At 42.8% G+C, this 288,358-nt stretch overlaps 15 protein-coding genes and 1 long non-coding RNA gene across 19 annotated transcripts; 8 read left to right on the forward strand and 8 right to left on the reverse strand.

Annotated features, from left to right (window-relative positions):
- Nucleotides 1-38,260: 38,260 nt before the first annotated feature.
- LOC308693095 lies at nucleotides 38,261-41,467 on the reverse strand. The gene is made up of 6 exons (XR_014030409.1): nucleotides 41,375-41,467; nucleotides 41,017-41,089; nucleotides 40,806-40,885; nucleotides 40,046-40,111; nucleotides 39,156-39,365; nucleotides 38,261-39,034 (listed from the first exon to the last, which is right to left on the reverse strand). It is a non-coding gene; the product is annotated as an uncharacterized lncRNA (long non-coding RNA).
- An 11,531-nt stretch (nucleotides 41,468-52,998) lies between these two features.
- Nucleotides 52,999-53,704, forward strand: LOC308693877 (histone H1-like; the record flags this gene model as incomplete). Its single annotated transcript, XM_081370987.1, has 1 exon — nucleotides 52,999-53,704. The coding sequence occupies one exon, from the start codon at nucleotides 52,999-53,001 to the stop codon at nucleotides 53,596-53,598; it is 600 nt and encodes a 199-aa protein (XP_081227113.1). The 3' UTR covers nucleotides 53,599-53,704.
- A 1,794-nt stretch (nucleotides 53,705-55,498) lies between these two features.
- Nucleotides 55,499-55,891, forward strand: LOC308693885 (histone H2A; the record flags this gene model as incomplete). The annotated part of the gene is made up of 1 exon (XM_081370995.1): nucleotides 55,499-55,891. The coding sequence occupies exon 1, from the start codon at nucleotides 55,505-55,507 to the stop codon at nucleotides 55,889-55,891; it is 387 nt and encodes a 128-aa protein (XP_081227121.1). The 5' UTR covers nucleotides 55,499-55,504.
- Nucleotides 55,892-58,746: 2,855 nt separating this feature from the next.
- Nucleotides 58,747-59,345, forward strand: LOC308693884 (histone H3.2). Its single transcript, XM_081370994.1, has one exon. The coding sequence runs from the start codon at nucleotides 58,901-58,903 to the stop codon at nucleotides 59,309-59,311; it is 411 nt and encodes a 136-aa protein (XP_081227120.1). The 5' UTR covers nucleotides 58,747-58,900; the 3' UTR covers nucleotides 59,312-59,345.
- A 2,094-nt stretch (nucleotides 59,346-61,439) lies between these two features.
- Nucleotides 61,440-61,944, forward strand: LOC308693883 (histone H4; the record flags this gene model as incomplete). Its single annotated transcript, XM_081370993.1, has 1 exon — nucleotides 61,440-61,944. The coding sequence occupies one exon, from the start codon at nucleotides 61,440-61,442 to the stop codon at nucleotides 61,749-61,751; it is 312 nt and encodes a 103-aa protein (XP_081227119.1). The 3' UTR covers nucleotides 61,752-61,944.
- On the forward strand, nucleotides 61,944-63,670 carry LOC308693880 (histone H2B-like). Its single transcript, XM_081370990.1, has one exon. The coding sequence runs from the start codon at nucleotides 62,614-62,616 to the stop codon at nucleotides 62,986-62,988; it is 375 nt and encodes a 124-aa protein (XP_081227116.1). The 5' UTR covers nucleotides 61,944-62,613; the 3' UTR covers nucleotides 62,989-63,670.
- A 19,563-nt stretch (nucleotides 63,671-83,233) lies between these two features.
- Nucleotides 83,234-84,909, reverse strand: LOC308693881 (histone H2B-like). The gene has a single exon (XM_081370991.1). The coding sequence runs from the start codon at nucleotides 84,231-84,233 to the stop codon at nucleotides 83,859-83,861; it is 375 nt and encodes a 124-aa protein (XP_081227117.1). The 5' UTR covers nucleotides 84,234-84,909; the 3' UTR covers nucleotides 83,234-83,858.
- Nucleotides 84,909-85,413, reverse strand: LOC308693882 (histone H4; the record flags this gene model as incomplete). Its single annotated transcript, XM_081370992.1, has 1 exon — nucleotides 84,909-85,413. One exon carries the CDS (start codon nucleotides 85,411-85,413, stop codon nucleotides 85,102-85,104), a length of 312 nt encoding a protein of 103 aa, XP_081227118.1. The 3' UTR covers nucleotides 84,909-85,101.
- Nucleotides 85,414-87,511: 2,098 nt separating this feature from the next.
- LOC308693879 (histone H3.2) lies at nucleotides 87,512-89,036 on the reverse strand. Its single transcript, XM_081370989.1, has one exon. It carries the CDS (start codon nucleotides 87,954-87,956, stop codon nucleotides 87,546-87,548), a length of 411 nt encoding a protein of 136 aa, XP_081227115.1. The 5' UTR covers nucleotides 87,957-89,036; the 3' UTR covers nucleotides 87,512-87,545.
- A 1,926-nt stretch (nucleotides 89,037-90,962) lies between these two features.
- On the reverse strand, nucleotides 90,963-91,355 carry LOC308693886 (histone H2A; the record flags this gene model as incomplete). Its single annotated transcript, XM_081370996.1, has 1 exon — nucleotides 90,963-91,355. Exon 1 carries the CDS (start codon nucleotides 91,347-91,349, stop codon nucleotides 90,963-90,965), a length of 387 nt encoding a protein of 128 aa, XP_081227122.1. The 5' UTR covers nucleotides 91,350-91,355.
- Nucleotides 91,356-93,149: 1,794 nt separating this feature from the next.
- On the reverse strand, nucleotides 93,150-93,855 carry LOC308693878 (histone H1-like; the record flags this gene model as incomplete). The annotated part of the gene is made up of 1 exon (XM_081370988.1): nucleotides 93,150-93,855. One exon carries the CDS (start codon nucleotides 93,853-93,855, stop codon nucleotides 93,256-93,258), a length of 600 nt encoding a protein of 199 aa, XP_081227114.1. The 3' UTR covers nucleotides 93,150-93,255.
- A 1,270-nt stretch (nucleotides 93,856-95,125) lies between these two features.
- On the reverse strand, nucleotides 95,126-124,285 carry pcsk7 (proprotein convertase subtilisin/kexin type 7). Of its 3 annotated transcripts, XR_014030562.1 has the most exons (17): nucleotides 124,112-124,282; nucleotides 118,035-118,449; nucleotides 109,498-109,632; nucleotides 108,279-108,444; nucleotides 107,903-107,993; nucleotides 103,037-103,091; nucleotides 102,065-102,203; nucleotides 101,887-101,987; nucleotides 101,258-101,425; nucleotides 98,508-98,612; nucleotides 98,297-98,399; nucleotides 97,182-97,338; nucleotides 96,997-97,091; nucleotides 96,743-96,836; nucleotides 96,446-96,563; nucleotides 95,938-96,360; nucleotides 95,132-95,843 (listed from the first exon to the last, which is right to left on the reverse strand). XR_014030562.1 is itself a non-coding variant. In XM_081371492.1 (16 exons), exons 2-16 carry the CDS (start codon nucleotides 118,428-118,430, stop codon nucleotides 96,145-96,147), a joined length of 2,139 nt encoding a protein of 712 aa, XP_081227618.1. In that variant the 5' UTR covers nucleotides 118,431-118,449; nucleotides 124,112-124,285; the 3' UTR covers nucleotides 95,126-96,144. The 3 variants fall into 3 exon arrangements, 2 of the variants coding, with proteins under 2 accessions (XP_081227618.1, XP_081227619.1); XM_081371492.1 differs by having other exon boundaries at nucleotides 95,126-96,360; nucleotides 124,112-124,285; XM_081371493.1 differs by having other exon boundaries at nucleotides 95,126-96,360; nucleotides 118,035-118,481; nucleotides 124,112-124,262.
- A 4,094-nt stretch (nucleotides 124,286-128,379) lies between these two features.
- On the reverse strand, nucleotides 128,380-175,710 carry LOC308693362 (tripartite motif-containing protein 16-like). Of its 2 annotated transcripts, none has more exons than XM_081370217.1 (10): nucleotides 152,938-153,077; nucleotides 142,893-143,408; nucleotides 142,319-142,414; nucleotides 138,789-139,022; nucleotides 135,383-135,545; nucleotides 132,964-133,056; nucleotides 132,771-132,887; nucleotides 131,800-131,865; nucleotides 131,515-131,717; nucleotides 128,380-129,030 (listed from the first exon to the last, which is right to left on the reverse strand). In XM_081370217.1, the coding sequence occupies exons 2-10, from the start codon at nucleotides 143,352-143,354 to the stop codon at nucleotides 128,695-128,697; spliced, it is 1,770 nt and encodes a 589-aa protein (XP_081226343.1). In that variant the 5' UTR covers nucleotides 143,355-143,408; nucleotides 152,938-153,077; the 3' UTR covers nucleotides 128,380-128,694. The 2 variants fall into 2 exon arrangements, with proteins under 2 accessions (XP_081226343.1, XP_081226344.1); XM_081370218.1 differs by lacking the exon at nucleotides 152,938-153,077 and adding an exon at nucleotides 175,625-175,710 and having other exon boundaries at nucleotides 128,501-129,030.
- Nucleotides 175,711-209,463: 33,753 nt separating this feature from the next.
- On the forward strand, nucleotides 209,464-211,338 carry LOC308693856 (general transcription factor II-I repeat domain-containing protein 2-like; the record flags this gene model as incomplete). The annotated part of the gene is made up of 1 exon (XM_081370948.1): nucleotides 209,464-211,338. The coding sequence occupies one exon, from the start codon at nucleotides 209,464-209,466 to the stop codon at nucleotides 211,336-211,338; it is 1,875 nt and encodes a 624-aa protein (XP_081227074.1).
- A 3,999-nt stretch (nucleotides 211,339-215,337) lies between these two features.
- On the forward strand, nucleotides 215,338-244,214 carry nudt8 (nudix hydrolase 8). The gene is made up of 5 exons (XM_081369981.1): nucleotides 215,338-215,434; nucleotides 221,766-222,596; nucleotides 222,698-222,830; nucleotides 243,348-243,425; nucleotides 243,552-244,214. The coding sequence occupies exons 2-5, from the start codon at nucleotides 221,767-221,769 to the stop codon at nucleotides 243,780-243,782; spliced, it is 1,272 nt and encodes a 423-aa protein (XP_081226107.1). The 5' UTR covers nucleotides 215,338-215,434; nucleotide 221,766; the 3' UTR covers nucleotides 243,783-244,214.
- A 34,323-nt stretch (nucleotides 244,215-278,537) lies between these two features.
- LOC308693857 (zinc finger BED domain-containing protein 5-like) lies at nucleotides 278,538-279,932 on the forward strand (the record flags this gene model as incomplete). Its single annotated transcript, XM_081370949.1, has 1 exon — nucleotides 278,538-279,932. The coding sequence occupies one exon, from the start codon at nucleotides 278,538-278,540 to the stop codon at nucleotides 279,930-279,932; it is 1,395 nt and encodes a 464-aa protein (XP_081227075.1).
- Nucleotides 279,933-288,358: the final 8,426 nt, after the last annotated feature.

A 288,358-nucleotide genomic window follows, 5' to 3' on the forward strand; every position in this document is an offset into this window, starting at 1 on the left:
ACTTCGAAGTCTTGTCTTAAATTCGGCAAAAGTCATTTTAACATCACTCTGAGTAACATGGATAGTAAATGGCTTAAATGTCTCTGGAAGTCCTTTCAGAACCATTGCTGTCAAAAGTTCGTCACTCAGATTCTCACCTGCATTTCTCAAAGCAGTGATTGTAGTCTCAGCTCTGATGACATATTCCGTAACACTCTCGCTCGACAATTTTTGCAGTGAAGTTAGCTCTGTGTACAAGCTTATTACCCGGGGCTTCCCTTTGCCAGCATAATATCCACGTAAAATCTCCAGCGCAGCGGAAGCGTGCTGGGCCCATAACCTGTTAGCAGAGTAACTTACACGGACAACAGGGAATACTGTTTCACATCAACCAGTTTCGTTCAGACTGGCGCACTTTTATTTAAACAGAAACATGTGCATTCACTCAGTCACTGATTGGGTCACATGACATACACACTGCAATATGATTGCCTGATTCAAAGAAAAATAAATAAAAGGTAAACAAATCAAATATAAATGAGAGCACATTTCTAATTTTTAACTTAAACAAATACAAAATATATCATTCAAAACTCATCGGCTTAGACTGCATTTGAAGAAAAACAAACACAACAGTTTTCTGTAGCCTTGTGCAAACTTATGCAATAGAATTAGAAATAGACTGAAACGACCAATTAAAAGGGCATTCTCTGATGATGTTCCAAGATGTTAAAAACGCTACGCTGATCATAGACCAACAGGGGGACAAATTAAAGGGTTAGTTCACCCAAAAATGAAAGTTATGTCATTAATGACTCACCCTCATGTCGTTCGCAACCCACTGATGTCACATGGACTACTTTGATGATGTCTGTATTGCCTTTCTGGACGTGAACAGTATGCCGTCCATTGACTTTCAATGGAGGAACAGAAAGCTCTCGGACTAAATCTAAAATATCTTTAACTGTGTTCCGAAGATGAACGGAGATCTTACATGTGGGTGAGTCATTAATGACATAATTTTCATTTTTGGGTGAACTAACCCTTTAATATCTACCGCACCGTCGTTTTTTTTTCTTTCTTACCATAGCCTACTATTGTCTTCGTTCATAGTCTGATGTGTCTGTCATGGATTTGCACTGAATTGATTCTCAAAAATACGGAACAAAGTGCGTTCCGTATCAGTTCAATACGGAACAAGACTTTTATGTGTCAAATACGGGATGATTCCGTATTATACGGAACGGTTGGCAACCCTAGAGGTCACTCTTCCGCCGGAACAAGACTCGCGTACGCCAGTTACCGGAAGCCAGTGATTATAGTTTATAAAGTAAAAAAAAAAAAAAAATTTATTTCTTTACAAAAACACATCACCTTGCTTCAGAAGGCCGTTCTCAACCCCCTGGAGCCGTATGGATTACTTTTATGATGGATGGATGTGCTTTTTTGGGCTTCAAAAAACAAGGTAACATTCAGTTAAATTAAGTCATTTAAGTCGCTTTTTTAGTGCCTCAGAAAAAATAAAAACATTACTGGTGTGCATCTTGAGACAAAACAATGGCACTGTCATTTTGTGAGATCTGTCAGTGCAAGTTGCTTTCAGTTAAGAGAGCGCCAACATGCATTAGTCTGGACTAGGCTTAACCCTTGTTTTTAAAACCGGGCATTACAGCTTCAAAATTCAAGATATTTATAGAGTATTTTACGTTGTAGAGCAAAACATCCAAGTATCACTGTTTTGTTTACCACAGACCTTATTTTACTTAAAAATTGTCACGGTTCATGAATCGGCTGTCTCATTACTGATGTGTGTGTGTGTGTGTGTTGTGTGTGTGGGTGTGGTTACTCATTGTGGTGATTATTGTTGCCAGCTGTATTCAATCCCCGTTCCCTTTATATGTGCAGTAATTCCCATCTCATGTTGTCAGATCATTGTGGCTTCCCCGGTGTCGTGTCCTGTTCCCGTGTGTGGCTCTCATCTCCTCGTGTGGAATTCTGTCTTCGTGGATTTGCTTTGTTGTGTGTTCACGTGTCTGGATTGTTTATTGTTCCTGGTTCCTGAGCACGCCGTTCACCGCACACCATCACCGGGTTGCCCATTGAAGTCCCTGCGTCATTCCTACATCTGAGTGTTGTTCCCGACCTGTGTATTCTGACCTTTAAATAAACATTCTTTTACTTGCGATTGTATCCGTCTCTGTACTGTTACAGAACGATCTGACCAACTATGGATACAGCAAGTACTGCCAGATTGAATGAGTTCATCACGCATAGCGTCACAAGAATGGATCAACAAGGAGAAGAGATCGCGAACACAGGTCGCGCGGTTCAGACACTCGTGACGCAGGTGTCCGAGCTCACCCAAAAACTACAACTTCTCCGTGTTCCCACTGCGCCGCCCACACCGCCCGTTCAACCCCCCCCCCGCCTCTGCAAGAGAATCAGCCGGAGCCTCGTCTGCCTACTCAGGTGAGCCCGAGTATTGTAGGGCTTTTCTCACTGCTTGTTCTTTGCACTTTGCATTGCAGCCACGGACCTTTTGCACCGAACAGTCTAAAGTGGCGTTCATGTTGACACTACTGTCGGGGAAGGCGGCTCTCTGGGGAACGGCGGTGTGGGAAAACCAAAACATCTGCTGCGCCTCGTTCCAGGCACTCTCCTCGGAGATGAGAAGAGTATTCGATCGAGCGGTGGCGGGTAAGGAGGCAGCCAGATTACTCGCTGATCTACGCCAAGGAAATGGCTCGGTGTCGGACTATTCCATCCAGTTCCGCACCCTGGCTGCAGAGTGCCAATGGAACTAGGAGGCGCAGTGGGACATGTTCCTGCATGGGTTGGCTGACCGCGTTCAGAGAGAGATTTACATCCTGGACCTTCCCAAGACCCTGGATGGCCTGGTGGATCTTGCGCTGAGGGTCGATGCTCGTCTTGATCGTGTGACTTCTCGTGCACAGCAGAGTCGACTCCAGCACCATCCTGAGGATCCACGGGCCAGCGGCGGGAACGCGGTCAGCCCAGTTCCAGATCATGAACCCATGCAGGTAGGGAGAGCTCGGCTTTCCCGGGAGGAGAGGGAGAGGCGGAGATCCCAGGGACTCTGCCTTTACTGTGGCAAGGCTGGCCACTTCCTTTTTTGCTGCCCGGTAAAAGAGCAAGCCCGATAGTAAGTATGAGGCTACTATCGGGTGGGATCTCCGCCGAGAAGACCTCATCACCATCATCGACCCTCCTCCCGGTAAGACTGAAATGGGCAACCTCCACGCATCGCACTCAAGCACTGCTGGATTCGGGAGCAGAGGGTAATTTTATGGACTTCGGACTTGCACTCAAACTCCAGATCCCTATCACTCCCCTTTCCCACAAGATCTCCGTCAACGCACTCAATGGACAAGAACTTCCTGAAATCTCCCACACTACTGAACTACTTAAACTTATTACTTCTGGCAATCACACCGAGAACATTTCCTTTTTACTCATGGATTCACCACTAGCACCAGTGGTTTTAGGGCCCCCGTGGCTCACTCAACACAACCCCCATATCGACTGGCACAATAATTCTGTTTCCTCTTGGAGTAACCATTGTCATGAGTCATGTTTTGTGTCTGCCTGTCCGTCTGTGTCTGGTTCTGTGTTTCAGAGTGAGGCAGCGGATTTGTCTAACGTGCCCGCGGAGTACCTCGACCTGAAGGAGGTGTTCAGTAAGTCTCGTGCTGCTTCTCTTCCTCCGCATCGTTCCTATGACTGTGCGATAGATCTACTGCCAGGTAAATCTCCGCCTAAAGGCAAACTCTACTCTCTTTCTGTTCCCGAGAGGGAGGCCATGGAGAAATATATTTATGATTCTTTAGCCTCTGGGTTCATCCAGCCTTCCTCTTCTCCTGCGGGGGCGGGGTTCTTTTTCGTTGGGAAGAAGGATGGCTCTCTGCGACCTTGTATTGATTACCGAGAGCTGAACAACATCACGGTAAAGAATTCTTATCCTTTGCCGTTGATGTCTTCGGCTTTCGAGAGGTTGCAGGGAGCATCCATTTTCACGAAACTGGACTTGCGTAATGCATATCATTTGGTTCGCATCAGGAAGGGGGATGAATGGAAAACCGCTTTTAATACCCCTAGGGGGCACTTTGAATACTTGGTTATGCCCTTCGGGCTTTCCAACTCCCCAGCGGTTTTCCAAGCACTCGTCAATGATGTGTTGAGAGACATGGTCGATCAGTTCATATATGTTTACCTGGATGACATATTGATTTTTTCTTCGTCTCTCCAGGAACATGTTCAACACGTCAGACGAGTGCTTCAGAGACTGTTAGAGAATGGGCTTTTTGTCAAGGTGGAGAAATGCGCGTTTCATGCACAGTCTGTTCCTTTTCTAGGGTACATCATCTCTTCTGAGGGAGTGCGCATGGATCCTGACAAGATTAAGGCTGTGGTAGATTGGCCAAATCCAGATTCCCGTAAGGCCCTACAGCGGTTTCTGGGGTTCGCCAATTTTTATCGGCGTTTCATTCGCAATTACAGCCAACTAGTCGCACCTCTGACTGCCTTGACCTCCCCCCGAACGACGTTCAGGTGGTCGAACACTGCAAAGGTCGTTTTGTTTCGGCCCCCATTCTCATCACCCCTGATCCCACACGTCAGTTCGTGGTGGAGGTCGACGCGTCAGAGGTGGGAGTAGGAGCAGTGCTTTCTCAACGCGCTTCCTCAGACGACAAGATGCATCCCTGCGCGTTTTATTCTCATCGACTATCGCCTGCCGAACGCAATTATGACATTGGTAACAGAGAGTTGTTGGCAGTCAAGTTAGCGTTGGAGGAGTGGCGTCATTGGTTAGAGGGGTCAGGGGTCCCCTTTATCGTTTGGACCGATCACAAGAACCTTGAATATATTAGATCTGCTAAAAGACTCAACTCCAGGCAGGCTCGGTGGGCACTTTTTTTCGGACGTTTTGACTTTGTTCTCTCGTACCGCCCGGGTTCCAAGAACATCAAACCCGACTCTTTATCTCGTATTTTTGATCCTTCCGAACGCCCGGTGACTCCCGAGTGCATTTTACCTGAGAAAGTAGTTATCTCCACACTCGTATGGGAGGTCGAGTCGAAGGTCAAGACGGCCTTAGAAGGGGTAACGCCTCCGCCCGGCTGCCCACCGAATCGTTTGTTTGTTCCGGAGGGGTTATGGTCCGACGTTATTCGGTGGGGTCATTGCTCCAACGTGGCTTGTCATCCAGGAGTGACTCGCACCAGTTTTTTAGTTAAGCAACGATTCTGGTGGCCATTAATGGCTCACGACGTTCACGATTTTGTTTTGGCTTGTTCTATCTGTGCCACTGGTAAGACATCCAACCGACCTCCGGATGGGTTACTTCGACCGCTGTCTGTCCCTTCAAGACCCTGGTCCCACATCGCACTAGATTTTGTTACCGCCCTCCCGCCCTCCAAGGGCATGACGGTTGTTTTAACCGTAGTGGACCGGTTCTCGAAGGCGGCACATTTCATCCCCTTGCCCAAATTACCTTCAGCCAAGGAGACAGCGGTCACGGTCATTGATCATGTCTTTCGGTTACATGGCCTCCCGACGGACGTGGTCTCTGACAGGGGTTCCCAATTTGTGTCCAAATTCTGGAAGGAGTTCTGTAAATTATTGGGGGCTACGGTCAGTTTGTCTTCAGGTTATCATCCCCAGACCAATGGCCAGTCTGAGCGGGCCAACCAGGATCTGGAGAGAACGTTGCGATGTTTGGTAGCCAAGAATCCTTCGTCCTGGAGCCAACAACTTTCTATGGTGGAGTACGCCCATAACTCGTTACCAGTGTCATCTACGGGCCTCTCTCCGTTTAAGTGTAGTTTAGGTTACCAGCCACCAATTTTTCCGAGTCTGGAATCCGAAGTCGCGGTCCCCTCTGCTCACGCCTTGTCCAGAGGTGTCGCCGCACTTGGACTAGAGCCCGTGAGACTCTTCTCCAAGATGGGGGGCCGCATGAAGGCCAAGGCCGATCGTCACCGGTCAAAGCCTCCCGTATACGTCGTGGGTCAAAAAGTGTGGCTTTCTACCAGAAATATTCCTCTCCGCTCCGTTTCTAACAAGTTAGCTCCCAAATTTATCGGCCCGTTTCCTGTCACCAAGATTATTAGTCCGGTGACAGTCCGACTCAAACTTCCTCCAGCGTACAGGAGAATTCACCCCGCCTTTCATGTGTCTAGAATTAAGCCCGTGTTTTATTCTCACATTAATCCGCCAGTCCCAGTTCCCCCCCCCCGCCGCGACTCGTAGATGGGGAGCTTACTTATTCGGTACGTCGTATTCTGGACTCGAGACGGAGGGGACGCGAATTTCAGTACTTGGTGGACTGGGAGGGTTACGGTCCGGAGGAGAGAAGTTGGGTACCTGCTAGAGACATCCTGGATCACTCCCTTATCGATGATTACAATCGACAGGTAGGGTTATCGGGGAACGCCAGGAGGCGTTCCTAAGGGAGGGGGTACTGTCACGGTTCATGAATCGGCTGTCTCATTACTGATGTGTGTGTGTGTGTGTGTTGTGTGTGTGGGTGTGGTTACTCATTGTGGTGATTATTGTTGCCAGCTGTATTCAATCCCCGTTCCCTTTATATGTGCAGTAATTCCCATCTCATGTTGTCAGATCATTGTGGCTTCCCCGGTGTCGTGTCCTGTTCCCGTGTGTGGCTCTCATCTCCTCGTGTGGAATTCTGTCTTCGTGGATTTGCTTCGTTGTGTGTTCACGCGTCTGGATTGTTTATTGTTCCTGGTTCCTGAGCACGCCGTTCACCGCACACCATCACCGGGTTGCCTATTGAAGTCCCTGCGTCATTCCTACATCTGAGTGTTGTTCCCAATCTGTGTATTCTGACCTTTAAATAAACATTCTTTTACTTGCGATTGTATCCGTCTCTGTACTGTTACAAAAATACCTTTATAAACACCCAGGAAAGCTAGTAAAATCTCGAAGAATCGTTAGGGGACCACTAGTGAATTAGTGTAGCAGGTTCTGATGTCATGCCTACAGCACAGCCTATATTGAACATGTTTGTGTTGATATAGAAGTTTAGGTTACAGTGCATTTAATTTCATTTTATTTCAATGTCAATGTTATTTCAATGTTTATTTTCAATCAATGTCCTTTTACTGCTAACCATTTGATACTTTACAGCTTATTAAAAGTTTTGTAACCTAGAAATCACTTTCTGTATTTCTATATAGATCTGCAGCAACAATGTGAATGTGCGGGCTTGATGTGTTTCTGCTGATGCAGTTACTGCTTAAAGATAACAACATTATTAATACCTTAATAACTCAAGGACTGCTGAAAGGCAACAGTGCTGTTTACAGGTCCTTTTGCATTCTTACATTAGGCTACACTAATTCCATGGCATTCCTAGGACAGTATTCGCTAACACAAGCTCAACACTCTCTAACCAAATAGGGACATGTTTTTTCTCAGAGAGAGAGAGAGAGAGAGAGAGAGAGAGAGAGAGAGAGAGAGAGAGAGAGAGAGATCATCATTGTAAACAATTAGAGAAAGGCATAAACAAAAAATACAATTCTGTAGGTTCATTATGAGAACACTGTGCACAAACCTTTACAGTTACCATGAAATTAGTCAATGGCAGTGGTGTAAAGTAAATGTAATTAGTTACTGTACTTAAGTAGCTTTTTGGCTACTTTGTACTATGAATGAGATATTAAATATATTAGCAACTTTTACTCCCTACTTGACTGCATTTTTAAATAAGAATATATACTCTTATCATAGGCTATGTGATGAGTAATTAAACCCTGCAAGGCATCTAACTTTTTTCTGCAGTAGTTCATTTCAAAGCGATATCGCCATCTACAGGACACTGAAGGAACTACATGTTGAGCGTTTTGCCCTTACTCAACCAAACTTGTCAACAAGGCTACTTCACACGAATGGGAGTGCTTTAGTGAATCGCAGGTGTTTCATATATGAGATGAGGTCATGACTGCAGCCGGTGATGAGGCCGAAACCAGCACGTACAGTGCAAGTTCATTTTATCCATTATATTGAACATTGGTTTACTTATGCCCTTTAGAAAACTTGATCTTAACTGAGACTTAAGTGTTTGTAGATGTTTAAGGCTGTTGTCTCGACCTTGATTTATTTCAATATTGAGGTGTTCAGTTTTATTTTGATTTTAGAAAACAAACTTGTGATTTCTCTCCTCACAAATCAACCGTTTCTTGTATTTCAGCGTGTGTACCAATGTCGGATGTAACTTTAGAGACAGTCCCTAAATTTGCGAATATCGAACATCCGATTTCAAGCCAACTTTATGCCAGTATTTCAGTGGGAAACAGTTTTTATAGCGTCAAATATTACGCATAAAAAAAGATATACATTAGACTTGCACGATTTCGTTAAAAGATGGCGCTCTCGATTCAAACACACAACTAATCTTATTCCTATATTACAGTGAAAAACAAATATTGCATCACAATAAGTGTAATTGTGATTGTCAAAACATTTGGTAACTAAATAGAATTTTATGAAGTTTAGTGGCATGTTACAATGTTTAACAATAACTGGTAGGATACAGTTTTTATTATTGCTTGACAAAAATTTAAAGATTTCAATTCCATTCTTGTAATTTGATTCCGATTTTGATTCAATATTGACTAATTTGGATACATGTTTATTTAAAATTTTATTTAAATAAATAATCTCACCTAATGCTGTAAACATAGAGGGCCCAATCTGGTATTATTAAAGGTTAAAAATAACAAATTAAATTAAATATAATGCAGTTTTTGTTATAATAACAATTATTTAATGACATAAGTAAATATATAATAAATATGTAATATAGTGCTCAGCAAAATATCTCTAGCTATTTTTTCTATTCAATTAACATGCTATGGTCATTAAATGGCTTTCCTGAGGTAAATGTAACATTATGTGACATAATTGTTCTCCTGCTGTTATATATTGACCTCTTTCCGTGGTTGAAAAGCACTAATTGGTCGATATTATGTATACACTCTAAAAACTGCTGGGTTGAAAACAACCCAAGTTGGGTTATTTTATAACCCAGCTGCTGGGTCAAAAAAGGGTCTCACCCAGCGCTGGGTTATTTTAACCCAACCCAGTTGGGTTATTGATTTAACCCAACATGTTGGGTTATGTTTTCTACCCAGAGTTGGGTAGAAATTACTAAATTGTTGGGTTGAACTGACTAAACAATGGGTTGAAGAATACAACCCAAATTATGGGTCATGGGTATCATTTGGATTAAAAATGACTTTTTTCAATTAACCTTTGCATTATGAAAGCAACTTGTACAGTTATTTTATAAAATTAAAGATAATATTCAAAACATTATTCTATCAATGTATGTTTGTATTTCTTATTTACCAATTAAAAGATCTTCAATTGACATGAGTTGGTCTTTAAAAATATATTTATTCATTTCATAAAGAATTTACAATTTAAAATGAATTCATTAGCAATTCATTAAACATTTAGTTCAAGTTCATTCATATAGATCATTTACAAATTCACCCAAACTGCTGCACAATATCAGAACCAGAGAACACCATTTAAAAACAATAAAAAGTATATAGTTAATAAAACAAACAATATTTAATGCAAGAATGCAACAAATTTACAACAATCATGAAATGGAATTAAATTGAGCCCGGAGAATTTTGACCTCATTTGCCTCTTGTCCAGGGATTTCAAAGAGCGCTGTTTGGATAAACTCCCACACTTTGCTGCAAACTTTTGGGTATGCAATGTCAAAAACAAAAAAAGCCTTAAAGCAGACATCTACAGCTCCCAGAAGGGAAGGGTGCTCCAGAGCCGTCCCATTGATGACAACAAAGGCCTGGGAGCACTGATGCCCGTCCCCCAACATGAGTACAAAGGGGTACTCTGGGTGCCTTTGTCAGGTATTCCGCCAGGTTAGTTCCACCCTGTAAGAAAAAAAAAACAAAAGGAAGTGTTTGAACAGGTCAGGTACTTGTAACAGCAACAGCAATATCCCCAGAGTTGTCATGATTTACGTGCTATGCCTTAGCTTCATAATAAGGAAGAAAAATAAATTCAGGTAAAAATCATTGTAACTTACAGGCTGAACATCAATAAAAGGCCTTCTGAGCTCAAGGCGGCTGGGGCGGCACAGTTTTCTGCCAACCTTGTATACCCCGGTTGGCAGCAACACCGGGAGCAGCTGCAACGCAACCTCCCCTTGTTTGTCTGTAAAATATATATGATAGATTCATCAGTCAAATACAACAGTAAATGTATCTTATGGTTGGAGGAAGGAAGATTTTCCATAATATAGGAAAAGTGGGTAACACTTATTGTTTTCCCTGGTAACTAACCAGTAATCCCCTAATAAGGCTGAGTTGGGTGTTCACCAGTAAGTACTGGTTAACTGATTAGTTCCCTAGTAAGTAACCAGTAGTTCCTGATTAGTTCATCTGGTAACACTTTACAATAAGTGACACAAAGAATGCTTAGTTACTAGGGAACTCCTTAGGGAACTAATCAGGAACTAATGGGTAGTTCCCTAGTAAGCATTTTTTGTGTACCTTATTGTAAAGTGTTACCGAAAAGTGTTCATTCATTAATTGTTTGCAATACAGTAACAATAAACAATGTATAAGCAGAAGAGAAGTCCCAGTGTCCCACAAGCGTAAATCTCAAATCAACAATCTACAAATAGCATTACCTGCTGAAAGAAGATCCATGTTTTTTGTGATCTCCGTTTTTTGCTTTTGTGCCAGACTGATGATCCTTGGGGCGAATAGTGTGTTCCAATTTGCTGTCAATTTGTCTGGGGCCTCGGGCTGCAGCATCACAAAATCTTGGGATATCTAAGCCTTTGTTCCATTTGCCCGGATCCACTTGGCCCTGTGGATGGCCGTCTCCTCCATGTAAGCAGCCACCTGGCTTTGTGGCCACACATTACTTTTCAACCACTCGGTCAACTGGACCGCTTATAATTTGTTCTGTCATCAGCAGAAAAATCAATCAATTCCAACAAGCAGTGATCGATTGACATATTCCAAATGAACTTGTACACTGGTATGTGGAGATCTAGGCACCCTTCTGAGGATTCATATCTCTACCTACTGCAACACTGAATGTCTGTTTGAAAGGCACTCAGTACTCAGATACAACCAGAAAATAAATGCTATGAAATTTTTTCAGGAGTGTAAATGATCATGAATCCTCAGGGCCCAGTATTTTAAAATCTGAAATCCACATCAAAATGACCCGGATTTCTAAATCCCACTATCCTGATCCATGGATCAGAGTTCTCTATCCCAGTATTTCAAAACTTTGCAAGATTAATTAAAATGATCCTGATCCTCTCAGATAGAGATTTCCAAATCCATACCGCCCCCAGGATCACAGACAGGAAACAGGAAGTGAGGTGTAATTTAGAATCGAAAGGCAGTGAGTTCAATATACTTCCTTCAAAAGTACAAAATAAAAGTCCTAAACTAGTTTTCTGTTGCATAAAGTCAGTGTTTGCTCAGAGTCTCTCAGCTTAAGGCTGGTATCAAACAGCACACTGACTTGTTTTATATGTACGACCCAAGATGGTTGTGGAATTACACGGCTACATGTTAGTAAAGCTTTTAATAGAATATCTTCTTTGACTAAAGCTCTTTTTAATCCCATTTTATTCTATTTTATTTAATTTTACCTGGTTCCTTAAACTTATTTTATTGCATGGTGTGCTGCTTTTATTGTTTTTACTTAATCTTAACATTTTTATTTAAACTTGCAGTGTCTTCGACTCCCCAATGCAGCTATGGGACGGAGCTTTTAGAGTAATAATCATTTTATGGAATATATGTTGGTGTGTGATTACATGTGTGCATGAGCATATGTTATATTTGTGTGTGACTCTTGGATCTGGGAGACTTGATGGGTAAAGGTGGGCTTCTTTCTTGTTTCTTCATCTGTTTATTTTGTCTTTAATATAAAGGACTTTGTGTTGCATTTCTATGTATGAAAAAGTGTTTTATAAATAAAGGTAGGTTGATTGATGTTACACCTGTCTGTCAAGGGAAATATGAAGTTATTCATGCAACATATTGACCTTTTTCAGTAGTTGTTGCTAAATTACATTAAGACTGTTTTAAAAGAATTCTTCACTATTTTGTGTAATAATGAAAATGTGTACAAACACTAATTTTGGAAATAGTGAAACTGTTTTTCTTCCATTAGTGAGGAAATGCTCCAGTAAAACTTCCAGACTTTTAAAAAAATAATAAATATATGTGAAACAAATACATGGGATCACCTTCAAATCCACCTCTCAGGTTGGATCATTATAATGCTGCATTTTGGGATCAAAGTGATCCAGGTTAGTCACAAAAGTTTTGAAATACCCAACAGAGGCTGAAATCTGGATTTAAGGCAGGATTGGATTTACAAATCTGGATTTGAATCTTCAAGGATAAATCTGGTTTGAAATACCCAAATTTGGATCAGATCTCAGTGAAATCCAATCCACCTGGATTAATCCTGGTGGATTATGTTTGAAATACTGGACCCAGGAGTGCCAAAACGTTGGCATGCCACTGTAGGTCAAGTCCAAAAAGTTATTTAAAACAGCATTGAAAATTACTTCTATCTACTCTCAGTTGCATTGATATTACCTGGATTGAAAGTCAAGGGCAAGACATCTTACTGTACCTGGTATAATCCTTAGTGGCTTTTGTGGCACTTGTGCTGCTGCCCCCCGCTTGCCACTTCGGATTCTTTTTCGGACATTCCGGAGGCGCTCCTCCAGGAATCCCGTGGCAGGTTTATGGTGCCTCCCAGGGGTAAACCATGCATCCTCAAGTTTAGAAGGTAGAAAAGGAATATATTTAGCTTGACAGTTATTTATAAATATTGGTAAGTATTTTTTTATTTCAGACGCAAAGGTGGTCCGTAACAAACAGACAGACAAAACAGAGTAATCAATACTACAAATGTAGTTCATGTAAACAGTCTCCCCAGTGCTTTCAGACACTACTCTGATAAGTTGTAATAAAAACGCCCAGTTCATTTTTTGAGTCCATGACTGTCATTATATGCCAGCTATAATTTCTTGTATTTGGCTGTTGTCTATTTCCACCACAAGTGATCAGTTTAGAGTTTATACAATAGGCTTTAAACAAAACTGTTATAACAATATCACTACACATTCCAAATTCCCGTGCAACTTTTTGTGAGTGTAAATTGTAATGAGGATAATAACTTTACTTACATAGCCTGTGCCTTGGCAGTCGCGCAAGCTTGTGAACTGAAGAGCTTGATGTTTGAGTTCACCATCACAATGCTCTTAATGGTGCCAAATTGAGGCTCACCATCAGCAGAGTGAGACACCAGAAGAGTCATCCCTGGCCTGTAGCGTGTACCCTTGTACTTGATCCAAGATGGCAAGTATACCTCTGTAAAAACGGCAACATCACCAAAGCCACTTTTGACCTTGTCAAAATCGTCCATGGTTCCGAGGAGAGTTGTGGATCCTTGTCCAACTTCTAAATTGTGAGTGAACAGCTGGCCAGACAACAGGGTGTAGCACATCATTATCTGATGTCTAAAGGCTTGTGTCTTGCAAATGTTGCGAAAATTACAAGTCACATGGCTTACCTGTTTGAAAAAGCCATGTTTCCCTTCAAAACGCATGCACCAAAAGTGAATCACTGGCCCCAGTTTTCTGATGGCTCCAGGGTAGTGCAACATGAAGTGATGTTTGGGCTTCAAGTGTCTTTCTGGGTATAGCTCTAAGAAAATACAATGGTGTTCCTGAATCAAATATGCCAAAAAGATAACTGACCCTTGTGTCAATTGAGGGGAAAACATCAGCTCCATACAGCTAAGTAATGAAAGGAGCAACTCCCAGTGTTTGTTTCCCTCTGGCACCAAATCCCCTATCATAAGGGGAAGCGGTCTCAGTAGACACCATGTCTGCGCTGCAGTTTGCCTAAGTGCCCCATCAGGATTTTTCTATTCTTGAGGCTTGATGCTTTGTTGCGGCAATCACTAAACCCATAATCAAAGCTGGTCAGTCTAAAGTTTAACTGCTCAAGGGTTATCAGTTTTTGCTCAATTAAAGAATTGATAACAAGCTTCATCTCATAACCACCAACTCCTTCAAGTACATCATGCATTACATCAGGAGTTACATCGTCAGTTACATGGTAGAACAGCAACTTGTTGAGGCAGCATTCTCTTTTGATGCCAGTTTCAGTTTGGTTGTTTAGTAGGGAGTCTGAGAGGTAGTTCACTTTATCACGCAATGGTGAAGGATCCTCAAAAGTCTGGACCCTCAAAACCTGTTTGTGCACCCTACACCATCGACATACACTACTGGCGCCAAAGCTTTCTGTGTAACCAAGGATACTGTTGAGCCCAAGGTTGTCCCCACAGACCTGAGCCACTCCAACCTTAACAGTGCCATTGAAATGTGGGGTCTCGATGAGAATACCATTAACCTCCATGTCTCTAATGTCACCCACAATTCGCTGTAGAACAGCATTCATCCCATATGGTTTCGCATCATCAGACTTGTACACTGCCAACAAGAAATGAGACTTTAAGCTCGAGAGATACTCTGGTGGCAAGCATTTAATTGTGGAATAGATAAAACCAAGTTTGTGGACAGATGTTTTTGAGCCTAGTGGATTTACCATTTCACAATCGTCACAATAAATTAAGAGTGGAACAGAGAACTCCTCAGAAAAAAGGTGATTGGTTCTAAAGACTTCACCATCTCTAAAATCCTCAAGGGCTGTAGTTTCAAGCTTTCGCCAGTCACTGATTTTCTCCATTGTTCCAGGAGTTTCCAAGATCAGTTTTAGCATAGGCTTTAGTGGAACATACTGAAAAGTGTCCCGAACAGCCACTTGTTTCACAGTTCCTGTCACTCCATCAGTTTCTTGTGTATAGGAAAAGCCAGGGAGAGGTACTGCCTCTAGCTGTAAAAAGTATCCAGACTGAGAAAAATACTTCATTTGCTTGTACTCTGATTCAAACCCATGAAAAGGTTCAGCAGCTGCTTCAAACTGCTCCAACAGTTCTGTCGCGTTTTGATTCTCAAATTGTCCTATCGCTCTTAAAAAAGAGACAGTTTTTCTTTTCAGGTTACCAACTATGTCTTTGATGAGGTGTGAGGTGTTTTCTACCACATCCTTAATTCCACTGAATGTTTGTGATGATTTCGACCTCAGCCTAGCCAGGAAGAGAGCAACTCTGTCTGTTATACTTTCATCTTCAAGCTCATCCCACTGCTCCACTGTACTCTCACTATCTTCCACCTCACACAATCCACTGCATCCCACCTCACATAATTCATTAGAGTGTGGATCTAAGAAAGTTGACTGAGCAGGCTCAACAAAGCTTTCATGCTCTAGTTCAAATTCAACAACATGCCCCAAAAGGTGTCTCCTAAAAGAACGTATGCGGTCAAAAGACCGATGGCACCCAGTCTGACCACACTGGAAATAATTTGGGGTGGAATAAATGTTATGCCTCATTTTCAGATGTGTAAAGAATGTTCTTAAGTTGTTGCCTAAACATATTTTACATTTGAAACACGTGAAGCCCATTTTGTCTAGGTCTTATCCTTAGCGTACCTCAATGATTTTTTTTAAATGCTGCTGAAACCTCAGCCGGGGCCCAAGCTGTGGTATCAGGGTGACCAAGTCGTCTCCACCCAGGAGGAAGAAGCTTTGCTCTGCAATTTGATTGGCTGCAAAATACACAACATTCATTTATTCAACCAGTACTTACAATACTATGCAGTATTACACATGAGAGAAAGAGAAAGAAAATTGGCATGGTGTTTAATTCTAAAAATGAAATGGATTGTTACATACCTTCAAACGCAGGGATTAAATTAATAAGGTTCCACTCAGACAGTTTGTCCTTCACAAAATTATCCATCTATCAGAAAGACAAAGACAAAGAAAAAGGACACTCAATAAATATTTGATTACTTATAGTTGATTGCTTATAGTTGAGTTCTGTTTTTTTGCAACCTGGACCTTATTTCTAGCATGAAATATGTTAATTTACTCACCCAAACAATTGTGAGTAGATCTCCTGAATGAATGCAAGTTACACCAAATTGTTTAGGTGAGTAAATTAACTTATTTCATGCTAGAAATAAGGTCCAATTTGCAAAAAAATTAACACCTGAACACCTCCTTTAACTCTCTATGGTAGGATGAGAGGGGGGCGTGGGAGAGAGGTAGAGGAGCAGGGGAGGGGTGTGTGAAGGGGAATAGAGCGGGGGGAGAGATGGAGGGGAGCAGGGGATGAAGGGAGGATGATGGAAGGAGGGGGAGCAGAGAGAGGAAGAGGAGGGGAGAGGGGAGGAGAACGTTTAGGTTCAACTTGTTCATGTTATTTCAACCAAATTATTGTTTAAAACAGCCATTCTCAACCTTGGGGTCCCGACCCCAATTGGGGTCGCGAGATGATTTCTGGGGTCGACAAATCATTTTGGAAAAATATAAATGAATGTAGCTTCCGCCTGGACGTTAGAAGGACGACAAGCGGTTGGTCTCAAACAGGCATTTTATTACTCAAAACCAGTTACTGTCGGCCGTAACAAGGCAACATCAAAAATAACAACAACTAAACTGTCTACTAGTCTCATAATATCTGCCCTCGTCATTCACACATCATCAGAGAGGGTTTTTCTCGGTCTGCTGTGAGCAGCGGGGGCTGCAGAAAGCAGACGCATTCACAGACAGTCTGAAATCGCAGAACGTAAACTTAAACATTAGGCTACTTAAACATTATAAAAGTAAGCGTTGTTACATTCATATTAAATTAAATAATTTCAAACAGAGAGTTGTTTTCTGCTTCATCGTTTGTCCAAAATTCATTGTATCAACGCGGCGTTTGTATGCGATTCTGATCCGTGCGGGTCAGATTCTGGTCAGTGAAGACTGTGACTTCCCGAATGTTGACGCCGGAAAAGTACGACTGGATACGTCAGCCTTTCACCACCTCCACCGTGCATCACCTGTCATCAGAGCTGCAGGACGCCCAGAGCCATAGAGAGAGAGAGTTGCGACAACGGAAGTTCGAAATGCTTAGTTGTCACGTGATTCGCGCAGACCTCAGATAGTTCCAGGAAGTGCTTCAGCGGCAATTCAAATCGATGGAGTTAGAGAGCAGAACTTTGATTTTTGGTAGTTTGTAGTCAATAAATTAATTGATTTACAATATTTATATAATACACTGATATGTGAATGTAGTATGTGTTTGTAGTTACAGTAATGTTATTTTTAAAAGATAAAAATCTGCTAGTATTTAATGTTTATAGTGGTCAACCAGCGTTGCCTGCCGTTTGTTAACATATTTCTGGCTAACGTTACCTTGGTTAAAAACCATGTTGCAGTTGTTTTGAAGTATTTCATTTAGGTTCGCGTTTAAAGTCTGTGTAGAGAGAATGGTGTCGTCTTAGCAGCCCCTAATTTAATAACAAATGATCAGTGCGACGGAAGCGAATCAATGAACATTAACTTTAGCTGGAAAATAACTATATTAAAGAACCGCTATAAAGCCAAAACAATCTCTGTTACCATTAATTATACGGCGTATCTCTGTAAAGCTGCTTTGAAACAATCTACATTGTTAAAAGCGTTATATAAATGAAGATGACTTGACTTTTTTTTGTTCTTAAACTAGAATGTTATATATCACGTAATGTTCACTATGGTTTCACAAGGACAGAGACTTGCAGGTAACAGGTGATTGTCTTAAATCCATTGCAAACAAGTAAAATGTAGAATTTATTAAATTAAATTTCATTAATCTTAATGTTTACAATGCTTATGCACCCCATGCACTTATTACTGTATAAATTAATACATAATATATTAATGTATAATATTACATTTTCAAACAAAGCATGATTATACACACACATTATTTCATTAGTGTCCATGTATGTGCATTATTTACTTTAAACATAATTTGATAAATTCATGACCTACATTTCTTTAATCTATAAAATCTATTTATTTGGTTATTTTATTATAGTAATTACAGTATACATGATAAATAATGCATCGTCCAGAGGAGCCTTAATGATGAGTGAAAAGGGTTGTAAGATCTCTCTCAAATACTGGTAAAAACTGCTTTCAAGTATCATGGGTAGGTTGGTACACTTTCCATGTCAGGTGAATTTAAACACTAGAAATGTTTAATATCACATCAGTTTTAATATATATATATATATATATATATATATATATATATACTTTTGCATTGATTTAGCACAATGGGATTTATAAATGTCTAATAAACTGCACGTCAAGCGTGTTGTCTGTCATTTCCTCTATGTTGTTCTTATGGTGTCTGACACACAGAGAGGAGAAAATATGCTGAAACTGATGGTGAGGGTACAGCGTCAGTGCAGGGAGTCTTCATGATCCACTGAATCCCTTTGAGCTTCTTGTGTTGAAAGAGATAAAGGAGACAAAAACTGGACAAATTATATACAGTAGTAGTATATATTACATGTTGTGGTATTTAGTATTATTCCCCATTTAGTCTAGTGTGATTTGTTTTTTAAAATGGCTTGCTGCTTTTAAGCATTGTTTTTAATCTCACAAATAAACTTCTATTTCCCTTTCCCATCAATCCAAAAATCAGCTGAGCTGAAACATAATATAGACAGCCTACAGAATAGTCAACAGAAACACAATGTCTAAAAAACTCCACCCATACGTTTTTGTTACTCAAATATGCAATCTAAAATAAGGATTTTTGTTGTTGTTATTGCGCATTTAATGGGGAATGAAACGGATATTCTCATTTTATCACTTCCACATATCACACTCCCCAATGTTATATTTAACCCCTGTTTAGAAGCCTTTCCCTCTTATTACACAACAAAGGATAAAACTGCATTAAAAGTACGGGTTTAACCATTAATAGGCTGTTCGTGGTTTGTTATGCGCTACTAACTTTATGGATGATATCTTTTATCTGATAACGTCCCCTAAAACTACTAATTTAGAGAGCAATAATCAACTAGCATGCTTTAATACAAGTTAATTTGATTCAGATGTACTGATAATATACAATCGTATTCTTTAAACGTCTTACCTTTTTATAAAAGTCCATCACAAACGGTCTGTTCTACCGCGCTGCTGCTACTTCCGGGAACTATTGAGAGGCTCCACAAGCCGCCATTGCTGTAAAAAAAACGTTCTATTGTAGTCAATGGAGTTGTCGCAACTCTCTCTCTCTACGGCTCTGAGGAAGCCCTGCTAGATCTTCCTTTGATCTCACATAACAGACTGCTTTCTCGGCATGCGCACTGGAAGAGTTCTGGTTGTCAGTAGCAACAGAGTACTCGGCACTGTCAAAAGCGGCAACCGATGTCCTGTTTCCATTTGCATCCACATATCTGTGCGAAAAAGAAATGTTCTGCGCTGACCCGCATGAAAAACAAATACAGATCACGACTCCTCAGATCAAATACAGATCACGCGGACAGCAGCGCATGTTAAATTGGGGGTGGCGACTCAAAAAGGTTGAGAAGCACTGGTTTAAAACACCTGCCTGCACGACAGGCCATGCAGAAAGTCTGTTTAACTCAAATGCATTCACATGAAATTGTCAAACAAAAGAAGAAAAATAAAATCTGCTACACTGGTCAACTTAACGAGGCTGCAGCTTTCATGTTGAACTTCACGAGTGCAAAAACAGGCGATTATCGCCAAATACAGGCTTATGTCAGTAAAATAAAATGCATGGGGTTTAACACAGATATATTCGGTCAAAGTAGTTATTTACTCGTGTAATCAAGTTTTTTCCTGTTTTACAGACGGCGTTTGAGACTTAATTAGCTTGTAAACTCGTCACATACATTTCCGAAAATAAGATATAACTAAAAGAAAACTCACCATAACAATCCTAGGTTAGCTGTATAAATGACAAATGAGCGTCCGTCTCAAAGCTGCGCCGGATGGCGGACAGACCCTTAAAAAAACCGGACTGTCCGTCTTATAGCCGAACTATGGCCATATTAGCCTATTAGCAGCTAATAGTTAGCTATAGCTTGTTTCAAAACTACTTTTCTCGCATGGAAATTTGAAATAGTTAGGGAACATTTCATACATATCGAAGTGCCATTTACTTAAACAATGCAAATTCAATCGTAAATATGCCTTTTGACGACCTCAATATCAGCAGTTCAAAAGTGATTATGTAACGTTAGTTTAAACGACCCAGGCTCAAAATAGCGTTCCCATCAGTAATCAAGCTAACTACCTATAACTAAGACAATTAAACAGAACTTTATGTGGTTTATATCTCACCGTTTGATGTTATAAATCAACTTACTTGGAGCAGTGCAAAGTTGCGTGTCCTGTCCGTCGTCCTCAGCTCTTGAAAGGGCGGGCAGAAGCATCTCCAACCGTTACTTCTACAACCCAATGCGTTGGGTTGACATTTATAAACCAACGTTGGGTCAAACTGACCCAACCCTAGATCCAACATTTGGGTTAGGGAAACAACCCAGCGCTTTTTAGAGTGTATTTTCGGTAAGTTGTACTGCATCTTTAAATAAAAAAGTAACAGATGATCGGTTCACGTGCACTTGAACTGAGGCGCTCAGCGATCTGTCACGTCACATTTACAAGCGCCAAAATGTGTTTTTGTCTGAATTTCGTAATATAATTGACGGAATCTAAGAGCTGAGAATTAGTTTAATATTAAAAGTACCTCTTTGCTCCGCAAATTTTCTGTGCGTGAGAAAATGGATGTGTGGCGTAAGAGCGTGTGAAAAGTGTCAATTGCGTGAGCATTGAGCGTGAGAGTTGGCAGCCCTGCCGTAAGGGCTAGAAACAAAATATTTTTTTCCTCTGAATCCTTTCCTCAAGATGATTTGACTACATCATATGACGTAATTTTTCGTCATGAAAATTTGTCCGCCATTTTGAATTCTATGAAATTTGGATTTTTAGAATTTTCACGAAAATGGAACCAGATCATCTTCAGACCATGCCGACATGCACTTAATCGACATTCCGTTCAAAAATTTAATTACATTTTCAAATGCTTATAACTGGGTGTGGTTGACTTATTTTCATGGGAGTCATCTCCTTACATTCCTGAATCCTTGCCGAGTCTAACGATACCAAAAATTCTAGGTTTTGCCTTATGGTAAACCAGATTCCAATCGGATACACAAATAATCGGATTTGGACTGACTGTGTAAAAGTAGACCAATGTCATATACAACTACACTATTAAAACTTGTATTTATCTATATATGTCAGGGCTGTTGATCAATTAAAAGTTATTAATTGCTAATTTTTCTGCACTTAATCACAGTTAATGACACCAAATGGTAAAATGTGAAATCATATCTATATTTTGACATTATTCAGATGAATGTAGAAATAACAGTATTTTAAATAGTTGTAGTCTGAATGAAGGCCAGTATCACCAATGATACCAATACGGTCATTGATTCCTCTATTAAAAGGTACACTGTCACTTTTTTTAAAGATATTGATAAGATATTGAGTATATATTGTCGGGGAGAGACACGGATTTAGTTGCAGTTAACAGAAATGTTTATTTTGCTCTCATTCCTTGGTCACTTAGAATCCATTATGGAGTTGATTTATTTATTTTTATTTTTTTCACTGTTGACGCTAGAATCAGTCTTTGCTGAGAAGTGCTCTCCTGGCCCAGTGGACATTGATTTGGACTTTGTTGTAGGAATTATTTATTTCAATTCAGATTCAGATTCAGATTCACTTTATTAGCCATTTGCAGTATGAAACCACATTGGAAAAAAATGTACAAGAAGCTCAAAGTGCAAAGTCGACACTTACGATGACACAACACAAAAGACAAACGAGCAAATGCCACATAAAGTCTTAAGAGTAAAATGCTATACATTAAAAATCTATACAGAAAATTGAAAAGCCTATTTTAAAAATGCTTTGTTTAAAGTAGTGGTTCTCAACGGGGGCGGTACCGCCCCCCAGGGGGCGTTCAGAGAACAACGGGGGGCGTTGGAAGCAAGATTTTTGAAAGGGGGGCGTTCACGTGTTAATGGGGGGCGTTCACAAATTTTTTAAATTTTTCATTTTAAGCATTTAGTAGTTGTAATAAACACTGTAAGTGGGCTATTTAAAAAGCGTTAGGACTATGTTTTTGTTAAATTTGTTAATTACTGTCATGGGATTAATTTTATAACTATTATTATGTAGTAGTGGAATGTAGACAGACACAACTAAAAGAGGTTTAAATTTTTCTTTGTACACTGAATATGGGTTGGCACTTTTAATTTTGAACTCTCAAAGTGCACCAGATTGATGAATTTAACATTAAAATGCACAAAATTTTCTTACGGGGGGGCATGACCCCGGACCCCCCTAGAAGGCCTGAGGTCCACTCACCAGAGATTTACCAAAATCCTGTGAGAAATACTGGTATTGCTATGTCAATGCAATTTATAACTTTTTTTGGGGGGGGGATGAATCACTGTTGAGTATAGTTCAGTTGTATTAACAAAAGACAATTTTGCACTTATTTCATCTATTAACTCTCACTCATTCCTGCTCGCTCAGTAGTTTGGGGGTGGGGGGCGTTCAGGGACCTGGATATTGGATAGGGGGCGCTGGCCCAAAAAAGGTTGAGAACCACTGGTTTAAAGTGATCACCGCTTGGGGAAAAAAACTATTTAAATGGCGATCAGTGGAACATTTGACCGAGCGATACCTTCTCCCTGAGGGAAGCATTTCAAAAAAGGCCCTTGCAGGATGGCCTGAGGCATCATTAGCAAGTTGTAAAGCTCTTTTCAATAGTCTAGCTTTATATGTGGCCTCCAGAAATGGCAGAGTGCAGCCAATGGTCCTGCTGGCTGAGCGAACCACTTTGTTCAAAGCCCTCTTCTCTCTTAAAGTGAGATTGCCAAACCACACATTTATACTACTGGTTAAGACACTCTCAATTACACAAAAATAAAAGTTCAAAAGAATCTTAGTATTTTGAGTAAAGCCTACGAATCTTAGTATTTTGAGAAAAGCCTCTCGAAGCCTACGTAAAAAGAAGAGGCGCTGTCTCGCATTCTTAGCAATGTTAGTCGTATTTGAGCTCCAATTCAAATCGTGAGAAAGAGTCACACCCAAAAATTTACATTTCTCAACAATCTGCACATCAGAATCATGGATAGTATTAAATGTACCTCCAAATAAACTCAGACATACGACATACGCACACAGACACACAAGAAGAAAAATGGAAGGAAACAACGAAACAAGATAAGAATGACACAAGAGAACTTATCTACATCCTTGCAGGATGGCATGTTACAAACTAAGCATAAAAGTCACAAGACTATGTTTTCCCTGGTCCCTCTGGGAGAACCCAAGGTGGCCGAAACAGGAAAAATACATGTGGTTAACTTTAGGGTATATATACCTCAGAAAAAGAATGTTCAAGCGTGTTCATTTTTTGATGTTCATCAGTGGAGAGAAAGGATTCTCTCTAGATTCTCATTTTTGCCTGCTGCTATTTTATAACCTGAGAAGCTCAAGACGAGAACAGGTTATGAAAACATGAACAAGAACAAAACAGCACTTGGAGTTAGGGATGGGCAAATGAAGCCTCATGAAGCACTGAGGCTTTCACTTGAATGTGAATCAAGAGTGTTGAAAACAGCGCCATCTTGTGGCAGGTCAGATTTACAGCAGCCATGTTTATGAGCAGCTGAGTGCAATAGTATCTGTCTGCACCCCGCAAGACTTCAAGTTATGCCCACTTCAAGTTACGCCCCTTCAAGTTACGTCACGCCGTAAGCCACGCCCCTTCAAGTTACGTCACGTCCCTTCAAGTTACGCCCACTTCCGCCACGTCCCTTCAAGTTACGCCCACTTCCGCGATATGACGAGATGACATCAAATGACCGTGAGAGCGATTAGAGAAAAGTATGCGATTAGTTTCGTATGCTTCTTAATCGATCTCGCATAAGTTTAACTGAACATATTCAAATGCAGTGCACTAAACTGACTCTTAGCTGTTCAAGAACATAAACCTTTGAGATGACATCTTCAAAATGCTTGTTTTTGTCTGTATACAGTAAAGCAAGTTTCAATATGCATTTATGCCACTGCCAAGGTATTGATAATGTATTGCTAGAAACCATATTGCAATGTATTGTTTTTTTCTAATTGTCCCACCTCAACTAGACTGTGGAGCAAGTACTAATATAGATATTCTTTTGAAATTTGGCTTTGTCTAAAACATTATTTTTTAAATAAATATTGTTAAACATCTTTTCATGTTTTAAATAAATAATTTTAAATATCTGTTCATGTCATATTGCCTGATGTGCTGACAAACGATTTTTTGACAACACTAATAAACAGTTAAATGCACTACTGTCAAATATCTTATGATACTTTGAGACAAATTAACTACAAGCAAACTTATCACAAAAAAACTTTTATTGAAAGGCAACACAAGGAGGGTTTATGCAAACCCAATCCACAATTTATGTCACTAATATTGTCATAGAAAATCAGATTGTGCCTCCAGCCACATAAAAACAGTCCATGCAGCAGTATCCAGCAAAATCCTTTTCAGAGTAGAACCCTTTAGGTTTTCCTCTTTGTCCACTTTCCCAGTATCCTTTAAGGAGAACTCCGGTCAATTTTAACATTGAGCTCATTTTTTTGTACATTTGGAGTGCTGTCATTACAGAGAACAACGACAAAAATCGGTGTTGTACACACCATGTTATCCTCCTTTTAAAATTTGCACCCTGTTGACTTCAATTGGCCAAGTTTTAAACCTGCTTTTAGCCTCTTAACATCCTTTTTTATATATTAAATTTTCAAAAAGTGTTATACAAATATTGTCAAAACCTCACACGATACAAAACCCAAACAAAGTGTAAAGAACATAAAACGTACAGTAAACAATGATTATTTGAGATTATAAAAAGTATATATAGAGAGCATGTATCACACATTCAACATGAAACAAATAAAAACAGTAATTGACAAGACAAAAAAAAGAGTTTTTTGGGATAGATTACCATGAGGGTGGAGAAGGAAGGCTATGTGTGTGTGTGTTAGAATATACATTACTGTGCGTGTAAGTTTGTGTATGATTGAGTGTTTTGTGTTTGAGTGTTGAAATCAGCAGGATTGGTATAGTATGAATTGTTGTAATTAAAGTATTGTGCCCTAGTTATATAAGGGGATGAGTTGGGTTGAGATGTGAAAGATATGAATAAAAATTATAATATTTCAGCCAGCGCTCATACCTGTATTTACATCCTGTTTTCGGTCGAAGTCCATAGTAATCAATTGTCGAGTTCACGCTCGTGATCATAGGTAACTAAACCTATGTGCGTGAACTCGACAATCGATTACTGTGGACTTCGACCGAAAACAGGATGTAAATACAGGTATGAGCGCTGGCCGAATTAACAATTTTTATCCATATCTTTCACATCTACTGCAGTCAGATTCACCCGTGTTCACTCTGAAGGAATCCCTCACATGGCTGGACACTTGTAATGACACATCAAGGATGTTAAGAGGCTAAAAGCAGGTTTAGTACTTGCCCCATTGAAGTCAACAGGGTGCAAATTTTAAAAAGAGGATAACACGGTGTAGACAACACCGATTTTTGTCGTTGTTCTCTGTACTGACAGCACTCCAAATTGACAAAAAATGAGCTCAATGTTAAAATTGACCGGAGTTCTCCTTTAACAGTCTTTGTACAAATCATCACATTGAATGCAACGGGAGATCAGATAGGGAATGCGGTAGGTCCTTTTATACTCCCCTGAAAAGGAGTTCCAGTTTACCACACCTGTTGACAAAAGAAAAGAAAAGTTTAAGTGTAAAACATGTTTGCATTTCTTCTTTTTTTTTAAATATGAACTTTTCTGGTAGCACTGTTTCCTCAATATTAAAGTAGTTCACTTTTAAAATGAAAATTCTGTCATCATATACTCACCCTCATGTTGTTTCAAACCTGTATGAATTTTTTTCTTCTGCTGAACACAAAGGAAGATATTTAGAAGAATGTCAGTAACCAGACGGTTTTTGGGTCCCATTGACTTCCATAGTATATATTTTTTCCCTACTATGGAAGTCAATGGGACCCAAAAACTGTCTGGTTACTGACATTCTTCTAAATATCATCCTTTGTGTTCAGCAGAAGACAGAAATTCATACAGGTTTGAAACAACATGAGGGTGAGTATATGATGACAGAATTTTCATTTTAAAAGTGAACTACTCCTTTAATTTGCCACCATAACAAGACAATTCAGAAATGAAAAGAAACACTTATTGCCTAAAACAAAAAGCATTAGTCTAATGTAGAAGTGAATGTTATATTATGATAATTAAAATAATTTTAGCACTAGAACCTTGACTTGAATCATAACTGTGGCCCACACAAATGTAGAAATCTCCCATTTTGCTGCACAACTGGCATTTGTTTGGATTTTTTAAGATACTTTAAACTGTTGAATGAAGCTAGAGGAAAATAAAATAAGAATTAAAATGATCACAAACATTAACATTTATTGTTCTGGTGAACAAGATCTTCAGAAATACTGCGGTACATTCATGTAAAAAGGCACCCGTCAAGTAATCACAACTAAACTTGCATTATTCTGAATGCAGCAATGTGTGAGGGGAAATAAATAACATTACACGTTACACGTTGCATGTTACAGAGTGAGCTCCCGAATTAGCCTAATGTTTACCCTGGCTAACGTTAGCTAGCTTATATTGTTTTTATTGCCTGCCATTAGTTAACTTATGTTGCTTTCACGTGCTATCAGAAATGTGATCTTTACAACTTTTGAAATCGTGATTTCGAGCTCATTGCATTCAAGTTCGAAATTGGAGGGTGTTCATGTACATTTTATACCAAGGAAAGCCGTTTTACGCCAATTCCAAGAGCAAGGCAGCATTATTATTACCACGCCAGCCAGTAAAATACTTAACAACACCAAGCGAGGACGGTTTAGTTTTAAATAAATAAAAACTTTTAATAGATTATCAACTCCAGAAACAGTACCAAAAAAAACACACAATAAGTCAAGTCAAGTCAAGTTTATTTATATAGCGCTTTCACAACACAGGTTGTATCAAAGCAGCTTCACAGTAATAAATTAGAACAATACATCGATGTTTGTTTCTAGTGGAACGTCTACGTTCGGTAATGCTGATCAATAGTATCGTTGATTGATTAATTCAATTAAATATCCCCAAATATCCCCAACTGAGCAAGCCAAAGGCAACAGTGGCAAGGAACCGAAAAACTCCATCAGGTGACCTAATGGAGAAAAAAAAACCTTGGGAGAACCCGGGCTCAGTCGGGGGCCAGTTCTCCTCTGGCGTTTATGAACTAGAGGTCGGATTTAACTGTAGGATTAAAAGTATTATATGAATGCCTGGCTGAAGAGATGCGTCTTTAATCTAGTTTTAAACTGGGAGAGTGAGTCTGAGCAACGAACAGTATCCGGAAGACTATTCCAGAGTTTTGGTGCTAAATGTGAAAATGCTCTCCCTCCTTTGGTGGATCTGGATATCCTAGGTATGACCAAAAGCCTCGAATTTAGTGATCTTAAAGAGCGCGATGGATTATAGGGCGATAGAAGATCGGTTAAATAGACTGGAGCTAAGCCGTTTAGGGCTTTATAAGTCAGTAGCAATACCTTGTAATTAATACGGGACTTTATAGGTAACCAATGTAGGGATGATAAAATCGGTGTTATATGATCATATTTTCTTGATCTAGTTAGAACTCTAGCGGCGGCATTTTGGACTAACTGTAGCTTGTTTATTAAGGATGCAGGACAACCGGCTAATAACGCAATACTGTATGAACATTTCTTACACGGTTATCTGTGGAAAATATTCTTACCGTGGTCTCTGAACCCTCTAAACGAGCTGCCGTCTTGCCAACAAAATCTCGTTCTTCTGACATCTCGTGTGATTCGGTTGTGATTTGGACAACTTCAAGTTACGCCCCCTTCAAGTTACGCCCCCTTCAAGTTACGCCCTCAGTCTTGCAGTCCGCAGACAGACCCATCTCGCTGAGTGCGCAGCGCCATTGTTTTATCTATCAAGCACAAATAAAAGCCTGACAACGCTAAATGTTCAGTTTTCTGATAATTTAATTAACATATTAAAGTGTGGCAATAAAATAAATGTAACAATTATATCAATACTATACAGAAATAAAAATACCAACAGAGTTGCTTGTTGGTCTAATTATTTTATGGTTTCTATGCTGTTTATGTGTCAGAATATATGATCATGTGACATAGGCTGTAGGCATAATATATATATATATATATATATATATATATATATATATATATATATATATATATATATATATATATATATATATATATATAAATGTTAGTAAATGGACTTAAACTTCCAAAAACCTGTAGAGTAGTGGTCTGGGTTCAAACATTCACGTGACTGGAAAGAAAGTGAGGCTTCGTTTCTCTTACGAGAGATTCTCTCGTACTGCGTAGAATACGCTAGGGGAAAATCCTTTTCCACGAGAATACTGAAGCCAAAAAATTATCCTTAATTTTGTATTAATGTAAAACGCGTTGCGGCAGCATACAGATATAGGCGAGGCAGCTTGCGCGCCTATTGGCTGGTCTGCTGGCAACTGCTTAAGCCTATCGAGCGAGACCTAGAGTGACGTCAGACCCAATGAGGGCGCTTCGCGCCCTCTGCGTCACGTCCCGCCGAAACGGGCGTGGCTTAGGTCTATAAATACCGCTCGCAGGCTTTATATCTCTGATTTTTCATCCTTCAGCGAAGCAACTCACATCGCTGGATCCGAGAAGAAGCCGCGCTGTTGAAGAAGCACTTCAGCGGGACGAGTCGAGAAGCTGCTGGCCGCGCCGCCTTCATCGCCTTCCTGCTGCGCTATCCGGCGCTGTATCCTTTTCTCTTCTACTGTGCCTTGTGTGTGTGCTCGCCGCCGCGACACACACTCTCATTGCACTAAAAGAGCCGGGGGTCTTTTTCAAGACGCCCCTTTCCTCAGGATCACGCAGTTCTCGCGCTCGCTGACGGCGACTGCCCTCACTGCGAGCTAGGTACTGCCTATGGTGACTCTGAGGACTCACCTGGCATCCTTCTCCGAGACTGCTCCTCCGCCCTTCCAAGCCGCAAAGCTCGCCGGTTCGCCCGCTTGCCTTGCCTGCTTGGGGGATGATACCTGCTCGCCCTCTGTTCGAGCCGCGCAACCGCGCCGTTCACATGGGATGTCTGGAGCGGACCGTCACGCGTCACTCACCGGCGAAAGGAGAAAAGTGTTTACAGTCCCGTGGAGACCGGACTGACCTCATTTCTCACACATGTCTCAGTTCCCTGATCAGGCGACTGGAAATGTCTATACTGCAGCAAACGTGCCTGTTTAATACACGCACGCCTGCAAGCAAACGCCGAAGAAAACATGTTGACGCTCTTTCATATGCTCGTGCATCTGAAAGCCTTTGTGTTTCCCCCCTGTGGCTCAGTGGCGGAATCCTAGGTTTTTTCACACGGGAGACCGGTGTTCGAATCCCGGTCTAACGGCAGATAAATTATGCCGCCAATGCTTCGTTCTGTCAGTTCCCTGGAAGGCGACTGCAGACGTGCATTTTGCAGCCGACGAGCGCGTTGTACAACCCGCTCGCCTGCATCCAGACACCGTTTCTATGGTTCCCGTGCGTCACTGGCGAAAGGAGAAAAGTGTTTACAGTCCCGTCGAGACCGGACTGACCACATTTCTCACACATGTCTCAGTTCCCTAATCAGGCGACTGGAAATGTCTATACTGCAGCAAACGTACCTGTTTTTTATACACGCACGCCTGCAAGCAAACGCCGAAGAAAACATGTTGACGCTCTTTTATATGCTCGTGCATCTGAAAGCCTTTGTGTTTCCCCCCTGTGGCTCAGTGGCGGAATCCTAGGTTTTTTCACACGGGAGACCGGTGTTCGAATCTCGGTCTAACGGCAGATAAATTATGCCGCCAATGCTTCGTTCTGTCAGTTCCCTGGAAGGCGACTGCAGACGTGCATTTTGCAGCCGACGAGCGCGTTGTACAACCCGCTCGCCTGCATCCAGACACCGTTTCTATGGTTCCCGTGCGTCACTGGCGAAAGGAGAAAAGTGTTTACAGTCCCGTCGAGACCGGACTGACCACATTTCTCACACATGTCTCAGTTCCCTAATCAGGCGACTGGAAATGTCTATACTGCAGCAAACGTACCTGTTTTTTATACACGCACGCCTGCAAGCAAACGCCGAAGAAAACATGTTGACGCTCTTTTATATGCTCGTGCATCTGAAAGCCTTTGTGTTTCCCCCCTGTGGCTCAGTGGCGGAATCCTAGGTTTTGTCACACGGGAGACCGGTGTTCGAATCTCGGTCTAACGGCAGATAAATTATGCCGCCAATGCTTCGTTCTGTCAGTTCCCTGGAAGGCGACTGCAGACGTGCATTTTGCAGCAGAGGAGCGCGTTGTGCAACCCGCTCGCCTGCACCCAGACACCGTTTCTATGGTTCCCGTGCGTCACTGGCGAAAGGAGAAAAGAGTGTTTTAGTCCCGCTGCGGCCGGGCCGATCTCAATTTCTCACACATTTCTCATTCCCCTCTGAAATTCAGGCGACTGGAAATGTCTTTATTGCAGTGAGCGAGCCTGTTGTTACACGCACGCCTGCAAACAAACGCCTGCAAACAAACGCCAGCATGTTGACGCTCTCTGATAATACTCACGCTGACTGAAATCTTATGTGTCTTCCCCTGTGGGCCAGTGGCAGATTCACAGATTTCCGCACGAGAGACCCGTGTTCGATCCCGGGTCTACCGGCAAATAAAATTATGCCGTCAATGCTCGCTCTGTCAGTTCCCTGAAGAGGCGACTGCAGATGTGTATTTTGCAGCCAACGAGTGCGTTGTACAACCCCCTCGCCTGCACCCAAACCTTGCCGCTCGTCCAGTTCCAAGAAATGTGACTGATCCAGCGTATTTAGCAGCCAACAAGTCGGTTCCATTGCCCGCTTGCCTGCACAAAAAAGCCATTTTACGGCTACCCAGATAAATCCCTTAAAGAGTGTATTTTCTGGTGTCCCGGCCACGGCCGACGGTGTTTTCATGTGTAGAAAAAATGCCCACTACTCAGTGCCCATTCCTACACACAAACACAGCCCTTCACACAGGGCTCGCGCACATAAAATCGACTCAGATCGATTGCGCTTTAAACGTAGCAAACGTACCCACTACCCAGTGCCCACAAACGCTACTTCCCACATGTCTCACGGTCTCTGTAAATACAGGACCAGTATGCATACGCTCTGCTCACGCGAGCAATGCTGTAAAAGTGGTGTATGTGCCTGCTGCTCCGCGCCCACGCCCACACACAGACATGAAACTAGCCCAGCCCTCCCCCTCTCAGTTAGACACTGCAGAGGAGTCGAGCGCGGGCATTCTGCCCGCTGTTATCAGCACGCCCCCTGCCTCAGATGTCATGAGCGCGACGCTTATGTCACAGCACACAAAAGCCGCTGTATCGCAAGCCGATCAGAGCGTGCTTCGCATCCAGCCCCTAGCTACTCACGCACTTGCGTGGGAAAAAAGCTTCCCGGGGTTTCGAGATGGGTGCTGAACATCATAAAAGAAGGCTATTCGCTGCAGTTTCGCCGGCGCCCTCGCCGCTTCATGGCGCGCGTCGAGACCACGGTAGAATCGAAAGTAGCTCATCTACTTCGAGCCGAGATTCTGAAACTGTTGAGCAAAGGGGCTATAGAACCCCTATCTCAATCTCAAAGCGAAGGGGGGCTTTACAGCAGATACTTCCTGGTGCCCAAGAAAGACGGGGGTCTCAGACCCATACTAGATCTGCGGCAGCTGAACAGAGCGCTTCTGAAGCGCCAGTTCAGGATGCTCACAACCAGAAAAATCCTCGCGCATGTCCGCCGAGGGGATTGGTTTGTGTCAATAGATCTAAAGGACGCGTATTTTCAAATACAGATAGCGTCACGTCACAGGCAATTTTTGAGATTCGCCTTTGAGGGCCAGGCATATCAGTACACAGTCCTGCCTTTCGGCTTGTCCCTGGCACCCCGTACATTTACGAAGTGCATGGACACAGCACTCGCACCCCTCAGATTACAGGGTATACGAGTGCTGAACTATCTGGACGACTGGCTGATTCTAGCCCAATCTCACTTGGAGCTCGTAGAGCACAGGACCATTTTACTCGATCACCTCGAGAATCTCGGTCTCGCAGTGAACTGGGAAAAGAGCTCGCTATTCCCCAGTCAGATTATATCTTTTTGGGAATAGAGCTGAACTCGCTGCTAATGACAGCACGCCTGTCATCTCAGCGCACACTGGACATTCGGCGCGCAGCCGGCTCGTTCTGCTGCGGCGCGATAGTCCCTCTCAAATCATTTTCAAAGGATGCTAGGTCTGATGGCCTCAGCATCTTCAGTTCTCCAGTTGGGCCTTCTGCGCATGCGCCCACTGCAGTTCTGGCTCAGAAAGAGAGTACCACGCACAGCGTGGGCCTCCGATCGGCTTCGCTTCAAGGTCAATCAAGCGTGCATTGCAGCTTTGAAACCTTGGGAGGCAAAAGACTGGTACCAATCACGCCAGGGCGGCCTCAGGTCCCTGACTCTGTACAGGCTAACCAAGCGCCTCCTGACATGGGCCCGCAGCAACCTGCTCTCGCTGAGAGCAGCGCACGTGCCAGGGCTCCTAAATATAGGACCAGACAGACTGTCCAGGAACCAGGTTCCGACAGGGGAATGGTCTTTGCACCCACAGACAGTCCAGCTGCTGTGGAAGAAATTCGGCAGAGCGGAAGTAGACCTGTTCGCGTCTCTAGAAAACGCTCACTGTCCAGAATTTTTCTCGAAGAGCAAGGACGCGCTGACCCACGAATGGCCTCGCCGTCCTCTCTACGTTTTTCCCCCCGTCTCCCTCCTGACTCAGGTGGTAGAACGGGTCAGGGAAGAAGGATGCTCAGTGCTGCTTGTAGCCCCACTTTGGATGAGCCAACCTTGGTTCCCAATTGTGATGCAGTTAGCGAGCACCGCCCCGTGGCCAGTGCCTCTGAGGAGGAATCTCCTCTCTCAAGCCAATGGCTCGATCTGGCATCCTCACCCAAGAGCTGTGGTCCCTCCATGTGTGGGCCATCAACGGGTACCCGCTGACCTCCCACAGGGAGTGTTAAACACTATCACACAGGCCAGAGCTCCGTCTACGCGACGTCTCTATGCCTCAAAATGGTCAGTGTTCTCTAGCTGGTGCACAGCTCGTGGTGTGTCACCCCTGCATTGCGGTGTGACGGAGGTTCTCTCCTTCCTACAGGAGCTGTTGGATAAGGGCAGGTCCCCTTCCACGCTCAAAGTCTATGTAGCGGCCATAGCAGTGTTCTCTTCGACCACGCTTGGCCAGTCTATTGGAAGGAACGATTTAGTCATTCGCTTCCTTAGAGGAGCTAAGAGACTGAATCCTCCCAGACCTCCCACAGTCCCTATATGGGACTTTTCTACGGTACTGGAAGCCATGAAAGGTCATCCATTTGAGCCCTTGCAGAAGATTGATCTTAAACACCTGTCTTTCAAGACGGCGTTTCTTCTGGCTCTCGCTTCAGTGAAGCGCATAGGGGACTTACACGCGCTCTCAGTAAGCGCGACGTGCATGGAATTTGGGCCGAATGACTCTAGAGTTATACTCAAGCCTAAGCACGGTTATGTTCCTAAATCCCTCAATACACCGTTCAGAGCACAGGTCATTTCCCTGTCTGCTCTGCCGGTCACTGAAGGAAATACGGACGAAAGCTCCCTTTGCCCAGTCAGGGCGTTAAGAGCTTATGTGTCTCGCTCGTCTGTTTTCTGACAGACGGAGCAGCTCTTTGTTTCATTCAGCGGGCGTTCTAAGGGACTAGCCGCTTCGAAACAGACCCTATCCAGATGGGTAGTGGACGCAATAGCGCTAGCTTACACAACCAAGGGCATGCAGTGCCCGCTGGGTGTCAAAGCGCACTCCACGAGAAGCATGGCTTCATCGTGGGCCTGGTCAAGTGGGATTGCCTTGCGAGATATTTGTATGGCGGCAGGCTGGGCCTCTCCGTCTACATTTATAAGGTTTTACAACCTAGAGGTTCCCGCACTACAGGCCAGACTACTGTCGGTCTAGTATGGCCAAATCTCATAAACTGACGATGTCAGTTATGCAGCTATTTGAGTATTGCAGTCCTTGCTCTATGCTGCCATAAAGGAAGATAGTGGCTAAACCCCTCCTCTTCCAGGATTCCCTGTGAGTCCCCTGGGTGATTGTGTACTGTATGAACTCCGGGCTGTCGCCCTTGAGTCTATAGCAGGGGTCGGCAATAGGCGGCCCGCGGGCCAAAACTGGCCCGCCAGCAATATTTTTTGGCCCGCCGGATTATTTTGGAAGTCCGTTTTTTTTTTTTTTTTTTTTTTTATCAGCCTATTTTTATTTTACAATAACGGTTTACAAATAGGCCCCGCATATCATTCGTTCAATCGTTTTTTTTTTTATTAAAACCACAAATAAAAAAATGAAAAACAACTTGTTTTTCCATTATTTATTTCCTGAACTAAAATGAAAAAACGAATAACGACTCGTTTTCCGATTTTCTGATTGTGCGTTCAGATCAAAAATAGAAAAAATAAATAACAGGTTTAGATGAATTTTAATGTTGAATTTTAATTTAACACCTAACAGATATACCAATCATTTTAAACAGATCAATTATTCGGGTATAACACACTGATAAATAATGTGTATTACCTGATAAAAAATATTTGCACTATGCTTCTGCACAAAACTCTTCCAACACTTGAGAAAAGCCGTGGCCGCGCGCCTAAATCTGACAATATTGTTTTCTTGGTTGTGATTTAAAAATAAACATTCTGACATAAAACACTCAGTCAGCTACACTGTTTACTTCTGAATATTATATTTTGGGTTCAAACACGCGCCGCTGCACACCACACATAGCCTACTTAACAGTGTTAAATTTGAAAAATACTGTTCGATAGAACTGCTTTGTTACCACAGTTATCTGCGTGCTTCCTCGGCGATGAAGTTCCACATTTGCGGCTATCCAACACGAAAATGCAGCAAAGCCTTTCACAATATTGTTTTCTTCAGATATAACTCCAAATTTCTCCCACACACTGGACTTGATTTTTGATGACTATTGTCGACAACTTTACAATCTCCACTAGCTATTATTTTCTTCAAATCCTCAGCATCCATCTCGATGACTGCAGTGCAAGCAGATCGCGCGCGCGGTTATGAGGAATTTTTAAAACTGAAAGTAGGTAGATTCCTGGGAAGGCGTGGCGCGTGGGCACAAATAAACTGATGTGGATTTTAAATTATTTTATAAACTTGAAATACAGGCATATTTTTATAGATGTGTTTCTAAAAATATGCATATATTTTTTACGTTTGAATGTGATTGTTTTAAACCCGTGTTTCCCCCGTGTCCGACCTGACCCGCACCCGTATCCGACACAGTTGGATATTTTTCACCCGTTTGAGCAAAATTTGCGGGTTACCCGTCGGCTACCCGAACCCGTGCAGGACTTTATTTTAAAGTATAGCCTAAGTAGCGGTCAGAACTCTGGTGTAGTTTGGACGGAGTGGGCGGTCGTCTGACTGACAATAGCCCACTCCCGATATGTTTTGACAGCGCATTCGCACTTCATTCTGACCACCTGTAGCCTACACCTAGATCTGAGGAGCTGTTTGGTACTGAAACCATTGTCAGTCAGCAACATTCTTTTTTTTTTTTTGCAAGGATGTTTGAAATAGTTTGGCAGAAAATAGCCTTCTTCATTTGTCAGTAGGGCAATATGGTTTTTATTTATGTTGCTTGAGTGATTTGTTATTTATTTGTTATTTAAGTTTTATTATTTTTTTCTGTGACATTTTTTCTCTGCTGACAGTAGGCTACAATGTTAAAATAGCCTAATATTTATATTGACACGAACACAATATTTGTATAGCATTTATAATTGTTATAGGCTACTTAATCTCTCTCTTTCCGTTAGAGACATTTTAATGTGAGATTCTGGAAGTGAGATCTAAATTTTGCGGACCGTCAGGTCGGAATATAAAGCGGGTGAATACAGAGTGTATTTTAAGCAGTTTAATTTGTGTAGCTACGTGTAGCTGGCCCGCCACCTACTGCCTAAAAAAAATATTGGCCCGCGGCCATAGTTATTTGCCGACCCCTGGTCTATGGTATCAGATCCCAGCACGCACGGCGTTTTACAGTAGGTTCCCCTAGCGTATTCTACGCAGTACGAGAGAATCTCTCGTAAGAGGACGTACTCGGTTACTAACGTAACCTCGGTTCTCTCTAGAGAGAGGAACGAGTACTGCGTATCCTGCCGTGCATGCACGCGCTCTGGTTGCTTCGACTATGAAAAACCAGAGATATAATGCCTGCGAGCGGTATTTATAGACCTAAGCCACGCCCGTTTCGGCGGGACGTGACGCAGAGGGCGCGAAGCGCCCTCATTGGGTCTGACGTCACTCTAGGTCTCGCTCGATAGGCTTAAGCAGTTGCCAGCAGACCAGCCAATAGGCGCTGCGTTTTACATTAATACAAAATTAAGGATAATTTTTTGGCTTCAGTATTCTCGTGGAAAAGGATTTTCCCCTAGCGTATTCTACGCAGTACTCGTTCCTCTCTCTAGAGAGAACCGAGGTTACGTTGTAACCGAGTACGTTTTCGTTGATCACGTGTTTCTCTGAAAACAAAACGCGCTCCGGCACGGAGCTTCATGAGAGATTGCTCAAAAGACAACAAAGGCACGCAGACAACGGAGACAAAAGACAAAAAAACCTCAGCAGATCAGACCGAATCATGACACATACATGTCCGTGTCTCGTCATATCCAATGATTGAAGTTGTATGGTTTGGAGCAGCAGGAGTAAACCATTTTTCTGATCTCTCTCTCTCTCTCTCTCTCTCTCTCTCTCTCTCTCTCTCTCTCTCTCTCTCTCTCTCTCTCTCTCTGTGTGTATAGCAGGCAATCAAAATCATAATATACTGTAAGTAATTTTATTTCATGACAGTATATCACTGTATAAATATTTCTTGCTGGAAATAAGGTTGTTACAATATAAAAATTTTAGAGAACATTGACATTTAACAATTCTCAATAACAAAATCAATATCACTGCAAAAAATAATACTAGCCTAACTAATGTAACTTAAAAGTTCTCGCACATTTATTGAGGATGAATTACCAATCAGTAATAAAATGAGAAAAACGGTGCAGCTGTTGTATTATTATTTCTACTGGTAGTGTTAATGTTAGTGTTAGTGTGTTCAGCATGACGCGCAGGCGGACTGGAGAAGGAACGGAGCAGGTTTCCATCACAGCCACATGTACGGCTTCGGGTTGCTCAACGCCTGGAGGCTGGTCAACGCTGCCAAGGTCGTGTGTGTGTGTGTGTGTGTGTGTGTGTGTGTGTGTGTGTGTGTGTGTGGAGATCAGACATCAGAAGAGACGTGACTGTGTGTGTGTGTGTGTGTGTGTGTGTGTGTACCTGTTTTTCTATCCCGGTGGGGACTTCAACCTGAATGCACACAGACTCATGGGGACTCGTGTTACAGTGGGGACCTAAATTGAGGTCCCCATGGGTAAACAAGCTTATAAATCATGCAGAATTAGTTTTTTTGGAAATGTAAAAATGCAGAAAGTTTTCTGTGATGGGTAGGGTTAGGGGTAGGGTTAGTGTAAGGGGACAGAATATACAGTGTGTACAGTATAAAAACCATTACGTCTATGGAGAGTCCCCACAAAGATAGTAAACCAGACATGTGTGTGTGTGTGTGTGTGTCTGTGTGTGTGTGTGTGTGTAAAATTAGGTAGATAGTAAGGTAGAACAGTTAGCCTATGTGTATTAGTATGTAGATACAATGGGTTATCCCACCGGTCACTATTGTTGCCGTTGACATGTTTGTGAGTTCTATGAACACATTAAACAAAGTTGAGTAATTGCAAATGCATATATCAATACTAGACACCTTAAACATGATATGTACCAAAAATCTATGTCCTATCTTTATGTTAACATACTTTAGCACCCTTTTCTTTGGGAGCTTTCTTGCTGGCATCCTCTTCTCTTGGCGCAAACAGTAAATAAACAGCTCTGGTCATGTGACAATTTACAGTAAACATGCGAAACTGCACATATTTCATTGAGACCCTTTATTATTTCAATATCTGCTGGAAATGCATTGATAGATCATTTAGTAACATTTTTATAGCCTTAGAAATGAAACACTTTTTTACGGTCACTATTGTGACCGGTGGGATTAAATGGTTAAGGCACAAACCTCACCCCTGTCAGCTCCACTTTTTCCATATCGCTGGTACAAAGTCTCTAAAGTTTGTCTGTTTTCCTCAAGTACATCATCAGAGTTTGCAAGCGGAGGCTCAGGCTGCCATTGTGCACATCCGTATGTGGCTGTTGGTTCTCTGCATTGCATTCTCTCAGGTGTGTCAGATACTCCCCTGATCCGTCGCCTGCGTGTTAAAGTATTATTTCTATCGACGCGTTCTACACGGGTATTTATTTGTTTCAAGAGGGAGTAGAACCCAATTTCATTTTTTTTCTTGAGCATCATCAAAATCAGAAAAGCTCTTTGGATACTTTTTGACAATTTTGAGAGCAACAGCAAGGCATTCTGCATTCTGCATTTGCTTGGATTCATTTAATGTTTCCTAATTTCATTAACAATGATGCGAATCATTTTGCGGCGATCAGGGGGAGTGGTCTCTTTCCATTCGCTACTGCACTGCGTAATTCGCTGGCATTTGGTTCCAACTTCCAAGGAACCTGAAATGACTCTGGCCAAGTAACTGCTGTGGTTGAAGGAAGGCTTGGTGGGCTAATTGTGTCTAAGCTGACAGTGGAGGAAGGCGGAGTTGTTGTTGGAGGGACATCACTAGATATATTGTGTTCTCCAGCTAATAGAAAAAGAAAATACATCATCAACATAACTGTGCTAATATATCTGTTATCAGAAAAATAACTATTTACAATGTAACAAAAAATATACTTTATACATATACAGAATGTCAAAATAACCTCTGTTAAAGCTGTCTAGCAGTTTGCGAATCTGGATGGGCGGGAGTAAATCAGACAGGTCCGATCCAGGCATACTTTAGATCATCTGTGCTCTCCACACCCCAGCTAATAAGTCTCTGCATCCACTGTTCCTTCTTTTCTTCAAGAAGACCAGGAAGCGCTTTGGAAATGACCTTTTTTACTTCTTCCCCCACAGTTGCAGACATCATTCTAGAGAAGGAAAAGAGTGGTGAAGAGCAAGCACTGACAGGCCACACAATGTGTACTTGGGCAAGGGATAATAGTCTAACAGGTTTTCCTGGCTGACACAACACAGCCTTTTTGCAGGTTTCTCGGAAATGCAATGAAGGCCCTGATCAATGAGAGTTGAAGAGTTATATCTTTCTGTGATGAAGTTGACGTGATCTCCTTGAATGAGAATGACTTTTATTTTGACAAATACAATTCCATCATCAATTTGATCAAGCACAAGAAACTTTTTTTTTTTTTTTTTGTATTTAGTCCCTTTCACTTTTGCCTCATGTGAAATTAGTGTGTTTGCCTGACAGTTAAGGTGTGAAACAGCTTCTCTAATATCGTCATTATAATCGGATGGGCAAAAATCTGTTCCTTTTTCAGCAACAACATGGGGTGGGAACAGACTACCGGCACTTAAGTAAGCTTGAAATAGCTTATGACTTTCAGCAAGAGTAGAGCAAATGTTCTTGAAATTGTGCAACTTTCTTGAACACTGCTTAAAATAAGCGGTGTGTTTGCTTTCAAATCTGAGGGTCCAGAGACCCAAACTGGACTGTTAGTTCTGGATAATGAGTAACATAATGGTGTTTTGGCCTCAGAGGATGGTCAGGAAATAGTTTATTTCGAAAATACATGTAATCCTCAATCATTACCTTTAAGTAGGCGATATGTCCAGAAGAAATGGCAGGTGCACAGATGAACTCTACCATCTGCCGGAGCTGCAAAACAAGTTTCCACACATCATTATCAGCTGGGTCTCTTATTTTATCTCCTATTAACACCGGTAGCAATCTCAGGAAACACCAGTTCTGAACAGCGACCTTTTTTTAAGGTGCTGTTGGAAACTTCTTTTCCTTCATCCAAACAAGACCAGGAGATGTTGGGATCACGTTCAAACAGAAGTTATTCTTTATTGGGGACTTAGCTGAGCGTGGCTGCAGTCATCCAACAAATTCTGACTCAGGGTACGTTATCTTACAATTTATATATATTTAGGGGCAGGAACCAAAACTTTGTGATGAGACAGGTTTATGAACCTGTTCTAGACTGAGAGTGTTGCCAATCCTAATCCACTCAGCATATCTATTCAAATGCTGAGACTCGAGTACAGGACTGGCAGGACTCTCTTGCTAAAACACAAGCTCCAAGAGCCTTTTAAGAGTTTCAGTAAAACAGGACTGGCCAGAGTCTTTTGCTAGAAACTCTGATAGTCATCACCTTAACATGCTAAATTCAATGTACTGTATTATGAGTTAGACTTGATGATGATGAACTACAGACTTGATGAACATCAGACTTGACTCGGAAGAATAAATCTCTTCTGCTTATAAGATCCATCTCATGTCTCCTGGTTTTTGCTTCGATGAAGGAATAAAAGTTTCCAACAGTGCAAATTTTCTGCTTGGATATTACCTTTATATGAATGCACAGTCCTGCTTGGTCCCTTGGCCAGTGGGTCTGCCACAAATGTTGGTCGATCAATTTCACAAAATCTGGAAAAGAAGGAACTGGTGCTGAAATTTTCAACAAAACCTCCAATAGCATGTGGGCCAATATTATCTCCGGCAATGGCACACACAATTGCTTTCCTAATCTCACCACTGGACATTTGGATGCCACTCACCTCAAGGTCTCTAAGATCCTTCACCAAATGCCCCATCACCAAATCATGTCCGAAGAACTTGAAATCTTGCTCTCTGCAAAGAAGAACAAGTTGCATATGGTCAGTGTTTGACCGATTATGAATTAAAAATATCTCCTAAAGTAAGATAGACTGCCAGCACTTTGTGTTTTTTTCTTTCCTGAACCTAATGGATTAACTACTTCAAATGAATCCTGACAGAGAATCAAGCCCAAGGACATGGGATCTGACTTAAACAAAGCATTTTCTGCAACTACTTTTCCATCCCAAATGTCCTTAAAAACATTGCTGTTGTGAACTTGCAAATGGGTGTTGCTGTGCTGCTCCCGCATGGACTCACTCTGGAAAAGACTAGCAATAGGCTAAATGCCGCGCACTTCCGTTCTGATGCTTCCGGACTCTTCAGCCAGCTTTAGTACTTCCGGTTCGCGTTAACGTTTGCCGCAGCCATGTCGTTTTTTACGCGATCGCTTCAGGACCTGCCGAGTATGACGGCAAACGATGTACATCGGATCATCCAGGCCACATCGAAGACACCAACATCAAAAAAGGACAAAGGTTTTAAATTGTATGTGTCCAGCTATATAAACAACTACGAAGGTAAGTTAACAAGCCTGTTTTGTTTACAAAAAAATTATACATGCTAACGTTAGCTCCTTGGCTCTTTACTAGCCAAAGTTATTACAGTGAGGAAGCAACATTAATAATGTTAGCAGAGTGATAGGTTAACGTCATGAATATTTTGTGTTTCTGAAATGCAATACCCTAATCTCTATGTTAATCACAGTTTCAAACAAGGAGTCAGGAGAGGTCACGGTTAGGTCTGAGTGCTTCAGATCTATGAGGAAAAGCCAGAAGCCTCACTGTCTGAGTGTAAGGGAAAGTCATTCTGCAGGTTCAGTGCAGGTTCAGTTCAGGTTCAGAAGAAACAGGTTCCTTTTTTTGTCAAAATAAAGTTTCTGTGAGTCATATCATTGCTGTGAATTAGATCCAGATAAACACCACCATATTGCACTGAATCATATGGTACCTGATATCATGTGAAATATGAATACAGGGTGTGCAAGAAAGAATGTAAAATTAATGACTCCCACAGAAGCTATATTTTGTTAAGAGTTCTCATAGTTTCTTCATTACTTATTCTGCACTGCTATTTTAAAATGAGTAAAGTGAGATTAATCATGATCTATTATATTTGACATGGTCAACTATAAGCTAAATAAATTGTAACAATCCCTGTATCACTTTACACATTTTAAAGTTCACTAACAGAAGTTCACAAATTTATTGTGTAAAAGGCTGTCTCTCTTTAATTGCAGTTGTAGCTGGTACATTTTTCTAACAAATATTTGTTGTTGTAACAGATTGTGCTGAGGGATTCAAAGCCAGTGGAGTTACTGAGATGCCAGTGTACCTGTGTGGCAGGTACAGCCTTGTGCAGTCATGTGGCAGCTCTACTGTACCAGACAGCGCACTACTCCCAGCTGAGGCTTACATCAGTTCCCCCAGTGTTCAGCTGCACAGAAACTGAACAAAAGTGGCACAAACCAAGGACCATGGTAGCAAGCCTTTTAATGACTCTTTCATTTGATGTATTTATAACTCGTGCATGTTTCTCAAACATGTTTTTATTTTGATGCAGGGTTTTAAACCTGGTCCTGTTAATGACATGGTCGTTATATCAGCCAGGCCAAAAGAAAGGAGACTTGCAGAAGGAATCAGGTATGTGTTGTTATCTATACTAAACACACACAACAAATCCATTTGCACACATTAATTTACGCACCCTCCGAAGTACTTACTTGCGCAACCCTTGTGAAACCAAAAAAAGTTATAGAGGTTTAAGTTTAGGAAATTGATTTATGAACAGTATTTATATAAACTATATATTTTATACATCGATATTCGATGTGATACAATAATGCTTGAAGTGTGTAAAATAAACTTAAATTATCTTAAAAATATATTTAAAATTATATAACCTACATGTTTCATGTTATTTTTGTGACAAGAAAACATCCCTACAATTTTGACTGATTCTTATTAAAGCTACTAAAGTTATTCAGCCAAGAGTGAGTGATTTTCTTTGTCTTTTGTTCATGACCGCAGTTAGTGCAAGCCATTGCGATATGCATATTGCGATATACATTTGCGATCTGTCACACGCACAAAACTCATTGCCTTTGCACATGTACTTCTTAATTCTAACACATTTGTTTGTCTTTTTTTCACAGAAGCAATTTGTATAAAGGAGTTAACTGCCCTCTGCCAGACATCTCCACTCTGAAAGTTCAGGAGGCGTACCATGGACTTAGTGCAGACGAAGCTCCCATGATCACAGCAATGGCTATCTCCAGTGATGTTCAGAGTTTTCAGAGTATTTTCAGAGTTTTCTTTTCAGAGTTGTCAGAGTATTTTCAGAGTGTTAAGAGTATATGAAACTGAGTATTGTTGATTTGAATTGAAAGATGTTTGTATCTGAATATCTTTGTTGGTATAATTGACCCTTTGCCTGTTTCTGACACTGATTTGAACTGCCCTTTTCAGTTTGTTTGCCCGATTGTAAATATTTTGTAAATACTGATTTTTTTGGGAAAGTAAGGAGTCTGATGCCGTTTATTGTAAACTGTTTGATCTCTATTATTTTCTTTTGGGTAAGGGTTTAGGAAAGAGGTTTAAAGACAAGGTTGTTTTGTTTGTTATTTTGGCCTAGTCAGCTCCTGAATCAAAAGTCCCAAATTAAGTAAATAAATGTACCTTTGATCAAATATCCTGCATATTTCTGAGTCTTTCATGTTGCACCCTTTTCCCCTAGATGGGGCGTAACACAGTGAAATGGTTTTGATTGTGGTGTAATGTTTAATGTAATTAATAACTTAGATCTAAGCATTTTGGTGTTTTGTACGGCTTAAGTTTAGTTTTAATAGGTAAGAGACAGGAATTAAAAAATAAGAGACCAAACAAAAGCAGATTACTAACAATTATTTTTAATATCACTAAGTTTTCATAAATCTTTCATAAAGGCACTGCATTTCAAGCTTTTACTCAAACGTCCCTCATCAGTGCACTCCACATATAATACAGTTTTTATGTATGTTATGTGCAATGCCTTGTTGAAGGTCGTCTGGCTGAAAGCCTGATATGCAGTGCCTTTATGAAAGTGTAATAAATATACAGTGTGGTTGCATGCTGGAAATCCTCAGATCTCAGGCTTCTTTGCCCAGGCCTTTACCAGTGGCCCATTTTCTGACCGTGGACTGATGGATACCATACCGGTCAGCAAGGTCCCGTTGCTTAGATCCAAGGGCAAGGTAATTCAAAAATAGGAAAAACTCGTCAATGGGCTGCAGGAAATGGGTTGTAGCATTTGACTCTGTGAGAGCTCCTCTTTGTGCTTGTCGAACACTGACCATGGATGGTAGAGAGTTTGCAATCAAGCCCCAGAAACGCATCAGTAGATCATATGATGCAAACCTAAAGAAATGGAATACAGATACACTATTAATAACTGTTCATAATTAACTACACAAAATGTACACACATAACTTTAATTAAATATATCTGTGCAAAATTTAATATCTTTCATAACATAGTTGAGAATTATATTTAAACAAATTTTGGTAAAAAAAAAAATCATGAAACCTAGAAATTGATTGGTGAATAAAAATAAATAAAAATACCATTGTTTTGGTCTATACATGTCATTTTATTTTTTAAACAACCTGGTGTTCTCTACAGAGGACATACTAAATTCAAAACCCTTTTTTTCTGGGATGTGTGCTGTCCTGACTCACTGCTTAAAATCGTTACAACACCCATGCTTGCCCTGATATATTGCACTTTACAACCTCCTGCATCCCTCAGTCACATCACAACTCACTCTCTCTCTCTCTCTCAATTCAATTCAGAAAGCTTTATTGGCATGACAAAAAGTACATTTTGTATTGCCAAAGCATCACAACAACATAGAAAATGATTTAGAACATTTAGTACACAAAATTATAATAATAGTTAAATTAAATAAAAAAGTATTATATATATTATCTTGGCTAGTTATTGCAAAAATAATAATGCAGATAACATAAAGCAATTATAATAGTGTAAACAAAGATTAATAAATAAAAAAAGGATTATATTGCAGAAATCATGTATATAAAAAACAAAAGTAAACAAACACTGAACTTGAACATTATATGTGTGTAGGTGTGATGGGATGGGTTAGGGTGTGTGTGTGTGTGTGTGTGTGTGTGTGTGTGTGTGTGTGTGTGTGTGTGTGTGTGTGTGTGTGTGTGTGTGTGTGTGTGTGTGTGTGTGTTAGGCTGAGAGTGAGTGTGTGTGTATTGGGCGTTCGCTGCTCTGCTCGTCCCTCAGGATGTGGAGAGATGTTACTAGTCTTGCTGCTAAATTGGAGCATTTGGCTTCTTCGCCGAGGATGAATCTGAGTTTTTGGGTTGGGTTACAGGTGTTAAATTGGGGAAATATCTTATTAATTTTGGGGTAATATTGATCTCTGATGTTTTCATATTTTGGGCATTCTATGAGGAAGTGCAGCTCGGTCTCCGGCACTCCCAGAATGCAGTGCGTGCAGAGTCTGTCCTCCCGGGAGAGCCAGGTCTGTCTGCGCCGGCCCGTCTCGATGGCCAGGCTGTGCTCGCTGAGTCTCTCTCTCTCTCTCTCTCTCTCTCTCTCTCTGTCTCTCACACACACACACACACACACACACACACACACACACTCTCGATGGCCAGGCTGTGCTCGCTGAGTCTGTACATCGTCAGGGTTTTCCTGAGCTTCACATCACTCACTGTGCTCAGGTAGCTCGCAACAGTGTACTCTCGATTTAGTGCCGAATAACATTCCAGTTTGTGTTGCTTTTGAATGGTGTTCGTCCAATGGGTGATGTACTTGTCTTGTTCTGTGTTGATAATTTGTGCAGGCCGAATGTGTGTGAGTGTGTGTGTGTGCTGAGGCGAGCTGATCTCTGCAGGAGAGAGCTCAGTCAGTCTCAGCACCAGCTGGCACAGGGGACTCCTCGCTACGCTCAGCTCTTGGTGTTTGAGGGCTCTGTAATGGTATGAGTTGGGGTCGCTTGTTTTCAGGTGTCTCCAGAATTTGATGGCTCTTTTTTGGATGTTTAGGAGGAGAGGGTATTGGCCTAATTCTGCCCTGCATCCGTTGTTTGGTGTTTTTCTTTGGACTTTGAGTATTCTTTTACAGAAATCTAATTGTAGAGTTTCAATCGGATGTTTTTCCCAATTTAAAAAATCTAATTTTATAGAAGGACCCCACACTTCACTGCCATATAGAACAATCGGTTCAATTATTGATTTGAAAAGTTTGAGCCAAATTTGGATTGGGATGTCAATTTTGATTGATCGTTTTATGGCATAGAAAGCCCTTTGAGCTTTCTCTTTGAGTTCATTCATAGCCAAAGTAAAGTTACCAGTTGGAGTTATTTTCAGGCCGAGGTAGGTGTATGCTTTTGTGCTCTCAATGGTTCTGTGTGAGAGTGTGAATGTGTGTGTTGGTCCCTGAGATCTGGAGCGTTTCTGGAACATCATGACTCTAGTCTTCTGGAGGTTGACGGTCAGGGCCCAGGACTGACAGTAATCCTCCAGCAGATCCAGGCTGTCCTGAAGCCCCTCTTTAGTGGGCGACAGGAGAACCAGGTCGTCTGCGTAGAGTAGACACTTGATCTCTGTGTCGTGGAGAGCGAGACCTTGAAAGGGAGCATGTTCTAACATATTGGCCAATTGGTTGATGTAGATGTTGAAGAGGGTGGGGCTTAAACTGCATCCCTGTCTCACTCCGCGCCCCTGGGGGAAGAATTCGGTTCTTTGGTTTCCAATTTTAACAGCGCATTGGCTGGCTGTGTACATTGATTTGATCAAATCATAGAATTTCCCCCCTACTCCACTGTCGATGAGTTTTAGGTATAATCCTTCGTGCCAGATTGAATCAAATGCTTTCTTGAAATCAACGAAACAAGCAAAAATTTGTTCTTTGTTTTGATGTACATATTTGTCAATTAGTGTTTGTAATGTAAAAATGTGATCGGATGTGCGACATTTTGGAAGAAAGCCAATTTGGGATTTACTCAAGGCATTGTGCTTCATAAGGAAGTGTAGAAGTCTGGCGTTTAAGATGCTGCAGAGAACCTTCCCCAGGTTACTGTTCACACAGATGCCTCGGTAGTTGTTGGGGTCTAGTTTGTCTCCGCTCTTGTGGATGGGGCTGATGAGGCCTTTGTTCCAGATCTCAGGGAAGAACCCGACACACAGAACATCATTGAACAGTTTTAGCATGGCCAGTCTGAAGCTTTGGTCTGTGTGTTTCAGCATCTCGTTCAGGATGCTGTCTACACCACAGGCTTTCTTGGACTCAAGGACTCCTAATTTTTCTTCCAATTCTTTCATTGTTATGGGGAAATCTAAAGGGTTTTGATTTGCTTTAATTGATCTTTCCAAATTGTCTAGTTTATTAATTATTTCATTTTGATTAGAATTTTGAATTTCAGTTGGGCTGTATAATTCCTGGAAGTGGTTCTTCCACTTCTCCCTGTCTTGAATTGCCAGAACTTCTTGATTCGGTTTGTATAACAATTTCCATTTATCCCAAAATTTCTGTGAGTTTATAGATTTTTCAATTTCTTCAAACTGGTTTTGCAAAAACTGTGCTTTTTTCCGCCGGAGTGTGGCTTTATATTGTTTTAGTGCCTCACAGTAAAGAAGGCGGAGGTCCGGATTATCTGGTTGTCTGTGTTTTTGATTTGATAAATTTCTGAGGTTTTTTCTCAGAGCCTTACAGTCCAAATCAAACCATTTATCAGTCTCTAAATATTTTTTCTTTGGTTTAACAATTGCCAAATTACTTTTTTGTGCTGTTTTGTAGAATATATTGTTTAGGTCTTGTACTTCCTGATTGATGCCGAATTGGTTTTTAGGGTATTCCTGTATTTGGAATGAATATATGAGGGATTGTATCTCTGAGGATTCGACAGCAGTGCTGTAGTTACTGGCACTGGTTTCAGTCCATTTGAAAGACATTATTTTGCTCATTTGATATGGGGTCCTAATTTGTTTGGGTGATGTTTCAGATTGCTTTATATAGAGGATGATTTGGCTGTGGTCTGAGAAAGGTTTCAGGGGTTTGACTGTGAATGCTCTCAGAGAGGAAAGGTCGAGATCTGTGATGGTATAGTCTACAGTGCTGTTCCCCAGAGCTGAGCTGTAGGTGTATCGGCCGAGCGAGTCCCCTCGCAGTCTCCCGTTGACGATGTACAGAGCCAGTCCTCGGCAGAGCTGCAGCAGCTGCCGTCCGTGAGCGTTCACGGTTTCATCACAGTTTTGTCTGCTGGGGTAAGAAGGGTACAAGTCGTTATTGCCTGTGATGAATCTGCTACCGTGCGATTCGATGTAATCTAGTTCTGCTCCTGTTCTGGCGTTTAAGTCACCCATAAGCAGCACACTTCCCTGGGCCTGGAAATGGCTGATTTCTCTCTCTATGTTCTGGAAAGTTTCCTCTTGGAAATACGGAGACTCGAGGGGTGGAATGTAAACTGCACAGAGGAAAACAGGCTTAGATGCTGATATCATTCCTTTTTGTATTTTTAGCCACAAGTGATGTTGTTCTTTTTTAATTAATTCTATGGGCAGTTCAGATTTAATCCATATTATCATCCCTCCCGAGTCTCTCCCTTGTGTGACTGATGTGAGTTTGACTGATGGTAATATAATCTCTCTGTATCCTGAGGGACAGCTAGTGAACGCATCTCCTCTACACCAGGTTTCCTGTAAGACGATGACATCTAGTTCTTGAAGTTCTTTCATAAAATCAGAATTTCTACTTTTTAGGCCAAAGACTGAGGAGTTTAGACCTTGGATATTCCACGTAGAAAAACGAAGTGATTTCATCGTAAACTTTTAAAATAATGTGTATGGTTTGTTTGCTATTTTGAGAAAAGAGAAATTATGTAAAATTATTATAGAATAAATTAAAACAATGAATGATGGAATTAAAGTTATGGTAGGAACTCAAAACATCAACAATTCCATATTAAATGTACATCAATACCACAGAATAAAGTAGGTGTGTTTTTTTTTTTTTACCACTGTCCACCGTGTGTTAGTAGGTGAGAGCAGATGATACTCAGCATGTGTTGGATGTCGTGGAGTTCAGCGTTAGGGTGGTCTGCTCCTCCGCTGACAGCTTGGGCGTAGCTCGGTCTGCCTGGCTGGGCCGGGCTCTGCTGTGGACGGGCTTCAGCTGCTGGAGCTGTGGGGCTGTTGTAGGACAGTCTCTCTCTGTAGGGGTCCTGTCTGGGTGCTGGAGCTCTGGTTGGACCTCTGGGTGCTGGAGCTCCGGGCGGTGCTCTGGGCTGTGCTCTGGGTGCTGGTGCTCCAGGTGGAGCTCGGTGTGGTGCTCTGGGCGGTGCTCCGGTCGGGGCTCTAGATGAGCTGTGGACTGGGATGTAGTATGCTGGAGGGTGTTTCGATGGATTGGCTGGGTTAGGGCTGGTTCTGCTCCACCTGGGGCTGGTCTGGTTGGTCCTGTTTAGAGTGACATCTTTGAGTTTCTTTGCGAGGATATGTACCAGGTTCTTATAAAGGTGGACGTGGTCGTATAGACATTCAGTGTCCAGGTCTGGATGGTGGGCCAAGTGGACGTTGGGCAAGAGGGCACAGTGTCTAGAGATGCTGGAGTTTATTTTATTAATTGTTTTGGGGTGGAAATCTGTTCTCTGAAGTAAAGTGGACAGGATGATTTTGGAGTTGGGGAAGGTTTCTCTAGCTTTCTCCACAACGGCTCTGAGGGAGTCCGACACTCGGTCCTGCTGGCTCCGCAGGTCATTGGTGCCCGTGTGGATGATGATGTGGCTGGGCCGGCCTAGCTGGGACTCTGTCAGGAGCTCCAGGGCTTTGTCAGTGGTGGGACACCAGAGTTTAACAGCTCTGTGCTGGGGGAAAAGTTTCTTAATATCGATGAATTTGCCGTTTGAATCGATGAGTAGAGCTATTTCGGGTTCCTCTGTGCTGGCTGGTGCTGGGCTGCTGTGAGACGAGGGCTGCTGTGCTGAGGAGTCTGGCAGGGGGCTCTGTGACGGCTGTGAGCGGGCTGGGTCGGGTCTCTCTGCGCTGAGGGCTGGGTGTTGACTCCCTGTGTTCGGCGACTCTGGGCTGGAGGCCAGTGTTTGAGCTCTGTGGGTCTGCTCTGGCTCTTCTCTGGCCAGGAGGATCTCTCTCAGCTGCTCTCTCAGGACCTGGATCTCACTGCGCTGCTGCTCTCTCTCCTCCTGGATCTCTCTCAGCTGCTGCCTCATCTCTGCTGTGGACTGCTCTCTGTCCTCTAGCTGGAGTCTCAGGGCGGTCAGCTCACACTGATAGCTGTCCTTCTCGGTCTGAAGCTTCCTCATGTGCTGTGTGAGGGCTGACAGTCTCTGTGTTAAGAGCTCGGTGTTCTGCTGGAGTTCAGTGTGAGCTGCACATGTGTCTGACTGCTGCTGTTTCAGCACAGTTTCTCTGAGCTGCACCATCTCCATCTCCAGCTTGGTGAAGTGCTCCTGTAGGAGAGGGATAGCTCTGAGCAGGGAGGGCGAGATGTGCTCAACAGTTTCTGCAGGAGTGGGTCTGAGGTCTGAGGTGCTGATCGGTGGATTCTGCTCAGATGACGAGCTTTCAGATAGGACAGCTTTCTCATGTCTCACAGTTTCACCTATTGTTCTGTAGTCCGCCTGGAATAGTTTCAGGTCCCCCTGTACCATGACTGTGCCATTTTTGTAAATGTTCACAGTCATCACTGTGATGTCAGGGTCATGCGGTTCTCTGATTTTGACTTTCCAGCCATTACAGATGCCTTCTTTCTTTACAGAGGGGTAATGGCTGATGATGGCTTTATGCCAGGCGCTGGGGTGACTAGAGAAGAAAATGAGGTTGCAGACTTCTCCAGTTTTGAACAGGTCTGCAAACAGAGTCTCTTGATTGTTTGTCAGAAGTTTCTGCTTATAGGTCTTTCTTGCGGTGTCAGATTTCACCTCAGAGGGGTACTGTATGGTGGTGAGGGGGGAGCTCATTTGCATATGGCGGTGGGCTGATTGCAGCTGCTGCTCTGATTGGCTGATTCTCTCTGCCTCAGTTAAATTGATACATTGAGGAATGTCAGAGTGTGGGCTAGGCATAGCTTTAGCCTTTTAGCATTTTTAGCTCATAAAAATATAAAAAGATCAATTTTATGCCCTTATATTTGGAAAAAATAAGCAAACAAGCCCAAAAAAAAAGGTTTCCAGTGCAATTTTAGTTGTACTCACTGCTTCTCCCTCTGTGGATAGATGGTTCTTTTCCTGTTTTAAACTTTCCCTCCAATTTTCCAGCAGGCCTGTTGCTAGAAGTCTGATCTTCTGAACCTCTGCGTTGATTATTTGTGTTTAAAAATAAAAATACTATATTTTTTTTAGTTCTTTTCATCAAATTTCACGTCTGTATGTGGTATTCTTCTAGATTTTGTAGATTTTCGGTCTATTTCTTTTCTCAAAATAGCAAACAAAGAAGAAAATCTAAGAGCTCATGCAGATCATGGCTTCTCAGATCCTTTTCTCTCTCTCTCTTACACACACACACACACACACACACTCTCTCTCTCTCTCGCACACACACACACACACACACACACACACACACACACACACACACACACACACACACACACTCTCTCGCTCTCTCTCTCTCACACACACACACACACACACACACACACACACTCTCTCTCTCTCTCTTTCTCTTTCTCTCTCTCGCACACGCACACACACACACACTCTCTCTCGCTCGCTCTCTCTCTCTCTCTCTCACACACACACACACACACACACACACACACACACACACACACACACTCTCTCTCTCTCTCTCTCTCTCTCTCTCTCTCTCTCTCACACACACGTTAGCCTAAGCCTACCTGTCTAAACGTACCTTGTAAAGAACCTGATATCCTTGTCCGAGGCAGCAAAACGATGAATGCCGAACCGCTGCTTGTAGGTGGAAGGGTGAAGTTGTTCCACTCAAATAAAACTGGAACAACACCCTTTTTTAACAGCCGACGACCTGTTTCTGATGCTGGTTCACGGATGTCTTCCGTTCTGAAGTGCCGGCTACACACCCGGGTGTGAGGCGTCACGGTGAATTTGTCCCTCCGTATATTGACGATCCACTTACGTCTCAGCTCCTCATCAGCAGGAAAAGTAAAAAAACTAAGTACAGAATTGTACTTTCCGGATGCCTGGCACTGTGGCACACAGCAGTGTTTGGCAGTAGTACCAGACACTCTCTGGTATTTAAACTTTGATGACTTCATGTCAACTAAAAGCAGCTAACGTTACCAAAACAAGTGAACGCTTAGGCTAGCCGGAAGTATTCGCGGTGGCTGAGATTTCAGCGGAAGTGCGTCACAACGGCCGTTGGCATTTAGCCTATTGCTGTGAGGTTCGGGATGTGACGTCTGTTTTGAGAGTTTAAAAATATGCAAATTGTGCTGGAGTTTATGCTGGATTTAGTGCGTAAATCATTTTGTTTACCAATTAGACGCTTTGCAGTTGTTTTATATATGTTAAAGATTTTATTTTGGATGTGTTCATTGTGATTATATTGGCTGGGTTTATAAAAGTTTATAAAATTGAAAGGATCTTTGCTTGATGCATTTGGAAACAAAGCTTGTCTATTTGTAAATGTAATCGCGTGCATTTCTGGTGATTATACTGTCCGTGTGTTGAAAAAGACTTCGATTAAACACACTCGCAATGACACACCCCAAAGCGGAGGCGTTATAGCGTTGCCAGCGGCACTGAGCGGACTTTTGCCGCTGTAGTGGAAACGCACCGTTAGAGCGCGCCGCCGCGAGCGTTGATGATCATTGATCGCTGAAAGCAGACCGTGTGTGAAAGCCTGCGGATCATCATCCGATCAGAGAGACACAGAGATGGCAGAAACCTCCCCCGCCCCGGCCAAAGCGCCCAAGAAGAAGTCCGCTACTGCGAAAGCCAAGAAAGCAGGACCCGGCGTCGGCGAGCTGATCGTCAAAGCGGTGTCCGCGTCCAAGGAGAGGAGCGGCGTGTCCCTCGCCGCGCTGAAGAAGGCGCTCGCGGCCAACGGATACGACGTGGAGAAGAACAACTCCCGCGTCAAGATCGCCATCAAGAGCCTGGTGACTAAAGGGACTCTGGTGCAGGTCAAGGGAACCGGCGCCTCGGGCTCCTTCAAGCTGAACAAGCAGCAAGCCGAGAGCAAGAAGAAACCCGCGGCTCCTAAAGCGAAGAAGCCCGCGGCCAAGAAACCTGCCGCCAAGAAGCCCAAGAGCGCCGCGGCAAAGAAGCCCGCAGCCGCGAAGAAATCACCCAAGAAGGCCAAGAAACCCGCCGCCAAGCCCGCTAAGAAGGCGACGAAGAGCCCCAAGAAGGCGAAGAAGCCCGCGGCCGCGAAGAAAGCCGCCAAGAGCCCGAAGAAGGCCAAGGCGGCGAAACCGAAGGCGGCAAAGCCTCCAGCCGCCAAGCCCAAAAGAGGACCTCCCAAGAAGAGATGATGAACCCTCGCTGCTCCTCAACGGCTCTTTTCAGAGCCACCACTGACCCGAGTAAAGAGCAGCACTGTACACTACTGTAACTGCAGCACTCCCGCGCTTTAAGAGCAAACACACGAGGTCTAGTGCGAGCTGAACAAACTATATACAATGGTACACTTTACTATACGGTTCATTAGCTAACATGAACTAACAATGAGCAATACCGCATTTATTAATCTTACTTAATATTAATTTCAACATTTACTAATACATGATTAAAATCAAAGGTTGTATTTGTTAACATTAGTTCATGCACTGTGAAAAACATGAACAATGAACAGCTGGATTTTTATTAACTAACATTAACAAAGATTAATAAATATGTATTGCTCATTATTAGATTGTGTTAGTTAATACATTTACTAATGCTAACTAATGAACCTTAATGTACAGTGTAACTATAAATATCTAAAATGAGTCAAAAGAAATTGATTACAGGTAAAAATGGCCAAAAAGGTTATGAGGGTTCAGACAGTAATCAGTTCAGATTTATAACAGTACAGAATACATCTATATAACAGAATTGTGACAATAGAAACTACAATAAGCAGTGATTTAACTCCAATATTACGATAGGAACATAATTCTGTAGAGTATCAGACGGTTAATGTGTGCAGAATATACAGTGTGTGTGAAAGGTGAAGCACTTTTGTTGGGAACAGCGAATAATATACATTTGTACCCAGGGGGCAAAACACCTGTTTTTTATAAACATTATTACAGAAATTAGTTATCACCCTAAATTGTAATCTGTTTGTCTGTTTCGTTTTTTTTTTCTTTTCTTTTTTTGGTACAAATTGCTACTTAATGTAACAGTTTTAATCAGTAAATACTTTTAAACCTACTCCACACATGACTCCTGTGTGTTTTAGTCTTTCAGCATTTAGTTGTCAGTACCTTTGTCTCACACTCCAAACACCAGGACTGAACACTAACCAGCCCAACCCAAAATCCCTTTTTTTATTTCAATAGAATAAATAAAGCTATCCCACTTGTGAAAGAATATTAGAAATAGACATTGCAATACAAATAATAGATATTGCATAAATATGCAAACGATATACTGTACATACAGAAACAGAGCAGTATAAACACCAGTTAATGGTAAACTTCTTTCTTGGATCTTGTTTGAATTGACAGGCTATTATAGGCTTGACATTGAATTCCCTCTAAATGTGTTATGGGCCATGAGGAAAAAAAAAATCTAAATATGATTTCATCCAGTAAAAGTTAACTTTACATGGTAATTTGTTTATTGTAACAACAACAAAGGGAAAAGAATGCCACCGATTACAAATGGAATGTTCAATATTTTTTTTCTTTTTTTTTTGCCTACCTATGAATTAAGAGGCATTGTTAACTCTTACATTCTAATTACATGTACAATCAAGGCATCAGATGAAAGCTTATCTTCCACTCTTTCTAAAGGTGTGCTCAGTTTGTTTCTAGCATAAAGTATCAGGGAGATATGGCTCACGATTCATGAATATAATTAAACCGTTTTAGCATGTTTTGTTTTGACCCTGATTACAAGTTTCCAGCAGCTTGTTGACCGGCTTGGCCACCCAGGTTGTGATCCTCAGACATCATAGATTTCATTTTTATATGACAACCTTTTACAGCAGCCCATGTCTGCTAAACCCCCTTTGCCCCCTGGGTATTGTGTACTTTTACAATGTTGTCCAAATATTTAATTGGTAGTGTAATCAAGGGGGTTGGGCTTCGGAGGGAAGTTCAGTGATTGGTTGAAATCTTCTCAGACTCTCAGCCAATGAGCGACTGGCTCTCTCGCTTAAAGGCGGGCTGTGGAGGCGCTGCTCTTCATTCTGTTCTCTTCGACGGAAGGTTCTGGAAAGTCACTGTTAAAATGAGCGGCAGAGGCAAAACCGGCGGCAAAGCGCGAGCGAAGGCCAAGACCCGCTCGTCCAGGGCAGGGCTGCAGTTCCCCGTCGGCCGTGTCCACAGGCTCCTCCGCAAAGGCAACTACGCCGAGCGCGTCGGCGCCGGAGCTCCTGTGTATCTGGCGGCTGTGCTCGAGTATCTGACCGCGGAGATCCTGGAGTTGGCTGGAAACGCCGCTCGGGACAACAAGAAGACCCGCATCATCCCCCGGCACCTGCAGCTGGCGGTGCGCAACGACGAGGAGCTGAACAAGCTTCTGGGCGGAGTGACCATCGCTCAGGGCGGCGTGTTGCCCAACATCCAGGCCGTGCTGCTGCCCAAGAAGACCGAGAAGCCTGCCAAGGCCAAGTGAGGCTCCAGCCTGGCCCTCTGACCCCCAAAGGCTCTTTTAAGAGCCACTCACTCCATCTCAGAGAGCTTTTCTGGGCTCATGCTTATAAACGCCTATGTTTTAGTTTAAGATCTAAATTGAAAACATAAAGTAAATAAAGACCAAAGACAAACAATTAGGTTATTTTTAACTTCCGCCCCATAAAAATGTTAGAATTATCATAAAGATTACATGGGTAGTTATTAAATTGTTATGGGGGACACACTGGGAATTAAGGCGAGTATTTCAGAACTAGTAAATCCAGTGTGAGAATAAAGCCTTAAACTGATTGATTGATTTTTTTTTTTTTTTTCATTTTTTATTAAACATTAAATCAATACAGATTTGGGTGATTCTCCAACTAGAAGCACTTTTGGCACTGTGAGTTTATGTAAAATTCACTCTCTTAAAACACTCTTAAAACAATCTTCCTAGCTTCATTCATTTGTCTTCTAACACAATATAACAGTGGGCAGTTTTAGAATTCCATGGATTATTATTATTTTTAACAGTTTTTCTGAAGAGCCATGTCATTTCCACCACTTTTCAATTTATCTATTTTATTACAATATAATATAGTAAAACTGTTATATATGATTATGTATCTGTCAACAACATCAGTGGCTATCTTATCATGTAACAAAATAAATCTTAATACTTCATGAACTTAATGCATTTTCATTTAAAGTTGCTAAATGCCACGAGTTGCCACGAGTTTGGGATTTTTGCCTACAGCATCTCATTTTTGCTCAGGTCTATGTTATTATAAGTCACTCACACATATATTGTAAGTAATGAACTATTACTACTTATTTTAAAATACATTTAGATCCACATCATTGGTTATTCTTTTTTTTTTTCTTAAAAACTGTAGTGGTGGAAAGTGGTGGAAATGACGGTTTATGGTGGAAAGATTGTTTCTGTTTATTTTTACTTAAATTGCCAGTCTAAAATATTTTAACCATGTATTTTATTATTTAACATATATGAGTTGAACAGTATACCTAATAATTTTAAAAATAATGATAATAAATGATATGCAAATTATATAAACCTGCTCAAAACATTCATATAAATATAGATAAATAAAAATACATTTAGAGTGTACTGGAATGGTGATATATAAAGTTTTCAGTCCAAAAGCACAAATATGTCATGAGAACATGCCAATAGCGCACAAAAACAGCATATATCATGTCCAAATCTACGCCTCAAATTTCTCAGAGGTGGAAATGACGGAGGTGGAAATGACATTTTAGCAGTTTTTCTGCAATATTAGCACACCCTCATGTCAGGCTTAGCTACTTTTGGACTTATTATGTTGTTTACTCGTTATGAACATAAATACATTATTTTCATTTTTGTTGTACATAATTCAACCGAACTACAGCCAAGGTGGAAATGACGCTGAATAAAAATATTCTGTATAAAAGCTTGACTTACCTTGATTTATTTTCTTGTGCTGAAGAGCACATGTGCCTGAAGTTTCATCTTCAACTAATACGTCCTTTTCACAGTTATTTCCATGATTACCAAGTAAATAAAATATTTAAGGTGGGTCTATTAAAGTGGATTTTGTTGAGGGAGGTGGAAATGACGGAAAACCTGGGGACAGACGTATTTCATTCCAAAAATAGTTTAAAATTATGATATACATATGGAATTTCGATGGTATGACATTATTTTATTTGTCCTTAAGACAAACATGTTAAAAAATATTTTTAAATCGATCCTTTAATATAATTTTCTAACATTCAAAGAGGGCAAGTCTGGGTTGGGGACAAGCATAAAACTGCAAAATCTGCTAATAAACAGCCATGCAAAAGCATTTTTAAAAGAAAAAAAGGGGCAAGATTTGGTGGTTACTAGGATGTTGGAGCATGAACTTCATAATGACAGTTTATTTGTGCACTTGTTTATTTATTCACAAAAAAAGGCCAGGGACAACAAAAGTGCTTGTAGTTGGAGAATCACCCATAAACGTGAAAGTAAAAATTAGCTATTTCCTGGATTATTGAGAACTTTATCATTTGTGGACAGGAGCAATAGAAATATTCACAGCATTGGATCTTGTCCAACCATCTTTAGCTGTGGATCTATACAGAAAATGAATCTAAATCTAAAATCTCTTAAAACAATGGTCTGACTGTTGCTCTCCTCCTTCCAGCACTTGTTCTGTCCAGCACAGGCTTCCTCCGCTGTGGGCCTGCAGCTCTTCTCCTGTGTTCTGGAGTTTGGGATATTCAGTGCTTTGAAACGGATACAGCAGATTCATCCTCTATTAATCTGTTTTGCTTTATATTAATACTTCCAAATTCTCTTAACTTCCCTAATTCTTTTTTTAAAAGCTCCCAGTTACGTCCACAAGCTTTCCCTGATTCAGCCCTTTCCCAGTAAATCTGGATAGTTCAATAATCTGTTGCTGGCCTTTTCATATTTAAGGAGGGAGCTGTTTCATTTCCACAGCGGTTTAGAGGCAGTAATTGCCATATTTTGAGACAAAATAACTGAAATATAAATGTCATTGTGGTCAGTCCCTTATATTAGGCTGTTGTTAATATTAATAGAGATATTATTAATGTTTTACAAATCAACCAATAATCAGTTCTGCACTGCCTTGAACGGTCTTTGTTTCTCCAGGTGTGCTGTATTACAGCCGGATACTTTTCTCTGCAGATGTCAACTATGCGTGTCAAATTTATCCATAAATGCTACAATATTTGAATTTGAGGAAGGAAATGTCGGAATGTATGAGGCGTGTATGAGTAACTGAACAAAGGCGTGTTGAGCGGGAAACCCTCCGCTTGTTTGAAAAGAGGAAACGCGCAGTCATTGGCTAGCAGTCATAGCACACGTCACACACTAGCCAATCACAAGCCTCTGCGACACTACGAGCTCGTGACGGTCCAACGCTATAAAAGCAGGCGTGTAACAGAAGAAGACAGCATTTATTCCCGCCAGCAGGAGCGAGAGAGAGAAGAAACTCCAGCGATGGCCAGAACCAAGCAGACCGCTCGTAAATCCACCGGCGGCAAAGCCCCGAGGAAGCAGCTCGCGACTAAAGCAGCGCGGAAGAGCGCGCCCGCCACCGGCGGCGTCAAGAAGCCCCATCGGTACCGGCCCGGGACCGTGGCTCTGCGGGAGATCCGCCGCTATCAGAAGTCCACCGAGCTGCTGATCCGCAAACTGCCTTTCCAGCGGCTGGTGAGAGAAATCGCCCAGGACTTCAAGACGGACCTGCGCTTCCAGAGCTCCGCTGTCATGGCCCTGCAGGAGGCCAGCGAGGCTTATCTGGTGGGTCTGTTCGAGGACACCAACCTGTGCGCCATCCACGCCAAGAGAGTCACCATCATGCCCAAGGACATCCAGCTGGCGCGCCGCATCCGCGGAGAGCGCGCTTAAACCCGCCGCCGCTGCTGTGCACGCGCGCGTCAAACCCAACGGCTCTTTTCAGAGCCACATCACTTCCTGTAAACGAGACTTATTTCCAGTGTAGCGCTGAGTAAAGCAGCAGTGCAGGGCTTGATCTCGGTAATGCCCGATCTGAGCAACTATGAGGAGGAAAGCATACTGAGATTTCCAGACTAGTTTCTTAAATATACAAGAGCCATTCTGCCGAATCAAGATTAAGTCTAAAATACAGTTTATTATTAAGCAAAGTGTCACGCACATTAAGCAAACTATACATTAAAACTATAATTAAAAATAACTAAATAGAGAAAAAAAAAAACATTATTTCGTGTCCCCACTCTCTCGCTCTAAACTTTACCATGAAATGTATTTATTAAAATCCAACAGTATTTTTTTTGGCAGTGTTGTATGACTTCATATCCAATCGATGCTTTAAAATGTCATGAGAAAAAAATATTTGATCTAATATTTTAGATCATATTTTACCTTTCTCAAACACAACACCATTAGTCCAGGCGTTTTAAGCAAAAATGGGGGTCAACCGTGAACAAATTGCAACAGAAGCAAACTCAACTGATTTTGTATCCTCAATATGTCCTGAGTAAGGAAAAAAAGGCCTGAAGAATCCCATTTGGGGAAAGCTTAGAAAAAGACCCAAATATAGTCTATTCATACGCCTATTCATTCTTTCTCTCACGTGAAGATATCTCTCCTTTAGAAATCACCATGAAAATTACTGAGTTGATTACTTATATCAAGACAAACAAAAATTGTATTACAAGTTTTTTTTTTTTAAGTTTGTTAACATGGACAAACGGTGCATAATCTAATTACAGATGTGCTAATTTGCATAAATACCACAACAGATCTAAACATTGGGTATAGCCGGGTGAAAATGTCTTGTTGAATCTTGTTGACACATAACAGTAAAATACTTAATATTAAGGTCTGAGTGGAACCCATTAGGCTACCCATGAGCATTAATACACAGAGTCAGGAAGAAGTACTTTAGAAACCAGCCTTTATTAATGTTTAAGAGATGGGCTTTGGGGCTGGGTCTGTGGGACTGTTTCTGGGGATTCACTTTTTATTTTGCTTACCTTTTGTCTTCTGCATTCTCCTTACCCTCCTCTGTTCTTCCCTCAGACTCGTCCCCCAGAAACAGTCCCACAGACCAATCTCTTAAACATTAATAAAGGCTGGTTTCTAAAGTACTTCTTCCTGACTCTGTGTATTAATGCTGATGGGTAGCCTAAATGGGTTCATTCAGACCTTAATATTAAGTATTTTACTGTTATGTGTCAACAAGATTCAACAAGACATTTTCTCCTGGCTAGACCCAATGTTTAGATCTGTTGTGGTATTTATGCAAATTAGCACATCTGTAATTAGATTATGTACCGTTTGTCCATGTTAACAAACAATTAAAAAAAAAACTTGCAATACATTTTTTGTTTGTCTTGATATAAGTAATCAACTCAGTAATTTTCATGGTGATATCTAAAGGTTAAATATTTTACCCTATTCATGTGAGAGAAAGAAAGAATAGGCGTATGAATAGGCTATATTTGGGTCTTTTCCTAAGCTTTCCCCTAATGGGATTCTCCGTGGCTTTTTTCCTTACTCAGGACATATTGAGGATACAAAATCATTTGAGTTTGCTTCTGTTGCAATTTGTTCAACCTTTTTTCCTAAAACGCCTGGATTATGTAGGGTTTACCAGGACACACACACACACACACACACACACACACACACGCGCGCGCGCGCCTATAAACAGAATAATAGAACAGATGCCACTATTCATAATGTTACAATAATCAATATTGTGATATGTCTTGTGTCCCTATTTGTTTACTTTGCTGTGCTTGTAGAAGATCACTGTTCATTATCACAGCACTGCTGTAAAATACATGATCTGAAGCATTATTAATATCTCATATAAAACAAAGGAGAGGCTCCATCAGATCGGGGTGGCGGTTACAGTCCACGTGACCATGTGACGCTGCGCTGGTTTCTCTCAGGTCCTGTTAGCGAGTATAAAAGCCTCCCTTCAACACTCCCAGTCACATCTGTTCTTCTTCATCGTGTGGGCGTCGCATCAGTCCTGTGAAGCATCATGTCCGGAAGAGGCAAAGGCGGGAAAGGGCTCGGGAAAGGAGGCGCGAAGCGTCACCGTAAAGTTCTGCGCGATAACATCCAGGGAATCACCAAACCCGCCATTCGGCGTCTGGCGCGCCGCGGCGGCGTCAAGCGCATCTCCGGGCTGATCTACGAGGAGACCCGCGGTGTGCTGAAGGTGTTCCTGGAGAACGTGATCCGCGATGCCGTCACCTACACCGAGCACGCCAAGAGGAAGACCGTCACCGCCATGGATGTTGTGTACGCGCTGAAGCGGCAGGGGCGCACCTTGTACGGCTTCGGGGGATAAACGCCTGAGACACGAGAACCGACGGACCAACGGCTCTTTTAAGAGCCACACACTCCCGCACTCAAAGAGCTCATGAGATAGCGATGGCAGGCCATACGAGTCATTATAAAAGACTAAGATTTCATAAAATATTTCATTTTATTCTATCAGTACACATAATAAATGTGATACACTAATGTGTTAATACTCAGTATATTTGCATTTTTTTTATTTAAAAGTTAATATCAGAAATATTTTATCTGAATTAAGCAATATTTATCCATTTACAGATGCTAAGATGTTTTACAAAAGGGACCAAATCGGAAATGGTACCAAAATAAGCAGAAGTGAAAATGCAGGAAAAAAAAAACGGATTATTATTTTTTAACTCAAATGGGTTTTTATTTTCTACTATTTATAAACTATTTGCTGCTAGTTTAAACAGTGGAATGAAGTTATGAGGAAAAGCTGTTTTTAAAGGTCTGTTATTGCTCTCTTTCCTCCAAAACTCCTTCATTGTGTTTATAAGTGGTTTTAATTACACGCTTGTGCAGAATGTGTGTCTAGAACCGCTTATTTTTTCAAAATGTCACGAAAATCTATAAATAAATGAAAAGTGCGGGAAATGAAACAAAGGAAACTATGTCGTTCAAATATGGGGTGGTGGGCGTGGCTATTATTTAAGCGCCTGTGATTGGCCCTCGTTCCGCTCGTGATGCTTTGAGTTGTCCAATGAAACACGAGTTTATGGGTTTGGCCAATGACAACAGGCAATCAGAAGGTTTGAGTGTCTCCTTGTAAATTAGCATAGGGCAGTGAATAAAAGCCTCTGTGTCGCTGCTGACTTCACACTGACTCTTCAGTTTAGCGATCATTCCTCATCATGCCTGAGCCAGCCAAGTCCGCGCCTAAGAAGGGCTCCAAGAAGGCTGTCACCAAGACCGCCGGGAAGGGCGGAAAGAAGCGCAGAAAGTCCAGGAAGGAGAGCTACGCCATCTACGTCTACAAAGTGCTGAAGCAGGTTCACCCTGACACCGGCATCTCCTCCAAGGCGATGGGCATCATGAACTCTTTCGTCAACGACATCTTCGAGCGCATCGCCGGTGAGGCGTCTCGTCTCGCTCACTACAACAAGCGCTCCACCATCACGTCGAGAGAGATCCAGACCGCCGTGCGTCTGCTGCTGCCCGGAGAGCTGGCCAAGCACGCCGTGTCTGAGGGCACCAAGGCCGTCACCAAGTACACCAGCTCCAAGTAGAGCCCAGGAGGCGCTCACACACACAAAGGCTCTTTTAAGAGCCACTCACACACTCCTGGAAAAGAGCTGATTATGCTAGATGAGTCAATTATGGTGTCTGTAAATATTAACTAAAAACGCTCAAGTGTAGTGACTGTCACATACATATGGCACACACACACACTGTTTATTGTGAATGTTAATAGTTGTTGATGCAGAGCAATAGTACATGTGACGGTCACTTTCTCCTCAACCATCTGCGTTTATAGTGTTCGTCAGAAAAGCGTCCTCTATCAGATAAAATGGCGGATCTACAAAGAGCCTTTGGGTTAAGACAAAACACGCGTTAATCTGTTTATTCGGGTTTGTCGGCACTGATGAGAAACGCTGTACTACATTTCCAGAGAAAAAGGGAAAAAGTAAACCAGTTATTAAACAGACGACAATAATTTGTGCAGAAATATAAACATAGACTAATGTATATCATTAAAGTTTAATTTCAACATGTCTAGATTACTGAACTGAAAACAAATAGAAATATGAATATGCTCTGTATTTGTTCAATATGTATTGAATCTTTAACTGAGGACACTGATGTCTGTTTTCTAATCATCAGAACTGCTTTAGATTAGCAGAATATTGTACAGTAATCTCTCATAGGTGCCATTGTGTCATAACTTTCATTTCAATTAAATTAATTACTCTCATGAATATTGTTTCAGTGAAAAACCTCTCGACCTTTTCCCAGTAAATACATTTCTATGCTTTTCATGATGTTTGGTACATTTAAACAGACACTTTCTGAAGTGTGTAAATACATGTGACTCATTCCTTCAGTTTAAAAAAAACAATACTGCATATTTTAGCTACATAAAATGTTAATTAATTTTCATGCCAGATTGGTTTCCATCAATAGACAATGTTAAGTACACTCTCAGAAAATAAAGTTCATAATTGTACCTTTAGGGGTACAATGGCTTGTCACTGGGGCTGTACCCTCAAGGGTACCCTTGGCATAGGGTACATATTTGTACCCTTGTGATTTGTACCTTAAAGGTACCGTATGTAGGATTGTGGCCAAAACTGGTACTGCAATCACTTTAAAAATACTGTAGAGCCGTGTATCCCCTCCCCCTCCCCCCTGACTCGAGGTTGCCAGATAAGCTGCAGGATTCAGCAGAAACGTAGGCTGCTTCAATGAGCTTCCAATGGCAAGTGACTACGAGACGTACACAGTAAGTTTTTTTCTGTTAATTGTGTTTATGCTCCATGAGAGATATTTTGATGAGTAATTATTTATTTAAAAAATGTACTAATTGTCATTAGTTAAATATAATCGTAAAGATTTATGCTCGTATGTGACAGTACAATCATAAAGATGTATGCTCGTATGTGACAGACAGAACGGTAGCTGTTAGTCTAATCTTTTGTTACGTTATGTATCTGTCATTAATGTAAGTACAAGCCTATGTCACTATGTGTAACCAATATCAAAGATACAACTGTCTATACATTTAGCTGATGCTATACGTGAAAGTGGCCAGCTGTATTTTTTTACTTACCCTGCAGCACACGTCCATAACGCTAAAATATGTGATGTGAAAGATTACTTGACATTCTATTATTTTTGGCTGTAGAACATGCTTGAAAAACAAGTAGGCTACAAAAACGTTACAAGTGGCACAAATTTTTCACATCATAGGCTACACTGTGCTTTTCATTAGTGTTATGAACATTAGAAAAAGTTATTTTCCCTTGGAATTGCACCTAGTGCTTAGAAACCAACACTAACATAGTACATAGCCTAAAAGGTAGAGAATGTTTATTTTGAGTTAGCACTTGTACTGCTCTCACTTGTTGCAGCCTGATTCAGACCTCAGTTATGAGGTTCCCGCTGTCCTAAGTGAGGCTGATGAGAGCTGGGAAGGCGAGAGGTGGCGCAGACAAAGGAAAAGAAGAGCAAAAGGGAGAGGGACAAGAGTAGACCGTGCAGGTCTTGGTCCAGGAGACACAGAGCAGAGAGAAGGAGAGAATTTAGAGGGAGGAGATGGACCAGGTGGAAGAGGCCAGAGAGCTGGAAGAGAGAGTGCAGATGTTTCAGGTGGAAAAGGAGAGAGTGTGGGCCCTGCACCAGGTGACAGAGGCCAGAGAGCTGGAAGAGAGAGTGCAGATGTTTCAGGTGGAAAAGGAGAGAGTGTGGGCCCTGCACCAGGTGACAGAGGCCAGAGAGCTGGAAGAGAGAGTGCAGATGTTTCAGGTGGAAAAGGAGAGAGTGTGGGCCCTGCACCAGGTGACAGAGGCCAGAGAGCTGGAAGAGAGAGTGCAGATGTTTCAGGTGGAAAAGGAGAGAGTGTGGGCCCTGCACCAGGTGACAGAGGCCAGAGAGCTGGAAGAGGCCAGAGAGGTAGAAGAGGCCAGAGAGGTGGAAGAGGAGATAATGCAGGTCCAAGTGCTGAAGTTGGCAGCAGAGGAAGGAGAGGGAGAGGAGGCAGAGATGCAGAGGAAGAGAACAGAGTTCAGATGATCCAAAATGACCGAAGGGTCCGGACAGAGGTTTGTTTCCAGAATATGCTACACATTTGATAGACTCTAGTAAAATTATGGCTTGTAATAAGTAGTCACCATTTGAATCAATGTTAGCATCTTTGTTATTTTTAATCAAATGTAAATAACACATTTTCTTTTGTGGTTTGTTTACTTAGGCACTCATTCAGGGCATGAGTGAAGTGAGGCTACGAGCACTAGCAACCCAGGTCTTCTCCCGGAATCCTGGATTAGTTTTTGACGCACTTCCTACATTGGACAGCACAACCCCACCTAATGCTGCTCTTTCATGGTGCACCTGTGGGAACTGCAGGGAAATGGCCACAGACGCTGAAAGGAAATGCTGTGGCCAGGGGCCTGACTACTGCATCAGCAAATTGGCACATTTTGATCTGTATTGTCTGGAAGATGGTTATTTGCGTATTCACAGAGATTACAGAAATGATGTGTTGGTGGTAGCTGAAGTTAGAGAGCCAGGAGATGATAACAGACAATTTAGGCATGCTGCTTATCGTCAATACATCTTTTGGCAGCATGGGTCACTGGGTCTGGGTAACCGTCGTGTTATACCCAGCTGCTGTATATGGAGAATAAGGGACAAATACTCGGGGTATTTGTCCCCAGGGCCAGTACACTGGCTTTGTACCCACCATTTGATACCACTCTAACGTGAACAGTTTAATTCAAGTTATTTATTGTTGTATATATGGTTTTACAAATTTTTTTGATTTGTTCTGTTTTTTGGTTTGTTTGTTTGTAAAGAGCGTTCCTCATTTTTTCAATTAAATTTTTTTTATTTAGAATAACAATACTATGCTTTTTACGATGTAGAGAAACAGTATATAAAATGGTTTAATGATAAAGGTTACACCGTATAAATAGAAAACTATACCCAACTGCTCTGTACTGTTGAAACTTTTAGTCTAAAATTGTTGATAAGCAGCTTGTGACACAAAAGGTTACATGGACATGAACATGGTCAGGGTTGTGAGGCTCTGGAAACTGGGCTTCACGGGTCTTCATGTCTGGAATGCTGATACTGAGGAGAGCAAAATAAAACCTGAAGTTAGTGTATTTCAAACTTGGATGTGTTATGCATGACATCTGACTTAGTGTGTGGCATGTAGCCCAAGGTGCAAAATAAATAAATTGGCATTTAACCTACCAAGACCTCTCCTGACTTGGGTGTGCAGGAGTTCCTCAATGGTTGGTGCCGGCACAGGGGGAAGTGGGCCGTACCTTCTGGGGTCATCAGGTCGTAGTGTCTTCCGCCTGGGCATCCCCTTACCAGCCAATCTCTTTTGAAGGATCATAGCTTGCAGTTCTGGGATGTAGTCATACGTCTTGGATGCCTTCTGAGTGTAAAGCATATACCTGCGAGCATTCTTCTTGTACAGCCTCTTGTACCTAATTAAAAGCAGAAAGGGGAGGGAAGAAGACATTTACATTCAAAGGGACATTTTTCAGCAGAAGAAAGAAATTCATACAGGTTTGAAACAACATTAGGGTGAGTGAGTATATGATGACAGAATTTTCATTTTTCGGTGGAGTATCCCTTAAATGGTGTTGTAATCTGGTATAAAATTAAGAGCAGGCGCGCTCAACTCTCAAAACAATTTAAGTGTGCGAGTAATAAAAAACGTTTATCAAAATAAAGATGAAAAACCGCACTCTCAGATAATACATTTATAAAAATATAACCTGAGAGTGCGGTTTTTCATCTTTATTTTGTAATCTGGTATAAAACAATAGCATGTAGATATGAGCAAGTCACTTACTGTTTGCTTCCATCAGATTTGCACAACTCTGGGCGGTCCTTGTGGAAGTTATAGTCCATCGCTGCAAGGAGCATCCTGGCCTCAAAGACAGGAGGGCTAAAAGCTGTGCGCTTGCTAGCGTACATTAAAATATGGTTCTGGAAGGACTCCAGATCAGCAGTGGACCTGTGGGGTGTGTGTGAGAAGAGACATTTTGTGGGATTTTGAAAATAACTTTCTATCTACAGTATGTGTATATACTCAAAAAATTACCTAAAATTGAGATATTTGTGGACCTCATTAAGCCACCGCTTGTTTCTAACGATGCTCTTCAGGGCCTCATGTGCCATAGAGCCTCGCTCAAGCCACTGTTGAGTTCCACCAGATTCTAAGTCTGCATGCTGGCAGCTTCCCAGCACCCACCTGTGTTCATTTGTCACATGATGTAGGAGCCCAAGCCACAGCTCCTAGAAATAATATAGAAATATAATGTACAGAAGAAAAAAAAGCATACATATTGTACATAATTCATTATTAATGATGATGCTGTTTGTAAGTACTATAATCTACGTGGGTCACATGATTTACTACAATGACACATCTGGTTAGCTACAGAATCAGCCAATATTCAACATCAAGTAACCATCCTAACTTATTCTATTTGCCAACAAGGTATGTTTAAGAAGACTGCATGTTATATTGATAGAATATTCTTTTTACATGACAACTATTTTTCAAACCATATCAACTTACAAGGAACTCTTGGTAAGAATCTGCTGTTTTGCAGCACCACCAAAAGTGGTTGACAACGTCTTTCAGCCAACTGCTCAAACTGGACTGACCCTTGACCTGTGAAGCCTGGAATAGACATAACAGTTATCATTTTTACATCGCTCAAATTAGGGTAGATTGCCTTGCAGAAAATGAAGCCATAGTAATGACAGCTGAACTTACAGCATGGATCCTTTTTGCCAAATTCTTGGCCCCATGCCACATATCCAAGCTGTGCTGCAGTCCAAGGTCTTTGTACTTTCCTTTGTCTTATTTGGAAAAATAATATGTATAATTAGTACAGTAATGCCCCCCCCCCCACCCCTCCAAAAAGTTGTTGTAATTCTACAAGTAACGCAAAATTTCAGTGGCAACTTACTCATTAGTGCGGAGATCTGGACATGGGCATCAGTGCAGACCTCTACTAGTTTCACTTCATTCAAAAGAGTGTCTACTGTCCGCACAAATGCCTCTCTCTCCATGATCACAGAATTTCGCCCAGTCTCCCTTTTGTCCACAGTGATGACAGAGAAGATTTCCCTGGATTCGTTCTCCATGGCAGTGTATGTACAGTACTGGGCGCAATGTCCAGGGCTGTCCATTCTTCCATCCGCTATTCAATTTGTAAACAAGAATCAATGATTTTCACAAAACATCAAATTGACATATTAACATACTATAGCCTAAATGAATAAAAAATGTACATTACCTACTATTACCACATCTCTGTCTTTTAGGCGATTTATTGCCTCAGCCCTCCTCTCCTCCCAAAAGTCCTTCACAGTGTCTACACCATATGTGTCCTGAATTGTGAAAAATGAACTACGGTCCACCATCCCCATGTTCATAAACTTGAACAGAAGTGAGACTTTGGCGTAGTTGCTTCCGGAGAGTAGTATGTTGCTTGCCAACATGAAGTCCCCTGCTAGCATCCCGTACCTCACAGTGGGCTGTGAGCTCCATCTCCATACAGTGTGGCCAACAGGGCAGGTCTGACAATAAATGGGACACAACTTAGGCTATTTAGCATTATCAAATACAAACATAGAATTGCTTCCACTAAGTGGAATTACAACTCAGGAAGCTTGATTGAGTTTCACAAAACCACTGTCAAGGTATTAACTTTGCATCCAACACCAATCTACACTTATTTTCTATGTAGTATGATTATAACACCTACCCATTCCATGATGCTTGCAGTACCCCTGCGCGTAATGGAAACTTCAAATGGAGGGCGACACTGACACTCCACTTGACTGACGTCACATTTGTATGGGCACTTTTGGACCGGAAGCACAAGGAATGTTGCAAGCTGCTTCAAACAGTCCTCATAAGTGACGGAGGCCCGTTTCCCGATTAGGTCATCTTCAGTCATGACCTCCAGTGTATCAGGAAAGCCAGGTTGATGAAGTGTAGGTAAGGTGACTGATGGAGGCTCTACATCCGGGATGTCATGTACTGTCTCACTGGCATCTATCACAGGCAGATTGTCAATGCATGGTGGTGCCTGCAATGCTCCACCCAACCTAAAGACATGAAAGATATATATATATATATATATATCAATTACAGATAGATATCCAATCAGATGAATAAAATAAAAATGGCAAATACAGAGAGGGGGTTATCTTTGAGATACTACAGAGACCAGACATCTTTTATTTTTATGTTTACATATTTCATTGAATCAATGTTCGAGGATGTATTGTGAATAATCTTAGAGGATCCAATGTTAACATACCGAATACAAATACGAGGGACATAGTCTTCAACATCACTGTCATCTGCTTCAATCTCCTCATTACTAACACCTTCACTGTCCCCCCAATCAATTCTGGAAAATGTGATAGAAAATTATATTTGTTAATACAAAGCAGAACATCTTGTTACACAATGTACAGTCAAACCCAGTGGAACTTACACACTGTTCATTAGGTCATTTATCTCCAGCTCATTCATGACCTGGGTTTCAGCATCCTGGATGCTCATGTTCTGTAGACTAAAAACAAAAACAATACAGCGGTCACAATGGATTTTTTTTTTTTTTTTTTTTTTTACATTTTCAACAACATTTCTTTTCATTTGGCATATTAGGAAGCTTGAGAGGCTTTATCTACCTTTCCTCCAGAACCTCAGAGGCATCCATGGTGCGCTCATCATCTTCCAGTCTTTCCTCAATAGGCGACAGGTCCTCTCTGTAAATGGTGTAGTTGTTTTAGACCCAAAATGTTTCAGAATATGCAATGAAAATAAATAAATAAATAAAAGTAGTACTGACTACTGACCGATTTGAAAGTGTTTCAGATGATGCACATACAATACTGGAAAGTGATGGTGCAGTCAGGTGGTGCTTCTTCAAGTCTCTCTTACTGGGTGTTGAGGTGCTGGGGCCATAATAGCTGAAGAGATAAGCGTTTTTGATTCGATATTTAATTTGATTTGATTTCTTTATGTTGAACATATAAATACAATTACAATTTTACAAAAAATTGGAGGAAAAAAAAGGATAATAGTAAAACAAAACAAAAAAAAATATAAACAACAAAATAAAACTTCCTTATTTTTCAATACGAAAAGAAAAAGAAAAAAGAAAAAAGTTTTTGTCATAAGTAGGCTAAAAAATAACCAAAACATTTGCCACAGCAATTATAACGCGGGACAAAGTCAATATCACCAATGGAAATATTTTCATCAGAAAATATTGTTAGAGTAACTAAATTACATTAGCAATGGTCATACAGGTCAACTTGCAGCATGTGTAACTTAGAAGAACGAATGACGAATATTTTTATTTCTGAGGTAAAGTTAGGCTGCTGTCTCAATTAAGTTACGTTTCAAATTGCCATAATGGGTGTGCTAATGTTGTTTTCCTCAGCGTCTCAGCATAAGTACAGAGAAACGGGCTCCTATAATGCATTGCTAATGTTAGCATACGTCCATGTGAGCTGTTACGTTACTTTGCACGAACATGCATAACTTTGTTCGACTGTCATGAATAACGTTATATGAAATGTCCATTGACATCAAGTACAAGTTATCCAAGCATAGATGAATCTTACCTGTCCAGGAGAAAATTAGCAACGTTGGCGTCTGTGTTAAAATTCTTCTCCGTTTTCAGCCGTCTCCATCTGTCAAAAGCATCTCCAATACAAATTCTGGTTTTATTTCGGACTTTGTCACGAAGAATTTCGGAAATGTAACGAGGTCTTTTGGATTTAGTAGCGTTAGACATTTTTATCCGACTAGTGGGTAGGTTAGAGCAAAGCTGGCAACCCGGATCCCGAAACACTACTGACTTCGTGATTGGTAGATAGGTGGAGGGAGGCGCGTCAGGCCAAAACACAAAATGACAACATCAACATCAGTTGAGGGCTGCAAGTCCACTTTTTAAATGGCAATATCCTAGCCATACTACTGTTGTCAGTGATATAAGTATTTGAAATGAACATGATTTCTTAATGTCTAGTGACATATTAGGGCAATTTTATGATTAATTGAAATAGATTTCTTACATACGGTACCTTTAAGAGACCAGTCTTGTACCTGTGGTGACAATTTTGTACCTTTATTTAACAGTACAAAAATGGACCCTTCAAAAAGGGTACAAAATTGGCTTTGACAGGGTACAATCGTTGACTATGATATATATATATATATATTACAAACACACACACACACACACACACACACGCTGTATTAATATCAGAATTTATTAAGTCCTTTTTATTTTATTGTTTTACATTTCATTTTAAACACAATGTCTAACTGTGACATATAACTTGTCGTCAACTGAGTAAGTGTCATATGCCTGAAAGTCCATTTCATCTCCTGGTTTCAGTAAAGTCCATTCTTTATCAACCTTGACACTGCATGCATGAAAGTGATGGTCATAGAACAGAGGAATCAACATTTTTCCACAAAGGATCCACATGGTGTCTGTGTTAAAGATGTACTTGATTTGCCAAACAATGGAATTCGCTCAGAATGCAGTACATCTGTGACAAATACACTCTGACCGCATGCTTCACACTGTTGACTGATACTTCAGACACACGCTGGATAGCTTTCTCTGTTAAATCTCCATCACAGAGGTTGTGATTGTCCATCAGGGCTCTCTGCAGCTCCACAGGTGAAGATAAAAATGGAGTGGTCACACTTTTTACCGGGACTTTCTCAAATTCACCCAGCATACTCCCACACAACTCCCAGCACTGTCTGAACTGGTGTCTGTTGCTCAGGGTTGCAGCTATGTGAACAACATTTCTGCAGTTATGGGCAACCATTTTACAATATTGGTGCTTGGCCTCATATCTCATGCACCATAGCAAACACAGGGGCCCATACATGTGTATCAGTCTTGAATAATGAACTAAGTAATGACACTTTGGAGTAATAACACCCCCAACAAATCTTTCATTTCTGTCAGGAACTCTTGAACAAGTACATTTAACAAAAAAAGGTTCTCTCTTCTCACCTTTGGAGCCATAACGATCTCCGTAATCTCTCGACACAACAGAAAAACATGCTAGTATTCCCCATCGGGTGGCACACGGTGGGCCATTACAAAAGGCAAAAGCCTGAAAAGGCACCACTTTTGAGAAGCAGATCCAGTAATGCCAACATGCTGCAGTCTTTCTGATAACTGGTTTGTTTACCTTGTCATTTTGCCCAATGCACAGTTTTTGTAGTTCTTCATTTATTTCTCTTATAGTTATATGTTTCTCTGTATGAGCTTTGCCAATAACTAGCTTCATAACAAGTGGATTTACACCCTCTAACAAATCGTGCATTATGTCCGGTGGTAAAGCTTTTGTCACATCAGAATATTGCAACTCTTCAAACGGTGAAGGACCATTCACACCATAAGTCACTTTGTCGTCAGGATTTTGTTGAATGCGGGCAAGATGACACTGATGAACCTCAGATGTTCTTAAAACAAAGCTGTCCTCCTCAAACGTGTGCTTTATATCTCCACAAGATGCCATGCAATAACGACAAATTCTACCCGAGATAAATGACATGGTAAATCCACCGATCATGTGAGCTGACAAGTTATCACCAGATAAAGTTGCAAGAGCGGCACGAGATGTGTGTTCAGTTTCATCAACAGTTACTGTAAAACCATCAGTTGCCAGTTTTTTAAGATCATTTAGCAAAGGTAAAAGTAAAGTAAAACACGGTCTGTGTGTTTTCGATATACATGTCGCCTAAAAGACTCATATTTTGTAAATGTTGACTGGCAGTCATTAAGTCCACATGTAATAGTGAAATGGCTTCATGGGCATGAATGAGTCCTATGTGCTGAATTAGTTTCCTCAAGGTGAATGTCCTCCTGGAGCATTTGGGCACTGGTATGGACGAGGCCTGGTGGAGTCAGTAGAGGAGATGTATTTGCCTAGTGGCAGTTATTGGCAGAGGCTGGTCACCATCCACAACTATTTTGGCAATGTACCTTTGGAGAAACATCAGAGTGTTCTTCAGATGTCCTGGATATGCAAGATTGAACACGAAGTATGTGCAGAAGGCTGAGATGATTCCTTCGTCGATTCCTGAGTTGCGAAACACCTCGATGTGGTCCACTTTCAGAATGTTTGGAGCTCTCCTGGCAAAGGCCATTTTCCAGTCTCGGCCGGTCAACTGAATAGTTGGGTACGGGCTGTCAAGATCAGTCTATTCAAAGCCAAAAGGAAAAAAGCAAAATTAACCTGACATTCTTACCATTTGGTGAAAAATATGAATACCTCACAAATTCTGGTAACGAACGAAAAGTTAATCCATTCTGACATATTGCACTCGCTCTTTAAGGAGGAATGTGAGGCTGTTGTTCATTGATAGGGTTGTTAAAATAGCAATGATTAGCATTGTGTTATTGGGCAGATACACTAGATTACTAAGCACATGCATCATCTACATTCTTTGCATACACATTATATGCTCAAATAGTGGTTTATAATTAGAATGTGACTATATTCTGATGTGGTGTGCAGATTCGGTAGCTAGTAAATGGGTGTCCATGCTACACAATTAGAGTAAAATTTTATTTTGTAGTCATTGTGCACAAATATTGTGCTTATGTACTCAAACTTCCGCCTTTTCCTTTCAAACAAGAACAGATATGAATTGCTGTTAAAACTTGTTTGACTGGATTTAAGCAAGAACTGATGAATCTAAAGTAATTTAACAATGGTGGAAGACAAAAAGCAATAGGACCATCCAAGCAAGTCTTCAGCGTAGCAACAATGATGAGGTGATCAGACTCATTACCACTTTACATTCCACTTAAAAGTAATGAAATATTTAAAAGTGGATAAAGTATTCCTTTAAGTGGAGACATGTGTGGTGTTAATATGATTTTCTTTCTATCAGTATATTTGTCTAGCCTGACTACGTCAGACTTCCTACTTCCGATCAATTTCATTTCGCTTCTGTACTCAGTCTGAGATAGCGGCCTATCTTTCAGTTTTCCAGCGGCCTTTGGACGGCCGGGCCAATCAACGAACAGAGGGCGGGCTGAGAGCCGTGACGTAGACACTGATTGTACTGTGGATGCGTAGATTTTTAATACACATAATCTGCAAAAGTCGCGCACAGCCATGTTCACTCCGGTATTTCGCTCGATGGTTTTGTTTTCGCATCATACATGTGTTTACAGTGGAAGTTAGATGCGGCTGAGCATGCGCATAACACACGCCATAACCAAACGTTATGTGATTGGCTTACGGGTAACCAATGATTTTAAGCTTCAGACAAGCGCATAAAGATGATTTTCCCACAGAACCTATGTTAATTAACACCTCAATAGAAGTACACTGTTTTATGATATAAGAATAATAACAAATCTAAAATAGAATTAAAGACATATTAAGGCCCACGACTTGGAAACACTGTGGTATAGGCATTAACATTTAATCAGTACCTGGAAGATCCTCAGTAAGAGCTTCTTCTTTTGTCTCCAGGTAAAACTGGAATAGTGGGCATTTCCTTTGAGCTAGTTGAAGCACCTTCGGTACAATACATTTAAAGCCTTCATTGAATCGCTGACACAAGTTCCCTGTTGCTGGATGGATACGTTCCAACTCATCACACAACTACAGAAGAAAAAACATTAAGCTTTATTCCATACCAGAAATCATCATGCAGCTTGATACTAATCTAAAGGCCCGTACACACCGGGACGAATATCGGCGCGCGTTATTCGCCAGCGTTTTTCAACGCGTTTTTTGTGTTCACACCCAAGCGATTTTCGCTCACGATGAGCCGAGTGAACATGCAAATTCATTCCCTGACATTAGATGGCGCTTAATACCACTCCATAACAGTTCTCTTTTATCAAGATGTTTGTAGTCGCTGTCGCGTTTGTCATAGTTCTTTATGTTCCGACACCAACGAGACCAGCAGCTCTACATTCATCTTGCCCTGCATCTTCCTCGTCTTATTTCTTCCCGGCAGTGTTTAGACGCTACTCGACATATATCTTCTTCGCCGTTGTATGTGTGCTCGGCAAGACCGTTTTGTGTTTGAGCGCCCCCAAGTTGTGTTTTACTGTAACTTCAGAAGCTCCAGACACGTGAGCAAAAGCGGCAATCTCATTGGTCGGATAGTTTTTGAAACCAAAAAAACGAACCCGAGGCGTTTTTTAAAAAATGACGCTTTTACGCGCGGTGTTTTTCGCGTCGGTGTGCACACTCACATTGGCGCCCTTTGTTTAGTTACGAGGCGTTAAACATCGGCGAATATCGCGCACGAAATTCGTCCCGGTGTGAACAGGCCTTAAGAAGCAGTACTTAATGGCATATGGAAGATATGTGACATTTGTGTGTAGACTACATGTTAGTTTTCATACTATAAAACGTTTCGGTTACTCACGTAACCTCTGTTCTCTCTAGAAGAGGGAACGAGTATTGCGTAGTTGCTTACGCTACGGGAAAGCCTTTCTTTCTCGAGATACTGAAGCCAAAAATTATCCTTAATTTTTATAATCTTGTCAACGAAGTGCGGCAGCCTGCAGACCTAGGGCAAGCTAACTAGCGTGCCCATTGGCTGCCCTGCGGCAACTGCAGCAGCCTACCGCTGAGCCCTTGGCGTGACGTCACGACCAATGAGCGCGCTTAATGCGTCACAGCCCGCGAAAAAGGGGTGTGGCTTAGCGTATATAAACAGGGCTCGGAGGCTGCTTCTCTGGTTTCTGTCGCATGAAGCGAAATGAGCTCGTGGCGCGAGCACGGCGGGCTACGCAATACTCGTTCCCTCTTCTAGAGAGAACAGAGGTTATGTGAGTAACCGAAACGTTCTCTTACGAGAGGTTCTCTCGTATTGCGTAGTTGCTTACGCTACGGGAACGCCCTTGTCAACGCCGTGCGCGCCCAGCATCCACTGAATGAGTCCCAGGGAGAGCCCGGGGAACGTGATAGCGGAGAGCCGGGCAGCCCGAAGAGGGCTAGCGCCGTACATAAGCACACAGTAGGGGGTTAGGAGCGGCACGGCCGGTCCTAACTGACAATTCCCTGCATAGTGCAGCTCAACCAGTAGAGCTAAATCACACAACGTAGCCCGCGCACAGATAGTGGGCTGGCATACGCGAGACTTAGACTGATAAGACTTTCGCCTGCAAGGCGGGAACATCCAGGTTGTAAAACCTAACAAACGTGGAGGGGGAGGCCCAGCCTGCCGCTGCACAAATGTCATGAATGGGAATCCCGCTGGACCATGCCCACGACGAGGCCATGCCTCTAGTGGAATGAGCTCGAACGCCCAATGGGCACTGCAGGTCTTTAGACGCATAAGCAGCAGCAATAGCGTCCACTATCCATCTGGACAGGCTGTGTTTCGAGGCGGCGAGACCCTTGGTGCGCCCACCAAACGAAACAAAGAGCTGATCCGAGCGCCTGAAAGCGGCGGACCGTGAAATGTAGTTTCTCAACGCCCTGACCGGGCAGAGGAGATTACTATCGGCCTCGCTGCCGTGCGTCGGCAGGGCTGAGAGGGAAATGACCTGTGCTCTGAAGGGAGTGCCCAAAATTTTTGGAACGTACCCATGCCTCGGTCTGAGAATGACTTTGGAGTCATTAGGTCCGAACTCGAGGCACGCGGCGTTAACAGATAACGCGTGAAGGTCTCCCACTCGTTTGACTGACGACAGTGCTATCAGAAAAACGGTTTTGAGCGTGAGGTATTTCATATCCACAGTTTCCAAGGGTTCGAAGGGATGCGCTCTCAGGGCCTCCAAGACCAGAGAGAGATCCCACATAGGAACCGAGGGGGGTCGCGGGGGGTTCATCCTCCTGGCTCCCCTAAGGAAGCGGATGACGAGCTCGTTCCTTCCTAATGCGCGGCCCTGCTCAGAAACCGAGAGCGCTGAAATGGCCGCAACATAGACTTTGAGCGTGGAGGGGGACCTGCCCGCGTCCAGTAGCTCTTGAAGGAAACACAGTACTCGCGATACCCCACATGTCTGTGGATCGAGCCCCTTAGCAGTGCACCATGTGTTAAACACTGACCATTTCGACATGTAGAGCCGCCTCGTAGAGGGGCTCTAGATTGTATGATCGTGTTCATGACCCCGTCTGGCAGATTAGCGTGTAATCGTTGAGGCTCCACGCATGCAGAGACCAGCGCTCTGGATGGGGATGCCATATCGATCCGCGTGCTTGAGAGAGAAGGTCTCTCCTCACCGGTATCGGCCAGGGGGCTGAGTCTGCCAGCTGTATTAGATCCGGGAACCAAGCTTGGTTCTCCCAGCATGGGGCTATGAGGAGCACTGAGTGGCGCGCTTCCCTGATTCTCTCGATGACCTGAGGCAGCAGAGAGACCGGGGGAAAAGCGTACAACGGGCCGCTGGGCCAGATCTGGGCCAGCGCGTCCTCGTTCTTCGAGAAGAACTCTGGGCAGTGAGCGTTGTCTTTTGACGCAAAAAGGTCGACTTTCGCTTTGCCGAACCGTCGCCACAGTGACTGGACTGTTTGGGGGTGTAGAGACCACTCCCCAGGGGGAACGTTGTCCCTGGACAGTCTGTCGGGGCCCTCGTTCAGGTGGCCAGGCACATGCGCGGCTCTCAGCGAGCGCAGAGAGTGCTGAGCCCACACGAGGAGGCGTTCCGCCAGGGTGCAGAGCATCTTTGATCTGACACCGCCCTGGTGATTCACGTAGGCCACTACCGATGTATTGTCCGTGCGGACTAGAACATGGTGACCGTGGAGGAATGGGAGGAAGTGTTTGAGCGCTTTCTCGACCGCGAGCATCTCTAGACAGTTTATGTGTAGGAGATTCTCCTGGTCTGACCAGCGGCCATAGACCGGTCTGCCTTCGAAGAGCGCTCCCCAACCTAGGTTGGAAGCGTCTGTCGAGACAACTTTCCGGTGTGAAATCACTCCTATAGTCACTCCTGTGTGATACCATTCGGCTGCCAGCCAGGGCTGCAGGGCTGAAATGCATCCCTGATTCACTCTGACTCGCAAGCCGCCGGCCGCCCAGGCTCGGTGGGGCACGCGCATTTTCAGCCAGCGTTGGAGCGGGCGCATGCGCAGTAAACCCAGCTGGAGCACTGCTGCAGCTGAGGCCATATGCCCCAGGATACGCTGGAATGTCCTCAGCGGAACCCGGCTGCCTATTTGGAGGGATGCGGCGAGGAGGCGGATGCGGCGCGCGCGCTGCTCCGACAGTCTGGCCGTCATAGCCACCGAGTCCAGTTCTATTCCAAGAAAGGAAATTGACTGACGGGGTGATAGCGAGCTCTTGGTCCAGTTGACCGAGAGACCCAGCTCCTCCAGATGGCTGAGAAGCGCTGTTCTGTGAGACACAAGTTCCGTCTCTGACTGCGCTAGAATAAGCCAATCGTCCAGATAATTCAGTATTCGCATTCCCTGTTTCCTCAGGGGAGCGAGGGCCGTGTCCATGCATTTCGTAAATGTATGGGGTGCCAAAGACAGGCCGAACGGCAGGACTGTGTACTGATATACTCGACCCTCGAAGGCGAATCTCAAGAATGGCCTGTGACGGGGAGTTATCTGGATCTGAAAGTATGCGTCTTTTAGATCGAGAGAGATAAACCAGTCTCCCGGGCGAATCTGCGCGAGGATTTTTCTGGTTGTGATCATTTTGAACGGCCGTCTCATGAGGGCTTTGTTCAGATGTCTCAGATCTAAAATAGGTCTGAACGCTCCGTCCTTCTTGGGCACGAGGAAGTAGCGGCTGTAAAAGCCCGACTCGCTCAAAGAAGGATGAACCTGTTCTATAGCCCCTTTGCGCAGCAGCTTCGCTATTTCTGCTTGAAGCAAGTGCGCAGCTTCTGAACTCACTCTCGTCTCCGTCTGTGCTGTATAGCGCGGAGGGCGACGAGCGAATTGAAGCGAATAGCCGTGTTTTATAGTTTTCAGCACCCATTCTGACGCGCCCTGAATCGCTTCCCATACTTCCGCATGCATAGCTAGGGGTCGAATGGTCTCTGGGCTCAGATCGCCGCGCTGCGCGGGATGGGGAGCCTGTATCAGAGAGAAAGGCGCGGCGCGCGCGCCGCTGGTGCCCGAACACAGGGGCTGGTAAACAGTATTGGCCGACTGTACAGCGTTCAGTAGCTCGGTCCCATCGGATGGAGCGTGATTTGCTGTCAAACATCCCAGGCGCGAGAGAGGCGTGGGGATTATAATGTCTACAAGTGAGTGCGCGTGCTCGTGAGCGGCCGCAGGGTTTACACTTATGACACGGCCAGTGTTTGGGAGCTTTAGAGGGTCCGTGACCCAAGGTAACTGGCTGGCAGAGCGAGCAGCGGGTAGGTGTGAGCACAAGGTTGTGGGCACATTTCCTACATTTAATACTCGAGCGGCTTGCGACCGCTTCATGAGAGAGCGCTCTGTACGCGTTACCATGGGGACCCTGTTTGTGTGAAGCAGTGAGCACATGGGAGTGGGCACATTTTCTACACTTATAACACCCTCGGCTTGAGCCGCTGTTGCCCGGGGTAACCGAGTGGCAGAGCGAGTTACAGGTAGATGTGAGCACAGAGTTGTGGGCACATTTACTACACTTATTACTCGAGCGGCGTGTGACCGCTTTATGAGAGAGCGCTCTGAACGCGTTACCATGGGGACCGTGTTTGTGTGAAGCAGTGAGCACGTGGGAGTGGGCACATTTTCTACACTTACAACACCTTCGGCCGGAGCCGGAAAGCCCGAATTTACACTCTTTCTGAGATTTATTTGGGCCGCCATAAAAACGGCGTTTGTGTGCAGGCGAGCGAGTGGTATTACTGGCTCGTTGGCTGCGGTGTAAGCTGCTGCAGTAGCCTGCACTGAGGGGACTGACAGAGCTGGGCGTTTTGATGGCGGTCCGGCCGCAGCGGGACTCAGCCATCTCTTCCTCCCTGCGGGTGCTAGGAGGACTTCGTGGGCTCAGACTTCAGCGTTATCTTGGGACGCGGACCCCGGGGGGGCGGCGGTCTGTGACGGCTGGTCGAGCGCGACCCAGGGCGGCCGCCCTGGCGTCGCTGCGAAGTGGTTGGTGGCCGAGACGAGCGCTTTGTGGAGCTGCGCGCAGGAGGCTGAGCTTGTGAGCGGCCTGCGGCTGGGCTCGAGCGGCGGGGCAGGAAGAGATTCATAGCCTGCGACGCCTTCTGTACTTCAGAGAAGCGGTCCACAATCCCGCTGACCGCAGGGCCGAAGAGGCCGGTGGGCGAGAGCGGGGCGTTGAGGAAAACAGCGCGTTCTGACTCACTCATATCCGCCAGCGTCAACCATAAGTGTCTGTCAATGACGGTGAGCGCGGCCATAGATCTGCCGATGGCTTGTGCAGCGGTCTTGGTAGCACGGAGCGAAAGGTCCGTCGCGCTGCGCAGATCTGTTAAGGCTGTATGATCCGAGCCCTTCTCGTCCAATTCGCGGAGGAGGTCGGCTTGCAGGATCTGAAGAACAGCCATCGAGTGCAGGGCAGAAGCAGCTTGGCCGGAGGCGGCGAATGCGCGGCCGGCGAGAGCTGATGTGGTCCTGCAGGCTTTAGACGGCAGGGCAGACTTTGAGCGCCATCTAGCAGACGGCGGGCAAAGGTGCGTTGCCACCGCTTCCTCAACGGAAGGGATGCCGGTATAGCCTTTCTCGGCGGCCCCGTCCACCTGGGAGAGAGCCGAGGAGACAGACGAGCGGAGTCTAGCGGAGAAGGGCGCGTTCCACGACTTCGATAGCTCCTGGTGGAGCTCAGGCAGGAAGGGTGCTGACCTAGAGGCTGGCGCTTGGCGGCGGCTAGGCAGAAAACACCCGTCGAGTCGGTTAGGCGCGGGCTCCTTGGGTGGGGACCAGTCCAATCCCAGTCGGTCGACCGCTTTGGTGAGGAGGCGGATAAGCTCCGCGTCGACACTGGAGCGGGACCTGCCAGACTCAGGAGTCGAGGAGGCGGAGCGGTGAGAGCCCGACCACTCCTCGCTGTCCGAAGCAAGCAGAGAGCAGCTGTCAGCGGCGTCATCTGCTTCATCCCCTGAGGCGACGGCAGTGCGGGCAGTAGCCGGCCGCTGCGCGTCGGTGAAGGGCGGGGGAGAAGGAGAAAGCGAGGCTCGCGGGAGGGGCTCCGGCGAGCGCTCAGCTATAACCACCGGCTCGGGAGGCCTTTGAGAGCGGCGTTTCTTCTTACGCGGCCCTGAAGAGGCAGCCGGGGAAGGTGGAGGATCGTCAAACATGGCGAGTCGAGCCCGCAGGGTCGACATCGGCAAGTCCTCACACTGTTCGCAGCCGCCCGAGGAGAGGGCGCGGGCTGCGTGGTCGAAGCCCAGGCAGAGAGCGCAAACCACGTGGCGGTCTCCATCGCTGAGCGGGGCTCTGCACGAGCCACAGGATGAGCGAGGCATTTGCAACAACGCCTCGCGCTCTTTTAGATGCAAAAGTGTGTCGCGGGGCGAACACACAAACACATATAACACAGAGCAGTAAAGGATATGATCGCCGGATAGCGAAGCAGGCAGGGAAAGCTGAAGGCGGCGAAGGCGGCCGGCGTCCTCAGGCTGAGATCCTCGGCGTGCTGGTCGCTTGTTTCGACGGCGGCTTCCTCAGAGAGCAGCGATGCGAAGAGCTTCGCTGAAAAGACAGAAATCAGAGAAGCAGCCTCCGAGCCCTGTTTATATACGCTAAGCCACACCCCTTTTTCGCGGGCTGTGACGCATTAAGCGCGCCAAGCGCGCTCATTGGTCGTGACGTCACGCCAAGGGCTCAGCGGTAGGCTGCTGCAGTTGCCGCAGGGCAGCCAATGGGCACGCTAGTTAGCTTGCCCTAGGTCTGCAGGCTGCCGCACTGCGTTGACAAGATTATAAAAATTAAGGATAATTTTTGGCTTCAGTATCTCGAGAAAGAAAGGCTTTCCCGTAGCGTAAGCAACTACGCAATACGAGAGAACCTCTCGTAAGAGAACCATTAAAATTCACATCATTTATTTCCACTGTCACATTTTTAATGATGATTAATAACATTTCAGTTACATAGTGGTTTTTGCTTGTTTATTAGAGTACAATACATTCACCAAGTTTGACCCAATAACTCCTTCCCTGTCATGAAAGCTACACAATACCCAGGGGGCAAAACACCTGTTTTTTAGGAAATCAGACATGGGCTGCTGTAAGGTTGTCATATAAAAATGAAATCTATGATGTCTGAGGATCACAACCTGGGTGGACAACCCGGTCAACAAGCTGCTGGAAACTTGTAATCAGGGTCAAAACAATGCTACCTCAAATTCTGCTTTAAAGGAATACTCCACCGTCTTTTCATATTAAACTATGTTATTCCCTTAACTAAGACGAGTTGATACATACCTCTCTCGTCTCAGTGCGTGCACTCAATCGCTCTGGCGCGCGGCGAAACTTTGTTCACTCAGTTCATTCAATACGGGCCAAGCAGAGAAGCTACCAAACACCTCCACGGTTTCCCTATTTAAACACAGTTACTCGCGTAGTGTAACTCGACCTAGGACGGCGACACAAAACAAAACGTTGCGCTTTTCTAAGCGTGTAAAATGGATAACTATATTGTATAGCGGAATACCATAGCAAGTGCTTATGAGCACTTCGACTTGGCGGAGTAATATCTTCACTCGTGAAAAATCCTTTCACCGGCCCCCGCTCCCTCTGGTGAAGATATTACTCCGCCAAGTCGAAGTGCTCATAAGCTAGTAATTAATTTAATTGAAATGAAAGTTATGACACAATGGCACCTATGAGAGATTACTGTACAATATTCTGCTAATCTAAAGCAGTTCTGATGATTAGAAAACAGACATCAGTGTCCTCAGTTAAAGATTCAATACATATTGAACAAATACAGAGCATATTCATATTTCTATTTGTTTTCAGTTCAGTAATCTAGACATGTTGAAATTAAACTTTAATGATATACATTAGTCTATGTTTATATTTCTGCACAAATTATTGTTGTCTGTTTAATAACTGGTTTACTTTTTCCCTTTTTCTCTGGAAATGTAGTACAGCGTTTCTCATCAGTGCCGACAAACCCGAATAAACAGATTAACGCGTGTTTTGTCTTAACCCAAAGGCTCTTTGTAGATCCGCCATTTTATCTGATAGAGGACGCTTTTCTGACGAACACTATAAACGCAGATGGTTGAGGAGAAAGTGACCGTCACATGTACTATTGCTCTGCATCAACAACTATTAACATTCACAATAAACAGTGTGTGTGTGTGCCATATGTATGTGACAGTCACTACACTTGAGCGTTTTTAGTTAATATTTACAGACACCATAATTGACTCATCTAGCATAATCAGCTCTTTTCCAGGAGTGTGTGAGTGGCTCTTAAAAGAGCCTTTGTGTGTGTGAGCGCCTCCTGGGCTCTACTTGGAGCTGGTGTACTTGGTGACGGCCTTGGTGCCCTCAGACACGGCGTGCTTGGCCAGCTCTCCGGGCAGCAGCAGACGCACGGCGGTCTGGATCTCTCTCGACGTGATGGTGGAGCGCTTGTTGTAGTGAGCGAGACGAGACGCCTCACCGGCGATGCGCTCGAAGATGTCGTTGACGAAAGAGTTCATGATGCCCATCGCCTTGGAGGAGATGCCGGTGTCAGGGTGAACCTGCTTCAGCACTTTGTAGACGTAGATGGCGTAGCTCTCCTTCCTGGACTTTCTGCGCTTCTTTCCGCCCTTCCCGGCGGTCTTGGTGACAGCCTTCTTGGAGCCCTTCTTAGGCGCGGACTTGGCTGGCTCAGGCATGATGAGGAATGATCGCTAAACTGAAGAGTCAGTGTGAAGTCAGCAGCGACACAGAGGCTTTTATTCACTGCCCTATGCTAATTTACAAGGAGACACTCAAACCTTCTGATTGCCTGTTGTCATTGGCCAAACCCATAAACTCGTGTTTCATTGGACAACTCAAAGCATCACGAGCGGAACGAGGGCCAATCACAGGCGCTTAAATAATAGCCACGCCCACCGCCCCATATTTGAACCACATAGTTTCCTTTGTTTCATTTCCCGCACTTTTCATTTATTTATAGATTTTCGTGACATTTTGAAAAAAATAAGCGGTTCTAGACACACATTCTGCACAAGCGTGTAATTAAAACCACTTATAAACACAATAAAGGAGTTTTGGAGGAAAGAGAGCAATAACAGACCTTTAAAAACAGCTTTTCCTCATAACTTCATTCCACTGTTTAAACTAGCAGCAAATAGTTTATAAATAGTAGCAAATAAAAGCCAATTTGAGTAAAAAAAAAAATAATAATAATCTGGTTTAATTTTCTGGATTTTCACTTCTGCTTATTTTGGCACCATTTGTGATTTGGTCCCTTTTGTAAAACATCTTAGCATCTGTAAATGTATAAATATTGCTTAATTCAGATAAAATATTTCTGATATTAACTTTTAAATAAAAAAATGCAAATATACTGAGTATTAACACATTAGTGTATCACATTTATTATGTGTACTGATAGAATAAAATGAAATATTTTATGAAATCTTAGTCTTTTATAATGACTCGTATGGCCTGCCATCGCTATCTCATGAGCTCTTTGAGTGCGGGAGTGTGTGGCTCTTAAAAGAGCCGTTGGTCCGTCGGTTCTCGTGTCTCAGGCGTTTATCCCCCGAAGCCGTACAAGGTGCGCCCCTGCCGCTTCAGCGCGTACACAACATCCATGGCGGTGACGGTCTTCCTCTTGGCGTGCTCGGTGTAGGTGACGGCATCGCGGATCACGTTCTCCAGGAACACCTTCAGCACACCGCGGGTCTCCTCGTAGATCAGCCCGGAGATGCGCTTGACGCCGCCGCGGCGCGCCAGACGCCGAATGGCGGGTTTGGTGATTCCCTGGATGTTATCGCGCAGAACTTTACGGTGACGCTTCGCGCCTCCTTTCCCGAGCCCTTTCCCGCCTTTGCCTCTTCCGGACATGATGCTTCACAGGACTGATGCGACGCCCACACGATGAAGAAGAACAGATGTGACTGGGAGTGTTGAAGGGAGGCTTTTATACTCGCTAACAGGACCTGAGAGAAACCAGCGCAGCGTCACATGGTCACGTGGACTGTAACCGCCACCCCGATCTGATGGAGCCTCTCCTTTGTTTTATATGAGATATTAATAATGCTTCAGATCATGTATTTTACAGCAGTGCTGTGATAATGAACAGTGATCTTCTACAAGCACAGCAAAGTAAACAAATAGGGACACAAGACATCATATCACAATATTGATTATTGTAACATTATGAATAGTGGCATCTGTTCTATTATTCTGTTTATAGGCGCGCGCGCGCGCGCGTGTGTGTGTGTGTGTGTGTGTGTGTGTGTCCTGGTAAACCCTACATAATCCAGGCGTTTTAGGAAAAAAGGTTGAACAAATTGCAACAGAAGCAAACTCAAATGATTTTGTATCCTCAATATGTCCTGAGTAAGGAAAAAAGCCACGGAGAATCCCATTAGGGGAAAGCTTAGGAAAAGACCCAAATATAGCCTATTCATACGCCTATTCTTTCTTTCTCTCACATGAATAGGGTAAAATATTTAACCTTTAGATATCACCATGAAAATTACTGAGTTGATTACTTATATCAAGACAAACAAAAAATGTATTGCAAGTTTTTTTTTTTAATTGTTTGTTAACATGGACAAACGGTACATAATCTAATTACAGATGTGCTAATTTGCATAAATACCACAACAGATCTAAACATTGGGTCTAGCCAGGAGAAAATGTCTTGTTGAATCTTGTTGACACATAACAGTAAAATACTTAATATTAAGGTCTGAATGAACCCATTTAGGCTACCCATCAGCATTAATACACAGAGTCAGGAAGAAGTACTTTAGAAACCAGCCTTTATTAATGTTTAAGAGATTGGTCTGTGGGACTGTTTCTGGGGGACGAGTCTGAGGGAAGAACAGAGGAGGGTAAGGAGAATGCAGAAGACAAAAGGTAAGCAAAATAAAAAGTGAATCCCCAGAAACAGTCCCACAGACCCAGCCCCAAAGCCCATCTCTTAAACATTAATAAAGGCTGGTTTCTAAAGTACTTCTTCCTGACTCTGTGTATTAATGCTCATGGGTAGCCTAATGGGTTCCACTCAGACCTTAATATTAAGTATTTTACTGTTATGTGTCAACAAGATTCAACAAGACATTTTCACCCGGCTATACCCAATGTTTAGATCTGTTGTGGTATTTATGCAAATTAGCACATCTGTAATTAGATTATGCACCGTTTGTCCATGTTAACAAACTTAAAAAAAAAAAACTTGTAATACAATTTTTGTTTGTCTTGATATAAGTAATCAACTCAGTAATTTTCATGGTGATTTCTAAAGGAGAGATATCTTCACGTGAGAGAAAGAATGAATAGGCGTATGAATAGACTATATTTGGGTCTTTTTCTAAGCTTTCCCCAAATGGGATTCTTCAGGCCTTTTTTTCCTTACTCAGGACATATTGAGGATACAAAATCAGTTGAGTTTGCTTCTGTTGCAATTTGTTCACGGTTGACCCCCATTTTTGCTTAAAACGCCTGGACTAATGGTGTTGTGTTTGAGAAAGGTAAAATATGATCTAAAATATTAGATCAAATATTTTTTTCTCATGACATTTTAAAGCATCGATTGGATATGAAGTCATACAACACTGCCAAAAAAAATACTGTTGGATTTTAATAAATACATTTCATGGTAAAGTTTAGAGCGAGAGAGTGGGGACACGAAATAATGTTTTTTTTTTTCTCTATTTAGTTATTTTTAATTATAGTTTTAATGTATAGTTTGCTTAATGTGCGTGACACTTTGCTTAATAATAAACTGTATTTTAGACTTAATCTTGATTCGGCAGAATGGCTCTTGTATATTTAAGAAACTAGTCTGGAAATCTCAGTATGCTTTCCTCCTCATAGTTGCTCAGATCGGGCATTACCGAGATCAAGCCCTGCACTGCTGCTTTACTCAGCGCTACACTGGAAATAAGTCTCGTTTACAGGAAGTGATGTGGCTCTGAAAAGAGCCGTTGGGTTTGACGCGCGCGTGCACAGCAGCGGCGGCGGGTTTAAGCGCGCTCTCCGCGGATGCGGCGCGCCAGCTGGATGTCCTTGGGCATGATGGTGACTCTCTTGGCGTGGATGGCGCACAGGTTGGTGTCCTCGAACAGACCCACCAGATAAGCCTCGCTGGCCTCCTGCAGGGCCATGACAGCGGAGCTCTGGAAGCGCAGGTCCGTCTTGAAGTCCTGGGCGATTTCTCTCACCAGCCGCTGGAAAGGCAGTTTGCGGATCAGCAGCTCGGTGGACTTCTGATAGCGGCGGATCTCCCGCAGAGCCACGGTCCCGGGCCGGTACCGATGGGGCTTCTTGACGCCGCCGGTGGCGGGCGCGCTCTTCCGCGCTGCTTTAGTCGCGAGCTGCTTCCTCGGGGCTTTGCCGCCGGTGGATTTACGAGCGGTCTGCTTGGTTCTGGCCATCGCTGGAGTTTCTTCTCTCTCTCGCTCCTGCTGGCGGGAATAAATGCTGTCTTCTGTTACACGCCTGCTTTTATAGCGTTGGACCGTCACGAGCTCGTAGTGTCGCAGAGGCTTGTGATTGGCTAGTGTGTGACGTGTGCTATGACTGCTAGCCAATGACTGCGCGTTTCCTCTTTTCAAACAAGCGGAGGGTTTCCCGCTCAACACGCCTTTGTTCAGTTACTCATACACGCCTCATACATTCCGACATTTCCTTCCTCAAATTCAAATATTGTAGCATTTATGGATAAATTTGACACGCATAGTTGACATCTGCAGAGAAAAGTATCCGGCTGTAATACAGCACACCTGGAGAAACAAAGACCGTTCAAGGCAGTGCAGAACTGATTATTGGTTGATTTGTAAAACATTAATAATATCTCTATTAATATTAACAACAGCCTAATATAAGGGACTGACCACAATGACATTTATATTTCAGTTATTTTGTCTCAAAATATGGCAATTACTGCCTCTAAACCGCTGTGGAAATGAAACAGCTCCCTCCTTAAATATGAAAAGGCCAGCAACAGATTATTGAACTATCCAGATTTACTGGGAAAGGGCTGAATCAGGGAAAGCTTGTGGACGTAACTGGGAGCTTTTAAAAAAAGAATTAGGGAAGTTAAGAGAATTTGGAAGTATTAATATAAAGCAAAACAGATTAATAGAGGATGAATCTGCTGTATCCGTTTCAAAGCACTGAATATCCCAAACTCCAGAACACAGGAGAAGAGCTGCAGGCCCACAGCGGAGGAAGCCTGTGCTGGACAGAACAAGTGCTGGAAGGAGGAGAGCAACAGTCAGACCATTGTTTTAAGAGATTTTAGATTTAGATTCATTTTCTGTATAGATCCACAGCTAAAGATGGTTGGACAAGATCCAATGCTGTGAATATTTCTATTGCTCCTGTCCACAAATGATAAAGTTCTCAATAATCCAGGAAATAGCTAATTTTTACTTTCACGTTTATGGGTGATTCTCCAACTACAAGCACTTTTGTTGTCCCTGGCCTTTTTTTGTGAATAAATAAACAAGTGCACAAATAAACTGTCATTATGAAGTTCATGCTCCAACATCCTAGTAACCACCAAATCTTGCCCCTTTTTTTCTTTTAAAAATGCTTTTGCATGGCTGTTTATTAGCAGATTTTGCAGTTTTATGCTTGTCCCCAACCCAGACTTGCCCTCTTTGAATGTTAGAAAATTATATTAAAGGATCGATTTAAAAATATTTTTTAACATGTTTGTCTTAAGGACAAATAAAATAATGTCATACCATCGAAATTCCATATGTATATCATAATTTTAAACTATTTTTGGAATGAAATACGTCTGTCCCCAGGTTTTCCGTCATTTCCACCTCCCTCAACAAAATCCACTTTAATAGACCCACCTTAAATATTTTATTTACTTGGTAATCATGGAAATAACTGTGAAAAGGACGTATTAGTTGAAGATGAAACTTCAGGCACATGTGCTCTTCAGCACAAGAAAATAAATCAAGGTAAGTCAAGCTTTTATACAGAATATTTTTATTCAGCGTCATTTCCACCTTGGCTGTAGTTCGGTTGAATTATGTACAACAAAAATGAAAATAATGTATTTATGTTCATAACGAGTAAACAACATAATAAGTCCAAAAGTAGCTAAGCCTGACATGAGGGTGTGCTAATATTGCAGAAAAACTGCTAAAATGTCATTTCCACCTCCGTCATTTCCACCTCTGAGAAATTTGAGGCGTAGATTTGGACATGATATATGCTGTTTTTGTGCGCTATTGGCATGTTCTCATGACATATTTGTGCTTTTGGACTGAAAACTTTATATATCACCATTCCAGTACACTCTAAATGTATTTTTATTTATCTATATTTATATGAATGTTTTGAGCAGGTTTATATAATTTGCATATCATTTATTATCATTATTTTTAAAATTATTAGGTATACTGTTCAACTCATATATGTTAAATAATAAAATACATGGTTAAAATATTTTAGACTGGCAATTTAAGTAAAAATAAACAGAAACAATCTTTCCACCATAAACCGTCATTTCCACCACTTTCCACCACTACAGTTTTTAAGAAAAAAAAAAAGAATAACCAATGATGTGGATCTAAATGTATTTTAAAATAAGTAGTAATAGTTCATTACTTACAATATATGTGTGAGTGACTTATAATAACATAGACCTGAGCAAAAATGAGATGCTGTAGGCAAAAATCCCAAACTCGTGGCAACTCGTGGCATTTAGCAACTTTAAATGAAAATGCATTAAGTTCATGAAGTATTAAGATTTATTTTGTTACATGATAAGATAGCCACTGATGTTGTTGACAGATACATAATCATATATAACAGTTTTACTATATTATATTGTAATAAAATAGATAAATTGAAAAGTGGTGGAAATGACATGGCTCTTCAGAAAAACTGTTAAAAATAATAATAATCCATGGAATTCTAAAACTGCCCACTGTTATATTGTGTTAGAAGACAAATGAATGAAGCTAGGAAGATTGTTTTAAGAGTGTTTTAAGAGAGTGAATTTTACATAAACTCACAGTGCCAAAAGTGCTTCTAGTTGGAGAATCACCCAAATCTGTATTGATTTAATGTTTAATAAAAAATGAAAAAAAAAAAAAAAATCAATCAATCAGTTTAAGGCTTTATTCTCACACTGGATTTACTAGTTCTGAAATACTCGCCTTAATTCCCAGTGTGTCCCCCATAACAATTTAATAACTACCCATGTAATCTTTATGATAATTCTAACATTTTTATGGGGCGGAAGTTAAAAATAACCTAATTGTTTGTCTTTGGTCTTTATTTACTTTATGTTTTCAATTTAGATCTGAAACCAAAACACAGGCGTTTATAAGCATGAGCCCAGAAAAGCTCTCTGAGATGGAGTGAGTGGCTCTTAAAAGAGCCTTTGGGGGTCAGAGGGCCAGGCTGGAGCCTCACTTGGCCTTGGCAGGCTTCTCGGTCTTCTTGGGCAGCAGCACGGCCTGGATGTTGGGCAACACGCCGCCCTGAGCGATGGTCACTCCGCCCAGAAGCTTGTTCAGCTCCTCGTCGTTGCGCACCGCCAGCTGCAGGTGCCGGGGGATGATGCGGGTCTTCTTGTTGTCCCGAGCGGCGTTTCCAGCCAACTCCAGGATCTCCGCGGTCAGATACTCGAGCACAGCCGCCAGATACACAGGAGCTCCGGCGCCGACGCGCTCGGCGTAGTTGCCTTTGCGGAGGAGCCTGTGGACACGGCCGACGGGGAACTGCAGCCCTGCCCTGGACGAGCGGGTCTTGGCCTTCGCTCGCGCTTTGCCGCCGGTTTTGCCTCTGCCGCTCATTTTAACAGTGACTTTCCAGAACCTTCCGTCGAAGAGAACAGAATGAAGAGCAGCGCCTCCACAGCCCGCCTTTAAGCGAGAGAGCCAGTCGCTCATTGGCTGAGAGTCTGAGAAGATTTCAACCAATCACTGAACTTCCCTCCGAAGCCCAACCCCCTTGATTACACTACCAATTAAATATTTGGACAACATTGTAAAAGTACACAATACCCAGGGGGCAAAGGGGGTTTAGCAGACATGGGCTGCTGTAAAAGGTTGTCATATAAAAATGAAATCTATGATGTCTGAGGATCACAACCTGGGTGGCCAAGCCGGTCAACAAGCTGCTGGAAACTTGTAATCAGGGTCAAAACAAAACATGCTAAAACGGTTTAATTATATTCATGAATCGTGAGCCATATCTCCCTGATACTTTATGCTAGAAACAAACTGAGCACACCTTTAGAAAGAGTGGAAGATAAGCTTTCATCTGATGCCTTGATTGTACATGTAATTAGAATGTAAGAGTTAACAATGCCTCTTAATTCATAGGTAGGCAAAAAAAAAAGAAAAAAAATATTGAACATTCCATTTGTAATCGGTGGCATTCTTTTCCCTTTGTTGTTGTTACAATAAACAAATTACCATGTAAAGTTAACTTTTACTGGATGAAATCATATTTAGATTTTTTTTTTCCTCATGGCCCATAACACATTTAGAGGGAATTCAATGTCAAGCCTATAATAGCCTGTCAATTCAAACAAGATCCAAGAAAGAAGTTTACCATTAACTGGTGTTTATACTGCTCTGTTTCTGTATGTACAGTATATCGTTTGCATATTTATGCAATATCTATTATTTGTATTGCAATGTCTATTTCTAATATTCTTTCACAAGTGGGATAGCTTTATTTATTCTATTGAAATAAAAAAAGGGATTTTGGGTTGGGCTGGTTAGTGTTCAGTCCTGGTGTTTGGAGTGTGAGACAAAGGTACTGACAACTAAATGCTGAAAGACTAAAACACACAGGAGTCATGTGTGGAGTAGGTTTAAAAGTATTTACTGATTAAAACTGTTACATTAAGTAGCAATTTGTACCAAAAAAAGAAAAGAAAAAAAAAACGAAACAGACAAACAGATTACAATTTAGGGTGATAACTAATTTCTGTAATAATGTTTATAAAAAACAGGTGTTTTGCCCCCTGGGTACAAATGTATATTATTCGCTGTTCCCAACAAAAGTGCTTCACCTTTCACACACACTGTATATTCTGCACACATTAACCGTCTGATACTCTACAGAATTATGTTCCTATCGTAATATTGGAGTTAAATCACTGCTTATTGTAGTTTCTATTGTCACAATTCTGTTATATAGATGTATTCTGTACTGTTATAAATCTGAACTGATTACTGTCTGAACCCTCATAACCTTTTTGGCCATTTTTACCTGTAATCAATTTCTTTTGACTCATTTTAGATATTTATAGTTACACTGTACATTAAGGTTCATTAGTTAGCATTAGTAAATGTATTAACTAACACAATCTAATAATGAGCAATACATATTTATTAATCTTTGTTAATGTTAGTTAATAAAAATCCAGCTGTTCATTGTTCATGTTTTTCACAGTGCATGAACTAATGTTAACAAATACAACCTTTGATTTTAATCATGTATTAGTAAATGTTGAAATTAATATTAAGTAAGATTAATAAATGCGGTATTGCTCATTGTTAGTTCATGTTAGCTAATGAACCGTATAGTAAAGTGTACCATTGTATATAGTTTGTTCAGCTCGCACTAGACCTCGTGTGTTTGCTCTTAAAGCGCGGGAGTGCTGCAGTTACAGTAGTGTACAGTGCTGCTCTTTACTCGGGTCAGTGGTGGCTCTGAAAAGAGCCGTTGAGGAGCAGCGAGGGTTCATCATCTCTTCTTGGGAGGTCCTCTTTTGGGCTTGGCGGCTGGAGGCTTTGCCGCCTTCGGTTTCGCCGCCTTGGCCTTCTTCGGGCTCTTGGCGGCTTTCTTCGCGGCCGCGGGCTTCTTCGCCTTCTTGGGGCTCTTCGTCGCCTTCTTAGCGGGCTTGGCGGCGGGTTTCTTGGCCTTCTTGGGTGATTTCTTCGCGGCTGCGGGCTTCTTTGCCGCGGCGCTCTTGGGCTTCTTGGCGGCAGGTTTCTTGGCCGCGGGCTTCTTCGCTTTAGGAGCCGCGGGTTTCTTCTTGCTCTCGGCTTGCTGCTTGTTCAGCTTGAAGGAGCCCGAGGCGCCGGTTCCCTTGACCTGCACCAGAGTCCCTTTAGTCACCAGGCTCTTGATGGCGATCTTGACGCGGGAGTTGTTCTTCTCCACGTCGTATCCGTTGGCCGCGAGCGCCTTCTTCAGCGCGGCGAGGGACACGCCGCTCCTCTCCTTGGACGCGGACACCGCTTTGACGATCAGCTCGCCGACGCCGGGTCCTGCTTTCTTGGCTTTCGCAGTAGCGGACTTCTTCTTGGGCGCTTTGGCCGGGGCGGGGGAGGTTTCTGCCATCTCTGTGTCTCTCTGATCGGATGATGATCCGCAGGCTTTCACACACGGTCTGCTTTCAGCGATCAATGATCATCAACGCTCGCGGCGGCGCGCTCTTAAACTACACATGAGAACCTCCTAGACTCAACCCGCGCGCTCGCTGTCTGTACGCGTCCACGAGCCGCGGACTCTTGTGTTTTCTTCTCGTACATTTGGGCCAAAACTGGAGCGATACAATAGTTTGTCGCGGTCAAAACAAAGTGAACAGCGAGCAGAGGTTCTGGGCCGACTGAAGCACAAGAACATCATCCAGAGTCTGTGACTCTCATCTCTGGCCTTTAATAATCCTCATCATCATCAATACTGATCACACAGAATTAATGTTTTACTTGTTTTCATAAGCGGATGCACATCATATCACCCCAGATATAAAAATGTAAATCATCATTTGTTTCTCAGGTTTCGGCTTGTGAATGATGATTGTGTTAAAGCTCTGAATGAGTTTCTCATATAAACCAAGTGACTTAAAAACAACTTATTTTTCTCACTATTTCTTATTTCCCTCCTTGTTCTAGCTCGTACTTTTCTGGACAATGTTTGAAACTCCGTATTGTATGTCTTATATCATTGCCTCCTTAAGACTGGATTCCTCCATAAGTCTCTGGATAAAATCATCTGCTAAATGATGAATGTAAATAATAAAGCGCAGGTCACTCACTGTAATATTGGTATATTTTGATTAAACCACTATTAAAAACTGATTCATGAAATAGTCATATATTTACAGTATATGTTGGATCTATTTGCACAGATGTTGGGGTTTTAGTCAGGCTATATTTAGTTTTCTGACCCAGGAATATATTTTTCTTACTTGTGGAGAAATGGGTCTCATGACACACAGTATTTATATTAATCATACTTTTCATAAGTTTCCTCATTAGTGAAGATATTTTGTGATTCACATAATACCAAATACCAAACATACTCCATTTTAATATAATTTTGCTCTGGGAGTATCAGTGTTTCCAGCTTTGTTCGGCTGGTTGGACTGAGATTTTGACAACATCAATGACACAAGGTTTTAAAGGAGTAGTTCACTTTAAAATGAACACGACTGATCAGACAAATATAATCAGAGTTATATAAAAGCAGTGGATTGCATCCAACAGATTGAAGCCCAACATCATGAAGTGCTCCACAGGGTCCAGAGGGTGAATGAAGGCCTTCTGAAGCGAAGCCGTGTGTTTGTGCATGTTCCTTATTGTAACCCATGGTAAAAGAGATGCTGAAACACTTTCCCTTTAAGTTTTTATTTAAACCACATTTTAATTCTTGTTCACAAAAATACCACACTCCAGTGTAAAAAACAGGCTAAAATCAGTAAAACAGCTGCAGTTACGCAGACGTCAGCTTTCAACAACCTCTAGGCTTCACTCTGTTGATGGTCCCTATAACTCATTCTGTGGACGAGGAGTAGCGCTGCACGCACACTGACTCTAGAGCGTCAGTACACTGATCCAGGATCAGCTGACGTGCAGTTGCTGCGCTAGCGTGCTCAGTCAACAGAAGCGTCAGAAGGGACCATCAAAACAGTGTTACCGATCTCGTTCCTTATTTCAAAATTCAAGTGTTGTAGGCATTTATACTCTGAAATTATCCAATCATGACACATTCAATGAAGCATGAAAAAAAAAATATATGTAAAAAATTTAATTATATTAAACTCCATAACATCTCTTTCACGCAGCCGTCACCAAACACACACTCTTTCAATCGAGCATCCACCCAATCTTACATGGAATAACCGTTTCACATACGGCAGACTCGCTCACTTCATCAGGCACTCTCATACGCTAACATAGTCAAGCACACATCTACGGGAGCTCGTCGCCGCCACAGAATTAAACACTTTAAAAGATAATTCAGACTTTTTATCTCACAATTGCGAGTTTATATCACGCAATTCTGACTTTATTTCTCAATTCTGACTTTATAACACATAATTGCGACTTTATATCATGCAATTCTGAGAAATAAAGTCAGAATTTCAATTATATTTCTGACTTTTTTTCTCACAACTGTGAGATATAAAGTCGCAATTGCGAGATTAAAAAGTCGCAATTACCTTTTTATTTTTTCACTCTGTGGCGGAAACAAGCTTCCATACATATCAGCAAATAAGTCAGAGAAAACAAAATAAGGCAACTCAATATAGAGCGTTTGCTCACATGCTCAAACAAAAGCAAAGTGCGACCTGACAGTCCGAACAGAAGAGATGGAGACTGGGAGACTGGGAGGTTTTCCTGAGTGCTACGTGTTCTCCTCCTCCTCCGCAGCGATGAGCGGGACCTTGGCCTCGCCGTCCGCCTCGGGCTGGATCTGCACCACCTGACTGTCCTCCAGGCCTATGGAGCCGCCGTCGCTCGCCCTCGCGCCGCACCCGCGCCAGTCCCAGTGCGTGAGGGCCACCTCCAGGGTGTAGTAGAGCGACCAGAAGAGGGCGAAGCAGCCCAGCAGCAGCAGAGACTGCAGGACACACAACACTGCTCATGAGTACACACACACAGATGTACTATACGTGTGCTGTTCCCTGTGTAAGTGCAGCACACACCTTCAGGCTGCTGGAGGTGAAGGGGCTCACCACCTCAGGAGGGACGTCTATGCCCGGCGGGCAGGGCAGGGCGAAGCCGCTGTGGAGGTACTGGCCCCCCATGGCCTCCTCAACCACTCTGCACAGGCAAACACACCTTCACACAAATGCATCGCCTACATACACACGAGTTAATACTGAAACTGTAAACCGTAAAGTCAGAGGTTCGTCATGTCTAGTCTAAAGATAAACCACATTAAAACAAGAATCTGTTTAACGGAGCCGAGCTTGTTTCCTCAGCGGTGTTCTTCATCTCACCTCTGCCTGTCCTGGACCTGCTGCGGAGACAGAGACGAGCCGTACAGCGTGAGCTTCCAGTACTTCAGGACGCCCAGTGCCAGAGTCGAGTCTCCTGAAACACAGATCTGTGGTGTGAAGGGCTGTACGGAGTGCCGATACACACATCTGTATATCGCTGTGACCAGATGCTTTCTTAACCGCTGTTCTCTGACCGCCGCCACTGCTGTTGTTGTGTTTATTTGTCATTCAGAGGAAAGGCGGCGATGTCTTACTGTGGTCGGTGACCTGTAGACTGTACTGCCCCTCCGCTCTCTCTCCCCAGCACCGCACAGTGGAGAACGTCCAGTCCGTCAGTCCAGTCGCGTCTCTGTTCAAACACAAACAGGGTCACGTCACACACTCGCACAGGCCGCCTACAGAACACACACACATGAGTTAGGAGTGTGTGGACGCTCACACATCCAGCGCTCGTCGGGCTCCGATCAGCGAGGTCATGCCGCTGGGACACACGAGCGAGACCTCCACGTCCCCGCGCCGGGGGTGTGCGATGGTCAGGGTGACGGACACGTGCTCCAGCGTCCGCATGCCGGAGCGCCGCAGCTCAGACCGCGACACTGCAGGGAGAGAGAACAGCTCTTTAGCTTTACTGCATTATAGACATTATAGACTGATATGAAGCAATTACAAAGAGAGAAGAAACCCTTGACGCATTCACAATGTCCATCTCGTGAGGCTGACGCAGATTATAGCGCTCACACAGCAGGTCTACATACGCAGAGTACTGGATCATCATGCGGACTCAAAAGTGTGGCATTAAATAGCTTAGATAATCAGGTTTTAGTCAGATGTACTTTCGGTCACTTTAGCCCCTTACACACACACAGATTCAGGAGAGTACTCTGGTAATGTGTCCCAGGATCACTTGAGTTTGCTTCTTTCACACTGCCAGAGATCTTCTGGAATCTCTGTGTGCGTTCACACACTTCCCGTAAAGACACGCGAGTCTTTCCGTGTCAAATCCACCATAGTTCATGTTGCAGAGGGGGTCAAAGTGGCCATTTCCACCTGAGATCTGAAGCTAATTTACAGGGGGGTAAAAATGACTTGGAAAGATGGCAGCATTGTTATCTTATTTTAATAGGTGATTTGTCAAATCTATTGCCTTCAGCGATCTTTGTTGCATATTCATGTCAACAGTGACTGTTGGAAATGAAGAAAAAAACAACAACACACATTTGCCCCAAGTTAGCATGCCTGTAACTCAAATATTAGAGATATTTTAATATCCTTTTAGACTTTGGTTCTCAATAAACATCAAATCATTTTAAAGGCACTATATGGTCCAATTCCAAAGATATGAGGATCTCAATCTAGAACATCTATTCCGTCATTTTAATAGAGTAAGACTACTAATAAAAGCTTGAATGTAAAAATAGCAAATTAGTGTCAGAGGAAGAAAATAAAAGCATAAATAAACCTCCGCTTTCTGTGCGTTGCTCCATTAGCTCTACCCACAATTCACCCTGAGTTCTGTTGTTTACCCAAAGAACATCCTGCATATAAATCTCTTACCATTCCAGGTGTGAGTGAGTGTTTTCGGATGGGCTGGGATGATCTCATTGGCCGCTAGAACTGGGCTCTGGTAGGACACCAGGAAGGGGACGGACTCCCAAACCTGCCAGACACACAGACACAGACTCTCAGCTTGATTATGCGAACTGTGTTTGTCTGAACGCAGCAGTGCTGTGATGAGCACACACACACACACACACACACACACGACCTTGGCAGCGTTGACCAGCCTCCAGGCGTTGAGCAACCCGAAGCCGTACATGTGGCTGTGATGGAAACCTGCTCCGTTCCTTCTCCAGTCCGCCTGCGCGTCATGCTGAACACACATCAGTAAAGCATTAAGATTAATAGTATAAATAATAAGAATAATAACAACAGCAGCAGCAACATTTTTCAAATTTTATTACTGATTGGTTATTCATCTTCAATAATTGCGCAATAACTTTTTTCTAAATCCAAACTGGATAAGCGTTTTCTGCCCTCGCGAGCACAACCTCCTGGTCGGGGCATCACACTATTCTCTATAGTTGGCCATAAAGGGCACGGTGGCCTGTGGTGACGGAGACGCTAGCCAGCTCTCTCCCCTCAGGAGGGAAATCTCTGGTTCCCGACACAGAAGCTGGCGTCTACAGCCGGTAGTTTATCCTTCCGAAGGAGGATAGGGGGTTATGGGATGACACATATGGGATGGGGAGCAATCTTATAGGGTCGTTCAACTCAAGGTCTGTGGTGGGGACTACATCTTTCCTGGCAAATCAGCTGTCTGGAAATGATGGCTGTTATTCTTGCCCTAAAGATTTCCTTGCAGACCTCAGGGACCGCCATGTGCTCGTCCACACAGACAACACATCGGTGGTCCCCTATATAAGGGTGTACTCACACTAGGCACGGTTGCCATGAACCGGGCCCGAGTACGATTGTCCCCCCTCCCCACTCCCCCTCTGGCCTGCACTCACATAGGGTTTCAGCATTCGTGCCGGAGCACGCTTACGTCATTATGGTGCAACGGTTTCGGGATAAACAGGAAGAGCGGCGCTCTCACTGAACACAATAGAGTCCATCGCTCTGTTTACTTTGCGGATAATTTTGAGTCGTTTGGTCCACAGCCCTCTCACAGCCTGTTGTTAAACAGATCTATCGCCTTTGTGGCACGAAAATTTTCACGTAATCGTGCTGCTCGGTGAGGAGGTTTGCAAGGTACCAGCTGAAGTGCAGCAAGGACTTTGCAGTTTTGATTACGGACTACAGTTCCCGACGTCACGCGTCCTGTTCCGTGCCCCAGCACGGTTAGCGCTCACACTGCATGCGAACCGCGCCCGAGTCCAACTGAACCGTGCTCTGGCCCACCTCTTCCAAGCGGGCCAGGGCCGGCTAATCGAGCCGCGCCCGGGCACGGTTCGGAGCACTCACACTAGTCAAACGAACCGCGCTTTGGTGGTCAAACGCACTCGGGCACGGTTCAAACTGGCTAGTGTGAGTACACCCTAAATCACCAGAGGGATTTGCACTCGTGTCCACTCTGCAGACTGCCGCACTAAATCCTCCTGTGGTCCCAGGCGAAGATACTGTCGTACTGGCTTACATCCCTGGGGCCCAGAGGACGGACTCCCAGTGGAGACAGGGCTGAGGGCCGGGGAATGGAGGATCGCTCTGCTCCAGGGGGCTCTGGAGAGACTTCACCAGGGCAAAGTTTGGCTCACCCTGATTGCAACGAGGTAGAGTGTGGATCTCAGATCGAGTGTCTCTCCTCGACGGCTCTTCTCTGGAGATGCCGATCAGGACGGACCTGTTGTCAATATTTCACCCCCGTCCAGAGCAATGGAAGCTGAGGGCTTGGCCTCTGAGGCGGCCCAGCTCATAGGCACCGATCTCTCAGCCAAGGTTGTGGAGACCCTTCTACACTCCAGAGCTCCCTCCAGGAGGACACTGTCTGCCTTGACACGACGAGCTTTCACCTCTTGGTGCACTGGTCGTCAGCTGGACCCAGTGAACTGCCCTGTTGGTACAGTGCTGGAGTTCCTGGAGAGCGGTTCACTACATTAAAGCTCTATGTGAGGCCATTGCTGGTTCCTTTGGGTGGTATGTCTTTAGGGAGAGAGCCCTAAATAACATGTTTCCTCCGTGGCTGAGGTCTGCAGGACGCACTAGGGAACCGGCATGGGCTTTGGCCGTGGTGCTTCAAGGCCTATCCCCGGCTCACTCTGAGCCTATTGAGGAGGTTCCAGTCAAGTCTCTTACTCTCAAGACGGTGTTCCTCCTGGATATTACTATTCTTAAAAGGATAGGAGATTACCAAGCTTTTTCGGTTTCCCCTTCGTGCTTGGACTTTGCGCTGGCCATGGTAAAGGCACTAATGTGGCCAGATCCATCATTCTCCAGGCCTTCTGTCCTCCTCCACTCCGGGATGCCGACCAGGAAAGAAATAATCCGCTGTGTCCAGTTAGGGCATCGGATGCCTGCGTCCACAGAGCTGCCCTGGGGTGTAGATCAGAACCACTGTTTGTGTGTTTTGGACCTCCTAATCAAGGGTCCCCTGCATCTAATCAGAGAATGAGCAACTGGACAGTGGAGGCTCTCTCTCTTGCTCATGAACCGAGCGGACTGCCTACCCCTTCAGCAGTGCGGCCCACTCCACCAGCAGCACGGCTGCCTCTAGGCCTTAGTGGCAGGAGTTTCACTCCAAGATGTTTGTGATGCGTATGCACAAGCCACGTATGAATGTAGCTTGAAACGGGTTTGTAAAAATAACAGATTTCACACTTGATAGCTATGACTGTCCTCCAATCGGATCAGCACTGACAGACTGAGCAAGGCTTTGGACATTTGGACAATATCTGTGAAATCTGGACCAGGTGTAGGTAAACGAGGAAAACAAACTAAATTAAACAAAGCATGCGTTCATTGAACAAATTAAATGATAACTGTGTTTTACAAACATGCTAAAAAATAAGTTTGCGTTACCTGTGTGGCGGTGTAGGTGATGATGTGCTGGACGTCCCGCCAGCTCAGACAGGGCCGCACCTGCAGCATGAGGGCCACCATCCCTGCGGCCAGAGGAGCCGCTGCAGACGTGCCCGTGTGCCCGTCAGTGCAGCCCGTGCCGCTCTGCAGAGACCAGTCCGACGTCACCTGGGCACACACACACACACGTCAGGAGAGCGCGCACACACACACACACACTCACACTCACTCCTCTCTAGCTAGATCTGAATGAACTCCAGTGTCAAATACCTGACACTTCTGTATACTGAAGTTTTACATTGTAATAGTGTGTTTGGTCCACTCGTCAAAGGCTTAAACAGACAGAGCCGAATCACTGTCATCTAGGAATAAGATCATGGGTGTGTTTGCATCCAGATCAACATCTTGTACCCATTAATCGTGCAGCTCTAATGTACACTGATGAACAACGCCATTCTTGTCTTAGGACATCTTTGATGAACTACTGTTGACTACTTTATATCTTTATTTTATTTTTTTGTTTTGTTTGTTTTTTAAACGTGTAACTCTGAATCAAAATATCTAAAATATCTTTCCTTCACCCAACACCTCCGGGATAGAGCAGGCGTTAGCGGGATGCTAATGCTTACGATGCTGCGCAGTTGTCTGCTTCCGCTGCTGAAGGTCACTGCTAGCATAGAGGCGCACTCCTCAGCGTAAAACGGCTTCTTGCCGTTCTCATCCACCGCTCCTGCAAGCACACATCACATGATACACATCTGAAGCGGACAGGGCTACACACTCGTGACGGAGCAGACAGAACTGTACCAATGGTCACGGTGTAGATGGAGTTAGCATAGCCGTCGTAGTTGCAGTTGTCGTCATACTGTCCTCCGTTGCCACTGGCCACAACGAAGATGCTGCCGAAACCTTTCCTGCCCGCGATCACGCCGTGCTGTAGCGCCGCCTGTGGGAGAGAGGACTAATGAGTGATTATTAGTAGTTTTGTAGTTCACCCAAAAATTAAAATTCTGTCAGTAATTACTCACCTAATACTAAATTAGATAATACTAAATTAAATATTTTTGATGAAATCTGAGAGCTGGATCACCTCTCAATAGGCTTCTCTGTTATTGACACTTGCCGGCCCAGAAAACTTATTAAAGACATCGTTAAAATAGTCCAAGTGACTCCAGTGGCTCAATCTTAAGTATATCAAGTGACGAGAAAACTTTTTGTGCACAAAAAGTAAACGTACAACACATAAGCGCTGTGCTGTTACATTACGTGAACTCACTCGAGGCCCAGAGAGAAGGAAATGAAGAGTTGAATAAAGTCGTTTTTGTTGTTTTTTATGCGCACAAAAAGTATTCTCGTCGCTTGATATACTTAAGATTGAGCCACTGGAGTCACTTGGACTATTTTAACGATATCTTTAATAACTTTTCTGGGCCGGCAAGTTTCAATAACAGAGAAGCCTATGGAGAAGTGATCCAGCTCTCAGATTTAATCAAAAATATCTTAATTTGTGTTCCGAAGATGAACGAAGGTCTTACGGGGTTGGAACAACATGAGGGTGAGTAATTACTGACAGAATTTTAATTTTTGGGTGAACTAACCCTTTAATTGTGTTTCTAAACCATCGCTGGCTGAGCTCTGATTGCTTTATTGATCTGTTAAAGCTATGGCCGAAGCGCCACCGCTGTGTGTTGGTGAAAGTACAGAGAACCGCTCATATGGTGAAGGCTTCATGAATCTCCTTCATAAACTGCATTACACTGATGAGATATTCAGACTGACCTTGCCCAAGGGATGAGGTCCATCAACCGTACGGCCATCATCATCCGGTCCCCAGCTACAAGACAAACCATACATGTCAGGTGACCATTCTCAGTGGAAACGTTGCATACGTTCATGGTTTATGAACTAACATATTCATGAATCAATATTAACTAAGATTAATGAATGCTGTGAAAAAAAGTACAGTTAATTATTAGTTGAATAAAGACGTAAAACGTCTCAGGTTACGACTGTAACCTATATCTCCTTTCGAATGGGAACTCGCACTGCGTCGATTAACGCTTTTAGGGAACTCCTCCCTGTGAACTGGTGTCTGAAATGCTTATCCAATCACGGCAATTGTTATTGGCCGGCAACAGCCCATGACCTCACTACTAGTGTGACCCGGCAGTACATAAGGGGCGCCTAGAGAACATGTCATCCACTTTTCGTCTGAAGGGACTGTTCTGCAGGCATCCCCGAGGCATGGCGAAAGACGCAGTGTCTCATTCCCTTTCGAAAGGGAACTCGCACAGCGTCGATGACGCTTCGGGGAACGATATACCAACGCCACTATGCTGAGGGAACTGCATGCCAATTTACGGCTGTGACAGAAACGTCAGAAATGGCCGTTTCACTGAAATGCAAATAAGCACTCCCCCTTCAGGTCACATACAGGCTGTTGGTGACAGTATTCCCTATGGCCACTGCCCAAGATATAAGACTCAAAGTGGCCTTTGAAGAACGAAAGTCTACCAAGGCCGCTCAAAGGCTTGGAACCAACAGCTTCCGTGGAAAGGGTTCCTTTAAGGGAATATGGACAGGGGGTCCAAAAGGAGTCCCATCCAGTCACTTTCTGAGAGGGACATGAAGTCAACCCCACATGCCACCAGAAAGGCTGACCTGGTCTAATTTACTGACTTGCCAACAACCTGTCAGTTTTTTATACAGAGTCTTTAACATTATTTGCCTCACTTGTGGAGGCATCCTATAGGGAGGACTGCAGATAGTGGCAGAGATCGCTCACAAACCGGATCATAGAGACGGGCATCCTGGAGAGAAGAACTCAGCATAGCGCTTTCTAACCCTCTAAAACGAGGGGAGTAACTCTACTCCATCTTGGGCACTCTAAAGGGACCCTAATAGGGGAGCGCCTCCAGCTCTAGGGCTGAACTAACAGGGAGGGCTCGTGAGAGTCCTTCGACCTTCCGACCAGACTTAAAGTTAAGTATTCATACAGAGCGATCCTCAGATGGATTCTGGAACTCTATGCTCAACCTGATAAGCACTGACCAGGCTCTGGGCTAGAAACGGGGGCTCCATGGGGCCTGCAAGGTGATACTTAATGCCTTTGCCATGCTAAGCATCCAACTCGTTTGGGAGCTGCCTTCAAGGAGGCCTGTTGAGGCCTAACTACTTGATAGCGGGACTGTTAGCAGAGCTAGCCTCAGAAGCCAGGTGCTCTCACAGACATCTCTGTAGACCTGGTTATACTTATTTAATATCAGGCAATGTACTCAGCAGAAGTGCTATCGACCCTTTAAAGCAAGGGGAGTACAGTCTTACCCTACCGGACTATCGAGGAGGCCTATAGCTTCGACAGTCACGGCATCAGCCCGGGCAGTGCATCAGCTCTAAGGGAGCGTACTCAACCATCCCAAGTGGGACGGAGTAACTAATCTGTCTCTACCTGAGCCTGGGTGTTGAAGGGTGATAACATAAATAATGACCCTAATGGATAAATAATGGAGTACTATCAGCTGACCCTGAGGAATGTATCAGGGTCAAGTCCTATTATCTTGTATTTTTCACAAGACAGGTTTTATATTCTCTACTAAACCTAAGGGAATGGAGGCCTCAGTAAGAGGCCAAGGACATTCAACCTCATGACTTGAATTATTATCATCAAGGGGCTCAGAGGAAAAACCCTATTTAGGCCTTGCTGGATAAACTAGCAACTATACTCAGCTCGGAGGGCTGAGCCCACTGCTTCTTCCTTTCTAGAGAGAAAGGCCTGACAACGCCCATGAGATATCGGCATGTGAGGCTTTTTGAAGGTAGCCTGCTACCCCAGCTGCTATCTACCCTGTAACACCACTAGCATTAGTACTAGAATGCAAAAGGCGGGCCTCTCGAGAGAAGAGAGGAGAGGTTGTTATTCACCCTCAGAGGAAGGGGGTCCTTCACTGATGTTTCTCAGAGCGTTTAAGCTGGATCACCTCTCTCAGATCCTTCTTCCGCGAGTCTCGCCTTCTCTGCGACCTGCTCCTAGGAGGAGAAGCGACTCTGGACCTCTGGCCCTGTCTCCGATCCTCGAACCGGGATGGGTCAGGACCCCCTGGCTGTCTGGGCGTGGATTCGGACCGCAGTGTTATGCAAGATTTAAATGCAGCAGAGCGTGCCTTTGCCTCCCTGAACTTTCCCATCACCGTCTTGACGGAGGTGCCGAACAGTTCAGAGGCAACACTGGTGCAACGAGAAGAAAGTCTTTTTCTTTCTCCCTGATGTCAGCCAAGTTAAACCAGCCTCTCCGCAACACAGCCATTGTGTGCAAGGCAGCACTAGCCAGACCCGCCACCGCTTACATACGCACAATGTAATTATTAGTGTCTCAGAAGGCAGGGCCGGAGCACTCAGTGCCGGTGCCTCTCCAGCCGTGAGCTGGTTCGCGAACATCTCATCAATTGGGGCATCGACACATACCCATGTTCGCGTATCCCCTCAGCATCAGCGTAGTTCTCTCGCTGACAGCGATGAATGCACGCTGAACACGGGATCTGCCATGCCTTTTCGATCTCACTGTATAGATCGAGCAGCGCTATGGCTCGAAAGAAACCGTTTGTCAAGTCTGCCAGGAGCTGAAGCCTCGCTGAAGTGCGTTACATAACACTCACAATCATACGCGGGGCAGGGTGGCTGTGAGGGATCGGGTTGTAAGTCCTCTTCACCCTCATCAGCCATCTCCTGCTTTCTTGAGCTGTCCAGCAGAGCACTCGCTGTCAGATCAGAGGACATTAGTGCAACACATCCTCATCCGGCAGCTTAAACTCGCGAGACTCAGAGGAGTGTGAGAGAGAACTCTCTCAAACTCCTCGCCAAGCTCCCTCTGAAACCCCTGGCACAGATATCTGTCCTGAAGAAGAGGGCCAGACGAGAGCGAAGTTTTCTCAAGGGAAAATCTCACAGTTGGCACAAGCAGTTCCCTCAAGAACTAATCGTGCTTGCTCTGAGCCCAAACAGTCAGCGCACAAGCTGTGTGACATCAGGTGTCAAGTACCTTAGACACGGATCCACACACTTCCTGAAGCGTTTTCCACAAGTTTCAGGTTGAAGCGTACAAACAGAACAGTCCCTGAAGTCTTAGTCTCTAGGCGCCCCTTATATACTTCTGGACCGCATTAGTAGTGACGTCACAGGCTGTTGCCGGCCAATAACGATTGCCGTGACTGGATAATCGGTTCAAGCGGAGCACTTCCCCAAAGCGTCATCCACGCAGTGCGAGTTCCCATTCGAAAGGGGACAGAAGACTTATGTACTTCAAATAGTTACAAATCGAGTCACAGTATCAGGGGCATAACAGGCAAACTGGCTGGACAAGATCTCAAAAGACACGTTCATTAAAACATGACATTGCAAGTGCTGAAATTGAAATTAAATCCTGTAGAAATATTGCTCACTGTTAATGTTAAAGGGGTCATATAATGCCATTTTTGTACAAGCTAATATGATTCTTTAGGGTCTAAATTAAAAGTTTGTAATATACTTTAATTAAAAATTCTCATTAGTATTGTAAGAAAACACTCATTTTACCTGGTCAAAAACAGCTCTGTTTTCAGCACGCCGTTTCAGTGCATGCGTCTTTAAATGATAATGAGCTTTGCTGACCCCGCCCCTCTGTTCTGTGCGTACACCGTTTCTAACACAATAACCACGCGTTGTTCATTATAAACGTGGGATTATGAATTATATTGAGAACGTCGTACATAGAAAACATGCCGTAATGTACCCTGAGTGTTAACCTTAGCATTCATCGTGAAGCCTGCAGCAAGGTTTGCAAATTTCGCAAAGATTAATATAAATACTAATATAAAGGTTAATAAAACATTACACTCACATCTTCTGGAGGTTCAGCAGGAACACGTTGGTACCGATCCGTTTTTTCTCGTTTGTAAAGCTGTCTGGTCTGAAATGATTCGCGCAAACATGAAAGCACAGACGATCGTGGGGAATCCCCGTGAGGGAATCCCCGCGTCAATCCTTTGGGCATATCGCTTCAAAAACAAAACTCAGCCACTGCATCTTCAACGGCTCGGATTTAGGAACATCCAAATGACTGCTGTGTTCCTTATTACATCTAAGAACTGAACACCACAATCGCTTAGACGCCATTCTGCTCCAGCATAACAACAATGGCGGACTACTATGACGACAGCTGTCACAGCTCGCTCAGGGCGGGTCTTGTGTTGAAAGACGGCTGTCAATCACAATAGCGGGAGGGGCGTACGATCTTATGACGTCACAATATCGAACGGCTTGATTTCAGAGAGGGTCAAACATATAAGGAGATTAAAACAAAACCACTGGATGGATTTTTATCATGATAGGATGGTTGTGTACAGGCACTGCCAACAGACATTTCAGTGCAATCAACTTGTAAAAGTGCATGTACCATTATATGACCCCTTTAAGTAATGTACTTCACTAACAAATGGAAGCTAGTTTTAAAGCTTTATCTTGTTTATTGTTTATCTGCCTAGGAAAATGAACATTATAGCCAGTGTAGGACTGACAGTATTGGCCATCAAGAGCGCTCAACTACAGCAAACGAGTAGCGTAACAGTGTTTAGAAGTGTGTGATTGCTGACTGATCTGGGCACAGAAACACACCTGCAGCTGTAGATGTGGTTGACCTGGTAGTGCTTGTTAAAAGCCACCGCCTCCATGCTGTCAGTGAGGGGTCCGTCCAGAACCCGGATGCCTGAGACACACACACACACACACACACACACACACACACACACACACACACACACACACCTGTAGTCAAGCATGACAGCAGGGCTGGGCAATGGAGAGAATATCACTGACGTAATACTAAAATTAAGCAACAAGTTGTATTATCTATTATATGTATTGAATATCAGCTGGATATCAATATGTCAATTATTATTTTAGCTATATCACTCAGCTCTACAAAGCATTACTCAGTGTAATGGGTAATAATCTCTATATTAACTCCTGGATTAAGGTGAGTGCGCCACACCTGCCACTCGTCCGCCGTACGCCACTCCCACAGCGCAGTAGCTGTTGTTGGACACCGCGGCGATCTCTCCGGCACAGCGCGTGCCGTGATGGTTGTCACTGTGTCCGTCGGGATGAGGCATGGGGTCGGGGTCGTCCGAGTTCAGGTCGTAACTTCCCTCGGGACTCTGAAACGCATGAAACAAACCTCACACTCAGGGTCAATACATCTCATGTTCTGTCGGCAACATCTGGGCCAATTATCACAGAAAACCCTTCTTGCTTTTTTATTAAATATCAATCTCCAACAGGTGCTCTTGTGAACGCCATTCCCAATCCCCAATTCATATTTTGTACATAAAGGGGTACATTATTTTAAACCACTGAAGTCACATCAGTTCAGATTATTTCACATTTAATGACAGCAACAAGGCTGACCAAAGTGCTGTACAATACAAAATAAAAGACCATAAAGATGACAGATAAAAGGAAACAGAGAAGAGAACAAGACATTTCAATGTATAAAAACCCAATGAAAGGAGAGATGTTTTGAGACTACATGTGAGTGATTGTCACTGTTCGTCCAGAAGACTGAGCTAGAGAAACACAGGCTCAGTTTCTGCTCCTCCAGACGGTCAGCTTGATCTTCTTTGCAGGGCTGTGGTTCCTGTGCTGTATTAGGTTGCTGTAGTTTCTAATCATCTGCCATTCAGTTCACCTGTGTCTTTTTACTTATCCATTTCCTCTGTCTGTTTAAGCCTGTGTTTTCATTCCAGTTAGGGGTGTTTGTTTATAGTTTAACACTGGCTATATTCATGGCGTTTATAGTTTAACACACACACACTCATGTGTGAAGCAGTCACGTGTTTCTCAGTGTTCTTCGTTCTGTTGGTGTGTTCAGGTCCACCTCTCCTCGTCTGACGTCACGTGCTGACTTTCATTTGTTCACATCTGTGCATTAGTTTCCTAATTTGTTTAAAAATGAAGCAAATTAATCTGATTGGGAAGTTCTAGCATTATAAAAGTGAGGCTTGCGGGAACGATTTATATTAATCCTGCACCGAAAGTCAGGCCCTGATATAAATACACATTTTAATAATAAAGTATGATTGTTTATTCTTCTTTATCATGACATGGTAGGGAAAGAAATAGCAGAGGAGTATCCCTTATACATTATCCCTTACATATATATTAAAAAAAGAAGAAAACACTCAGGAGAAAAGAGATGGCGATCGACTTACGTAGTTGGGCTGGATATCCTCCAGGGTGTGCTGAACCCCGTCGTCCACCACGACCACCGTGACCCCGGCGCCGGTGATGTTGCGCTCCCAGACGCCCGTCACGTTGATGTCCATCCCGTCCTTCACATTGTTGTGCTGCAGAGAATCAGACACCATTAGGGCTGAGCAACTCCTTGATTAAAGCGGTGGGTGACTATGATTTCACTCGTCTAACTTTAGTTAGTGTGTAATGTAGCTGAGCATAAACAACATCTGCAAAGTTACAACGCTCAAAGTTCAGAGCAAAGGGAGATATTTGCTTTTACAGAAATGGCTTTTTAAGGACTACAACAAACGGCTGGTAGAGACTACACCACATTCCTCCCGGGTTAGTGACATCACCAACCCTAGAATTTACATAAACTCCGCCCTCTGAACACGATTTATAGATTATCATGACAGAGTATGCTAATCAATGACTAGAAGATAACTACACAAGCGTTTCGTTGATGTCGAGTCTCTGAGGCTCTTGGCTTGCGGTGAGAGGACGCGGTGCGCGAGATGGCTGCCACTTCTCAACCTTCATCGTTAGTCGTTCGATATGTTTCGTCATCAATTGCTCATGTCAACGTGTTGTTTTCTTCATCACTGCTGGAACAGGGCTTCTGGATGTGCCTTCATCGGGACATGAGATCTGGACTTAATGTTGGATGTTTGAGTGAAGCATCTTCAACTGCTCTGTGATATTAGGACTCAAGCATTACATCTTCAATGGCAAAATTTTGATCTCCCTTGATTCAACGCGAGTGAACGCTGGCGCAACCTGCTGCCGCTGCTTGCCGATAGCTCACCTGTTCTGTCCTGGCTTATGCCTCATCTGCCGTTCTTTCTGGCCGTCGACGCTGCCTAAAGTACAATGCGTGCTGGCAGGAAATACATTCTGCTCGTCTGTGTCTGGCTCTTTCTACTGCCTGTTCACCTGCTAGTGACGGGCTTGCTCCAGTATTTGGCCATTGATCTTCTCCGGCTGCGCTGTCACCTGCCTGGACCTGCGCCTGAGGCTCTCCACCTTCATCCGGACATCGCCTTCCAGCCTCGCCCGAGATATATTCACCGAGGTTCCCGCCGGAATTTCCACCACAACAGCTTAACTGCAATAAAATCCATCTGGTCCAGCTCTCCTCGCCCTCCACGATCCATCAACCGGGCTGTCGACCACAGCGTGTTAGCCCGCCTAGCTCGGTCGGCTAGCACCACCACCAGCTGTGACCATAGGCGCCGATACCGTGGGTGCTCCGGGGCTCGAGCACCCACGGAAAATACTGCCATTAAACATTGCAGTTGGTGCTATGTGAAGTGTTTCTCGGATGAAAACGCCTATTTAGTGACCCCGCTCTGTACGCAGAGACGCGTTGCTCCCATAGTCAGTATATCCTCCTGAAGAATTAACCGCAATGGTGAGTCAACAAAAATTTTGCTCAAACGGGTGCGGGTCGGACACAGGTCTAAACACGGGTTTAAAACAATCACGTACAAACGTAAACATATATGCACATTTTTAGGAACACATCTGCCTGTATTTCAAGTAAATAAAATAATTTAAAATCCACATCAGTTTATTTGTGCCCACGCCCTCTCAGGAGTCTCTCTCTATACCTACTTTCACTTTTAAAAAGTCATCATAACCGCGCGCGCGATCTGCTTGCAGTCATCGAGATGGATGCTGTCTGAGGAGTTGAAGAAAAGAATAGCTTGTGGAGATGGTAAAGTTGTCGACAAAACTGAACAAAACAATGTTGGGAAAGGCTTTGCTGCATGCATTTTCGTGTTGGATAGCCACAAATGTGGAACTTCATCGCTGAGGAAGCACGCAGATAACTGTTTCTGTAGTAACAAACCAAGCAGTTCTATCGAACAGTATTTGTCAGATTTAACACTGTTACATTTTGTAAATTTCACACGAAGCTGATCGCGGTTACGTGTCAGTTATACTTTCCATCTCCAATCCTGTCTGTATTTGTGAGAAGTGGCGCTGTCCTTGAAAGATTACTTTACGGCTGTATTATCAAGTAGGCTAAATAGGTGTGTGTGTTCGTGTCGGCCGCTGTCCATTTCCTAAGGTTCTGAAATGCAAACATTTTTTGACTACTTTTTTTTTTTTAAAGGGCTTGCACCCATGAGCACCCACGGAGGAAAACATAAATCGGCGCCTATGGCTGTGACAACACCGCACTCAACTTCGCTCTGCTCAACATCCGCTCACTGACAGACAAGGGACATCTCATCCAGGACCTCATTTCAGATCGTAAGCTTGACTTTCTTTGTTTAACCGAGACATGGCAACAGCCCAACAACTTTTCTCAGCTTAATGAATCCACTCCTAGTGGGTTTGTTTACATCTGTCAACCACGCAGTTCCGGCCGGGGAGGAGGTCTCGCGATAATCTATCACGAGAAGTTGAAAGTCTCGCCGGTCTCTGTGCCTGTCTCTAGCACGTTCGAATCTGTTGTCTGCAAGCTTTCTGGTTCCACTCCAACCATTATTGCTACTGTCTACCGCCCCCCCAAACCAAATAGGGAATTTTTAAATGATTTTGCTGTCTTTCTTACTCATCTATCCTCTCTTTCATCAAACATAATTCTGCTGGGTGATTTTAATATCCACATGGACAATATCAATCTGCTCCTCACTAAAGACTTTTCCTCCTGTTTAGAGAGTTTTGGATTCCAGCAACATATCACTTTTCCCACACACTCAAAAGGACATACCCTGGACTTAATCTGCTGCTCTGGTGTAACCCCTTCTGATTTTACACCTGCTGAACTCCCCATAACTGACCATTATCTCATCTCATTTTCAGTGAAACTCACTCTATCCATCTTTAAAAAAACACGTTTTATTTCATTTCGGAATATAAAGAATATTAATCCTGCCACTCTCACTTCAAGTTTTCACTCCTTCTGCCCTCCCGACACTCATAATTTATCCTCCCCCGATGATCTGGTTTCTCATTACAACACTGGACTCCATAAAATTCTTAATTCCCTTGCTCCGTTAAAAACCAGATCCGTTTCATTTTCCGTCTCTGCCCCCTGGTTCACCACCGATCTTCGTCTCATGAAAGCCAAAGGTCGGCAACTTGAACGTCTCTACAAGAAAACTGGTCTCACTATTCACAAAGAAATGTACAATAATCACATCTTACAATACAAGGACTCCATCGCTCGCACTAAAAGTCACTACTACTCCAGTATAATCACTGCTAATAAAGGAAACTCGAAGTCACTGTTTTCCATACTTAACAATATCACTCAACCTCAGGACTTTCTCCCCCCTCACCTGTATACAACCACATTTTGCAACTCCATTATGTCATTTTTCACTGAAAAAATCAAAAATATTCACCAGAACCATGGACATATCCCTCACCACAGCATCTCAGCCGATTCAAATCTTTTAAATCCAGTCCCTTCAATGTCACTTCAGGTGTTCCCCAGGGCTCTGTCCTGGGGCCCTTGCTTTTTATCATTTACCTCCTTCCCCTGGGTAGTATTTTCCGTAAATTTAACATTCAATTCTACTGTTATGCTGATGACACCCAGCTCTACCTTTCGACCAAACCCTCATCCACTCTCCCACCCACCTCCCTTACTGACTGCATCTCAGAAATAAAAACCTGGTTTACACAGAACTTCCTCAAATTAAATAGTACCGTAAAACTTCAAATAATAGCCGAGTCCCAAATAGACGCCTGTCTCTTTTAAACGCCTGGTGTGACGACAGGTTTGGGTAAATAAAGGCCGGTCTCAAATAGAGGCCTGGTCTGTTTTTTAGTATCGGTTTATATGATCTTCTAAAACCAGTCAGATCGTCGTTCTATGTTTTGAATTAGATTTCACGTGACAGACGCAACCGCTCATGAACGACTCATCACTATTCGCGCGCGCCCGCGCGTGTGTGTGTGTGTGTGTGTGTGTGTGAGGGAAAAAGAGGATATAATACATTTCATTAACTTCGGGATGTTATCCTTAGGTATGTGGCCTGACAGTAGCTTCTGATGGAAGCGAGGATCACCTTATCCATTGTTTCAAAGAGGGAGAGTCGTGTTTTTTTTTTAAACAATACAAAGTGAAAATAAAGTGGCATTTTGGGGTTAATATTGAAAGGACAGTTACCATGGCGAATACACAATATTAACAAGAACTGTTAATGAAACATGGAAACGCTCCTGGTGAATAGAATGGAAATCACCCCTGCATGCAAATCCTTCTCAGCTAACACACGTACCAGTAACGTGATTTATTGGTATTTAACTTTTATTTCGTGACTTACTAATTTACAATGTAACAACGTTGCATGCTCGTAGTTTCCTTTGCACTTTATACACAGCGCGCACCGCCGCATTTGCGCGTTTGAAGAGTGTGCGCTATGAACACAGTAACGGCTGACATGACAGGAACGTCCGTTTTTCTGAGGTAAAAGACTTTTTATTTCAGTGTACACATGCGTCGCTGTCTGGTAGTCCATATTGTGCTGGGTTTTCTGAAGTGGTTGTGATTCGCCTCTTATAACATGCTCTAAATGCACATAGTTCAGCCCTCTTACATTAAATGTTTTTGTTAAACACATTCGAATTAATTATAAATAAAACATAATATAATGTGGTAACCTCCTACTGTCATGCTTGAACATCTCAACACTAAATTAAAGGCCTGTCTCTTATAGACGCCTGTCTCAAATACAAGCCGGTGCAGTTCGGCGATTTGGGTAAATAGAAGTCCGGGCTATTATTTGAAGTTTTACGGTAATAAAACTGAGGTTCTCCTCATTGGCTCTAAATCTACTTTATCCAAAACCAACAGTCTTTCTCTCACTATTGATAGTTCCTCCGTTTCACCCTGCCCCCAGGTTAAGAGTCTGGGTGTCATCCTTGACAGCACATTATCTTTTCAATCTCACATCAATAACATTACCCGGTCTGCCTACTTCCACCTAAGAAACATTAATCGTCTCCGCCCCTCTCTTACCCCTCACACAGCCTCCATCCTTGTCCACAGTCTCGTCACTTCACGTCTAGACTACTGCAACTCTCTTCTTTCCGGTCTCCCTCACAAATCCCTTCATAAACTTCAACTGGTCCAGAATTCAGCTGCCCGCATAATAACACGAACACCGTCCATTCACCACATCACCCCTGTTCTCCAACAGCTTCACTGGCTCCCGGTCCAGTTTCGTATCCATTTCAAAGTCCTTTTATTAACATTCAAAGCCATTCACAACCTGTCCCCCCCATACCTGTCCGATCTCCTCCAGGTTCCAACCACCTCCCGCTCACTCAGGTCATCCTCCTCCATACACCTCTCTGTCTCCCGTGCCCGTCTCACCACTATGGGGAGCAGAGCTTTTAGCCGATCTGCTCCCCGACTCTGGAACGCACTACCACCACAACTCAGAAACATTGATTCGTTCTCTCACTTTAAACTTCAACTTAAAACACATCTGTTTAAAACTGCCTATCATATCTAATGTACTGTAACATGCTCTGCCTCTTTTAATTGTTCTTAATATTGTTTTATTCTCTATTTTTCTTAATCTGCGCTGTTTTTAATGTATTATGTATCTTTGTACGGTGTCCTTGAGTGCCGAGAAAGGCGCCTTTAAATAAAATGTATTATTATTTATTATTATTCTGAAGTCCCTCTGACATTACAGAAACAGCTGTTCAGCGTCTCTTGTGAAAGCCCTCTGATCCCACTGTCCCGGCTTCACCCCTCTGCACTCCCGTGGGTACGCTTCCTCTTGTTCATTGAGTAGTGTTTCTTTGTGGCTCTGGCTAACGTGGAGTGCTGTGGCCTCACTTTACTGTTCCCGCTTGTTTGGCGAGCTGTTTTGTTTGGTTTAGGTCAGGGTTCACCAATCTCGGTCCTGGAGGGCCGCTGTCCTGCAGAGTTTAGCTCCAACACTCCTGTTTGAAAGTTTCTAGTATGCCTAGTGAGACCTTGATTAGCTGGTTCAGGTGTGTTTAATTGGGGTTGGAGCTAAACTCTGCAGGACAGCGGCCCTCCAGGACCGAGATTGGTGAACCCTGGTTTAGTGAACCCTGGATCACACCTAGCATCAGCAGGGTTTGGCTAACGTGTGTTGTTGTAACATGGCCATTCGGCTTTCTGTGAGTGCTGTCTTAAACTGTGCAAAGAGATGCATTTTGCTATCAATAACTCTCCGGCATTGAGACCGCTGGCCCTGGGCTTTGATGGACATGTTTTGCTTCTCATTGACGGTATGGATTTCCACTATACTTAATTGCAACTGTATAACCTAAACCGTCCCTCCCGACTGGAAACCTCTACATCTGATTGGTGGACTACCCTCGCAACCGTCATATCCATTGGGCTTGCTAAATGCTGAGGGTTTTATGACTGCAACTCCTCTCCATCAATACCTGTGATCTGGCTGCCGAGATCGAAGCGTTACCATAATGACGTGACTCTTCATCGCGCCAGGACTCTCACACCACTAACCAGAGATGCGGTCTACTCGCCAACGCATGTTCCCCATCGACACAACTGTGCCCTTCTGAACACTCGTTCCCTGACTGGCAAGGGTACACTGCTGAATGAAGTTACAACTGAGAGAGACCTGGATCTGCTGTTTCTGACTGAAACCTGGCAAACACCTGATGACGTCACTGAACTGAACCGTTTAACTCCTCCTGGATATAGTTATCTGACAAACCTCGACTGGCAGAGGTGTGGTCTGGCGGTGGTCTTTAAGAACAGTTATAAAGTGACTAAATATGACGCTCTTGATGCTCCTAGTTGTGAATGTCTATCACTTAAGTGTGCTGGTCCCACTCCGCTTCTGATTGTGTTGATTTATAGACCTCTAGATATAATACAAACCCTTTCTCTGGACGGACTGAGCTTCTCACTCTCGGCTGTGCCGGCGTGACAGAATCCTGACGCTGGGTGAATTTAACATGGCCTTCAAAATCTGTACGGAATCTGGGAGTCCTGTTCGACTCCACGTTATGTTTTCACTCACACATTGGTCAGATTGTTAAATCGTGCTTCTTCCACTTGCGGAATATTGTTCGTATACGCCCCTCTCTTAACTTTGGAGATGCTGAAACTGTTATTCACGCGTTTATAACCTCCAGATTGGACTACTGTAACTCCTTATACAGCGGCCTACCCACCAAAGCTATACATCGCCTTCAAGTGGTGCAAAACTGCTGCTGCTCGAGCACTTACATATAATAATAAATCTGCACATATCACTCCTATCCTTTACCAACTTCACTGGCTTCCTGTGGTCAATCGCATCCAGTTTAAACTATTAGTCTTAGTTTATAAAGCCTGTCATAGCCCCGCTGAGTTAGTGCAACCTTACCTTCCTGCCCGGACTCTTAGATCTAGCAATGATAATCTGCTTGTCGTCCCCAGTATAACCTCTCTACTGTGGGTGGTAGGGCTTTTAGTGTTGTAGGCCCTAAACTATGGGATAAGCTCCCCCTAATCTTCGTGCCATCCCTAACCTCCAGACCTTCAAATCTCAGCTTAAAGGGATACTCCACTTTTTTTGGAAATAGGCTCATTTTACAACTCCCCCAGAGTTAAACAGTTGAGTCTTACCGCTTTCGAATCCATTCAGCCGAACTCCGGGTCTCACTTTTAGCATAGCTTAGCATAGATCATTGAATCAGACAAGACCATTAGCATCTATAATAATCAAGAAACTTTGCTGCCGTACCATGAGTCCAGCAGGCGTAATGATATGACGCAGTGCCTGAAAATAGGTCTAATAGGTTAGACAAACTTACGTTGGAAGTTACCGAGCTGGGGACTATTTTCAGGCGCTGCGTCATATCATTACGCCTGCTGGACTCATGGTACGGCAGCAAAGTTTCTGGATTATTACACAGGAATGAGAGTATAGTCCATATCAGCCTAGAAAATCGCAACTTTACATTTTCCGTCGGTCTTAGTGCACGATGTAAAAACAGAAGAGTCAAGTTTTAAATAGGAAAAATATCTAAAGTCTTTGGTCATTTTTTTGAGAGAGATGCTAAGGGTCTTGTCCGATTCAATGATCTATGCTAAGCTATGCTAAAAGTGAGACCCGGAGTTCGGCTGAATGGATTCGAAAACGGTAAGTCTCAACAGTTTAACTCTGGGGGAGTTGTAAAATGAAGTGGGGTATCCCTTTAAAACTCATCTATTCACCACGCTCAGTAAATAATTATTTATTTCTCTCTATTTCTCTGTCTTCCACTTTTTAATTTTTTATGTTACATGCTTACTTTATCGAAATTGATGTTTTCTTTGATTACGTAACTTCTCATTTTAATTATTTGTAGTTATTGGTTGTCTCCATCTGCTTTTCTGCTTGTTTGATTGTTATAAGAAGCAGATTACTTGTCTCTTTGTCTGTCAACTGTTTGTATTATTTTGTGAAGCGACCTTGGGTTCTTGAAAGGCGCTATAAAAAAATCTACATCTACAATCATACAGCCCTAGACGCTGTAACCCGTGATGTGTGTGCAGTGTGTTACTCACCAGGTGCCACTGGCTGGGGTATCTGGGGTCGTTGAAGGCCAGGCTCCTCTTGGAGCGGCGCAGCAGCTGTTCCTGCGAGTGCCACAGCACATGAGGGTTCTGGTCCAGAGCCGCCGCGGTCGCCCCGGGGTCCACCCGGTCCTCAGGCCCCTGGCACAGCAGGTAGTGCCCCTCCAGCTGCCCGATCTGCCCCCGGTTCTGCAGACCCGCCTCCTGGGCCACGCTCTGGGCCAGCCGGTGCAGGGAGTCTCCCGCCGGAGCCGAGCCGGAGCGCAGCCGCACCGCCCAGGAGAGACCCGGCCCACAGGAGGAGGAGCAGCGGCTGAGCAGCGGGGCGAGCGAGAGGAGCAGCAGAGGAGAGAGGAGGAGGACACGCTTCTGACCGGGCGGAGCCATCACACACACATCAGAGGAGCTGCGGGGACACACACACACACATCAGAGGAGCTGCGGGGACACACACACACACACACAGACACACACACACACACACACCAGCAGAGGAGAGAGGAGGATACTCCTGCATTATCACTATCAGACGCATGAGATATCTGAGTATCCACACTGAGACAGCTGGAGGTCCTCAATGCTGTGGAGTACAGAACAAAGCCCGATCGCTTCTAAAGGGATACTCTATGGCAGACGTCAGCAACCTAAGGCACGCGTGCCAACACTGGCACGCGAAGGGTTAATCGCTGGCACGCAAGCAAATGCGAGAGAAGTGTATGTATTTCATTCAGATAAAGTAGTCCACCAGCACACAGATCTACATTTTGATGTAATAATTCCTCATCGTAAAAAAAGCTTATTTTATTAAGTTAGAGATGCACCGATTGATCCGCTGGTGGCCAAAATCAGCCGATTTCCACGTGATCGGCCATAACCGGCGACCGGCCGGTCAGTCTGACATATGGCAATTTTATGCCGGTCAAATGCACTCGGTCTCGGGCTACCCATGATTAACATCGCGCAACACCAGCATCACATGTGCACACGGAACGCACATGTAGGAAACCTTGTGAATTACGGCCGTTTCATGCATATTTTTTTCGGCGTGCATGTTAATCAATGAGTGCATTCACACCGGGAGCAGGAGCAGCGCGTGAGCGCCCAACAGGAGCGTCGCGTGAGCAGCAGTGAAGCGAGGGTTTCGCCGCGAGTCTATTTTGTCTGCGCTGCTCACGCTCAATTAAAGTGAAAGCACACATTTGATTGACAAAATAAATATGATTTCAAACAAAAGTGCCTAAAATGCACAGAATGTGCATGTCTTGTGTGTTTTAACAAGAACTGGATTAGGTTATGTCAGAAAAGAAAATGAAGACTCAAAAATATTTATATAAAATCTACCCATTAAACTTGTTTTTATTATTCAGTTTGGGTAAAAAGATATGATATTTGATTAAAAAATAATAATAATAATAATAATAAAAAAAAAATATATATATATATATATATATATATATATATATATATATATATTCTGTGTGTTGTAAAGTGGTTAGAAAAAAAGAAATCGGAATCGGCTAAAATCGGTATCGGCAGGTCAAACTCAATGAAAAATCGGAATCGGCCTAGAAAATTGTAATCGGTGCATCTAGGAGTTATAAATACTATTAAATTGTCTATCTAAATCTAAAATAAATTTCAAGAGAAATATTTACATTTCTGTACTATTTCTGTGTAAGCCATTATGAAAATTTAAAATGTTTGTGTATTTATATGAGTGTGTGTGTGTATATGTATGTATGTATGTATGTATGTATGTATGTATGTATATATATATATATATATATATATAGGCTATGTGTGTGTTGTGGCACAGTGATGAACTCGGAAACTTAAAAATGGCACTTGATGACAAAAAGGTTGCCGACCCCTGCTCTATGGAGTGAATTATGTGCCATAATTAAACAAACAAATCCAGCATTTTGCAAACAAACTCGATCTACTTCGCAAAGGAAAAGTTGACTCGCAAACAAACAGAAAGCAATGTGCAAGTACAAAGGTCAGTTTGAGTGAAATGCAGTGGAGTAACACATGTATTGTGTTTTACAAATATAAATAATTGAGCCAAGATAATACTTCACACATAAATACAAACCATCCTACAAATTGCATGAAACCTTTGAACAAATACCAAATCTAGTCTGTTATGATTGTGAGACACTTGGCTTTTCATGAGATCTCTCGACTCGATTTTCTCCCAAATGCAGTTGAGCATCTTCCTCTTCTCGAGCAGCAGATGGCGCTAAACTAGCGGATTAATGTAGCGCTAGTCTCCCGGAGAAGCCCTGATCTGAAACTGGCCTTTGCCAGAGCTGAGGAAAATGACCAGTGAACGGGTGCCTTTCTGTCTTACTGGATCTATAATTAGCCTTTTTAAGTTGTTCTTTTGCAAAAGGTTTATTGCATATAGGGATGCACCGATTGATCGGCTGGTGACCGGAATTGGCCGATTTTCACGTGATCGGCCGTGACCGGCGACCGGCCGGGCAGTCTGACAAATGCCGATTTTATGCCGGTCAAATGCACTCGGGCGCCGCGTGATTAACATCGCGCAACATCAGAATCACACGTGCACACGGAACACACATGTAGGAAACCTCGTGAATTACGTCCGTTCAGACCGCAAGTGCAGGGAACTACACTGCGACCAAAATGGTTGCATATGCGACCTTTTGAAATGCCATTGCGACCAAAATTTTTAATGGGTCGCAAATGTATCACTGATTATTTTTGTACCTATGTTTTAGGCAATGTGCTATGATTTACTATGAGCATTTATTAAAACAGAAATGTGTATTTTAAGAATACGTTTTATAACGTGCTCTGAGCATTCAACACATCAAGTTGGCTTCAGCCCCGCGACCGTTAACTTACTTAGATTAAAACGTACCATTGTATCTGCACGACTCGCGAGCTCTCTCTCTCACACACAAATACGGACGCGCGCGCGCACAGAGAGAGAAGATAATTGTAAAATGAAAATTGACGGGCTATAGTTTAAATTTTGTTCTTGCTTGTTTTTTTTTCTGTCAAAATGTCGGAAAGCATATTGTATTATCCATTCGTGTTTTTAAAATTCGTTAAATGATGGACGTTTTACAACACAGCCCTCGTTATATGTCGGATTCGTCAAACTTAGCCTACTTGATATTATTTTTAGAATAAGTGATTCGTTATGCTATTATTGGACTCCTGTCTATTCATTGTCGACTGTTTTCTATAAATATGTTTGTATTGGCTAACATTTATGCAGCTAATGCCTGTCCTGTTTAAAATGTGCAGTGTTCAAATGCAAAGACAGCACGTCACAAATAGAAGCTCTGTTCCCTGTGCTATTTAGTGTCATATTTGGTTATTGGAATAATAAATTAAGTAGCCTATCTTTATTGTACACCTGTTTTTTTTTTTTGTTTTTTTTACTGTTTTCTAGGGGTTTCTTAATTTTAGACAAGTTGACCAGCACACATTATATGCAATGCAATATAATGCATGTGTGTCCTATGTGTGACATATTTTGCACACAGGTAAAGGTGCCCAACATAAGTCATTTCTAAAGTAAAAAAAAAAAAAAAAACATTGTTTTGGAAAATATCTCTTTATTTGATTATCAGTAAATTTGTTTTCTATACAGAGATAGAGATATCGATATCGGCCATAACAGCAATATTAATATCGGTTATTATCGGTATCGGCCACAATTTTCACATCGGTGCATCACTACTTAAGAGTTCAGGAGTCTGCCCATCTGTGCCAACCATAGCATGTTGAAATCCATTTTGCACTTTATTGCGTACTGTATTTTCTATTGCTGTAAATCTATCCCAACCAATGTTAAAGAAAACAAAAACAAGAAGGCATGTGCTTTAAAAGTAGGCAAGTAAAATAAAAAGCACATCTGTATGCAATACAGTTTCATTATTGTTCATTATTATCCAGAGCGGCTTACTATAAACAATTTGTGCGACCAAATCATGTTTTGCGCCAGTAACTGAAAAAGTTAGTAGCGCAAGTGCCACCAGTGGAAAAGGTTAGTGTAGTTCCCTGAAGTGCGTATTTTTTCCGCCGTGCATGTTAATCATTGAGTGCTTTCACAACGGGAGCGGGAGCAGCGCGCGAGCGTCAAGCAGGAGCGTCGCGAGCAGTGAAGCGCGTGTTTCGGCGCCGAGTCTATTTGCTGCACTGCTCACGCTCAATTAAAGGGAAAGCACACTTTTGGTTGAAAATAGCCTAAATAGGGTTTCACAAAAAAAGTGCCCAAAATGCACAGAATTTGCGTGTTTTAACAAGAACTGGAATAGGCTATGTCAGAAAAGAAAACAAAGACTAATATTTATAGAAAATGTACCCAATTAAACTGGTTTTATTATTCAGTTTGTACAAGTGATTGCAATAGGCCTGTGTGTGAGTGCTTTGAGAAATATCTTTATACTGCAAGGCTATTTATTTTTTATTTATATATTATTTTATTGCCATTCCCTGTTTTCATACAGACGTTTAGTTTGCTAAATACATATATAAAAAAATTATTGGATATTGAATGTGAAAAGGAAATGGTTCTTCCATAACACTGCACTTTAGATGTTTGAATTATCCACACCTGGAGTAATTTATATAGTTCTATTTTATAGCGTTTATCTGTTAAAAAAAATATGTACTATGCAAATTGTAAAATGTTCTATTACAGAAAAGATATAAAATAAATATTTGTGTGTGCTGTAAAGTGGTTAGAAAAAATGAAATCGGAATCGGCCAATATCGGTATCGGCAGGTCAAACTCAATGAAAAATCGGAAATCGGAATCGGCCCAGAAAATTGTAATCGGTGCATCTCTAATTGCATATCTAGAGAGAAATCCACATTAGCACTTTAAAGCACTTCACTCTCTGCCATCATCTGTTTGTTTGCGAGTCGACTTTTCCTTTGCGAAGTAGATCAAGTTTGTTTGCAAAATGCTGGATTTGTTTGTTTAATTATGGCACATAATTCGCTCCATAATACTCCACTTTAAAATGAAAATTCTGTCATCATATACTCACCCTCATGTTGTTTCAAACCTGTATGAATGTCTCTCTTCTGCTGAACACAAAGGAAGATATTTAGAAGAATGTCAGTAACCAGACAGTTTCTGGGTCCCACTGACTTCCAGAGTATATTTTTGTTCCTACTATGGAAGTCAATGGGACCAGAAACTGTCTGGTTACTGATATTCTTCTAAATATCTTCCTTTCTGTTCAGCAGAAGAGAGAAATTCATACAGGATTGAAACAACATTAGAGGAGGAGTGAAGATAAACAGGGCAGTCGAGTCAGACAGACACGGCCCAACAGGAGGATCTGCGGAGGGACGGTGTGTTTCCACGGGCTTGGAGGACGTAGGCTTGGGAAGGACAGATGAAACCGGCACTAGAAGAGCTTCACATGCGACTCCCTCATCCGCACAAACACACGCACATGTACTTACTACAGTAAAGAAATGGACACATCTAGTTTAAGACGCATGTGCCAGGTGTTGCTGAGATGAATGCTGGTTTCATATGTGACTTACATTTTAAAGAAGAAGAATAACATTGAATGACTCTAATCCATCTACTAATCTAATGTAAATAAGGATAAAAAGGGGCTCTTTTACATTGATAACGACACAGCTCCCACTTCCTGTTTTATTTATTCCTGTTTAATTGCTACACTTAGTGTGTAACGTGTCGTATTCATATTTCCACTCTACACCTGTCATGTTTAATCTGTGATTTATGTGTCTGACAGATATACCGATATACTTGATGCCCATAAAGTAGCTTACAACTGAGAGAGAGAGAGAGAGAGAGAGAGAGAGAGAGAGAGAGAGAGAGAGAGAGAGAGAGAGAGAGAGAGAGAGAGAGAGAGAGACCGGAAGTTCTCAAAAACATGTCGCTCTGTTTATTAATAATAATAATAATAATAATAATATAACACATCAGCTGTAATTAATTAATTCCACACACACTAAGGAAACGTATGGCCTGATTAAGCACAGCCGGTGTGAGACAGTGATGCCCCCGTCAGGGCAGAGATAGACAGAGCTCTTCTTACCTCGCAGTAACGGTGCTGTGTTTCGCTATCGCTTGTGTGTTTTATTTCCGAGATGCTTAAAGTCATTCTTTATCAACTCGAGCAGCGACATAACTCAACCATAGACAGTATCACGTGCTCGTGCCGAGACAAACATCCGCATGCGTCATCTGCTCGTCACATCCGGTGTCCGACACTGTCACCGTCGAAAAACTCAAATATACTCATATACATGCCGTCGCTTTTATTGGATCATTTAGTCTGAAATTAAAACGGAAATCTGTCTCATCTGTTACTATAAAATAAATAAATATAAATGCCTGTCAATTAAATCCACTGCGAACGGCACATGATTAGAAACGCTGAGAAAAGTAACATATATCACGTGACGGCAGAGATCTGAACATGATCGATAAAATATTGCATAAATGAATAACAGGTTTTTGAAAACGCTTTTTAAATAAAAAAAATGTGAGATTTTGAAACAGTGCACACATTAACAGTCTTCATAGCTTTTCCATTAGTGCTAGAATGAATAGTAGAAAAGTAATATTCGAATCATTTAAGGAATACTGAGAAAAGGGGATTTTTGTTAGAAAACACTTATGGATGTGAAATTTGACTAATAAAATTAACAGATTAACTAAAAAAACATCCTTAATTGCACTGTTATCATACTTTGAATATCCAAAAATTACATTTTCAAAATGCAAAACTAAATTAGAGAGTACCTTTTCCTTAATAAACACAGACACTTTATAGCATAACTCTTTCACATGACGACAATGCCAGAAGATGTGTGGCGCTGTTTCCGAGAGCAAACCGAGCAGCTTACCTCAGTGTCTTAAACTCACTAATGTGTGACAGGGTAGAATATGTGCATTATCTTCAGATTTATTTCACCTTGTTTGTAACCAAACACGTATGAGGTAATAACCAGACGCTTTCCCAATCAAGGTCATTTACACATTTAGTCCAATAAGCAATAGAGCCAGATTTGGTGACAACCTCCTTTAGAAATAGAGAACGAATAGATTTTTTATTGTTTTTGAACTGTAAAAACTCATTTTGCCAGACACTGTGTCTGTGTGAGCTGGGTTATGGGCACATCAGCTGATGCCAGCACACCTCTCCACGAGGGCATCATGCCAGAGCTGACTGCAGAAATACAAGAGCCAATCCCTCGGGAGTCACAGGAAAACTGAAGTGCAGAAGAAACTCCTCATACGTCATAATCCTTGAGTGTTAAACAGATGACAAACTAAAACAATACCCTTTTCAGGCCAGCTTTAAAAGAAATACTTTTGTGTTTAAACAAAATACAACAGTTATTCCAAATAAAAAAAACGTTGTGCTTGTAGATCAGTTTCCAACCAATAAAGCTTGAGCATGACAGGCAGAAATCACACATTAGTAAAAAAGAAAGGCCCCCAAGTCGATCAAAAATAAAATTAGGAATAAAATTCCACAAAGAAGGTTTTTTCAAACTAAATTTAACCAATTAATTTTGAGGGTATTATTTAAAGTAGAGAAATCTAGAAAATCAAGGCCACCACTTTTGAACGAACTCAAAACAACAGATTTACGAATGTAGTGCACACGATTCTTCCAAAGAAAATTAAATAAAATCTGATCAATAGTTTTGATAGTTTTATTGTCTAAATGAATAGATGAAGCAACGCTGAGGGACATGTCCCTTAATAACCAGAGATTAAATCCGCTTTAACCTTTTCAAAAGCAGGATTGAAATTCAGAGAAACTCTATCTTGCTCACTTTTCAATTACAATTAACAGCTTCTTTAACAGGGATGCCATCCATAGACCCACGGGGGAGCTTTTCAAGGCTAATATTTCACATGGTTTTAATATTAAGGTACAGACCTGAGGCATTTGAAAACAACTGAATACTTTTAATAGCCTGATGAACTCCTTCTAGCTTACTATCCTTAATGAAATGACAGAAGGCCTGTGATACAATAAGAAAAAGATATAGCGAAACTGGACAGCCCTGCTGAATTCCTCTTTCTGGAAGAAACCTCTGGGTTGTGCCATGTGCTAACTTTACAGAGCTATTTCCTCCGGCAAAGTGTTCATGGCATCACAAAAGTAGGAACCGAAACCGAAACGCTCTAAACGGAAAAGAATGAAAGGATGCTCAATAGTGTCAACGGCCTTGAAAGAGTCCAGCTGTCATCCTCAATAAGATCAGAGTAATCAATCAGGTCGAAGACAAGCCTAATATTATTATTAAAAATATGGCGCCTTTCATAAAACCTGATTGATTTTCATCAATAATGGAGTTCAAAATCGACTTGAAACGGCTTGAGAAAACGAGGGCAAACCATTTATAATCATTATTAAGTTAAGCTGATGGGTCTCCAGTTGTCTAAGAAAAGCGTATCTTTTTAGGCTTAGGCATTAAGCAAATGACACCCTGCTTCATACTTGCTGTAAGCTGACACACTTCCAGGAGGAAAGGGGATAAGACCTCAGAATGAGACCATGTACAACCCAGCCGTTATCCCCTCGTTACCAGGAGACATGTTACATTTTACTTGAGGAATTGCTTCCTTGACCTCATCCACAGTAATGGGAGAATCACAAAAAACTTTTTCATCCTGATTAATAGAATTAACATGACCAAGGTGCTTACAGAAAGCAACTAAATCAGCAACATTAAATGTGGTGCGACATCGAGAGCTGCTGAGAGAAACCCTTTCTGGACCGGGCCTCAGCGCTGAGCAGCCGGAGAGAGAGCGACGGGTCCAGGTGGAGGGAGTCAAGGCTCAGGTTCTGTCCATGGAGGATATGGTGGTATAGCAGAGTCAGATATCATCCGTTTTTGTCAAAGAATAAGGTTTCCGGAAGAACTGGCCAACTTGAAGAAAGGAGAGTGTGTAAGGAGTCACCTCTACAAGCCTAACCCAACCCTGGATGGAGATCAACACATCTCCAGTCTTATTCTCTGTCATGTACACCCAGAACCGGGCCATGGTGGACGAAACCACATGCGTTCTCCTCTGCGTCAGAAGCATTGGAGTCCTGGTGCCTGTGCTGCCATCAGAAAGGGTTAGCCTAAGTGTGTCGTCTGTCGTAGATTGTCTGCTTCCCCCGGACATCAGGAAATGGCTGACCTTCCTCACAGCAGAGTAGCTCCTGACGGGCCTCCTTTCAGCCGAGGGGGTTTGGACTGCTTTGGACCGTTCGAGGTTAAACGTGGAAGAGCTTGGCGATGTGAGCCACACACCTTGAAGTTCTTTCATCTTTAGACAGACTCCTTCATCAATGGTTTTAGAAGGTTTGTGGCAAGTCCTGGAAATCCGTTCGGATAATGGTACTATCTTCGTGGGCGCTGAACGTGATTTGAGGGAGGCCATCGAGAATCTGAACCACAGCCTTATTAATGACGTGCTGTTACAGAAGAGTGTGAAATGGGTTTTCGGTCCCCCAGCAGCGTCACACCATGGAGGCGCTAGGGAAAGGGTGATTCGGTCAGTCCGTAGAGTGCTAAAGTTGAAGACTCAGACTGGACGAAGAAAGCTTGGCGACGGTGTTTCGTGAGGCTGAAGCGATTGCTAATAGCCGTCCAAAAGCGAAAGCGTCAACAGATCCTCAAGACTCAGAGGCGTTGACCCCTAACCATCCACTTCTGCTGAAGTCACGGCCGTTGTTGCCACCAGGATCGTTCGAGGAGGAGGATGTTTATGCTCGTCGTCGCTGGAAGTGCTGGGTGAAGGAGGACCTTCCTGGACTCCAGGAGCGGCAGAAGTGGAATACTCTCAGGAGAAACTGTGCTCCAGGAGATCTCGTGGTGCTAGTGGATGATAAGGCACCTTGCAATACTTGGATTACAGGAAGAATTGTGGATACAAAAATGGACTAAAACCAGCTATCTGAACCGGCCAATAACCGAAGCCTGCTAACTTTAAAGGACAAACAGTTCACTTTGCTTTTTGATTGGTGTCTGTCTCCCACAAGGTGATGACGATGGTAGTCAATTATTACTATGAAATAACTTTTGTCTATACTGTTGTGCATGTGCATAGTGCCGTCACTGGTTACTGTGGGTGTCACCGGGCTGTGGTGTGTGTACTAGTGTGTGTGGACCGTCACCATCGTCTTCATCTTCTGTTACGGCACTGTCTGAGGTATCTTTGCACGGCTGATGAAATGCATCTATTAAAGTAAGTGTTGGTTCTTTCTAAGCTTGTGAAATGGAGCAATAAAGACATCCCATCATGTGCAATGGTTCAGCGTGACGCGTCTGCAGTATAAACCCACACGTCTTAGCCTTAGTGGTTTCAGATCAGTGTTAACATGTAGAGTACAGATAATTGAGCTTAATGATCACATCTGCTCTTATTTGAATCCAAGTTACAGACAAATTCATCATATATCACAAAACCTTTTGATGCATTAGTATTAGCTTTTATTTTCATAGTCCAGCAGTGATAAGAAACAGATATAGAAAGGCATAAATGCATATGTTCAACAGCTGATATTCTTCATCCTCTTTGTCTCTAAAGATGAGCTTCAGCTGAGACTGATAGAGGAGAGTGATGGAGGAGTTCATCTTCTTCTCCGTCAGTAAACCTGTTCTCCGCCTAGTTGAGCTCACAGATGGTGACGGAGGAGCCGACTCCAGACCAGAAGCGGAAGCTGGCGAACAGCGGCCCGTGGAAGTGTGTGTGAACGCAGCAGATCTCCTGGGCCTGAGTGTGTGAGACGCGGTAGAAAGCCAGCTCTCCGGCCTGCTGGTCCACATACACTCCCACACGCCGGGCTTTAGGACCCGCCAGAGCCGTCTCTCTCCCAGCATGCCACAGGGAGAAGGCCTTGCCGGACCAGTACAGGCTCCAGGAGTGTGTGTTGTGGCCCAGTCTGGCACTGTCCTCGGCTGAGGAGCGATCCATGTCTTTATACGCCACGCCGACCGTCACCTGCACACAGCAATGATCCGCGTCATCAACATTAATCTGCCTCACACACACACACACACACACACCAGGGGCGTAGGAATGACTTTGACATTGGGGGGGGGGGGACATATTGGCCACTGAATCAACGTCCATCCCACCAACATAATAGTAACATACAGTATGGTGACGTGGTACAACATGTATGGAATCACAAACAGCAAATAAATAAACAAAATCATCCAATCTGTTTATTATGAGACAAATATTGGAGTTGGGAAACATAAAAGTGTACAAGCCCCCCTGTAACTGCGGGCGCAAAGGAGAGTGGCACTTTACAAGGCAAATATTTGATATATAACACAGAGAAATGGACTGCCAGCTATGTAAAAAACTCGGTACCTCTAGGGGGATGGGGGGGTGGGGGGGAGGGGCATTTAGCCTAAACAGGGGCTTTACTCCCTTCAAACTTAAATCGTCAACGTTTCATTAAATCACTGTTGGAAAACACTCTTATCTGAATTATTATTTTTTACCTCCATCTTTCATTTCAAATTCTTAAATGTGATCAATACATTCAATTAGAATAATAAGACACTAGGCTTTCACCAATCAAATTAAATAATTTACATTAAAAAAAATACAACTGTATTAAATGAAATTATTAATTTAAATATTTAAAATACTCTTTCACTTGTCCCTTCAAAAAAAACACACGTGTCCCGGACAAGCGTTAATGTCGAGTCTTGGCATGTGTTTTCCTTGATGGGTTTTCCCTGAAGAGTTACGTTGAAACGAAAGTGAACGAGTGTCACTCATTTACTTTCGTAATTTTCTGACCTTAACTTAACCAAAACAATTGCGTTTTACCGTGATGAGAGTTCCGTGTCTTTATTAAACTCAACACATTTAAATTATTTATCTGTCATCCACCCTCGATTAACTGGAATGTTATGTTTGTATGACTTGGCCCGCCCGACCCGCGGATTATGACGATCCGTGCAGCGCTATCGGCAAACTATACGGCTTGAGAATGGACACTGGCCGGGAACCGCAACAGAACCGTCACGGTGGGAAAAGTGTATCTGAGCATGTGACTGTCTGTCCGAGTTTAAGAGCCGGAGGCGTCCGCCTCATAGGTCTCTATGCAGGAAAAACCCTGTGTCTTTGTCGCACTTTCAAAATTAAAGTTCCAAATCTACAGTTTTTGTCCAAATTTTTGGGTGGGACACATGCAGCCTTTTCCTATATTGAGGGGGACACGTCCGAACCACCAGGTGACAGTTGCTGTCTTAGACTGGTTCAGACCTGGGTCTGTCTTAGACTGGTTCAGACCTGGGTCAGTCTATCAGGGGCTGTCTTAGCATTATGCAAATTTGTTACGTGGGTTTGTAACAGAAAGTCAGACTGGAATTATTAACTTGTTTCGCAGTTTAGAATGAATTATTTATTTAAGGAGACGATAGCTTTATATATTGTGCACGTTGATCTTTGAAACTTTTCAGAGCTTTTCCGCTGGCCAGACGAGTGATTGCAGTGTGTGTGTTCTCGAGCCACCAAACACTGTTGTTGTGCAAATGAACGGCCAGAACACATTAAAAGTTTTCTGTTTTCAGTTAAAACGGTGTGTGTTAGCGGCCCCTAAGTTAATAACTAATGATCTTTACAACGGAAGTGAATCAATCACAAACGTACTTTAGCTGGACAATAACTTGGTTCGTGAGATGCTGTAAAGCCTAAACAATCTGTGTTACTGTAATCTCCTGTTATCACTGTAAAGCTGCTTTGAACAATCTATATTGTTGATCTACTTGACTATTGAGCACTATACGCGTATGATAAAGAAATAAAAGTACATTTTGGGATTTAAACATAAAAATGGTACATTTTTCCAATACAAACAGTTCCTATGGACCCTATGGACAGTAAGGCTTTAGTGTCAAAAACTAAACAATGTTAGAAATATAAATCTAAATATGTGAATAGTCAGTTCTGTCAGGACCACTACCGTCAAATACGATTGGCAATTACATACAGTTTGGATTGGCGGTCTGGTTCTGTTCTGGGCGAGACCTCCCTGTGCATCCATGAGGCCTAGCCTAGATAAGAGCTGGAGAGCAGCAGTAACCCCCGTACGGTAAACACAACAGAACCAACAGGAATGTTTGCAAATATATTTAATTCAAGATTTTAAAGTACAACATAATTTGAGAATTTATTCTGATTCAAGGGGAATCAGAACACCAGATCCTGACTGAGACAGGTGGAGCTGTGGAGGGAGGAGGGTAATCGCTCCTGAGAAACGCGATAGCTGCTGATAACACTGAAGGAGCTTATATATATATATATATATATATATATATATATATATATATATATATATATATATATATATATATACGGTGATAGGGGTCGTACATGGATCAGCTGAGAGTCACTGATGCGAGCTTGACTAGCGTGCCCTGCCACAACTGACGCTACGCTTGATTTGAAGTGTGCTGTATTTACCCTGTGCCCGGTCCACTCCAGCTCCCAGTAGCTCGGGCCCCCGGCCAGCGGCTCCGCACACATCACCTGCCTCCAGAACACGAAGCGGTCCGCGTGAGCCGGGTAGTTCTGGCTCTCCGCGCACAGCGTCGCCTTGCGATAGCCATCAGACAAACGGATCTGACGGAAAGCACTATTGGGATCAAGAGTAAGCTCGGTGCGGACTGAAAGAAAACACAACATTAAACATTACTAGAAGAACGAGAAAGGACATATTTGTACAAAATCAGTAACAGTTGATCTCACATTTAAGCATCTCCTCTCGGGTTTTAGGTGCTGGTTTAGCCAGACAGCACGACGCTGATCCCTCCGCTGTAGAGACACAATGAAGATGTGTAATAGGGCAAATCTCAGGAAAACTTATGTGTACTATACATAATATGCATATTTTAGGTAGCGATTGGGTGAACCAAAGCTTTTCTAAACTTTGAATCAATTTCAGAAATTGCTTCGCAAAATTATTCACTGTTTCAAAGCGCTCAAAACGCCACATGCTGATCAGAGCGTGTAAATGCAGCAAAAACTAAATAATATTATGAATAAATCAACGCATTCTCATCCTTGGGCGTCATATACTGACGCTTTTGACATTTCGTCTACATCGAACGCACATGGCACCCTTTAGCGTCAATATGACACGCACAGAGCTTTGTTCGGTTATGGGTAGGTTTAGGTCTGGTGTAGAGTTAGGGTTAGACCGCTAGGAGGCGCCCTCTGGACCATTTCTATCTGCGTCTCATATTGACGCTAAAGGGTGCCATGTGCGTTCGCTGTCGACGAAATGTCAGAAGCGTCAATATATGACGCCCTAGGATGAGAACGGGTTGGAATAAATATGAATTATGAACAAAAATATGAATAAAAACACCTTTTACAAACCAATTGCAACTGTCTTATTGAAGGTGCAATCTATTAAATGTCATTAACAAATCATTAAATATGAAGTGTCTTTATAATGTGTTATTTTATTCAATTGTAGACCTTGTTTTGTTTGTTTTATGGAGAGCTTGGTTAATAAAACCAATAAGAGACTTAACTACAACTCTGCCCTTTTATTATTAAAATATGTCTATTTATCATATATAGAAATCATTTGAAATATATGATTAAAAATCATATATAGAGACTGGTTCATGTATTCACAGAGATCCACAGAGTAACTTTATTATTGTGATTAGTCAAAAGTACTGTGTAATCTAATACTCTTGATTATTTACCAGGATTGGCAGAGGCTTGGCTCGTGTGGTGTTCTTGTGTTGCAGGAGAAGAAGCTTTGACTGTGGGTTCAACATCTGGTTTTGCAGAGTCAGACTTTACTCCTGTAATCTGAGAAGCTGAGAAGAAGCCGGTTTCAAAAATAACAATCTAGCAAGATGAGTTCATAGTCAACTGAGGATAGTGTGTGTTTACCTGGGTTTAGTGAGGGCGGCTGTGATTGGCTGGAGACAACGCCTGGGTCACATGACTGACTGGATGATTGTGCCAGAGCGGCCGCATCATTCACTGCAGGGGAACATGGGATATATCATTATATCATCACTTTCTCACTAATACACAAGATCACTAATACACTAGATCACTATATCACTAAAACACAAGATCACTAGATCACTAATACACAAGATCACTAGATCACTAATACACAAGATCACTAGATCACTAATACACAAGATCACTAATACACTAGATCACTATATCACTAAAACACAAGATCACTAGATCACTAAAACACAAGATCACTAGATCACTAATACACTAGATCACTATATCACTAAAACACAAGATCACTAGATCACTAATACACTAGATCACTAATACACTAGATCACTATCACTAAAACACAAGATCACTATATCACTAATACACAAGATCACTAATACACTAGATCACTAAAACACAAGATCACAAGATCACTAATACACAAGATCACTAAAACACAAGATCACTAGATCACTAAAACACAAGATCACTATATCACTAAAACACAAGATCACTAGATCACTAAAACACAAGATCACTATATCACTAAAACACAAGATCACTATATCACTAAAACACAAGATCACTAGATCACTAAAACACAAGATCACTATATCACTAAAACACAAGATCACTAGATCACTAATACACAAGATCACTATATCACTAATACACTAGATCACTATATCACTAAAACACAAGATCACTAGATCACTAATACACAAGATCACTAATACACTAGATCACTAAAACACAAGATCACTAGATCACTAAAACACAAGATCACTAGATCACTAATACACAAGATCACTAATACACTAGATCACTAAAACACAAGATCACTAGATCACTAATACACAAGATCACTAGATCACTAATACACAAGATCACTAATACACTAGATCACTATATCACTAAAACACAAGATCACTAGATCACTAAAACACAAGATCACTAGATCACTAATACACTAGATCACTATATCACTAAAACACAAGATCACTAGATCACTAATACACTAGATCACTAATACACTAGATCACTATCACTAAAACACAAGATCACTATATCACTAATACACAAGATCACTAATACACTAGATCACTAAAACACAAGATCACAAGATCACTAATACACAAGATCACTAAAACACAAGATCACTAGATCACTAAAACACAAGATCACTATATCACTAAAACACAAGATCACTATATCACTAAAACACAAGATCACTAGATCACTAAAACACAAGATCACTATATCACTAAAACACAAGATCACTAGATCACTAAAACACAAGATCACTATATCACTAAAACACAAGATCACTAGATCACTAATACACAAGATCACTATATCACTAATACACTAGATCACTATATCACTAAAACACAAGATCACTAGATCACTAATACACAAGATCACTAATACACTAGATCACTAAAACACAAGATCACTAGATCACTAAAACACAAGATCACTAGATCACTAATACACAAGATCACTATATCACTAATACACAAGATCACTATATCACTAATACACTAGATCACTATATCACTAAAACACAAGATCACTATATCACTAATACACTAGATCACTATATCACTAAAACACAAGATCACTATATCACTAATACACAAGATCACAATATCACTAATACACAAGATCACTAAAACACAAGATCACTAGATCACTAAAACACAAGATCACTAGATCACTAATACACAAGATCACTATATCACTAATACACTAGATCACTATATCACTAAAACACAAGATCACTATATCACTAATACACAAGATCACTAGATCACTAATACACTAGATCACTATATCACTAAAACACAAGATCACTAGATCACTAAAACACAAGATCACTATATCACTAAAACACAAGATCACTAGATCACTAATACACAAGATCACTATATCACTAATACACAAGATCACAATATCACTAATACACAAGATCACTAAAACACAAGATCACTAGATCACTAAAACACAAGATCACTAGATCACTAATACACTAGATCACTATATCACTAATACACTAGATCACTATATCACTAAAACACAAGATCACTATATCACTAATACACAAGATCACTAGATCACTAATACACTAGATCACTATATCACTAAAACACTAGATCACTATATCACTAAAACACAAGATCACTATATCACTAATACACAAGATCACAATATCACTAATACACAAGATCACTATGTGAAATGATAAATGTCTGAACAGGAATGGTTTAAAGCAGCAGACAGTGGGTAGAGCTGATGGCTTGGCAGGAGGACCAGAGGATACTGCAGATGAAGCTGTTCCCCAACTCACCGACTCTGAAGACACGGGCCAGGCTGGTTTTGGTGAGGTCCTCCATCGCCTCTCTGAAAGCGTCCAGAGCCGACCTGACCCCTGACACCAGCGCCTGCGGAGTCCAGGTCTCCATCGCTGCGATGCTCACAGGCGGATCCGCACAGTCCACGCTTGTGAACGCCTGAGGAATCATTACAAGCATAATCTTCTACAGGATTTTCAGAAGGTTATGAGTCTCAGACATTATACCATGGTAAAGTGAAAACAGATACAGACGGATAGATACGCAGAGGTATTCAAGACGCCTTCATCCTCTGGCCTGTTCACAATGATCATACTGTCCTTTATAATACCAGCCACACACGCCTGTGATATCAGCTCAAGTTAAATAACCAGTATACAATTCAAGTGTCTGCATAATCTCATAAATGTCTATGGTTTCATAATCTCCATTAACTGTATTAGCCAGAAAAACAACAACAACAACAACAACAATGTATTTTCTCTTTATTCATGTTGTTTCAAATGGTTACCTATAGTAAACATTGTTCATAAACTAGAATAAAAAAAAAAAAAAAAACACATACACTGAACAAAATTATAAACGCAACACTTTAGTTTTTGCCCCCATTTTTCACCAGATACTGACTGGTCATCAAATCCTCATATCAGAGTGATTTCTGAAGGATCATGTGACACTGAAGACTGGAGTAATGATGCTGAACATTCAGCTTTGATCACAGGAATAAATGACATTTTACTGTATATTCACATAGAAAACAGCTGATTTACATTGTAATAATGTTTCACTGGTTTTTAGTGTATTGTTGACCAAATAATAGCAGCCTTGGTGAGCTGGGGATATTTTGGGGATATTTAATTTTAATTTTATCAATCAATAAATTCCATTAGAAACAAACCCTGTTGTATTATTTTAATTTAATACTGTGAAGCTGCTTTGATACAATCTGTATTGTGAAAAGCGCTATACAAATACACTTGACTTGACAAAAACTTTTATTTCTTTACTGTCATACATTAAATCAGAGTAAACTTTTTCTGTTTTTGATCAATAAATATTAACATATTTTTTGCATTTCTTAAATGTCAGAATCGAGCGAGGGAGAATTTGTATGTATTTTTTTTATAACTTACATCAAAGTCAGAAGTATGCATACACTAAGTTTATTGTGTCTTTAAACAAAAAGAAAACTCCGGATGATTCCATTCTGAGATTAAGAAGCTTCTGATAGGTTAATTGATTCCATTTGAGTTAATTGGTGGCACACCTGTGGATGCATATAAAGGCATCCCTCAAACACAGAGCCTCTTTCTCTGACATCATGGGAAAATCAAGAGAAATCAACCCCAAGACATCAGGAAAAGAATTGTGGACCTCCACAAGTGTGGCTCATCCTTAGGTGCAATTTCCAGATGCCTGAAGGTCCCACGTTCATCTGTTCAGACAATAATACGCAAGTATAAAAAACATGGGAATGTACAACCATCATACCGCTCAGGAAGGAGACGGATTCTGAGTCCCAGAGAGGAACGTTTTTCGGTGCGAAATGTGCGAATCAATCCCAGGACAACAGCAAAAGACCTTGTGAAGATGCTAGCTGAAACTGGTAAGACAGTGTCATTATCCACAGTAAAACGAGTCCTGTACCACCATGAGCTAAAAGGTTACTCTGGGAGAAGAAAGCCATTACTTCAAAACCACCATAAAAAAGCCAGACTACAGTTTGCAACTGCACATGGGGACAAAAATCTTAATTTCTGGAGACATGTCCTGTGGTCTGAAGAAACAAAAATTGAACTGTTCAGCCATAATGATAAATGGTATATTTGGAGGAAAAAGGGCGAAGCTTTGAAGCCTCAGAACACCGTCCCAACTGTGAAGTATGGGGGTGGCAGTATGATGTTGTGGGGCTGCTTTGCTGCAGAAGGGACTGGTGCACTTCACAAAATAGATGGCATCATGAGAAAAGAAAATTTTGTGGATATATTGAAGCAACATCTGAAGACATCAGCCAGGAAGTTAAAGCTTGGGCGCAAATGGGTCTTCCAAATGGACAATGACCCCAAGCATACCTCCAAATTAGTTACAAAGTGGCTTAAGGACAACAAAGTCAAGGTATTGGAGTGGCCATCACAAAGCCCTGATCTCAATCCCATAGAAAATTTGAAAAGGCGAGTGCAAGCAAGAAGGCCTACAAACCTGACCCAGTTACACCAGTTCTGTCAAGAGGAGTGGGCTAAAACTCCAGCAAACTATTGTAGAAAGTAGGGCTGTCACTTTACGTTCGAGAATCGATTGCACAATTGATCGGACCAACCAACACAAGTTTCGAAAACGAAAACAGGGAATCGATTTCAACGGTCTTTTCTCGGAACGCGTCCAGCTCGTCACGATACGCCCGCAGCGAACGCGCGTCACACAGCAACTCTGACAAACACACATTATACTTCTGCATAATGTGTCTATTTTTACTACAAAAATGTGAATTCTGCCGGTATTCAGACAGTCTCATACAGATACAGATTCAGGCTACGGTCTACAGTCGCCTACGTAGGCAACATTTGTTTGACTTTTCTAACCGTAAACACAGCCATGTTGAGACTGCAGTAATGTGTTTCACTGATGTTATGGCAGTCCACTCTGCTTATTGTTTTTCGAGAATGTTGCACTCCTGTTTGTCATTGTGTACGAAACTTCATGCCAATAAATCAACAGGAATATTGCAGACTTGCGCATCTCAAGCGCCCTCTTTACGTTCGTCCTAATGCCTGTTCGTTGTCCGTGGATTTGCCAATATTTGCCGTTTAAAATGGAAACGTCTTTAGACAGGGAAAATCGATTTTACAATCGATTCAATGAACACATATGTCTCAAAAATCTAACAGGATTTTTTCACAAAAGTGACAGCCCTAGTAGAAAGCTTGTGGAAGGATACCCAAAACGTTTGGCCCAAGTTTCGGGGCAATTCTGCCAAATACTAAGGAAGTGTATGTATACTTCTGACTTTGATCAAAGTTATCAAAAAAATACATAAAAATTCTCCCTCGCTCGATTCTGACATTTAACAAATGCAAAAAATGTTAATATTTATTGATCTAAAACAGAAAAAGTTTACTCTGATGTATGACAGTAAAGAAATAAACGTTTTTTGTGTTTTTTTTTTTCTGAAGTGTATGTAAATAGATAGATAGATATTTATATATCTATCTATCTATGTCTATCTATCTATCTATCTATCTATCTATCTATCTATCTATATATATATAGCTTCAGATGTAGCAATTTTAAACAAAACAAAAACAGAGCAATCTTTTCATACGCTAGCATCTGTTTGCGTAGAGCAGTGTTATACGCCTGCTCTATTAATATCTGCCATTACTGAAGGTGAATTTGCGCACTTACATTGAGGAAAGTGACTGGGTCCTGAATGCGCTCCAGTCTCCTGAGCTGCTCTTGCTTCTGGCGTAGCAGGAGGATCTCCTGCTGTATCTGGTGTGTGTGGGCCTGGACGTGTGTCGAGGACGAGCTCTTGTGTGTGTGCAGCAGCTCGAGCACCTGCGATCGACTGAGCTCAACGCTCCTCAACATATCCACGAACACGGCCTGGCTGTCCTCGATCAGCTGCTGCAGGGAGACCTGGGGGACACACACAGCCCGTCACGGGGTCAACACACAGACAGGTTCAACACACAGCCCATCACGGAGTCAACACACAGACAGGTTCAACACACAGCCCATCACGGGGTCAACACACAGACAGGTTCAACACACAGCCCATCACGGGGTCAACACACAGCCCATCACGGGGTCAACACACAGCCCATCACGGGGTCAACACACAGCCCATCACGGGGTCAACACACAGCCCATCACGGAGTCAACACACAGACAGGTTCAACACACAGCCCATCACGGAGTCAACACACAGCCCATCACGGGGTCAACACACAGCCCATCACGGAGTCAACACACAGACAGGTTCAACACACAGCCCATCACGGAGTCAACACACAGCCCATCACGGGGTCAACACACAGCCCATCACGGAGTCAACACACAGACAGGTTCAACACACAGCCCATCACGGGGTCAACACACAGACAGGTTCAACACACAGCCCATCACGGAGTCAACACACAGACAGGTTCAACACACAGCCCATCACGGAGTCAACACACAGCCCATCACGGGGTCAACACACAGCCCATCACGGAGTCAACACACAGCCCATCACGGGGTCAACACACAGCCCATCACGGAGTCAACACACAGACGGGGTCAACACACAGCCCATCACGGAGTCAACACACAGCCCATCACGGGGTCAACACACAGCCCATCACGGAGTCAACACACAGACAGGTTCAACACACAGCCCATCACGGAGTCAACACACAGCCCATCACGGGGTCAACACACAGCCCATCACGGAGTCAACACACAGACAGGTTCAACACACAGCCCATCACGGGGTCAACACACAGCCCATCACGGGGTCAACACACAGCCCATCACGGGGTCAACACACAGCCCATCACGGGGTCAACACACAGCCCATCACGGGGTCAACACACAGACAGGTTCAACACACAGCCCATCACGGGGTCAACACACAGCCCATCACGGGGTCAACACACAGACGGGGTCAACACACAGACAGGTTCAACACACAGCCCATCACGGAGTCAACACACAGACAGGTTCAACACACAGCCCATCACGGGGTCAACACACAGCCCATCACGGGGTCAACACACAGCCCATCACGGGGTCAACACACAGACAGGTTCAACACACAACCCATCACGGGGTCAACACACAGCCCATCACGGGGTCAACACACAGACAGGTTCAACACACAGCCCATCACGGAGTCAACACACAGACAGGTTCAACACACAGCCCATCACGGGGTCAACACACAGCCCATCACGGGGTCAACACACAGCCCATCACGGGGTCAACACACAGACAGGTTCAACACACAGCCCATCACGGGGTCAACACACAGACAGGTTCAACACACAGCCCATCACGGAGTCAACACACAGCCCATCACGGGGTCAACACACAGCCCATCACGGAGTCAACACACAGACAGGTTCAACACACAGCCCATCACGGGGTCAACACACAGCCCATCACGGGGTCAACACACAGCCCATCACGGAGTCAACACACAGACAGGTTCAACACACAGCCCATCACGGAGTCAACACACAGCCCATCACGGGGTCAACACACAGACAGGTTCAACACACAGCCCATTACGGGGTCAACACACAGCCCATCACGGGGTCAACACACAGCCCATCACGGGGTCAACACACAGACAGGTTCAACACACAGCCCATCACGGGGTCAACACACAGCCCATCACGGGGTCAACACACAGCCCATCACGGGGTCAACACACAGACAGGTTCAACACACAGCCCATCACGGGGTCAACACACAGCCCATCACGGGGTCAACACACAGCCCATCACGGAGTCAACACACAGACAGGTTCAACACACAGCCCATCACGGGGTCAACACACAGCCCATCACGGGGTCAACACACAGCCCATCACGGGGTCAACACACAGACAGGTTCAACACACAGCCCATCACGGGGTCAACACACAGCCCATCACGGGGTCAACACACAGACGGGGTCAACACACAGACAGGTTCAACACACAGCCCATCACGGAGTCAACACACAGACAGGTTCAACACACAGCCCATCACGGGGTCAACACACAGCCCATCACGGGGTCAACACACAGCCCATCACGGGGTCAACACACAGCCCATCACGGGGTCAACACACAGACAGGTTCAACACACAGCCCATCACGGGGTCAACACACAGCCCATCACGGGGTCAACACACAGACGGGGTCAACACACAGACAGGTTCAACACACAGCCCATCACGGAGTCAACACACAGACAGGTTCAACACACAGCCCATCACGGGGTCAACACACAGCCCATCACGGGGTCAACACACAGCCCATCACGGGGTCAACACACAGACAGGTTCAACACACAACCCATCACGGGGTCAACACACAGCCCATCACGGGGTCAACACACAGACAGGTTCAACACACAGCCCATCACGGAGTCAACACACAGACAGGTTCAACACACAGCCCATCACGGGGTCAACACACAGCCCATCACGGGGTCAACACACAGCCCATCACGGGGTCAACACACAGACAGGTTCAACACACAGCCCATCACGGGGTCAACACACAGACAGGTTCAACACACAGCCCATCACGGAGTCAACACACAGACGGGTTCAACACACAGCCCATCACGGAGTCAACGCACAGACAGGTTCAACACACAGCCCATCACGGGGTCAACACACAGCCCATCACGGGGTCAACACACAGACAGGTTCAACACACAGCCCATCACGGAGTCAACGCACAGACAGGTTCAACACACAGCCCATCACCAGTTCAACACACAGCCCATCACGGGGTCAACACACGGACGGGGTCAACACACAGACGGGGTCAACACACAGACCATCACGGGATCAACACACAGACGGTGTCAACACACAGACCATCACGGGGTCAACACACAGACCATCACGGGGTCAACACACAGACGGGGTCAACACACAGACGGGGTCAACACACAGACCATCACGGGGTCAACACACAGACCATCACGGGATCAACACACAGACGGGGTCAACACACAGCCCATCACGGGGTCAACACACAGACGGGGTCAACACACAGCCCATCACGGGGTCAACACACAGACGGGGTCAACACACAGACGGGGTCAACACACAGACCATCACGGGATCAACACACAGACGGGGTCAACACAAAGCCCATCACGGGGTCAACACACAGACGGGTTCAACACAGCTGCTATACTTCTGACACGGTTATTGAGAGATGTGTTTACCTTGTGTGCTTGAGAAACTTGGGGAAGGCTCTGAATAACCCTCTCTCTGTCTTCAATGCTCCCTTGAATCCGGGCGTTTAACCCTATCAGCTCTTGCTGAATAATCACAAAGATATACAGTATAATGTCAATGTACCAAAGTCCAAGACACACGTACACACAACAAAAACACAAAATAGCCATCAGCCAATGTATATTATAAGAGTCAAGCAGCAGTAAATGGTTTTGAAACCATTGGTTTTCAGGGTAAACTTGAAGCATTTGCTTGTAACAATCTTAGAAAGATCTTAGTATATGATGTTTACAGTCGTTTGGTGATTAGTTAGATAGAGACGTAGCCTGGTCTCTCTTGAATCTGTGAAGTAAGATTTCCTCTTGGCTGACTGCTATTTGGTCAGACTAGTTCTTAAGACAGTGTTTATGTGACCCGGTCCAAGCCTTTTAGTGAGAATACACATAACTCCTTACATAATTACTTTTATTTTGGGGGTATTTTTGGCAAAAAGTTTGGGGTAAGTTAAGGCGTGTATGATTCACACTCAAATGTAATAAAGGTTAAAATGCAGTCGCGCACCTGAATCTTGTGCTGTTGTTCACCCGGCCGCACCACCTGATGGCCTTTGTGTCCCAGAAGGCCACACTCGTCACAGATGCGCTGTTGGTCGTGGCAGCAGTACAGCTCCAGCAGCTGCTGATGAAGCGGACAGAGATCCGGTGATCCCGTGGGAAGAGTGGGATACAGGCTGGACGGGGGGGGCGCTTCCACACACACGGGGACCGGGTGCTCAGCCGCGCTCAGCCTCAGCTTCTCCAGCGCCTCCATCAGCACGTTGCTTCTGGCCAGGACGGGCCTCGGGGTGAAGCGCTGTCTGCACTGAGGACACTCACAGGAGCCCTTGGTCGAGGGCTGGTCCCAGTGCTTCTGGATACACAGCAGGCAGTACGAGTGTCCACAGGGAAGGGTGGCAGGGTCGCTCAGAGTTTCCAAGCATATCGGGCACGCAAACGCCTCCGGAGCCCACGCAGCTGAAGCCATGGCACTGGAAATACACTGGAGAGGGACAATCCAAGGCTGGAGACACTGGAGACACTGGAGAGGGACAATCCAAGGTAAAGTACAGATGCTGGCTGAGGTACATTTCCTTTTAAACCTGAACGGGTGTGGTTTAAACTAGTATTACAGGTTATTTGGATGGTTCTAGCTAAGCACTGCACACATTTTCCATGGCCAAAATGACATAGTGGGAGAGAAATGAGAGGAAGGCTGAAAAACCTGTCTATCTGGTCAGGGACTGGAGGGTTTTTAAAGTTCAGCTGGCAAAGAGATGACATAGTAAAGATGCTATGTATGAAGTCATGAAACTGTTCTAATAATGTGTCACAGTGTGCCTGCTAGTCAGTTCCTGTTTCTGTATATAATATGGCAGAACCTCCTTACTACATCCAACTCAATACTATGTACGTATATGTAATCGCCAAAACTATTGGCAAAGAGGGTTTAAAACTAGACTTGACAGCCTGAATGAGGAGGAACACACTACATGGCCAATTCCCTCGTCCTGTAAAACATTTCACACAGAAATGCCCAAATGAAAAATAAATACATTTGAAAAACATTTATTTTATGCTAAGTTAGGCAAGGCAAGTTTATTTATATAGCACATTTCGTACACTATAGCAATTCAAAGTGCTTTACACAAAAAAGGAATGAAAATAATCACAAAATAAAAGCAAGGAAAATTAAAACAGCTGTAAAAGGAATTAAAAGGGATATATGATACAGTTATAAAATGAAGTAAAAAGAGTATACATAGATAAGCTTCTCATCTGGCAAAACACTGTATCATATTTTTCACAACTCCCAGTTTTACTGTGAGATTTTCCCATGGTGATTACACTGTGGGGTTGTTTCTGCGCGCCTAAGAAATCTAACAGACGTCTCCAATGGACCAGATTTTCCCCTAAAACTGGACAGGAGGAGCTCTAGGACTGACTCTCTAAGTATCACTAAGACTGACTAAGTATTCCACAAATACATTTACTAAATTGGTATACTTAAAGTTCTGTATTTAATGCATTTTAGTTATCCAGAAATAGAGTTAATGTTCAATTAAAGCTATACCTCAGTATATTTGATTGTGCTAATATTGAACTATTGCAAGTATACTTTAGGTACACTTTAAATATCTTGCATTTAAAAACTGATATTATACAAATATCATACTATCCTTAATAGTAGTGAGGTTAAAAAACATTTTAGGCTTAATAATAAGAAATGTGCATTGTGCAATAAAGTACTCCAGTTGAATTATAATATTTATATCAATAAGTCTCAAGCAATATGTCAGTAAATATGTTAATGGTTGACGATGTGTATCATCTACGGTAATATCGCAGCTGTTCATTTAATGATGTGTGAGCGGTCACTCACTTTGCAAAAAAACACTACATACTGCTAGAGGAATGCAGTTAGAACGACCTTGAAATTCAATACATGGAGCAAAAATGCCTTTTTCTTACATTTCTATATGATATAGTTAAGCAATATCACACAAACAAGTGTATTGTTTTTCCCAACTATCACCACGTGAAACTGATTTTATATAACGGTTCAATAAAAAAGTTAATATAGTGTGATACTGTTTCGCTGCTTGGTCTGTTCTGCAGATGAAAATAGTTCCAGACAAAGCCTTAACAGAACTGTTGAGCATCTCTGAGCAACATACAGCGGTTTAAGTTCCTCAACCAGCCATTTCAATCAATCAGTTGAGTGAACGACTCGCCTACAGGCGGTTTTAGCATCAGGGTTCGAATCGCTAAGAACAAGCATGGCAGGTGACGTGACTTTTATAGCGGTCAATGAGCTTCCACTACATGGGGACCGGGAAACATTGACAATGAGGAGGATGCAGTTTTTTGGGGGAAAAGGGGTAGGGCTGTGACGGTGGCAGTTTTTTACCACCGCGGTAGTAATGGACCCAAATACCGGCGGTGTTGCGGTGGTTGGGGGGGGGGGGGGGGGGGGTTAAAAAAAAAAAAAGAAACAACACACTAAAGCCTGAAAAGCATTGAAATAAATATCAGTAAATACTGGTAACTTACATAATATAATAAAGTTGAATCTATTAAAAAAAAACAAAAACAAAAAAAAAAACTTTCCACACAAAGGCGCGTGATAAAGCCTACCGCTCTGCGCTTTGAGAGGGATGTGGACACGAGCAGGAAAGAGACCATCGATCTCGTTTCTGATATCCTCATGTTTTCTACTAGTAAAAGGTATGAAGAGCGAATTTTATCTTCCACAAGGGCAAGGCATTTAAGCTGTTTGCGCGCTGCCAGAGAAAGCAAAACTAAAATCACCCGCGCGTGTGAAACGCGCTTTACAAAATGAACTTGACGCGCCTTACCAATTATCATATGTCTAACAAGCACAAACTGTGTTAAAAATAATTTGACTTACAAGTAAAAATGTTGGCTATCTGTCCTACAGCGTTTTTCTACTTTAACACAGTAAAGAATACGAAAATAATCGACCTAAAAGCGAACAAAGGAAGAAACGTTTAACGCGTCTTTGGGTGAGACGCGAGTGAAGATATGGGAAAAGAAAAAAGAGATTCCATGCAGGGATGAGTCACGATTTTTGAATATTCGATTAGTTGATTTAATTATAGAATATCTAATGTTCTAATGTCTGTTGTGCGATCATTCTCTAAAATAAAATCTCCATGTTCTGGTGCTGATGCAGTGGTGACGCGTTCATGTAACCGGAGGGTGACGCAGTGCTGCAAATAACGCACATAACAGCTGTCACAAAGAACCGGCAAAAGTAATGATTATGTACGTGTCAAATATAGCAAGGAGACATTTGAATTGTTTATTAATAAAGTGTTTTGTGTGCGTGTGTGTGTGTCAGTGTCGAGCTGCAAAGATGAAGTTGACGATGAGAAATGCACACTTATACGGAAAACATAATGCTAGTCGGTTTATTTTCGTTTTGAATTGTTTTGTTTAAAAGTAGATAATTCAAGCTTTCTATAAGGAATAACTAATGGAATATTTTTAAATTCGCTAATAATCGGGTGACCAGATCGCAAACCAGAATTTAAAGCCGACAAAGCTTAAGTTTATGGTCTCACGTAGGCTACAACTCTCTCATTCGTCATGAATTCAAACTTTTCCATGGCTGCGATATAACATTTAATTGCTAAACCTATTATTTCTTTTGTAAACAAAGCTTTGTGTGTCATAATATTAATGTAAAACAGCATTCATATACAAACATTTTTTTTAGGCAAAACACCGCCGGTACTACTCAGCCACCGCGGTGGCGCTTTACAACCGCGGTGGTGCGGTTGTCAAGTTTACCGGCACAGCCCTAGAAAAGGGTAAATACTTGCTTACATTACATCCAATATCCCACAAAATTCCAAGTATACTTCCAAAACCATCCAGAGTGAAGGACACAAACACATTCAGAACTGCAGTACAAACACTAAACAAGACTTCACAGGGACTGAATGTGAAAACCAGGCTATTATAGGGTGAGTTAAAGTAATGAGACACAGGTGAAAGTGATAATGGATGATGGTCTGGGCAAAGGATTATGGGGAATGAAGTCAGTGGATGTGTTGTGACTGTCCAAGTTGAAGTGCCCTCTGGTGGTAATCCCGGGCACTCTATACTCTATACACTCAATACATGCAATTCAAAGTAAACCTTGTGCCAGAAGAGTCTTTGACTTGTCAAGCTCCCTACTCTGTTTTTCAGCCATCATTTTATCTGTCAGAGATCCGGCCGTATCTCAAGAGACTGTTAGAAATCCCCTAGACATGTCATTTTGAAGTCAGCGAAGGTGTTGTGGAGAATGAGGAAGTCATTTGTGGCATTCTTTCCAAGGTTTCCAATGATGGCGTTTGGATCTATGCCAACATTAATAGCGGAGGTGCTCTTTACTTTACACACGAAAGCAAAACATCACTCGTTTCAAAACTGGTTCAAACTATGTTCCCTGATTCTGACATCACTAAAACCTTCAAGTGTGGAATAGGGATGTGACGCGTGTTGATTGACGTGTGTGACAACACCAGTAACATCGGTATCAGCGGGGCGGGAGCGGGGCATTGGAGTTTTCCCTATTTTGCACCTCACTTTTAAAATGCTAATTCGATAACCAAAAGTAAAGTGCTAACGGGCATTCATAATGGTTCAAACACACACACATACACACACACACACACACTCACTCACTCCACAATAGTGGATACGCACTGTTATGAATGCCCGAGCGCCAGTTTGGGGGTGGCAGTCGCTTGAATGGTGGGTTTATTATTATTCTTAATTAAAAACACAACAAAACAGTGAAATGACAAACTCGCTTAAATAGACACTTTTCTATTTAGTTTTGAAAACAAATCTTCCGCTGTCATCTTGTCCGTCAAAAGTGAGGCGAAATGGTCGAAGTGAGATCTGGCTCCTGCTGGGACTCTTGTTCGGCTCACGCTGCATTGAGCACACACACGTTCAGTTTTTCATTGTAGTGTCTGTTCTCTAACTGAACTAAATTACTTTTATTACAAAACAAATATCTAAACGACGATGGGGTTGGTCCCGCGGTGGGCAAATGATGTAAATGTTCTGCGGCTTAACACCAGTAACACTGACTAGTGTTAGTGTGACAAGCCTCGTGTGGAAAGGTCAAGATGTCGTACATAACGCAGCTTGGATTGGCAGATTTCGTTAGGAGAGACCTCATCTCAAAAGTTAATAAGGGCTATTTCCTGCTTATGTTTCAACAAAAGTCTGAGGGTGTCTCACACTAGGCGATCTGAACTGTGCCCGAGGGCATTTGACCCACAAAGTCTGGTTGGTTTGACTAGTGACTAGTGATCTCTCCGTACCCGGGTGTGGTCCGCTGAGCCGTCCCTGGCCTGTGTGGAAGAGGTGGACCAGAGCCGTTGAGTTGGGCTTGGGTGCGGTACACATGTAGTGTGATCTCTCCATACCCGGGTGTGGTCCGCTGAGCCGTCCTTGGCCCGTGTGGAAGAGGTGGACCAGAGCCGGTTCAGTTGGGCTTGGGTGCGGTACATATGTAGTGTGATCTCTCCGTACTCGGGTGTGGTCCGCTGAGCCGTCCCTGGCCCGTGTGGAAGAGGTGGACCAGAGCCGTTGAGTTGGGCTCGGGTGCGGTACACATGTAGTGTGATCTCACCGTACCCGGGTGTGGTCCGCTGAGCCGTCCCTGGCCCGTGTGGAAGAGGTGGACTAGAGCCGGTTCAGTTGGGCTCGGGTGCAGTACACATGTAGTGTGATCTCTCCGTACCCGGGTGTGGTCCGCTGAGCCGTCCCTGGCCCGTGTGGAAGAGGTGGACTAGAGCCGGTTCAGTTGGGCTCGGGTGCAGTACACATGTAGTGTGATCTCTCCGTACCCGGGTGTGGTCCGCTGAGCCGTCCCTGGCCCGTGTGGAAGAGGTGGACCAGAGCCAGTTCAGTTGGGCTTGGGTGCAGTACACATGTAGTGTGATCTCTCCGTACCCGGGTGTGGTCCGCTGAGCCGTCCCTGGCCCGTGTAGAAGAGGTGGACCAGAGCCGTTGAGTTGGGCTCGGGTGCAGTACACATGTAGTGTGATCTCTCCGTACCCGGGTGTGGTCCGCTGAGCCGTCCCTGGCCCGTGTGGAAGAGGTGGACCAGAGCCGGTTCAGTTGGGCTTGGGTGCGGTACACATGTAGTGTGATCTCTCCGTACTCGGATGTGGTCCGCTGAGCCGTCCCTGGCCCGTGTGGAAGAGGTGGACCAGAGCCAGTTCAGTTGGGCTCGGGTGCGGTACACATGTAGTGTGATCTCTCCGTACTCGGGTGTGGTTCGCTGAGCCGTCCCTGGCCCGTGTGGAAGAGGTGGACCAGAGCCGGTTCAGTTGGGCTTGGGTGCGGTACACATGTAGTGTGATCTCTCCGTACCCGGGTGTGGTCCGCTGAGCCGTCCCTGGCCCGTGTGGAAGAGGTGGACCAGAGCCGTTGAGTTGGGCTTGGGTGCGGTACACATGTAGTGTGATCTCTCCGTACTCGGATGTGGTCCGCTGAGCCGTCCCTGGCCCGTGTGGAAGAGGTGGACCAGAGCCAGTTCAGTTGGGCTTGGGTGCGGTACACATGTAGTGTGATCTCTCCGTACTCGGGTGTGGTCCGCTGAGCCGTCCCTGGCCCGTGTGGAAGAGGTGGACCAGAGCCGTTCAGTTGGGCTTGGGTGCGGTACACATGTAGTGTGATCTCTCCGTACTCAGGTGTGGTCCGCTGAGCCGTCCCTGGCCCGTGTGGAAGAGGTGGACCAGAGCCAGTTCAGTTGGGCTTGGGTGCGGTACACATGTAGTGTGATCTCTCCGTAATCGGGTGTGGTCCGCTGAGCCGTCCCTGGCCCGTGTGGAAGAGGTGGACCAGAGCCGTTGAGTTGGGCTTGGGTGCGGTACACATGTAGTGTGATCTCTCCGTACCCGGGTGTGGTCCGCTGAGCCGTCCCTGGCCCGTGTGGAAGAGGTGGACCAGAGCCGTTGAGTTGGGCTTGGGTGCAGTACACATGTAGTGTGATCTCTCCGTACCCGGGTGTGGTCCGCTGAGCCGTCCCTGGCCCGTGTGGAAGAGGTGGACCAGAGCCGTTGAGTTGGGCTTGGGTGCAGTACACATGTAGTGTGATCTCTCCGTACCCGGGTGTGGTCCGCTGAGCCGTCCCTGGCCCGTGTGGAAGAGGTGGACCAGAGCCGTTGAGTTGGGCTTGGGTGCGGTACACATGTAGTGTGATCTCTCCGTACTCGGGTGTGGTCCGCTGAGCCGTCCCTGGCCCGTGTGGAAGAGGTGGACCAGAGCCGTTGAGTTGGGCTTGGGTGCGGTACATATGTAGTGTGATCTCTCCGTACTCGGGTGTGGTCCGCTGAGCCGTCCCTGGCCCGTGTGGAAGAGGTGGACCAGAGCCGTTGAGTTGGGCTTGGGTGCGGTACACATGTAGTGTGATCTCTCCGTACTCGGGTGTGGTCCGCTGAGCCGTCCCTGGCCCGTGTGGAAGAGGTGGACCAGAGCCGTTGAGTTGGGCTTGGGTGCGGTACACATGTAGTGTGATCTCTCCGTACCCGGGTGTGGTCCGCTGAGCCGTCCCTGACCCGTGTGGAAGAGGTGGACCAGAGCCGTTGAGTTGGGCTTTGGTGCGTGACACATGTAGTGTGATCTCTCCGTACCCGGGTGTGGTCCGCTGAGCCGTCCCTGGCCCGTGTGGAAGAGGTGGACCAGAGCCGTTGAGTTGGGCTTGGGTGCGGTACACATGTAGTGTGATCTCTCCGTACTCGGGTGTGGTCCGCTGAGCCGTCCCTGGCCCGTGTGGAAGAGGTGGACCAGAGCCGTTGAGTTGGGCTTGGGTGCGGTACACATGTAGTGTGATCTCTCCGTACTCGGGTGTGGTCCGCTGAGCCGTCCCTGGCCCGTGTGGAAGAGGTGGACCAGAGCCGTTGAGTTGGGCTTGGGTGCGGTACACATGTAGTGTGATCTCTCCGTACCCGGGTGTGGTCCGCTGAGCCGTCCCTGGCCCGTGTGGAAGAGGTGGACCAGAGCCGTTGAGTTGGGCTTTGGTGCGTGACACATGTAGTGTGATCTCTCCGTACCCGGGTGTGGTCCGCTGAGCCGTCCCTGGCCCGTGTGGAAGAGGTGGACCAGAGCCGTTGAGTTGGGCTTGGGTGCGGTACACATGTAGTGTGATCTCTCCGTACTCGGGTGTGGTCCGCTGAGCCGTCCCTGGCCCGTGTGGAAGAGGTGGACCAGAGCCGTTGAGTTGGGCTTGGGTGCGTGACACATGTAGTGTGATCTCTCCGTACCCGGGTGTGGTCCGCTGAGCCGTCCCTGGCCCGTGTGGAAGAGGTGGACCAGAGCCGTTGAGTTGGGCTTGGGTGCGGTACACATGTAGTGTGATCTCTCCGTACTCGGGTGTGGTCCGCTGAGCCGTCCCTGGCCCGTGTGGAAGAGGTGGACCAGAGCCGTTGAGTTGGGCTTGGGTGCGTGACACATGTAGTGTGATCTCTCCGTACCCGGGTGTGGTCCGCTGAGCCGTCCCTGGCCCGTGTGGAAGAGGTGGACCAGAGCCGTTGAGTTGGGCTTGGGTGCGGTACACATGTAGTGTGATCTCTCCGTACCCGGGTGTGGTCCGCTGAGCCATCCCTGGCCCGTGTGGAAGAGGTGGACTAGAGCCGTTGAGTTGGGCTTGGGTGCGGTACACATGTAGTGTGATCTCTAGTGATGTGACATTTGAAGCGAGGCGTCGGAGCTTGTGTCGAGAAAAAGTGGGCGTGCCAGATGAAGCCGCGATTCGAGGTTTGTGTTGTTAACGTGAAAATCACGTGACCAATGACAAACGAGGCCTCAGTTTGTTGTGGATACGTCATCGGTTCAGTCTGAGTGTCGCTTCCAGATAAAGGCGGTTCGAAACTCGCGCCACCTTGTGAGTGTTGTCAGGAGTAGTAGAAGCAGTTGTAGTAGTGTTAGAGTCAGAGAGTTAGATAACTATCTTTGTCATTGTCGTTATTGTGTCATATATGTGTTAGGGCTGTATATTATTACATTATATCAGGTTAGAATAGTTATAGTATATTGTTATTATTAATTATAGTAGGCCTAGTTATATTATAGTCTTGTTATATTAATTAGATAAGATTATTTGGATTGCTCTGGATTTTTGGATCTGGACTGGACTGCTCTTTGATTTGGATTGCCCTTTTGGATTTGTTTGCTTTTTGTGACCTCTTCCTTTTTCCTGGTAATGGAGCCAGCAAGAAAGAGGGAATCCTCCTGTCTGGGCTCAACAGAAGCATCAGTATCAGTGTCCTCATTTACACCAGCTGGCACTGGCATTTTTATGTTCCCCTGCATCCTCTGTTCCTTGTGAAAGGATCTTTTCCAAGGCAAACACACTTGAAATAATTCTGTTTCTCAATAAAAATCTATTGTAATCCTTCCTTCCAGACTATTCTGTTGCAGTTTACTTTATTACACTCCCTCCAACATAAGCACTGCACTCAACACAGTGTCACTGTTGTTGTTCATATGTCACTATCCAAACAATTTATGAATAATTAATTAACTGTGTGTGTGACTCTGCACAAGTAAATTCAGACAGAGAAAGATACATATTTTATATTATACACAGGTAATGGATGTCTGCTCATGTATTTTTACTAATGAAAGGTTACAGACATCAACAGTGAGTACAAAATAAATAAATAAATAAATATTTTTATTTATAAAAATATTTTTATAAAATATATTTTTTTTTAATAAAAAATATATTGTTCAAGCGACACTGGTTCAGAATGAATTAATTTGTCTGCTATGTCTTTGCACAGTAGCTAGGTGTCACTAGTGAGCAATGCTGAATGAAGCTTCGAGTAATGAACCTTTGGCTGAAGCAATGGGCTGCGAGGTCTCAGTGGTTCAGGAAGCCTCGTTTCACCATCACTAGTGATCGCTAACCGCAACAGCTGTGCGCTACTGTCATCATTACGACAACAAACATCTATTACTACTTTGATCCAACACTTTTCAATTAATTGAATTCATTTGAGTAGATTTAGGTTTATAACAGGTCTGGGTCTCACCTAATTGATGAACAAGGATTGTAGTTTGTGGGTAAACCTGCAAATTTCTCCGTCAAAGTCAGCTGCCATGATTCATGTCTGTGTTCCCCTGTCTTGTACCATGTTAGCAGTTCCCGTTATGTTGATTAGTCTCCCCAGGTGTTTCTTATTAGCCACGCCCCTTGTTATCTTGTTTAGCTTGCTTGCCTGTGTATTTAAACCTCTGTGCTTCAGTTGTTGTTTGTCGGTCGCTGTAGCTGTTCCTGTCCTGAATTCGGTTGTTTGCCCTGGATTACCTGTTTGTTTTTTATATAAAGTAGTGCTTGCATGTGGATTCTCTCTCCGCTTCGTTCCTGCCTCACCATGACAGTAATAATCTCTGAATAATAATAATAATAAACTTTAATTTATATAGCGCCTTTAAAAGTTGCATCTCAAAGCGCTTTACAAAGACATACAGAAAAAATACATTGAGATTAAAATAAATAAATAAATAAATAGAACCATACAATCAAAATAAAATAAAAATCACATTTATGCTAGCCGGAAAAAAAACACGTTTTAAGAGAAGATTTAAAAACACTAAAGGATTCAGCATGTCTAATGTCAGTGGGGAGGGAACTCCAGTTTTAGAGCCAAGGAAGAAAAAGCCCGGTCACCCATAGAGCGTAAACGAGTTGCAGGAATAGTTAAAAAGCCAGAATCAGAAGAGCCAGAATCAGAAGAGCGGAGATTGTGCCTTGATCTTGTAAAAATGTCAACGTTGATTTAGAAGGGTTTTTGTTAATTTTTTTCAACAACAAACTGACATTATTTCAACCATATTTCAACGTTGAAGGTCGGTCATGTGCTGGCTGGGTATGTACTCATTTCCCATTAGTGAACTGACTAGGTCCCACAGAGGGAGCCCATCTGGGTTTGCCCATGTTGGACCTACTTAGTTGACCCAAGTGGGCCCCAGATAAGAAGCCCATTTTGAGCCCATGCCCACTCTGTACCCCTGTCGCCCATTTGTAACCCATATGGGCCCCACATAAACGTGTTGCTGGGTAGACAGTTAAACGTTCAGACAGGTATTCTGGCGATAAATCAAGCAGGGCCTTGCAGGCGAGCATGAGAATTTTAAAATCTATGCAAAACCTGACAGGAAGGGCAACAGGGCCACTCTAAAAAATACTGGGTTGTTTTTTAACCCAGAATGCTGGGTCGAGTCTGTTGGGTAATTTTGTTGGGTTATTTTATCACATTTTAAACACCTTTGGGTAGTTTTAATTTTCCGGTTGCTGGGTTAAACCTGCTGGGTCGCAACGCTGGGTTGTTTCTGCCCAGCTGGGTTGTTTCACGAGCTTCGCGCCTTGGAGATGTTTAATTAAATTCGCTCCCAAACCGTCATTTTGAGAGGACAAAGGGGCAAAGCAACTGATTTAAGGTAAGTTTATATAGAGAGATAGAGAGTCTTTATTGTCCCATAGGGATAATCATTTCCACACATCCTTTTTTTTCCTTTTTCCATAGCACAGAAGTATCACATATAAGAAGCACATATAACGTGTAATACATATAACATATTCAAATACATATACAAACATACAGCTCATTAAGACACCCACAAAAAATTGTCAGATATAAAAACTACAAGGCAACTGAGGTTGGTGGTAGTAGTAGTGATGATGGTGATGGTGGTGGGGGGGTCGGTGGCAGTATTACAGTTTGTTCAGCGTTGTGATGGCAGTGGGGACAAAACTTTTTTTAAAATAAGCTTTGGTCCAGGTTAGTGTTCTGTATCTGCGACCGGATGGGAGTAGTGTGAAAAATTTGTTCAGGGGGTGGTCTGTATCAGCTACTATTGTGCGTGCTAGGCGTGTGATGGCTCTATCATTCTTGTCTGATAGGCTGGGTGTGGGGAGACTGATAATCTTGGAGGCAATATGTGTGATTTTAATGAGTTTGTTTTTGCAGGTGGCGGTTAGCATTGTGTAGAAACAGGTTGAACAGTACAGCAGGGTGGGTTGAATGATACTTTTATAATGTTTTAATTGTTATTTTTTATTAATAATTATTTTAAATTAGCATAATTATAACTTTTTTTCACGGCAACAATTCTTAAACTTATACAGACTAAAATTGGTGATACAACTTGGACGACAAACAATTGTTACCTCAGAATCAGATGCTATTGACTCGCATATTCATTTTAAGGTATGTGAGATGACAGATTAATACAGTTCATGATTAATATAGCTACAACACGGAACCCTGAAATATGTGAATATCTGTGAAAACAGAGGAAAGAGTCGTTTCTGTCACTGACAAGCGAATTGAAAAGTGAGTCGAGTCACACAAAACAAAACAATTGAGTAACATTACTCACTGCTCTCATGTAAAACGCCTGCAATTATCCATAGCGACATAAAAGTACGTAAAATGTCCTGGGACCGCAGGTCTAAAAGAACCGACCATACGGTTCAAATAAACCGGTTCACCATTTTTTAATCATTCCCAGAAACAAATCCAATTATCAGCGCCGCGGAAACTTTTAAAAAACCGCGTGGCGTGTCCATTGAGGTGATTTGATGCATATGTGGTACAAAAAGTATATTTACATACATAAATTCATTTTTGGTAAGTGATGTAATTCAAAATGTCGTTTTTCTCTAGTCAGAAAAGCATATGGATACTTTTGTGAGGGAAAAACTCAACACTCTTACAATGTTTACCTTGCATTAGTTATGAATATTATTCAGTGTCAGGAGAAAGTGTATGTGATCTATAGAGAATATGAACACGTGGAACCTTTCTTTCACTATCCCATAAACTCTGTTCAGATCGGGGTCTATTTAGTAGATAACGTTAGCCTGGCTAACGTCAGACCACTTTCTCATTGAGACGTGGTCTGGGAACCACATGTACATTTTCTCGTATTTGAGGCGTGGTTTACGAATGCCCAGAGCCGTTTATTGGGCACTACAAATGTTTATCAAATGCGCCTGTACGTAGCTCATAGCCAATCGTTTTAATTATACCAGATGACGTATGTAGAGCGACAGATATTCGACGAAGAAGAAGAAGACGATGGGTCAGAGATTTATGTGTACACCAGAGTCCTGCACGGGTCCGATTTTGTAAATCCGCACCCGCCCGTACCCGCAGTGCTTAAAACAGCACCCGACCCGTTTCCCGACAGCAGCACTAATTCAAATCTGCACCCGACCCGCTTAAAATAGAACCGACACCCGACCCGCACCCGAAATAAAATCAGTTTAGACTATCACATTATAGACACACTTACAAATATGTTTATTGCCAGGTCATACAGAAGTTATTACAGGACAATTAACACAAGGACAACTTCAGCCGAAGCTGTAAAAAGGCCGGTACATGAAGAACATGGCTAACGTTACCACAAAACTGAGTAGCCTTATCACATTTTACCAATTGAACAGACGCGGCTACAACACTATATGCCACGCAATTCGTCTAGCTGACAATTTTGGGTTCAAACACGCCCTGCACACCACACATACTTAACAGTGTTAAATATGAAAAATACCGTTCGATAGAACTGCTTTGTTACCACAGTTATCTGTGCTTCCTCCCCTAGACGATGAAGTTCCACATCTGCGGCTATCCAACATGAAAATGTTTGCAGCAAAGCCTTTCACAATATTTTCTTCAGATAACTCCAAATTTCTCCCACACACTGGACTTGATTTTTGATGCCGTATTGTCGACAACTTTACAATCTCCACTAGCTATTCTTTTCTTCAACTCTTCAGCATCTATCTCGACGACTGCAAGCAGATCGCGCGCGCGGTTATGAGGAATTTTTGATGCAAGTGAAAGTAGCCTAGGTAACGTTATAGATCCTGGGAGGGCGTGGCGCGTCGGCACAAATAAACTGATGTGGATTTTAAATTATTTTATCAACTTGAAATACAGGCATATTTTTGTAGATGTGTTCCTAAAAATATGCATATATTTTTACGTCTGTCATGTTGGATCCATAGATATAAACAAACTGCTTCGGTGTGTCGCATAGATGTCATCATCGTCTTGCTGCTCCCTCCCCGTTCTGTGATTGGTTCCCTATTTGAGGGGAAAATCTGGTCCATGGTGTCCAGACTGCCTAGCAGCGTGAATAAAATCGCGCTGCGCTCAAGGCAGCATGGGGAAACCCAGGCTAAGATAACGTCTCACCTAGCCTGAAACACACTGAGCTGGAAATGTAATAAAGTATGTTAGGTTACCCTATCAAGGCCGATTTGTTGCAGTGCCTTTACTGCACATGGAGTAATGCTGTAACTGAGAATAACCAGCCCGATCTCAGGAAAGTGCTCATCTATAGCCAGAATTGTATTTATCATGCAATTTATACGCAGACATTAGTTTTTACGTGCATATCCTATGCAGTTTTCACATGCATGATACACACGTTATGGCGTGTAATAGGCTATGCACGTAACCCACACCACTAATCTTATCCAAGAGGTTTACAATTTGTATCACATGCACGTAAAAACAAATTTCTGCGTATAAATTGCACAATAAATACAATTCGTGCTATAGATGCACACTTTCATGAGATCGTGTTAGAATAACACAGCACTGCAGCATAAAGATCATTAGTTTCATTTATTTATTTAATTCATTATTAAAGTTTAGACATGTACAAAGTGGTGGAGTTCATAAAAACGAAAGAAGTGGAGCTGGTACCGAGTGTCTGGGTTCAGAATGGAGTTTGCTTCTGGCCACATCTTAAGGGAATCTCCCTCCACTCCGCAATCAAGCAGCAGTGATGCCAACTGGGTGTCCTGGGAGATTAGAGCGCTGTTCACTACTGGGATGTTGGATATCTCTGTATTCATGTGTTCTTAGGAAGGATTATAGTGATTTAAGATTTAATTGATCTTTTTATTTAAACAGATAACTGAGGAAGGAAGGAGGAAGGTTGGAGAGGCTGAGGTTCCCCCCCAAAAAAAAGAAAGGCGTAAAATGTAGGTGTAATTTTTTTGTAATATTTGTTTTCTGTTGTCTCATAATAAAGTGATTTTCACATTATATGATTTGCTCAGTGCACTGAAGAGACACAAATTACTTTATTTAAAAAATATATTTTTTAAAGGCCAAGCACTGGACTGTTGAGCTCGTTTGTGATGGACTCTGAGGAAGATGAAGAGCAGAGTAGCACAGGCCTTCCTCCAGCTCCTCCAGCTCCACCAGTCCGACCAACCCACACACACAAAGAGTATATCCTTTACAGATATGCTGACCAGTCACCATGCCTTCTGGCCAACTGAGGATTTCACATGTGAACGTGAGTGTATACAGCACATGGTTCTATAGGAAATTATGGGTATATGTCAGACATAGACTTTTAAAAAAAAATAAACCTCTCCAGCTCCACAAGAGCCTACATGATCCTGGTTCCCAGAAATACCTCTCTGTGGAAACAGAGCTCAGCAGTCAACTGAACTAATTGCCAGTAAGTTGGTGTAGGCCAAACTTATGTCATATAAATGAATAAACAGTTTCCATTTACCCCTTGCATTATTTTCCTTAAGGTCCAAAGAGCCCACAACAGCCTAAACAAACTCCAGAAGGATGCCAAAGGACTCAGGCTCCTACTCCTGAAGTTATTGTCTGTAAGTATGTTTTCTTTTATCAGCAGAATGTACTTGAGCATAAAAAAGGCTACTTCAGTATTAAAAGAAATATAACACAGAATTTAGAAATAGTAAGACATAAACATGATGAGCCAGAACTATGGAAGTAAAATAATGTCAAATGTTTTTGAAACAAAAAGCCAGTTGAATTGCACTACTTGAAAAAAATAGGCATTGCATTAACCATGTTTGCATTTTAATTAGAGGTGGGCATAGATTATTTTTTTTTAATCTAGATTAATCTAGATTAATTTTGAAATTAATCTAGATTAATCTAGATTAAAATGGCTCATTTGAATTCTGCCGAAGACATTCAGAATATGTGTGCTACCCAAATAATGACTATAAAAGTAAGTCTTTGAGAACGGGTTTCTCAAGCCAGGTGGCGCATTAGACCAGGGGCTCATCTCCTGTTTCCAAAATGCATCACAAACTGCTTGAGAAAGCTGTTCTACTCATAGACTGTAAAAAGTTACTACTGTACTGTTACCATCCGTAGGCAACATTAGGTAGGCCTATGTTATTATCAGGTACTATAGGCTATCAATTAGTGATGGGCGATATGGCCTAAAATCCATATTGTGATATACATTGCAGCCTCTTGCGATAACGGTATTATAATAAAACCATTTCAGAACAGGTTACACAGACCCTGCTAAACAACTGCTAAATGTTTTTTTTTTTTTTTTTTTTTTTAAGGGTGCATGTAGTTTTGAGAACATATATTGTGCAAAACTGTAAGTATACAACATAATTTTGCAGATAAATACAATTTAAGTACACTAGCTGCAGAGACTTGAGTAGGTCTAATGTTTATTATGGCTTGGAGCTTATGAAACCCCAAATTTAAAATTAGAATATTGTCTAACTGATGTCTTTTCAGTTGAAAAGAAACACAACAACGATTCTTTAAATCGGGCGCAGACAGAGATATTGTTCTACACCACTCAGATATATTGGGAATAATACGTGCGCGCTGGTATTCAGTGATATGTTTCGTTTTGAATTTGAGGTGGTAGAACGGATTAGTCGTGTGTTAACTAAACTTACCGAACTGTTACACCACACAGTCTACGTCGGACGGCTTAAATCCGAACCAAGTCCAAATAATGGATGTTGCACCAGCACCGATCTTTTACACCAGCTTTAACTTTCAGCCGTGTTTACTTAAGATGACGACGAATATGACAATGACAATGACAATGACAATTTATTTATAAAGCACAGATTAAACACAGCAGGTGCTGACCAATGTGCTTTCCACAAAGTCACAGATAAACAACATAAAGGTTTTAAAAACACATACAAACGTACAAATGTTTAGTCGAACGCTTTTGAAAATAAAAATGTTTTAAGTTTAGATTTAAAAATATTAAGAGTTGGAGCCTGTCTTAGGCTGATTGGGAGAGTATTCCAAAGTCTTGGGGCAGCGATGTAGAAGGCTCGATCTCCTCTACGCTTCAACCACGATTTTGGAGTAGACAGTAGGGCTTGATTTGAGGAACGTAGAGACCTTGCAGGCTTATGTTCTATTAATAGTTCCGCAAGATATGTGGGTGCTAGTCCATTTAAAGATTTATATACTAAAAGTAATACTTTAAAATCTACTCTATAGCTCACTGGTAACCAGTGTAACGATCGTAAAATTGGTGTGATATGCTCTCTTTTTTTTTTCCCGCATAAAAAACGTGCCGTAGCATTTTGGACAAATTGTAACCTTAAAAGTGTTTGCTTACTAATTCCTAGATATAATGCGTTACAATAGTCCAATCTCGATGAAATAAAAGCGTGCACTAATTTTTCAAGATCTTTAAATGAGAGAAATGGTTTAACTTTGGCAAGCAAACGTAGCTGATAGAAGCATGATTTAACTACGGAGTTTATTTGGCGATCAAATTTGAGGTTTTCGTCAAGAAAAAAACCCAAGTCTTTCACCCAGGGTCTCAGGTACACGGACATCTCACCCAGATTTAGGTTTACAGATTTTGTCGACTCCGATGGGTTAAAAATAATGATTTCAGTTTTCTTTTCATTAAAGATTAAGAAATTTAAAGAGAGCCATGCCTTTACCTCTTCTAGGCATGCAGTTAGAGATGTTAGAGTTAGCGAATCTTGTTTTACGGGTAAATAAACCTGCGTGTCGTCTGCATAGCAATGAAATAATAAACCGTGTTTTTTAAAAATGGCCCCAAGAGGAAGCATATATAAAGAAAATAATAAAGGAGCCAGGATAGAGCCCTGCGGAACTCCGTAATGAAGATATGCTTTGCTTGAGTAACGTTCACCAATCTTAACTGAAAAGGTTCTATTCGTTAAGAATGATGTTAACCATTTCAGTGCTGTTCCTCCTATACCAACACAGTGCCTGAGACGATCAATTAGGATGGTATGGTCAATAGTGTCAAATGCTGCTGTCAGATCAAGAAGAACAAGAACTGTAATGTCACCAGAGTCACAGGTAGTTAAAATATCATTAAGAACTCTGACCAGTGCGGTCTCTGTGGAGTGACATTTTCGAAAACCAGACTGAAATATTTCAAGCAATGAATTTTCAGCTAAATAACTCTCTAACTGTGATAAAATAATTTTTTCGAGAAACTTAGAAACAAATGGCAAGTTTGAAATTGGCCTAAAATTGATCAGAACAGAGGAATCCAGGTTTGGTTTTTTGAGCATTGGGCGAACCACTGCGTGCTTTAAGCAGTCAGGCATAATGCCGGTTTCTAGGCTGCGATTTATTATAGTTAAAAAATAAGGAGCCATATCTGTAATGAGTTGTTTAAAAAAGAAAGGAGGAAGACTGTCAAGTGGTGAGCCAGAGGGCTTGAGTTGCTTAACTATCTCTAACAACTCTGACTCCGTAATTGAGTTAAACTCAGTAAGTGACACCACGATCGTTTCATTTAAAAAATCTTTTTTTGGATTAAGATTAGTTGTAGAGTTTGTGCTGGTTATGTTCTGTCTGAGTTCTCTTATTTTGTTTTCAAAGAAAAATAAAAAGTCATCACATGATGGGGGTGAGATCCCCGAAGAGAAACTGGCCGATGGATTTATAGTAGCATTTATAATATTAAAAAGTGTCTTTGGTCTGGAGCAGTTCTTGTTAATGATGTCTGACAGATGTCGACATTTGGCTTTTTTAACTTCCTTCTGATATCTGCGCAGGGAGTCTTTTAAAATCTCAAATGACACCTGAAGCCTGTCTTTTTTCCATTTTCGTTCTGCTCTTCTGCAGCAGCGTCTGAGGGAGCGAATGGAATCGTCAATCCATGGTTTAAAATTGTTATTTATTTTGCGCGGCGATTTTAACGGGGCCACAGCGTTCAGGATATCAGAGCAGGTGGAATTTAGTCTGAGAAGAAGTACTTCCGCACTGGTCTCACAGGCGAATTCGTCAGGTGATGGCATCACTTCATCAAAAATGGTTATGAAAGATGATTTTGTAGCATGATTGATGCACCGATAAGGAGCCTCACAAGGTAAGACTGCCGATATCTTCGCATGGCAGGGTAGAGTAAATATAACGGTCTTATGGTCAGAGAAACCGTTTTCACAGACTTCTAAATCAGTAATACAAACTCCATGCTGGAGCACTAGGTCAAGAGTGTGGCCACCTTTGTGTGTGGAAACATCGATCCCCATAATAAAATCAAAGGCATTTAGTAGATGCATAAATTCCTTTGCCAGGCTATCGTTCATGCAGCATACATGTATATTAAAATCACCCACGACAAGAAGTGTGTCATATTTTGGGGTCAGATCACCAAGGAGTTCTGCAAAGTCTGTTATGAAATTTGAGTTATATTTTGGTGGTCGATAGATTACAGCGATCAGGAGTGGATCAGCAAGTTCAAAACAAAACATCTGAAGTTCAAAACTGCTGTAGCTGTTACTCACCACCGGACGACAGGTGAAATGTTCTTTGTAGATAGACACTAGTCCACCACCCCGGCCGGTTGTCCGTGGGGAGTTAAAATAACGACATTTGTTTGGCAGAAGTTCGGTAAAAGGGCTCAAATCTCCTGGACTAAGCCAGGTTTCCGTAAGAAATAAAAAATCCAATCTCTGCGCAGAGAACAGATCGTTTAAAATAAAAGTTTTGTTTGCGATCGATCTGGAGTTTATCAAAGCCATCCTCACTTTCGAGGGATTTGATGCAGATTCCTTTTCATATGCTGCACGAGGTAGCGAGCGAAGATGGTTCAGGGACACTCCCCCACGTTTTAGGCGAGGAGAAAAGTCAGGAATATGGACATTTGGGCGCGAGGCCAGCCCAGTCGGGACCAGGGGAGTTATCCACTGTCGAAGCGGACCCAGTGAGCGTCCCCGAACAGCTCGACGCCAGGTGTAGGGAAGTTCTCCATGCCTTAGCAGCTCCAGCCTCAGCTTAACCGTGATGCCAGCTCGTTTTCCCCGGCGGCGTCTGCGCCTCCGCGTTGGAAGAGAGTCGGGCCAGCGGCGCAGGTATCCAGGTATAGTTGATAAGACTGGTGGTGGTGTGAAGTGATAGCCACCCTGTAGTTGGTATAGCTGCACATTTGATAAGCTTTCTGCGTTTATGTTTAAAAGTATTTCTCGATTGTAAGTCAGTAATGAGGCGCAGCATATCTGCACGGTAGCACACGTTAAAACATATAGGTAAACAAACAACATACGGAGCGATAGACGGCGTGCCACACACATCGGCGCCATCTTTCACCGCACCTCGAATATGATGCGTTGCAGCCGGGTGTACCTCGCGGCCGCGGGTAGATTGCGTCATCATAGCTTGTGTAGCTTGAGCCAGCTCCCAACCCAACTTGGAGAATAGATTAACGGCGATATTTTTTTTATCGCGCGATAAGAGTCTCGCGTTAACGCAGCGCGTTAATGCCGATAACGGCCCACCACTAATTTTAATGCATTGTATTTTTAGGGCTTGCATTTTTATGGACTGAAATTCAACATGGTTGAATATTTAAGCTGTGAATATTTCAATTAAAAACATTTCAAACACATTTTCATTATTAAAAATTCAATAATCCATATTCACCTTTCATATTTCACTTCCAAAATATTTAAACTGTTTAAAAATACAACCTATAATATTCAACAGGCAATTTTCGGTCCATTTTATTTCGCTTTGCAAATTCGCTTCCACAAATTCAGTGGTTCAAATTCGACAGTAAATTCAACAGAACTGCAGGAAAAGCAGTAGATTGCCGAGATACTCTCCATCTGCTGTTAGTCAATCTCACCAGTAGGTGGTGCAAAAGCGCGTGTTGTTGACGAAGACAGAGCAACAGTTAGAACAAGCCATTCATTCATAAAATGAAAATGATTATCTGTGTCAGTATATGCGGAAAAGATGATAAAGAAACAAAAGTTGTGTTTAGCCTATGTTTCATTCAATAACTTCATTGTTCCTTTCCCTGTGTAACCCACATGTCATCAGCTTTCTCTACCATGAACAGGATTATAATCGGTTTCCCTCAATACCTGCGCAGTATGCCTGACACTATGCATGACACTACATGAACACTTTACAGTTGGTTTTATGACTGTAAGTCGTTCTATTCAAATGCTATTGAAGTTAGAAACGTGTATACCAATGTCGTATACACTTTAGAGACGGTCCCTAAATGTGCGAATGTCCAACGTCAAGCCAACTTTATGCCAATGTATCACTGGGAAACGCTCAGCATTAAACTTTGCGCGTTATTCTGAGTCCATCTGCTTGCCTGCGAGTTTGGTCTTTAATATCACTGTGTATTTAGTCCATTAAGCTACGTTAAGTGTTTTATATGTCCAGCAGGGGAATCCAGAAGTCAAGTCAAGTCAAGTCAACTTTATTTATATAGCGCTTTTCACAATACAGATTGTATCAAAGCAGCTTCACAGTATTAAATAAAATAGTACATCAGTGTTTGTTTCTGGTGTAAAACATCCACGTTTGGTAATGCAGATCAATAGCACTGGTGAATCGATTAATCAAATTAAGTATCCCCAACTGAGCAAGCCAAAGGCAACAGTGGCAAGGAACCGAAAAACTCCATCAGGTGACCTAATGGAGAAAAAAAAAACCTTGGGAGAACCCAGGCTCAGTCGGGGGCCAGTTCTCCTCTGGCGTTTATGAACTAGAGACCGGATTTAACTGTAAGATTAAAAGTATTATATGAATGCCTGGCTGAAGAGATGCGTCTTTAATCTAGTTTTAAACTGGGAGAGCGAATCTGAGCAACGAACAGTATCAGGAAGACTATTCCAGAGTTTTGGTACTAAATGTGAAAATGCTCTCCCTCCTTTGGTGGACCTAGATATCCTAGGTATGACCAAAAGCCTCGAATTTAGTGATCTTAAAGAGCGCAATGGATTATAGGGCGATAGAAGATCCGTTAAATAGACTGGAGCTAAGCCGTTTAGGGCTTTATAAGTCAGTAGCAATACCTTGTAATTAATACGGGACTTTATAGGTAACCAATGTAGTGATGATAAAATCGGTGTTATATGATCATATTTTCTTGATCTAGTAAGAACTCTAGCGGCGGCATTTTGGACTAACTGTAGCTTGTTAATTGAGGATGCAGGACAACCAGCTAATAAAGCATTACAGTAATCTAGTCTCGAGGTCATGAATGCATGAACTAACTTTCTGCATCAGAAACTGATAGCATGTTACGTAGCTTAGCAATGTTTCTAAGGTGGAAAAAGGCTGTTCTTGTAACATATGAAATATGATTTTCAAAAGACAAGTTGCAATCGAGTATAACACCCAGGTCTTTTACTGTAGAGGATAAAGTTACAGGACACCCTACTATGTTAAAGTTGTATTGTGAGAGGTTTTGTGGGTGGTTTTTTGAACCGATGATTAGTACCTCTGTCTTGTCTGGATTTAATAAAAGAAAATTGCGCGTCATCCAATCTTTTATATCTTTAACACACTCTGTCAATTTGGATAATTTAGCGTTTTCATCCGGCCGTGATGAAATATAGATTTGAGTGTCATCAGCATAACAATGGAAACTAATTCCATGTTTCCTTATAATATTACCAAGTGGCAGCATATATATTGAGAATAATAGAGGGCCTAACACAGATCCTTGCGGCACTCCATAGTTTACTGGAGTTATGATCGTTTTTTCTCCGTTTAAATAGACAAAATGGTAGCGGTCAGATAGGTATGATCTGAACCAGCTTAATGCTTGTCCTTGAACACCAGTATAATTTTGTAGTCGATCTAAGAGTATTGTGTGATCTATAGTATCGAACGCAGCACTAAGATCAAGTAAAACTAGTATTGAGATACAGCCTTGGTCAGAAGCTAAGAGTAAATCATTTGTGATTTTAACGAGCGCAGTTTCAGTGCTATGGTGCGGCCTGAATCCAGACTGAAACTTTTCATAGGTGTCATTTTCTTGCAAGAAAGAGCCCAGTTGGGCAGACACAACTTTTTCTAATATTTTGGACATAAAAGGAAGATTTGAAATGGGTCTATAATTTGCTAGGTTATTTGGGTCTAATTGTGGTTTCTTAATGAGAGGTTTTATAACTGCCAATTTAAATGTTCTTGGAACATGACCTAAAGATAAAGACGAGTTAATAATATTGAGGAGAGGCTCTTCCACTATAGGTAACACTTCTTTCAATAGTTTAGTTGGTATGGGATCTAATAAACATGTTGTTGTTTTAGAGGAAATGATAAGTGTATTTAACTCTTTTTGTTCTATAGTTGTAAAGCACTGTAATTGTTCTTGCGGGGTGATAATCGAGGCTGAATTATAAGGCGCGATTGAGGATTGAACGTTTACAATTGTGGATCTGATGTTTTCTATTTTCTCAGTGAAAAAATTCATGAAATCATTACTACTAAACTGTAACGGGATATTTTGTTCAGGAGACATCTGTTTATTTGTTAGTCTAGCCACAGTGTTAAATAAGAACCTAGGATTGTTTTGGTTGTTTTCTATTAGTTTGCGGAGATGCTCAGCCCTGGCCGCTTTTAGGGCCTTTTATAACGTGACATACTGTCTTTCCAAGCGATTCTAAAAACCTCTAAATTAGTTTGTTTCCATTTACGCTCTAAATTACGGGTTTCTCTCTTTAGAACACGCGTAGTATTGTTGTAGCATGGTGCTTTACTTTTCTCTCTGACCTTTTTTAGTCTCATAGGTGCAACAATATCCAATTTTCCAGAGAGAATGGTGCTCATAGTGCTGGTTAGTTCGTCTAGTTCATCTGTTTGTTTAGGTTCAGGCAGCAGCTGAGACATATCCGATAAGCAATTTGAAAAATTATCTATGGTGGATGGAAGGATTGTTCTGCCTAATCGATAACGTGGCGCAGCATGATATATTACCGGGGTACGTAATATGCAAGTTACCATGTAATGGTCAGTTACATCATCACTTTGCGGAATGATATCTATATCGGTTGGATCAGTTCCATGTGATATAATTAAATCGAGTGTATGATTAAGACGATGAGTTGGTCCGGTAACGTTTTGCTTAACCCCAAAGGAGTTTAATAAATCTATAAACGCAGCCCCTAATGTATCATTTTGATTATCTACGTGTATGTTAAAATCTCCAACAATTAATACTTATCGACATTGACCAATAGATCTGAGAGAAAATTTGCAAATTCTTTTAGGAAATCAGCGTAAGGCCCAGGCGGTCTATATACGGTAGCCAAGGCTAGAGATAATAGGGATGTTTTTCTTTCATCTAAGAGCGTAACATTTAGTACAAGTACTTCAAATGAAATAAACTTATAACCCGTTTTCTGAGTAACGCTAAGAAAATCTCTATAGATAGTTGCAACACCGCCGCCACGACCAATCAGACGGGGCTCGTGCTTATAGGAGTATCCTGATGGAGTAGACTCATTTAAACCGAAATAATCATTTGGTTTAAGCCAGGTTTCAGTAAGGCAAAGTACATCGAAGCTATTATCTGTGACTATTTCATTTACAATAACTGCCTTAGGTGTGAGTGATCTAATGTTTAAAAGACCTAGCTTTAGAAATTGTTTTTGTTTACTAATAGCAACATTTTCTGTTTTAATAACAATTAGATTTTTCCTAAATCCTGCATTAGATTTATTATTTGATCGCACTAAACGAGGAATAGACACAGTTTCTATGCAATGTTCTACACTAGTATTTATATCAGTTAATTTGGTGCAGCAGAGACTATGATTTGGACTTTTGGTTACTAGTCAAAAGGTATTTAACATTTTGGAGATGTTATCTGACAGAAGATCCGATCCGAATCTGTTTGGGTGTAAGCCATCAGCACGGAAAAGCCTAGGACGCTCCCAAAACAGATTCCAATTATTTACAAAGAGCAGTTTCTGTTCATTGCACCATGACGTTAACCATTCATTTAGCGCGAATAATCTACTAAACTTGTCATGTCCTAGACGGTACGTGGGAAGCGGTCCTGACACAATGATCGTTGTTTCAGGCGATGTGCTGCGTACCGTATCGATCAGATTCCTGAAGTCTTTCTTCAGAACTTCCGTCTGGCGCAGCCTGATGTCGTTCACTCCCGCGTGCAATACCAAAGTTCCGACGCGCTCGTTATCGTTCAGAATATCGGGAACGCGAGCAGCGATTTCAGAAACACGAGCACCAGGAAAGCAGTGACTGTGCACCTTATTTTTACCTGATGTAGCATGGATGTGCCGAACAATGGAATCACCGATGATCACAGCATCGCGTTCTGTTTCGCGAAGAGGGGAGAAGCGGTTTTGTGTGGATAACTCGAAAACCGGGAGGGTCGGAGAGGGTCTTGGTCTAGACTTGACTCGCGTCTTCCGCTGCGGAAATATCCAGGCTTCGTGGTGGTGTGTTGGAGCCGGAGTGAACGAGACCATGGCTGATCGCGACCTCGGCGCGCGGGACCGATGCCGAGTAACGCACGGAGTAGACGAGGTCGGAGTCAGCGGGTTAGTAACATTAATCTCTGATTTGTGAGCATCGGCGCGTGATGTTTCAAGAGCCAAACGCCGGTCTATCAGCTCGGCCTGTCTCACTAAAAGGTCGTGGATCTGTTTCTCAACAGCTTCCAGCTCAGACTGCACCGCGTGCAGCTCAAATGTGTCCTCACCTGCACCAAAAGCTAGACTACATACATCTGATATATTCGCCATTTTAACAGATGGACAGTAAGTTAGCAACGACACTACCAGTGATGCTATCAATACTAATTTCTGACAAACGTCTTAGATATAATCCGTCTTTTTAGTGGTACGGGTGTAGAGTAGACGCACGATAGGTGAAAAATGTTTGTAAGTGAGTGTTGAGAAGACGCGTTCAGCCGTGATCCCCGGGAGTAACCTATAAGAGTATCCAGCGTTGGATCACTAACAGGCTTGAGACACGTGTGCTCAACAGTCCGCGTTGTAACTATGAGGTTTGAGCAGTAGTGCTTCTCAGTGAGGAAAAGTAGAAAATGTTTGTTGTAAGTAAGTTTAAAGAGTAAAATCAAGAATTATAAATCAAATTGATGGAGCTCCAAAGACAACAACGCGTTCAGACGCGACGCATGCGCATCTTAAACCTTTGCGCATCTTACAGAAGTATTGAGGGAACCCCTAATAGCTTGCATGCAGCACATCGACACAATATAAGGCCACTAAACAACCAAGAGAAATATATGTCAACCTCAAAAATGTAACATTGGATCTCCGCATCCCGGAATAACAATCTTGTTCACGTTAGAGAAAGATGCATGTAGGCTACCCAGGGAAAGTAACCGTGAAGACACTGAATTTAACATAAAACCGCCCTCATAATAATCACAAATACACTTACATTGCTGTAAATGAGTTTTATGAATGAATGGCTTGTTCTAAACTGTTGCTGGTCTTCGTCAACAACACGCGCTTTTGCACCTCCTGCTGGTGAGGTCGACTAACAGCAGATGGAGAGTATCTCGGTAATCTACTGCTTTTCCTGCAGTGCCAGAGTGCCTGTGATGACCCTTGCCCCTTCCACCATAGCACAGACCCGTCAGAGTGCCTGTGATGACCCTTGCCCTCACCACCATAGCACAGTCCAGTCAGAGTGCCTGTGATGACCCCTGCCCCGTCCACCATAACACAGACCCCTCAGAGTGCCTGTGATGACCCCTGCCCCGTCCACCATAGCACGGACCCGTCAGAGTGCCTGTGATGACCCTTGCCCCTTCCACCACAGCACAGACCCGTCAGAGTGCCTGTGATGACCCCTGCCCTGTCCACCACAGCACGGACCCGTCAGAGTGCCTGTGATGACCCTTTCCCTGTCCACCTACATTGTGAGCGTCAGACCTGGCCCTTGGAGCATGATGAAGAGTTCAAGGTGTTGCTTTGGCCTCCAAATTCCCCAGATCTCACTCCAAATGAGCGTCTGTGGGATGTGTTGGACAAACAAGTTTCGAAAGGTGAATATGGATTATTGAATTTTTAATAATGAAAATGTGTTTGAAATGTTTTTAATTGAAATATTCACAGCTTAAATATTCAACCATGTTGAATTTCAGCCCATAAAAATACAAGCCCTAAAAATACAATGTATTAAAATGCAAGCATGGTTAATGCAATGCCTATTTTTTTTTTTCAAGTAGTGCAATTCAACAGGCTTTTTGTTTCAAAAACATTTGACATTATTTTACTTCCATACAGAACATTATGAGCAGTCACAGGTGAAGTGAATATCGTTGGTCATCTTCTAACAGGGCCATATACAGTATTACGCTCTGGGTAGATTAGATTGTAAGAAAACATCAGTTCTTGTAGTCCAAATGTTGGATGCAGGAGAAATGGGCAGGAATAAAGTTCTGAGCGACTGGGAGTAATTTGTCTTAACACAGTGCATCGTACTCTTGTGCGTATGGGGCTGCATAGCACAGTTCAGTCAGAGTGCCTGTGATGACCCCTGCCCTGTCCACCATAGCACAGGCCCGTCAGAGTGCCTGTGATGACCCCTGCCCTGTCCACCATAGCACAGGCCCGTCAGAGTGCCTGTGATGACCCCTGCCCTGTCCACCATAGCACAGACCCGTCAGAGTGCCTGTGATGACCCCTGCCCTGTCCACCATAGCACAGACCCGTCAGAGTGCCTGTGATGACCCCTGCCCTGTCCACCATAGCACAGACCCGTCAGAGTGCCTGTGATGACCCCTGCCCCGTCCACCATAGCACAGACCTGTCAGACTGCCTGTGATGACCCCTGCCCCGTCCACCACAGCACAGACCCCTCAGAATGCCTGTGATGACCCCTGCCCCGTCCACCATAGCACAGACCCCTCAGAGTGCCTGTGATGACCCCTGCCCCGTCCACCATAGCACAGACCCGTCAGAGTGCCTGTGATGACCCCTGCCCCGTCCACCATAGCACAGACCCGTCAGAGTGCCTGTGATGACCCCTGCCCCGTCCACCATAGCACAGACCCGTCAGAGTGCCTGTGATGACCCCTGCCCCGTCCACCACAGCACAGACCCGTCAGAGTGCCTGTGATGACCCCTGCCCCGTCCACCACAGCACAGACCCGTCAGAGTGCCTGTGATGACCCCTGCCCCGTCCACCATAGCACAGACCCGTCAGAGTGCCTGTGATGACCCCTGCCCCGTCCACCATAGCACAGTTCAGTCAGAGTGCCTGTGATGACCCCTGCCCTGTCCACCATAGCACAGACCCGTCAGAGTGCCTGTGATGACCCCTGCCCCGTCCACCATAGCACAGACCCGTCAGAGTGCATGTGATGACCCCTGTCCCGTCCACCATTGCACAGTTCAGTCAGAGTGCCTGTGATGACCCCTGCCCTGTCCACCATAGCACAGACCCGTCAGAGTGCCTGTGATGACCCCTGCCCTGTCCACCATAGCACAGACCCCTCAGAGTGCCTGTGATGACCCCTGCCCCGTCCACCATAGCACAGACCCGTCAGAGTGCCTGTGATGACCCCTGCCCCGTCCACCATAGCACAGACCCGTCAGAGTGCCTGGGATGACCCCTGCCCCGTCCACCATAGCACAGTTCAGTCAGAGTGCCTGTGATGACCCCTGCCCTGTCCACCATAGCACAGACCCATCAGAGTGCCTGTGATGACCCCTGCCCCGTCCACCACAGCACAGACCCGTCAGAGTGCCTGTGATGACCCCTGCCCCGTCCACCATAGCACAGTTCAGTCAGAGTGCCTGTGATGACCCCTGCCCTGTCCACCATAGCACAGTTCAGTCAGAGTGCCTGTGATGACCCCTGCCCCGTCCACCACAGCACAGACCCGTCAGAGTGCCTGTGATGACCCCTGCCCCGTCCACCATAGCACAGTTCAGTCAGAGTGCCTGTGATGACCCCTGCCCTGTCCACCATAGCACAGACCCATCAGAGTGCCTGTGATGACCCCTGCCCCGTCCACCACAGCACAGACCCGTCAGAGTGCCTGTGATGACCCCTGCCCCGTCCACCACAGCACAGACCCGTCAGAGTGCCTGTGATGACCCCTGCCCCGTCCACCATAGCACAGACCCGTCAGAGTGCCTGTGATGACCCCTGCCCCGTCCACCATAGCACAGACCCGTCAGAGTGCCTGTGATGACCCCTGCCCCGTCCACCATAGCACAGACCCGTCAGAGTGCCTGTGATGACCCCTGCCCCGTCCACCATAGCACAGTCCAGTCAGAGTGCCTGTGATGACCCCTGCCCCGTCCACCACAGCACAGACCCGTCAGAGTGCCTGTGATGACCCCTGCCCCGTCCACCACAGCACGGACCCGTCAGAGTGCCTGTGATGACCCTTTCCCTGTCCACCTACATTGTGAGCGTCAGACCTGGCCCTTGGAGCATGATGAAGAGTTCAAGGTGTTGCTTTGGCCTCCAAATTCCCCAGATCTCACTCCAAATGAGCGTCTGTGGGATGTGTTGGACAAACAAGTTTGATCCACGGCAGCTCCACCTCACAATCTACAGGACTTGAAGGATGCTAACGGTGCCAGAGCACACCTTCAGGGGTTTCGGAGAGTCCGTGCCTCAGCGGTGGACCAACAGCATGTTAGGCAGATCGTCATAATGTTTTGGTTCATCTGTGTACATTATATTCATAATATATTCTGAGATAGCAGGAACCTTTTACAAGCAGAATAATTTAATTTATCAGAATACAAAGGTCACACGTTTTTTTTTTTATATATATTTCTGCTTCGAACTTTATTTGCTAATTCTGTAAAAAAAAAAAAAAAAAAAAAAGAAGTGTAATAAACAGATTATTGTGCCAATACTAGTAAAATCTATATATTGAATGGCGTGCTAAAAAGTTATTAGTATTTCCTATGACACGGCCCAGAAAGACACTACAACAGTTTGCACATTGAATTAATTCCAGATCAGTTTATTTATTATTGGTATTTTGGTTTCATAATAAACGTTATGCATAATCTCATTCACAGGGCCACAGGTTCACCCCATGATGTAGTCCTTTAAATTTTCTTTTACCATTGTTCATGTTATATTTTTTATCACTTCTGTTCTAGCACTAATCAGTGAGATGCTGACGAAACAAGAAATGATTCTTGACCAGCAACAGTCTATTCTGCGGATTCTGAATGCAAAGCAACTCCAGGAAACAAATTATGAAATTGAAGATGGACTTTTGCCAGCGAAAGACTTCGAGAGCCTCAAGAGACTAGAGCAGAAATTGCTATCAAGTGATTTCAAAGAAAAACTGGTGAGTGAAGAAGTTCTCACCAAAAAGAGAATAACTGTGTGAATAAAAAAACAGTTATCTTGTGGAAAATACAAAATTAGACTTGTGTACATTGTACTTGCTACAATAAGTACATTTGTAGGAAGTTATGTCCATATATTCAAATTATGTCATCTTTTACTTGCCCTCATGTCACTACAAGCCTTTTATTTATCTTCATTACACACATTAAAGGGTTAGTTCACCCAAAAAATGTAATTCTGTCATTAATTACTCACCCTCATGTCGTTCCAAACCGTAAGGCCTTTGTTCATCATCAGAACACAAATTAAGATGTTGTTTTATGAAATCCGGTTGTTCAGAGGGGGCTCCATTGACAGCTATTTAATGAACACTTTGAAAGCCCAGAAAGGTAAGAAAGAAATCATTAAAATAGTCCATGTGACTACAGTGGTTCAACTATAATGTTATAAATTGACGAGAATATTTTTTGTGTGCCAAAAAAACAAAATAATGAGTTTTTTCAAAAATTTCTTTTGGTGAGCTATCCCTTTAAGATAGAGTGCTATAAAATAGTCACCCACATGGCATCAAAGATGTACAGCAGATGAGTTGCTTTCCTCAATAAAACACCTCTGAACTGAACTAAATGTAAAGCGTGCAGGTGCACAGGTACTTAGAGTGTTTCAATTATTTTAAGCTGCAGGGAGATATTTTATGATGTCTTTTTTATTTTTTTATCATTAAAGTGATGGTTGCTATTAACCTTCATGGTATGGACACAAACTGCTGAAAACTTTCTTCAAATATCTTCAATTGTGTTCTTAAGATGAACAAGCCATACATGATTGAACCAACATGAGGGTTGGTAAATGATAACAGTATTTTAAATTTGGTGTGGACTCTTGTTATCAGTGTTAACAGTTCATATGTCACATGAAGATGATTGATAAGAAGCATTTGTTTCCCTTAGATTAATAACCTAGGGCTGGTTGGAGGGTTCGACGTAAAGGACACAGTGTGGCGAATAATGCGGTGGACATTTTCTAATGATTTAGCCAAAAACATAAACTGGAAAGGGGTAAATGGTCAAATATCTCTTGCAGCCCTGCATCTAAAGGATGTTGTTATTGGTAAGGACATCATACATTTACATTTATCATGTCAGAAAATGGCTTAAAGGTACAGTATGTAAATTGTAGCGGCAATGAATATGTTGAATGCATATCAGAAAGCCTTAACACTGTTTCTATCCTGCCATAATAAATTATATAAAGCCTTAAAGGGGTGGTTGATTGCTATTTCACTTTTTTCATTTTAAATACTGTGTAATGTTGCTGTTGGTGCATGAACAGTATCTGCAAAGTTGCTGCGCTTAAAGTTCAACGTAAGCGGAGATATTGTCTTTTAAAAATCAGGAAGTTTAATGCCTACAAAAACGACTCGAATGGGACTACAACGAGATACTTCCCGGGTTTTATACGTAACTAACCCATACATTTACATCCACCCTCCCTCCGGAACATGTTCTGCTGTCGAAGAGGAGGAGTTATAGTGGAGAGCTGTAGCTGTCAGGTCTTCTGTGTTCAGGCTTCCTACAGACGCTGGAGTTCGTCAACAATGGTTCAAATTTAAGTTTGATTATGTTCCTGACAATTACAATCGTAGTTTAGCTCTCTGTGCTGCACATTTTACGGAAGACAGCTTCCAGAATCTACACGAGTTCAATGCCGGATTCAACAAGAAACTATTACTCCAACATGAAGCAGTTACAGCTTTAAAACCAGACGCCACAACCTGCAAGTAAGATTTAATCATTTTAAATGTATTTGCCTGTATAATTTAAGACGTAATGTTTTAGTTTTATCAAGGATGTAAAAAAATGCCAGCGCTGGCTTTAGCCACTTAGTAAACGCGTACAAACAATTTGGACCCGAATTTGTAATATGTACAAATTTTGTAAACGTATTTTCCATGTTTTATGACGTAATTTTTTTTATTTGATCAAGAACGCAAACCAATGCCAAAGCTGTTTGGTTATAGTAGCTAGTTAGTTCGATGTTATTTTGTGTGTATAAGACAAACGTGTACAAACTTCAAAAAATTATCGCAACAGCAAACTTCAGCTGCTATCACATATACACCTAAAGAAAACGACAAACTGAGTAAACTAAGCTTTGTGAATAGTTAAACGGTTGTTCATTCTATCAATAAAACAATATCTTTAAAAAACGGTATTACTCAGTCATGTATTCAGTTATATTAAATGTTTAACCAGGGGGAAAGCGTATCTCAAAAGCTAACAAACAGCAGTAGCATTTTCAAGTAACAGCGTGTGGAAATTCTTTGAGAGAATAATAATAAAATAAAATAAATTACCATTCAGAAACGTTTAGTAAGAGCCGTGTTTGCGGAGGTTCTGCTTGACTCTCTTCATCACCGCTCTCTGGGTCTGATTCTGGCTCAAACTGATGAGGCAATATTGACACCATTACATTTGACCGGGTCCGGAGCACATGCAACTGTCGCCCGTAAAGGTAATGGGCGTGAAGATTCCGGACGCAGTTTAGCCAATTACAGCACGCCGGCCGAACTAACCAATCTGAGCGCATTGCCTCTTTCTGAGGGAGTGGTTTCATAGAATCAGGAAGTCAACCGGTCGTTCAAATGACAGAGGAGGAAGCGGCTTACAATAAAGGTGAAATTTATGAAAAATAAGGCGTTTTTTAACAAACGAAACACGAAGACATGTTATATTGCAGCCCATAAACACAATCAAGCAAAGAAAAAAGGCAGTGAACCACCCCTTTAATTTTAACAGTGCTAACATAATGTTTGGTTACAGTAGGTTTTTGTTGTTGTTGTTGTTGTTGTTGTTACGGTAAATGGATGCAATCCAAGTAAATAAAAAAAATGTTTGCTATAGCTGTGAGGGAAGGGAAACAAAAGCTTATTTAATTTAAAAATAAAATCAAAAGTGCTTGTTTTAAAATTACAAGAAGCTAAATGTTTATAATCTCACTTACAACATTAGTTAATTGTAAAACAATTGTAAGTAATTGAAAAAAAAAAGTTTTATGTAAGAAGAAAGAAATCACAGAGATTAAATTAGTTTTCTTAGTGTTTATATTTTGTACCATCTGACTGCTCATCACATTTAATACAAGAATACTTGCAAAATGTAAATAAAGAAATAAATGTACTTTGCACATTTATTATTGTTTAAATCATATTTTATTTATTTTGATTAATTTAATGCACCCTTGCTAAATAAAGCGCTGTGGATATCTTCTATAACAGACGCGATGGCGGAATCTACACATGATGTTTCATAAACAAAGTTCGGGAGGAGCACGTACAAATAATCAATCCAATATCAACTCGTCATATTGTTATTTGTAGGGAGTGCAATAACCAAGTTCCAGCCAGGGGTGGAAGCACTACAAATCTTTTTCACCACCTAAAACTGCAATACGAGGAGTCTGTGAAACTGCGCTCTGCAGAAGCCCCAGCCGCAAGCCATCGACAACCCGAAAAAGCTCCAGCCCCGAAACAAAGCTCAGTGCAAACTTCATTTTCCCGCAATGTGCCTTATGAAAAGAAAAGGGACAAGTGGTGTACTATAACTATCACATTGCTAAAGATATGGTCCCCGCTGCAACTGTGGAACAAGTCGGATTCAAAAAGCTACGGAAAACTACGGACCCGAGATATGAGCTTCCCAGTCGCAACTACTTTGCACGAGAAGCACTGCCACAAATGTACACTGAAGTCCGGCAGAGCCTTGCTGACCGGCTCGCTAACGTGACCCATTTTGCGTTGACCAGCGATATGTGGTCGAGCAGGACGCGTGAGCCTTACATGAGCGTGACAGTTCACTTCATTCAAGACTGGGAGATGAAAACAGCGTGTCTCCAAACAAGTTATTTCCCCCAGGATCACACCGGTGAGCACATAGCTGAGGCCCTGCAGGAGGCAACTGCGAGCTGGAAACTCCAAGAGAAGTGTCTGGTTGCTATAACAACCGACAACGGGAGCAACATCGCCAAAGCGGTTGAGCTGAGCTGAGGATGCAGTGCTTCGGCCACAGACTGCACTTGGCAATGAGTGCAGTGTTGTAAGGAGTATTCAGATATTTTACTTTAAACAAAAACATTAATATGTTAGTTTTTCCTTTGTGTGTCTGTCTGCAACTTTGTGTTTTATGCTGCTGTCTTGGCCAGGTGTCCGTTGAAAAATGTATTGTTAAATATAGGTTAAATAGATTAAGTAAAATCACTTACAATACAGAATGGTAGATTTCAGAACCATATTTATTAGGTTTCCGTTATTGGATAAGAATTAGTGATGCATTGATGTGTTTACCACTTTAATGTTACAGCTGGTAAAGGTGAGGTAATTATGACTTTAAAATGCTGGTTAGCCTGTTGATATCATCAAGGTAACATATATTTAGCTATTATGATAGACTATAGTTTTTTCTCTGGATTGAAAGAGCAAACTGCACAGTAACTAGAAACTAATGTTGACACGTAGGCCTAAACATTGTGGAGTTTTTAGTGGAGTAGAAATATGAAGTAGCATTAAAAATAGCATAAATACTAAGAACAACAACAAGAACGAAACAGGAGTAAATGTACATACAGTATAGTCATCATTTATAAATTATACAAAAATAATAATACACACATGATTAAAATTCAGAAAATAAATGAATATAATATTTGATATTTATGATTAGTACTGGTGTTGAAAAATAAACTATGCAACGAGAAAATAATATTAATGTAGAATATTTCTAAAGCTTGATTTTAGATTAGTTGTACGAGTGTGTTAAAGTGAAACCAGAGTCAGATTTCTCGCATGAGCACATTTGTTTAATAGTTTTTTATGATTCTGACAGGACATGGCATGAATGGCAAGCGTGTCACCCGGGCCATTTCTCTGTGCAAGAGAACTGAAAGCTGTTTTCCGTACAGCTGGAAGAAAAGGAGACATCTTGCTGAAGTCCAGATTCAGCTGGGTCACCAACTCATAACCGAGTCTGCCACACGCTGGGGATGATAGAGAGAGTCCTGGAGCAGGAAGGAGCACTGGCCAAAGTCCTGTCTAATGACAAAAAGACCTGGGCCCGTATTCATAAAGATTCTAAGAATCCTCTCAGAAAACTCTTAATTTAGCTTAAAAACTTTTACGTAGGAGTCTTAGCTTAAGAGCAATTCGGGACTGATCTGAGGGCAACTCTGAGTAAGGAAAAGACAAAAACTTTTATCTTAGTGAGGAGGCGGGGTTGACCCCGTTGCTATGTATGACACAACCTTTTGAAGACTGTGATTGGTTGGTTGTCCAAGAAGGGGAAAAAAGTGATTTTAAGTATAGGGTCTATTCTAAGCCTTCACTTTGAAATTACATGCGTAATTTTTTCCTATTTGACCGTTCTCACACACACACATTATATATATAAATCCTTATTTTATTAACCATGCTGTTGATTTCCTATAAGGTATTTGCTTGGCTTAGAATGATAAAAATTGTTCCACTCTTTCCAATTACACTGATTGTCGGCATGTCTATTTAAGTGGTGGTTTGAATGTTGGTTTTAATGTATCAAACATGGAATTTTCCCAGTTGCCAAATATCGTAATGTAGTGATTACTTTCATTTCGGGCGCTATGGCATTTCTGCGTTGTGTTGGAGATATTAGCGTGTCTCTAAAAAGATCTGTCACAAACATGATCCCTGTATGATCTAATTTAAAGCGTCTTATTAACTCACTGTCATCCATTGTCTACAACACATTTCTTCTCCTTCTTCGTCTTTCTGCCATTTTCTCCTCTGCTAAAGAAACTCTTAAGCCTCTTAAAAGTCCTCGTCCGTGCTTCTAACAATTTTGACCTTAAGACCTCTTTTAAGGGTTAAGATGCTTTCTGAATTACTTTTTTCTTTACTAGGATTTTTTCTTTAAATTTAAGAGTAAACGCCCACATTTCTAAGAATTTTCTTAGAATTTTGTCACTAGGAGCTACTCTTTGCATTAAGATTCTTTATGAATACGGGCCCAGGCACCTTGTCCCTACCTGGCAAGACTTAGAGGTCCTAGAAGCAGTCCAAAAGGTCCTGAAACCTCTCCAGGACTTTACTGATGCTTTATCAGGTGAGGAGTACGTCACTCTATCACATGTGAAACCTGTGCTGCACCTCTTTAACGAAAGTCTCCTGGCATGTGAAGAGGGTGATGGCGAGCTTTGTAAATCGATCAAGACCAGCATTGTTGAGTACCTCAACAGCAAGTATTCTGACCTTTTGGAGATGGCTTCATTTGTGGATCCACGGTTCAGGGCCGCCTACATCCCAAGTGAAAAAGTCGACGCATTGAAGCACAGAGCTGTCTTGGAGCTGTGCCTGAGCCTGCAGATGGAGAAGCAGCAGAAGCACCGAAAGCTAAGGCAAGCTTCTTCAAGCAGCGCACAGCCACCACCACTGCACCAACCAAGAGGGAGGCTACTGGAAATGAACTGTCAAGTTACTTGCAGTCCGCAAGTGTGGAGAGTGACACTGATCCCCTCAAGTGGTGGAAGGATCATGAAGTTTTCTTTCCATCTCTCATTGTGCTTTTCTCGCTACTTTGGATGGTTTCAGAGACATTCAAAGTGGTCTCGGATGTGTTTTTACCAGCCTGGGTTAAGGTCAGAGCCACTGAATATAGACCGGGAATGACACTCTTTTTGTCCTATAGCCTGAGCCTGAGTTTAGACTTGTACGAACCATCATGGCTATTAGCACTGTGGTCAAGCTTATTGTTCAGAGGTGGGACACAGTTGGGTTTGAGTTCAGCCTACACACTGTGTTGAAGCAGTAGACGTCAGTATCTTCTGCATTACCATCCCCTTCTGCAGGACATTCATTTGAAGAAAATCATGGTGACTTGTATATTTCCTTACGATACAGTGTTTTAAACACTAGGACAGTTTATGTTGTACATATTTGTAAATAGTATTTTTACTACTTTATTTTTGCTCAAGATATTATTTTGGATCAGTTCCTTTTTATTTTTACACAAATCTAAGCAAGCCCCTTTGTCCGACACACAATGGAAGAATGCAGCTTCTTTTGAGGCATTTGACTTTTAGGCTAGAGTCAAGTAATAATAATAAATAATTCATTACATTTATATAGCGCTTGTCTCAGCACTCAAAGCGCTTTACATGAAAGGGGGGAATCTCCTCAACCATCACCAATGTGCAGCATCACCTGGATGATGCGACGGCAGCCATATTGCGCCAGAACGCCCACCACACACCAGCTTACTGGTGGAGAGGAGACAGTGATGAAGCCAATCAGTATATGGGGATGATTAGGAGGCCATGATGGACAGAGGCCACTGGGCAAATTTGGCCAGGATGCCGGGGTTACACCCCTACTCTTTCGAAAGACATCCTGGGATTTTTAATGACCACAGAGAGTCAGGACCTCGGTTTAACGTCTAATCCGAAGGACGTTGCTCTTTGACAGTATAGTGTCCTGATCACTACACTGGGGCGTTAGGACCCACACAGACCACAGGGTGAGCGCCCCCTGCTGGCCTCACTAACACCTCTTCCAGCAGCAACCTGGTTTTCTCAGGAGGTCTCCCATCCAGGTACTAACCAGGCTCAGCCCTGCTTAGCTTCAGTGGGCAACCAGTCTTGGGCTACAGGGTGATATGGCTGCTGAGTAAGTACTCTTAAGGGATTTTAGTGTGCCAACATGCAATGCCATGAAAAAATATTTGCCCAATTCATGATATTCTGCATAATTGCTTATTTATAGAAATGGTTGCAAATTTTTTATCATGTAATGGTACACTTTAAGAAGAACCCAAGTAAGGATGCAATGCAGTATTTCAATGTGAATATTATTTTTCATGTAAAAATGGTTGGAAAATGCATAGAAAACAAACAGCAACTGAACAACTTATAATTAAATATTATCTGAATAGGACTCTGATAGACACAGTGTTGGAACCTTGAACTACTCTTTTCTGGCCCTGCTCTATTGGATGCAAGTCAGAACTTTGAATAAGCCTTTCCACGAGGACCACAAAATAAAAATAAAAATAATAATTAATAATAAATAAATATTAGCCCTTCAGATATGAAAGAGGTCAGATACTTTTTCATGGCACTGTAAATTCTACACACTACTTAGTTTTCTTAGTTTAAAGTTTTCTTTACTTAGTCAGGATAGATAACATTTAGAATTTTTCATGTCTACAAATCTCAGCCTGTGTCTTCTGTATTTATTTTAACGTGACATATTGTAAATGTTTCGTAAGCTACAAAATTAAAATAGCATTTTACAGTGTAGCCAAATTAGATGACAGTACTATGCACGTCATGCATCAAAACAAACTTTGCTATATGTTGTCGGCAGGTTGGAAATGCCTCTCTTGCAGCCGTTGACATTACTGACGCTGAAGAGAGACCGCTGTTGCAGCAGAAGATATCGCAGAAGAGCCCTCACACCACTGCCATGCATTCAAATAATACCAATCTTTGTAATTTCTCCATTCATTATTCATGACAATTTTTCTGCATTTAAAATCAAATATTGTCTTTGAAATAGTTAATAAATAGTCAAAATCATGAGATTTTTTTTATGATTCACTTGCTTAATGTTTGCAGGATATCAGAGAAGTTCTCTTGGCTTCCCATGAGGGGAGAGGGATTGCTGAGCTTTTAGAGAGGGGAAAAAGCATCACAATTAAACAGAGACGGTGGCCTTTTTAATTGAAAAGTTTGGTGAAATGGGAGTGACAACTTTATTCTAACTACACAAGGATCATGTTTTGACAGGGAAATTGACTTCTTGTATGTAATGAGTAGGCCAACTACTGAAACCAAGAAAGCTATGGCAGTGGCTTTAACTGAAGAGTTTCCCTGCCTTAAAGACACCAGAGGCAATGGCTATGTAAGAACCTAATTTATTTTTATTTTTTATACATAGTTTTAATCCATATTTTATGCCAGTAAAAATGCTCTGTATGTTTTGTGATACTTTTAAGGAAGCATTTTACACACAAGGTCGGAGCCACGACCAGCCACAGGCTTCATTGAGGAACGCCTACGCAACATAAGGAAGAGAATGAGAAAACTTTCCAGACCCCAAAGACGTGAAGAGGGCAGATCACAAAGGATGGTAATTCCTGGTGAGTCGTGAAATCAAAACATTTCAAAACACAATCATAACTTCTGATTATACAATATTTAGTTAGTGAATGAGACCCATTAACAGTCACAAGCACAGTCATTCACTACAAAAACAATGGAAGTGTGGATGGACAAATTGTTTGGCTATTAAATAATTAATTAATATTAATATGACAGACAGTTGATTTAATAGTTGATAGGGAGGTTTAAGATTTCTAACTAAAGATTTTGTAAGATAAGAATCCTAAAACAAGTTCAGAGAAGAGAATGCACTTAAGAAATGCCATTCTGTAATGGATAAATTGGATTCTGACTGAAATCACAGTGCTAATTAAGCAGAAGAGATAAGATTCTTGAGTTAGTAAGTGTCTGTAATATGGCCCCTGCTGCGTACACATGGCCTAATGTCTACTGTATGACTGAGTTACATGTGGTAAAATATTAAGAACAGCTCTATTGCTTCTGTGATACTTCTTAAATGTCATATTATCATTTGTCTGCAAAAACAGAACCTACTTTTCCAACGGAGAGAGCCCAAAGTCTTTTGAGCTGGCTGAAAAATACTCACGCACCCATAACGTAACGAATATGAAGGAGACAGCCTCGTACGGGCTAAGTGGATCCGCCATGGAGCATCGCAGAGGCTGTCCGTGAGTTCCCGCATCTCTTGAACACGCCTGGCATGGTATGGGTCTAATTTAATGCATTGCAGATTTTATATAATCATTTAAAACACCCTATACCCCACTGTATTAGATTTCCCAAGACTTTGAACAGATTCATGGAGAAGCTGGGCTGCAGTTGTGTGAATCATGGGTCACATTCGTTGCTGCCAGAATTTTAAGGATTGCAATTAAGGAAGAAAAGTTGAACCAGTCTTTGGAAAACATTCCACAAGGTGATGTTTGTCGTTTTAGATCTTCAAAATGATACAACATGGGTATCATTACTGCATATTTATTTTTATGTCTGTAGCTAATTGCACTAACTTTAGTATATATTTGTTGTAGCTGGTCCTGTTTCTGAGATGATATGTCTCTGTTCTGCAGAGAATAGAGGTGATGTTGCTCTTCTTCTTGCTGCCACGGTGTACAGGATTGGTCAGAAGGTCTTTCGTCCATCGATTGACGAAGCTCGAAAGGCTTTCATTGGTCTTCAACCAGTAAGTATAAATCCGCATAACTGCTATTTAAACTGTGCATTCAGAGCAAGGCATACTGTACATCCAGCCAGTTGATACTGCAGAATAGACTTCAACAGGGTAATCAACACAAAGTGGAGCGATCTCGTATCACCCTGAAGAAGGAGTTTATTGTGTGATGAAAACTGGCTGGATGTACATTATCTGACTTAACTTTATTACCTCAAAACAAGTCCTACTAAGCAGCTTTGATCCTAGACAAAAAAAACAAGATCAAACAAGACATTTAAGGAACATTGTAAAGCATACCACTTATTATACGGCTTTTCACCAAATAAAAATATTGATTGTTGAAATCATGATGAACTTTACACAGTTATTGAACTGAATTGAATCAACACTGGACTGACTTCAGCTGAATAATGACACTGTTGCCATTGAAACAATCTGCATTTACCTTTTTTATAGGTTGGGACGAACATGGTGGATTTTCTAGATTTTCTAGACCGGGCAGAGTCCACTAAACCCATCCCTTTGTCATGGCCATGGGAAACGCCCAGCAGACATCGCAATCCTTTGCCATCATCAATGGACAAGCTTGCAGCTGTTGATGTACTGTGTGCTGCTGTGTTGGACATGAACTACCCGAGCAGTATAGGGTTAGGGTTAGGGTTAGGGTTAGGGTTAGGCTTAGGGTTAGGGTTAGGCTTAGGGTTAGGCTTAGGGTTAGGAGTTCTAGCTTCTACCCGGGAGCTCTTGCAGCATGCTATCCTTCTGCGATGAATCAATGAATCTTCTGCGATTCGGTTTCTTCGCACGTCCTTGTTTGCTGAAGAGTAACTTTAACCAATATTGTCAATTTCACTGCGTACTGTAAAATACAATTTTGCTCATCTGTGAATTTCACTTTAATTGTATAAGATTTCATTAAAGGTATAAATTTCATTGTTCAGATTTCAGAACTAATTTTCTCTTTCTTAACTGTTTTTGTCTATTTAACTATACTTATGTAAATGTTAGCGTATTTAAGAAATGCTTTTGCATTTGCTGACTTTAAAATATAATTGTCAGTGTCGCTGTATTTAAATCATTAAACGTAATAGTTTTAGAACTAATCTTTATTTTTTTTATTTTTTTTTATATTAATGACAATATTTAACTTTGATGTGTTAACTTTGTTGTCTTTGCTTCCAATTTTATGTCAGTTGACAAACATTAAAAATGATTTAAACAGTCTAAACATGTTCTTCATTATTTCTTAATTCATAGTTTTACAGTAAAGCACAGGCAAAATTATAAGAATAACCCAGCAAAAATAACCCAGAATAGCAAATCCATTAATGGTAAAACATTTTATTGGGTTTTCTCAACAACCCAGCATGCTGGGTTAAAATGTCACTGGGTTAATTTAACCCAGCATGTGTTCTGTCCAATATTTACCCAGCGCTGGGTTGCCAATTGGGTTGTTTTTAACCCAGCCATTTTCAGAGTGCAAATGCTCTAAAGTGAAGCTCAAATGAAAAGTTTGCTGAGCTTAAGAACATGCACCTGAAATCGTGTACTTCACTTCTATATAGTAGGCGAAAAACAGGGAATCTGCCACTGAATCGTGATATCAAGAGTTCTGTGCAGGATCTTTCAGAAAGATCTCAAGATTAAGATTATAAAAAATAAAGTTACTAAATAGGTGCAATAATGAATAAATAAAACAAACACCACCAGCAATGTCTGACCCACACTGATCTCATATCTGGAGCCAGGCCTGACGCAAACCTTTCTTCACAAAACTGTTCTTGTCTCGTCTTAACCATCTCATATTAAAAGCACATGTAGGGATGAATGTGTACATGTCGCTGCTAGCACACTGTGCAGATATTAAACATGACCCCAAAACCAGCTGTGATTGACCTGGTGTTTACACGTGAGCTGTTCGCTTAACCATTACAATATCAACGCATATTAACTGATGTGCAACCCTTTAATGTACTTACATGGCAGTTATGAAGCAGAATTCAGTCAGTCTGAGTGTAAATCATACCTGTCAACCCTCCCGTTTTTCCCGGGATTCTCCCGTATTTTACATTGCTTTCCCGCTATCATCCCGTTTAAATAATTTCCCGTATTTCTCCCGTATTTTTAATCTTTCTATAATTTTTTTTAAAAAAATCCCAAAGGGCGCAAACCAGTTAAGCGGAAATCCCGCCCTGCAGCTAATTTCATTGGTTAAGGTTACAATGACGGGTAGGTTTAGGGGTCAGTGTTTGGTGTAGGCAATCAGTACTGTGATTCACATGACCAATAAAATCTTTAGAATCGGCTGCAGGGCGGGATTTCCACTGAAGTAGTTTGGGGGAAAAAATCGCGCAAAGAACAGCAGCATCCGAGGATGGGTGAACATGAGAGAGATGGCATTAACACACGCAATTATGTCAAAATGTCCGTTTTGTCGAGTATCCTCATAAGAACAGTCTGAGCAGTCTATTAGTTAAAAAAAAAAAAGTCGTAAATGAAAGTAAAGAGTTGTGAGAGAATGAGACGCGTGTGAGATCCGTCAGCGGCTGTTTTTAAAGAGACAGTAGCCAATAAAGCTTTCTGTCAGTAAAGTTAATCAAAGAACAAAGGTTAAGGTAACAGAGAAAAGCACTCACTGCTCTTGACTAAAGATCTTTTTTTACTTTAATAAGGATTAATCTATGTACAATTTAAATTGTATGCAGTGCAAACTGTTTGATAACTTCAATTTCTGTATATTTTTCCTACCTGTTAGACAAATATTTAAAATATACTGTTTTATGTTTTTCTACATTAATTTGGAGATTAATTGTGAAATTATTACATTATAAAATGTAAGTTTTTTAATGGCAATTAATCGTGATTAATTAATGTAGTTAATTGTTGCAATTGATAAAATAAAGAAAGAAACATGAATAAGTCCTATGTTTATTTTAATTGAATAGTATGTATGTATTTATTTATGTTAATATCTGCGCAATTAATGTATATTTAGCCTGCCTCTAACAACCCCCCCCCCCCCCCCGCGTTCAGATTTCCCGTATTTTGGTATCCAAATGTTGACAGGTATGGTGTAAATTCAGGATATTAGCGATCAAAACACTGCACTTCTACACGAGGCGGTGATTAGTCACTGAATCATTCTTTGAAAGCGGTTCTTTCTGCTGAGTCGATCGAACCGAATGAAGAGTCGAGACTCGCCGCAGAGACTCGTTCAGATGAACCGCGTCTCCTGTGAATCTCCTGTTCGCACTCACTCACTCACTTCAGGACCGAGCAGGCTACACACTTCACAAGATATCACAGCTGATTCCGTTACATCTGCAAGCTTTGTTACATTAAATGTTTAGTAGATATTCAGAGATTTCATCTTTAAAGTCCCTGTAAAGGCAATTCTAAAAAAAATTCTAAACACATTATAAATGTTAGAAATGTATTGCTAAATCATATTACAAAGACTGTGCACTGTGAAGTACTGAATTGTGGAGTTAGACCGTTAAACAGTTTTTCACCGTTGCTGTGTTCCGGATTTTTTGGGCGGGGCTAAAACGGGGGCTCGATGACGCACTGGAGCCCCTGAGCTCCTGGACACGCCCCTACTTGATGACGCACTGGAGCCCCATTCGCATCAGTTTGCAACTCAATCGCGAGTTACTGTCAGCAGGGGCGGAGTGGCAATCGGGAGAGTCGGGACTTTTCCCGGTGGGCCGGTAGTGTTATGAGGCCGCGGAGGGCCGGTCTGATAATAGTTATACATTGCGAGTTATTTTAGCAACACCCGTCTGGCGGCCTGATGTGCGGCCGCTTCTCGCTGGTCAAACTGTGCAGCCTCTCTGCTCAACACAGTATATAAAAGTGCTCAACCCGTTCGGCAGGTCCAACCATGTCTATAGGATTTTCAAAAACATAGGGGGATCAGTGAGCGGCCCCTCCCAAAATCGGGTCGGCCTTTGATGTAAAAAGCCGCCGAACACCTCTTTTTCCTCGTCACGTCTTGGAAGTCTAACGTCCGTAAGAGTGAGTTAAATGATGGAAAGGCAAAAAAGAAAACTTATCTTGTTATTTCGAGATATTAAGACGTTATTTCAACATAATATCTCGTTATTTCGACATAATAAGTCGTTATTTCGACATAATAAGGGGGCATTCTAATCTGCATTAAGCTATAGCCTACATTAAGCGTTCTTAGGCCTAATGGTTTTCTATGGGAGGAAATTGCTTAACGTGTAATTAAACGTTGCGTTCATATTCTGGGCTCATCTGATTTTTAGGCTACATAGCATTTTTATGATTTTAGTATCATAATGATTAATAAATGCACGCACAATTATCCGTGAACTTGATTTGAACAAACGCCTTTCAACTTGTGCAAAATTCAGAATTAAATGAATGTGCAGCAATTTGCACAAATAGAGAGTCTGTAGGCCTACTGTTGTAGCCATTAAATAAGCGCATTTAGTTTCATATTTGTTAAAATATTATAATGTCATTTCTTTTCCATTTATGTTTATTTATGAAAGTGAACAGCACGAATAAGATATGATGCCTATATATCAAGAGACTTGGAGTGGGTGAGTCAGACAGACATGATTTTGACCATTTCATTCAGTTTTGTTTTGTAGAAAACCTTTCATTAAAGTGAATTTCGTTTTGTATAAATTGTGTCTTAATTTTAATCATTTTTTAAATAATAATAAGCAAATATAACAAACAGACAATATAGCCTAATCATGGAGGCGCCCGCGCGGTCAATTGCATTGCATGTTAACTGAGCGCATCTCATCCGAACTAAGTTAACGAAACTCAGTGTATGCCTCACACAGACATGCGAAACACATCAAATACACAAAGCTTGAAATAACTTTAAACGAAATAATTCAAAACGAAAAGAAAAAGGCTTGCCTACTCTCTGATTACGTAATCATGCATTTCTCTAGGCGCGTTCACTATGGCGATCGTCAACTTCATCTTTGCAGCCGACACCCGACACTGTCAGAAAACACTAATTTATTACTAAAAATCAATGCACGCGTTACCGGATTTACAAATGCACATCTTGCTTGTTGCACGCACATAAATGTTGAAATAACGAAATAGTATGTTGAAATAACCTTATTAGTAAGCTAATAATAGCCTACATCTTTTAGAATATTTGATTGAATGCTGAATGTTGCGCTTGTTCAATTTAATAAAATTAAAACTTTAATTGTGATCATTAAAATAATTGAATATTAAATATTTAGTGGCCAAGTTTTGCTCAATTATTATTTGTATAAGCAGCTCCCCCGTCAATGATCTAGCACCCCTCAGCACAAGCGTTAAAAAAATCTGGCGCTGAGAAGGTCAGACTCAAAAGGAAAAAAATTATGGAGGAGGAGGCAGTGAAATGCTCCAAAATAACAGACATGTTCCGGGCATCAACAAGCAAAGATACTACAGGTGAAATAAACTGAAGCACATGTTGTCAAAGCTAGGCACAGATGGGAATTAGCACCAGCTATGCAGCCAGCCAGCCAAAAGCTTGTGTAATTTGAAAGTAGCAGTGGTAAATATGAGACAAATAAAAAGTTTACTATTGAGTGACTATCTAGGCTACTAGTGGCAGTTCTCTTACGAGAGGTTCTCTCGTATTGCGTAAGTAGCTTACGCATCGGGAAAGTCTTCTTTCTTCGAGATCTGAAGCCAAAAAATTATCCTTAATTTTGTATTCATTGTCAACGCAGTGCAGCAGCCGACAGACCTAGGCAGGCTAAATAAGCGTGCTCATTGGCTGCTCGGCTGCAACTGCTTAAGCCTATCGGTGAGCGCTCCTCTCCCTCTGTTCGAGCCGCGCAAACTAAGCCGCTCACGAGGGATGGCAGAAACGGACGGTCTCGGAGCGAGTTTCCTCTCCCTCTGTTCGAGCCGCGCAAACTAAGCCGCTCACGAGGGATGGCAGAAACGGACGGTCTCGGAGCGAGTTTCCTCTCCCTCTGTTCGAGCCGCGCAAACTAAGCCGCTCACGAGGGATGGCAGGAACGGACGGTCTCGGAGCGAGTTTCCTCTCCCTCTGTTCGAGCCGCGCAAACTGCGCCGCTCACAAGGGATGGCAGGAGCGGACGGTCTGAGCTCTCTTTACGTTACAAGAAAGCTACTCCGTCCTCGCGCGTCACTGGTGAAAGGGGAACAGAGTGTTTTCGTCCCGCCGTGGCCTGGACTATAACCTCCATTCTCACACATTTCTCAGTCCCCTCTTAAGTTCAGGCGACTGGAATTGTTACTATTGCAGTATACGAGCCTGTTATAAATACACGCTCGCCTGCAAGCAAACGCTGTCACAAGACATGATGACGCTAACCGCGTACTAATGTATTCTCCCCTGTGGCTCAGTGGCGGAATCCTAGACTGTCAAGCTAGAGACCCGGGTTCGGTCCCCGCTCTCGTGGCAGTTAAAGTTTATGCTGTTCGCTTCTCCGAGCTCGCGGCCAGTTTTTCTTACATACAGAAAACAAGCCCGCTCTCTCCCTCGTTGGGCCGCGCAGATTGCGCCGTTCAAGGGATGACAAAGCGGACGGTCACGAGCAGCGTTCAGCGTGCGCGCCTCACTCACCGGCGAAAAGAGAAGAGAGTGTGTTAGTCTCGCTACGGCTGGACAACCGCCAATCCTCACACATTTCTCAGTCCCCTCTTAAGTTCAGGCGACTGGAAATATTACTATTGCAGTAAACGAGCCTGTTTTAAACACACGCTCGCCTGCAAACGAACGCAGACGCGACACAAGAGGTCGCTTTTTATATGCTCGCGCTAACTGAAAGCCTATGTGTTTCCCCTGTGGCTCAGTGGCAGAATCATACGCTTTCATGCGAGAGACCCGCGTTCGATCCCAGCTCTCGGGGAAAATAAAATTTATGCTGCTTGCTTCTCCGAGCTCGCGGCCAGTCTTTCTTACTTACAGAAAGCGAACCCGCCCCTCGCACCACACCTTCTCAGGGTGCTCGAGTATTTTTTGAGCGTCTAAACACGAGAGAAGAAAAGACGGTTAAATCCCGCAGCCCTGCGGCTGGACCACCGTCGAAGCTTAACGCTCTGTCAGTCCCCGTTGCCACGGCTACTGCAGCTGTTTACCCCGCAGTCAACGAGCCGGTATCTACCCGCTCGCCTGCGCGCATCCGCCGTTCTCACGGCAACCCAGAAAAATGTCAAAAGAGCATAATGTCTGGTTGCACGGCTGACGCCGTATGTGTTTCTAGTACAGTGAATGTGCCCACGTTCTGTGCTCACCCCTGTACACAAGCACTATACATCCCGTGTCTCTCACAGAGCCCACTCTCATGAAGCAGGCAAAAGCCGCTTTAGTGTTAAAAGTAGGTCACGTGTCCACTTCTCCGTGCCCACACCTACTCACTGCCCGCTCTGTCACACGGCCTTGCACGACCGGTCATGTTTTAAATGTGAGTCCTGTGCCCGCCCTCGAGCGCTCACACATACATTTTCGCGCCTCACACTATATGTTCCCCGTCCAAAGCCACCGGGACACTGTGTGTAAAACGGCCAGCTATCGCTACGTGCGATCCGCCGTATCTAACCACCAAGAGCGCGCGTGCCGCGCCCGCCCCTGAATGTAACTCCTGTGCCCGCCCTCGAGCGCTCACACATACTAACGAACATTTTCGCCCCGACGCCGCCATCGCGCGTCGCGCCTCACACTTTATGTTCCCCGTCTAAAGCCACCGGGACACTGTGTGTAAAACGGCCAGCTATCGCTGCGTGCGATCTGCCGTATCTAAGCACCAAGAGCGCGCGCGCCGCGCCCGCCCCTCCGTTTCGAGCTCTCGAGCCCGCGATGCGCGGCGATCGGAGCCCGGAGGCCATTCTGCCCCTGGCTGCACACGCAAAAGCGTGGGAAACTATTCCAGGCGCATCAGAACGGGTGCTAAGCACAGTAAAACAGGGCTATACTCTGCAGTTCGCTCGCCGCCCTCCGCGCTTTCAAGCGCGTATCGAGACCAGAGTGAATGGGGAAGTAGCACATCTACTTCGAGCAGAAATAGCTACACTTCTGTGCAAAAGGGCTATGGAACCGGTTTCCCCTTCCATGAGCGAGTCAGGCTTTTACAGCCGTTATTTCCTCGTTCCCAAGAAGGACGGAGCACTCAGACCAATTTTGGATCTGAGACGTTTGAACGAGGCTCTTATGAGAAGACCGTTCAAAATGCTCACAACCAGACAAATTCTCGCGCAAATTCGCCCGAGGGACTGGTTTATATCTCTCGATCTAAAAGACGCGTGCTTTTCAGATCCTGATAATACCCCGTCACAGGCCATTCTTGAGATTCGCCTTCGACGGTCAGGTATATCAGTACACGGCCCGCCTGTCGACACAGCGCGCGCGCTGCATTCGACGCCTGGCCGCGTCTCTCCGGCCGGGCAGCACCGTACCTCTCAAAACATTTCAGAGGCTACTGGGTTGTATGGCCTCAGCCGCAGCAGTGCTTCGGCTGGGTCTTTTACGAATGCGCCCGCTACAATGCTGGCTGAATGCCCGAGTGCCTCACAGAGCATGGGCTTCCGGCGGTATTCGCATCAGAGTGACTCAGAGCTGCGTTTCAGCTCTGAAGCCCTGGTTAGCGGCCGACTGGTACCAGCGGGGAGTGACAATGGGAGCTATCTCACACCGCAAAATTATCTCGACGGACGCTTCCACCTCAGGTTGGGGCGTTCTGTTCGAGGGCAAACCGGCTTTTGGCCTATGGTCAGACCGGGAAAAATGCCTCCACATAAACTGTTTGGAGATGATAGCGGTCGAGAACGCGCTCAGGCGCTTCCTCCCATTCATACGGGATCACCATGTGCTAGTCCGCTCGGACAACATGTCCGTGGTATCCTATGTGAACCGACAGGGCGGTGTCAGATCCAGGAATCTGTGCAGGCTGACAGAACGCCTTCTCGTGTGGGCTTACCGCTCGCTGCGCTCGCTGAAAGCCGCGCACGTACCGGGCCACCTGAATGTCGGTCCAGACAGACTGTCCAGGGACAACATTCCCCCGGGAGAATGGTCTCTGCACCTCCAGACAGTCCAGTTTCTCTGGCGCCTATTCGGCAGAGCGGAAATCGACCTCTTTGCGTCGAAAGACAATGCTCAATGCCTGAAGTTTTATTTGAAGAGCGAAGACGCGCTGTCCCAGACATGGCCCAGCCTCCCGCTGTATGCTTTTCCTCCGATCTCCCTGTTGCCACAGGTCATTTAGAGGATCAGAGAAACGCACCACTCAGTGCTGCTTATAGCCCCGCGATGGGAAAACCAAACTTGGTACCCAGAGCTAGTGAGGCTGTCGCACTCACCCCCATGGCCGATCCCGGTGAGAAAGGATCTCCTCTCCCAAGCCGCTGGATCGATCTGGCATCCCCATCCAGAGCGCTGGTCGCTGCATGCATGGGTGATCAATGGATACCCGTTGACCTGTCAGAAGGGGTCGTGAACACGATCACACAGTCGAGAGCCCCCTCCACGAGACGGCTCTACGCGTCTAAATGGTCGGTGTTTTCTAAATGGTGCGCTACTCAAAACTTGGATCCGCGCGCATGCGGGGTCCCGCGGGTGCTCTCCTTCTTACAAGAGCTGTTGGAAAAGGGCAGATCCCCTTCCACGCTCAAAGTATATGTGGCCGCTATTACAGCGTTCACTGAGACGACGCGCGGCCGGGCAATGGGAAGGAATGAGCTCATTATCCGCTTCCTCAGAGGAGCTAGACGGATGAATCCCCCGCGGCCCCCCTCGGTTCCCTCGTGGGATCTGTCCTTGGTCCTGGCGGCCCTAAAGGCTTTTCCCTTTGAACCGCTTGAATCCGCGGATCTAAAGTATCTGTCGCTTAAAACCGTTTTTCTGATAGCTCTGTCTTCAGTCAAACGAGTGGGTGATTTGCACGCGCTATCTGTTAGCCCTGCATGTCTCGAGTTCGGGCCGAATGACTCGAAAGTCATTCTCAGACCGAGGCACGGTTACATCCCCAAAGCGATTGGAACCCTGTTTAGGGCACAAGTTATTTCCCTCTCGGCTCTGCCAGCATCCGATAGTGGGGACAGTGATAACCTCCTATGCCCTGTCCGGGCGCTGAGAGTTTACATCACGCGCTCCGCCGCTTTCAGGCGTTCAAAGCAGCTCTTTGTTTCCTTCGGCGGACGCACCAAGGGTCTTGCCGCCTCGAAACAGAGCTTGTCCAGGTGGATAGTGGACGCGATAGCAGCAGCTTATGCCTCCAAACACCTGCAGTGCCCTCTGGGCATCAGAGCCCATTCCACTAGAGGCATGGCCTCGTCGTGGGCCTGGTCCAGCGGAATTTCTATCCACGACATTTGTATGGCGGCGAGCTGGGCCTCCCCGTCAACATTCGTGAGGTTTTATAACCTGGAAGTTCCTGCCCTACAGGCAAAAATATTGTCAGTATAAGTGACATGTATGCTCTGCCCAGCTCCCGTGTGCAGACTACGTTCATATGCTGGCGCTATTCTGGTAACTACTCAGGGTGAAGTGTTTGACTCAGACCGGCTGATCCGTTCTGTTTCCTATTTCCCGTTACGCGCTGTTATCGGTGCTGGCCCGCGCTGCTGGCCGCCCGCATTATTCTCTGCCGCGTGGGAATTTTTCTCTTCATGTGAGACCGACTATGTCGTTTTCTCCTACCCTTATGAGTGCTTATGTGCTGTTTGGGCTCGCTCCGCCGGCCCTACTGTTGTACTGCTATGTTTATAGACCGGCCGCGCCGCTCTATTTCATATGCTGCATGAAGTGCATGTACTGCGCTGGCCCGTCTCTCCGACCGGCCACATTTCCCAGCAGAGTGTTTTCCCCGGTTCCCCTGGGATTCATGGGCTGGATGCTCGGCGCACACGGCGTTGACAAAGGGTTCCCGATGCGTAAGCTACTTACGCAATACGAGAGAACCTCTCGTAAGAGAACGTACTCGGTTACTAACGTAACCTCGGTTCTCTCTAGAAGAGGGAACGAGTATTGCGTAACCTGCCGTGTCGCGCCACGAGCTTTTGCGCTTCAGACTGCGAAAACCAGAATTTTAGCCTGTGAGCGCTGAATATATACACGCTGGCCACGCCCATTCTGACGGTTAGAAGGGTGTGGAGGGCGCGAAGCGCCCTCATTGGTTGCCGCGTTCAGAGCGCTCACCGATAGGCTTAAGCAGTTGCAGCCGAGCAGCCAATGAGCACGCTTATACAGCCTGCCTAGGTCTGTCGGCTGCTGCACTGCGTTGACAATGAATACAAAATTAAGGATAATTTTTTGGCTTCAGATCTCGAAGAAAGAAGACTTTCCCGATGCGTAAGCTACTTACCCAGCTAGCAAAAATTGTGCGGGCCGAAAGCGGCCCGATTAAGACTAAAACACTCGGCCAATGCTCGGCATGAATCTAGGTCCGATTGCTCTGCGAGCGCTCGGTTTTAACGCGGCCCGATTAAGGCTAAAACACTCGGCCAATGCTCGGCATGAATCTAGGTCCGATTGCTCTGCGAGCGCTCGGTTTTAACGCGGCCCGATTGCGGAACCCCGAGTGAGAGGACGTAAGCTCGCCTCCAATCCCGTTCCTTATTTGGGCTTATTTGAACTTTGAACTATGATTTCCATTCATATCAGGTTAATACTAAAATTGCTTAGCAGCCGTTATTTATGCAAGATAAACAAAGTAAAACAGCACAAGGAAGACAGGTTTCATGTTTAATGCATGTTTTATTGGACCACACTACAAAAATAGGATAAACACACTTTTTAATAACAGATTTGAATAGAATATAAATAATATCACAGCATTAATGTAGAATCAAGGAGTTCAAATACCATTTTCCAATATCAACATTTTTAACTTTGAAACATTTAATTCTGGCCCACTGCATTTGAGTTGTCTACGCACACACACTTTTTAATAACAGATTTGAATTGAAAAGAATAGAATAGAACAGAATAGAATAGAAATAATATCACAGCATTAATTGTAGAATCAAGGAGTTCAAATACCATTTTCCAATATCAACATTTTCACTTTGAAACATTTAATTCTGGCCCAGATGCGTTTTTGAGTAGTCTACGCACACACTTTTTAATAACAGATTTGAATTGAAAAGAATAGAATAGAATAGAAATAATATCACAGCATTATGTAGAATCAAGGAGTTCAAATACCATTTTCCAATATCAACATTTTTAACTTTGAAACATTTAATTCTGGCCCACCGCGATTTTTGAGTTGTCTACGTTGTCTGCCTGTTCGCCCTCTTTGGCTTCGGCCACAATCCCTATCAGAGGCTAACCACAGACACCTGGTGATGAGCAGCTCGGTTTCCTCTTCTGTAAAATCTTTGGTCAGGGCATTCCGGCGGACTGCATCTGAGAAAAACACAAGATAGAAGAGAGCAGCATGACCATGTGATGTTACTCAGCAACCACCAAAACTTAATTTGGATGCAGGGCTCTACACTTACATTTCTTTTTAATTTAAAAAGTTTAGGAGCACAGTCAAAAATTTAGGAGCACCTTCTGATCAATGACAAATTAACCTACCCATTAAAAGGCGATATTTGATAAAATGACTTGCCGGGGCATTTTTTTTTTTTAAAGCGCATATTCTTAACTAAATCACAGCCTTTGTGATTTCATGATAGCACTATGCTATATTATGATTGTAAATGGTTTTAAATAGATCGCGTAGCCTTAGAAAACGGTGTAATAATGTTATTCATGGATTCTCGTCTGTGGAATGCGCCACTTCCAGTATTTTGCCGGTTACTCAACACGGGTAAATTGCAATTGAGGATTTTTTTAAATCGAGTACTCGACTTTAATCAAGGAATCGTTGCAGCTCTAGTTTCAATGGAGGGTGCACCCATAGAACCTGATCAGGTCAGTCGCACTGGTGCTCCTAAATACTTTGTCACTGTCACAGCCAGTAAATAAATAAATAAATAAATAGGTTGCACTGTAGAGCCATGGGATGTCACCACAGTGCAGTTATCCAGCACTGACACTCACCCAGAACCACACTTATAATGTGTGTCTCGCCAGCGAAGTGTTCATTGCTCTTTTCAGGACCCACCCCACAGTGTCTTTAAGAGTCATGCCTCCGACCATTCCAAGGAGAACAGTCTGAAACAAAAACATGTACCTCATTAGTTATTTAAGGAATATAGCATGAGTGAGAGTGGGGACTGACTTTTAGGAATGATCTGATTAATGCATAATTTAACTCACCAAATTCTTCTTCTCCTCTGGATTCTTTAACATCTCCTCCAAACATTGTAGATCCTCAATAGTTGAAAGTAGGAGCCCAAAATGTGTTGGGTCTGGCATGAAGTCTGGAACTGCTGGAGATTTGTAGGAGCTGCATCAGGATGAGCAACTGCTGCTCTCTGATAGAGTCAAGCTGGATGAGGATCTCCTTAGCAATTGCTGTAAGACACAAGAAAAAGCAGGCATAACAGATTAGTAGCAAAACATTGTACGTAGATCAGAGTAAACCGAGAGAGATCACTTTGTAGAATTCCTACCTGTAGGCACAGCCTCCCGAGAAGACCTGTTTTTTGTGTCTTCCATGGTGTTGCTTTCCATGGTTGTGTTGACATTTCTGCCTTTATAACTGAGGGGATTATAATCAGAGGAAGGTTAAGTTTAAAATAAAAATGTTGAATGTAATATATTTTTCTCCTGGTCCTTATTTTAAATAGGTCATAAAAAATATCAATATTATCGACTGATATGAAACGCTTACATCATGATACAGTTTTCAGTCATATCGCCCAGCCCTAGGGTAGCTAATAAACTTTTCAAACCTGTCTGTACAGACCGCATTTAGCCAAAGGTAATGTTGATGTTAGCTATAAAGTGCGATTTCAGTTTGCGCCATAAAAGTACAACTAGAGGCCAATTCACACCGCAGACAAACGCCAGCAAACACCAACAAAAAAAAAGTCACCAACAAAAGTTGGCCGTTGTATTCAGAATGTTATGAAAAATAAGCGTCATGTTCACACTGCCCCAACCGACACCGACAAACTCAAGCACCCATGGAAAAACACGAGATATTCGTTCATTTTAGCAATACAAGTAAAAGATTGCTGCTTTCAGACACGACTTTCTTCTCGTTTTATATTGTTAAATGTCGAGAGTGCATCTGTTACAGGCCCCTGTGCAAAAGGCCATTAAATGCACTTCACGACGTCATACACAGCGTTCACAAAATGGCGGGCGGTCTGCACATAGATCTTCACAACCCAGAACATTAATACACAAAATATTTGCAGCATGAACATATGTTGTATCATACCTGTAAAACCAGGAGCAAACGTGTCAGCGTAATCATAATCCCCAGCAACTGTGAGGTCGCCGGCGCAGCTGCTCCTCTACCGTTATAAGAGTCCTCAGTTCATTTTCATAAGTCCCGATCTCACTCAGCAACAGACATGACCCAGCTTTCAGCAGACCAAAGTCCCACATCATTCCTCTATTTACATAAGTAAAATAAATATTTTCTTACAGGATCAAAATGTGCACATACTTTAGGACAAAACGTGTTTGTTGGCGTTTGTCTGTGCGGAATTGGCCTTAAGCCAGCTAACATTTGTTCCACTTTATTTTCTTCCACAGATCAAAGACTGTGCTCGTAAATATTATTCACGTAAATTGCATTCAATAAAATGGTGTCTAGCCTAGCAACTAATTCTTTGCTAACTAGCAGAACGAAAATATGAGCTGCTAGCGCAAAAACAGCGCAGCTAACGTTAGTCAATGTCAGCTTCGTTGAGAAGCCTCTCGCTGCAACCTGCGGTGGACATCCAACCCGGCCCACATCCAAGTGTGACGTCAGAAGCCATTAGGCCGGCACGCCCATGCCCAAATTGGACACATTCTCATTAACGAAGAAGCATCGAGAAGAGAAGACAAGAAGACGAAGGTAACTGCGAAACAAAATGCACAAAACAAGCCACGCGGTTTTAGTATAAATAAATACTGTTCAACATTATACGAATGAGTTGTATGAGAATGAAATGTTACCTGTTGAAAGCAGCTCTTATTACTTTAATAATAGTTTATGAGGTCAGTGCAGTGCGATTGATCACTTGACTAGCATGCCTGCTCCGAGCGCGAAAGTCCGCGATATGTAATACATTGTCAAAATATGGATGTAATTCGAATGAATAAGATTTGATGATGTTGTTTTAGAACTATGAATTATCTTCAACTTACATATTTGGTCATTTAACTCTCCTGTGATGTCTCTTAACTGAGTTGTGTGTTACATTGGCTGAGTGTTTCGTATCGGCAAGTTAACGTTAACTAACGTTAAGGGTAGATATGAAAATGATATTATTTCAGTGTTTATGTGTGACGTTACATTCTGTAAATCTTATTCTGCTTCTAGAGAATTTGAGAATTGATTGTCACTCTGTCAGTTGTAACTGCATATTGAAAAATTTGAAGTTGTTCAGTCATTGCTATGTAAGTGTATTGCTTATGTAAATAAGCAATACACGTTTAGATAATGTAATGTGTTGATAAACTGTTGTAATATGCATAAGTTGGTTGTAGCACAATATTTTGTGTTTCCACAAATATTTTTTTCATATAATATAAATAAATGCATGTATATATAAATAAATTCATTCTTGAATCATTCTCGAGTTTTTCCTTCTTATATCTGGCCATATCATTTAGTGACTGCATATGATGATTGCATCATTATTTTCCCTGATAATGAGCAAATTAGTTAAACTTAAGGAGGTTAATCATTACAATTCAATAAACTAAGACTCACTCCAATTTTTCAGTTGTTTAAAGATTGATATACATTTTTTAATTGTTTTGTGTAAATTAAAATTTACCCATGTGTGTAAACTTGATGTATTAACACAAAATATTAATTTGTGACCAAGATATTTTAAACTGATGGTATTTTGATATGTTAAACTAGCTTACTAAATAAGTGAGGGATTAACTGGTTTTTATGTGTTAGAAAATTGTGCAAAAGTTCCTTTATTTTAGTAATTCAACATAGCTGTAAGCCATAATAATCAAATTTAGAACACATAAAGGCTTGAAATATCTCACTTTGCATGTAATGATTCTATATTATATATTAGTATCAGCTTTTAGTTGAATTACTGAAATGAACTTGCACAATATTTTTTTTCAAGTTTCACCATATTGTTTTTTTTTTAACTTAAGGTTTACTTAAATTCCATTCTGCTGTTCTATTGTTTTAGTTGCTATAACAGGAATTAATAAGTGAAGTCTTAATTTGGTTGTAAAAATGCAATATTTCTATAAACACATAGAAAGAAATGTAAAAAAGTTTACATTTATTTTTTTTTATTTAGAAGGGGTAAATATATAAGTGCAATTTGGAGTCCACATATAATTAAGAAAGTGACAAACTCGTTTTAGTTTAAGTATATGCTCCCTTAAACGTTTATTATAGCAAAACCATGATTATTGATTACCATTTGTGTAACAGAAATACAAAAATATTGTTTTAATGTACATTGTTTACTTGTATTACCATGTCATTGACTTACAAAACCAGTGAGCAATGCAGATGTAACGTATGACCATGTGGGCCTACCATTTTTATTATAAACCAATAACTATGATAACCATATGATAACCGTAAACATTTCCTACAGGAGGTGCAGCGCCATTTTGCGCATGCGAGTCACGTGCCGTATTTGGATATGGGCGTGTCTTCTGACGTCACACTTGGATGTGGGCCGGGTTGGATATCCCCCGCAGGAAATGAGTCACGTGCCGTATTTGGACATGGGCGTATCTTCTGACGTCACACTTGGATGTGGGCCGGGTTGGATGTCCACCGCACGATGCAGCGAGCTGTACTTGGCTTCGTTCGCGCCATAAAAGCTTTCATATTACCCCCATTTGCACTACTTTACTCAGAATTTTTTTTATATATTGTTGTCCTAATTAATAGAATTCGAGTTCTGAATTCTTTCTTTTCGTTTCATCTAGGGAAGCACTGTCAAATGAACATGAACAAAGTTTAAACGGATCGATAATAATCAACATTTAATCAGCAACAGTTCGAAATATGTAGGTCGACGTAACTCGATTGAAACTATGCTCGGCGTGAAATGTTGATGCTTTTTAAGGAAATTGAACACAACTTACCTCAAGTTCACTGTAATGACGCATGATCGAAAAGGGATGATTTTAAGTCAGGCGTTGAGTTTTATCTCACCGAAAGTTGTGCACACGTCTTGCGTGCTGACGCTCGCTGCAGCAACTGTTGAAATCGGCTTCATACCGGTAAACGCATCTGAGCCGAGCGAGTTTAACCGTCACTGCTGGTAAACATTTGAAATAGCCAGTAAAATGAATTTTAGACTCAGTGTTAATTTTAGACTACCCAACTACTCAGCCGATGCGCGACTGCAATCACCATGACTGTGCGAGTGATGTCAAGCGGCCATGCATTTTTAAAATACACGTAAAGAATCTTCATGACAACTAAATATTTTTGCTATGGTTATAAATATTAAAAATTGCTCTGTGCAAAATGACTCTATTATTATTATTATTTACCGCAGATATTTTGTTTTGGACAACGACATTCGACGAGTATAACATCCTAAGATACAGTCAGGAATTTACGTCAATTTTAAAATAATTTTTATGTTAATTATTGCTACATTAAAACCATCCTTGATTTAACCTAAGCCGAGTCATTTCCAGAAGTGGTCCAGATCATACAGCAGAGCCGAGTTACTAGTTACGGTGAACATGAATCGGCCCAGTGCTTTACAGCCGTAACAAAAATGCATGTGCCAGAGCGAGCTGCGGGCCACAATCGGCCCGGTTAACACACGCCGATGCCGAGTCTGAGCCGCAGGCGCCGCGGGGCAGCCGAGCTCGGGCCGATTATACATGCTATCTGGGTTACGCAATACTCGTTCCCTCTTCTAGAGAGAACCGAGGTTACATTAGTAACCGAGTACGATTTCCTAGTTTTAAAACGAGTAACCTCCCTTGGCTGCTGCTGCTATGTTAAGTGTATACAGATTATGTTAACACTAGCAGAAGCTAACGAGCAAGGTGTCGTGTCACCGTGAAAATGCCATGGACCCTTTTCAACAGGGTGATGATGACACGTTTTAACGGTCATCATCCGCATAAATCCTGGAAAGTTTTTTTAATATTTTCAATTTAAAAAAATATGTATTTACATTTAACACTATTTTATATTATATTACCTTTAATAAAATTACAAAAAACCGAGTTAATGCTGCTGTGAGGGTTTCTAATGCTGCGTCTGTGGGAGTGATGACAAAGTGACTTATATTTCTCTCTTCTGAGTTCTTCTGACTGCCGTTATCCATCTCTCGCAATTTTTTTACTCTTTTAGAAAGTTGTGAAAAAACTATAGAGGAACAAAAAAAATCTATTTAATATTCTCTCATTCACTGCTATATTTTTTAGCAAAGGTTATTTTTATTTTATTTTTTTTATTATTTTTTATTTTTTATTTTTTTTACCACCGAGGGCCGTGGTCTACGAAATTTCCCGGTAGATTTTTTGGTCCCACTCCGCCCCTGACTGTCAGTACTATTAGTTAGTTACTACTACATCCTACAGTTTGCTAGCTAGCTATGCCTTCGTCACGGAAATGCGTATTACCTGGATGCGATCACGTACAAAACAGATCGGTGTCCTTATTTAAATTTCCGAAAAACTATCATATCAACAAGAGGTGGATTAATTTTGTGAAGAGCCACCTTGATGGAGAGCTGAGGATCACCGCCAAAACCCGCCTCTGTAGTGATCATTTTACACGGGATAGTTTTATAAACTTTCTTCGGAGACAACTGGGATTCATTGACTGATAATCCGCTGTTACTGGTGAATGTGGCCGAACCGACTATCTCCCGCCTCGGCCTTCATCCTCCCGTCGCGCCGACAACGAGATGGTGCTCGATGCAGAGCCAAATGGGAGGAGCTAGAGCTCCAGCCCCTCCCCTCGCTGGAGCTCCAGCCCCTCCCCTCGCTGGATTTAGTGAGCGGGGATTCGCTGCAGCTAGAGGTCTAGCTCACCCTTGCTGGATCTAGTGCGAGTTCAACCGTGATGGAAGGACAAGTTTGTTTTGATGCGCAAGATGCTGGCATACATCATATTGTATTTTTCTCTAATATTTGTCGTGATTATGATTAAATATTTATCGTTTCTGTGACAAACGCGTAAACACCTAATAAGAACATTACTCACACTGTGTGTGTGTGTGTGTGTGTGTGTGTGTGTGTGTGTGTGTGTGTGTGTGTGTGTGTGTTTGTGTTTGTTTCTAAAAACGGTTGAAACTTTGTATCTATTTATTATTTTATCTTTATAACGGTTTCGTTGTTTTCCTCACTTTTAAAGCTGCTTTGGACAAAAGCGTCTGCTTGATTATGTAAATTACTAGACTTAAAAGCTTAGATAGTGCACCCCTATTTATTTTTTGTCCACCGCATTTACGTGACCTTGTCAGCCACAACATAATGACGTCACATATTTTCCAACCCAGCCCTCAGCCCCGTTCGCATGAAACAGCTTCCAGCGCGCCTGGATGGAGGTGGTGCTGCTGATGCTGGGGATGGAGGTGCTACCCAGCTAACAAAAAAAGGTCCCCAGAACGTCCCCTAAATGGCCTGTGCGAACGTCCCCCCGAACGTCCCCGTCCTCCTCCGGACGTTCAAAAGGACGTTCACATGACCAACAGCGGCCTTTCGGAACGTTTATGGGACTTTTATGGTTTTTTACTTTTTTTTTACCAAAAGAAAACAGCCATAGAAGACAAGTGAGAAATTGTAAGGACCAAAGATTTTATTTTAACTGAACAATTGTAGAGGTGAGGGTGAGTGTGTGTGAGGGTGAGTGAGTGTGTGTGTGTGTGTGTGTGTGTGTGTGTGTGTGTGTGTGTGTGTGTGTGTGTGTGTTGGGGAGGGGTCTGGTCTGGGTCTGGGTCTGGGGCTGTCAGCTGTCGCCGGGGTTACTCCGATGGAAATTCTTCCTGTTGGCTTCTAACCTGAAATAACGAAATGAGCAGAGTATCCTATTGGTAACTGTTTTTATGTTATCATTGTGCAAATGCATCATAGGCTACAGCTCGATCCTATATGCTAGTATAGGCTATCATGTCTTTATCATAGGCAACTTCTACGTTCAAGCAATAGCCCCCAATGGACATTCATGTTAAATTTTTACTGTGCATAGCCTACATATTGTGTCCCCTGTAATTTGAACAACGGATGCATCAAACATTAGGCTATTCTGTGCTCTAAAAACTTATGAAAAAATATTTCATGGTATTGTGTCATGCAAGGTAGGTAATGCAAAAGAAATGTGCGGGGTGGCCAGTGGGGGAGAGTTGAGACACTAGGCTACCCCAGATTTATGTTGAATTGTTCAGTGTTATGATAGCCTACTGTACACAGCCTATTAATACATAATGAAAATGCTTCGTTATTTTTTTCAGACACATTTATTATCATTAGCCTACTTTTGCCGGTGCTTGCTTGAACTGCACCCAGGATGGATTAACATGCGATATAGTAATTGCTTAGGCTAAATGAATGACTAACGTTAAAAATATTTAGTCTATCAACTCTAATCAAATTAGATGGCCTTATCTAATGACATAAAGCCTATTTAAGTATTAGTATCCAGCTCTTTACATTACATCAGACGAGTTAGCATTTTAATAACCTAATAACAAAATAAAGTTTAAATTAAGATGCTATAAAAGGCTATGCTATTTCTATATAGCATTAGGCCTTATTCCACAAAGGACTGTTTATAAGGTGATAATCCGTTATACTGTAGGCTATCTTGAAGATTTTTGTAGGCTATCTTCTGGTATAAAGACGAAGATTGATATTTCGTTAATGAAATAAATAAGAACATATTGAAAAAAATGAACAACTCAGGTTATGTTATGTTAGATGTGTTTTTGTTTAATTATGAAGATAGCCTTTTAACAAATATACATTTTAATATATTAGCCTATATAAAAAACATTATAGGACTATATAAAATATATTTAAAAATAGGGCCTTTATTTGTTTTATTTATATGTGGAAATAAATCTGATATTGGATGTGCATTTTGGACCTGCCGTGTGCGGACAGATCGTACATTCTGGCAATGTCGTAGGCTACGTCATTAACGTGATAGGCCGTTTATTTAAGCTTTTTCCTTCTCCATATCTTCCCAAGAAACTGTGGAATATCGCTAAAATGCAAACGCATATCAAACTGATCTTTTCTCTCTCTTTTGCTATTTATCTTGGCCTCACTGTAGAAGTAACCATGGCAACTGATCAACTGATAGAGTTACCACCTAAAATGGCGGCGCCTTCCCGGAATGCAACGCTGCGGGAAAAGATCGTGACGTAACTCTTTGATAGCGAGAAAGTTTACCTGCGCATGCGCGGCCCCGCCCACTAAATCCAGCGAGGGGAGGGGCTGGACCTCCAGCGAGGGGAGGGGCTGGAGCTCTAGCTCCTCCCACTTGGCTCTGCATCGAGCCCCACTTGCCGACAACTGGTGCCATCGTCGGCAGTGCGTGCCCACCAATGAGTGTAAGTTGCCTTGTGTGCTTATGTTATAATTATAGTAGGTAGTCCAGGCTCGAACATGTATGGCTTTGCAAAACAAATAAGCTGCTAGGAGCATCCTTGCGAGCGTTCCCGCGAGTGGGCGTGGTTTCAGCGCAGCCAGCGGACACGCCCCCAGCGTTTGAGAGCAGAGACCACTGCTCATTTTTTCAAGATTTCGATAGCTTATTTTATTTACTTGGCTGCTTTTTTTATCATTCAAATTTGGCTGGGTGGCTAATAACACATTTTTCTGTGGTGTGACAAACTCAGAACACATACTTAATTTTGACTTTACAGGGACTTTAAATGATGCGCATTTGCGATATATCGGTCGACGACTAGTAAAAACTCATCAGTCTCGGATGTCTCCAATAATAACAAATAATGCACGCTAATTTATAATAAAAAAATATTTTTATTTAATTTTTATATAATATATTAAATATCTTGTTCCTGTTTTATACATTTTAACCAGTGCTAAATGAATGCATTTAAATGGATGGATAAACAAACATGTTGCCCAATTGTTATTTTCTTTATTTGTCTTTATTTATTATATTTTCAATGAACGGTTAGTTACCTTTACATCATTAAAAATGGGTGTCTGAACTGTACTATATGGGTAGAGTTGAGACAAAGTTGAGACAAAAAGCACCTTATTTTTATGAGCTAATTGTGGAAAATATAAACTACTTACGGGTATTATTTATCGATAATATCTTAGTCTACAAGCTACTGTAATGTCATGTGGAAATTCACTTCTTTTCAGTGTCTATTTTTGTGTGAAAAATCAAAACACAAAAAGTGTCTTAGCTGTACTCAGTCTTAAATACACACGAACATATTGTCACAGGGTTCTCTTACGAGAGGTTCTCGTATTGCGTAAGTTTAGCTTACGCTACGGGGAAAATTGTCTTTTCTCGAGATCTGAAGCCAAAAAATTATCCTTAATTTTGTATTTATTGTCAACGCAGTGTGGCGGCCGGCAGACCATGGCAAGCTACATAGGCGTGCTCATTGGCTGTCCAGCGGCAACTGCTGCAGCCTACCAGTGAGCCCTGTGTGACGTCACGCCCTCCACACGCCTCTAACCGTCAGGGTGGGCGTGGTTAGCGTGTATATAAGGAAGGGCTCGTAGGCAGTGTTGCCAAGTCCGCTTATTATAAGCGACTTTGGGCTTGTTTTTCTGTGAAGTCGCTTACAAATATTGGTAGTCGCGGGTTGCGTTTTTTTGGGCTTGTTTCTAAAGTGTAGTTGCTTATTTTGGGCTTGTTCCCAGCTCCATAAAAAGTTGTCAAACAGATATTGCCTATATGTTAAACGTAGTTTGTCTTGCCTGTTCCCTCTGTCCCTCCCCTTTCCCATACACACAGGAGAAAGCAGGGTTGACTCAGATGTCAACGAGTACTAAAGTTAGCCAATCAGAGGCCGTCTGTTTTTTTTATGGTTAGGAAAACGTCAGTGACGTTTAAATGAAAATACGCGCGAGTCGGAAGAAAGAAAAAGGAGTAAAAGTATGGATTCAACCTGTCGTGGGGGATGACTCAAAAGCACTTTGATGACTCAAATGCACATAATTTAAAACAATAACAACTCAGTGAGTGTTTTAGCGCAATTTTCTCACCTCATGGGATCACAACACTAAGAGATAGTAAATATTTTCCTGGATTTTTTGTGCGTTCCCGAGATTAGACCTTCCTTAACATAATGCCGAAAACCCGAAGTATCTAGGTGGTCTGGTTGAGGAGTAGATAGAAGTGCAAGATTGGTGCGCACAGACAGAACAGAAATCATGAGTTAACAATCGCAATTTGTCCGGTGGAAAATTGCGCTAAAAATGCAGCACCGTTCTCCTCAATGAGGCTTCCGGACATTGGATTTACGGTCTCCAAACACGAGTCAAGACAGATCGAGAGCTGTGCTAAAGGTAGATGTAGCTTGTCACACATACATTAAATCAGCCGATCACCTTGGGGAATTAATTTGCTCAACTTGTGACAAAGACATCAAAATGCACCGCATTATTGCTCTGTGTATGTTCACAGAACATAATAAATGAACAAATAAATAATGTATGTTCACAGAAACATAATAAAAAAATAAAAAAAAATAAAAAAACACTGTAACGTCACCATGTGTAGGCTACAGTTTTGCAAAACTGCGCACAGTTAACGTTAACCAATCTGTCTACATGGATGTAAATTGACAATCTGTAGCAACAGTTTAAAATCAGTCCCTACGTCACAGTTTATTTATTATTAATAAACTATTTATTATTAATTAATAATAATATGTCTATGCGGGGGGCGCATAGAGAGTATGGGATGGGGATGGGGGTCGCTTGTTTTGGGCTTGTTTTTACTGGCCTGGTTGCTTATTTGTCTCGCGAGATCTGGCAACACTGCTCGTAGGCTGAATATCAGATTTTCTTGTCTTCAGCGAAGCTCTTCGCATCGCTGGATCTTGAGAGCCGCCGCCGTTGAAACCAGCGACCGTCAAAGCTTCACGCTCGGTCAGTCCCCGTTGCCACGGCTACTGCAGATGTTTATCTCGCAGCCAATGAGCCGGTAAAACTACCCTCTCGCCTGCACACAACCGCTGTTTTCACGGCGACCCAGAGAAATCTCAAAAAGAGTATGATGTCTGGTTGTACGGCTCACGCCGCATGTGTTTTAAGTGTAGTGAATGTGCCCACGTTTCTGTTCACCCCTGCACACAAGCACTATAAATCCCGTGTCTCTCACAGAGCCCACTCTCATAAAGCGGACAAAAGCCGCTCGAGTGTTAGAAGTAGGTCACGTGTCCACCCGTCCAATATAGGTTCCCTGTCCAAAGCCACCGAGACAATGTGTGTAAAACGGCCAGCCATCACTGCATTCGAGCCACCATATTTAAGCACAGAGAGCTCTCCGTATCGAGCTCTCGAGCCCGCGACGCGCGGCGATCAGAGCCCGGAGGCCATTCTGCCCCTAGCTATTCCAGGCGCATCAGAATGGGTGCTAAGCACAGTAAAAAAGGGCTATACTCTGCAGTTCGCTCGCCGCCCCCTGTGCTTTCAGGCGCGAACCGAGACGAGAGTGAATGGGGAAGTAGCACATCTACTTCGAGCAGAAATAGCCACACTTCTGTGCAAAGGGGCAATAGAACCGGTTTCCCCTTCTATGAGCGAGTCGGGCTTTTACAGCCGTTATTTCCTCGTTCCCAAGAAGGACGGAGCTCTCAGAACGATTTTTGATCTGAGATATTTGAACAAAGCTCTTATGAGAAGACCGTTCAAAATGCTCACAACCAGGCAGATCCTCGCGCAGATTCGCCCGAGGGACTGGTTTATCTCCCTCGATCTGAAAGACGCATACTTTCAGATCCAGATAATACCCCGTCACAGGCCATTCTTGAGATTCGCCTTCGACGGTCAGGTATATCAATACACCGTCCTGCCGTTCGGCCTGTCTTTAGCACCCCGCACATTCACGAAGTGCATGGACACGGCTCTCGCTCCCCTGAGGGGTCAGGGAATGCGGATTTTGAACTATCTGGACGATTGGCTGATTCTAGCACAGTCAGAGGAAGAGCTTATCGCCCACAGAACTAGGGATGCGCCGATCCGACTGCCATATTTGGCGGATTGGGTATCGGTCAGACGAGGCCGATCCAAATCCGATATTGTGCGTATACTATTCAGTGTTATTGTTAGGCCCCACAAAAGGCACACAAACATTATAAAGCACCATAAGTTTTCATGCACAATATTATAAGTGTTCTGAAGCCATTATATAGTATAATGTGAGATATAAATTAATATTTAAGTCGTTAAATTCAAGCTCACGTAAACGTTTCCCTCAGCTGCGGCTGTCAATCATTCTTCATTCAGCATCAAACAGCGCGCCGCGTTCGGTTATAACAGTTAACACGATGAAACTCTCTCCAAGATGATTCAGTGTTACTATTATTATACTTGATCTGTAGATAAAGGTCTATGGCAGGCGTCAGCAACCTTAGGCACGCGTGCCACCATGGGCACGTGGTACCTTAACCAATGGCACGATTGCAATATGTGTTCAAGAGTTATTGATGTGTTGAAATCATGGTTGAAATGCTGAAGCACTCTCTCATCCGCAATGCCAAATGACAACGTTCACAGTTGCGCAACCTGTGTATCTATGAGACCCACCCTACTCTGTCTCTGCTCTGATTGGCTAGTAGGCTGACGCGTTACTATAGTAACGCAGCACTGCTGGCAGAGCGGGCTTGATAGCGGTATGTCGGCAATGGCAGGCCCGCTAGCTAAGAAAACTAAAGTTAATGTTCGGGCATTCCAGCCCTCATGGACAGACGAGTGGGGATTTGTGTTTCAGAAGGACCGTGCTGTGTGCACATTATGTCTCGAAAATGTTGTTTGCCGAACATCGAGTGTTAAACGCCACTTTGAGACCAAACATGAGAAATCATTCAAGGATGTGACAGACAAGGCTGAATCGATCAAACGTGCTGTGTCCAGGTATGGGAAGCAAGCTAACACACTTAAAGTCTTCGCCACGGCCAAAGATCATGCTACCGAAGCCAGCTATCACATTGCTAATTGCATTGCAAAATGGGGAAAGCCATTTACTGATGGCGAATATATAAAGGAGGCTTTCATCTGTAGCTCAGATGTTTTGTTTTATGGCTTACCAAACAAAGAGACAATAAAATTAAGAATAAAAGACATTCCCATATCTGCCAGAAGTGTTGAACGACGCATCGATGAAATGGCTGAAAACGTAAGAGCGCAGCAGACAGGCGGTTTGAAAGAAGCCATGGTATTTAGCGTTGCACTTGATGAGAGTGTGGATGTAAATGACATACCACGTTTGGCAGTCGTGACAAGATACGGTGATGTGACTGTAAGAGAGGAACTATGTTGCTTAAAGCCAATGCCTGAAACAACAAAAGGTGAGGACATAGCCAGAGTTTTTCTGGATCATTTTGAGGAGCGAGGGATTGACATTAGCAAGATTTTTGCAGTGACAACAGATGGTGCCCCCGCCATGGTCGGGAAACAGCGGGGAGCAGTCACATTAATCGAGGAACAAGTTGGTCACCCCATTATGAAACTTCACTGCATAATACACCAAGAAAATCTTTGTGCAAAAATGTCAAATTCAGATCTTAATGAGGTTATGGCTACAGTGGTGAAAGTTGTTAACTTCATAGTTAAGCGATCTGCTCTAACACACCGACAGTTCACATCTCTGCTCGAGGAAATGAACTGTGCATATAAAGATATCCCTCTCCACACAGCAGTCAGGTGGCTAAGCTGCGGGAAAGTTTTGGAGCGGTTTGTCAGCTGCTTTGATGCTATAAAGGCCTTCCTGGCTGAAAAAGGCCAAGACTATCCCGAACTGCAGGACGAGGAATGGGTTGTGAAACTTATGTTTCTCACGGACATTACGGGACACCTCAACGAGCTAAATCTCCGCCTGCAAGGTGCAGGGCAAACAGTTTTGGACATGTATGACACATGGGCTGCTTTTGTTGGAAAGCTGACAATTTTTTCAAGCGACATTGCCACCTCCACTTTCCGCTACTTCAGACACTTAAGGGAGCTGTCCACGGAGCACAGCATCAGCACCGCTGAAATATGCAAATACATCAGCGGGCTTGAGTCGGAGTTTACAACAAGATTTCGGGAATTTCAGAAGTATGGGCCCATGTTCTCATTCTTGATTAAACCCGACAGCTTTGATGGACATGAACTGGATTTAGCTCTGATGGATTGGCTGGATATACAGAACGTGGAAATGGAGCTGATTGAGCTGAAGACTTCAACACTGTGGGTGACGAAGTTTGCAGAGCTACGGAAACAGTTGGAAACAGCCGCAAGGCATGATCACGGGACTTGCATCTTCACCTGCTGGATATCTGTACCAGATAAGTTTTGCTGTCTCAGGAAGATTGCATTGGCTTTGCTGACAGTCTTCGGATCAACATATATCTGTGAGCAGATATTCTCACATATGAAGAGCGTGCTCAGCCCCTGCCGCAGTCGTTTGACAACTGACCACTCCGAAGCTTGTGTGCAACTTAAAGTGACTAAATACGAACCCCAAATTATGGAGCTCAGCAAAGAAAAGCAGGGCCAGGGATCACATTGACTGGTAACCATCTGTTTAATGTAGCACACATGACTTTACATACAAGGGCTCTGTCCCAGTCTCTTTTTTCATGTCAGATGTGGATGTTTTCATGGCAGCATTCTTGTATATAGTGTTTGTTACACTTAATTCTCCCTTTGTGACATTTGCTGCTATGCAACCTTTTTGAAATGAGGTAATATGCAAGCAGTATGCAAAATGGGAACTGCATATACATGTAAAAAAAAATACACCGCATTATTGTATAGTTCTCACATGTCTGTTACTTTTAATTCTCCTGTTTTGACATTTACTGCCATTATAACTGAGTGAAATTTAAGATGTTAAAAAAGAAATGAAGGTGTAAAAAAGGTGTAATGTTGGTAAGGTTAATGATTTCAATTCAGATGTTGATATTTTTATAAGGATGGCAGCCTTGTATCATACTCCGTTTATATTTACAATGTCCTGGTTATGGGAACTAAATGTTATCAAATGTTGCAATGGAATAAAACTACAGATTCCCTGGATATTAAACTTTTGATGTGATGTCATAATTAAACCTAATGTTAACATGGCACACTAATAGACAAGAAATTTTGAAAAGGGCACTTCATATCAAAAAGGTTGCCGACCCCTGGTCTATGGTTTCACATAAAACAACTTTATCTTGCTGGACTTTATTGCTGTACCTTAATCATGTTACTTTCTACCGGGTGTCTGTTAGATCACAACACTGCAGTAAAGTCAGAGCACTATTTGTTCTTCACGCGCACAGTTACTGAAATTTAAAACTGTTTAAAAAAGAAAATGTTGAATAGACTATTACATAGACAGATACTGTATAATACACTACGCATCAATATGTCTTTTCTTTGTGCTTTAAACTTTTCAATGCGGACTCGACGCACTGCGCGCTGTGACTCATGTTGCTTCAAGCGCATCATTCTGCGTTCGGGATGCGCATAAGCGCTCTGTGCCGCACTGTACTGGAGCCTTTCATATCATAATACAGTGACGCAATGAAATATTATTAATAGCCGTTCTTGTTCTGTCCTATCTATCGTATGTTGCTACCTCATTAAACAGCATTAAACAGTTTATAATAGCATTTATGTCTGATTATGATCATATATTTTTTGTTTTTTTTCAGTTCTTATTATCAGTTCAACACAGAGTTATAGAAATTCTACTTGATTAAAAAAAAACTGCGCTGGTATCGGTATGGATCGGTATCGGCCGATACTCAGAATTTTTGGTATCGGATCGGATCGGTTCTGAAAAAATGGTATCGTTGCATCCCTACACAGAACAGTGCTTCTCAGCCACCTGGACAGCCTGGGGCTCACGGTCAACTGGACCAACAGCTCATTAGTGCCCAGTCAGTCAACCTCTTTTCTGGGTTTAGAACTGGACTCTGTGGCAATGACGGCCCGCCTGTCGACTCAGCGCGCGCGCTGCATTCGATTCCTGGCCGCGTCCTTCCAGTCGGGCAGCACCGCACCTCTCAAGACATTTCAGAGGTTGCTGGGTTGTATGGCCTCAGCTGCAGCAGTGCTTCAGCTGGGTCTATTGCGTATGTGCTGCGTTTCAGCTCTGAAGCCCTGGTTAGCGGCCGACTGGTACCAGCGGGGAGTGACAATGGGAGCCATCTCACACCGCAAAATTATCTCGACGGACGCTTCCACCTCAGGCTGGGGCGCTCTGTTCGAGGGCAAACCGGCTTTTGGCCTGTGGTCAGACCGGGAAAAATGCCTCCACATAAACTGTTTGGAGATGATAGCGGTCGAGAACGCGCTCAGGCGCTTCCTCCCATTCATACGGGATCACCATGTGCTAGTCCGCTCGGACAACATGTCCGTGGTATCCTATGTGAACCGACAGGGCGGTGTCAGATCCAGGAATCTGTGCAGGCTGACAGAACGCCTTCTCGTGTGGGCTTACCGCTCGCTGCGCTCGCTGAGAGCCGCGCACGTACCGGGCCACCTGAATGTCGGTCCAGACAGACTGTCCAGGGACAACATTCCCCCGGGAGAATGGTCTCTGCACCCCCAGACAGTCCAGTTTCTCTGGCGCCTATTCGGCAGAGCGGAAATCGACCTCTTTGCGTCGAAAGACAATGCTCAATGCCCGAAGTTTTATTCGAAGAGCGAAGACGCGCTGTCCCAGACATGGCCCAGCCTCCCGCTGTATGCTTTTCCTCCAATCTCCCTGTTGCCACAGGTCATTTCGAGGATCAGAGAAACGCACCACTCAGTGCTGCTTATAGCCCCGCGATGGGAAAACCAAACTTGGTACCCAGAGCTAGTGAGGCTGTCGCACTCACCCCCATGGCCGATCCCGGTGAGAAAGGATCCTCTCCCAAGCCGCTGGATCGATCTGGCATCCCCATCCAGAGCGCTGGTCGCTGCATGCATGGGTGATCAACGGATACCCGTTGACCTGTCAGAAGGGGTCGTGAACACGATCACACAGTCTAGAGCCCCCTCCACGAGACGGCTCTACGCGTCTAAATGGTCGGTGTTCTCTGAACGGTGCGCTACTAAGAGCTTGGATCCACGTACATGCGGGGTCCCGCGGGTGCTCTCCTTCCTGCAGGAGCTGTTGGACAGGGGCAGGTCCCCTTCCTTCCACGCTCTAAGTGTATGTGGCGGCTATTGCAGCGTTCGCTGAGACGATTAAAGCGGACATGACAAAAGAGAACGCGCTTATGAATGTCCTAACACACACACACACACACACACACACACACGCATGCACACACACACACACACACACTCAGGAGCAGGACACACAGAACGACGCGCGCCAGAATCGACTTCTCTTTCGCGCTTGAACGAATAATAACACATAATTATGCCAAAATGTCTGTTTTGTTGAGTATCCCCATAAGAGCAGTCTTACAGGAGTTAAAGTCTTAAATGAAAGCGTGAGAGCATGAGAACATCACTCACTGCTCTCGACTAAAGGACGCTTAGCTTATGAGGATTCATCTATTTAACTCATTTATGAGTGCTCCACAACTCTATTCAGCTGCTGTGTATTTCTGTTAGACGGCATATATGACATTCGCTTATGGGCTTTTGTGGAGATTGATTTAAGGTCACTGAAATTAATAGTTGTCATATTTTGTGGAGTGTAATAAATGTTAAAATTGATAGCTTTCAATTACACAGTGTTGAATGGTGATAATTAATGTCTAAAATTAAATAAAATAAAAAAATCATGAAGACATCAGTAGCTTTCTACTTCATTCATAAAAAGATGCCATTAAACAATTATTTAAAATATACTGTCTTTGTTATTTCTACGTTAATTTGGAGATTATCTGTGAAATTATTACATTATAAAATATATTAAAAACGTATTATATTGTGCAATTACAACAAAATGATCTCAATATGAAAACACAAATACACAGAACATTTAGGTGAGATTTTGGTAATTGAGCAATGTTTAAATATGAATAAAAGCCTTAATTAAATATGTCATCATATAAAGTGATCTCTTCAGAAGAAATGACTGATTCCTAGACTTTCAGTGGATGGACAAAAAAAGTGATAATATTAAAAATATCTATATGACATTCTGTTATACTGACATTCAGTATAAGGAGTGTGTGTGCCACACATGTCTGAGCAGAGGGTCCGTGACAGGAAACAGGAAACACTCAACTACACACTCAACTACACACTGAAATATGAATACATAAACAAATTAAATAAAACAGCTAAATAAATAGATTTGAATTTAAAAACACAGATTTAAAATATGTTTAAATCACAATAAAATAAAGAACGGATTTGTTTTATAAAGAAACTATAATTGTGATGTTATTTCCGTCATGAAAGCTTAGCCTTACACAAGTCTTGCTTTATGTGGACGTTTGCTGTGAGTCAAACATCACAAACATGCTCTTTTGAATAATTTACCGTAATATAATTAATGAATGTGTTTGTTTATTCGTTGCGTGTGTGTGTGTGTGTGTGTGTGTGTGTCCACCAGATGGCGAAATGCGGCTGTTCAGTGACATGTTAAACACTCACCGAAGAAGAAGTGTCTGTCACAACCACAACATCCGGTCAGCGTCACAGTACTGATTTAGGGTTATTTTGAGGTGAGTTTTTAAATGTGTTTTATCATCATTTATTCCAATTAAAACAGATGTTTGGTTATATCGCGGTGGATTATAATGATTCAGTTCCCACGTATATGTAAACGCATATAAATGACTGATGATTGTCCAACACTTCTCTGAGAACTGGCTTGGTGGTGTTTTTGCCCCTTTATGTTCTCAACTAAAACCTTATTATAAAGAGTGTTAATCTGTACCAATACATAGATCATTTTGAAGTATTTGGATCACATGCCACACGGTCTCAGTTAGGGTTTTTAAAAGAGTTTTAGTCTACCAGCAGAAGTGCTCCAGTGATCCACTGTGCATCTGATGGGTCAGTTCTGGCTCTTTAGAGAGCTTGATGAAGATGAACCGGCCCATTTAGGCTCTTCATCGGTTCAGACACTCATAATGACCATGAATGACTAGAGTCCATGATTTAACCTTAACGCCTCACATCAGTTACTGTGAGGAGATATCACTGGTATTACTGGTATTACTGGTATCACTGGTATTACTGGTATATGGCATGAGTCACGGTCACTTAATCAGTTTATTCAGTCAGAAAGATTAGACTCTTGTGTCATTTATTAGTTGACTTCACATAGATATGCGTAAAGCCAATCAAACATCAAACTTACTGTCGGCTTCTACTTTTTCTGAACTCAAACTAAATGGTGTATAGACATTAAATACAGATATTGTTGCAGAAGATTGTTGACGTTCTCAAATAAACCCAAAGACCCAAAACACACTGTTGAACTACAGAAGAGTATTTCATATACAAATGAACTAGTTTCACTCGCATTAATATAGACGGGTGTTTTCTTTTAATAGTCCCCTGTTGATGACAACTCTTATGTGTTTGCTGTTTAAATGTGTTTAAAATGTGTTAATCTTCTTTGTGTAAAAAATCGTTGAAGTCAGTACATGATTGCCTAATCCTAACCCAGTAGATGCACTCAAATCAGACAGGAGAACCGTGACTGAGAACATAACGTCGGGAAGCGTGTCTGTGAAGGCGTTTGTTATTTGATATATATATACACACACCCCAACCACAGTGCCACCGCCGGTGGTTGGTCCATTATCACAGCGGTGGTAAAAAACTGCTACCGTCACAGCACTAACAACAACTACAGAAATGTCTCCGCTAACATTCAGAAGCTCTTCCTGAGTCTCTCCGTAAGGCTGCACTCGCTACTGGTTACTCTGGGATTCGGGATGAGGGAGATTGGCCTGTTCTGTTATTGCCGGAGTTTCTGGAGCTCGTGTATAGACTCCGCCCTCTTCTGAACAGAGGCGGAGCTAAAGCTCATTTGCATTTAAAGCGACACACACAAAAAGCCACGTTTTTGCTCTCACCAAAAAAGGGGCAAATTTAACAAGCTGTAATAAATGATCTGGGGGGAATTTAGAGCTGAGATTTCACAGACACATTCTGGGGACACCGTAGATTTATATCACATCTTGTGAAAAGGGGCATGCTATGTCACCTTTAAGCTAGCTTCATGGTACGGGCCCGGGCCTCCACCGTTTAGGCTCCAGATAAAACCAGAGGAATCTGCTCTGTTGTTAAAGGGATAGTTCACCCTAAAATGAATTTACATTTATGCATTTGGCAAACTCACCCTTAAGCAATCCTAGGTGTACATGACCTTCTTCTTTCAGACGAATACAATCGGAGTTACATTAAAAAATGTCCTGGCTAATCCAGACTTTATAATCGGGGAAAATTTGAAGCCCAAATCAGCATCTGTCCATCATAAACGTACATCTATCCATTATAATAATACTCCACAGGCTCCGGGGGGTTAATAAAGGCCTTCTGAAGAGAAGCCATGGGTTTGTGTAAGACAATTACCCATATTTATAACTTTATAATCTAAAATAACTAGCTTGCACCAGACGATCGTATGCATACTACACAAGTCGACTTGCGTCACAAGAGTAACCCGTGGCACGTGTGTATGATGTAGGAGTATCGTAAGCTTCGCCGCATCGCGTGGTTTAAATAGGACAACAAACTGAAGCTCCTCTTCTACTATAGATATATCCTCCAACATTTCTCTTCAAAATCTCTAATTTACGACCAGTGTTGTTTTGACCAGTTTCCACGATCGTCATTACGCTGTGTGTGGGGTCAGGGGTTAGTCTTCCACCGTAAATCAACATGGCCGTCTGGTGGAAGCCAGTATTTATAGTTTATGAAGTTTTAAATATGGATTTGTTCCTTACACAAGCGCATGGCCTCACTTCAGAAGGCCTTTATTAACTCCCTGGAGCCGTATGGATTACTTTTATAATGGATAGATGCACTTTTATGGACTTCAAAACAGAAATGGCCATTCACTGCCATTATAAAGCTTGGAAGAGCCAGGACATGTGTTTAATATAGGCTAACTCTGATTGTGTTCGTCTGAAAGCAGAATGTCATGTTGTCACAATACTAGAATTTCTAACTTCGATACGATACCTTGAAAAATATCGATATTCGATACCACGGAGAAAAAAACTGCCACAATATTAAGGTTTTTTTTTATTTAAAGCTAAATATAACAAGTCTAGAACATGACAATGAGGGCTGAACGATATATCGTTATCGTATCTATATCGAGATATGAACTTTCAAGATATTACTATCGAAAAAAGCAACGATATAGACGATATAGATTTCCCCTCTCCGCGCTCGCCCTGCATACAACTCTGGCAGTCACAACAAACATCAGTTTTACGAGTGCCCTTGAATGCACCGCTAAAGCCAGCGCGCGCACACTACCAGGGACGAGGGAACTATATTGTGAGAGGGGGGGCGGCGTTTCCATGGTGACGCGTCATTGCTTGTCACGTGACACACCGCAGGAACTAACAGCGCTGAATGAATGATGATCTGCTTTTGTCATTTTTCCTTTTTTATTCAGAATATTCACAAATGTGTTAGCTATGGCATGAAATATCTGATATTCCGATTGTCAAATACATGCAAGTGGAAGTATATTGTTGTTTAAGCACCTTTATAACGATCGCGTTAGTTGAGCTGTATGCGCGATGGGCGCCGCCGTGTTAGTGTGTGCCGCAGACGCAGGTCAGAGAATCGGATCTGTTGGATTTACAACCTCTATGTTTACAACACGTGAATTCATCCACTTCTCCCGAAATACTGAAAAGTAAGTGGCTGGTGAACTGGGAATAGAATAGAGTAAACATTGAAGTTACTTACACAATGTGTATCTGATATGAATAAAACGTGTCGAATTATAATGGAAAGGATTATTATTACCTCTTCCATAGACATCAGTGTGTATTTTACAAACTCTAAATGTATAGTTTTTTTAGTACTTACGTAGTCATATCGTATTGTATCGATATCGAGATATCTGGCATGAAAATCGAGATATGAAATTTTGTCCATATCGTTCAGCCCTAATGACAATGAGGTATATTTTACATGAACAAAAATGTCCTGAAGTAGTGCACTGGTTCAAAAGCATTAATGCTGGTTAATACATTAACGTTACTTATACCATGGTCTGGGTGAATACTCGATTCTGATTGGCTGCAGGGTGTCCATTAAAAAGTGATAATGGACACCTAGGAAAGGCGTCCCGTCAGTTTGCCTGATGACAGTTCTACATGATTGCGCTGGCTCAAACTCACTGACTCACTTACTCTAAAACACATTAAAGTATTATTAATTGATTAAATATTTCTTTCTTTCGTAAGTGACCATGGTATAAGCGGGTTAATGCCCTTCGAGGTGTCCATTATTAGGTTTTAATGGACTTCGCTGCGCGTCGGACGGTTCACGCCTCGCCGTCGTCCATTAATACCTGATAATAATGGACACCTCGAAGGGCATTAACCCTTACATATTTGATAAACAGATTTAAACGCAAACGTGTGTGCATTACACGCGAAAACAATGCTATTAGTGCTTTTAACAATACAGATTGTGTCAAAGCACTTAACAGTATCAAATTGGAGGATAGAGTGTCAGTAATGTATAATAATAAGATTAAACATTAAATTTTCAGTTAAAGGCATTTCATTATTGAATTCAAAGATGTCATTCAATAGCTCAGTTTAGTTTAATTATATCTGTGTAATCAAATTGGTGATAAGATATGAAGGCAAATTGCAGAATTAAATACTAATTTTTGAATAAAGTTAAATAAGCACAAGTTAATTTACATTTGACCACAGTTAAAATATTTACTTGTCTAAGATTCCTCAGTCAGATTATATTAACTTTAAGAATTACGGTGAAAAAACAAGACAACACACACTCATATCAACAACAATACTAGGCCATCTTGGTTTATGTTTCAGAAATGTTAAAATGAGAAGAGTTACCAACCTCTCGAAATTATTTATATAGATCCCGGTGTCGGTCTTTTAGGTGCTTTGCTATATTAGGCCCCGATCTAGAGGTCTTCACGGGTCCACTAGGATCCGAAAACCCGAGGTCCGACCCGAGACCCGAGCGGTTTCGGGTCCAAAACTCCGACGAGTGTCTCGGACACGGGTCGGGTTCGGTATTAGTGGCCTCGGGTCTCGGGTAATTCAAAATAAATATGCCTTTTCCAAATGGACCCGAGAAGACCCGAATTCTTTTAAACTATGTTGGGCATTTAACAAAATTGCATTATTTAAAACAAATCTATGACACCGTTCTCTCACGTTTTCTAAATGAGAGAGCGAATCCGCGCTTCTACGTGCAATGGGCTATAGCCTAAGCATGGTTGCCTCCGCATTTATTTACTCAGTTATTAATTTGCTTAGTTATATAATTTATAATTTGAATAAGAGAACAACCCCAATAAACTTGGGGTAATCAGAAAAAAATGTTTTATTCATTAGGCTAGCCTACATCATAGATCGGAATTTTCTTCAGGAAACGGGCAGACTTGAATAAATAGCAACCAGCAAACAATAAACGATAAAAATTGCAAAACAAATTTTAATAATTAATCCAAAGTTTGAACATTTATGAGTAGGCTAAAACATCTTATTTTGAACGTGCGTTGTGTGACTGTTTACAGTAAGCAGACAGTAAGTAAGAAAAGTTGCGAAATTAAAGACATGCCTACATGGTAAATTCTGCTATGGCGGTTCTAATGCCCTGTTTTTAATCTGGTTTTATCTAAACAAATTTTCAACGACGGGATTGTAGGCTAAATAGCAGTCAATGACTGGGAGACTTTGGATATTTTATTGAAATTTTACCCTGTGGTGGTTCTAATGTTAATCATCGTATGGTCCGGTAAATAACATTATGCCACTGACGATATGGGTTACAGTGATGTGTAATTGACAATTCAGCACTTCAGAGCGCAGGCTGTGCACAATGTAGGCAATCTGACATTGGATTCTGACATAAACCTGATTTTCATTTTCAGCGTTGGGTTTGGTTTTCTAAATGCGAATTTTGCCTAAATGCCGTTTACGTTCGGGTCCAGTCGGGTTCTAAAGGAAATGCCGTCAGGTCGGGTCGGACTCGGGTCTAATTTTATCGGGTCTGTCTCGGGTCGGGTTTTTCTTTAAAAAAAAATAATTTATGCACGTCGGGTTCGGGTAAGTAGTGATTCGGGTCCATTCGGGTCGGGTACAGTTTTTAGGACCCGAGAAGACCTCTACCCCGATCACACTAACGCGTTTCTCAGGTTAGAAACGCGAGGCACACACAGCACTGCCCCGATCACACAGAACGAGCAGTGCGCTGCGTTTGTTATGTTGCTCGGCAACCACTGAAACAGCTGTCCTGTCAGTCAAGTAAACGTCAATTCAGCCTTTTATTAACTTTAACTATTGTGGTAGTTACGGTTCGTGAAGTCGTTAAGCTCCTGGTAACCCGCGAGAGCACCACAAGTTTACCCTCCATCATCGCACTCTCCGGGCGTTCAAGCAACTAGCTTTCATTACTACAGCGGAGGCGCGAGGCGCAGCAAGCGCATAAACAGCGCGAAGAACGCTCCCTGGAAACCAATTGAAAATAAGCGCCTCTCACTGCAAAAAACGCGTCAAGTGTGATCGGCCCCATTCACTTCACTTTTGCTATTTAACCAGAGCGAATGAGACGAGTGCGCGTGTGGTGTTTGCCAACGCGCCTTTGGAGAGAAGTGAAAGTGACAGCTCGGCTAGTATCGATACTTCAGGAAATTAGTATTGGTACTGTTCAGATATTTCAGTATCAATATTTATCGAAATATCGATATTTTTGACAACACTAGAATGTCATATACACCTAGGATGGCTTTAGGGTGAGTAAATCATGGGCTAATTTTCATTTTTGGATGAACTATCCCTTTAATGTGTGACTGTGTTCCCACAGGATGTTCAGGAGCCCACACATGAAGACGTGTGTAAATCAGCTGAGGTTTCACAGACTGCAGTTGATGCTCGGAGATGCTCGTGTCCAACATGAACACGTCCACGCTTCACATGTCCTGCGGGAAAAACACTCCCGCTGCTCTGTTTCTAGAGGATTCTCTGTTGTCCGTGACTCTTCCGAACACGTGTGTCCACGGATGTGCATCAGCTCTCATTTTCTGTTACCGCACAGGGATTTTAGCAGGATTAACTGGGTACACACACCTCAGACTCTTGTCCTGTGTTCACACGCCTCTTTGAATGGATCCCCATCCCAGTGCTCCACTAACCGGAGCAAGTGCCTTCTGACCTACAGCAAACTGGAGAAATGCCTACATTCTCCTGAGAGCCATATTAAAAGACAAGCATGCAGCACACACAGCACAGGCAGTTCCCGGGGGTCAGCCGACAGTGGCTCAGGCCTGTGGACGAGGCGTTGTAAACCCGCGGGCCGCCCTGCAGTGCGAACGGGTCAGACCCGCGGGCTGCACAGAGACGGCCAGCAGCGCAGTGTTACGGGCCGGTGTTTGTCTTCGGGGAGCGAGGCTGGCGGTGTTACGGGCCGGTGTTTGTCCGCGGGGAACGAGGCTGGCGGTGTTACGGGCCGGTGTTTGTCCGCGGGGAACGAGGCCCGCTGCCGGCGCTCGCTGCAGGCCAGCGCTGCTCTGTACGAGCGGGAGGGGAAGAGCTGGGCGGCAGTGCTGGTGTGTCTGTGTGCTGTGAGTGGGGATCCCGCACTACTGTTCACCCTCAGATCGGCCCAGCTGAAGGGGCGGCACAAAGGGGATGTCAGGTAAAAGGTCACCGAAAGCTCGTTTCTAATGCTAAAAGCTGTATAGTGTGGCTCACGTGTCGACCCTCTGCTGAATGTCCTCCTCATCCCTGTTGTGTCAGTTTTGCAGGGGGAAAGAAAGACCCGTCGGACAGATCTGTGGTAGAGACGGCTCTCAGAGAAGCTGGCGAGGAGCTGGGGATCCACGTCACAGAAGATAAAGTGTGGGGTGTGATGAAGCCTCTGCGGGATATGGTGAGCTCACAAATGTGCTGTTCAGTATAAGGTTAAGAATTTCACTATTAAAGGGACCCTATTATGCTAATGTAAAGATTCCTAATGTTGTCTTGGAGTCTCCTACATTAGATTTACATGCATCCAAGATCAAAAATCACTGTAATTTTCTCATAATATCCACTGCAGCATCAGCTCTTTCCTCGGTTTGTTTCTCGGATTCAGTCTCTCTAAACCCCTCCTTCCCGAGAGCTGCTGTGCTCTAATAGGTCAGATGGCCCAGTCTGCTGGGATTGGTCAGAAACCAAACGCTCATTATCATATCTCAATCTCAGCACTTGATACACAGTGATACGAACAGTAACGATGGCGTGGGTTTTACCGTATCGATCTCAACAGTGGATTTGCTTTAAAATTTGCAGAATTTTTGCAGGATTTGCAGAAAACAGAGTCTCCTCGACATAAACAACACGAACCAAACTCTTCCTGTCTCAGATAAACTACAGTGTTTGAGGGCGGGGCTAAGAGACGCTGCTCAGCTAATCAAGACCACAGGCTGCTATTATGCAAATGTGTTAAAAATCTATATAGCTTTGTGCAGGAAGTGAGACTGGAATTACTGACGACTTGTTTCAGGCAATCCATAATCTATTCTTTCTTTTAGGTCACAATAACATTCACAAACTGCTATATTACACACTACATGAAAGGTCATATCCGAAAAAGCATAATAGGGATGCTTTAAATGTATAAGGTATTGGGCTAGAAACATACTTTGAAACATACTTAGAAACATACATACTCAGATATGTGAATGCAGCACAAGTTTGGCCAGTGCGTTGCCACCCTGCGGTTGAACATGCACTATATTGCCAAAAGTTTTGGGACGTCTGCCTTTACATGCACTTGAACATTAATGACATCCCATTCCTGATCTTTAGGGTTTAATATGGAGTTGGTCCACCCTTTGCAGCTATAACAGATTCAACTCTTCTGGGAAGGCTTTCCACAAGGTTTAGAGTGTTAATGGGAATTTTTTACCATTCTTCTAGAAGTGCATTTCTGAGGTCAGGCATTGATGTTGGACGAGAAGCTCTGGCTCTCAGTCTCCACTCTAATTCTTCCCAGTAAAAATTCCCATAAACACACTAAACCTTGTGGAAAGCCTTCCCAGAAGAGTGGGATGCAGTGGTGTAAAGCGTGGGATGCAGTGGTGTAAAGCGTGGGATGCAGTGATGTAAAGCGTGGGGTGCAGTGGTGTAAAGCGTGGGGTGCAGTGGTGTAAAGCGTGGGTGGCAGTGGAGTAAAGCGTGGGGTGCAGTGGTGTAAAGCGTGGGTGGCAGTGGAGTAAAGCGTGGGATGCAGTGGTGTAAAGCGTGGGATGCAGTGGTGTAAAGCGTGGGATGCAGTGGTGTAAAGCGTGGGATGCAGTGGTGTAAAGCGTGGGATGCAGTGGTGTAAAGCGTGGGATGCAGTGGTGTAAAGCGTGGGATGCAGTGGTGTAAAGCGTGGGATGCAGTGGGATGCAGTGGTGTAAAGCGTGGGGTGCAGTGGTGTAAAGCGTGGGATGCAGTGGTGTAAAGCGTGGGATGCAGTGGTGTAAAGCGTGGGGTGCAGTGGTGTAAAGCGTGGGATGCAGTGGTGTAAAGCGTGGGATGCAGTGGTGTAAAGCGTGGGATGCAGTGGGATGCAGTGGTGTAAAGCGTGGGGTGCAGTGGTGTAAAGCGTGGGATGCAGTGGTGTAAAGCGTGGGATGCAGTGGAGTAAAGCGTGGGGTGCAGTGGTGTAAAGCGTGGGTGGCAGTGGTGTAAAGCGTGGGATGCAGTGGTGTAAAGCGTGGGATGCAGTGGGATGCAGTGGTGTAAAGCGTGGGGTGCAGTGGTGTAAAGCGTGGGATGCAGTGGTGTAAAGCGTGGGATGCAGTGGTGTAAAGCGTGGGGTGCAGTGGTGTAAAGCGTGGGTGGCAGTGGTGTAAAGCGTGGGATGCAGTGGTGTAAAGCGTGGGGTGCAGTGGTGTAAAGCGTGGGTGGCAGTGGAGTAAAGCGTGGGATGCAGTGGTGTAAAGCGTGGGATGCAGTGGTGTAAAGCGTGGGATGCAGTGGGATGCAGTGGTGTAAAGCGTGGGGTGCAGTGGTGTAAAGCGTGGGATGCAGTGGTGTAAAGCGTGGGATGCAGTGGTGTAAAGCGTGGGGTGCAGTGGTGTAAAGCGTGGGATGCAGTGGTGTAAAGCGTGGGGTGCAGTGGTGTAAAGCGTGGGATGCAGTGGTGTAAAGCGTGGGTGGCAGTGGAGTAAAGCGTGGGATGCAGTGGTGTAAAGCGTGGGATGCAGTGGTGTAAAGCGTGGGTGGCAGTGGAGTAAAGCGTGGGATGCAGTGGTGTAAAGCGTGGGATGCAGTGGAGTAAAGCGTGGGATGCAGTGGTGTAAAGCGTGGGGTGCAGTGGTGTAAAGCGTGGGATGCAGTGGTGTAAAGCGTGGGGTGCAGTGGTGTAAAGCGTGGGATGCAGTGGTGTAAAGCGTGGGATGCAGTGGTGTAAAGCGTGGGATGCAGTGGTGTAAAGCGTGGGATGCAGTGGGATGCAGTGGTGTAAAGCGTGGGGTGCAGTGGTGTAAAGCGTGGGATGCAGTGGTGTAAAGCGTGGGATGCAGTGGTGTAAAGCGTGGGGTGCAGTGGTGTAAAGCGTGGGTGGCAGTGGAGTAAAGCGTGGGATGCAGTGGTGTAAAGCGTGGGATGCAGTGGTGTAAAGCGTGGGATGCAGTGGTGTAAAGCGTGGGGTGCAGTGGTGTAAAGCGTGGGATGCAGTGGTGTAAAGCGTGGGATGCAGTGGGATGCAGTGGTGTAAAGCGTGGGGTGCAGTGGTGTAAAGCGTGGGGTGCAGTGGTGTAAAGCGTGGGTGGCAGTGGTGTAAAGCGTGGGATGCAGTGGTGTAAAGCGTGGGGTGCAGTGGTGTAAAGCGTGGGGTGCAGTGGTGTAAAGCGTGGGGTGCAGTGGTGTAAAGCGTGGGATGCAGTGGTGTAAAGCGTGGGATGCAGTGGGATGCAGTGGTGTAAAGCGTGGGATGCAGTGGTGTAAAGCGTGGGTGGCAGTGGAGTAAAGCGTGGGATGCAGTGGTGTAAAGCGTGGGATGCAGTGGTGTAAAGCGTGGGATGCAGTGGGATGCAGTGGTGTAAAGCGTGGGATGCAGTGGTGTAAAGCGTGGGTGGCAGTGGAGTAAAGCGTGGGATGCAGTGGTGTAAAGCGTGGGATGCAGTGGTGTAAAGCGTGGGTGGCAGTGGAGTAAAGCGTGGGATGCAGTGGTGTAAAGCGTGGGTGGCAGTGGAGTAAAGCGTGGGATGCAGTGGTGTAAAGCGTGGGATGCAGTGGTGTAAAGCGTGGGATGCAGTGGTGTAAAGCGTGGGGTGCAGTGGTGTAAAGCGTGGGATGCAGTGGTGTAAAGCGTGGGATGCAGTGGTGTAAAGCGTGGGATGCAGTGGTGTAAAGCGTGGGGTGCAGTGGTGTAAAGCGTGGGATGCAGTGGTGTAAAGCGTGGGTGGCAGTGGAGTAAAGCGTGGGATGCAGTGGTGTAAAGCGTGGGATGCAGTGGTGTAAAGCGTGGGATGCAGTGGTGTAAAGCGTGGGATGCAGTGGTGTAAAGCGTGAGATGCAGTGGTGTAAAGCGTGAGATGCAGTGGTGTAAAGCGTGGGATGCAGTGGTGTAAAGCGTGAGATGCAGTGGTGTAAAGCGTGGGATGCAGTGGTGTAAAGCGTGGGATGCAGTGGTGTAAAGCGTGGGATGCAGTGGTGTAAAGCGTGGGATGCAGTGGTGTAAAGCGTGGGATGCAGTGGTGTAAAGCGTGGGATGCAGTGGAGTAAAGCGTGGGATGCAGTGGTGTAAAGCGTGGGTGGCAGTGGAGTAAAGCGTGGGATGCAGTGGTGTAAAGCGTGGGATGCAGTGGTGTAAAGCGTGGGATGCAGTGGTGTAAAGCGTGGGGTGCAGTGGTGTAAAGCGTGGGATGCAGTGGTGTAAAGCGTGGGATGCAGTGGTGTAAAGCGTGGGATGCAGTGGTGTAAAGCGTGGGGTGCAGTGGTGTAAAGCGTGGGATGCAGTGGTGTAAAGCGTGGGTGGCAGTGGAGTAAAGCGTGGGATGCAGTGGTGTAAAGCGTGGGATGCAGTGGTGTAAAGCGTGGGATGCAGTGGTGTAAAGCGTGGGATGCAGTGGTGTAAAGCGTGAGATGCAGTGGTGTAAAGCGTGAGATGCAGTGGTGTAAAGCGTGGGATGCAGTGGTGTAAAGCGTGAGATGCAGTGGTGTAAAGCGTTGGATGCAGTGGTGTAAAGTAGGGCTGGGCGATATGGCCAAAATTTCATATCCCGATATAGCTCATTTGATATCCCGATAACGATATACATAACGATATAGCAATTTTTCTGTTAATTCAGTTCATGAATAGTCTACCGTAAATCCTCTAATATTGGCCTGTATTCCATTACCGGCCGGGTCTCTAACATTGGCCGGTCTCGCTGTTGCAACATTATGCTTGTGATAGTAATATGCAAATACCACAGGGGGGCAATGTTTGCTAACGAATCCAAGCCATAGCTACGGTAGCCTGGTCATGTCAATCACTTCGCTCTTGACTCGCACGTGACGTGAGACTTCAGTCGGCTAACGTTGTTTACCATGGCAGCCGCGGAGCCAAAGAGGATTTTTGGCGAAAATCTATTTTTTTAACCCCCTGGGTTCGACAATCGCGCCGGCGCGATAGGTTTTTTTTTATTATTATAAGTGCAAAAGAGATTAAAAATATTCTGTTGACTTTGATCTTACGGAGAGTGCGCGCTATTCAAACGGAAATAATCTGAGGCGATTCACGCAAACATGTGAACAGAACACCTACAATCAGTTGGATATGTTCACTTTCAGGTTCACCTCGTTTTCATTTCGAGGAGCAACGGATCCGGTTGAGGAATAGGTCAGTTCTATATTTGCTTTGTTCTAATCGCAATAGTGTCTGTACACGCAAAAAGACTGATTAAATATGAATCGCGTTTCTCTCTGTGTGTGTGTGTGTGTGTGTGTGTGTGTGTGTGTGTGTGTGTGTGTGTGTGTGTGTGTGTGTGTGTGTGTGTGTGTGTGTGTGTGTGTGTGTGTGAATGAATGAATGCACAGATGCGCGCTGTTGTGGAGCTACTAACGGGTTGGGTTGGCTGGTCATCTAGTTGAGAATTAACTTACCCTGGTCTGAACCGCGTCTACTACCGTCTTCCTCCATGTTTGTTTATGTATTGCAGCGTGCATGGGCATGCCGTGAGGTTAATTCTGCCGTAAAACGCCTTATCGTGGCGTAAACGATAGAGCCTTATATAAAACGATAGACATTTTCTATCGTCCAGACGATATATTTCGTCATATCGCCCAGCCCTAGTGTAAAGCGTGGGATGCAGTGGTGTAAAGCGTGGGATGCAGTGGTGTAAAGCGTGGGATGCAGTGGTGTAAAGCGTGGGATGCAGTGGAGTAAAGCGTGGGATGCAGTGGAGTAAAGCGTGGGATGCAGTGGTGTAAAGCGTGGGATGCAGTGGTGTAAAGCGGGAGATGCAGTGGTGTAAAGCGTGGGATGCAGTGGTGTAAAGCGTGAGATGCAGTGGGATGCAGTGGTGTAAAGCGTGGGATGCAGTGGTGTAAAGCGTGAGATGCAGTGGTGTAAAGCGTGGGATGCAGTGGTGTAAAGCGTGAGATGCAGTGGTGTAAAGCGTGGGATGCAGTGGTGTAAAGCGTGGGATGCAGTGGTGTAAAGCGTGGGATGCAGTGGTGTAAAGCGTGGGATGCAGTGGGATGCAGTGGAGTAAAGCGTGGGATGCAGTGGGATGCAGTGGTGTAAAGCGTGAGATGCAGTGGTGTAAAGCGTGGGATGCAGTGGTGTAAAGCGTGAGATGCAGTGGTGTAAAGCGTGGGATGCAGTGGTGTAAAGCGTGGGATGCAGTGGTGTAAAGCGTGGGATGCAGTGGTGTAAAGTGTGCCGCCACTAGACTCCAGAGCAGTGGAGACGTGTTCTCTGGACTGACGAATCACACTTCTCTGTCTGGCAATGATAGACGAGTCTGGGTTTGGCGGTTGCCAGGAGAACGGTGCTTGCCTGACTGCATTGTGCCGAGTGTAAAGTTTGGTGGAGGTGGGGTTTTGGTGTGGGGTTGTTTTCAGGGGTTGGGCTTGGCCCCTTAGTTCCAGTCAAAGGAACTCTTAATGCTTCAGCATACCAAGACATTTTGGACAATTCTCCAAATGCTCCCAACATTGTGGGAAGAGTTTAGGGATGTTCCTGTTCCAACATGACTGCGCACCAGTGCACAAAGCAAGGTCCATAAAGACATCCATGAGGAGTTTGGTGTGGAGGAACTGGACTGGCCACTGCATCCGAAGCTTTGCATTGCACTTGGTGATGTAAGGCTTGGATGCAGCGGCCATTGAAACCCATTCCATGAGGGTCTCTACGCACTGTTCTTGAGCTAATCTGAAGGCCACATGAAGTTTGGAGGTCTGCAGCTATTGACTCAGAAAAGTTGGCGACTTGTGTGCACTGTGCGCCTCAGCATCCGCTGACTGTGATTTGTACATGGCCTACAACTTCCTGGGCTGAGTTGCTGTTGCTCCCAATTGCTTCCAGTTTGTTATAATAGGTTCAAGGTTCTTTATTATGTCACATACGATGCAATGTAGTGAAATAGTTTTCCCCTAGTTTCTCGTCCCACAATGCAGAAATAGTGCCCTCATTTATTAGCCGGATTGCCTGACGATAAAAACTCCTCAGTCTCTCTGTATTAGTTCTCAGGATCCGGTAATGCATGACAATAAGTTATGTCCAGCAGGATGAACGTCTTTAATAACTCTTTTGGCTCTTGTCCTGCATCTCTGAAGGTAAATGTTTTTGATGCCATGGCTTTCTGTGCTGACCTTACCACTTTGGACAACGCTTTCTGATCTTGGTCCGTTGTATTTCCAAACCAGAAAATAATACTTCCAGTGAGTAGGCTCTCCACAGCTCCAGTATAGAAAGTCCTCAGCACTTTTTGAGAAAACCTTAAACCTGGCCAGCCTTTGTAAATGATAGATACGTTGAATTTGCCCTCATTACGAGGTGATGTGAATGCATTTTCCAGGAAAGATCTTCTGTAAGATATACCCCAAGATATTTAACACTGCTCCCCCTTTCAGCTGTGGCCTCATCGATCATCAAGGGGCTATAATTCCTCACTTCCTTCCTCCCATAGTTGATGATCATCTCCTTAGTCTTAATGACATTCAAAGAGAGATTATTAGTATGACACCATGGGGAAAGAGCATCCACTTCCTCTAAGTAGACCTTCTCATTGTTTTTACTAATGAGGCCTAAGACCACTGTGTCATCGGCAAACTTCACCAGTTTGTTAGAACTGTGTCTAGCCTTGCAGTTGCTGGTTTAGAGGGAGTAAAGCAGGGGACTGAGGATACAGCCCTGAGGGCCTCCAGTGTTGAGGATTAGTGTAGAGGAGGTGTAGTTTCCCAGTTTAACCACCTGGGGGCATCCCGTCAAAAAATCCACTAACAGTTGACCGTGGAATATTTAGCAGTGAGGAAATTTCACGACTGGACTTAATGCACAGGTGGCAACCGATCACGGTACTACGCTTAAGTTCACTGAGCTCCTGAGAGCGACCCATTCTTCAGCGACTCAAAGTCCACTCCAGAGGGAGTTATTTTATTGAACAGAATCCACTTTCCAAGAACTACAACGAACAGCTCGTTTGGACTGCAACACAATTTTTCTCGGCTTTATGAAGTCACAATGTTACTCATTAGAATAATCCCATCCCACTGAATACGCGGAAAAGCTGACGAGGCCTGGATAAGCTGCTGCTATGTCAAAGAGACGCTGTTTTTTTTCTTAAAGGAATAGTTCACTTAAAAATTAAAATTCTGTCATCATTTACTCACCTTCAAGTTGTTTAGTCAATGGGGTACATCAACTGTCTGGTTACCTACACTCTTCTTTTGTGTTCAGCAGAACAAAGAAATTCATGCAGGGAGTGTGAGCAAATTATGACCAAATTTTCATTTTTAAGTGAACCATTCCTTTAACTCATTTGTTTGACATTCCTAAGGCTGACGGACTTAGACTGGGTAAAATTTATTTAAAATATTGTTCATGAACATTATAATCCCAACATTTATCTGTGCTCTGCACATTTTATGGAAAACAGCTTCCAGAACCTAAGATGAGTCCAATGCAGGCTTCTCCTGAAAAGGAGCAGTTCCCACTTTGTCGGGACAATCTGTTATTGAATCACAACTTGTCTTGTTGGATCACAAGAAGAGCGATTACTGTTTGTATAACCATAGTTTTCCAAAAAATATCATTATTAAATGGTGGATAACATTGTACCTACAGTATAATGTATAAGAAAAGCATACCACTCTGAAACGTCCTGTGAAGTCCGTGCTTGCAAAGTCCATGCATGAAATCCGTTCTGGATGATCCTTTTGTTTGTTAACAACAACACTGTCAGGGTCTGAATCGGGCTTGAATTGGCTTGAAATTGCCGCCATCCTTTATTTACACTAGAGCAGAACTCACGATTATGAAGGGGCGGGACATTTCCCGAACACATGCTAAGCACTGCCAATCACAACACATTGGGCCAGCTGACCAATCACAGCACATTATATGTTTCAGAACCAGACTGGGGAGAGAGGAGCTGTAATAATGTAAAATATGTGAAAAAGAATGTGTTTTTTGAACAATCAAGCATGAAAACATATTCTAGTACACCCCAAAAATAAATCAAGACTTAAAAGAGCACAGGAGGAACCCTTTAATTTACTAATGCATAAAGTAATTAATAAAGGGTTCTTAGCTTGTTTTGTATAGAAGGAAGCACATGCGTAGCAATATTCAATTTGAAATGTAATATGCAAACTGACAGTGCAATGCATTTCTGTATTTAAATTGACATTTTCCATTACATTTGTGTAACGTTTAGTGCAAAATGAAAATTCACTAACATACACTAGTTTGTGTAACATGTTCAAGCAAAAACTGTAGCAAAATGATCATTTAAATGTTATTTTTCTTAATTGCATTTACACTCTCAGTTAAGACACTTGCAATTGCATTTTCATTAAGTGTCCCGCAATGAATGTAGCAAAATTCAATGTGCATTCTGAGCCGATCACGCCCCCGCCCCCTCCCACCCTGTCAATCACTGCGTGGTTTGTTTTCTTCAAATTTTTTATTTTATTTTAATTAATTGATTCAATTGAAGTATTTAACACAAAAGATAACACAGATACATTGATTATGGTAATTATAAAATTTGTCCTTCAAATGTCCTTTGATCCAGTACAAAAAGCTAAATTGTAATGTTGTTGGTTTACAAAACTTTACATAATCAAAATTGTGTAATTATTATCTCAGAAACATACTGACTTACATAAACTTCCTTTATGAGTCTGTTAGCTGCTATATCTAGAGTGTTGTTGTGAGCTGGTACTGATGATACTGATGTAACGAGATGGAAATGGATAGATGTTGTAGTGTTCAGTTCACACAGCAAACTTGTATCTGAAAAAGGGGTTTTCGAATATTCCCTTTCATGCCGTGTGTAATAAAGCTGTTTATGTAAAAGTTCTGCAAAGTTGTAAAGTCGACAGTGCACGATAATAAATCGTAATAAATCATAATAAAGTTATTGTCTCCCAAAAGAAAGAGTCGACTCCAGATATACTGGGTACTGACCCATCTTTCAAGGGAGCGTGTTTTGCGTATCCTGCGTTAAACTCCAAGATTTGAAAGGCGGTCATGAGTAAAGCGACATGTAAGGGCTGGTCCAGCTGTCCACGGGCCGGCATTAGGCATCTTCTAGTGATGTAGACTGGAAAGCAGTAGGATTTGAAACACAAACGACTCGTAAAGGGGGTTCGGACTAACTTGCTCCTCAGAATCACCTGTAAATGTGATTAATTATTGATGTCCGTCGTTCTGTGTTTTATATTGTGTAGGTCTCCTGCTAACTGGCTCACTCACGTTATCACTGTCTTACTGAAATACTTCTGCTAATCAGCTGTGGGCCACTATTACCTATAACTGTGTCTATTAATGCAGATCGTCTGTCGTTCTTACTACTTTCAGTAAAGATAAAGGATGGAGCAAGATTTGTTTTAACAACGTCTATGTTACGGTCATTCACCAACTAGCAACTAGGCGCTGTCCGCGGTAGACCAATCACACAACAGACTAGGGCTGTGCGATATAACGATATATATCGGATGGATGAAATAAAAAGTCTATCGTTTCATATTATGCTCTATCGTTTATTTCGTGGTGTCGCAAAAAAAGCGACATTGTTTACGGCAAAACTTTTTCATCATTTGGATGACTGCAATCTTACAAGCCACCTTGTTGTAATGGTGATAATGAACAGGCTGCGATGTTAGCAATGCTAGAATAAGTTGTGAGGCGCCGGCGTGATCGGGAGTTTTTTGTCCTTCTGAGGAGCCTGTTCCTCCATAGTTTATGGTCATACGGATAGAAGCAAGACATTATTCAAAACTGTAAAGCTTTTTTAAAGAACAGAAAACAAGCAGGATGCCGTTTCCTGCCGTCTGTTTCCTTTCTGTGAACTTTGGACCCCGTCACAATGAACCGAAACTCAGCAAAAAAATTCCTTTAATTTTGTTAATCTGTAATTATTTAAGTTAAATAACCTATATTTCGCATATAGGCCTATATATTAGTTTTATTCTGTTTTCTCTGTTCACAGAAGCGCTTTAAGTGCGTGATATATGATGTTGTGTGGATCCATGCTCTACTCTATCCTGCAATTTTTGCTGGTTTCAAAACACACAACAAGCTGCATATTACCCACTATTCATTTCCACTGAAATGTAAGCCTAATTGTTTGCCAGTTGGTGACATATCCAGTATATCCTCGGAAAAGCTAACGCCAGCACATTGCCATTGCGACTCACCTATGATGACTGGACAGCTGAGCGCTGGCATATTTCACTCAGGTTGGATAGGCAATGCTTCAGTATCACATTTGTACAGTCTGTACTCTTTGAATTCGTGATTGGTTGACTGCCAAATTAAAATATTTAACAGAACGATAAAATAGCGATATTAATGTAGTTTACATTTGCCATTTTATATACCAATATATTTATGTTGGTCCTGTAATCATTTGTTTTTGAAAATTGTTTTATATTTCATTCATATTTCATATTTCTACATTCTTAATCAAACATTTGCCCAGGAGTTCTAAATAAAGAAGAAAAAAAAAGAAAAAATTGAGTATATACTTTGAAATGTAGAAAATAAATTGTCTTATATGGTAAATATATATATATATATATATATATATATATATACAGTGAGGAAAATAAGTATTTGAACACCCTGCTATTTTGCAAGTTCTCCCACTTAGAAATCATGGAGGGGTCTGAAATTGTCATCGTAGGTGCATGTCCACTGTGAGAGACATAATCTAAAAAAAAAATCCAGAAATCACAATGTATGATTTTTTAACTATTTATTTGTATGATACAGCTGCAAATAAGTATTTGAACACCTGAGAAAATCAATGTTAATATTTGGTACAGTAGCCTTTGTTTGCAATTACAGAGGTCAAATGTTTCCTGTAGTTTTTCACCAGGTTTGCACACACTGCAGGAGGGATTTTGGCCCACTCCTCCACACAGATCTTCTCTAGATCAGTCAGGTTTCTGGGCTGTCGCTGAGAAACACGGAGTTTGAGCTCCCTCCAAAGATTCTCTATTGGGTTTAGGTCTGGAGACTGGCTAGGCCACGCCAGAACCTTGATATGCTTCTTACAGAGCCACTCCTTGGTTATCCTGGCTGTGTGCTTCGGGTCATTGTCATGTTGGAAGACCCAGCCTCGACCCATCTTCAATGCTCTAACTGAGGGAAGGAGGTTGTTCCCCAAAATCTCGCAATACATGGCCCGGTCATCCTCTCCTTAATACAGTGCAGTCGCCCTGTCCCATGTGCAGAAAAACACCCCCAAAGCATGATGCTACCACCCCCATGCTTCACAGTAGGGATGGTGTTCTTGGGATGGTACTCATCATTCTTCTTCTTTCAAACACGTTTAGTGGAATTATGACCAAAAAGTTCTATTTTGGTCTCATCTGACCACATGACTTTCTCCCATGACTCCTCTGGATCATCCAAATGGTCATTGGCAAACTTAAGACGGGACTTGACATGTGCTGGTTTAAGCAGGGGAACCTTCCGTGCCATGCATGATTTTAAACCATGACGTCTTAGTGTATTACCAACAGCAACCTTGGAAACGGTGGTCCCAGCTCTTTTCAGGTCATTGACCAGCTCCTCCCGTGTAGTTCTGGGCTGATTTCTCACCTTTCTTAGGATCATTGAGACCCCACGAGGTGAGATCTTGCATGGAGCCCCAGTCCGAGGGAGATTGACAGTCATGTTTAGCTTCTTCCATTTTCTAATGATTGCTCCAACAGTGGACCTTTTTTCACCAAGCTGCTTGGCAATTTCCCCGTAGCCCTTTCCAGCCTTGTGGAGGTGTACAATTTTGTCTCTAGTGTCTTTGGACAGCTCTTTGGTCTTGGCCATGTTAGTAGTTGGATTCTTACTGATTGTATGGGGTGGACAGGTGTCTTTATGCAGCTAACGACCTCAAACAGGTGCATCTAATTTAGGATAATAAATGGAGTGGAGGTGGACATTTTAAAGGCAGACTAACAGGTCTTTGAGGGTCAGAATTCTAGCTGATAGACAGGTGTTCAAATACTTATTTGCAGCTGTATAAAGTACAAATATATAGTTAAAAAATCATATATTGTGATTTCTGGATTTTTTTTTTAGATTATGTCTCTCACAGTGGACATGCACCTACGATGACAATTTCAGACCCCTCCATGATTTCCAAGTGGGAGAACTTGCAAAATAGCAGGGTGTTCAAATACTTATTTTCCTCACTGTATATATATATATATATATATATATATATATATATATATATATATATATATATATATATATATATAAATTATTAATGATTGAATTTACAGAAAAGGTACTATATTGTGAATATATATCGTTATCGGGATATGAGATTTTGGTCATATCGCCCAACCCTACAACCGACTGAGCCATCTGACCAATCAGACCAGAGTAGACCAATCACAGCAGACTGAGCCATCCGACCAATCAGACCAGAGTAGACCAATCACAGCAGACTGAGCCATCCGACCAATCAGACCAGAGTAGACCAATCACAGCAGACTGAGCCATCCGACCAATCAGTGCAGAGTAGACCAATCACAGCAGACTGAGCCATCTGACCAATCAGAGCAGATTAGACCAATCACTGTAGACTGAGCCATCTGACCAATCAGAGCAGAGTAGACCAATCACAGCAGACTGAGCCATCTGACCAATCAGAGCAGATTAGACCAATCACTGTAGACTGAGCCATCTGACCAATCAGAGCAGAGTAGACCAATCACAGCAGACTGAGCCATCTGACCAATCAGTGCAGATTAGACCAATCACTGTAGACTGAGCCATCTGACCAATCAGAGCAGATTAGACCAATCACAGCAGACTGAGCCATCTGACCAATCAGTGCAGAGTAGACCAATCACAGCAGACTGAGCCATCTGACCAATCAGAGCAGAGTAGTCAAGTCAAGTCATCTTCATTTATATAGCGCTTTTAACAATGTAGATTGTCTCAAAGCAGCTTTACAGAGATAAGCGTATAATTTAAGGTAACAGAGATTGTTTCGGCTGTACAGCAGAGTTAAGTTATTTCCATCTAAAGTTAGTTTTAATTGATTTGGTTCCGTCGCAACGATCATTTGTTATTAGATTAGGGGCCGCTAAGACGACACCATTCCCTCTACACAGACTTTAAACGCGAACCTGTGAGAAACGCTGATGGCGTTCACATGAGCATTTAGAATGGGTTCTATAGTTATGTGCGTTAGAATATACGCAGGTTTGGAATTCCCTACAAGCCAAGCCTAAACAAAATACTTGTCTTTCCTTATAAATTTTGATAAGGAATTTTATTTTATTTGTTGCTTTGGGGTAGGACCGCAAGACGAATTTTCCCGACAACGCCTTATCTGTATAGTGGTAGTTAGGGATGCACCGATTGGGAAATTCTGGGCCGATACCGATACCGATGTTTAACATAACAACTTGGCCGATGGCCGATGCCGATGTTTTTTCTTTTTGTTATTTATTCCTTCTTTTGTGCCACTGAAACATACAAGTCTTTCGGCTCTTGATCACACTATCCTAGAATGAGCACAAATTCAATCAGACCAAGCAATTTATGAAACAAAAAAAACCTTTAATGTCACTTTCTGGTTGACAGTTATAACCTTATTTATAAGTTCTTTTTCAGTTGTTATGAGGAGCAATATGAGAGAGAAATTTGGTAATCATTGTCTGACCCAACAAAAAAAACATTATAATATTCATTTTATTTTTCGTGTTCGCATTTATGAGGGAAAAAACACGGGTGAATGTTCATATTAAATTTTAAACGCGCACGCGCTCTTCTGCGAGAGAGAGAGAGAGCCCCGACCGCGCGCGCGCTCTCACTCACTATTCAGAGCGGTCAAGCTTCCCCGTACTTTTTGACAAGCGTCCTTGACAGGGAGGCCAGAGCTTCTTTGCAGCTCAAGTCGGCGGCGGTGTGTACAGTTAACGCTCTATCTGTTGACGGCGCTGAGGGAAAAGCTCCCGCCACTGGAAGAAGCGGTCGCCGCCCATTTGTGTCCTCCTGCGCACCCATCAAAGCCGTGCAGAACGTCTTCAGCACTCGCGGATCGTGCATACTCCGCCGCTTCTTCTGCTACACACCATGGTCGTTCTTTTCTCGAGAAAAGGAGTTTTCTCATAGAAAAATAAATAAATAAATGCGTCATTGTACCCAGCACTTCTGAAAATGCACTTCCGAATGCGTCTCTGTCCCCAGCATATCAAACCAAACTGACGCCCATGTGACATCGGCGAATGTCATTTTTATTTCCCGATGGCCGATGGCAGTTAACGAGGCAAATATCGGCCGTTACCGATGTTCAGCCGATGCATCGGTGCATCCCTAGTGGTAGTGGGATCCTCCATAGGGAGAGACTAGTTGGCACTTCAGCACTGCGTTGTCATCGGGTCCAGGCGAAGGTCCTTCGTCAGATCTGGATACGGCCTGGATCCGGCAGGCTGCAGGAAAAACCTTGGGATAAACACAGACACTAAAATTAGCGTAGATGCCATTCTTTTCATGATGTAACGAGTACATCAGGATTTTTGGGAAGTGTTCCCGGTTCCGGCTGACCTAATCTATGCAGCATAACATTAAATTATAGAAGTCTATAATGTATTATGTGAAAGCTAGGTCAAAGAGATGTGTTTTTTGTCTAGCTTTGAACTGACAGAGTGTGTCTGCTTCCCGGACAATGTTAGGAAGACTGTTCCAAAGTTTTGGTGCTAAATAGGAGAAGGATCTACCGCCAGCAGTGGATTTTGATATTCTAGGTATAATCAACTGGCCGGAATTTTGAGATCGTAATAGACGTGACCGACTATAATGCGTTAAGAGCTCGCTCAAGTACTGCGGAGCTAAACCATTCAGTGCTTTGTAAGTAATCAGCAATATTTTAAAATTTATGCGATGTTTAATAGGGAGCCAGTGCAGTTTTGACAGAACTGGGCTAATATGGTCATACTTCCTGGTTCTGGTAAGAACTCGAGCTGCTGCGTTTTGGACCAGCTGTAGTTTGTTTATTAAGCGTGCAGGGCAACCACCCATAATAGCATTACAATAATCTAGCCTTGAGGTCATGAACGCATGAACTAATTGTTCCGCATTTGTCAATGAGAGCATATGGCGTAATTTAGATATATTTTTAAGATGGAAAAATGCAGTTTTACAGATACTAGACACGTGACTTTCAAATGAAAGATTGGTATCAAAGAGCACACCCAGGTTCCTAACCAACGACGAAGACTTAACAGAGCAGCCATCAAGTGTTAGACAGTATTCTAGATTATTACGTGAGGAAGTTTTTTGTCCAATAATTAGAAACTCTGTTTTTTCAGAATTTAGAAGTAGGAAATTACAAGTCATCCAATTTTTTATATCCGCTATGCATTCCGTTAATTTTGTGAATTGATAAGTTTCGTTAGGTTTTGAAGAAATATAGAGCTGAGTATCATCGGCATAACAGTGAAAGCTAATGCCATGTTTCCTAATGATATCTCCTAAGGGTAGCATGTACAGAGAGTGTGTGTGTGTGTGTGTGTGTGTGTGTGTGAGGGTAGCATGTACAGAGTGAACAGCAGCGGTCCTAGTACTGAGCCTTGTGGTACGCCATACTTAACCTGTGATCGATGAGACATCTCATCATTTAATGCTACAAACTGATAACGGTCAGATAAGTATGATTTAAACCATGCTAGTGCATTTCCTGTAATGCCAACATAATGTTCTAATCTATTTAAAAGAACGTTGTGGTCGATGGTGTCAAATGCAGCGCTAAGATCGAGTAACACTAATAGAGAGATACAACCACGATCGGATGATAAGAGCAAATCATTTGTGACTCTAACGAGAGCTGTTTCGGTACTATGGTACGGTCTAAATCCGGACTGGAAATCCTCGCAGATATCATTTCTTTCAAGAAAGGAACACAGTTGTGAGGATACTGCCTTTTCTAATATCTTTGACAGAAAAGGTAGATTCGAGATCGGCCTGTAATTGACTAATTCTGAAGGATCAAGTTGCGTTTTTTTAACAAGCGGTTTAATCAAAGCCAGCTTAAAGTTTTTTGGTACGTATCCTAGAGACAAAGACGAATTAATGATATTAAGAAGAGGATCTATGACCTCTGGAAGTATTTCTTTCAGTAGCTTAGTCGGTATAGGGTCTAACATACATGTTGTAGATTTAGATGATTTAATGAGTTTAGTAAATTCTTCCTCTCCTATAGCAACGAATGAATCAAATTTTTCCTCAGGGAGACTACAATGCACTGCCTGGTGTGATACTGTAGTAGACGGTTGCATAGTTATAATTTTGTCCCTGATATTATCAATCTTATAAGTGAAGAAGTTCATAAAGTCATTACTGCTGTGTTGCTTGGAAACTTCGGTGCTTGAAGCTTTATTTTTCGTTAGTTTAGCCACCGTTTCAAATAAATTCCTAGGATTATGTTTATTTTCTTCTAATAGGGTTGAAAAATAAGCAGATCTAGCAGCTTTTAAAGCCTCTCTGTAAGTAATTGAGCTCTCTTTCCATGAAATGCGAAATACCTCTAGTTTTGTTTTCTTCCAGTTGCGCTCCATTTTTCTGGCTGCTCTCTTAAGGGCCCGAGTGTGCTCGTTGTACCACGGCGTTGGACTATTTTCTTTAATCTTCTTTAAGCGCAACGGAGCAACTGTGTCTAAAGTGCTGGAAAAGAGAGAGTTAAACGTTTCTGTTGTAATATCTAGTTCTTCTAAGCTATCTGAGATGCTGAGATGATGAAACTGATTAGGAAGATTATTAATAAAGCAATCTTTAGTAGCAGAAGTGATAGGTCTCACATATTTGAAACACGGAGTCGGCTTTGCAGCCTTGGCTAAATGAAGTTTACACGAGACTAGATAATGATCTGAGATGTCATCGCTCTGCTGCAGAATTTCAACGGCATCCACATCTATTCCGTGTGATAATATTAGATCTAGAGTATGATTACGACGATGAGTAGGTCCTGACACGTGTTGTCTAACTCCAATTGAATTTACAATGTCTTTAAATGCCAATCCCAATGCATCTTTTTCATTATCGATGTGTATATTAAAATCACCAACAATTAGTACTTTATCTGCAGCCAATACTAACTCTGATAGAAAGTCCGCAAATTCTTTGATAAAGTCTGTATGGTGCCCTGGTGGCCTGTATACAGTAGCCAGCACAAATCTCAAACGTGATTTATCGTTTACACTATATATTTTTACATTAAGCACCAATGCTTCAAAAGAATTATATTTAAAACTTGATTTCTTAGTGGTTTTGAAACTATTACTATAGATTACAGCAACACCACCCCCTTTGCGTTTCAGACGAGGCTCATGTTTATAACAGTAATCTTGCGGGGTTGATTCATTTAAAGTAATGTAATCGTTTGGTTTTAGCCAGGTTTCTGTCAAACACAGCACATCTAGGTTATTATCTGAAATCATATCATTAACAATGAGTGCTTTTGAAGTAAGCGATCGAATATTCAGCAACCCAAGCTTTAGCATTTGTTCATCTGTATTATAGCTGTTTTTTATTTGTTGAACATCAATTAAATTTTTAACCTTAGTTGGGTTTAAACGTTTTTTGGATTTCCAAATTCGGGGAACAGACACAGTCTCTATATGATGATAGCTAGGTGAAAGAGGCTCTATGTGATGTGATTTATCTGACCTTGGTGACGCGAGGCCGCTAGCAGACGGTCAGTTTAGCCAGTCTGTCTGCTTCCTGACCTGAGCCCCAGATTGTCATGTTTGAGCTCTAAGACTATGAGCCATATTACTAGAGAGAAGAGCAGCACCATCCCAGGAGGGATGAATACCATCTCTTTTCAACAGGTCAGGTTTGCCCCAAAAACTTTTCCAATTGTCTATGAATTCTATATTATTAAGCGGACACCACTTAGACAGCCAACCGTTAAGCGAACACAATCTACTAACTATCTCATCACTCCTGCGAACAGGAAGGGGGCCAGAGCAAATTACAGTCCTTGACATCGTACTTGCAAGTTCACACACCTCTTTAATATTAATTTTGGTGATCTCCGACTGGCGGAGTCGAACATCATTAGTGCCGACATGAATAATGATCTTAGAGAATTTACGATTAGCATTAGCCAGCACTTTTAAATTTGTTTTGATGTCAGGCGCTCTGGCTCCCGGCAAACATGTGACTATGGTGGTTGGTGTCTCTATTTTCACGTTCCGTGTAATAGAATCGCCAATAACTAGGGCACAATCACTCTCAGTGGGTGTTTCACTGAGCGGGGCAAATCGATTTGTTATGGTAATCGGAACGGAAGAGTGGTTTTTAGATCCGCGACTAGAGCGATCCCTCACTGTCACCCATTTGCCCGGCTGCTCGGGCTCTACTTCAGCCAGAACCGACTCATGTAAAGTGTGCACTATTCTATGCGCATCCAAAACATCTAAAGCACTAGCACTCTTACTATCCTCAATTAAAGTTTGGATGCGTGTTTCTAATTCTGAAATCTTCTCTGTCAACCTAACTGTCTCCTTACATTTATCACATATAAATCCTATATTGTCGACAGAGAAGCCTATACTAAACATGTGACATGAAGTGCAGGTGACAATAACAGGACAAGACATTACTCACCGTGTTTGTTGAGTGATTCTTACTCACCTGAGCTTTTTATGAACTCAAAGGCGCGGACGCGCGAGAGAAAAATAAATAAATAAAATAGCTGAGCGCACGGGTGGCGCGTTAACAGGCTAGCGAATTACTAGCGTTTTGTGCTAGTAGTACTAATAACAAAAGCTAGCGATGTCAGGTTAATCTGAGATGTTGGGTAAAATGTAGTAGTATAAACAACTAGAAATGGTAGTAAAATGATGGTTCAAAACAAAGAAATATATGGCTAAGACGGAGCTTATCCCACCGAATCAAACAAACACACTCACAGCAGGCAGCGAGGCAGACAGGAGCAATCGATCAGCTCCCAATCACAATCAGTAGACCAATCACAGCAGACTGAGCCATCTGACCAATCAGTGCAGAGTAGACCAATCATAGCAGACTGAGCCATCTGACCAATCAGAGCAGAGTAGACCAATCACAGCAGACTGAGCCATCTGACCAATCAGAGCAGAGTAGACCAATCACTGTAGACTGAGCCATCTGACCAATCAGAGCAGAGTAGACCAATCACAGCAGACTGAGCCATCTGACCAATCAGAGCAGAGTAGACCAATCACAGCAGACTGAGCCATCTGACCAATCAGAGCAGAGTAGACCAATCACTGTAGACTGAGCCATCTGACCAATCAGAGCAGATTAGACCAATCACTGTAGACTGAGCCATCTGACCAATCAGAGCAGAGTAGACCAATCACAGCAGACTGAGCCATCTGACCAATCAGAGCAGAGTAGACCAATCACAGCAGACTGAGCCATCTGACCAATCAGAGCAGAGTAGACCAATCACAGCAGACTGAGCCATCTGACCAATCAGAGAATTTAGAAAGACTGATTCATCCATCGAGTTGTTTGAGAATCATTGAACAATGTGGTGATGTGCAATGTACATTATGAGACAATGAAAGTGCTTTTAACCTTCGCTGTATGTAAACCTGTTGTAGGAGACTCCAAAACTAAATGAAGAAACTTTAAAACAGCACAATAGGGGCACTTTAAGGGTATGAGTGTCAGAAAGCTTCGAACTATTTCTGAAGTAAAGATCAGTGCAATTCTTCATCTAATGTTGTGTTTCCTAATTTGCAGTCTGGAATGATGATTGCGCCTGTAATAGCCAATCTTGGACCATTGGAGACGCTCTCTTTCCGACCCAATCCAGGCGAGGTACAGGCAGACCACTGCACACTTCCCCAATCTACATCATCACAACCTACTCAGTCTGACCACATCACTGCAGAGTGTGTGTCCTCGGGAAAGGGTTGAGTAACACTGCACTTCTTTGATTGACAGGTGGAAGAGATTTTTACCCTGACACTTGAGCATTTATGTCAAGCCCAAAACAGAGGCTACACACACTTCCGTACCGGTGACCGTTATGGGTACACACTCCCTGTGTTCCACAGTCCGAAGTATCGCATCTGGGGTCTGACGGCAGTGGCCTTGGATCAAGCACTCAAGCTCATTGTGCCGCCAGAGCATCTGTCGGACCGCAGCACCTCCACCACTGAGGCTTCCTGCTAAACACGATCAAATTACAGATCTGGATTTAGGAAGAATCCCATGGAAAACTCTCAAGAAAAGTCTGGGTCTTATTTCATATTTTGGTCTTTAAAATGGGTGTTATTTCCTGTATCCAAAAGGTCTTTGAGGTTCATTATGTCCTGGCCATTTCTCCGAGACTCCCCGTTCGCTGTGTTCAGGCTTCAGGGTTAATGCCTATAGCTGCACTGGTTAGCTGGTGCGCTGGTATGAAGAGTGTCGAGTTTGTTTGACATCATGCCTTCAGTGAAATGAAGAGTGTTCATTTACACAACACACACTGAATGTATTTTTGGGGATTTAGCATTATGAGATTTGTTTTCATCATCTTAACTTGGATGGTTGTTTTAAATGTGAGTGTCCATTTATTTAACCAATGCTTATAATAAAAGTGTTAAAATGCTTTAAAGATTCAAGGTATCTGTACTGAATTTTTACGTTTTGACAGCAGGGATTTTCAGTCCTGCACATGGACAACCATTTTCCTGAACTTCCTGAAGTTGAGCTTTCCTGAACCTGTTCGTCCAGCAAACACTCAGTATTGATCGTCTATCAACTCTCAGAAAGGATGTTTGTCATGGCCACAGATACATAACTCTGTCACACTTTAGATTAGGGTACAATTATCACCTTTAACTGACATTTGCCTCAATAAACTCTTAATTACGGCTTATTAATAGTTAGTAATTAGGAGTGGAACGGTACACAGAAGTCACGGTTCGGTTTATACCTCGGTTCAGACATCACGGTTCGGTACGAGTTCGGTACAATGGAGGGAAAAGCAGAACAGAAATGCAGAAGGCTTGTGCGTGTCTCAGGCTGGACCACCAAAGGAAAATACATCACTTAAGCCTTGTATTTTTTAAATAAGTTTTATTAATAAAGTAAGGCATAGAACCAGTTTATTTGTTGAGCACTGACAATAGTTTTATATAATTAGTTTATTAATTAAATTAATAAAAAGACAAAAGGACCTTGAGATATGTTCGGTAATTGTACCTGAATGAATTGAAAATTAATTTGCTATATTTCAGATTAATATATTTGTTTTCCTTAAAATTGTAATTAACAGTAACTTAAACGGCTTTGCAGTTTGAATGATGTCATGTATAAGCAAAATGACGGAGCATGTTTTTATGTTTCCACTGTTCGATCGCGCCCACGCCACACACACACACACACACACAATCTTTACATCGCAGCCTGCTTCAGAGCCATAGACAGTATAAGAAGTGGACAGAGCCATCTTATTGGAACTCAGTGGAGACAATTGAAGCCCATTTTTAGCGAATTTTTAGGACTTTCGTTCCTGACGCGCAGACTCAAACCGACTCAAACTGAGCTTGACGACGTAGATGTGACGTGAGCAACCCGTCTGTCTTCTAGTAGCTGTGCCAAGAGAAATCTGAATCATTCCCTTCCGAATCTTGCAGAGACGGAGATCGTGAGTAGGAGGTGTCCATGAGCTGGAGCAGGAGAAACTTTTGCTAGGTATTCTGATAATAATAATAATAATAATAATATGTTTATTTTATATAGCGCCTTTCAAGAACCCAAGGTCGCTTCACAATGCAATACAAATAGCAGACAAACAGCAAGCAAACAGATACAAAGGCCATCTGCTTATTACAGACAAACAGATGGAAACAAGCATGAAACTAATTGACAAGAATCAAAGAAAAACACATTGTACTATTTACCCAAAGTATACAATTACGACAGAGTATGTAGCAAATAGAACTAAGAAAGTGGAGAACAAAAGAAAACGGTGTTGAGGATACTTATTTATTGGGCAAGCTTGAAAAAATGAGTTTTGAGTAGTTTTTTGAAGGTCCGGATGTTGTCGGTCGCACGAAGATTCAGGGGCAGCTTATTCCAAAGCTTAGGGCCAACAACACTAAAAGCCCTACCGCCCACCGTAGAGAGTCTGACCCGGGGTACCACAAGTAGGTTTTCAGTGCTGGACCTAAGGGCCCAGACCACCACCTCTACCACTAAGTCGAGGTTTTGTCAGATAACTATATCCAGCAGGGGTTAATAGGTTCAGCTCAATGAAATTGTCAGGTGTTTGCCAGGTTTCAGTCAGAAAGAGTAAATCCAGGTCTCTCTCAGATGTAACTTCATTCAGTAGTGTGCCCTTGCCAGTCAGGGAACGAGTGTTCAAGAGTGCGCAGTTGTGTCGATGGGGAGCATGCGACGAGTAGGTCACATCTTTGGTTAGCGGTATGAGAGTTCTGGCGCGGTGGATAGTCACATCGTTACTATGGTAACGCTCCGATCTCGGCGACAGGATCACAGGTATTGAGAGACAGGAGTCGTAGTTATAAGACCATCTACGTTTAGCAGACCGATGGATATAACGTGTGCGGCGTGCAATTCCGAGAGTAGTACACAAATTAAACGTGGATGATTCCAGACGGAGTGGACGATTTAGGTTATGCAGTTGTAATGAAGTGTAATTTAAATCCATACCGTGAATGAGAAGCAGAGCAAGGCCAGCAAAGCCCAGGGCCAGCAGTCTCAATGCCGGGGAGTAATTAATGGGAAAGTACATCTCTTTGCAGTTTAAGGCAGCACTCACAGAAAGCCGAATGGCCACACACTTAACTACAACACCACGTTAGCCAAACCCAGCTGATTTTAAGTGTAATCCACAAAACTAAACTAAACAGCTTAGTGAATGAATTATTTTGATGAATTATTTTGTCATTTTGCCTCCACGTCCCCCCGATTGCCCGCGAGCTTCTCCTCCTGTCCATACGGTAATCTCTCTACTGTGCGACAGAGGAGAAGTTCTGCTACAAGATGGTGGCACGTGGCCGGCTTCAACTTCCGGTTGACTTCCTTCCCGCTTGTTCAGAGCTAAGGCGGGGCTACAGATTAGGTGTCCCTAAAGAAACCGCATATCTAACAGTAGTTCCGCATTACATTAATTAATTTGCACGCAAGTTTTATTTATTTTTATACCGTGTATTCTCCGTGTAAATGTATGCACCGAACCGTGACTCCCATACCTTTTCAGTTCAATACGAATACATGTACCGTTCCAGCTGTAACGACTGAGACAAATGCTATGAGCACCGCCTGCTATGCCTTCATGCTCCCAAAGGGAGTCAGACTGCCTTTACCGTCAGAAAAAGATTACATTCTGGCTGGGTAACAGTTTGCTCTTGAGTAAATAGATTCTGAGCCCCACAGTCATGAGTTGTAGTCCTTAAAAAGCAATTTCTTCAAAAGAAAATATCTCCCTTTGCCTGTTTATGATGTTGTTTATGTTCAAACATCAACATTACACACTAAGTTAAAAAAGTGAATAAATAATCATAAATCACCTGTTAAATGTGAAATATCTAACTTGCTGCACAAGATTATCCAGGATAACCATGCAACAATTACCAATGTGGATGAAAAGCGTCTAATGGAATTAATGAGTCAAATGAAGACCGTGCGGAACTTAACGAACGACTGGAATAATATGGTAAACATGTCTGTCAGTCATAACTGGACACCGTGTATGCTTATCAAAAACATCCTCGATCTAATGCCTGAATGCCAGAACTCTCTTAGAATAGGAAACATTGTATGCCTGTGTACGTATGTAACTGATACCTGCAAATAGTTAGGAAATGAGCACCTGGATGTTTGTAAAATTATAGATATTTTAGTTGAATACATCATGGACATTTTTTTTTTTTTTTTTTATGTGTGTGAAATTTTTAAAAAAATTTTAAATACTTGAATACATGTTAAAAAATCCTTTATTGTTTGATGATGATATATAATTCATACCATGTGTGTTTGTAAAGAAAAAAAAAAAAACCTGAGCAACTTTGTAACTTGATTCATTATTGTCTGAAATCTTATAGCGTCGACATGGCAGAACTACTGAAAACAATTGACTACGATCCAGCGAATTCTGGAGCGTAGGGGGGTAAAAACAGGCTGTGTTGCAGGAATACGGTGTGAGATTAACTGGTAAAGAAGTGAGTGATTGGGTGCCTAGCTTTACTACGTTATCATCAAAAAAGTTAGAGAAGGTTATTCCTTCACATACATCATTTAAAAACGTTAAAAACAAAAAAGTCAAAGTTCTTAAAACAAGTTAGAGAATGTCTTTCACGTAGGCTTTTAAATATATCAGAAAAAAGGGGTAAAGTCTGGTTCTAAAACTTTTCAAGCCTGACCATTAAAACACGTCAAACAACAGAGGTTAAAAATACATCAAGCAAATATACAAAGTTTTTCCTTCACATACAACTTTAATAACTTTTTAAAATGATGCAGACCTTTAAAATATAAAAGTGTAGTTTAGTATTTAAACTACGGTATTCTACTTACAGTCCAGGTAAGTTGGCTTAATGAACACGTTTTGCTTAAATGTCATAATTGATGCCTTTCTTTGTCATTAGACTCACATGGATTACATGTTAGAGCAACAAATTAAAGACCAATGGTTTCCTCGTTATCAGCAAAAAAAAATAAATAAAACTCTTGTGAAATTAGGCTTGCTAAATGGTTAGCTAACTTCAACATAAGCTAACTCTCATTATCTAGACGATGTCATTTTCTCTTGAACGTCATTGTAATGTGTCACTGTCAGTAATAACAACATCACTTGGCCTAACGTTACTGCACATACATCTTTACAAACATTATTTTTCTATTGATTTAACCATGAGTATTTATAAGGAAATGGGAATCTCTCACTATTGGGGGAACACTTTTAAAACCTATATCAGCTTAGCTAGCCTACACTACATAATTAACCTTTTCTGTTCTCCTGCAGATTCTGTCAAACTTCACCTTTTCCAACCAAGATACACCTGAACTTCAACACCCAAAGCCAACCTCTTTCTATCTCTGTCTCTCGCAAACTATCTGTCCATCTTTCTCACTATCTGTAGTTCTATCCATCTCTCCAATCTATATCTATATCTTTATCAGTCTTTATCTATTTCCTTAATCTTTCCTCTCTGTCTGTCTCTGTCGACTTGTCTGTCTTATCCGTCTTTGTCGGTCAGTCTGTCCTAGTTTGTCAGTTTGTTATCATGCCTGGGAGGTCTACAAAAAACATGTGTCCCTTTTGTCAGGGCATTTTGTTTTGCGCACAGAAGATCTGTTCCCATTTTAAGGAGCAGCGCCTCAAGAAGAAGCGTCAGAGGTTTGAGGAGAAGCGAGAGGAATGGGTGGTTGGTCATTAGAAGAACCACAACATTGCATCCATCAAGGATGAAGCCATCGTCATGGTATGTGCAATTTCATCCATGACATTAAACTGTCCAGATCATCTCATTGAGAATATAGATAAAGTTGAATTCATCTTTTCAACAACATTGGAACACGCATATATAAGTGATACTCTGTAGTTCATAAATACAGGCGTGCATTATGGCAGAATCACAGCTGCAATATATCAATCAAACTTTCTTATCAAGTGAATGAGAAATAACAAATGAACTGCATTCATACTGTACTACTCAAAGCACTTTACAATGTACACTCATCAACTGTAAATGTATGTGCAGCGTTCACCCATTTGGTCATATATTCACACAGGTTCTGCCTTTATTTTGCATAAATCTATAGACTGTCCAATTGCACAGAGGTTACACAATCTTATCAGGTCCCAAACCCGAGCTACTAACGTTGCTAAATTATTAGACGTTGCCATCGCAGCTTGAGAAACTCCATGCCATTGGATACGAGCCAGTTCTGCTTCTTGGAAAGGAGGCCAAAAAGACAGAAAACACGTGTGAGATATGAATCTCTCCGCCTATGCCCAGGACTACCTCCAGAAGATAGGTTCATTTCATGAATACCTCTGTGAAGGTGAGATGCATGCACTGTATTTTTAATGTCACAGTTCACAGAGTTATTTGTTCCTAATCTAAGAAATATGATGTCCTGTTTTTGCTGTTCACAGGGAGCAATCTGCCTTGAGGCTTTCCCCATCAGGAGTGTAGGAGGAGAAAGAGTGAGAAAGGTTAGACAGTCATAAAGGAAATGCAGAGTGTAGACAGTATGCAGAGTGTAATACATATATACATATATACATATAGTGTAATATAATCGCCTAATCAGTGCTCAAACGCATAAAGCTGGCTGTGGTGCACCGGCAAACATAATTAATGTGTGTTGAAAAAACGTTTCATGCAGATTACATAATCTGAAAGTGTTTAAGATTAGAATCAGTTCATGTTTTTTTAAAGTAGACATTCCAAACTTTCCATTAATACATGTCTCATGTCTGTAAGGCAACTATAGACATGTATACACAGTTTCGGTTCACTTTTGTGACGTGGTCAACATTTATTTATTACAAACTCACAATGCTTTGTTTGTTGTTATTATCAGTATTACAGAAAAATGACATGGTATTTTAAATCAAATGTAAGTGATTGCACATGTGCCTCCTTGTCATCTAATTTTTTTTTTGTAATGTTTCTTTCATTTTCCAGACAGCAATGACACAAAATACGACATCCAGAGTACCAGCTCTACAACACTCGAAGTGACTCAAGGACCATTCCCCCATAAACCCCCAAAGCAAGTACACCCCTCAACCACTGCCGAAAGGAAAACCCCAGATGCATGGCATCATGTAAGTTGCACAACATTTTTCCATACAAATTAAAAAGTTGAAGTACATTGAAAACAAATGTCATGACTGTTGATTTCTCTCTCGCACTCTCTTTGTGCACAGATACCCACGCTAAAAGCCACAGTGAGAAAGATCTGTTAAAAATGTGTTTTTTAACTAGACTGAAGGAGAGGTAATTAACTGTTGGATAATCGACGAAACAGGAGGAATTCAAATCGCCTTGTGGGATAACTTTATTAATAATGTCTATCAAGGGAACTCGAATGACTTTACCAACTTGACAACAAAAAGGTACCAACAAAAAACCTTTTTCCAATCAACCAGACACACGACAATTACACCTACACCAACCATTCAAATTTCTGCTGGACTGCTTCACCAAATGTCTGAAGACGAAATTACTTCCCACAAAAGCATCGCCTCTGCTTTGCAAGGTGTCCAAATGAATATTAGTAAACAGTGCCCAAAGTGTGCCACTCTTCAGCAAGAATTTTCTCCGAAATGTGCATTCCACCGCTGCACAAAGTGCAAAGTGTTAAGGAGCGGCACCGCTTATGTCACAAAACTCTGTGGCATTTTGGAGTTTAAAGAAAACAAACGGAGCTCTCTTTAACAGTGTCGAATTCCATTTTGAAGAGATTTTTAGCACCACTTCTTGACCTGAACCACACCGATGCCCAGAACATCGAACAGAAGTTCCTGGCCATGAACAGTTCAACCGTAACATTTCCACACAAACATGCAGGTTCTACAAATGCAAACAACACCCAACCATGATACTGATGAGGAACTTCTTCAAATTGAAGAAAGTGAATCCTCACAAGAACCACGGGGCCACGGGCTGTCACTTGGATTGGGCGTGGACGAACAGGTCGTTCGTGGTCACATAGGCGGTCGGGGAACGAATAGGCCGTTCGCGTCAGTGGGCGTGGTCAGGGGGTGGTCGGGGACGAACGGGCACTTCGTGGTCAGGCGGGGGCGGTCAGGCAAATTTGCAAAAAAGCGGTCAGGGTGAGGCACGTGCGCTGGTCATGGTCGGCCACTTACCTCCTACCACGTAGTGCCTAGCGGGACGTCTGTCTGTGCCAGTAGCACTTTTAGCCAGCGGCGGAGCTTCAGTAACCTGATGGGTTGAGGTTCTGTCCCCGACCAGCGTGCCTTCGATGGCGATACCTGACAACCAAAAGTCTGGAAAATCTATCCAATACAATGACGAGATCCTTCTTTTAAAAACCAATTTTGGCAAGGTCCATTTTTCATAGACCAATCACCGCACATAGTCCATTTTTGTCCATCTTTGAGCAAATTCAATCCAATCTCCGCTCATATTCTCTATATTTTTGCCAGTCCAATGAAATGGCCGCAAGGTCCATTTTTCATAGACCGATCACCGCACGTAGCACGCTGTTATTTTCCACAAGCTGCTCAGGTATGTTATTTATAGTTATTGTATTTATTGTTATTTACAATTATTGTATTTCTAGTTAATGAAATGGCTTACATTTCTGTATTTTAGGAATAGCAAGATTGGCTCCGTAAAATGACCTTACGATTACCTCAACTGATCAGGTAACTTAACGTTAACTGTCATTGTGTAAATAATAGGGTATACATTAATTGCCGCAGCTCTATTTGTAATGTAAATAGTTTTATCCGGTGTTGTCTGACTTTGTGTAACTTCAGTCAGCAAGCAAACCTTATTTTTTGACCTTATCAAAGTTTTTTTAACGTTAACGTTACCTAACTCATACCTAATGTTAATTTATTTATTTTTTCTGACAGGATTAACAATACTTGCAATTATACAAGATAGTATAGTAAGATAGCATATTTGATAGTGTATGTTACTTCATGGGACATGGATAAATCAATGTACAATAAAGCTCATTGTACTTGATTATCTGAACACACAAAATAAATTTGGATAATGTTTAACTTTTGGGTGTTTTGTTTAACCTGTGGTCAAAAATGACCAGTCATTAGAAGTGAATGGATGAGAATATAATAAATGTATAAAAATAAATTCAGCCACATGCCCATTTATCAGATGGACACAGTTGAAATAACACAATGTTTAATCTGAGTATTTGTTATAGTCAAAATAATCCATACATTATGCTTTTTACTCCAAAACAAGTTATATGAGCCCAGGTCAATGAGGCATACAGGCCATAAATAGCAAATAGAAGTTCAAAACTTGTAGGCTAATGTTTACAAAAACTTAAGTTGAAAAGATCTATCACAACATTAGGTGATGATATACAGTATGTATTATTTTGGATTTATAAACTGCTATAATGTGGCGGTCATTTTGGACCAGGAACACAAAACTAGCTAACATGAAATGAACACAACAGGAGGGTTAATGCCGTATTGCCGGGCTACAATGGCAGTTAGTGTAACATGTCCTGTATTGTTTCAGGCAACGACATGGCTTCAACTAAGTCACACAAAGGCATGAGCGATGCTGACTGGCTTGCGCGTCTGGAGAGTTTTGCCCGAACAGGAGTTTGGCCATCGAGGGAGGGGAATAGACCTTCTCCCCGACAAAAAAGATGGCATGAGTTGTATCAGAAGGTAAATTATGTAGCTAGATTCATGGGTGAACTAATAAACTCGTATAATAATAAATTGTGCTATTTTTATTTATGTGTATGGATAAGTCATTATTTACAATGTAAATACAATGTAATATTGATATAATTAAGATGACAGTTTTGAGAAAACATGGACTACAGTGTCATAGCTACACTTTATGTTCACAGATAGAAAAATGCCCTCTGCAAATGAGGGGGCAGACGACCCTTCTGAAGGAAGCTCAGAAGTGTATTTGTGGATTTCACAAGGTAACTTCAATTAGCCTAGTTCAAGTTGCATATGTTCATGTGTTTGCAATATCAATGTGTCTTCATATCTAAAGTTAGGCATTAGGAGGACTGTATAATATTATGTGTGTGGTATATCTTAATGCATGTATCACAGGTTCATCCACCAGTCACAGTGGATGCATCACAGAGCACCCCTGCCCATAGCTCACCCTCCATCAGTGATGTGTCACATCCTGCAAAGAAACCCAAGCTGACATTGTCAATGGTGAGCAGACCTTAAGATTGTAGGTATCACTGCAGACATTGAAACATCTCAACATTTTCATATATTTTTCCTAACATTTTCCTTTTAGTTTGAAAAGTCAAGGTTTGGAGGCTCACATGTGGCAGGAGCGAAACCCAATTTAAGCATCCATAGGAAAACATCTCAGGTTAATATGAAAGACATCATGACTTCTTTTACCATGACACTACATCATTTTATTTAATAAAAAATGCAATCCCCTTAACAGATTAATCATAACGTTTGACTCCACAGTCAAGTCAAGTCAAGTCATCTTCATTTATATAGCGTTTTTAACAATGTAGATTGTTTCAAAGCAGTTTTACAGAGATAAACGTATAATTTAAGGTAACAGAGATTGTTTTGGATTTATAGCGGTTCTTTAATAAAGTTATTTTCCAGCTAAAGTTAGTTTTGATTGATTTGGTTCCGTCGCAATGATCATTTGTTATTAAATTAGGGGCCGCTAAGACGACACCATTCTCTCTACACAGACTTTAAACGCGATCCTGTGAGAAACGCTGATGGCGCTCACATGCGCATTAAGAATGGGTTCTATAGTTATGTGCGTTTGAATATATGTGCGCAGGTTTGTAATTCCCTACAGACCAAGCCTAAACAAAGTACTGGTCTTTCCTTATAAATTTTGATACAGAATTTAATTTAATTTTATCATATCAAGACATTAGAGCACTCCAGTTCAGCCGCAGCTTCATGCCCACCCTCTGATCCTCGTCCTCCTCTATCCCCCAAACCTCATCGGCCTGTCATCAAGTCCTCCTCTTCCTTCTTCCTTCCTCCAGCCCAGAGATCACAACACACCAAAGAAACAGCAACACCATCGATTCATTCTGAGTTTGCTGTTGTGAGGAGCTCAGTAAGATGTCATTCGAAATATAAACATGCCTTTGTCATTTAATGCTCTCTTAACTTTTATTTAAACCAATGTTTTTGATAATATCAGCAGGTCTCATCTCAGCCAGAAGACCCTGCGGATCTCCCACTACTGTGGCCACAGACAATGCCACAGCAGGACCAGAAGTGGGTGTCGGAAGCACTTTTTAGGGTTGGTGCAAAGGGTAAGCTGGAGCTGCGTGAAAACCTGCAGTTGTGGTATCACCCCCCACCACCAGCCCTGTTGTACCACCAAGCTCCAGCACCTGATCGATTTTTTTCACAGCGGCTCTTGCTCTGGATTAGGGATGGTCATGATTAATCGATAATTGATCGTTAAGAATTTCGTCGATCACGTTTATTTGTTATCGATTAAACTAATGCAGGTTGCGTTGTGTAGTGTGAAGCAATGGAATTAATTTTAGCGCGGAGGTACCTGTGCATCCCGGCAACGTCAGTCCCCTCAGAGCGGGTGTTTTCGGCGGCTGGACTGGCTGTCACCAGGTTGCGGTTGCGTCTAATCCCAGATCATGTCAACATGCTTATCTTTCTCAACAGCAAGCTCCACCAGTGCCCGGTGTCCTGACTCCATCAGCTGCACCACTGCCCCGTCTCCAGACTCCATCAGCTGCACCACTGCCCTGTTTCCAGACTCCATCAGCTGCACCACTGCCCCGTCTCCAGACTCCATCAGCTGCACCACTGCCCCGTCTCCAGACTCCATCAGCTGCACCACTGCCCTGTTTCCAGACTCCATCAGCTGCACCACTGCCCCGTCTCCAGACTCCATCAGCTGCACCACTGCCCTGTTTCCAGACTCCATCAGCTGCACCACTGCCCCGTCTCCAGACTCCATCAGCTGCACCACTGCCCTGTTTCCAGACTCCATCAGCTGCACCACTGCCCTGTTTCCAGACTCCATCAGCTGCACCACTGCCCTGTTTCCAGACTCCATCAGCTGCACCACTGCCCTGTTTCCAGACTCCATCAGCTGCACCACTGCCCCGTCTCCAGACTCCATCAGCTGCACCACTGCCCCGTCTCCAGACTCCATCAGCTGCACCACTGCCCCGTCTCCAGACTCCATCAGCTGCACCACTGCCCCGTCTCCAGACTCCATCAGCTGCACCACTGCCCTGTTTCCAGACTCCATCAGCTGCACCACTGCCCCGTCTCCAGACTCCATCAGCTGCACCACTGCCCTGTTTCCAGACTCCATCAGCTGCACCACTGCCCCGTCTCCAGACTCCATCAGCTGCACCACTGCCCCGTCTCCAGACTCCATCAGCTGCACCACTGCCCCGTCTCCAGACTCCATCAGCTGCACCACTGCCCCGTCTCCAGACTCCATCAGCTGCACCACTGCCCTCAGCAATGGTAAAATGTTCTTTTCTAGACCAATTGTTTCTAATTTAGTCATTCGCCCTTAAGCAGCAAATCCACAAACTCACTTAACAGCATGTAATTATCTAACCAACAGTTATATTTTTCCAGGCTGTTGATAAGCACTGCATTCCTGGAATGGATCGGGTGGATGAGTTGGCGGAGTGTCTGGTGGAGCTGCGCACACAGGCAAGCCTCACACTTACCAACCAACAAGTTGCAACCATTGTGGGTTTGTGGCAGAACCTGGACCAATTTGACAAAGACAGGGTGATGTATGCTGCTCGTCATCAAGACAGGCTACTTACAGGACGTTTTAGGTCCCCTAAAAAGAAAGCTGTCTTCACTCCTGGTGTCGACAGCACAAAGAGATGTGTTTTGGGTTCTAGCGGCTCTCCAGCACAGTGGCCTAATTGTTGTCGCCTTGTTGAATTGATTTTCATAAGGTTGTGTGACATCCACCGAAGCCCCAAAAAACAGAGGACACGATCTCTGTCAAGATGGGATCTAATTCTTTGTGATTACAGAAGAATTCGGCAGCTAATTCTGAGCAATGGAACGGTGATGAGCGAAACAACCCTTCAGCTAGTTGAGGTAAATCAGAGGACCCTTACAACGTGGCACAATGAACGTTTAAAGGGTCAGGAGGTCTCAGTGCTGTTGCAAGGGCTGGAGCTTCCTGAAGCACGTCCAGTGGCATTGGACGCTCTGCCTCCAGCACAAGTGCAGCCTGTTGTGCCTCCACAATACAGCCACCAGCTGCATAGCTACCAGATGCCACCAGACACAGCTGGACAGGCAAAGACCAAGTTTAGAAAGATCCAGCCCTCAGCTACCTGTACATCTGCCACAGCATTTTCATTTGAGCCATCAGCCTTACACCCTCAGCGTTCAGCCACATTCAGCCAGCTAAGGACAATTTATCCCAGGCCGACAGCTCTGCACCCATTGGTTCCTGACACACCCACTGCCCCTGTTGTGTCTCAGATGGTACTGTTGCCTTGCCCAGGCCCATTTTCCACCATTAACCCTGGAGCAATTTCCTCTGACCCACTTGCAAATGTCACAGCCACCCCAACCATACGGTCGTACAATCGTACTGTAAATGCAAATAAGTGCAGAAAGTGTGGCCAATTTCGTACACAAGAAACTGGCCATAGCCAGTACAAAGGCAAAATATTTTGCCCAAATAAAGAGACAATTACCAAGGAGCAGTGGTTACAGAATATGAGAAAATAACACTTGTGTGTCTGTGATTTATTCATTTTGCTCTCTTGGTTGGCTCAGCTCTTGTTTTTTTTTTTTTGTTTTTTTGTTTTTTTTTTTATCTTCCATACATATTTAATTTTAAAGTATTATACTGTGCACTTTTTTTTTAATCTTGTATTATTATTATGAAAACCATTTCAAGGATGTATAATTACACTATAATACATATTGAAATATATAATAAATATATATATATATATATATTTAAGTACAGTGCACATACATATATTTTTGTATACTAATATTTTATATAGTTCATACATTCCTATTTTTTTAAACTTATTTTTATGTTTGTGTTCTTTTATTGTTCCATATGGTGAATTTAGTACTTTTCCACATTTTTCTAATATGTATATATGTTTCTCTATGAAGACTGGTGTGTTGTATTTATTTGTTTTATTGCATGTAATAAAATTCAGTGTACAGTTGCATTCAGTGTCAAGTAGCCTAGCTGTTCCTTTTCACTCTGAATATGTTACAATATAGTGTGAATGCAGTAATAAGGGGGTTATTTTGCCCCTACTGCCATAATAAATAAATGCATTTGGACAAAAATGACTATCTTAGTATTATGAATGAAATTTTATAATGAATTCAAATGGTTTAATTCAAAAAGAAAAATTAAACTTAGAAATGAAACAATCGATAAAAGCTCATTCCTTGACCAGGAATTGAACCCGGGCTGTGGCGGTCAAGTCAAGTCAAGTCAACTTTATTTATATAGCGCTTTTCACAATACAGATTGTATCAAAGCAGCTTCACAGTATTAAATAAAATAGTACATCAGTGTTTGTTTCTGGTGTAAAACATCCACGTTTGGTAATGCAGATCAATAGCACTGTTGAATCGATTAATCAAATTAAGTAACCCCAACTGAGCAAGCCAAAGGCAACAGTGGCAAGGAACCGAAAAACTCCATTAGGTGACCTAATGGAGAAAAAAAAAACCTTGGGAGAACCCAGGCTCAGTCGAGGGCCAGTTCTCCTCTGGCGTTTATGAAGTAGAGACCGGATTTAACTGTAAGATTAAAATATTATATGAATGCCTGGCTGAAGAGATGCGTCTTTAATCTAGTTTTAAACTGGGAGAGCGAATCTGAGCAACGAACAGTATCAGGAAGGCTATTCCAGAGTTTTGGTGCTAAATGTGAAAATGCTCTCCCTCCTTTGGTGGATCTGGATATCCTAGGTATGACCAGAAGCCTCGAATTTAGTGATCTTAAAGAGCGCGATGGATTATAGGGCGATAGAAGATCCGTTAAATAAACTGGAGCTAAGCCGTTTAGGGCTTTATAAGTCAGTAGCAATACCTTGTAATTAATACGGAACTTTATAGGTAACCAATGTAGTGATGATAAAATTGGTGTTATATGGTCAAACTTTCTTGATCTAGTAAGAACTCTAGCGGCGGCATTTTGGACTAACTGTAGCTTGTTTATTGAGGATGCAGGACAACCAGCTAATAAAGCATTACAGTAATCTAGTCTCGAGGTCATGAATGCATGAACTAGCTTTTCTGCATCAGAGACAGATAGCATGTTACGTAATTTAGCAATATTTCTAAGGTGAAAAAATGCTGTTTTTGTAACATATGAAATATGATTTTCAAAAGACAAGTTACAATCTAATATAACACCCAGGTCTTTTACTGTAGAGGATAAAGTAACAGGACACCCTACTATGTTAAAGTTGTATTGTGAGAGGTTTTGTGGGCGGTTTTTTGAACCGATAAGTATTACCTCTGTCTTATCTGGATTTAATAAAAGAAAATTGTGCGTCATCCAATCTTTTATATCTTTAACACACTCTGTCAATTTGGATAATTTAGCGTTTTCATCCGGCCGTGATGAAATATATAGTTGAGTGTCATCAGCATAACAATGGAAACTAATTCCATGTTTCCTTATAATATTTCCAAGTGGCAGCATATATATTGAGAATAATAGAGGGCCTAACACAGATCCCTGCGGCACTCCATAGTTTACTGGAGTTATGATCGATTTTTCTCCGTTTAAATAGACAAAATGGTAGCGGTCAGATAGGTATGATCTGAACCAGCTTAATGCTTGTCCTTGAACACCGGTATAGTTTTGTAGCCGATCTAAGAGTATTGTGTGATCTATAGTATCGAACGCAGCACTAAGATCAAGTAAAACTAGTATTGAGATACAGCCTTGGTCAGAAGCTAAGAGTAAATCATTTGTGATTTTAACGAGCGCAGTTTCAGTGCTATGATGCGGCCTGAACCCAGACTGAAACTTTTCATAGGTGTCATTTTCTTGCAAGAAAGAGCCCAGTTGGGCAGACACAACTTTTTCTAATATTTTGGACATAAAAGGAAGATTTGAAATGGGTCTATAATTTGCTAGGTTATTTGGGTCTAATTGTGGTTTCTTAATGAGTGGTTTTATAACTGCCAATTTAAATGTTCTTGGAACATGACCTAAAGATAAAGACGAGTTAATAATATTGAGGAGAGGCTCTTCCACTATAGGTAACACTTCTTTCAATAGTTTAGTTGGTATGGGATCTAATAAACATGTTGTTGTTTTAGAGGAAATGATAAATTTATTTAACTCTTTTTGTTCTATAGTTGTAAAGCACTGTAATTGTTCTTGCGGGGTGATAATCGAGGCTGAATTATAAGGCGCGATTGAAGATTGAACGTTTACAATTGTGGATCTGATGTTTTCTATTTTCTCAGTGAAAAAATTCATGAAATCATTACTACTAAACTGTAACGGAATATTTTGTTCAGGTGACGCTTGTTTATTTGTTAGTCTAGCCACGGTGTTAAATAAGAACCTAGGATTGTTTTGGTTATTTTCTATTAGTTTGCGTAGATGCTCAGCCCTGGCCGCTTTTAGGGCCTTTTTATAGCGTGACGTACTGTCTTTCCAAGCGATTCTAAAAACCTCTAAATTAGTTTGTTTCCATTTACGCTCTAAATTACGGGTTTCTCTCTTTAGAACACGAGTAGTATTGTTGTACCATGGTGCTTTAATTTTCTCTCTGACCTTTTTTAGTCTCATAGGTGCAACAATATCCCATTTTCCAGAGAGAACGGTGCTCATAGTGCTGGTTAGTTCGTCTAGTTCATCTGTTTGTTTAGGTTCAGGCAGCAGCTGAGACAGATCCGATAAGCAATTTGAAAAATTATCTATGGTGGATGGAAGGATTGTTCTGCCTAATCGATAACGCGGCGCAGCATGATATATTACCGGGGTACGTAATATGCAAGTTACCATGTAATGGTCAGTTACATCATCACTTTGCGGAATGATATCTATATCGGTTGGATCGGTTCCATGTGATATAATTAAATCGAGTGTATGATTAAAACGATGAGTTGGTCCGGTAACGTTTTGCTTAACCCCAAAGGAGTTTAATAAGTCTATAAACGCAGCCCCTAACGTATCATTTTGATTATCTACGTGTATGTTAAAATCTCCAACAATTAATATTTTATCGACATTGACCAATAGATCTGAGAGAAAATTTGCAAATTCTTTTAGGAAATCAGCGTAAGGCCCTGGTGGTCTATATACGGTAGCCAAGGCTAAAGATAATAGGGATGTTTTTCTATCATCTAAGAGCGTAACATTTAGTACAAGTACTTCAAATGAAATAAACTTATAACCCGTTTTCTGAGTAACATTGAGAATATCTCTATAGATAGTTGCAATACCGCCGCCACGACCAATCAGACGGGGCTCGTGCTTATAGGAGTATCCTGATGGAGTAGACTCATTTAGACCGAAATAATCATTTGGTTTAAGCCAGGTTTCAGGTTTCGGTGAGAGCGCCGAATCCTAACCACTAGACCCTCAAGCCCGGCTGTGGGCCTCTACCAGATTTTCCAGCAAGACCAATAAGGCTTGTATTTTCCTCCAGGAGAGGAGACGTCTCTGACCCTGGATCCCAGTTCTTCCGCTGAGAAACTGCCACCGGCTCTGTAGGAATATCCTAACAACACCTCAACTTGCCATGAAAACAAAGCAACCGAGTTCCCCAACATGTGAGGCCTCCATCTCCAAGGTTTTTACAGCAGGCCCCTCATCGGACCCCTTCCTGACGTTGGCTCCAGGCCTGTTAATGGCATGAGAAAAAGTAGCTGTCGTGACAGGCCTCCGCCCAGTCGAACAGGTTAAGGCGATGTACTAGAAATCCTTTGGGGTTGGAATAAATCAAAAGAATGGAGGAGTATTAAACACAAAATAAGACAAATAGAATAGCAAAAAAAAAACAAAGTGTATTTATAAGACAAAAGCATAAACCCAGTAAACCAATTGCACACTAGTGAATAAATGTTCGTGTGTGTATGCGTGTGTGTGTGTGTGTGTGTGTGTGTGTGTGTGTGTGTGTGTGTGTGTGTGTGTGTGTGTGTGTGTGTGTGTGTGTGTGTGTGTGTGTGTGTGTGTGTGTGAGTGTACAAGTCTCTCAGTCCAGCGTATACTAGTCGCAAAGTCAGATCAGCCTCACCGGCAAGGATGGTAAATCCGTGAGCAGAATCAGTGATGTCTCCAGCTGTTTAAAGTCCCCCGGATGAGTAATCCACACTCCAAAGAAAGGATATACTCCACAAAGGATCGGCAGTCCACACTCCAAAAACAACCAGGCAAAAAATACAGGTAATCCACTACGATCGTGTCCGTATCATGAATGAATGAGCGCGCTCCCGATCGCCGGTATGCCGGTCCTATATATTTAAAAACACCCTCTCAGTTCCTGTTTGGGTGACGTGTAATCACGTGACAACCCGTCTCGCTCGGAACGCATCTCACGAGACGGGAGATCCAGACCAACAACACATACAGGTTAGGGAGAAAATACAGACACAAGAGAAAGCAGTGTAATTTATTGGCCCCATTTTTTTCATTATTTCAGCTGGTCCCTCCCACTTGGGCGCTAGCTTAGCAGAGAATTTATTAGAGGCAGAAGAGAGAGGATGAGTTTTTATCCAGACTAGATCGCCCGGCTGAAACTGCGCATCTTTCCGACGGGAATTGTAATATCTAGCTTGTCTGGCTTGCTGCACACCCACTCTTTGCTTTACTTCCTCTGCAATGATGTTTTGTCGTTCCAGTAGATTGTACGAGGATTGGTCTGGTGTGGGGGGTTTGAGGATTAACCTCTCCAGCGGTCCGAGAAGCTGTCTGCCAAGCATCAACTCTGCCGGTGTTCTGCCGGTGGTTTCTTGGTGTGCAGTATTAATAGCAAATCTTAACTCAGGTAACCACTGGTCCCAGGCTTGATGGTATTGTCCCACATATGATGCAATCATAGTTTTTAATGTCCGGTTTATTCTCTCTGTCAGGTTTGTCTGAGGGTGATAACTGGTGGTGAGTTTTTTGGATACTTCCCCAGGTCTTGCATAACTCAGCCAGTATGTGGGAGGTGAATTGTGCTCCCCTGTCTGATATCAGGTATTTGGGAACCCCCCAACGAGTAAAAACTTCTTCCCTTAGAATTTTAACAATCTTCTGTGTCTTGCTATCCCTAAGGGGGAACATCTCTACCCATTTGGTGTAGTAATCTACAATCACTAGGAGGTATGTGTGCTGTTTCTTACTACTGGGGAAGGGTCCCATCAAATCCATGCCCAATGTATGCCCTGGTTCTGTCACTTGGGTATGCTGTAAAAAACCACTGGGTTTAGTGTTGTCATGTTTATACTTTTGACAGATATTGCATTCCTTGACGTACTGCCAGACGTCTTTGCGGACAGTCAGCCACCAAGCCACCTTCAAGAGTCTCAATAGCGTTTTTAGTCGACCCAGATGTCCTCCTATTGGGTTGCCATGAAAGTAGTGTAGAAAGCCCGGAATTAATACCTGAGGAACAACCAGTTGGAATTTGTCTCCGTTGTTCTTTACCGGTACCCGACGATACAACACCCACTGTTGGACCTCGAAGGTAATCTGTTGGTCTTGTACCTTTCTGACTTTGGGGTCTGACTTCAGGTGAGCAACAGTGCTGTCAGTACTTTGTGCTAGTGAAATTTCTGCTAGTGTGTGTGGTATGTCTGATGAGCACCTCGTCGTTGTTATGGTCATACAATGAGCCTCTTCTCTCTCCTCAGGTTCACTGACTCTAGACAAGGCATCTGGACCTAGGTTGAGACATCCTTTCCTATGGTGTACTTGGAAGTTGAATTGCTGCAACCTAAGAGTCCATCGGGTTAGTCGTGAGGAAGTTTTGGGACTATTGAAAGCCCATGTTAAAGCAGCATGATCGCTGTAAATGTCAAACTGACTCCCTTCAAGGTAATGCCTCCATTTTTCCACCGCCCAGACCACCGCCAAACAATCTTTTTCAGAGGTAGAGTAATTTAATTCTGCTCCTCTTAAGGTCCTAGAAGCATAAACTATAACTCTTTCCCCTTCAGGTGTTTGTTGGGTGAGAATGGCTCCTAAACCTATATCACTGGCATCCGTATGCACCTGAAAAGATTGGTTGAGGTCAGGCTGCATCAATACCGGAGGGTCTTGTAGCACTTGTTTGATGGTATTAAAGCTTTTTTTGACACTCAGAAGTCCAGTCCCATTTTACTCCCTTCTTTTTTAGGTGATTCAAAGGGGCAGTGATGTCAGCAAAATGGGGAATGAATTTGTGGTACCACCCTGCTAATCCCAGAAAGCGTTTGAGAGCTTTGAGGTCTTTGGGAAGAGGATATTGGGCAACAGCAAGAGTCTTTTCCCTATCAACCGCCACTCCTTTCACTGAGACAATGTGCCCAAGGAACTTTAACTGTCTTTTAAAGAAGTGACACTTCTTCATGTTAAGGGTAAGAGATGCCTGTTCCAGTCATTGCATTATGGAGTTCAAGTGTTTGGTGTGTTCCTCTAAGGATCGTGAATAGATGATAATGTCATCTATGCATACGAAACAGAATTTTCCTCTCAATTCTGCCAGAACCTTCTCCATAAGCCTCTGGAATGTGGCAGCCGCATTCCTGAGCCCATATGGCATGGCTCGGAATTGGAATAGTCACTGGTTGGTGATGAAGGCTGTCTTTTCTTTGCTCCTTTCCTCCATATCCACCTGCCAATATCCTGACTGAGATCCAATGTGTTGAACCAAGTGGCGCCGTCCAGTGATTCCAGGATGTCATGAATAAGCGGCATTGGATAAGCATCAGGTATGGTCTTGCTGTTGAGCCTCCTATAGTCCACACAGAACCTGTAGGATCCATCAGGTTTGGGGACCAGGACTACTGGTGATGACCATGGAGAGCAGGATGGTTCAATGATGTGGTCTTTTAGCATTTGGTCAACCTGGTCATCAATGATCTTCTTCTTGAAAGGTGAGACCCTATATGCTCTAGATTTAATCGGAATTTCATCCAATAGGATGATTTTGTGATGTTCCACTGATGTTTTGCCCAGGACATTAGATGTGGTGCGAGGCCAGGTATCCATCAGCTTCAGCAACTCCTGCTGATTGTCGGAGTCCCAGCCCGGTGCAACCTCAGTGTCCAGGGTAGCGAGTTGTGTTTCCCAGGTGGGGGGTAAGGCATAGTAAAGACTCACAGTAGCAGTATGGGATCTTCTTTCACCCACCGGGATTGTAGACAGATCCGTATTAATCAGGGCAGATAAGAAGGGATAATATATATATCCTTTGCCCATTTTCAGGCCATATCTACTTTGGCCTACATCCACAATGGCTTCAGCTGCCCTCAGGAAATCCAAGCCAGCTATAATGGAAAACGCCAGGTGATCATCCTTCATTATATACGTCTCCACTCTGCATACCTTATCATGCCATTTATAGCAGATGGTTTTCTGGTTCATAGCTTGGTGCACCTTTCCATCCGCCATGATGAAGCGCTGAGGGGAACCTGGAGTGTCAGATGCTGTCTCCTCTCCTAGCTGTCTCCAAAGGTTTTCCTGCATCAGTGTGTACGTACTACCTGTATCCACCACCGCCTTCACCTCTTTACCTTTTACTATTACAGGCACCAGGAGAAGAGAATTTAGTGAATGGGGTTGAGCAACAGAGAGTCCTGCCAAGTTTTTGGGAAAATGACGTTCAGGTGGTTTTTTATTGGCCTTTTCTTTACCATTCAGACTGTCCACTTTCTGCCAGTAATCCTTCGCCCCCATACAATCCTTCTCTACCATAGAGCCCACCTTCACCAGCTGTTCCACCGTCCTCACCGTCCCTCTTAGACAGCCCGCAACTCTGGGGTTGATGTTATTAAGGATGCGGCTCACCACCTCTTCCTCCGTGATATCAGGCTTCCAATTGAGGCAAAGTGCTCGGTAATCATAGGCAAAATCTCTCAGACGTTGACGTGGCTGCTGAACCAGAGACCTCAGCTTATCTTCCACTTCCGTGAGGTAATCATCTGGAAGAAACGCACCCATAAAAGCCTCTTTGAAAGACTGCCAATCTGTTACCTTGCTCTTCTCTGCCTTCCACCAGCTCAGAGCCGGTCCTCTCAGAACCGTGCTCAGTGTGCCCACAAGCTCCACACTGGGAAGTGGCCTGATATCCAGAAAGTTTTCACACTGTTCTATGAAGTTGAGCACATCCGATGTCTCACAGGTGTCACCAAAGGTGGGAAACTCCAGCCGAATTGGGGGCCGCCCGCAGAAGGACGAAGAACTTGGAACAACCGGGGGGGTAAGCACTTCAGTAAGAGGAGAAGATACACGAGAGACATCGTAGCATTGACAGTCTTAGTTGGAGGGAATTTAACTCTAGTTGCTGGTATCGGAGTCCTATGATCGTGAATGGATGAAATGGAGGTAGTTGGTGTATATGGCGGTAATCTAGAGAGAGAAGGGGTACTGGTGAAAAGTATTTTTTTCAACTTATTTTCCCATCTTTCATCTCTTCTCAGGAAACGATCAGCCACAGATCTCTCCAACTTTTCCAGGGAGCGACGGAAATAATCCTCCAACTCTGCTAAGCCATTGTCCACTGCCTCCCAGAAACTAGTTTCCCTATTAAGTGAACTGTCAGCCGAGTGCTTATATTCCTGTTCAACTGATGTAACTTTTGAACTAAGAGCCAATAAATCCACTTTGAGTTTATCAATCTCTGTTTGCATCGTTTGTACCACATTTCCATTCACTACACAACTATCATCATCCTCATCATCATCATCCTCATCCTCATCAGAAATATACAATGAGCTAAGCATAGACGTTATTTCACCAGTTGGATTGCTTCTAGTGACAAATGGGCCTGCAGTAAAATCTGCATTGGGTGTCTCTCTAGATTTATTTTCTTAATGTACATTATGGTCAGGGTTATCAGTGTCAAAAGCAGCCGGTGTGGTATTTTCAACATTTACATGTGTCTCCTCCTCCATATTTACAGACTTTTACTAAAAAAAAAACATCCAAAAAGACAAAAGCATAAACCCAGTAAACCAATTGCACACTAGTGAATAAATGTTCGTGCGTGTGTGTGTGCGTGTATGCGTGTGTGTGTGTGTGTGTGTGTGTGTGTGTGTGTGTGTGTGTGTGTGTGTACAAGTCTCTCAGTCCAGCGTGTACTAGTCGCAAAGTCAGATCAGCCTCACCGGCAAGGATGGTAAATCCGTGAGCAGAATCAGTGATGTCTCCAGCTGTTTAAAGTCCCCCGGATGAGTAATCCACACTCCAAAGAAAGGATATACTCCACAAAGGATCGGCAGTCCACACTCCAAAAACAGCCAGGCAAAAAATACAGGTAATCCACTATGATCGTGTCCGTATCGTGAATGAATGAGCGCGCTCCCGATCGCCGGTATGCCGGTCCTATATATTTAAAAACACCCTCTCAGTTCCTGTTTGGGTGACGTGTAATCACGTGACAACCCGTCTCGCTCGGAACGCATCTCGCGAGACAGGAGATCCAGACCAACAACACATACAGGTTAGGGAGAAAATACAGACACAAGAGAATGCATATAAAACAAAATGATCAACCAATCACTCTTATAGGTCGATCTACTATAAATATACTTCCCCTTATGTGGCCATGCTACACCCTTAGAGAAGAGACTGATAATGAAACGCTCCCGTTTAGTTTGGAAGAATATTGCTTCAGAGAGAATATGGTGCTGGTATATTTTCTAATCGCTAGGTGTCAGTACACTCGCTGGCTGTTACCTAGAGTGCAGTGGACTTGCTATTTTGTCCAAACAACTGCGCCTTTGAAGCAAGTTTACAATAACCATAAGAGCGCGGCAAGTCCACAGCATTAAAGCGTGTCAAGATGCTTTCCAGACAAGAAGCTTTGAGTTTTTGTTCTTTTTCCTAGCATTATTGTCGGTTGATTATTATTATCCGTCTAATAGGCTGCATTCCCACTAATACGCAAATATATTTTGACATAGCAGACGTTTGAACGGCCGTTCTTAATCGTCGAAGAAGGGAGCGCGATGCATGGGAGAAACGTCTGTTTTTTCAGCCGATACGATTCATTTCGCTGCGCGTTCCCATGCAACTCACACGCGTCACGAGAAAGAGCCCGGACAGCTCAGTCGGTAGAGCATCAGACTTTTAATCTGAGGGTCCAGTGTTCAAGTCCCTGTTCGGGCGATCGAGCCTCTTTTTTTGTGGAGCGCTACGTTTTGCTGTCGAGTTTTCGCAAGGCACCAAGCAAAATTACGTGCCCCCTTCGGCCAGCTTGTAGTCGTGGCCGAGTGGTTAAGGCGATGGACTAGAAATCCATTGGGGTCCCCCCGCGCAGGTTCGAATCCTGCCGACTACGTTTGACAGCATGCGCCTGCATTAGGTTGTAACCTTCTGGAGGTCTTGCTACAACCTGGTTAGGGCTGTCTTTGCGTCACTTGTCGAGACAGCCAGCACGTCTGTCTGTGCCAGTAGCACTTTTAGCCAGCGGCCGAGCTTCGGCAACCTGATGGGTTGAGGTTCTATCCCCAACCATTGTGCCTTCGATAGCTCAGCTGGTAGAGCGGAGGACTGTAGGTGGCAAGTTAGCAATCCTTAGGTCGCTGGTTCGACTCCGGCTCGAAGGAGGTCTTTTTTTCCTTGGCCGTGTTTCTCAACGAGGCCGTCAGCGCTTGAGTTTGCGCTGGGGCATTTTGCAATCACGGCCGCCGCCGGAGGGCAAAAGCTCGTTTCCTGACCGGGAATCGAACCCGGGCCGCGGCGGTGAGAGCGCCGAATCCTAACCACTAGACCCTCAAGCCCGGCTGTGGGCCTCTACCAGATTTTCCAGCAAGACCAATAAGGCTTGTATTTTCCTCCAGGAGAGGAGACGTCTCTGACCCTGGATCCCAGTTCTTCCGCTGAGAAACTGCCACCGGCTCTGTAGGAATATCCTAACAACACCTCAACTTGCCATGAAAACAAAGCAACCGAAATCCCCAACATGTGAGGCCTCCATCTCCAAGGTTTTTACAGCAGGCCCCTCATCGGACCCCTTCCTGACGTTGGCTCCAGGCCTGTTAATGGCATGAGAAAAAGTTGATGTCGTGACAGGCCTCCGCCCAGTCGAACAGGTTAAGGCGATGTACTAGAAATCCTTTGGGGTTCTCCCCACGCAGGTTCGAATCCTGCCAACTACGTTTGATAGCATGCGCCTGCTTTAGGTTGCAAGCTTCTGGAGGCCTTGCTAAAACTTTATAATAAGAAGTCACTGTGACAATATTACCCTTGAAAAGGGTTAGGTTGGTAAGAAACGGTTTTGTCTGCAAGCTAAAGATGACAAGGGCCCTTTTGTACTCAGTGACACATCGGGGAGACCGGTAGCTCGCCGTGATCGTATAGTGGTTAGTACTCTGCGTTCATTCACAGGGAGCAAGCTCTTTTTTGTCTTGTCGCGCATGAATGGTTTAAAAACATTTGCATGAATAAGAGCGGGATTATGTAACACTAGCCAAAGGATGACAAAAATTAACAGATGCTGCATTAATTGCGTTAACAGCCCAAATTTGTTAATTTCATAAAAAACCGCAGCATTTTGCATCATACAATTGCGTAGGCTTGACATCGGGATTGCGATATGATTAATCGTGCAGCACTAGTTGAGGTTATTTTATGATTAAGATAAAACAAACATGACTCACATCATTAGCTATAAAATGGAGTTTGCAAGCCTATGAACAGTGGAGGAAAACTAATACTGGCTTTTGGGTAATAGATAAATAAATATGGAAAAAAAATCGATTCGTGGTGTTTGAGAATTGATTTTGAATCGACCACATTTTAAAAAACGATTAATCGAAAAATCTTTTTTTTTTTGCCCAGCCCTACAGACAGGTGTAGGTCAGAAAACTCCAGCTCTGTGCAGGATGAGCGAGGGGAAGTCTATCACATGCTCGCTGTGTAGTCAGGAGGTGATGTGCGAGGACTACACGCAGCACCTGTCAGACTACCACACCCAGGAGCAGTGTGAGCAGTGTGGTGCAAAGGCCTGGGTGGCTTTTGGATTGTTACAGCACATAAAGGAATGTCACCTTTTGACCTGTCCAACAGACCTCCCAGATGTTGCTGCTCCTACCACTCCCATAGCCCAAGAGACGACACTGCAACCCAGTGACCCACCCGATGTTCCTGCCCCTGTTCCTGCTCCTCCCACAGCCCATGAGACGTCACTAGCACCACCACGACACCCACTCACTCTGCAGCCTCCTGAGGTAAACTGGGTGAATTTTCTACCCAAGCAGTTCACCAGAGTCATCCAGCCAGCTGACCAGGAGTGGATCGCCCACATTTTATATGACAGTACTGGACAGCTGAAACAAAACCTGTCTCAGAACTGGTTTCATCCCCCCAGCCCCACCAAATCCATCTCACCTCCTGATCCACATAATTATTTCCGCCAGTGGATGTTCCTGTGGGCTCCAATGCGGATGTGGGGCATCCCTCTGAAATGCACCCAGTGCAATAGGAAGATGCACCATTCTGGCATTTACACTAAAGCCAGGGAGGTAATTGACATTGATTCGAAATATTACCTGGTGGGTGGAGACTATCCAAGGTGCAGCAAATGCATGATTCCCGTCTGCCCTTGAAGCATTGACATTTTAAAACAGCTTGATCCCTCCCACCGTTACAAATTCCCAGCTGTCCTCACAACCCATTTGGCACTGGACAGGAGGTGTGTTGCGATGTTGCGCCCAAGAACATTAGGGAACAGCTCCAGCTATTTACAGCAAGCCTTGCAGGAGATACATAGTGAGGAGTGGGCTAGGCGGACCATCGACTACCTCACTGATTGTGAGGTCCACAAAAAGTCCTGTGTCCTCACCCAGTCTGAAGCTGTGTATCAGCCGCCACCACCCTTCAGTCCCCTGCCCCTGGCCCAGTGGTTTGAGACGGTTCATGCCAATGACATTCTGAGTCACCTTGACGAGTTGAAGGGTGTGATCACTTCAACGCTTGGTAGAATCTTGAAACTGGACTCTACTAAGAAGGTAAATGTAAACATACTGTATGTAAACTTGATTTCATTCAGTTTTTTTTTTATGTAGATCACAAAAAAACTTGCTGGTGGCATTGAGGGCACAGCCACATGGATGTCTAATATCGGCAATGAATTTGGGCAAGTGCTGAATTCTGAGCTGACCACTGGTGAGGGGGCTGGCCTTGATGAACTTTGTCAAGGCATCATCCAAAGGTACAGCGATGCTGATGAGCCACAGCCAGATGCCATATATGTGGACAGAGACTGCTGCAGTGAGACAGGTGCGTTGCCTTTTAATTTGTGTTGTGATGTGTCTATTACATGTGCCTCTGGGTGCTGTTGCACAAAAGTAGAATGAAGAAATTCAAGATGAGTGAAAAAGCGCAGCTTGACTTAGTGTGATCTGCTCATCGCGGCTTAATCGGTTGCACGTTTGTCGAGCCAGGATGAGAAGGTGAAGCTATGTCAAGCCAGGTGTAGATAGTTGGGATAAGTGCACGTTCACGGGTTTCTTAAATAGACCACGGTATCGATCCCAAATTTACTGATGCTAAAATGGAGAATACGCATTGTGTATTCTTTACATAGAGTGAGCAGCAGCTTCATATGGAATTATGACACATTTGTAAAAAAGAAACACGGCCGCTGAGAAAAAGGTAGAGCACGGAGTAGAGTAGACTGAATGCATAATCCTAAAAATATACTTTTACTGACCACTGCTCTGAATTGAAACTGCCATACCATTCAAGAAGTTAGGCTAATTATTTGCACAAATGAGCTGTTGTACTCTTTGCCTTAAAAATGAGCAGAAGACAGCCTAATGTTACACAGGAAATATAACCTGAAGAACAATTGCTGCTCGCTTTTCAGGCAAAGTGTACAACAGTTCGTTTGTGGAAATAATGAGCCAAACGTTTAATTTACGTTTCATGGTTTCATTTAAGAGCAGTAGTTCGTAAATGTATATTTTTAGATATATCATTCAGTCGGTCCGCTTCTGCCACGGTTTTTCTCACGTTTTTGTTTTTACAGAGACTGAGTTTCCTTCTTTATTTATTGTATGCTTTCTTTCCTAGTAAGCCTATATGGACATAGACTCTGAAGAAATTGGACTCTAAAATCTAGAAACTATAAAGATAATTAAGTGATGCATTTAATGCACACTTTGAACTGTAACACAGTGTATTCATCAGGTATTTCTCCCCAGCTAAATATAAGGTCAGAAACCATTGAGGTGTCGTTAGTTTTAGGTCCTGGAGTATCTCTGAGAGGACTCAGCATCGTAAATGTCAGAAGGCAACCTAAACCCAGACCTGGTGGCTCCATGCCAGTAATTTAGATGCTCGAGAGTCAGGAGGTTAAAAGCTTTAGTAAGCTTAGCAAAGAATGTGTTTGGAAGAAATGTGCTTAGAAAACACAGAGAGTCCGAATTTGTTAATTCAGACCAAATGAACGAATGATTCAATAGCCCAGTCGTTACAGATGCATGTACTGTATTTACTGTCTGTTTCTTATTGTTATAGGAGTGGGTCCAGTTCTCACTTGGTTTCGACCATGGACGTCACCGGTGAGACTGGATATTTTCCATTTTATGAGGCGGTTCACAAAGTGTCTTACGACGGAGCACCACCCACTGTTTGGCACGTTCTGCTTAAAGTTGTCCACTTGTATCTTTGAGTGGGACAAAGAGGACATTCACCGACTCAAAGAGGCCAAGAGGGCAGAGTTTAAAAAAAAGCACCAGGGTCACATACCCACTGACTCTCAGGTGTTATCGAGCATCACATCCAGTGAGCTGGTCAAGCACTGCCGCAGGAGAACCCGAGGGGTTGAGGAGACCCGCGTGCTAATCAAACAACTGCTGGACTCCATGTGGGACCTCACAGACACAAGTGGCTTGCATCTCATAAATCATGACAGCATGTCTCTTGTGTGGGAGATACAGCAGAAGCACTTGCCCTGCATCCAAGATCCACCTGGTGTCCAGTTGTACACTAACACTGGATCAGGCCTGGAGAAGGGAGACAAAACGCTTGACGTCCTAAGATGTGGCAGAGGATCCTCCTCGCTCGAGAGCTTTCATCTGCACCAGTGTGGTTTCATCCCAGGCAAGCTGAAACACTCAATATTTGAAACATTTAGTTAATGAATGCTGTGTATTAAGTTGTCATAATATTCTTCTTTTTGTTGTTGTTGTCACCAATGCTTTTGTCTTGCCAGGGTGGAGATGTAATGCTCTACATACACAGATGTACTTGCTTGAGGGGTTATCCAGATGCAACCATAATAGGTCTCGGCAAGCTCTGAGTATGAGTGGTACATCACGTACAAAGATGTATGATGTACGTTTGATGTCCAGTGTGAACGTCCTGAGCAACAGAGTCCTAGGAAGTGGACTTCTTCCAGAGTTTATACCCCCGGGGAAACCTACCGGTAAGATTCTATGGCACAAAAAAAAAAAGAAAACATGCTGGACAATATTCGATATTACCTGAAGGTTACACCTTTGTTCACTCACTCACTCACTCATTCTACTTTAATCTTTATTTTTTTTTTTATTTTTTTTTTTTTGTCTTTCTGTTGATTACTTATGGCAGGAGAGCGTATTGCTGTGGAATATTTGCTGGCGCAGTCTAACCGGGGAGATCTGCTGAGTATCTACTGGATGAAGCTCAGGAGGATGAATGTCCTGATGTGACAGTACCCCAGGCCACCGATATATATTTTCAGTCTTCATCTCAGGTAATGATGTGTTAACAATTTGATGATAAATACATTTTTTTTTACTGTAAACCTAGTTTGCAGAGGTTCATTTTTCTTGATTAGTGATGTGTGATTGACTCGTTAAATCAACAATTCATTTGTGTAACATGAGCACAACAAACTTTATCAACCTCATTGTACCCCTCTCACTGTTTACACATAATTACTTAAGGAATCTACACTTGAAAGTGGTGTGTTCAGCAGTACCTCCAGCTCCCCGTTTGAGGACAGTGGGCCCATCACTTCAAGTCTGGTAAAGTGGCTAATGTATTGACCATCAGAAATCATTGTTCCTTCACCTTTTCTTTTAAATTAGCTGTACAAGAATGGGTTTTGTTTCCATTTCATGTGACAGGATAGTCTGTGTGATCCTAGAGGAATTCCCGGATGGGAGGCAGTCGTTGCCTTGGCAGGGTATCTTGTCAGCCTCAATCGGACAATAACCGCTCTCTCAAACTCTGAGATAGTAGAGATATTAAGACTGTACTCCAGCCTGGATCCCATTGACAAGTCCCCAACCAAATACTCCATGAAAAGTAAGAAAAAGACCTTGTAAGGACCATGGAGAGCTTCTCGGAAACGCAGTGGCTCTGCTCCAGGCCAGCAAGCAGCTGAGAGGTATCTGCCTCTGATATACAGTATATTTGTAATATTTGTGTGTGTGTGTGTGTGTGTGTGTGTGTGTGTGTGTGTGTATCTACATAGACACAACATTCACGTGTATGTGTTTACAGTACATACACATAATGTGGCTTATGTCATCTTGTCACCTATTTTGCAGATTGTTCATGGTTCATGGCCAGGCTGCCCAAAGACCTGATCTTAACAGGATTTCTGAGTGTGTTGCACTCAGACTCTACAAAGAGTTCCGGGAAGCCAGAAATAGGCCAAAGGACAACAAAGGGAAAACATTTGCAATACCTCAGTCAATTGTCATGACTTACAGTCATATCAAACAGTTAATAGAGGACTGCAAAGACATACTGGACAACACCAACCTTTTACTTGTGACTATAAACAACACCACAGTGTCCTCCTGGTTAGTTCATATTTACAGCTTCTTACATTCACTTCGATATGAAAACCTACTTATTCATACAAGAGAAATTCCACACAAATAACAACAAAAAAGTTCTATTCTGATTTTTATTTTCTCTAGGCTGCAGGATCGGCAGAAGAGAACCGACCGCGATTCGTTACTGCAAGGGGTGCAGCTTCCTCAGCAGGTCCATTTGGCAGAGGAATTGCTCCTGGAGGCCCGGGACCTACCATCCGAGCCTGTTCAACGCGCTAATACAGTTATGGAGTTCCAGGAACCAGAAAACCGTGAGGGTGAGGCAGTGATCCGTAAACATCGCTGTGCCAGAGTGGTGTTTCCCACTGTGCAAACAGACACTGGAGCTGGTGCCAGCTCAACCAATGCAGATCAGGACTGGCCGAGAGCACAGCACTGGCCTGGGGATATTTCTAAAAACGGTATTTCTCAAAGACTAAACAGCAACGTTTAGAAGCGATAGCCGTAGCAGAACTCTGCAGTCTTGTTAATTGAATATATTTACTATATTTTGACTGGAAGGGAGGAACCACGGACGATGGTTTACTATGACGAGAAGCCTACAGAATATAAAGCAATAAAAACAAGGTCAAAAAAATGTCTAATTAAATGTTGAGTAATGTAGCGCTTAAAGTTTAAAAAAAATAATGACAGATGAGAAAAAGCAATGCTCCAGATTGGCAGAAAGAAAAACCGTGTGGTTTCGTGTGGTGCAACACGAAATATACTTCCCATTGAAATACATGAGATTGAAAGTCGTGCTGAGTGAGACAAAAAAAAGGGGAAATTCGTGATCACGAACATTAAATGTCGTGACTATGTCACAAACTGCCATGAGACTGGGTTGTTAATTCGTATAAAAGCACACAAACAAACATCCAACTCGGTTCACAAAGAGAAAGAGACAAATAAAAGTTAGAGAACAAAAGTGGGTAGAGCGTTATCTCTTCTCCTGCACTCCTCATCTCACACACACTCTCTACACACACGAACTCCTCATCTCATACGGACACACACTCTACACACACACGAACTCCTCATCTCACACACACTCTCTACACACACGAACTCCTCATCTCACACACACTCTCTACACACACAAGCTCCTCATCTCATACGGACACACTCTCTACACACACGAACTCCTCATCTCATACGGACACACACTCTCTACACACACGAACTCCTCATCTCATACGGACACACACTCTCTACACACACGAACTCCTCTTCTCATACGGACACACTCTCTACACACACGAACTCCTCATCTCATACGGACACACACTCTCTACACACACGAACTCCTCATCTCATACGGACACACACTCTCTACACACACGAACTCCTCTTCTCATACGGACACACTCTCTACACACACGAACTCCTCATCTCATACGGACACACACTCTCTACACACACGAACTCCTCATCTCATACGGACACACACTCTCTACACACACGAACTCCTCTTCTCATACGGACACACACTCTCTACACACACGAACTCCTCATCTCATACGGACACACACTCTCTACACACACAAGCTCCTCATCTCATACGGACACACACTCTCTACACACACGAACTCCTCATCTCATACGGACACACACTCTCTACACACACGAACTCCTCATCTCATACGGACACACACTCTCTACACACACGAACTCCTCATCTCATACGGACACACACTCTCTACACACACGAACTCCTCATCTCATACGGACACACACTCTCTACACACACGAACTCCTCATCTCATTCGGACACACACTCTCTACACACACGAACTCCTCATCTCATACGGACACACACTCTCTACACACACGAACTCCTCTTCTCATACGGACACACACTCTCTACACACACAAGCTCCTCATCTCATACGGACACACACTCTCTACACACACGAACTCCTCATCTCATACGGACACACACTCTACACACACAAGCTCCTCATCTCATACGGACACACACTCTCTACACACACACAAACTCCTCATCTCATACGGACACACACTCTACACACACGAACTCCTCATCTCATACGGACACACACTCTCTACACACACGAACTCCTCATCTCATACGGACACACACTCTCTACACACACAAGCTCCTCATCTCATACGGACACACACTCTCTACACACACGAACTCCTCATCTCATACGGACACACACTCTCTACACACACGAACTCCTCATCTCATACGGACACACACTCTCTACACACACGAACTCCTCTTCTCATACGGACACACACTCTCTACACACACAAGCTCCTCATCTCATACGGACACACACTCTCTACACACACGAACTCCTCATCTCATACGGACACACACTCTACACACACGAACTCCTCATCTCATACAGACACACACTCTCTACACACACGAACTCCTCATCTCTTACGGACACACACTCTCTACACACACAAGCTCCTCATCTCATACGGACACACACTCTCTACACACACGAACTCCTCATCTCATTCGGACACACACTCTCTACACACACGAACTCCTCATCTCATACGGACACACACTCTCTACACACACGAACTCCTCATCTCATACGGACACACACTCTCTACACACACAAACTCCTCATCTCATACACACTCTCTACACACACAAACTCCTCATCTCATACGGACACACACTCTCTACACACACAAACTCCTCATCTCATACACACTCTCTACACACACGAACTCCTCATCTCATACGGACACACACTCTCTACACACACAAACTCCTCATCTCATACACACTCTCTACACACACAAACTCCTCATCTCATACGGACACACACTCTCTACACACACAAACTCCTCATCTCATACACACTCTCTACACACACGAACTCCTCATCTCATACGGACACACACTCTCTACACACACAAACTCCTCATCTCATACACACTCTCTACACACACAAACTCCTCATCTCATACGGACACACACTCTCTACACACACAAACTCCTCATCTCATACACACTCTCTACACACACGAACTCCTCATCTCATACGGACACACACTCTCTACACACACAAACTCCTCATCTCATACACACTCTCTACACACACGAACTCCTCATCTCATACGGACACACACTCTCTACACACACGAACTCCTCATCTCATACGGACACACACTCTACACACACAAACTCCTCATCTCATACGGACACACACTCTCTACACACACAAGCTCCTCATCTCATACGGACACACACTCTCTACACACACGAACTCCTCATCTCATACGGACACACACTCTCTACACACACGAACTCCTCATCTCATACGGACACACACTCTACACACACGAACTCCTCATCTCATACGGACACACACTCTACACACACGAACTCCTCTTCTCATACGGACACACACTCTACACACACGAACTCCTCATCTCATACGGACACACACTCTCTACACACACGAACTCCTCTTCTCATACGGACACACTCTCTACACACAAAAACTCCTCATCTCATACGGACACACACTCTCTACACCAGTGTTTCTCAACCAGTGTGCCGCGGCACACTAGTGTGCCGTGAGAGATCGTCAGGTGTGCCGTGGGAAATTATCTAATGTCACCTAATTAACCATTGTTGGGTGCCTGTGCTGTAATAAAGTGTGGCAGATAATGTAATACTCTTCTATTCCAGTGGGTGGCAGCAGAGGCTATGAATGCCTGTAAAAACAATATAGTTAGCGCTGCGCGACCGCGCACACGCGCACACGCGACAGTGACAGTGACAGTAAGACGAGCAAGTGACAGTGATGGAGAAGTTTTTGAGACGAGAAAATGCAAATGCCGAACAGGGCCCTGGCCAAAATTCTGACCCAGATGAGGGCCCTAATATGAGTGGTCGACAAAAGAAAAAAGACAAGACGGTGAGCTCGAGGCAATACAGCGAAAGCTATCTTTCCTTCGGATTTACTTTCACCGGCGATGCGATGGCGCCAACTCCGCTGTGCTTGGTGTGTGGGGAGAAGCTTTCCAATAGCGCCATGGTGCCAAGCAAGCTTAAGCGCCATCTCCAAACTAAACACCCTTCCGTCCAAAATAAGCCGATGGACTATTTTGTACGCTTACGTACAAACAACGAGAAACAGGCAACTTTTTTGAGAAAAACCACGAAGGTAAATGAGAGAGCCCTCAAAGCTAGCTACCTTGTTGCTGAACTCGTTGCTAAATCAAAAAAGCCCCACACTGAGGCAGAAACATTAATCCTGCCAGCTTGTAAAGCCATTGTAAATGAGATGCTTGGCCCTGACGCAGCCAAAGAGATAGCTAAAGTATCTCTCTCAGATAGCACAATTGCCAGACGCATTGATGACATGTCTGTGGACATCGAAACTGTTGTTTTGGAAAAGATGCGCGTCAGTAAGAAATTCGCCTTGCAACTTGATGAGACAACAGATATTAGTGGACATTGTCAGCTCTTGGCCAATGTGCGTTTTGTGGATGGAGACGCCATTCGAGAAAATTTCCTATTTTGCAAGGCACTGCCAGAAAAATCAACAGGAGAGGAAATATTTCGGGTCACGTCGGAATATCTTGACAAAGGCGGGCTTACGTGGGAAAACTGCACAGGTGTCTGCACTGATGGAGCCGCAGCCATGGTCGGGCGCATCAAAGGCTTCGTAAGTAGGGTCAAAGAAAGAAACCCAGATATTACTGTCACGCACTGTTTTTTGCACCGTGAGGCCCTCGTTGCGAAGACCTTACCAGCAGATCTATCTCCTGTGTTGGATGATGTTGTGCGCATAGTGAACTTTGTGAAGACGCGACCTTTGAAATGTCGCTTATTTGCGTCTTTGTGTGAGGAAATGGGAGCAGAACATAAAGTCTTGTTGCTCCACACGGAGGTCCGGTGGCTGTCGCGCGGCAAAGTGCTGGCCCGTGTGTATGAGCTGCGAGAGGAACTTAAAGTTTTTCTGACAAACGAGAGGTCCGATTACTCAAAGCTGCTTGCAAGTGATGAGTGGTGTGCAAAGCTGGCATACCTGGCTGATATATTTCATCATCTGAATGAACTGAACACACGGATGCAAGGCAGAAATGAAAACCTGCTTACAAGCACTGATAAAATTAACGGATTCCGTTTAAAGGTGCAGCTCTGGCAACAACATGTGCAGCGTGGCAACCTTGAGATGTTCCCACTCACCGAAAAACTGCATGATGGCAACACTGCTGCAATGTGTGAGGTGATTGGCACACATTTGAAAACTCTTGAGGAGAAGTTGTCATTTTATTTCTCTTCAGCCTTCACAGAATGCCTTGACTGGGTTAGGGACCCATACAGCTCAGCATCCGTTGCTGGAAAGGACATGACTTTAAAAGAACAAGAGGAACTCATTGAACTGAAACAAGATCGTGGTTTAAAGCTAAACTTTGCTGATCTTCCTTTGGACAGTTTTTGGTTATCTGTTGCCAAGGAGTTCCCCATTCTGGCCAACAAAGCTATTTTGACATTGCTCCCGTTTTCAACCACATATCTGTGTGAGCTGAGCTTCTCAAGCTTGACTGCGATAAAAACTAAAAACAGAGAGAGACTGAGATCTGTTGAGGAAGAGCTTCGTGTGTGTCTTTCTACCATTCCTGCCAGGATATCCATTTTGTGTTCATTGAAACAGGCCCAGGCTTCACACTAAGTGAGTATAAATACATTTAGAAACTATAGTATTAATTATATGTATTATATGTACTGTTAAAATGTAATTTTGGTTGGTGGTGTGCCCCAGGATTTTGTAAATGTAAAAAATGTGCCGCGGCTCAAAAAAGGTTGAAAATCACTGCTCTACACACACAAGCTCCTCATCTCATACGGACACACACTCTCTACACACACAAGCTCCTCATCTCATACGGACACACACTCTCTACACACACGAACTCCTCTTCTCATACGGACACACACTCTCTACACACACAAGCTCCTCATCTCATACGGACACACACTCTCTACACACACGAACTCCTCATCTCATTCGGACACACACTCTCTACACACACAAGCTCCTCATCTCATAAGGACACACACTCTCTACACACACAAGCTCCTCATCTCATACGGACACACACTCTCTACACACACGAACTCCTCTTCTCATACGGACACACACTCTACACACACGAACTCCTCATCTCATACGGACACACACTCTCTACACACACAAACTCCTCTTCTCATACGGACACACACTCTCTACACACACAAACTCCTCTTCTCATACGGACACACTCTCTACACACACGAACTCCTCATCTCATACGGACACACACTCTCTACACACACGAACTCCTCATCTCATACGGACACACACTCTACACACACGAACTCCTCTTCTCATACGGACACACACTCTCTACACACACGAACTCCTCATCTCATACGGACACACACTCTCTACACACACGAACTCCTCATCTCATACGGACACACACTCTCTACACACACAAACTCCTCATCTCATACGGACACACACTCTACACACACAAACTCCTCATCTCATACGGACACACACTCTCTACACACACGAACTCCTCATCTCATACGGACACACACTCTCTACACACACGAACTCCTCATCTCATACGGACACACACTCTACACACACACGAACTCCTCATCTCATACGGACACACACTCTCTACACACACGAACTCCTCATCTCATACGGACACACACTCTACACACACAAGCTCCTCATCTCATACGGACACACACTCTCTACACACACGAACTCCTCATCTCATACGGACACACACTCTCTACACACACGAACTCCTCATCTCATACGGACACACACACTCTACACACACGAACTCCTCATCTCATACGGACACACTCTCTACACACACGAACTCCTCTTCTCATACGGACACACACTCTACACACACAAACTCCTCATCTCATACGGACACACACTCTCTACACACACAAACTCCTCTTCTCATACGGACACACACTCTCTACACACACAAACTCCTCTTCTCATACGGACACACTCTCTACACACACGAACTCCTCATCTCATACGGACACACACTCTCTACACACACGAACTCCTCATCTCATACGGACACACACTCTACACACACGAACTCCTCTTCTCATACGGACACACACTCTCTACACACACGAACTCCTCATCTCATACGGACACACACTCTCTACACACACGAACTCCTCATCTCACACACACTCTCTACACACACGAACTCCTCATCTCATACGGACACACACTCTCTACACACACAAACTCCTCATCTCATACGGACACACACTCTACACACACAAACTCCTCATCTCATACGGACACACACTCTCTACACACACGAACTCCTCATCTCATACGGACACACACTCTCTACACACACGAACTCCTCATCTCATACGGACACACACTCTCTACACACACGAACTCCTCATCTCATACGGACACACTCTCTACACACACAAGCTCCTCATCTCATACGGACACACACTCTCTACACACACGAACTCCTCATCTCATACGGACACACACTCTCTACACACACAAACTCCTCATCTCATACGGACACACACATACATGTCTATATTACTAACAGGGGACTATCGCTCTACACTGGCCAAGAGGGGACTAGTGTTTCTGGTCATTTTGAAGAAACAAAAATGACATACAAAATTTTCTTTTAAGCTCCTTTTTCATAATATAACTTCAAATATGCATTTTTTTATTTTTAAAAAAACATGCCAAGTGGGGACCTGAAACTCTGAACGATCTCTACCTATACAAGTGGGGACTCTCATAGGCTGCAATGGAGCTGTGTGTGTGTGAACAGTGAAGTGAACTGGCAGCGAAGTCTGCCTTCATTATGTAACTATATATATATATATATATACAATATATATATATATATATATATATATATATATATATATATATATATATATATATATATATATATATATATATATATATATAACCCATCAGTTATCAAAAAATAAAAAAATGATTTTTTTTAGGAAAAACCATTTAAATCTACAACGGGGTAAAAAATACAGATGGCCCGACGGCAACATTTCAAAAGCAGAGGCGATAATATCCTCTTATCATTCATAATATTATTTTTCTTATTTAACGCTCTCTCTTTATAGATACTTTCTAAGCTTGATTATGCAGTCCCTAACAATTTACTTGCTACTACTTTTCTTAATAATTTCTTCTGTACCTCAGTAGCAGTTCCATACCAACAAATAATACAGAATATCATAACACTTACAATGAAAGCACTATAAAACATCAGAAGCTTTATGTTGTGGACATTACAGCAAAGTTATTGCTTTAAGAAATTCATTCTCTGTTGTGGCCTATTAATTAAAACATAATTTCTACTCTAATAAAATCAATAGACATGTAATTTTTTTCTATTTCCTTTGTTTCTAGGATGTTGATGTACAGAGATAGTCAGTGTTTAAAATATTGCTCAATTTAAATGCAACCAAACATACTGTATGTCGCTCGTTACCATCCAACAGTGGACCTTTCTTTAAGATCTAATTCAAAACTTTTAAGTTGACTTGCTGCATCTGGCCATTTTGAAGAAACAATAATGAAATACACAATTTTCTTTTAAGGTCTTTTTTCATAATATAACTTCAAATACGCAAAAAAAAAAAAAAACTTAAACATGCCAAGATAGAATCTCAACTCTGAACGATGTCTACCTATACAAGTGGGGACTTTCTGAACGATCTCTACCTATACAAGTGGGGACTCACAATAGCCTGCAATGGAGCTGTGTGTGTGTGTGTGTGTGTGTGTGTGTGTGTGTGTGTGTGTGTGTGTGTGTGTGTGTGAACAGTGAAGTGAACTGGCAGTGAAGTCTGTCTTCATTATGTAACTATATCTATATCTATAACTATATCGTTCACACTTCTCTATTGTTTGAATGGCTGCTGTCCTAGAGGCTCTGAGACTGTAGAGCTGCTGTTTAACTGGAGCTTTCAGTAACACTTTATAATAACTCCACGCTATTAATCATTAGTTAAGAATTAGTAAACAGTTAATCATTTTCTAAAGTTTTATAAATGAATAGACATTAATAAGCAGTATATAAATACAGATATAAATGCTTTATTCTTGTTTTAAAAGCATATCTATAATGTGTTTGATAATTGTATTTTCATACTTTATTAATGATCAATTTATCATTTCTAAATAAAGTATAGTATCATTTACAAAGCAGTTATTTAGGAGTTGTCAGTGGTTCATAAGATCACTTAGAAAGTGTGAGTAAATGATTAAACTATTTAAATGTACATTCATAGATATTTATTATTCAGACATATAGTAATAGTTACTCAGTGTGTTAAATGCTTCATTAACATGTATTTCTACTGTAATGCAGGTAGTTATAAAGTATTTCGTAGTGGTCAGTTCACTATTTTTGTGAGCTCATCTAAAGTGAGGACTAGTTATGCCTTGTAAAACATTTATAAAGGAGATTTAAAGGCTGTTAATATTTCTATGTTCTGTATTACCATGTGTGTGTGTTTGTTACCTTTTTCTGTTTAGAAGAAAACTGAGTCTTTAAATCTCCTTTATAAATGATTTACAAAGCACAACTAGTCCTCACTTCAGATGAGCTCACAAAATAGTTAACTGACCACTACTCCCGTTCTCATACCCAAGGCGTCACTTTAAACCATGCTTCAATATCTGACGCTCAAAGCACCCTTTAGCGTCCATATGAGACGCATAACCCTACCACAGACCTAAACCTACCCAACCGAAGCGTCACATATTGACGCTAAAGGGTGCTTTGAGCGTCAGATATTGACGCTTCCGAAAGCGTCAGTTACATGACGCCTAAACCTACCCATAACCGAAGCGTCACATATGGACGCTAAAGGGTGCTTTGAGCGTCAGATATTGAAGCATGGTTGAAAGTGACAAAAAGTGACGCCTTAGGTATGAGAATGTGTTGCTTATAACTACCTGAATCTACAACATTTACTTACACTTTCTAAGTGATCTTATGAATCACTGACAACACCTAAATAACTGGTTTGTAAATAATGCTATACTTCATTTAGAAATGATAAATTGATAATTAATAAAGTATGAAAATACAATTATTAAACACATTATAGATATGCTTCTAAATCAGTAATACAGCATTTAAAGCTGTATGTATAAAATGCTTATTAATGTCTGCTTTATGAATTATGATTTAACTGTTTACTAATGCTTAACTAATGATTAATAGGATGCAGTTATTATAAAGGTTTACCATATATATTATATTTTTCATAACATAACTTCAAATATGCATTTTTTTATTTATTTTTTTGCCAAGAGGGGATCTGCAACTCAATGTTATAATTATAATGTAATTATTATTATATTATTAAGATATTGCAACTGATAGTATTGGCTGCACATTAATTAAAACATAATTTCTACTGTAATAAATTCAGTAGACATGTCCTTTTTTTTGTTTCCTTTGTTTCTAGGATGTTGATGTACAGAGATAGTCAGTGTTTGAAATATTGCTCAATTTAAATACAACCAAACATACTGTATGTCGCTCGTTACCATCCAACAGTGGACCCTTCTTGAAGATCAAATTCAAAACTTTTAAGTTGACTTGCTGCATCTGGTCATTTTGAAGAAACAATAATGAAATACACAATTTTCTTGTAAGGTCTTTTTTTATAATATAACTTCAAATATGCAAAAAAAAAATTTTTTAAACATGCCAAGATAGAATCTCAACTCTGAACGATGTCTACCTATACAAGTGGGGACTTTCTGAACGATCTCTACCTATACAAGTGGGGACTCACAATAGCCTGCAATGGAGCTGTGTGTGTGTGTGTGTGTGTGTGTGTGTGAACAGTTAAGTCTGTCTTTATTTTGTATGTTTTTATGTTCATATACATATAATAACACATAATAACATATATATAATATATGTTCACACAGGCATCAGAGATCACAATATGCATAGTTAAACATATACAATAATTTTTTTTTTTTTTTAAAGAATGACGAACATTATCAGTTATCAAAAACTTAATTGCTTGAGGAAAGACCATTTAAATCTACAACTGGGTAAAAAATACAGACGGCCCGGCTGTAATAAGGATCCACTGAAGGCAAGTGTAAATGAGAACCCAAGTCCAGTTTATTACAAACAAAAGCAAAGATAAAACTAAAACATGGTGTGGCATGAAAAAATAAAAAATAAAAAACCAGAACATGAACAAAGACTTACAAACAGTGGTCTACAGGAAACAATACTTTACAAAGACACATGGAAAACATGAGGGCTAAATACAAAGACTAATGACAAGACAAGGGACACCTGTGATGAACAGTGATCACACAATTAACCAATGACAAGACACATGGCAGGATCACATGACAAACAGGGAATCACTTGACAGACATGGAAACATGACATGACACAAAAACATGACAAGAACAAACCCAAAATCGTGACACCGGCAGCAACAGTTCAAAATCAGAGGCGAGAATATCCTCTTATCATTCATAATATTATTTTTCTTATTTAACGCTCTCTCTTCAGAGATACTTTCTAAGCTTGGTTATGCAGTCCCTAACAATTTACTTGCCATTGTTATGTGCCATTGCACACACACACACATACATGTCTATATTACTAACAGACCGATATCACTCTACACTGACCAAGTGGGGACGTTCTGAACGATCTCTACCTATACAAGTGGGGACTCACAATAGCCTGCAATGGAGCTGTGTGTGTGTGTGTGTGTGTGTGTGAACAGTGAAGTGAACTGGCAGTGAAGTCTGTCTTCATTATGTAACTATATATATATATATATATATATATATATATATATATATATATATATATATATATATATATATATATATATAGTATATTATATATTATGCCTTTTATCATTCATAATATTATTTCTCTTATTTAAAGCTTATTTTCTCTCTTCATAGATACTTTCTATGCTTGGTTATGCAGTCCCTTTAGGGTTTATGGGATTAATCAAACAGAAATAGCTCTTTAAGGTAACAATTTCAGGTGACTTATTTTAGTATAGTGTAAAGCATACTTTAAACAGTGAATAATGATTTTATTAATAAAAATGAACTTCGCGTCCCCAGTTGGATGGTAAAGAACGATACGTGTTTGTCTGCTTTGTACATTTCTTGCCATCACAAACACACTGTAAAAATTTTGGAGGTCAATCTCAAAATGTTATGTAGACTTGCTGCACTGAACATTTTTAGTTGGTTCAGTTGAAATATATGAAGTAGGGATGTTCATTTAACATTTTGTTTTCTGACTGACAGCTGGTGCTTGTTAACCAGTCAGATCAGTTAACTGACATGATTTGAAGGTTAGATTAGAATTAAATGGAATTAGAATAGATAATAGTCTGTGACCGATTCAAATACCTCAAACATGTAGACTTACATGTGCAAATAGCAGCATAAACAACAGAACATGAGGATTCACACACCGTCACATCAAGCACCCGCAGTGCTTCTGTGAACACAGTAAACCAGAATAAAACTGTATATGAAGAGTTTGGTTGCAAAACGCGATAAACGCCATTTTTTGACATTTGGATTTTATTATTGGAAATCACTGTTCAGATGTACCTTAATCTATGTGTGAATTGCTGCCATTAATACGATTTAAAAATGTACATTTTAAGCCTACTACAAAATTCATTTTTTCACAAAACGCAATATCCGCCAGCCCAGTTTCTTTACAAAGTGCGATATAACGGTTAGGCTATAGAACGTTCAGGATGCTGCGCGAGCTCAGGATGTCACGCGAGGAGAGAGTAACCGCCGGTGAAGTGCTCCGAGTTTGCTCAGTGATTTAACGATAATATCAAAACAAAAAACATATATTTTTAAAAAGAGGATTCAATAGGCTAACTAAAAAACGTTTACCATTTAATTGTTTATACTGTAGGCGAGCTGTCAGTCAAGTAGGCTACGTCACACACATACACACACACACACACACACACACACACACACACAAACAAAACATTGATTCACTAGCTTTTCTTAATGGTATTACAATAGTAGAATATAGCCTAAGGTGGATATATAGCATTTTGCAAAAAAAAAATATATATATATATATGTTGTTATGTTGTGTATGTTCTGGCCAAAACTAACTCAGAATCTTATTATTATTAATCAATCTTTGTATATACTATTCCATATATTTATGATATATTGTTTTTTTAACCAATTTAAGATGATTGACAATGTTAAGTTAAATATGTTGCATTTTGGCATGGTTTTTGACTTATTTATGAACTATTTATGGACATAAAATTAAATAAAAAATATCCTGGATTTGAAGAATATTGTGTCCCTGGCCTTCACTGAGCTCAGGTAATAGTTTAATGTACAAAAAATTGTGAATGAACTTGACTGTTGATATCTGTCAAATAACCAACATTTCTCAAAATGGATATATCTCGTTTTGCAACGAAACTCTTCATATATAACTGTATATATAATAAATAGGCCAACTTAAATGAACAATTAACAAAACTAAAGTGCAATAAATAATAAATGCTTTAGGGTCTGTTTACACGACATCATTTTCAACTGAAAACTGAAAACGTTTTGGCCGTTCATTTCAACGAAAATGCCATTTTGTGGGCCTGACAATGCAAGCTTTTGAAAACGAGTTTTAAAGTGCAAGGTTTTGAAAATGATGCCTTTACCATCTGCATGTAAACAACATAAACGGGAATTTGTGAAATTGGTATGTCATTCCAACCCGGTCACACTAAATGCTTCTCTATAGCACACATTGGGCCCTATCTCGCACCCAGCACAATTGACTTTGTACAGCGACGCATGTATCATTCCTATTTTGCACCCGCGCAAAGCAGACTTTTCCCTGCACAGACGCACGTCGGTTAACTAAGAAATACACTTGCGCTCCCCGGGGCGGTTCAGCGCAAAGAGGAGGCGTGTTGCGGCACAAACGTTCCCTCATGCTATTTTACAGGTTTAGAAAACAATTGCGCCACTGACCGAAAAAA

The sequence above is a fragment of the Scardinius erythrophthalmus genome (genome assembly GCF_964197995.2).
Source record: "Scardinius erythrophthalmus genome assembly, chromosome: 7".
Lineage (NCBI taxonomy): Eukaryota > Metazoa > Chordata > Actinopteri > Cypriniformes > Leuciscidae > Scardinius > Scardinius erythrophthalmus.

What these genes read in the sequence shown, in the direction of transcription:
- LOC308693881 (XM_081370991.1), bottom strand. Translation starts at nt 84,233, where the DNA reads ATGCCTGAGCCAGCCAAGTCCGCGCCTAAGAAGGGCTCCAAGAAGGCT.
- pcsk7 (XM_081371492.1), bottom strand. Translation starts at nt 118,430, where the DNA reads ATGGCTCCGCCCGGTCAGAAGCGTGTCCTCCTCCTCTCTCCTCTGCTG. An exon ending in AGGATATCCAGCCCAACTAC is followed by an intron (nt 108,445 to 109,497) that starts GTAAGTCGATCG and finishes CATGCGTTTCAG; the next exon opens with AGTCCCGAGGGAAGTTACGA. An exon ending in TCTACAGGTCACCGACCACA is followed by an intron (nt 96,837 to 96,996) that starts GTAAGACATCGC and finishes TCTGTGTTTCAG; the next exon opens with GAGACTCGACTCTGGCACTG.
- nudt8 (XM_081369981.1), top strand. Translation starts at nt 221,767, where the DNA reads ATGTTCAGGAGCCCACACATGAAGACGTGTGTAAATCAGCTGAGGTTT. An exon ending in CGGCACAAAGGGGATGTCAG is followed by an intron (nt 222,597 to 222,697) that starts GTAAAAGGTCAC and finishes CTGTTGTGTCAG; the next exon opens with TTTTGCAGGGGGAAAGAAAG. An exon ending in TGAAGCCTCTGCGGGATATG is followed by an intron (nt 222,831 to 243,347) that starts GTGAGCTCACAA and finishes CCTAATTTGCAG; the next exon opens with TCTGGAATGATGATTGCGCC.
- LOC308693884 (XM_081370994.1), top strand. Translation starts at nt 58,901, where the DNA reads ATGGCCAGAACCAAGCAGACCGCTCGTAAATCCACCGGCGGCAAAGCC.
- LOC308693362 (XM_081370218.1), bottom strand. An exon ending in CCAAGCCTCTGCCAATCCTG is followed by an intron (nt 131,866 to 132,770) that starts GTAAATAATCAA and finishes GTGTCTCTACAG; the next exon opens with CGGAGGGATCAGCGTCGTGC. An exon ending in TGGAGTGGACCGGGCACAGG is followed by an intron (nt 129,031 to 131,514) that starts GTAAATACAGCA and finishes TGCTGTGTGCAG; the next exon opens with GTGACGGTCGGCGTGGCGTA.
- LOC308693879 (XM_081370989.1), bottom strand. Translation starts at nt 87,956, where the DNA reads ATGGCCAGAACCAAGCAGACCGCTCGTAAATCCACCGGCGGCAAAGCC.
- LOC308693880 (XM_081370990.1), top strand. Translation starts at nt 62,614, where the DNA reads ATGCCTGAGCCAGCCAAGTCCGCGCCTAAGAAGGGCTCCAAGAAGGCT.